Source organism: Geotrypetes seraphini, chromosome 10 (assembly GCF_902459505.1).
Source record: "Geotrypetes seraphini chromosome 10, aGeoSer1.1, whole genome shotgun sequence".
NCBI lineage: Eukaryota > Metazoa > Chordata > Amphibia > Gymnophiona > Dermophiidae > Geotrypetes > Geotrypetes seraphini.
The window spans coordinates 105,789,657-106,033,449 of NC_047093.1; the positions used below are offsets into that span (position 1 = coordinate 105,789,657).

The window sequence follows — 243,793 nt, forward strand, 5'->3', positions numbered from 1 at the left end:
CTTCGCTGAAGCTTTCTCCACCTGATTAGCAGCTTTCATATTTTCCCGGATGAGAACTCTCAAGTCCCTTTCTGCAGTAGTTCTTGTTAAGTTTTCACCGTTCAAAGTGTATGTTTTGCATGGATTTCCGCTCCCAAGATGCATTACTTTACATTTCTTGGCATTAAAGTTTAGTTGCCAAGTACTGGACCATTTTTCCAATACAAGCAGGTCTTGCTCCATAGTATTGGGCCTGGTTGCACTGTTAGGTTTTGAGGCCCTGCCCACAACGCTGCATAGTTTAGTGTCATCGGCAAATAGTGTAATTTTGCCTCGAAGTCCCTGAGTCAGATCCCCAACAAAGATATTAAATAGCATTGGGCCCAAGACCGAGCCCTGCGGCACTCCACTGATCACTCTCGACGTTTTTGAGGGGATACCATTTACCATCACTCTTTGAAGCCTTCCGCTAAGCCAGTCTTGTACCCATGCTCTCAGTGTTTCTCCTAGTCCTAGCGAGTTCATCTTGTTTAATAACCTTCGGTGTGGAACACTATCAAAAGCCTTACTAAAGTCCAAATATACTATGTCCAGGGACTCACCCTCATCCAGTGTTCCCTCTAAGCGGGCGGGTGTTGTGAGCAAACTTTTTTCACTGTGAGCTAAAAATATCGGGCGCCAGCAAGTTATGAGCCAAATAAATATGTTGTCAAAGTTGCTGATACATGAGGACGAGGTATTCAAAGGAATTTTAGGCCTACACGCTAAATTAAATAACGTTAAATAATATTTTTAAGAACACAAAACAACGCATTAATTCTTGAAAATACAAAATTCTTTATTTATTTTTTTTTTTTTACCAGAAAAACTCAAATTTATTTTAAAACAGTCTACAGAAATTGTAGGGATGAAATGATATCTTAATAAATGTTTTACAACAAATGTAGTTATGTCTGTTACATCCATATGTGTAAACTGTAAATTAAAACAGTCCAGAAGACAATACGTTTGATGCTTTCAATTTCTAGACAATCTATCAATTCCAGCTTCTACACAAAAGTATAAATACATTAAAACAAAATATTGAAAACCATTTTATTGGGCACAAAGTTTGCCTTCAGTGAGAAGAGTTCACTCAATATGTTGTAGAATAATTGTTGTGAAACTGGAATGGAATCAATTCTTCACTCAAGTTAGATATCATCAATATCTTCATCATCATCCCCAAGAAAAGGCGGTCGGAGCATACGCGAGTCCGGCTGCCTCTCCTTGTTGGCGAGCTGAGCGGACCGTCGGGATCGACCCCCCGCACCCCCTAGGTACGCCTCTGCAAGTCTTGCCTTGCCCGGATTTGCCGCTCTCTTCCGGTGTTACTCCCCCCCCCCACCCGACTCTCCTCTCGCCACCCTGCCATCTGCCGTACGCCTCTTCCGATCGCCCCCCTCCCTGCTCGCACCCCCACCCCGACGTCCGATTCCTCCCCCAGCCTCCCCTTACCTTTGCGACGCGTTACATGGACTGCCAGCTCGCCTGCCTGCAAGCACGTGTGTGCGCTGTGACGAGAAACTTGTGCGCTGCGATGTAATATTTTGTGCGCCAGCGCACGCCAGCGCAGCTTAGCGGGAACACTGCCCTCATCCAGTTTTTTTGTTACCCAATCGAAGTCCCTAATGTAATGTAATGTAATAAGCAGTGAATGGGAGTTAATTCTGCTAGGAAACAGAACATTGCCCTGCTATATCTTTTTTTCTTCATGATTTGAGAATTGTATACTTCAACAATATAAAAACCAAAAAAGTCACAAAATATGTCATGTTTAAAAGGATTACATTACATTAGTGATTTCTATTCCGCCGTTACCTTACGGTTCAAGGTGGATTACATAAAGGATCTATCTGGCCATTTCCAGAGGAATTATAGAATAGTTAGATTGGTTCATAGAGATGAGGTGGTTCTTGTGGCATTAGGTTATTTTAGAAAGTTGAGAGGCATTGAGTTGGTTTCGATTGTTGGGAATCAGGGTTTTTTAAAATAGTATGGTTTTTATTTCTTTTCTAAATGTTCTGTCGTCAGGGGTTGTTATCAGCAAAGTAGAGAGTTGGTGGACTAATTTCACTGCTTCTGTGGCCAGTAGGCCATTATACAGTTTTTTTCCGTTTGACTTCTTTGATTGGGGGTATGTGAATGGAGCATGGGTTCTCCTTTGTCTGGTTGATGTGGTTCGGATTAGATGGTTAAGAACATAAGAACATAAGAAGTTGCCTCCGCTGAGGCAGACCAGAGGTCCATCTCGCCCAGCGGTCCGCTCCCGCGGCGGCCCATCAGGCCCATTGCCTGAGCAATGGTCCCAGACTATCCCTATAACCTACCGCTACTCTTATCTGTACCCTTCAATTCCTTTATCCTCTAGGAACCTATCCAAACCTTCTTTGAAGCCTTGTAACGTGCTCCGGCCTATCACAGCCTCCGGAAGTGCGTTCCATGTGTCCACCACCCTCTGGGTGAAAAAGAACTTTCTGGCATTTGTTTTAAACCTGTCTCCTTTTAATTTTTCCGAGTGCCCCCTTGTACTTGTGGTTCCCCGTAATCTGAAAAATCTGTCCCTGTCTACTTTTTCTATACCCTTCAGGATCTTGAAGGTTTCTATCATGTCTCCTCTAAGTCTCCGCTTTTCCAGGGAGAACAGCCCCAGCTTTTTCAGTCTGTCAGTATATGAGAGGTTTTCCATACCTCTTATCAGTTTAGTTGCTCTTCTCTGGACTCCCTCAAGTACCGCCATGTCCTTTTTGAGGTACGGCGACCAATATTGGACACAGTACTCCAGATGCGGTCGCACCATTGCACGATACAGTGGCAGGATGACCTCTTTGTCCTGGTCGTGATACCCTTCTTAATGATACCCAACATTTTGTTTGCTTTTCTTGAGGCTGTGGCGCACTGTGCCGACGCCTTTAAAGACGTGTCCACCATCACTCCCAGGTCTCTTTCAAGGTTACTTACCCCTAGCAGTGATCCTCCCATTTTGTAGCTGAACATCGGGTTCTTTTTCCCTACATGCATGACCTTGCATTTCCCTACATTAAAGTTCATTTGCCATTTTTTGGCCCATTCTTCTAGCGTCGTTAGGTCCCTTTGCAGATCTTCGCAGTCTTCCATGGTTTCAACCCTGCGGTAGAGTTTGGTGTCATCCGCAAATTTAATAACTTCGCAATTTGTTCCCGCCTCCAGGTCATTAATAAATATATTGAACAGGAGCGGTCCCAGCACCGACCCCTGCGGAACTCCGCTCGTGACCCCATGCCAGTCTGAGTAATGGCCCTTCAGCCAGTTTTTGATCCATCGGTGGACCTCCCCTTGCACCCCGTGCCTCCACAGCTTTTTAAGCAGTCTTTCGTGCGGTACCTTGTCAAAGGCTTTTTGAAAGTCAAGGTAAATGATGTCAATGGATTCCCCTTTATCCACCTGTCTGTTTACCCCCTCAAAGAAGTACAATAAGTTTGTGAGGCATGACCTACCCTTGCAGAAGCTGTGCTGGCTCGACTTTAGCTGTCCATTGTTTTCTATGTGTTCACAGATACTGTCCTTTGTTGTTTAGGTATATTGGGTTGTTGCTGTTCATGGTTTTAAATAGAAGACAATAGAACTTGAATTGTATTCTTGCTTGAATTGGTAGCCAGTGTGAGTGGAGGTATGCCTCGGTGATGTGGTAATGTTTCCTCAGAGAGTAGATGAGTCTCAGGGCTGTGTGTTCTGGACTGTTTGCAGTTGTTTAATCATGGTCGCGGGGCAGGGGAGATACAGAATGTTACAATAGTCTAGGAGACCCAGCATTAGGGCCTGGACTAGGATCCGGAATTGTGTTTTGTCGACGAACTTTCATATTTGTCTTAAGTTTCTCATGATTGCGAAGGATTTCTGTATTATTTTATTGATTTGTGGTTGCATGGTACAGCACCTGTCAATCATCATTCCCAGTAGTTTTAGAGTGGTTTGCATGGGGAATGTGGTTGAGTTGATTACTAGGTTTGTAATGGATGGTATCTTATCATTTTCTAGGAGAATGAATTTTGTTTTGTCTGAGTTTAGTTTCAGTTTGTGGTCTTTTATCCAAGTTGTTATTGTTTCTAATGTTTTATGTATAGTGTCTGTCATGGAGGTTTTTGGTTGATCAAAAGGGAGAAGAATGGTGATGTTGTCTGCATAGCTGTAGGAGGTTATGTTTGATTTATCTAGATAGGTGCCGAGGGACGCGATGTAGAGGTTGAAGAGTGTGGGGGATAAAGAGGGTATGCCACAGGGGTTGGACCAGGGTTCTGACTTTTCGTTGCTTGATTTTACTCTGTAGGATCTGGTCTTTAAAAATCTTTGGAACCATGTGTGCACTTTGTCTGTGATACCAATTGCATCCAGAATTTGTAGAATAATGTTATGGTCAACCAGGTCAAACGCTACGGTTAGATCTAGTTGTATGAGGAATATTTTTTTTCCTGTACTGAGCTGTGTCCAGGAGGGATTCTAGTAGTGTTTCAGTGCTATAATTGGTTCTGAAGCCAGATTGTGTATGGTGGAATATGTTGTGGTCTTCTAGATAATCAGTGAGGAATTTGGCTACTAGGCCTTCCATTATTTTGACATAAAGTGGTATTGATTCTATGGGTCTGTAGTTGGAAGGTTGATCCGTTGCTCCTATAGGGTCTTTTAGGATAGGGGTGATGATGATTTCGCTGAAGTCTTGTGGGAAAAGGCTGTCTGTGAGCATTGTTTGCGTCCATTGAAGGAGGAGAGAGCGGAATTTGATACTGGCGTTTTTTAGTAGATATGGAGGACAGTGTTTTAGGTCAGTGTTCTTCAACCTTTTGACACCTATGGACTGGTGGAAATAAAAGAATTATTTTGTGGACCGGCAGTTGAAGAACACTGGGCTAAGTAGTGCCCATCTCCACCCAATCTCCACCCCAGACACCGCCCCCATAATAGTACTAATTGTAACACAATTTTTTCCATTCATTTTTCATATATACACACACACAATATAGTTGTATTAACAACACATAATGGTTAACCACAAAATTAAACTACACAAAGCACATTGAATACTTCTCAATATTCATTCCTACCAGAACACAGATAACCCCATGCAAATACGGGACCAAAAACTAAAAGTACTAATATATACAAACAAACCCTAAGGTGTAAGATTCTTCATGCAGTACAACCCCCAGAGAAATAAAAACAAATGCATTTCTTCCTGAACAGACAGCAGATGTAAATCAGTCACTAAATTAAAAAATGAAATCATTCCCCCTACCGTTGTTGTCTCCTTTCCTCCATGCTGTGCCTTGCTTTCTGGCCTGCCCCCTGGTGTTATCTTCGGGCCAGCTCCTTCTTCCTCAGTGCTGCAGTGCACAAAGCCGTGGGCAGCATGCCATGCCTCATCTGGAAGTCTTCCCTCTGACGTTGTGACATCAGAGAAGGCTTCCAGTTCAGGCGCAGGACACGCGTAGGAGCCTCTGCCCATGGCTTTGTGCACTGCAGCACTGAGGAAGAGGAAGCTGGCCCGAAGACAACACCGCATCGATCGCACCATGGACCGGCGGCTGAAGAGCACTGTCTGGGGCCCGATGCACATGCCTGCCCTGTGGACCGGCAGGAAATTTCTACGGACCGGCACCGGTCCATGGACCAGTGGTTGAAGAACACTGGTTTAGGTCACAGGCTGCATGACTGTATTTTTTGTAGAGTTGAAGTCTGACCATTGTATAGTAGGGAAGAGGGACCAGGTTCTATCTGCTGCTGTTGATTCTTTGTCTGAGGGGATTATAGTGATCTCATCTAGGAGAGTTGTGTTTCCAGCGAGGTTGGTCCTGGCATTTGTGATTTTATTTTTGAAGTGTTCTGCTAGTGTGGTGTCTGATGGGAGAGGGGTGTTATCATTGGCCAGATAAGGTTTGGTGTCTGTGAGTTCTTTCAGTATTTGGAATAGTTTTTTAGTGTCTTGGGTTTCTCTGCCTATTAGGTTGGTATAGTATGTTTTTCTTTTTTCTAATTGTAGCTTGTATTGTAGGATGAGTATTTTCCATGCAATTTTTGTGGGTTCTTGGTTGGTTTTCCTCCATTTTCTTTCGAGTCTTCTGCATTGTCTTTTGAGTAGGAGTAGTTCATTGTCAAACCATTTGTCAGATCGTCTGTTGATTCTGGTTTTTGTTTGTATTGGGGCTAGCTCATTTAAGATGGCTTTACTTAAGCTGCTCCATTGTGAAATGAAGACTTTGAGGTTAGATTCTTAGATTAATTCATCTGTTTTTGACCAGAATTTGGAGGGGTCGATATGTTTACGTGAGTTGTAGGTTAGTTTTTGGGATTTTGGTTTGGATTTTCTTTTGGCCCAATTGATATTGAAGGAGTATGTGTAGTGGTCTGACCATAGTGATCGAGACCACTTTCCATTTGATGTCTGAATATCTGGGAGAAAGGGCTGTTGCGTCATGAAGGCTGCGATGTCGATTTGGTGACCTTTTTCATGGGTGGATTGTGGGTCTAGGATCTTGTATGTTAAGGCTTCGAGAAAGGATAGTAGGTTTTCTACTTATTTGGAGGAGTGATCTTTGAGATGTAGGTTTAGATCTCCTAGGATTAGGTTGTTTGAGGTCGTTAGTGAATTTTGGTATATGAAATCTTCGAATTCCGATTTTGCAGTGTTCCAGTTTCCTGGTATTATATAGCATAGCATGCATGCCATGGATTCTTTTAGCGTGGAGCATGAGAGCTAGCATGCAAGAAGGTCCATGTAAGGAGTGAATATTTTGTCTAGTGTGTTTATGTTAAGTGATTTTCTGATTATAATGGCTAGACCTCCTCCTCTTTTGTTTTCTCTGCAGACCACTGCTGTTTTGTAGTCTATTGGGCAGATTTCAGTAATCCTGGGGTCTTCTTCTGATGTTAGCCAGGTTTCTGTGAGGAATAGGCAGTCTATGTTCTCGGTTTTTATCCAGTCTTTTATGTGTTCTGTTTTTGGGCCTATGGCTCTTATGTTAAGGTAGGCACATGCAAGAGTGGTGAATTCTGTTTGTGTACCAGCTATTGTTAAAGGGTAAGTATAAGATTGACTGAGAGGTACTGAGTGGGACTGAGAGGTACTGAGTAGGAGTTGAACTAGAATTATCAGCATGTAAGGGGGGAAGCTTTAGTCTTATACTACACAGAAACTTGTATCATTAACTCCTATAAGAAGTGGAAAGCATAGGACTTTAAGCACCATATAGGCTTCTAATAGACATAGTTTAAGCTCCAGAAAGGCTTTAGCAGGATAGGTAGTCTAGGTCATCCAATCATCTTTCTCTGGGCTTCCCACAGACGTTATTTGAGAGAGGTTTTTAGAAGCGATTCCTTGCTCTAAATAACACTCTCTTTCTCATGAAACATTGCTACAATCAGCTCATTCTTCAAAGCAAAGGGAAATCCCATAAATTCAATTGGCCAAGCTTAAAAATAGAATAAAGCACAGAACAGACCTGAAAGTGCTTCTAGTTCATTGCAAATGGAAGTATGCAGCAGCATAATGCTGACCTCATTGTGACATCATCAAGGTGCACCTAGAAAGTAGAATGCCACAAGTAAAAGGCAGGCCGGGAGTTGAACTCACAACCTTGGTAAGATCAGCACAGTGCTGTTACTCATTGAGCCACACTACCACCTTCTACTCCTGTTTCTCTGACTCCCCTGTCATATCATAGCTTAGTGATCTGCTAAGGTATCAGCTGCTTAGCTATCATATCACAGTTAGCTGAGACAAAAGACTGGTAGCTCAATGGTTTAAAGCACTGCTTTCACTGACACAAAACCCATAATCTCAAGTATGGTTCAATACATGCGGCATGGAATCAAATAATGCTGTTTTTATCAAATGCAAGCTCAACTTTTGCAATGTATTGTGTTTAGTATTGCTAATGTGCTGTTTGAGATGAAAATTAGATGTGATTAGTCTGTAGCTTGTAATTTTTATTAAAATGAGTATTGTGTCAGTTGAAGGTCTTGAGGGAGTCGAACCCAGACTATGCTCACACGCTAACCTTCATTCTAACCACTATGCTATTGAATCAGCTATAACATCAAAGCAATTCTTTGATTATACTGTTCCGTTTAGGCATCGTTTGGCCGTAGCATTGGTATCATTGCGGATCTATAAGCACGCCTAAGCGGCACCATATGACATCATGCCATTTTCGCATTGTGAAGTCACAGAATCGCCGAATTTTACAACGCAATTCATTTTGCAAAAAATGGCAGCCAGGAGGAATCCGAACTTTGGCACACAGGGCTCCAGGCTGCTGGCCACACTGTTCCTGCCAAAGGAACACCACTATTTTAAGGTGGCAGGCAGAAGGAGGATCTTCCTTCAGTATAGAGCCTCCTGGGAACGTCTAACCAGGAGGTTCAACAGGCTGGCCTCCTTTCCCAGGTGATCACAAAGAATAATGTAAAAGTATTTTCTTTATATAAATCTGTACAAAATAGTTCTTTTTACAAATACCCCCCCCCCCCCCACAAAGGTGCCAGAGTGGGATTTGAACTTACAACCTCTAGTTCTTCATCATGTTTATTCACAAGGTGCTCTTTTAATCTTTGTGCCACATGCAAGTGATACCAAACAGCTCATTTATAATAGAAACTTATTGAAATCCACTTTGCAAAAAAAAAAAAAAAAAAAAGTAAAATATTAAAGTGCCTGCCTGATTACATATATGTACACAGCAATCTGTATCACAGCACACCCTCAGCACCCTGAGCTTGTAAGTTCATAACCATGCTACTTCTTCTCATCCTGGCCAACCCATTTAATTGCCATAGCTGCATAACACCAGGATAAGAAAAGTTGCCTGAAAGCCTGAATACATTTATTTAAACTGTTGGCATAATGGTCTACAAACGTAAATTTATTAATGTTGGTTTGGGATGCATGGGGAGAATGGGAGAACTCTTTCTCCACTGCAAATCCCTATAGTGCAGGCCACAGCATTGTGGCCTGCCAACATCCAAATGTCCTCCCTATCCTATTATCACTGAAGGCCAGCATATCTTGTCACCCATTTTTCTGTGATATAGAGGTCAAGACATAAATAAGACTGTTAGGTCACACTGCAATATAACGCTCATCCTCTCCCTTCTTCTCCTTCTCCATTATGCAGCTGGAGGACCTATGCAAATGTGGCCGGCTCCTGAGATGGGAGGAGCAAGCCTTCATGCAGGGGGTGCGGCAGGAACTTGCCGCGCAAGCTGGTGAGTAATAATACTGTAAACCATTCTGAGAGCACAGTAGACATAATTTTTTAATGAAATCATGTCAAAAGATTTTGCCTCACCAAAAACAATGTGCATGAGACAGATTTGACTGCACTGCCTTCTTGGTATACAAATCTCTCTCATGCATATCCTGAAAACCTTGCCTACAAGGAGATCTCGAGGACCGGAATTTCCCAGCCTTTCTTCCATCTCTTTTTCAGGCTGCTCTGATGTATGAAAAATATGAGTTTTGTCATGGCCAATAGTATAGTGGAAATCTAGTAGAACCTATAACTTGCACTGTACCATTTGCTATCGTCTGTTGTCAAGACTTTAAAATTCTGTCTCATTCCTCACAAATAGGCACTGCTTCGGCACAAGTAGAGCTAGTAGCAGGGCTTGCAGACGTTACAGGGTCTTGCCCATCTCCCAAATGTTGTTAATGTTCCTTCTAGGAGGTGGAAGCTTTGGAGTTTTATTAACATGTCAAGGAAAGAAAGCAGTAAAAGAATGTCATGTTCAAAACTGTACTTCACCTACCTGACGGTATCCTGTTTCCTTCCTGTCTAGATGAAGCAGCAGCTGCGCTAACACCCCCTGACAGTCCAGGAGCCGGCCACTTCTGATTTTACACAATGTGACAGGGATCCGGCTAGGCCTAATAAAGCCAAGGGAAAAGCTCCTGTAAGTATCACTAAAGTTCCAGTGACTAAGTGGAAGAAACATCCTGGGTATAGTGGAAATCCTGTGCACAATGTCAAGAGTGAGCCTGCCCCTTTAAAAGTTCACAGAGCTCAGGCAGGAACTAGAAGGACAGGGCTCTTTAAGAATTTAGCTGACTCTGCTGGTAGGGGGCGTGGTTGCTGGCCGAGTCTCCCTTTTCCTAAGCTTCCCTTGTCAGAAGGAGAGGAGAGGCAGCTGGGACTGGAAGCTGAGGAAAAGCTGAAAAGGAAGTCAGCTAGAGCAGCTAACTTATGGCCAGCACAGGAAGGTTCTCACATGGAGTGGGAAATGGAAAACCCTGAAGTACAGTCTGAGGTTTGTGATATAGACTGGCTGGAGAACAATGTTATGTCTCATGGGGAAGAGCACCCCATGGAATGGGAGTAGGTTTGGAAAGCCTGAATTTTCTTTTCCTTTGTGAAGGGTTTTTTTCTTTTTGGAGTTTTGTGTTTTGAAAGTATTTTTGTACTCTGTTTTGAAACTGTGCTGGGAGCTACATAATTTACCTTGATCTTATATGATTGGAAAAAGTGGCAACACCTGTAGGAGAACCGGCCTCTCTGCTCCTACTAAAGGGAATTGCTGTTCAAGGTTACCACAAGCATAATTAGTGCCAATACTGTTAAAAGCCTTATATCCTAAACCATTACCAGAGGCATGAACTGTTCTGGCTTACCTTGAAGGTGGCATATAGGATGAATTGGGTTTTGTGTTATTATTGTTTTGAACTTATTTCTGAAAGCACAGCCGGTGCTGGGATTAGAACGTTTGGTTTTTGTATTGATGCCAAATTTTGACCTTTTTGTTTGGAACTTTCATTGATGTTCAATAAAAGTGTAATATTTGGACAAACCAGGCATTTTGGTGTGCAATTTATGGGAGACACCAGGCAAGCTGTGTTCCACCACCTTTATGCTCGCGCCAAGACTAGGATTCTGTGGAGCTACTAGGCCTCACCAGGATCCCGGTCCCACAACCCCCATCCCACTCTCTTCCCTCTCTGTCCCCCCCAGAGCAGCATGACCAGCCTCAGGAGGAAGATGGTCTCCTCCATGCTCCTCAACCTCTCCAACCTAGAGGGATCGAGGGGTAGGGGCAGCTGCTCCTGCCCCTGGAGACACAGTTTTGGAGAGGTTGACGGCAATAGAGGAGGCCTTGGTCACTCTCATCTGAGAGGTCCAGTCATGTGGAGCATGCCCTCGGACTCCTGGATGGGGAGGGAGGGCATGCGTCCACCCATGTGCCAGCGTTCTCTCCATGACTGGCCTTTTCCATACCTCTCGATTCCTCCTGAGGTAGCTCAAGCTGCTCTTGGGGGGAACCCACCCTCTCTTTCCCTTTGTAAATAGTTTTTTAAAAATATTGTAAAAAAAAGTTTTAAATAAATATTTTAAAAATTTTATTTAAAAAAGTTTATAGGTTTCCTGTGTGGTTTTCTCTTTGGAGGTACTGCTGAATGGGCCCTGCCATTTCCTTTCAAAATAAGAACAAGGTGACACTAGATAATACAAAGGTCAATGTAGCTGACCAAGTAGCTGAAGTGGTGCTTATTAAGGAAACACTAATGCTCTGCTGCTATTCAATATAAATAAGCATAAGGTGAAAAATGGTATAAGATTTTTATTGCACAGTCCAGGAAAGCAGCATGCAAGTGTAATATCGGGCAGCTGCAGTTCGATGAACATAGGACCATAAGCATTGCCTCTGCTGGGTCAGATCAGAGGTCCATCATGCCCAGCAGTCCACTCACGCGGCGGCCCATCAGATCCAGGCCTGTATAGTAATCCTCTATCTATAACCCTCAATCCCCTTTTCCTTCAGCAAATCATCTAATCCCTTCTTGAAACCCAATACCGTACTCTGTCCTTTCACACCCTCTGGAAGCACATTCCAGGTGTCCACCACCCTTTGGGTGAAGAAGAAATTCCTAGCATTGGTTCTGAATCTGTCCCCTCTTAATTTTTCGGAATGCCATCTTATTCTTGTTGTTTTTGAAAGTTTGAAGAATCTGTCCCTCTCCACTTTCTCTATGCCCTTCATGATCTTGTAAGTCTCTATCATGTCCCCTTCCGCTTCTCCAGGGAAAAGAGCACCAGTTTCTCTAATCTTTCAGCATATGAAAGGTTTTCCATACCTTTTATCAATCTCGTTGCTCTTTTCTGTACCCTCTCGAGTATCGCCATATCCTTTTTAAGGTATGGCGACCAATATTGGATGCAGTACTCCAGATGCGGGCGCACCATCGCCCGATACAACAGCAGGATAACTTCCTTTGTTCTGGTTGTAATACCCTTCTTGATAAAGCCTAGCATTCTGTTTGCCTTCTTAGAGGCCACTGCGCACTGTGCCGACAGCTTCATTGTTTTGTCCTCCAGTACCCCTAAGTCCTTCTCTAGGCTACTTTCACCCATTACCAGCCCTCCCATCGTATACATCGGGTTTCTGTTTCCTACATGCAAGACTTTACATTTCTCTACATTAAAGCTCTTCTGCCATTTATTTGCCCACTCTCCCAGTTTGTTCAGGTCCCTTTGTAAATCTTCACAGTCCTCTTTAGTCCTAACCCCACTAAAAAGTTTTGTCTCATCTGCGAATTTTATAACTTCGCACTTCGTCCCTGTTTCTTAGTCATTAATAAATACATTGAACAGCAGCAGTCCTAGTCATGAGAAGGAGAAAATAAGTTTGCCTGGAAAGGGAAATGTGCTAATAAAAACAGCAAAGTCCACAATCTAGACCAGGGATCTCAAAGTCCCTCCTTGAGGGCCGCAATCCAGTCGGGTTTTCAGGATTTCCCCAATGAATATACAGATAACAGACTTATAGCAGAGTAGAAACTATTACCATTAGAAGACAGAATAATATTAGATTAGACAGAATAATATTAGATTAGAAACTCAATATATTAGAATTGATTAATGTATTTGAATTGATTAACTCCTCAAACCCATACCGAACTAGATATGTTTGGTACAATGATCACCACACTTAGTACCACCATGAGAACCACATCTCCAAATTATACACAAGCAATCCTTCTGATACTCCTGCTCCTAACTAACTGGAAAGCAACTGCAAACAATATATATCCAATACCAATTATAGTAAACTCCAAAGGAATTACCCAACCAAAGTGGCAACTCACAATAGACAGTCTTTCACACACCAACCCTCCCCAAAATCAACAAGTAGAAAACCAACAAACCCATACAGAACCAAAAAACAACCCCACCAAAGATCACTCATATACCCGAAAACATCTCACAACGTACCAATAGAATACACCACTCTCAAGTATGAACATCAGAGCCATAGGCCCTAAAACAGAACTGGATAGAAGAAGATAACCTAGACTGCCTTTTCCTCACAGAGACTTGGCCTACCTCTAACACGGACCCCAGAATAACTGAAGTTTGCCCAAAAAGCCACAAATTAACATTAGTCTGCAGAGAAAATAAAAGAGGAGGAGGAATTGCCAGAAATACCATAAACCTAAAAATACAAGACAAAACAACTGACCAATACATGGATTTACAAGCCTGTCAACTTTCAAGCACATCACTTAAAGGAACACTAACATGCATACTATGCTATATAACCCCAAGTAACTGGAGCACAGCTAAACCAATATTTGAAGAATTTATTTATCAAAACTCTCTAACGACAACCTACAACCTCCTTCTAGGAGACCTCAACCTCCACCTCGAAAACCAATTCTGCAAAAATGTAGAAACCTTACTAGCATATCTCGAGGCCTTAACATATAAAAATCTTAGATCCTCAAACCACACACGACAATGGACACCAACTAGACATCGCAGCCTACATGTCCCAACAGACCACACAACCAGAGATCCAAACGTCAAACGGAAAATGGAACCGTTCCCTTTGGTTTGATCACTACACTTACTCCTTCGAAATCAATTGGACCAGTAACAAAAACATTCTAACTACTCAACAAACAACTTACAACTCACACAAACATATAGATCCCACCACATTCTGGACAAAAACAGACACCATAATCCAATACTACACTCCCAAAGACTTCATCTCAAAATGGAACCATCTAAGTACTGCAACCCTGGATGAACTAGCCCCAGAAAAACCCAAAACCAAAATCCACAGAAAATCAGACAAGTGGTTCGACAACTAACTACTCCAACTCTAAAGACAATGCAGACAACTAGAAAGAAAATGGAGAAAAAGAAGCCAAGAATCCACAAAAACAGCATGGATAGTAACAAACTGAAAATACAAAAACTGAAAGAAAAAAGAAAGTCATACTACTCAAAACAAATAGGAGGACCCCAAGACACAAAAAAGCTATTTCAGCTACTAAAAGTTCTCACCAACACCACACCCTATATAGCCAACAGCAACTCCCACCCTCTTAGCCATATACTTCAAAAACAAGATCGCAAACATCAGAGCCTCATTCAACGGAACTCCCACACACATAGAGACAATATTCCCCCTACCGAAAAAGAATCAGTCGCAGCAGATAGAACCTGGTCCCATTTTTCACCCATACAATGGTCTGACTTCAACAATCTATATAATAAATACAGCCATGCAGCCTGCGACCTTAACCATTGCCCCCATACCTACTGAAAACCTCAAGTACATTATTCCGCTCCCTGCTTCTACAATGGATACATTCTTTACTACTAGAGGGTCATTTCCCACAAGAATTCAGCGAAATCATCATAACTCTGATATTAAAAGACCCCAAAGGAGCAACAGACCAACCATCCAACTACAGACCCATAGCCTCAATCCCACTGTACGTCAAACTGATGGAATGCCTTGTAGCTAAAACTTTAGCCTCATACCTAGATAATCACAACTTACTCCACCCCACACAGTCTGGCTTCAGAGCCAACTACAGCACGGAGACCCTACTAGGAACACTAATGGACACTGCCAGACAATACCTCTGTACAGGCAAGAAAATCCTGCTCATACAACTAGACCTCTCTGCAGCCTTCGACCTGGTAGATCACAACATTTTTCTACAAACTCTAAACTCCATAGGAATCTCAGGCAACGTACATGCATGATTCATAGGCTTCCTACAATCCAGAACCTACAGGGTTAAAACAATGCAAGAAAAATCAAAACCATGGTCCAACCCCTGCGGAGTTCCCCAAGGATCATCCCTATCACCCACACTATTCAATATATACATAGCCTCCCTCAGCTCCTACCTAGACAAACATAGCATAACTTCATACAGCTATGCAGATGACATCACTATTCTCCTCTCCTTCGACCACCCAGAACCCACCATGACAAGCACAATACACAGAACACTCAAAACAGTAGCAACATGGATGATAGAGCACAAGTTAAAACTTAACCCTGACAAAACAAGCTTCATCCTCCTAGAAAACAACAAAACTCCAACCTTAACAAATCTAGTAATAAACTCGATCTCATGCCCCATTCAACCCACACTAAAACTTCTGGGAGTAATAATTGACAGAGGCTGTACCATACAACCACAAATCAACAAAGTAATAAAAGCATCATTCGTGACCATGAGAAATCTAAGACAAATCCGAAAATTCTTCGACAGGAAACAATTCCTACTTTTGGTACAATCTCTTATCCTTGGACTAATAGACTACTGCAACATACCTCCCATGCCCAGAGACCATGATAAAACAATTACAAACAATACAAAATACAGCCCTAAGACTCATCTACTCACTGAAAAAATATGACCATATCACAGAAGCATACCATGACTCACACTGGCTTTCAATATAAGCAAGAATACACTTCAAATTCTACTGCCTACTTTTCAAGGCTATTAACGGAGAAAGCCCAACCTACTGGAATAACCAACTAACTCAATCCTCTTCAACCAGGTACAGGAGAACCCACTCACTATTCACACACTCATCATCCAAAAATGTCAAACGAAAAAAACTATATGACAACCTAATAGCCTCCAAAGCAGCTAAACTGGACAGCCAAATCACCATTCTGTTATCATCGACCACAGACTACAAAACCTTCAAGAAAGATATTAAAACCATACTCTTCAAAAAATACATAAAACCCATCTAGCACGACCAGTCCCTACCCAAACCCTACCTACCTTGTCTATACCCTTAATACACTCTAATTTGCTTCTAAATACCCAACAAACTCTAAAATGCTTCTAATTACCCAACATTTATCACCTTAAGATCTCGACAACTCTTTGGTAATTCTTATTACCCAACATTTATCACCTTAAGATCTCGACAACTCTTTGGTACTTCTTAAGTAACTATTATGACATCGCTTATGCAATTCCTGTAAACTTTTATGTAATTCTTGATAACTTTGATGTAATCCGCCTTGAACCACAAGGCATTGGCGAAATAGAAATCACTAATGTAATGTAATGCATGCACAAAGATCTCATGCCTATTCATTGGGGAAATCCTGAAAACCTGACTGGATTGCGGCCCTCAAGGAGGGACTTTGAGACCCCTGATCTAGACCCTCTTATGACAGCCAATAGGAATCTGTTAAAATGAGTAAAGGTGGGATGTGAACCAGGAAGTTTGAGATGGACAGGGTGCAGCAAGGTGCATTAACCTGGTGAGCCAGAAATGCTTTCTTTGTGGTGATTGTGATATGATAGCTAATCAGATGATACATAGCCTCAGGTCTGACCCAGTAGAGGCATTTTCTTATGTTCTTATGAAAGGGCAGTGAGATCCCGCTGATGTAGCTCTATGGGTTAAAGTCTTGTGCTGACCATCCAGAGGTTGTGAGTTCAACACCCACCACATCTTTTAATTGTGGCATACTACCTTGAAGGTGCAGCTTGATGGTCTCACAATGAGGCCAGCTTTGTGAAGCTGAAGAGCTCCATTTTGCAATGAGAGAAAATGCATGTTAAGGTCTGTATCTGGTTTTTCTCTTTTTAAGCGTTGAGAAATGAAGTAATGCGTGCAATAATGATATGTTTTTCATGTTCTTTCTTTGCTTTCAAGAAAGAGCTGATTGCAGCACTGTTGATGAGAAAAAAGGGGGTTCTTTTTAAGCAGGAAAGCCAAAGGTGGTGTAATAAGTAAATCATATTACTGTTTGGGCAGAAAAGTACTATGTTTTCCATGCTATATGTTTATATTGATGTGCTCTATTGATATGGTGTCTTATTAAATCTATTAGGAGGGAGCAAGAAGGAAAAAAACCCCATATTCAAACTCAGTATAGGAAATAACATTGTAGAAATGGAAAGCATGCCTACTCTGCATCTATAGGAAGTCGCGAGCTACGAAAGCTGAAATTGCATTGAAATGAAGCAAAAACCACACTTAGACCAGCTATTCCTTCGCCTACATTTTCCACGCTTTTTAGACGCGCTCTGCCACCTAACTAGCATCTATCTTGTGCCTATTCTTAACCACGCCTAGGTTATGTCCAAGTCTACAAACTTAGACACGACTATTCCCTAAACTTGCGTCTATCTCGCGTCTGTGTTCTAAGAACGCCTAACTGACACCTAACTCTGTCTAAATCCCAATTAACACTTCTTAAGACCCTTAAATCGCTCATTATCCACTTAAATCGGACGCCTAAAGCACGCCTAAAGTTAGGCGCAGTTTACAGAATCAGGGCCTAAATACATATGTTAAAATACAAAAAGAATGCCTAATACAATAGGAAAGCACATAGAAAACAGAAAATAATACAACAAATTCCAAATTAAACATTAAAAAATTTAAAATTCACGGGGCTCCTTTTAGAAAGGTGCGCTAGCATTTATAGCGCACGCATCAGATTAGCGAGTGCTATAGCATGAGCTACCCGAAAAACTACCACCTGCTGAAGAGGAGGTGGTAGCGGCTAGCGTGCGCGGCATTTTAGCACACGCTAAAACCGCTAGCGCGCCTTTGTAAAAGGAACCCTTTGTGTTTTTTCAAGGATGATCCACTGAAATCTTCAATAGATGTGATCTATTACTAGGGAATCTGCCCATCCAGTCTGCCTATCCCCAGCATTCATGATCTCCCTAAGAGATCCCATGTGCCTATCCCATGCTTTCTTGAATTCAAATACAGTTTTTGTCTTCACCACCTCTACCAGGAGACTATTCTACACATCAACTTCCCTTTCTGTAAAAACGTATTTCCTTAGATTATTCTTAAGCCTATTATCTCTTAACTTCATCCAAAGCCCTTTCACTTTGGAATTGAAAGAGACTGTCATGCATCATCAATAAAACCTATAGTTCCCCAATATGTGCACTGTTAAGGAATATATGTAACACTATCCTTTTCATATAAACTCTTATATTGTAACCAGACCTTTCCTGGAAGAAGTGTACACTGAGTATTAATAATTGTAGTCATGTAACCAAATCCTTCTCAATGGGAATAATTTCAGAAAAAGGATCAGGCTAACATAAAAATTGATTTCATCCATACAATTAAGGACAGATGAAATAGAGTTAGATTTAAGTTAGAATACTCAGATACAGGCCTGAAAGGAATTGTAAAGTATTTATTACAATTTGTGTAACACAATAAGAGCACTTAAATTTAAAGAACAAAGATATCAGAATTATCTCTCACATACCTATATATGAAGTCATTACTTGAAGATTTGTATTTCCCAACAAAACCAGAACCTCAACCCTTCATTCATCACCTTACTAAAGTAATCAGATAAGTAAACGTTTTTCTTATAATCCTAACTAAATACATATAATAAAACATAAATTAAAAATTATATTTGATTCTTTCTGCAATGTTTTGTCTTACAGATGTTTTTTCAGCAGAACTCAGGACTACGCCTCAACTGGTAAGTATGTAGCACTCTCTTGAACAAATTTACTTTCTTCTTCTTACTTGCATTGGGTACCAGCGCTTTTCTTTGTTGCTGTCAGGAACTGATGATACCTACTATCCTACTTCAAACCAACTAAAAAGAAACCCCACAAACCCTATTCCTAACAGTTATATAATTATTTAGGGGGAAATTTTATAACCAGCGTCTAAACTTAGGCATCGGTAGGCGCCCTGCTAATGCCTAAGTAATTGAAAAATGCAGTCAGAAATGGCAGTGTTGAAGTGCATATCAACACTTAAATATAAGGTGGCTGAAATGGCTGCTGGATTTGTGGCTAGGTAGCGGAAAGCCATAACACCAGAAGCGGACAACACCAGAAGTGGCTACCCAGCTGCAATTCACTCCAAGATAGGCAGCTGAAATGTAGGCTTGGAAAACCCCCGAAACCCTAACCAATAGCAATGTGTTCAACCTATCTAGCAGAAGTCTGTCTCCCAATGAACTTACTGTCCTTTCTTTGGGGTTATCTTTTGTTCCTTTTACCAACTACAACCCATTAGACACCAGAATTAGTTTATATAAACTTATCAGGAAATGCAATCTGTCCCTTTTCTTTCAAGACAAATCCACTATTCAGGGCAGTACTGGTCTCCATAGACCATCTACATGGAACCCTCTTGGCAATTTGGACCCACATTTACAGGTTTTTCACAATTTAGTGGAAAGAGAGCTAGCATGTTTGGAAGAACAATCTTCCCACATAACCCGCAATGTCTCTAGAGAGCTTTTGCAATCTGTTCAAGCTCTTGCTCATGATAGTAGTATTACCATCCGAGCTGCGGATAAAGGTGGAGGCATTGTACTGCAGGACACCACGGCTTATGTTAGGGAAGCTCGTAGACAATTAAGTGACTCCCACTATTACAAGCCTTTATCTATGGACCCTACAACTGAGTTATCGGACCTTATCCAACATGTTTTATTGCAGGCTTTGGAAAGTGGGACTATCACTGATGGAGAGTATCGTTTCCTCCATCAAAATTATCCAGTTATTCCAGTCATTTACTTCATCCCTAAAATTCACAAAAGCCTTACTGCCCCTCCTGGGCGCCCTATAGTTTCAGGGATTGGTTCCGTGCTGGAACCCCTGTCTGATTTTGTTGACTTTCATCTTAAAGAGCAGGTTTTGTTAGCTAAATCATATATTAGGGATACTACCTACATGCTTAATTGGCTTCATGAATCCCAGTCGGTTCCACAGGGGGCTCTTTTAGTAACCTTAGACATCACATCTCTGTACACCAATATTCCCCAGATTAGTGCTATTGAGGTCGTCCGAAGACATCTTAGTACCTCTAATTTGTCAGCAGCTAGAGTTGAGTTTTTGGTCACTATTGCAAGTATAGCCTTACAGAAAAATTATTTTATGTTTGACACGGAATTTTTCTTACAGATCAAGGGCACTGCAATGGGTGCAACTATGGCCCCCACTCTAGCTTGTTTGTATGTAACTGACTTTGAAGAAACACATATTTATACCTCCAGTTACTATACTGATATTTATGTTTGGAAGTGTTACATTGACGACATTTTTTTAGTATGGACAAATACTCTTGAGACTTTTCATTCTTTTTTGCAATGGCTTAATGCTTGCAATGTACATTTACAATTTACAGCCTCTTACTCGTACACACAGATTGCATTTCTTGATATTCAAATCAGTTTATGTCATGATCATTTTGAAACTACTATTTTCCGAAAAGCTACTGATCGAAATAATTTGTTACACTATGCCAGTTACCACCCACGCCATTTAAGAGACAACTTACCTGTAGGGCAGTTTTTGAGACTTAGACGCTTGTGTAGCAATAAAGATGAGTATAAGACGAGCTCTATGGACATGTGGCAATGTTTTTCTGATAGGGGGTACCCTTATGGTACCATCAAGAAAGCCTATAAAAGAGCTCTATATGCACATAGAACTTACCTCCTTCAGCAAACTCAATCTCCTGCAGAGGCCCGCATGGTGTGCACGCTTCCTCACTCATACAAAGCGTTTAAGATTTAAAAAAATCATCAAATCTCATTGGCATATCCTCCAGGTTCATCAAAGTCTCGCCCAACCCCCTATGTTTGCTTTTTCTAGAGGCAGAAATTTACGTGACCATCTCACCACTTCCCAATATATTAGTCACCACACTAACACTCCTCAACATCTTAAAGGCCATTTTATGTGTGGACACTCCACTATTTGCTCCCATCAATCACCCTACTTTGCCTAAAAAGCATATCCTCCAACAGCATACAAACTGCAATACACAGAAAGTGGTGTATATGATTATATGCCCATGTAATTTACTTTACATTGGCCACACCACTAGAAGTATCAAAGTTCGAATTACGGAACATTTGAGCAAAATTAGGAGGAACGATTTAAAGGCTCCATTAGTGCAGCATTGGCACACTGCTTCACATCAGCTTTCTGATCTTCAGTTCATAGTACTAGAAGTGGCTCAGTTAAAGAGAGGAGAAAATGTCCAAGCTTGGTTGTGGAAAAGAGAGCAGAGATGGATTTACCATTGGAAGACAGTCACCCCTGCTGGGTTAAACCGTGAAGTAGAATGGTGGGCGTTTCTTCACAGATGATAGACAGCCTCACACTTCATAAGTACAGGGTGCTCAGCAGAGCATTCATGTCATAGAACACGAGGAAGTTTCTTTTCCCTTTTGAATTAGGTACCCAACTGACAAGTCTGTGAGTGTTTGGTTAAAAGTTTTCTTTGTTAAAAGTTCTCTTTGTAAAATGTTACTATGTATCTTTCTTGTTGTTTCTTATCAAAGGAGGATTTATTTTTTAAGGTCACACACAGCATTAGCGGGTTCTCTGAGGAAGCCAGGACGGCGAAACGCGTCAGAACCCCGCTGGGTCACCGCTGCAGAGACATTGAAACTATAATCTGTTTACTTATATGAGCTTTTCACAAAACTTTGGACTTTGGACTTTATTTTCACATTATGGAGATTTAAGAATTACTTATGAATCTATGAAGTTATTTAAAAATCATTTATTCTAACGAGATGGTGCAATGATTGATTCTATGAAAGTTTATAAAAGGGTTTTTTCCCTATGCTGAGTTATTTTACTCTACTTTTGGATTCTAAACGCCATTTTTGAAACTGTATTAATAACTATTATTGTTCCTTTTGTGCTACATTTCCTTTGGAACAATATTCAATTTATTCAATTACCCAGTTGTATTATATTGGGCTTGGAAAACCCTGACATTTCAGGTGCCTCTTTGCCACTAGACAGCAGCAGCCACTAGACCTCCCTTTCCCCATAAGCAGAGTGGCAGGGACACCCCAAAGCCGCGATTTTGTAACCGGTATCCAAGGCAGATTGCCTGTCAATTGAGGGCATCGATTACAGTACCATGGCTTTGGGGAGTCCCTGCCATTAGCTGATGGAGGGGGGGGGGGGATTCCTCTGCTGTGATCAGCTGAGCAGCTGTAGCAGGGAACCCCTGAACCCCACCGCAAGTTGGCCAGGAGGAGGGATGACCACTCCTTCCTGCCAAAACCACGGAAACAACCCCTGGAAGGATGGATGCTCAATCCCTCCTGCCAGGACCCACTGCATCATCCCTGGCAAGAGGGATGCCCATTCCCTCCTGCCGGCATCCTCCTAACAGCCCTGGCAAGAGGGATGCCCAGCCCCTTCTGCCGGCACCCTCCCCCTTAACATCTCCGGCAAGAGGGATGCCCACTCCCTCCTGCCAGCACCTCCCCTGAAACCCACATTGACCGCCCCCCCATACCTTTATCTGCAAGTCCCACTTTCTACTTCAGAATGGTGGTCTTCTTCAGAATGGCAGGCCTTCCCCTTCCCAGTGCATCTCATGGGATGGGCCTTACTGATCAGGCCAATCGGAGTCTTAGGCCACTCCTAGTGCATCTCAGAATGCACTGGGAAGGAGGCCTAAGCCTCTGGTTGGCTCAAGTGCCTATAGCGCTTCCTAAGGGAAGGGCTTTAGGTGTCTGGGCCAATCAGGCCCTTAGGCCCCTCCACAGTGCATCTTAGGATGCTCCAGGAAGGGGAAAGCCTGCCATTATGAGGAGGCGGGCCTGCCAGCTGGAGGGAATAGGCATCCTTCGAGCTGGACTTGCAGATAAAAGTACGGGTGGCCAGGGGGTCATGTTTAGGGGAGTACCAACAGGAAGTAGTGGGCATCCCTCCTGCCAGGGATGTTGAGGGGGGTGGTGGCAGGAGGGATTGGGCATCCCTCCTGCTGGGGATTGTTTTGGGGTTCTGGCAGGAGGGAGTGGGCATCCCTCCAGCCAGTTGGGGGGGGGTCCTCTGTCTGTGGCAGCTGGTTCAGCTGATCATGGCAGGGGAATTCCAACCCCTCCCTCATCAGCTGAGTGTTGAAGACTTCCCAAAGCTGTGATTCTGTAACGTGCATCCTCAAATGATTGACAGATAATCTGACGGGTGCCGGTTACAGAATTGAGGCTTTGGGGATTCCCTGCTGCTCAGCTGATGGGAGAGGGGGGAATTCCACTCCTGTGATCAGCTGCTGTGGTCTAGCGGCAAAGATAAGTGGCTGAAATGTAAGCCAGGGTTTTCTGGGCCTACATTTCAGCTGTCTATCTTGACTGAATAGGTATGATTCTGTAACTGGTACCCTCGAATGATTGACAGATGATCAGCATCCACTTTTAAGGCGGCTGCCGGACTTGGGCACCAGTTATAGAATACAGGCCTTACTGTTTTTTATTTAATAGTAGCAAAATTTGTAATAAATAGTGGTGACTAGCTATCCACAAAAAAAACCCAAACAACCATGGGAGCCCTAGGTTAATTCCCATAAAATTCCTAGAAGAATGTGTCCTTACTATCCATTCAGTTTTGGTGGAATTCTGTATGCTTGACTGGGAAATATGAGGCAGCATAAGAACATAAGAACATAAGCAATGCCTCTGCCGGGTCAGACCCGAGGTCCATCGCGCCCAGCAGTCCGCTCACGCGGCGGCCCAACAGGTCCAGGACCTGTGCAGCAATCCTCTATCTATACCCCTCTATCCCCTTTTCCAACAGAAAATTGTCCAATCCTTTCTTAAACCCCATTACCGTAATCTGTCCTATTACGTCCTCTGGAAGCGCATTCCAGGTGTCCACCACCCGCTGAGTAAAGAAAAACTTCCTAGCATTTGTTTTGAATCTATCCCCTTCCAATTTTTCCGAATGCCCTCTTGTTCTTTTATGTTTTGAGAATTTGAAGAATCTATCTCTCTCTACTCTCTCAATGCCCTTCATGATCTTGTAGGTTTCTATCATGTCTCCTCTGAGTCTCCGCTTTTCCAAGGAGAAGAGCTCTAGCCTCTCCAGTCTTTCAGTGTATGAAAGGTTTTCCATGCCCTTAATCATTCGTGTCGCTCTCCTCTGGACCCTCTCAAGTATTGCCATATCCTTCTTGAGGTACGGTGACCAATACTGAACACAGTACTCCAGGTGTGGGCGCACCATTGCCCGATACAACGGCAGGATGACTTCTTTTGTTCTGGTCATAATCCCATTTTTAATAATACCCAACATTCTGTTTGCCTTCTTCGCGGCTGCTGCGCATTGCGCCGTTGACTTCATTGTTGTATCCACCAGTACACCCAAATCTCTTTCAAGGTTACTTCCCTCTAATACTAATCCCCCCATTTGGTAGCTGGACATCGGGTTTTTTTTCCCTATATGCATGACTTTGCATTTCCCTACATTGAATTTCATCTGCCATTTATTCGCCCACTCCTCCAGTTTGTTTAGGTCCCTTTGTAGGTCCTCACACTCTTCCGTAGTTCTAACCCTTCTACAGAGTTTAGTGTCGTCCGCAAATTTTATAACTTCACATTTCGTCCCCGTTTCCAGGTCATTTATAAATATATTGAACAGCAGCGGTCCAAGTACAGACCCCTGCGGAACTCCGCTCGTGACTTTCCTCCAGCCCGAGTAGTGACCCTTCACTCCAACCCTCTGTCTCCTGCCTGCCAACCAGTGTTTGATCCATCTGTATACGTCCCCTTCCACCCCGTGGTGCCATAGCTTCCTAAGCAGCCGCTCATGGGGTACCTTGTCAAAGGCCTTTTGGAAGTCAAGGTAAATGATGTCTACAGGTTCCCCTTTGTCCAACTGGCTGTTTAACCCCTCAAAGAAGTGCAGTAAGTTTGTTTGGCACGATCTTCCCTTGCAGAAGCCATGTTGGCTCGCTTTCATCAGCCCATTTTTTTCGATGTGCTCACAGATGCTGTCCTTTATCAGTGCTTCTACCATCTTGCCTGGAACCGATGTCAAACTTACCGGCCTATAGTTTCCCGGGTCTCCTCTTGACCCCTTTTTAAAGATAGGTGTAACATTTGCTATCTTCCAGTCCTCCAGAATCTCTCCAGTTTTCAGGGATAGGTTGCAAACTCTTTGGAGTATTCCCGCTATCTCATTTCTTAGTTCTTTTAGTACCCTAGGGTGGATTCCGTCCGGGCCTGGTGATTTGTCGCTTTTCAATCTATCTATCTGTTGGAGGACATCCTCATGGCTCACCTCTATTGCTGACAGTTTTTCTTCTTGATCACCATGGAAGATCACGTCGGGTTCCGGTACACTGGATGTGTCCTCGCTTGTGAAGACTGACGAGAAGAATTTGTTTAACCTGTCGGCTACCTCTTTTTGCTCCTTTATCACTCCCTTTCTGTCTCCATCATCCAACGGTCCTACTTCCTCCCTCGCTGGTTTCTTCCCCTTAACGTATCTGAAGAATGATTTGAAGTTTTTTGCCTCCCTGGCCAGTTTCTCTTCGTATTCTCTTTTCGCTCTCCTAACCACTTGATGACATTCTCTTTGGCGTTTCCTGTGTTCATTCCAGTTTTCCCCAGTTTGGTCCTTTTTCCATTTCCGGAAAGATTTTTTCTTGTCTCCTATCGCTTTCTTCACCTCGTCGTTTATCCATGCAGGGTTTTTTGTTCGGTTTTTTTTGCACCCTTTTCTAAATCTGGGGATGTACATATGTTGTGCTTCTTGCACTGTGCCTTTGAATAGAGACCAAGCTTGCTCTACAGTTTCTGTTTTCCTTGAGCTGTTTCTAAGTTTTTTTTTAACCATTGCTCTCATAGCATCATAGTTTCCTTTCTTGAAGTTGAACGTTGTCACTGTGGTTCTTTTCCCTTTTGCTGTACTTACTCCTAATTTGTACTGGATCATGTTGTGGTCGCTGTTTCCTAGTGGTCCTACTACTTCCACTTCTTTTGCAGGTCCCCCTATTCCGTTGAGGATTAGGTCAAGAGTGGCATATCCTCTTGTTGGTTCCTTGACAAGCTGATCCATAAAGCAGTCCCTCACAGCCTCTAAGAATTCTGTTTCCCTCGCACAGTTTGAGTTTCCAATATTCCAGTTTATCCCGGGGTAGTTAAAATCTCCCATTACTGTCACATTCTTGTTGTTGCCTTCCCGCCTCAGTTCTGCTGCCAGATCTTTGTCGTTTGCTTCCGTTTGTCCAGGTGGACGATAGTATAGACCCAATCTTATGTCAAGGCCACTTTTTCCTGGTAATTTGACCCATAATGACTCCAGTCCTTCCGCCTTTGGTTCTATATCCACTCCGGACGAGGGAATGGTGTCTTTTATGTATAGTGCTATTCCTCCACCCTTCTTGTGGGTCCTGTCTCTTCTATAGAGTTTGTACCCTGGCAGTACTACGTCCCACTGGTTATCCTCATTCCACCATGTTTCCGTGATTCCAATGATGTCTAGGTTTTCTTTGTTGGCTATGGCTTCTAATTCTCCCATTTTGGTCTTTAGGCTCCTTGCATTAGCGTACAAGCAATTTAAGTCCTGGTCTTTTTTTTTCTCTGCTGGTTTTACATGTGTTTTGCTCCTCTTTCCATCCCCTAGTTGGGCTGCCAGTCCCTCATTTCTGTTCCTTTCTTCCTCATTTTTTGGTGTATCTTTTCTGTTTTTTTCTTCCTCATGTTTTGGTGTATCTTTTTCGTCTGCAACCTGATTTCCTGATCTCTCCTGTTCCTCTAATTTTATCTGTTTGCCCTTTTTGTTGGTCAACAGCTTCTGTTGTTCATCTCTTGCCTGTTCCCAGCATTTTTCCCGCTCAGTATCTTCTTTGGATACTCTTGTCCGAACCGTCGACGTCAGGTCGATTATCGGCTTTCCCCTTCTTCTCAGTTTAAAGCCTGCTCAATTCCTCTCTTGACGTTGTTTGCTAGCAGTCTCGTTCCTGCCTTGCTCAGGTGTAGTCTGTCCCTCCTGAAGAGCTTGTTCTTCCCCCAAAAAGTTGTCCAGTTTCTTACAAAAAGGAATCCTTCTTCTTCGCACCATCTCCTCAACCAAGCGTTTATTGCTTGTAGCTCGGTCTGCCTCTTCACGTCTGCCCTCGGTACTGGCAGAATCTCTGAGAAAGCTATCTTCTGTGTCCTCAGCTTCAGTTTCCTTCCTAGGATCTTGAACTGTTCAATTAGCGTAGTCCTGCTGTAATTTCTCCTGTTGACATCATTTGTTCCCACGTGGATTATCACTGCTGTCTCTTCTGTTTCCGCGCCATCCAGGATCCTCTCGATTCTGTCGGAGATGTCCTTCGTTCTTGCTCCTGGGAGACAGGTCACTAGCCGATCCTCTCTCCCTCCTGCTACGTGACTGTCCACTTCTCTCAGGATTGAGTCTCCCACGACGACTGCAGATTTCTCCTTCTTCAGCTTCCTCACTGGTCTCAAATCTGTATCCTCGGCGTGGTTCAGTCCTTCTCTTTCAGGGTACCCGTCAGTCTTCACCCTCTCTGCCTGCACGAATCTTCCATGTGATCCTTCATCCTCGGCGTCCATGGGCCCCTGTCTTCCATCTGTTGGCCCATGTCCTCCATCTTGTGTAGCCGTAGCTTCCTCGCTCCAGCGCTGCTGATGCTCCTGCTCTTCTGCCTGCCTGTAGGCCTCCTCGATGAATCTTTCGAGCTCCCTTACTTGCTCCTTGATGTGGCTTTCTCCTGCAGTGTCTTCAGTTGTCTCGAAAGGTGCTTCTGAGATGTGGAGTCCCTCCAGCTCTTGAACCCTGCACTGCAGTCGACCAACTTCCTTCTTCAGGCTTTCCAGTTCCTGACACCGACTGCATATGTATGCCTGCCTTCCCGAGGGAAGGTAGTCATACATATGACACTCTGTGCAGTACACTGGGAAGCTCCTCCGGGTTCCTGCTGCTTCCATTTCTCTTTCTTCGGCGTCCACTAGATGTCCTCTCCCTTGTCTTATGTCTTTATGTGTGCAGGCGCTGTGCTCTCTCCTGTGCTTGGTTCTTTCCTGTCTTCTTCTTCTGCCGCTTTTGTCTTGGTGGGTCTGTTGCCCTCCCTTGGGCCTCTTTCTTGTCCCCGAAGCCTGCTGCTTCTTTATCCTTCCCTGTCTTGTGTGTGTCTTATTGTGTGTTTTCTTCTTGTGCGTGTGCTCTCCCTACATGCGTGCTCGCTTCTTCCTTACCTGGTGTTCTGGAGTCCTTTGCTGTCTTTGCTCGACCCTTCTCAAGGCCCTTCGCAAAGGCGCCTTCGCCGTGCGCCGAACGGCCGCGCGCCGTTGGCTCCCTTCCTGTTAAGGGGGAGTCAGGGCGATGACGCTGATGACGTGGAGGGGGTGGGCGGAGCTTTCTCTCGCCGCTACTCGCTCCTCTCTGCCGCCGCTGACCCTGCTGAAAGTGAAACAGAAAAAGAAAAAACTCCTGCTTCTCCCACCGGCTACTGTCTCCTGCCTCCGCTCGCGGCCGTGCAGTGGTCTCTTGCGCCCTGGCTCCCTTCCTGTTAAGGGGGAGTCAGGGCGATGACGCTGATGACGTGGAGGGGGTGGGCGGAGCTTTCTCTCGCCGCTACCCGCTCCTCTCTGCCGCCGCTGACCCTGCTGAAAGTGAAACAGAAAAAGAAAAAAACTCCTGCTTCTCCCACCGGCTACTGTCTCCTGCCTCCGCTCGCGGCCGTGCAGTGGTCAATTATGGAAAAGAGAGGCAAGAAGGCCAAATTTCATAGGATATAGTCACCTATACAAGAATATGTGAATAATAATGGATGAATGTATGTTGAAGAAATGAATGTGTATGTAAGTGTATAGTTGTTGGTATGTGAAATGAATCACTCTCTGCATTGGGGTAATGGGTGAGTTGTTTTGAAGCATAACTCATGTGAATTTTTAAATACCCTATGCAATGGTTACGTTTGTATTTAGAAACATATTTTTCTGAGCATATGTTATCTCCCATTTAGATTTGTTAATGTATATTTCAAAATTTAATAAAACTTGGAACTGAAAAAAAAATTCACAGGAGACCAGCTCCCACCCCCCTCTCCTCCAACACACAAATTCAGCTAGACAAAACCACCTATGGAAATACCAGCAGACAGATCTTGGAATGATTTTGGAGATTACTGTATATTTAAAGACACAAAACAGCTTCTCCTAAAATACTCCATAACATACTACAGCCTTGACACCTGCCCACCTTACCTGATCAAAGCAGCCATCCCAAAAACCATAGGAAAAATAACCCAATGGCTCAACTATCACCTAAAGCTAGCCTTTTCCCCGAATCAGGAAGAGGAATTATCATAACACCCATTCCAAAGAACCCAAAACTCAGCCCCTCTGATGTGACCAATTATCAGCCAGCAGCTTCCATCCCACTATTCATCAAAATGATGGAGACATATGTCACAGAACAACTTGAATGCTACTTACAATGATTCAAAATCCTCCACCCTTTACAATTGGGATTCAGGAAAAATCACAGCACCAAAACAGTGGTTGCGGCACTAGTAATGTAAGGCAAAAAACTACTACGCTAAGGGTCACAGCGCAATCATAACCCAATTTGACCTAAGAAGCGCATTTGACCTAGTATATTTCGATTGAATGTCCATGATCTTCAGTGATTTCAGATTTAGCAGCCCAGTCCGCTCCTGGTTCCAAGGCTTCCTAACCACTTGGCACTATGCTGAAATTTCTGATAGCTGGCACCCTCATAAGAACATTAAAATTGCCGGTTGGGTCAGACCAGTGGTCCATCATGCCCAGCAGTCCACTTACACAGTGGCCCTTTGGTCAAAGACCAGTGCTCTAAATGAGTCAAGCCTCACCTGTGTACGTTCTGGTTTAGCAGGAACTTGTCCAACTTTGTCTTGAATCCCTATAACAGACACTGGCCAGGGATGTTAGGGGTTAGGGATCATGGGAAGGATCTCCATTTTCACCATCAGTATTCAACCTCCTAATGCAATCTTTGGAAGCCAACCTAGATTTTGCACAAATAAAACATTTCACCTATGCAGACATAACAATGACATAACAATCATGCTACCTGTAAAGGCTGCATTAGTCAATACCCTCACTGCTGTCAAAAAATGTGTCCGTATCATAGAAATGCATTTCTGGTTTTATTTCTACAGTGTTGAAGTACTTGCTGTGGCTGGTTGGGATCCCCAAGCACCGCCAGCAGAGGACCTCTTCTAGAGATGGCCAGAACTCCTCTCCACCAAGCGCAGCAGTCGCTGGCAGCATCCATGAGCCACTAAGGTGCAAGCATCTGTGACTTGGACGCTACTGCTGCCTGCCAAGCTTGGCAAAAGGGACCCCCGGCCAACTGCAGAGGAAGTCCTCAGCTGACAGCTTGGGGGTCCTCATCAGCTGAGTATTAATATTTTATATTTACATTAGTGGCTCTGGTAGAAAACCATTTACAAAGTATGTATTCTTTTCAATTAATATTTCCAAATTAATTAAAGTGTCTGCTTATTTGTAAATGTGTCTCTACCAGAGCCTTTAATTCAGTAGCATAATTAAATGAAATAACTACTTCTGAAGTTTATAGGGACGGACGGGGACGGATTTGATTCCAGCGGGGACGGGTTTGACTCCTAGTGGGGACGGACGGGGACAGGCTTGATTCTACTGGGGACGGGCGGTGACGGGATTGATTTCTGTCCTCGCGCAATTCTCTAGCCTTATCTTGTAGACAATGCCAAACTGTTTTTTTCAGTCAAGTTCGTGTGATAATCCCTTAATTCGACACAGGAAGGCACGATGCGATCTCTCATGCATGAGCTATAAGTGGGACATAATGGGGTAGAGCAAGAGCTACACTGTCACTCAATTTTCCAATCTCAAAAGCTGCAAAGAAAAGCTGGAATGGCCTAGTGCAGGGGTGTCCAACCTGCGGCCCTGTGAAGTATTTTGTGCGGCCCCAGTCGAGGGCGATGCAGTGTTTTCCTCTGCTGCCTCCGGGTATTTAGAGTCTTGCCGGCTCCCTCCTCTGTCTTGCTGTAGTGTTTGTGCGGCCCCAGAAACATTTTTTTCAGCCAATGCAGCCCAGGGAAGCCAAAAGGTTGGACACCCCTGGCCTAGTGGTTAGAGCAGAAACCAAAAGAAACTCTGTGGAATGACGATGTTCCTTAAATGGACTTTATTTGAAAAATGTCAAAGTTCCAAAGGTACAATAAATCATCCACATAAAATAAAACCATCCACATAAAAGTAAAATAATCCACATGAAAACCTTAAAGGACCTAGTTCACTAGGGATGCAAGTCCCAACACGGTCCGCGTTTCGACAAAGAGTCTTCTTCAGGGGTCCCTGAAGATCTTATAATGGTGAATACGTGGAGATGCTAATATGTGGTGAACCGCAAGTAAGACGCTGCTTGCATCCAAAGTGAATAGGGGTTAGAGCACCAAACTTGACACCCTGGAACACTTAGGAAAAGATTCTCAAATGTTCGTGGTAATATCCGATGGACTGCTGTTGCAGCCACTATTGTAATGATTTCAAAAAGGTGAGTCATTCTTTAAAAAACATGCATGCAAATGAGGTTTGCAGAGAGTCGCGGAGGGTCATTAAATTTGCATGTGCCGATCGCTGGTGATAGCGATCAGCACATATGCAGAATAAACCCAAAAATAAAAAAAAGACCCCAGGCCGAAGATTGGTAGGAGGGATGCCCATTCCCTTCCACCACTGCTGTTAAGCAACCCCCCCTCCTGACATCCCCCGGCAGCAGGAGGGATGCTCACTCTTCAAAATGGCGGGCCTTCCCCTCCCCGGTGCGCCCAGTTTGCTTAAAGCCCCTCCTATCGGGGTTTACATAAAGGCAACGGTAGGAGGGAGTGGGCATCTCTGGCATGTCTGACCTGTCAAGCCTTACTTTCCTATCAATGCCTGAGTCAATCATCACTCAAGCACTGACCAGAAAGTAAGGCTAGGACAGCTCAGACCTGTCAGAAAATTTTGCTCGTAAATGTAAGACAGCGACATTAGGGAATCACCCAGTGATAAGAGAGTGCTCGTTTAAATATTAATGACCTCGTTGTAATATATTTGCATGGCAGAGCCAGAGATTACTAGGAAGCTCGGAAAAGATCATGGAAAGCCATTTTGATAATCTGCTTTTAAAATACATGAATGCTAAACCGTATGGAGCTGGTTTAGCGACCACTTTAAAGTTTTGAGAATCTTTCCCTTAGTTCATATCCCACTGTTGTACCTTGTGATCATGGGTACATTAGTTAATCCTCCATTAGATTGTGAATCTGACAGAAAAACCTGAATTATCTCAACTTCAACAAAGCTGAAAAAAATCAAATCAAGGCTAAAAGCCCACTTTTATGAGATTGTTTTTAACTCCTAACTCACACTTGCTTGTAAAGCACCCATACCTGTTTTATCATTCCCCTCTGAGAATCTCCATGACCTCCTACTTGTCCTGTTTGTTTGTATTAATTAGATTGTAAGCTCTACTGAGCTGGGACTGTCTCTAGAATGTTTATTGTACTGGCCTGTGTATGTCTAGTAGTGCTATAGAAATGAAAAGTAGTATTAGTAAAAAGGTGTGAGAAATATCCAAATAATAAATATTATTCTTATATTCTTAAGCAGGTTCTTGTAATAATTAAGTTATGATGAGTAATTAAGATGAAAGGCAAAATCATGGCCAAAGAAAGAACTCTCTCTTGTTAGTCAAACAGTAGAAATGAAGTTCATCAGGTCAGTTTTCCTTGAACAATGATGAATGATATTCTTTCAAGGCATTTCAGATAAGTACCGTATGTAACTGAAGATATTTTCAGGAAAGGCTTGAGATGGGATTAAAGAATGCATGATATTAGGGCAGAAATTAGATTGGCTGAGATATAGCCACACTTCTCATAACACATACACACACATGACATGTGCACTACAATTTTTATAAAACTATCTGCATGCTATTCCAGAAAATTGGCTTCAGTGAGGATAATTCATGTCATTTACCTGGTGTTACTTCACTGTAACAAAGCACATTCCTGTAACACATTTACTGGGAGGTACCTCTCTAATCATCAAAACATAAACTAGCAGGTTACAAAACATAAAGCACAGTTACTTACTGTAACAGGTGTTATCCAGGGACAGCAGGCAGCTATTCTCACATATGGGTGAAGTCATCGATGGAGCCCGGATGCGGACGCCTCACAAGCAGACTTGCTTGAAGAAACTCGATGTTCGAGTCGCCCGCACCGTGCATGCGCGAGTGCCTTCCCGCCCAGCGCAGGGCGCGTCTCCTCAGTTCAGATAGCTAGCAGAGAAACCAACCAGGGGAGGTGGGTGTGTTGTGAGAATAGCTGCCTGCTGTCCCTGGATAACACCTGTTACGGTAAGTAACTGCTTTATCCCAGGACAAGCAGGCAGGTATTCTCACTTATGAGTGACCTCCAAGCTAACCAGAATGGGATGGTGGGAGTGTTGGCAATTTAGGAGAATAAATTTTGTAATACTGTTTGGCCAAACTGTCCATCTCGTCTGGAGAAAGTATCCAGACAATAGTGAGAAGTGAAAGTTATGAACCAAGGACCAAGTAGCAGCCTTACAAATTTCCTCAATAGGTGTAGATCTGAGGAAAGCTACTGAAGCTGCCATGGCTCTGACTTTATGGGCTGTGACTTTACTGTGAAGGGGAAATCCAGCCTGAGCATAGCAGAATGAGATACAAGCCGCCATCCAGTTGGAGATGGTACGCTTAGAAATAGGATGTCCCAACTTATTTGGATCGAAGGAGACAAAAAGTTGAGGAGCAGTTCTGTGTGGTTTGGTGCTTTCCAAATAGAAGGCCAAAGCATGTTTGCAGTCCAGAGTATGAAGAGCAACTTCTCCAGGATGAGAACGAGGCTATGGAAAAAAACACTGGAAGAACACTGAATTGGTTGAGATGAAATTCAAAGACCACTTTAGGGAGGAATTTAGGATGAGTACGAAGAACCACCTTGTCATGATGGAACACTGTGAATGGTGGATCAGCAACTAAAGCTTGCAGCTCACTGACTCTTCGAGCAGAAGTGAGGGCTATGAGAAACACCACTTTCCAAGTGAGATACTTCAGATGAGCCTTATCAATTGGTTCAAATGGAGGCTTCATCAGTTGAGCAAGGACAACATTGAGGTCCTAAACCACAGGAGGCGGTTTGAGAGCAGGTTTGACATTGAAAAGTCCTTTCATGAATCTGGAAACCACCGGATGAGCAGAGAGGTGTTTCCCTTCAATAGGCTGATGGAAAACGACAATTGCACTGAGATGGACTCGGATAGATGTAGACTTGAGGCCAGAATTGGATAAGTGCAAAAGGTAGTCCAAAACAAAAGATAAGGAGGAATGTTGAGGGAATTATGATGAGAAAAACACCACGTAGAAAATCTAGTCCACTTCTGGTGATAGCATTGTCTAGCGGTAGGCTTCCTAGAAGATTCTAAAACATCTCTTACAGATTGAGAAAACTGAAGAGGGGTTATGTTGAGAGGTACCAAGCTGTCAGGTGTAGAGATTGCAGGTTGGGATGAAGCAGAGATCCTTGACTCTGTGTAAGCAGAGAAGGAAAAGCTGGTAGAAGATAAAGCTCCCTGCTGCTGAGTTGAAGTAGAAGGGAGTACCAAGGTTGTCTCGGCCACCGAGGAGCAATTAGAATCATGGTGGCATGATCATTCTTCAACTTGACCAGGGTCTTGAGAATGAGAGAGAATGGAGGGAATGCATACAGGAAGAGATTCGTCCATTCTAGAAGAAAAGCATCTGCCTTGAGGCGATGAGGAGAGTATATCCTGGAGCAGAATTGAGGCAGTTTGTAGTTGTGGGGAGCTTCAAAAAGGTCTATCTGAGGCGTTCCCCACTGTGAAAAAATGTGATGAAGGGGGAGGAATGGAGTGTCCATTTGTGAGGCTGCAGTAGACGACTCAAGTTGTCCGCCAAGCAATTCTTCACCACTTGAATGTAGACAGCTTTGAGGAAGGTGTTGTGGCGGATTGCCCAGACCCAAACTTTCAGAGCTTCTTGACAAAGGGAGGCAGATCCCGTCCCTCCCTATTTGTTGACATAATACATGGCGACTTGGTTGTCCATCCAAATGAGGATTACTTGGTCGTGAAGCAGATGTTGAAAAGCATTGAGAGCTTTGAGGATCGCTCTGAGTTCCAACAGATTGATATGACACTGATGATCCGTACTGGTCCAGAGGCCTTGAGTACAGAGACCATCGAGTTGAGCGCCCCAAGCATAGGTCGAAGAGTCTGTGGTGAGGACCTTCTGTTGGGGGGGGCGTTTGAAAAAGCAAGCCTCTGGAAAGATTGGAAGAGAGCATCCACCAACGGAGAGACTGCTTCAATGAAGGAGTGACTGATATGTGTCGAGAAAGAGGGTCGCAAACTTGCGTCCATTGAGATGCCAGGGTCCACTGAGGAATTCTGAGGTGAAGTCTGGCAAAAGGAGTCACGTGTACTGTGGAGGCCATGTGACCCAGAAGTACCATCATGTGTCTCGCTGAGATGGAAGAGCGGGAAGACACTGTATGACAGAGTTGAAGAAGAGCTTCCATTCATTGTTGTGGAAGGAATGCTCTGAGTTGGACAGTGTCTACAGTTCCAATGAATTGTAGATTCTGTGAGGGCTGAAGTTGAGATTTGGGAAAGTTGATTTCGAATCCCAAACTTTGTAGGAACCAGGTAGTCCGTTGGGTCGCTACAAAAACCCCGTGAGATGTGGAATCTATGATGAGGCAGTCGTCGAGGTAGGGAAATACCTGAAGACCATGATTCCTTAGAGCTGCTGCTACCACTACCAGGCACTTGGTGAACACTCTGGGAGACGAGGCCAGGCCAAAGGGTAGTACTCTGTATTGATAATGCAGATTCCCCACCCGAAATCTGAGGTATTGACGGGAGGCCGGATGAATAGGGATATGAGTGTAGGCCTCCCTGAGATCCAGAGAGCATAATCAGTCATTCTGCTCGAGAAGGGGATAAAGGGATGCCAGGGACAACATTCAAAACTTTTCTTTGACTAGAAATTTGTTGAGAGCCCTGAGATCCAGAATGGATCGCAGATCACCTGTCTTCTTTGGAACAAGGAAGTAACGGGAGTAAAACCCCCTGTTCTGCTGTTCCAAGGGAACTGGTTCGATAGCATGGAGACGAAGCAGAGCTTGAGCTTCCTGAAGAAGAAGGGCGGTCTGGGAAGGATTAGAAGGATACTCTCTTGGAGGAAGCTCTGGTGGAATCTGAGAGAAATGAAGAGAGTATCCTTCCCTGATGATGGTAAGTACCTAGAGGTCGGATGTAATTGTCGTCCATCGATGGTAAAAAAGATGGAGATGACCTCCTATAGGGGGAAAAGAAGACAGAGTCAGAACGGTGGAGGTTATGCTCTGTTTTAAACAGTCAAAAACGCTGAGTAGCCTTAGGTGCAGCAGAAGGTTGAGGTTTTTGTTGTTTCTGAGGCTGCTGTTTCTTTAGAGGAGGGCGATTATAAGGAGCCGTCCTCGGAGTAAAACGCCGCAGGGCATGCAGGTTTGGCAGGAGCTGGCTTTGGCTTGGGTCTGACAATAGAAGCAAAGGATTTTTCATGGTCAGACAATTTCTTGGTGGCTGCCTCGATGGATTCATCGAAGAGGTCATTGTCTTCACAAGGGATATTAGCCAAGCGGTCTAGAAGATTAGGGTTCATGTCAATGGTACGAAGCCAGGCAAGACGACGCATAGCTACAGAGCAAGCAGCTGCTCAGGCAGACAACTCGAAGGCATCATAAGAGGACTGTAGGAGATGTAATCTGAGTTGAGATAAAGAAGCCAGGACATCTTGAAATTCAAAGTGCTTTTGAGTATCCAAATAAGTCAAGCACTTTGGTAATAGAGAAATGAGGAACTCAAAATAAGTAATAAACTGAAAATTATATTTGAGGACTTTAGAGGACATCATGGCATTTTGATAGATGTGACGTCCGAATTTGTCCATCGTTTTCCCTTCCCTTCCAGGAGGAACTGTGGCATAAACCTTGGAAGGATGGGACCTCTTCAAGGAGGACTCGACAAGCAGGGATTGATGAGATAACTGTGAGTTGTCAAACCTTTTGCGATGCACAGTTTTATACCTAGAGTCCAATTTTCCTGGAACAGCTGGTATGGAAAAAGGTGTTTCCATGCATCGACCAAAAATCTGATTCAAAAGCTTATGAAGAGGAAGCTTAAGAGACTCTGCCGGAGGTTGAAGATGCATGACTTCTAGATACTCCTTAGAATATTTGGAGCCAGTATCTAATTGAAGATCCAAGTCCACAGCCATCTGACGAAGAAAAGATGAGAAAGATAGCTGATCTGCCAATGCTTTGCTTCGAGAAGGACTCGAGGACGTCGAGGCAGCCTGGGTCGAAGATGAAGCTTCAGTAGGAAAAAAGGCATCAAAGGAATATGGTGACTTGGACGAGGCAATGGAAACCGGGATATCCTCAAGGTCCGGCATTGGAGACCTCAAACAAGGAGTCGGTGGTCTAGTCGAAGTAGATCGAGGCTTAGTGGAAGAAGGTCTTTCTTTAGAAGAAGAACTATGCCTGGAAGGATGCCTCGATGAAGGCCTCGATTGTTGATGAGAACTGTGCCTGGAGGCAGATCTCAAAGATCGAGGAGATTTTGCCTCGGAGATGGAAGCAGCCGATGGTATCAAAGAATGTATAGGACTGGAAGCTGTAGATCGAAGCCCCAGAGGCTTGGTGGAGGAACCTCGATGCACTCCCAAAGACTCTGCTCCTTGTATAGAGCGTGAGGATTCCTTCCGAGGCACTTGCAAAGAATCTGCTCCTTGCTGAATGTGCTTTGATGCCAGACCACTCACAGAGACTTTGCTCCCTGCAAAAAGTGTGTAAGCTCAGACTGAGGCAGGGGAAGCGGCTCGACCTCGCGGGAGTCTGCTGAATGCCCAGGCTGGATAAGAGGAAGAAGCTTCGGTCCCATATTAGTAAGGAACTGAATGAATTGCTTCTCCAACATGATCTGGAAAGAAGCCGGCAAGGATGGATCCGCGTCTGAAACCGGACCACCTGCTTTGGCTGGAGGTTCCTTCGAGGTAGTGTGAGTGTGCTTCGACTTGGAAGTCTTAGGCACTTTAATCACTACCGCTGGAACTGACTGCTGAGCTATCTGACCTGAGGAAACAGGGGAAGATACAGCAGATGTCGTTGAAGAAAGAGCCGCTGCAAACGAGGAAGGTGTGATGAGGCTCGAGGTGGAAGCAGTAAAAGTAGGAGTCGAGGCCAAGGTCGCCTTTGAAGTTGAGGGATCAGAAGAAGATTCCATCTCGAAGAGCTTGTCCACCAAAATACAACGACGACTGAAGGTTCGAGGCTGAAGTGTAGCACAGCGCAGGCACTACCTCTGATGATGTTTTGGCCCAAGGCACTTGAGGCAGCGACAGTGTGGGTCCGTAAGAGAGATCGCGCGCTGGCACTTGCTACACTTCTTGAAGCCCGTGACAGGCCGGGACATAGAAATAAAAATAGCCACCGCAAAATCAAAGCCCTCGGGCTGTGGCCGAGCGGCCTGTCCCGGGAAATAGATGGAAGAGGAAAATTTTTTTTTTAAACTGAAATTGAAAGAAATAAAATAAGAACAGCGATTCGTGAGGAAAATAATACAAACCGCGGTTCAGAGACGGTACAAAGTAACGAAGTTAAACGCAGAGAGTCAAAGATGGACTTCTCAGCTCCGCAGAAAACTGAGAACTGAGGAGATGCGCCCTGCGCTGGGCGGGAAGGCACTCGCACATGCGCGGTGCGGGCTACTCGAACTTCGAGTTTCTTCAAGCAAGTCTGCTTGTGAGGCGTCCGTATCCGGGCTCCGTCGATGACGTCACCCATATGTGAGAATACCTGCCTGCTTGTCCTGGGATAAATACTGTACTCATTCACCATGAAATGCACCAGGTACGATCTCACATAAAATGTAAATACATTCGTAGCAAGCACAGGCTTGTTCAAAAATTCAAGAGGAAAAAGCCTCAGAACCAGACCCTTGCCAGAGAAATGGCTAAAGGTGTTTTTTAGGTTACAAAACATATACAGTATATAGAGGTAGATATTCAGTTGGCATTATCCCTGGATATTCAATGCCAGGCCATGTCTAGTTGCTTAACTTACCCCCCTCTTTTATGAATGCACAACGAAGGTTTTAGCACCGGCGGTAACTGCTCCGACGCTCAAAGTTACTGCAGCTGCTGGTGCTAAAACCCGTGCTATGCATTCATAAAAGAGGGGGTTAGGCAGTTAAGTGCTGAATATTGTCACTTAGCTATATAAGTACTGACTGAGACCCCAGACTGCTCTCCAAATAGCTAACTTTCAGTTTAGTGGTCATTGCTGTTATTCAGTTACATTAACCTACAGCAGGGCCTTAGGCAGACATTCTTACCTACTTTTATATTTGAATTTTTCTTATGTTTTTATATATCATTATTCATTGTATTTTGATCTTTGCTCTCTTATTTATGATAGCCACTCTGAACCAGTTTTTGAAATTAGGTGGTTTATAAGTACCGAAACTGAGATTGAGACTAACCAATTAAGTGCTACTGAATATCAGTGGATAGCTCAGTAGAAGCCTCACCCCTCTCCTGGTCATTTAAATTGCTTTGAATATCAACACCGTAGTGGATAAAATGGTTCAAACTTTGTACCACATGTTATATCAGACAATATAAAAACTGGCAAGGAAGGGGGCAAATGCAGAGGGAAAAAGTTTGTGCTTAAAAGCAAAAAACTCCTCATACAATATAAAAGAAGATCTGGGAAGGTACAATCATTAAAAAGTTAAAAGCATGTTTATTCAAGTGCCATGGCAAGGAGACTGGACTTTTGATTTCAGCTCACTCTGCTGCTTGGTATGGACAGAAAGCAGTTGGTGGTTCTGGTTATCTCTCCACTTGCATCATCATATGGCAGACAGAGGTCCTTGGGACTCCTGGATCCCTTCTTCCATTGTTTATTTCTTGTTTTCTGTCACTTTTTCTTAGGTAAAACATTGTCTTCAAAATATCCTTTGTTTGCGATATTGCCAGCAGGGTTATAGAAGCCAACCACAATGTACATTCCTTTGCTGTCCGTAGCTAAGCCAAACCCAGCCTGAACTGAGGACTTCCAGATCATCTGTGTGAAGTTACCTGTGCAGGAAAATAGATACCATATTTATGGTTACCATATTTATGAAGACAAAAAAACAGAGGACATATGGCCCCACCCCTCTCTTAGACAGCTGTTGGCTGCATGCAGTCAAGGCTATAACAAGCCTTACTTGTACCCCTTGGGACTTGTCCTCTATGGTGTCTCCCATCCTTTCTTTCTTGATCTGTTCCCATTCTCTCCCCCATGATATATCAGACTTTCAGTTGTGAGTTTTGTACTTTATTCAAAATTAAAAATACAATTCTTTATTCTACCTTTGTTGTCCAGCTGTCTAATTTTTCAAATCATGTTGGTCTCAATCCCTGCTTTTCTTTATCTTCTCAACTCTCACACCATGTTTTTGTGTCTATTTGTCATTTTTCTCTCGCCTCCTGTCTTCATCTCCTCCACTACTACATCCATCTGTAACACAGTTTTTCATCTCCCAGCATTCCTCAATTTATTTTTCTTCCTCTCTTCCTTCATTCTTACTATATAGCCTTCAATTTCCCTCTTTTTACTGTCTACTTACAGCTATCTCTTTTCTCTCAAACCACACCTCTCATTCCCCTTTCTTTTATTGCCCAATCTCTCACAAACTCTGTCCTCTTCCCCCTTTCATCCAGCATGTTCTTCTCTCTCTCTTCCCACTTCTATCCAATGTGTTGCCCTTCTCTCTCTCAGGTCTCTCCTCATTTTCATCCAGTGTCTCCCGTCTCTCCCCACCCTTCCATCCAGCAATTCTCTATGCCTTTTTCATCCAACATATCCCATTTTTCTCTCTTTATCCTTTTATTTAATGTGCCCCCTTCCAACATATATCTCCCCTCTCCCCATCTTTCCATCCAGCATCTTCTCTCTGCCCCTTTTCTATCTAGTATGTCACCTATTTCTCTCCTCACCTTTCCATTTAGCACATCCACCTTCTTTCTCCCACATCCTTTAATCCAGCATCTCCCCTCTCTTTCCATCCTTCCATCTAGCATCCCTGCTCTATCTTTTCTTTCCCCATCCTTCCATTTAGCATGTCCCTCCTCTCCCATCCAGGGTCCCCTTTTTCTCTCCCATCCTTCCATTTAGCATGACTCCCTCTCCCTCCCCCTATCCTTCCATTCAGCTGCTCCCATCCCCCTTTCCCTTTCTCTTCCTGTGTTGTCTTGGCTCCTGTTCCCTGCTGCTGCTGCTTCTGACAAAGGACCACTCTGTTGAGGAATGCGTTGTTGGCTGTACTGGTCCTCTTCTCTCTCTGACATCAATTCCTGTTCCAAGGCAGAGGATCAGAACAGCCGGCAGTCACAGTGTGTGCAACAGCAGAGCGATCCTGCATCAGAAGCAGCAGCAGGAGGGAACAGAGGCCAAGGTAACACCGAAAACTGGACAACAAAAGAAAAATAAAAAGCTGTCTGGATGCCTGAAGGAGCCTTTAAAAGAGGACAAGTCTAGGGAGATTCAGACATCTGATAACCCTAACTATATGCAAAAACCTCTGGCCCTCTTATACAACAGCTATCACTATCCATATACATACAACAGTGGCATAGCCAGACAGCCAGTTTTGGGTGGGCTTAAACTTTTTTCTCTGCCCCTATCCTCCCCCACTCCATACTTCTTCTCGCAGTGCCTCCCACATCTAAATACATTAGCTGATGAAGAATAAAACAGTGTATACCTGTCTGTAGAACAGCAGCATCTGGTATGGGAAAGATTAGTAGAGTATCACACAGGTGTCTTAAGTAGCCTGGTAGAGTCATAGAGAGGAGGACCCAGGTCCATAACACACTCTAACCACTACATTTATAGTTAAAAGTGTGAGTCCACCAAAAACCTACTATACTGCTATGTAAGTGCTACCTGCAATCATAAGGGCTATTGTGGTGGGAGATAGGTGGGTATAGTAGGTTTTGAGGGAGTTTTTGGAGTAATCACTATAAATTATAAAGGGGTTATGTTGAGATATATATCTGGCACCCTTTATGTGAAGTTTACAGCAGTGCCTCTAAGGTGTTCTATTGGGATGTCAATGTAGCCAGTTGTTTACAATGCTGGCCCCTCCCACATCCAAATGGTCTAGATTTGGATGTTTTCAACTTGGATGTTTCTGTGGTCTCACACTTTTCACCATAAATTTAGTGGTTAGAGCGTCTTATAGGCCCGGGTCCTTTCTATGGTTCATTAGCTTACCAACCAGTTTACTTAAGATGCCTGGGTGATGCTCTATTAACATTTCCATACCAGATGCTGATGGTCTACAGACAGGTATGTACTGTTTTATTCATATTTTTAGGGAGTGGGAGGTTAGTGACCACTGGGAGATAGAGTGAGTGTGTGTGTGTGTGTAGGGAAAGTCATCTCCCCAGTGGTCAACTGGTCAGTTTGGGTAGCTTTTTGGCATTTAGATGCTTCTAAAACAGGTCTAGCTTGGGACGTCTAAATTCCATCTAGGACATCCTATAAAATGTCCAAGTCTAATATAGCCCACAGCCCATCAAAAACACACCCCTTTCTGAGTTTAACGTTTTGGAGGGTGAACGTCCCGCAAAACATCTAAGTTCTTTGTTTCAATTATCGGCACTTGGATGTTTTGTCGATTTTTGGACGTTTTTGTGTTTTGAAAATGCTCCTATTTGTGGCAACAATCAAATCAGTTTATATATTATATACTTGGGGCAATGAAGAGTTAAGTGACTCAGAGTCAGAAAGAGATGCACTGGGAATTGAACCCATTTTCCCCAGGTTCTCAGGCTGCTGCACTAACCATTAGGCTACAGCCGGACACACATTTAGGCATAAACGTACCAATGCATTCACACATAAACGTGTATTTTATTTCTTTCTAGACTTTATACTTCATCTTTTTACTAAAATTACCAAATGTGATTACAACAGTCTGCATATACATATACACCTCAATACAAACACTCACTCATATAAGAACATAAGAGTTGCCATACTAGGATAGACCAATGGTCCCTCAAGTACCTCAATTTACAACAAACAATCCAGGTCGCAAGTACCTGGCAAAATCCCAAGGAGTAAAACACTCTGATACAGATACACACAGAACCCCCTAGTATACATACAGAATGCATAGACACCCTAACACAAAAAAATCATCAATACAGTCGAACACATGCACACATATGCAACCTGATGCAAATACATCCTGATATGTTCCTACACATACAGTATATACCATGGAACACAAACCCTCTCCATTGATTGTACCATTCTTTCTGCCCATTTCTCTTCTTTTTTCCATCTTCCCAAGTGCACCATCTCTCTTTCTCTCAGACACCCAATTCTCCCTTTCTATTCCCTCCCTCACCTCAGCATATCTTTCATTCACTCTCTCCATTCTTCCATCCTATGGCTCATGCTCCCCTCCCTCCTTCCCTTCATTCTCTGTCCAAAGTTCATGCCTCCTCCCTCCTTCCTTCCATCATTTGTCTGAAGTTTGTACTCCCTCTTGAGTCCCAACATGCCCCTCTCTCGCTCCATTCTGTGCCTCAAGTATGTGCGAATGTTTACCTTCTGGCTGGTTCCCTCCTCTTCCCTGCCACAGTTATTTCTCTGCAGAAAGATGCAGGTGGCAGCTCCTACATGCGTCCCGCGGCTGAGCCTGAAGCCTTTTCTGTGACATCGCAACGTCACAGGGAAGGCTTCCAGCTCATCTGTGGGATGCGCGAGGATCCGCCCGCAGTTTGTGCAGAGAAATGACTATGGAAGGGAGGAAGAGGGAGTCGGCCAGAAGGTAAACACCTGGGGGTGACAAAGAGCAAAATGCCACATCACCCTCAAGTTGATCACTGATTTGCTCAGGCACTGACAGGAAAGTGAGGTTTGACAGCTCAGATCCCCCCTCCCAAGCAAATTAAAATAAAAACAAAACCCAAATTGAAGATTGGCTGGAGAGATGCCTACTCTCTTCTGCCATGTTGCACAATCACCCGACACTGCTACCCCTCCAGCAGCAGGAGAGACACCCACTCCCAAGCAATACACCTCCTCCCACCGTCAACCCCCGACCCCTCCCCCCCCCCCCGCATTGGGAGAGATGCCCACTCTCTCCTGCCACCAAGCAACGCCCCACCAACACCCCCCCCAGCAGAAGGAGAGATGCCGACTCCCTCTCACTGACGACGTCAAGGTTAAGGAGGTAGAGGTCTGACCAGGGGACTTCAAACCTAAACCAGTCGACTCCAATAACAACTCTCCAACAGCACAAAATCCAGCTGATTTTTTCCAGGAAAAAATTAAATCTGTTAGGACTAATATTAAAACCTCTACTAGCATTCCTCCTACTGTTTCAGTTTCTGATTTCAGTCATCTCGAGGATAATATTAATGCACTGACTCCAACATGTTCTTATTTTGCTTTACCATCCCTTAAGGACATTGAACATATCATACAATCACTCAATCCCAAAGGATCTAATCCAGAATCAATTCCACCATTTATCTTAAAACATTATGGGGCTCATAATAAAAAAAAATAAACTGTCTAAAAAGTGGCCTAAATTGGTACTTGGATGATCCAAGATGTATCTAAAACCAGCTTAGGCCTTTCCCCTGCCTCTAAACGCAAATAACGATAAGGAGCGTTTTTAGAGGAGGGGAAAGGGCGGGAGGTGGGCCGACCTAGACATAGGCGTACAGCAGGTATAACCAAAACTTTAGGCAGTTTGCCTAGTCGGTATACGTTAGACCAAGTCAAAACAGGTAAAAGTGCTGTAAAAGGAGTTGCTGAGCTGATGGCGGCTGCCGCAATCAGCTCAGCAGCCCGGCAACCTACCCGCCCCCCACCCGCAACCATCGCGGCAGGAGAGATGGCTCATCTCCCCTGCTGCGATGGTGAACACCCCTCTACCTGAACTGGTGCGACCTGCGGCAGGAGAGATGCCCAATCTCTCCTGATGCGGTTTGTGGCAGTTCAGGTAGAGGGGTGATCGCCATTGCGGCAGGAGAGATAGCCAATCTCTCCTGCCACGATCCATCACCCTCCAACATGATCGGGCAGGAGAGAGCTGAATCCCTCCTGCCCCAGTGACCCCCCCCCCCCGCCCGACAACGAGCCGGGCAGTAGGGAGCCCAAGCCCTCCTGCCCCACTGATCCCCCCTGCCCAACACCGATCTGGGCAGGAGGGAGCCAAGCCCTCCTACCACAGCGACCCCCCTACCCGACACTGATCCAGGCATGAGGCAGCCCAAGCCCTCCTGCCCCGGCGACCCCCCGACTCAATCCTGGCAGGAGGGAGCCCAAGCCCTCCTGCCCGGAGACTCCCCTACCCCCACCCCCACTAAGATACTGGCAGGAGGGATCCCAGGCCCTCCTGCCCTGAAACAGTCCCCCAACTGCCCCCAAACCCTTGATCGGCCCGCTGAACGCCCCCCACCCGCTGACCAGTGAGACCCCCCCCTGCTGAACTCGCAACACCATCCCCCACCCCTGACAACCCCCTTACCTTAAAAAAAATTTAGACGGACAGACAGGTCCCAAGCCCGTCTGTCCGGCAGGCCTGCCATCCTCAGAATGGCGGGCCTTAGGGCCTGATTGGCCCAGGCGCTTCAAGGCCCGCCCACAGGAGGGGCCTTAAGCGCCTGAGCCAACCTTCCATTTCTAGCCAAATTAACAGAAAAAAATTGTCTACAATCAACTATCTGATTTTGTAGACAAAACTCAAATACTACATCTCAATCAAATGGGATTTCGCAGAAATCATTCTACAAAACACTCTCTTGGGTCTTACTACAACTATCCAATACTATCTTGATCAACATAAACCAGTTATTATTTCCTTGGACCTTGCAGCAATATTTGACACTATAGATCATCAACTTTTACTTCAAAGATTAACCTCTATTGGTATTAAGGGCCAAATTCTTGAATGGTTTCGTTCCTATTTTTCTTGCAGAACTTCAACTATACATTTCAATAATTCTGTTTCTAATCCTTTTCAAAATAACTTCGGTATGCCACAAGGCTCCATTACTCTTTAATATCTATCTTGCTCCGCTACTAACTCTCTGTCAGTCAATTGGTTCTCAATTTTTGCCTGATGATCTTCAAATTCTTCATACTATTGATCCTTCCAATCTCAATGATATTATGACCATCAATTCTAAGTTAGTATAGTTCCCCTTCTGCCAGATTATATATTAATAATACTTTTTCAGAATATTTTTGTCTGGAGAGGGAAGTTAGACAAGGGTGTCCATTATCTTGTTGCTTTTTGACGTTGTACTGGAACCCTTGCTATTGGCTATTCAACAGGCAAAGGAGATACAGGGTATGCAGATGATATTTTGCTTCATTTGAGGAATCCTGAAACTACCCTTCCATATTTATTAGATTTAATTGATAGATTTGGGAAATTTTCAGGGTATAAAATAAACTGGAGTAAATAAGAGGTTCTTCCGCTAAATGTACATTGTCCAAAAAGATTATTTGATTCATTCCCCCTTCTTTGGAAGGTAAAGGGTACAAAATATTTAGGTATCTGGATTCATAAAATGCTGGAAGAGACGATGAAAGTAAATGAAAGATCTTTATTGCTGAAGGTCACAGAAATGTGTGAGCAATGGAACCCCTTACATCTGTCTTGGTGGGGAAGAGTTCAAACAGTTAAGATGATGATTTTGCCTGTGTTTTGCTACCAAATGGGTATGTTGCCATTTTATTTTCAGGGGTTCTTTTACAAGAAATTAAATAGTATTCTTACTAAATTTATTTGGCTGGGGAAAGCTGCGAGAATTGCTTTAGTATCTTTACAAAAACCAATTGCGGCAGGGGCAAATTTTCCCAATTTTTATAGGTACCATCAAGCCTATATTACGCGTCAGGGTATATATTGGATCCTCCCCGAGCTCATGGAAAATCTTCCAGATTGGTTATGGTTGGAATGGCAACTCCTGTCTCCATTGAGATTATGTCATGTTTTGAGTATCAAGATACCTAGGTTGTATAAGGACAATAGAATTTTATTAGACACTTGGGAGACATTAAAATTTATTATTAATTTAACATCTAGTCCGATACATAAATCCACGTCAGTCCCTTTGGCTGAATTCCAAGATTCAAATTGGCGGGTTTAAGATAATCTGGAAGCATTGGATGAAGGCGGGCATATGTACTCTGGATGATGTAATATCAGATGGAAAGCTGCTTGACTTTTCACGACTGCAACAAACATTTGGTATTGCTAAGTCTCAAAATTATAGGTGGTTGCAGTTGAAGCAAGCCATTCAGAAGGTGTTCCCTGATTGGCAAAATCTTAAAACTTGTAGAGGCAAAGAGGAGATTAGACGACAATTATTGACCCAATTAGGGTCAAATGTTGAATTTTTCAGCAGCTTTTTTTTTTTTTTTTTTAATGCTTCAGGTACAAAACCTTCCACAAAAGATTTGTTGACAATCTCAGCAGAATAAGACTAGGTGTGGTTTATAGAATATGCCTAGCAGTTGGCCCTGTGAATAAAATTTAGGCACAGCCATTTATGCCAACTACAACCTGTTATAATTGCCCATGCCTACATTTTGTGCAGATCGGGCGTATTCTATAACAGTGCGCGTATTTTATAGGAATGCCCAAAGATTTCCCATGGCCATGCCTCCTTTCCAGATCCACGCATTAGAATTTATGTACATCACTTTATAGAATACACCTAGAATGTTATGAGTGTAAATTCTAATTAGTGCCAATTAATTCAAATAATTGCTTGTTAGTGGATAATTATTTGCACCGATTAGCTCATTAAACAACTAAGTTGCAGTGCAATTTGGCTATGCGGCCAAATTTGCCCACACAACTTTAGTCGCCATATACAGAATCTGTGGATTAATAGTTAAATGGCAAACATGCTGCTGAATACTGATCTCCGATTGTGTGACCCTGGGTGAGTCGCTTTACCACGCCATTCCTCAGTCCTAATCCCACCTCTGACAAGTATTATTTGAGTGACCCCGAGTAAGCCACTCTATATCCCAACGCCTCAGGTCTAATCTCAGCTCTGCCACATATTTTCTGTGTGACCCTAGATGAGTCTTTTTTATCTCACAATGTCTCAGCTCTAATCCTACCTCTGAAATGGACTAATCCAGAGATAGATGTATCTCTCTGTGCCTCAGTTTTGGTTGTACTGTTATTTCACATATACTGTATGTATATACTGTTGGTACAAGCAATGAGCGTACACTCTATATAATTGTTGAAATACAACAATGCTGACTACCCTTTCCCTCCACCTATGTATGGTCTTACCAGCTCCTTTCTGGAATTCTGGCTTAGAGAAATTGTATTTCTGAATCTCATTGTACCAGGACTCAGCCACTTCCTTTCCTGTAATATAGAGAAATGTCAGTAAGGGAAACAAACAGTCATCCTACAGCTGCCAGATGTATTCTATCAGAATGTATAGCAGGTCATCCTCTAGGTCTGTGTCTGTTGTTTTTGAGAAAGTTTGGTCCATAATTCTATCCAAATCACACAAATATCTTATAAGGGTCACCGCAGTGAATCAGAATACTTTAGGTTTGGCGAAACCCAGATCTGAGTTGGGGAGTGCTGTGATATTATTGTTAAAGTATTCTGATTCACTGTGGTGACCCTAATTTCATCCTCCAAATAGACTAAAAGTGAGGTTCTGAGGCTCGTTTAAAAAAGACAGATGTACAAAACACAGCATAAACCAGCAGTTGGACATCTTATTAATCAAGACGTCCAAGTGTGCATTCTCAAAACAGACTTTCTAGACGTCTTTCTGGTTGTTTTGTCTTCAATAAGTCCATATCTTAAGGGGGCGTGTTTTGGATGGGCCTAGGGCTTGGATGCTGCTCAGGCATAATCAAACCTTTAACAAAAGGTCCTGAACTTTTTTTAATTTTTTAACATTTAGAGCTAGACCTGTTTTAAAAGCATCTAAATGCTAAAAAAGTGTTCAAACTGACCAGATGACCACTGGAATGATTAAGGCATGACCCTCTCTTATTCCCCCAGTGGTCACCAACCCTCTCACACCACCCAAAGATGTTAAAAAAAGCAGTACATTCTAGCCTGTATTACGAGGGGATGCTGGAAAGTTCTCAGCCCAAGCAGCTTAGATGAGCCCAGAGGGGCTTTTCTAACAAGTACTGTAGTGAATTTTACATTAAAAGTTCCAGGTACAGATGTCATTAACTTGCTTCTATTGTATGGCATGCCCTCCAAAACTTACTGTACCTACATTAAGATAATACCTGCAGGCATAAGGGCTATTGTGGTGTAGAGATGGGTACAATAAAGTTTGGGTGGGCTTCGGAGGGTTCAACAAACAATAGAAGCAAGTTAAAGTGACATCTGTACCTGGGGACTTTTAATAAGACATTCTCTGCAGTAATTTATCTGTGCTGAGGAATGCTCAGCTGTCTGTGAACAGTTTGGTAAGAATGCTAGCTGCTTGAACATCTGAAAAACAGGTTTTTGCGTGTTTTTCATGTGGATGTCTTTATCCACAAAAGATAGATATACTAAGGACCAAAACATCTACATAGGTAAGAAAAAAAGATAGCGGTCTTGCTGTTTTGAGAATGGATATTTTCTCTATTGGATTTCTGGATGTCTTTCCCAAAACGTTCAAACTCAGAGGGGCATTTTCGATAGAACGTCTGACTATATTGTGGTTGCCATTTGTTCAGTTGAAAGTTTATCCAATAAAATGATGATACTTACTTGTAGCAGGCAAATATTCTCACACATGGGTGACATCATTTGACAGAGACCGATGCAAACATTGTTAAGTGTAGTACCACTTTAAATCTTTGAAACAGTGCCCCCACTGCACAGGTGTGGGTGCCTTCCTGCCCAATGCTCAAGAGCAGGAACAGCAGTCCAGTACAAAAACTAAGAAGAGGAGGGAGAGTTGTGAGAATATATGCCTGCTGTTCTTGGAGAACACCTGCTACAGGTAAACATCTCCAAGAACAAGCAGGCATAATATTCTCACAGGTGGGACTCACCAGCTTCCAGCCTCACAAATTTGTAAATAAGGCTGGTAATGAAGTGGAAATGAACCTGGTGAAAATGGCCAGAGGGCAGAGCTGGCGTTCAAGTAGTAAAAAGATTTTGCAGAACTGCTTGTCCAAACCAGCTATCCTACCTGGAATTTTGCTCCCAATAGTAGTACGCAGTGAAGGTGAGGATGGATGATAATTTTGTTGCCTTGCAAATTTCTTCAATAGATGCAGAGCAGATATGGGCTACAGATGCAACCATGGCCCTTACACTGTGAGCCATAACACAGCCTTGAAGGGTCAGCCCAGCCTGAGCATATGCAAAGGAGATACAGTCAGCCAGCCAAGTCGAGATGATCACTTGGTGATGGGAATTCCCAGTCTGTTAGGGTTGAAGGCTACAAAAAATGAGAGGACTTCCTATGAGGTTTAGTAAATAGCTAAAGAATGCTTGCAGTTTAAGGTATGTAGCGCTATCTTTCCAGGGTGAGTGAAAGGCTTAGAAAAGAAGACTGGAAGAATGATGGATTGATTGAGACGAAATTCAAACACTACTTTAGGAAAGAATTTAGGATGAATTTGCAGAACTACCCTTTCATGACAAAAACCTAGTGTAAGGTGGGTCTGCGAGTCTAGAACAATTCATTGAGGCTGATTCATTACGGCCGATTCATGACGGCTCGTTGAGCACGGCTGCTTCATTGTGACCGTTTTAGTGCTGAATCGGCTGCGATGCATGGTCCCTGTCCTGCAGATAGGTGAGCAAATTGCAGACAAAAAAGAGGTTCATTCTCCCTGTCTGTGCAATTCATTGTTTCGTTTGGGGTTGATGACCCTCTCAAAAAATGTATGTCAATGTGGGGCGATACTCCCCTCCAATTCTACTGAGCCGTGCTGTCACTGAGCCGCACCATTGCCAGAATGGGACCACCATTTTACCCTCCCCCTCTCCTTCCAAAAGTATTTTCTGCCACTGCTGGAATGGGACAATTTGAGCCGTGCTGCTTCCAGAGTGTGTAGGATGATTCATCATGGTCAATGCAGCACGGCTAAGATGAAATGTCCCATGATGAATCGTCCCATTCCAGGGTCTGCAAACAACGCTATCAAATATACCACTTTCCATATGAAGAATTTCAAGGAACAGGAGCGGAGTGGTTTTTTGAACATCTCTGTCCTTCCTACAAAAAGATGATAGCCTGGTATATTTGCGTTTCATCTATGGGAATCACTGAACAATGTCACTGTGATAGCAACAGCCAGATCATGAATTTTGTTGCTTGGACTATGAGCACTTGTGGTCATTACTTTCCAAGAACCTTTCAGTGGCAATGTAATTTTTTGTATAGTTGTTTTGCTAAGAAGTGAATTGCTAAGATTGTTATGTTAATCAGGTTTTCTATTCCGCCTTTACCTATTCAGTTCAAGGCTGGATTACATTACAAGAGGTTGGGTCAGTTACCCAGGAAGTTACAATGGACAGTTTAAAACGGACATTCAATATTGTTGCTAGTACTGATAGATCAATACAACTATCAATGCAGTTAGGTCATAGTTACATTGTTACAAGTACAAGGTCATTGTTGGCTCTTTGTTTTGTTCCAGGAGTTGCATTAGACAGTTTAAAAATGGGCTTTTACAATTGCCATTCAGTTACTTCAGGGCTGGCTCCTTGTCTTGGTACAAAAGTGCTTTAAAAAATTTCCTGAACCAGAGATAGTGGTTACAAGATCGTAGTGTAAGTGATAGTTGGTTCCAGCATTTTGCTAATTAATATTGGATGGATTATGTAATTTGTCTAGTAAACTTTATATTGCTGTATGCTGGAAATTTTAAGTAGAAAAGATTTCTGGTGGAATATCTGTTGGAGGCGCCCTGCTAGGTAGGCGGGGCATTCCCTGTCAGGATCTTAAAGGCAGTGATGCCCAATTTAAACTTTGATCCTTGTGGTTATGGCCAACCAATGTAGTTTCATATAGTAGGGCTAAACGTGTTCCGATTTCCATAATCCATATGAGTCTTATCCTACATTTTGACCTAGTTGAAGATGCAATAGTAACATTTTAGAGCAACTAACATAATATTATAGTAGTCTAGTCAAGATAGGATTAGGGATTGCACTAAGATTCAGAAAGCCTCCATTTCAAAGTATTATTTGATGGATCTTAGCTTTCTTTCCACAAGTAAAGATTGTTTTATTATTGATTGTATGTGGCTTTGCATGGCTAGATGGTTATCAATTTCTATTCTTAAGATTCAGGATTGCAGTTCTAATGGAAAGTCTGTGTTATATACTGTAATTCTCAAAGTGTAGCGTGGGTCAGTTGAGGGTCCTAGCCAAAGGAATTTGGATTTGTTCTTAGTTTGAGGTGGTGGGTTGAGGTCCAGCTTTCTATGATGTGGACACATTTCTTGACCATGGTGAGGGTATTGACTAACACAGTTGTTACAGGTAGTAGTTATTATATCATCTGCATAGACGAAATGTTTTATTCATGCATGATCTAGGTTGGCTCCCAAGGATTGCATTAGGAGGTTGAACACTGACAGTGAGAGAGGGGATCTTTGTGGGACCCCACTGGGAGAGTGCCAGCTAACATATAGTTCACCATCCTTACATATTGCATAGTGCTGAGTGGTTAGGAAGCCTGGGAACCAGGAGAGGATCAGGCCGCTTAATCCAAAATCATTGAAGATCTCAGACATTTGATCAAAGTGTACTAGGTCAAACACGCTGCTTAGGTCTAATTGGATTACATTTGCACTGTGACCCTTGCTTAGTAGTTCTTTGCCATATGTTAGTAGCACTGTGACCACTGTTGCAGTGTTTGATTTTTCCTGAATCTCGATTGTGAAGGTTAGAGGATGATGAAGCGTTGTAAATATCATTTGAGGTGTTCTGTGACATATCTCGCCATCATTTTGATAAGTAGGGGGATGGAAGCTACTGGCTAGTAATTGGTCACATCAAAGGGACTAAGTTTTGGGTTCATAGGAATGGAAGTTAAGATAATCTGGGGACAAGGCCAATTATTAGGTGATAGTTGAGGCATTGGGTCATTTTTCTTATGGTTGTTGGGGTAGCTGCTTTAATTAGGTAAGGCGGGCAGGTGTCGAGGCTGCAGTATTGTAGAAGACATTTTGTGTCTTTGAATGCAATCTCTTCAAAATCATTCCAAGATATATCTGCTGGGATTTCCATAGGTGGTTTTGTTTTAGTGTGTCTAGCTCAGTGGTCTCAAACTCAAACCCTTTGGATTTGTAGGTACTTGGAGGACCTCAGAAAAAAATAGTTAATGTCTTAAAGAAATTACAATTTTGCATGAGGTAAAATTCTTTATAGTTTATAAATCTTTCCTTTTAGCTAAGTCTTAATAATAATACTGTAATTTATAGCTAAAGAGACATTTGATCAAGAAACTGTTTTATTTTATTTTTGTGATTATGATAAACATACCGAGGGCCTCAAAATAGTATCTAGCGGGCCACATCTGGCACCCGGGCCACGAGTTTGTGACCACTAGTCTAGCTGGATTGGTGGTGGTGGTCTTGTGTGTGTTAGATTTTTGTTTTAAAAAAAGTTGGCTAGTTCTGGGGCAGTTGTAATAGAGGGGTTGTTGCCATTTGTGATCTTGTTCATGTTGGTTATGTTATCTAATATAGAGAACATTTTGTTGATTTTAAGATCATCTTCTGTGCTAGTCAGTTTAGAGTACAGTGGTACCTTGGTTTACAAGCATAATTTGTTCCAGAAGCATGCTCGTAAACCAAAACACTCGTATATCAAAGCGAGTTTCCCCATAGAAAATAATGGAAACTCGCATTGATACGTTCCCACCCTCCCCCCCCCCCCGAGGCCAGCGGCGCTGCTCTATTCCCCCCCCCTAACGAGAACCGGCATTGTTGCTTCCTCCGAAGGCCCCCCCCACGATCCGGCACCCTCCTCCCGCAATCGGGCACCTTCCCCCCCGCGATCCGGCACCCTCCCCCACTGCGATCCGGCACACCCCCCCCCCCGTGACCTGAAGTCCCCCAGACCCATCTGAACCCGGAGATCTCAGAGAGAACGTGAACTCGCAGGCCTTGAGCACGCGCAGATGCTCAAGGCCCAGCAGAGAAGAGGAGGCCGATCTTTGGGCACCGGTGCTGGTGCCGAGCTGAAAGTAAGAAGTGGGTTCGGGTGGGTCTGGGGGACTTCAGGTCGCAAACCGGTGCACTCGTAAACCGAGGTACCACTGTACTACTCTTTCTTCTTTTGTGTCAATAGTGATTTATAGTCTAGGATTTTCTGGTGCCATTTAGTTTTGTTTTCTGGGGACGTTTTTTTACCCCAGTGGTGCTCGGCTTGTCGGAAATCTCTTTTTAGGGACATAAATGCCGAGTCAAACCACTTCCCTTATGATCTTTGGATTCTTTTGCTGCATTTCAGTGGGGCTAGTTTGTTTAGGATTTGTTCATTGATCGTTTTACAGTGGTCCAGGAAGTCTTGGTCAGGGATGGGTATAATTAATAATGAGTTATCTATTTCATTCCAGTATGATTCAAGGGCTACTTTATTTCCATAATGAGGCTACTCATGGGGTTGGTTTGATTGATTCTTTTTCCAAAATATGGTGAATTTTAGGTGGAGGTGGTCTGACCAAGGTACTTTGGATAGGGAATCAAATTCTAGGTAGCTTGTGTTTTTTGTTGAAATGGAGGAGGCCCTTTTCGCGTATGGGTTGTTGAAACAAGGGTTTGAGGTCTAGCTCATTTAAGAGGTCGAGGAATTTCAGGGTTTGAGATTGAGTCCTGAAAATGTACTTATTCAATAAATTCTTATAAGACAAGATTTGTATTGAACAATTTATAAATTTGTATTTCCTAATATTGTCTTGGCTTCTTTGGGTTGTAAACCGCTTTGAACTGGAAGGTAATGTGGTATACAAATAAAAGTGCTATGTTATGTCTAGGTGGAGGCTGAGGTTGAGGATCTACAGGGCAAAGAAGAGGCACTGTGGATCAATTTGGAAAGGGGGGGGGGGGTCCAGCGTGATCCTGCTTCCTTTTATAAGACCCGCTGGGAACACTGTTTGGACACTGCTTTCACTATGGTACAATGGCCTTGGATTTTTAAATCCTTATTTCAAGTATTCATTGCAGCACATTTAAATGAGAATGGATATAAAATCTTTTATCAGTGGTATTTGACTCTAGCACATTTGTCCCGAGCGTTTCCTGATTCTTCCAACCTGTGGTGGCGTAAATGTGGTACTTTTTCCATATTTGATAGTCTTGTTCTGTGTTTCAGGACTTTTGGAGGCAAATGGTGGGTTCTCTGGAGGATATCCTACATGTGCCTTACTCGTGCCAGGCTCATGCCTATTTTCTTTTGCATGTGCGACCGCCTCATGTACCCCAGAGGATGCATAAGTTTGCTGTGGCTTTTTTGTTGCAGCAAAACTTGTGCTGGTACAATATTGGAAATGCTGGGAGACTCCGTTGCTCGAGGTGGTATATGCCATGTTAGATGGTATTTGCTTAATGTCAAAGCTAACCGCCTACAAAAATGAAAGGTTAGTTTCCAGATACAACTTTAGAGTCAGGAGTACAAATAAAGGGGAATGAGGATTGGGGGGGGGGGGGGGGGGGTGACACGCAAGCAGGGATGTTGAGTTGGTGTTCGTGAATTGACCAGGAAAGGGGGGAGGGCAGAAGGAGTAAGGGTTCAGAGAGCTTTATAGGGGTACTCAAAAGCTGTAAAGACCCAGGGGTTTCTTGCACCTGTGGTCTCTGAAATAACATTATTTTCATTTTTTGAACATTCAGCTTTAACCGGCTACCCTCCATACATTCCCTCACACTCACTATCACTATTTGCAGTCGTTCCTCCATTTCTCTCAAGTTCAACAGGGAGAAAGAGTAAAATACATTGGCATAAAGCCAGAAGATGACCTCGGAACTCTGCAGCAGCTTACATAGAGGGAGAAGGTATTGATTGAAAAGGGCAACCAAGAGTGCTGAACCCTGAGGCACAGCTGTCAGTAATGTACTATAGTGTGAAACTTCACCGTTTACTCCCAGCTTTTGCTGCCTGTTCAACAAAAATAACTGAAACCATGCTAGGACCATTCCTGTAATACCACAAGCTTCCAATCGACTTAATAGTATCTGATGGTCCAGCTTGTCAAAAGCTGCTGAAATGTCAAGAAAAATGGTCAGATATTGACCACCATTATTCAATCCCCTTCGCAACTCATCCAGCACTGAAATCAATAAGGTCTCAGTGTTATGAGGATGGTGGAAGGTATGTTGATGAATATAAATATGCACTGGTCTTGAATAAACTAGTCTAGCTGTCTGTAGACCAACTTTTCGAGAATTATTGCCAATACTGGCAACGAGGATATTGGTCGAAAGTTACAAATTTCCCAGATTCCCAACTTTTTGTCCTTAACAACAGGCTTGACAGTCATGATCTTCAATGCATCTGGGACAGTCCCCCCTTGTAAACAAAGATTCATCAGAGCCGTGATTCTTGGGACTATTTGTCTCCCCAAACGCCAGGGGGCAAATATCTACTGATGACGCTGTTGGTTTACAAGAGTTCAAGGCTATAGCCACCTCAGATTCTTCAACCTTCACAAAATACTCCCATTTAGCAGTCTTTTCAGCAGTGACAGTAACATCTACACTTCTTAATGGAATACATTGGAATATGGAAGGAACCTTTGACGCAAAAAAGATGTTAAGTTCGTCAGTGGAAAATGGGCTGAGTCCCTTGCCATGCTAGGTGCCAATGCAGATCCAAAATGTTTAGTACACTGGATTCTGTGGGCTTTAAGGAATCTCTTTTATATAGACACATATCACACTGAATGTCATGGTGCTCAGGACCCAAGCACTGAACATAGCAGTTATGATGGTCAGACCTGAAATGGTGCTATTGCACAGAGTATACTTCTTTAAAGCCACTTGGCACCTTCTTTGACATGGAGGGAAAAATGGCCAACACAAGGTCAAAAGGCTCAATGACTCAGGGAAATCGAGTGCTTGACATACTGAAAAGTGTCAACGCTTCTCAGTCTGCAGGGCCCGAAGGCCACAAAAACCATGAATTTGAAAAAAAATTTCTAAAAGAAAAATGAAATATGCAAGAAAAAAATACAAAATATGAAGTAAAATAACAAAACACCCACAAGGGAAGGCACGAAAAGGCATAAGAAATTTGGCGCTTTGAGGAGCGTGACAGAGCATCCTCTCTGCTCTGCAGAAAACTAAAGACTGTTGGTTCCAAGCTGGAGCATCAGGCAGGAAGGCACCTGCACATGTGCGGTAGGGGCATTGTCTCAAAAATTTAAAGTGCTATTACATTTGACAGTGTCTGTATTGCGCATTACTGTAAGTTTTATATTGTCATTGTTCTTACAATTCATAGTTTATCATTAGGTCTTATTAATCAGTTCATTATTTTGTTTATTTTATTTTGGTTTTAGTCTCCTGACGCAGGCCTTTGGCTGAAACACGAATCATGTCAAGTGATTCTGTATCATCTAATAAATTGATCCAACTACCATCCAATGGTTGTCGTCTCCTTCACTGTGACATTGCTTATCCTAAGAATAAGCAGTGGATTTCCCTAAGCCATCTCAATAATGGCCTATTGACTTCCCTTTTAGGAATTTATCCAAACCTTTTTTAAAGCCCGCTAAGCTAACTGATTTCACTACATTCTCCAGCAAAGAATTTCAGAGTTTAATTACACATTGTGGCCTGGATTCTGTAACCTGCAACTATGTTGGCAGCCACCTTAGAAGCAGCTGCTGATTGCATGTCAATCACTTGACAGTGCCGGTTACAGAATTGTGCCTGATGCAGCCAAGATGGGTGGCTGAAATATAGGCCTGGAAAACCCTGGCCTTCATTTCATCTGCCTATGCTGCCATGGAATCCTAAAGCTAGCCTTCAGCAGCCATAATCTGATTACGGAAGGGAAAGTTATCCTCGATCAACGGAGCCGGCGGGGCGCCATGAAGCCGGCAAGCCTTCCCCTTCCCAGTGCATCCTGGGATACACCAGGAAGAGGCCTAAGGCTCTGATTGGCCTAGGTGCCTAAGGCCCCTCCCATATACTGGGAGGGGCCAATGGGAGTCCTAGGCCCCTCCCAGTGTATCCCTAATTGGTCCAGGTGCCAATCAGAGCCTTAGGCCCCTGCCTCTGCATCCCAAAATGCATTGGGAGAGGGAAGGCCCGTCATTCTGAGCATGTGGCCCTATAGGAAGGAGGGAGTGGGCTTCTATCCTGCCGACTTGACATCCAAAGGTGCAGGGGTTGTTGGGGGATATAGGGAGATGTCAAGGGATGTTGGAAGATGTTGGGGGATGTGAGGAGATGTCAGGTGATGGGGGAAAGGTGTAGGGGATCGGTCGGTGGGTGGGTGTGAGAAGGAGCGAGAGACAATTTTTTTTCTTCCTGCTGATTCAGCTGATCTGGCAGGAGAATCCATCATCAGCTGAGCTGGCAGGACCAAACCAAAACCAGCTGAGCTGATGGGGATTCCCCCTGATGCAATCAGACAAGGTAGTCGGGTATGTCTGCAAAACTTGCTTTTGTTAGTTTTTCATGTGGATGTTTTTATTTTTGAAAATGGCCAAATAAGATAGACGTACTAAGGACCAAAACGTCTACAATGATCATTTTCAAAAATAAAAGATAGACACCTCGCAGTGTTCCCTCTAAGCGGGCGGGTGTTGTGAGCAAACTTTTTTCACTGTGAGCTAAAAATATCGGGCGCCAGCAAGTTATGAGCCAAATAAATATGTTGTCAAAGTTGCTGATACATGAGGACGAGGTATTCAAAGGAATTTTAGGCCTACACGCTAAATTAAATAACGTTAAATAATATTTTTAAGAACACAAAACAACGCATTAATTCTTGAAAGTACAAAATTCTTTATTTTTTTTTTTTTTTTTACCAGAAAAACTCAAATTTATTTTAAAACAGTCTACAGAAATTGTAGGGATGAAATGATATCTTAATAAATGTTTTACAACAAATGTAGTTATGTCTGTTACATCCATATGTGTAAACTGTAAATTAAAAACAGTCCAGAAGACAATACGTTTGATGCTTTCAATTTCTAGACAATCTATCAATTCCAGCTTCTACACAAAAGTATAAATACATTAAAACAAAATATTGAAAACCATTTTATTGGGCACAAAGTTTGCCTTCAGTGAGAAGAGTTCACTCAATATGTTGTAGAATAATTGTTGTGAAACTGGAATGGAATCAATTCTTCACTCAAGTTAGATATCATCAATATCTTCATCATCATCCCCAAGAAGAGGCGGTCGGAGCGTACGCGAGTCCGGCTGCCTCTCCTTGTTGGCGAGCTGAGCGGACCGTCGGGATCGACCCCCTGCACCCCCTAGGTACGCCTCTGCAAGTCTTGCCTTGCCCGGATTTGCCGCTCTCTTCCGGTGTTACTCCCCCCCCCCCACCCGACTCTCCTCTCGCCGCCCTGCCATCTGCCGTACGCCTCTTCCGATCGCCCCCCCTCCCTGCTCGCACCCCCACCCCGACGTCCGATTCCTCCCCCAGCCTCCCCTTACCTTTGCGACGCGTTACATGGACTGCCAGCTCGCCTGCTTGCAAGCACGTGTGTGCGCTGTGACGAGAAACTTGTGCGCTGCGATGTAATATTTTGTGCGCCAGCGCACGCCAGCGCAGCTTAGCGGGAACACTGGACACCTGGCTGTTTTGAAAATGGACATTTTCTCTACTGGATTTCTGGACGTTTTTTCCAAAATGTCCAAATTAGACTTAGATGTCAGTAATGTAAGAGAACTGCATAGTGGGGGAAGAGAACTTTGAACTCTTTCCTGTCTAGTTCTCAGACACTATTAGTATAGCTATTGCTTAAGATTTCAAAACCTTCACTTGATTCTAAGCTCTTTAGAGGGGTTCTGTTACACGGGAGGGACAAAATATCTTGGGAGGTTTGCTCCTTGCTCCCTGAGCCAGCAGCTACTGTTAAAGGTTCAGTGGATAGGTGAATCATGAGTGTTTGTATGAATGATTGAGCTCAGTGCACAGTTGAAGAGAGATAGTGATTAGCAAAGCACAGGATTGCCTTGCAATTCAGAACAGTGGCAGTTTATTTTTAAGGAAGGAAGATAAAGGCACACACTAGTCCAGGGAAGGGCACAGTCAAGCCTGGAACCTAAGAGGCTAGATCTAAAAGCCTACAGTGAACTGTTTGATACAGTTTATGAGAATAACAGTTTGGCAAGAAGCTACAATACTTGAAAACCCCAGGATTCGTGAAAACTGTATAAAGCTGTACTAACTCCATTTGTGTTGAAGTCAAGGGTGGATAGTTAACCTTGTGACTGTGTTACAAAATGAGATTTTTTTGAAGCAGCTACCTGCTGTTCCTACTCCACAAAGCAATTAAGTCACATGTTTCCATCCATTTGCAAAAAATATTCTTTGAAAATATATGTTCAAATCTTTTGCGTTTCAAGGAATGAAACTATGGAACCAGCTTCCCTTTCAAATTAGGCAAATTGGCTGCTACTATTCTTTTAGAACTTTAAAATATTTACAGTAGAACCTGGGTTATCTGGCACCCATGGGGATTGGTGGATATTGGATAACTGTTTTTCTGGTTAATTGAGAATGTGCTAGAAACCTTGTCTAACATACTCTCAATTCCCCCCCTCTCTCCTGCCCCAAAGCACCAGCGCTGCAGCGGACCTGAGCCAGAAATCTTATCTAACACACTCTCAATTCCCTCCCCTCTCTCCTGCCCCAAAGCACAAGCGCTGCAGCGGACCTGAGCCACAAAGCCCTCCTCTCTTCCTTCCTCCCTCAAGCTCCACAGTGGCAAAAGCAGGTGGCAGTCGGAAGTGACACATCAGAGGAAAGGCCCTGCCAGGGCTGGCCGCAAGCAGCCTGTATTGAGGCTGCCTTATACTGACCAGCTGTGCTCAGGTAAGGAAGGGTGAGAAGGAGGGAGCGAGGGAGTTTACAGCCCAGGACTGCCACCTGCTTCTGCCACTTTGGGGCTTAAGGGAGGAAGGGGGGGAGGGAGGAGGGCTTTGCAGCTAAGCACCACTGCTGTGCTGGTGTTTCAGAGCAGGAGGGAGGGGGTTTAATAGCTGCTTTGGGGCTTGAGGGAGGGAGGGAGGATTTACGGCTCAGGCTGGTGCTTCAGGGAACATTTTTTTTTCCACTGGCGATTTTTTTTGCCAGTTGTGTGAGAGACCCGGTTAACTGAGACTCTACTGTATTCTCTGATATAATATAATACCATTGCCAACGGTAGTTTTAAAAGAAACTTTTATTTATTTTTAGCATTCTGTAGGAACTTGCTAAGAATGGGTATTCTCCTCTAATTGGATTTCTTGTGATTATATGGGTCTGACAATTAAGTTTGTGAACTCATCCCAGAAAAAGTGCTACATACCTCACTGTTGAATATCACCATGGTCACCTTTGAAGTACTCCCCTTGGGAAACTATAATAATAATAGGCGGTTTACAACAAGAAGTGCTGGACAATCAGCGAAGAGGTTACAATTCAAAGTCATCAATACAATCTTACATAATGGAAGAAGTGGAAAGTTATATAGGTTACTTAGATTACTGGTTGAATTAACAGAGCTTTAAAAATTCTTCATTTACAAATCGGTTGAACAAACTCGTTTTTATCAATTTTCCTAAATTTGAAGTAGGTTGAGGAATGCATGATAATGTTACTCAGCCAGTCATTCCATTTGCCTGCCTGGAAGGCAAGGGTTCTGTCCAGGAATCTTTTGTAGTGGCAAGCCTTTATATTTGGATATGTGAACAGATGTATTCTTCGTGTGGACCTAATAGAACTAGCGAGGTTAAATTGAGAAACCAGGTAAGTGGGGGCCAGACCAAATATTGACTTATAACACAGACAAGAGAACTTAAACAAAATTCACGCCTCCAGGGGCAGCCAGTAGAGTTTTTGATAATAGAGGCTTATATGTTTCCATTTCTTCAGCCCAAAAATCAGTCGAACTGCCTAATTTTGGAACTCTTTTTCTGGATTGCCAATCAGAGCTGTCATCATATTACCCTTGATATGCTGAATATCATCATAATGCCTTCCTTTCAATATTTCCTTTATCTTTGGGTAAAGAAAAAAATCATTGGGAGCCAGATCAGGTGAGTAGGGAGGGTGTTCCAATACAGTTATTTGTTTTCTGGTTAAAAACTCCTTCATAGACACTGCTGTGTGAGCTGGTGCATTGTCATGATACAAGAGCCACAAGTTGTTGGCGAAAAGTTCAGGTTGTTTTTGTCTAATTTTTTCACACGGTCTTTTCAGTACTTCCAAATAGTAAACTTGATTAACTGTTTGTCCAGTTTGTACAAATTCATAACGAACAATCCCTCTGATATCAAAAAATGTTAACAGCATCGTTTTGACTCTTGATTTGGACTGACAGAACATTTTTGGTCGTGGAGAACTGGCTGACTTCCATTGTGCAATTAGATCCTTTGTTTCAGGGTCATATTGGTATATCCAATGTTTCATCACCAATGATAACACAGCCCAAAACATCATCTTGCCTTTCCAAAAGGTCTTGGCAAACTTCGACTTTCCTCTGTTTTTGTTCATCGGTGAGCTCCTTCGGGACCATTTTTGCACACACCTTTCTCATGCATTTTACGTTAAGATTTTCCTGTTTCTCTATCGATGTTTAATTGGTCTACTATGCTTCTCACAGTCAGCCAACGATTTTGAAGTACAATTCGACAAATTTTTGCAATGTTTTTGTCAGTTCTGCTTGTTACTAGTCACCTTGACCTTTCTTCATCAGTGACGCTTTCTCTCCATCAGAAAAATGTTTAATCCACTTGTACACTGCCGTTTTCTTCATGGCATTATCCCCATAAACTTGGACTAACATGTCCTTCCACTCTTGCCATGTTTAACAAGAAATTTAATGTTTGTTCATTGCTCTAATTCAAGCTTCGATATTCTTGCAATGGCACACAAAAACACGCAACAACAATAATGAACACCACACATTGATGTGAACACAGCTGTGAGACATTGATATATCAAGGTTATGAACCTTACTGAGTTGTTTTACAGTAGAGAGCTGCACGGGAACGGGGACGATGGGAATCCTGCAGGGATCCCGTGGGTTCCCCCTTCAGGTCGCGGGGAACCCATGGGGACACCCCCTAGGGTCACAGGGATCCCGTGGGGACGCCCCCTAGAGTCGCGGGGTTGGATGCGAGGCTCGTCTTCTCCCTACCTGCCCTGACGCAGCACACAGCCGATCGGAACGGAAGACTTCCACGATGTCAGCGCTGATGTCGGAGGGAGGGATTAAGCAAAGCACTCCCTCCCTCCGACGTCAGCGCTGACATCGGGAAGACTTCCGTTCCGATCAGCTGTGTGCTGCGATCGGCAGTGGCGTACCAAGGGGGGAAGGGCGGTCCGCCCCAGGTGAAGCCATAGGGGAGGGGTGCACAGCCGGCCAGGTCCCCTTACCTTTGTGGTGCTTCCTCCGACCGACCGACAACAGGCCCGGTCCGACAAACCTCCCTGCCCTGTAGCTGCGAATCTAAATTACTTTCTTACAGCAGCTTCAATACTCCAGCTGCTGTAAGAAGGTAATTTAGATTGGCGGCTACAGGGCAGGGAGGTTTGTTGGACCGGGCCTGTTCTGTTGTCAGTCGGGCGGGGAAGCGCCACAAAGGTAAGGGGCAGGGAGGGAGAAAGGGAGGAAAGGTGGAGTGGAGAGGAAAAGACGCTTAAGGTAAAACTGAGGGGAGAGAAGGACGCTGAAAGCACTGGGGAAGACAAAGGGGTGGAGAAGGACGCTGAAAGGACATGGGGAAGATGGGGGGCGGGGAGAAGGACGCTGAAAGGACATGGGGAAGACAGAGGGGGGAGAAGGACGCTGAAAGCACATGGGGAAGACAAACGGGTGGAGAAGGACGCTGAAAGGACATGGGGAAGATGGGGGAGAAGGACGCTGAAAGGACATGGGGAAGACGGAGGGGGAGAAGGACACTGAAAGGCCATGGGGAAGACGGGGGGAGAAGGAAGCTGAAAGGACATGGGGAAGATAGAGGGGGGAGAAGGACACTGAAAGCACATGGGGAAGACGGAGGGGAGAGAAGGACGCCGACAGGACATGGGGAAGATGGGGGGAGAAGGACGTTGAAAGGAAATGGGGAAGAGAGAGTGGGGAGAAGACGCTGGCAGGGAAGAAGACAGAGATGCCAGACTATGGGGGGAGCGGAGGGAAGAAGATGGGTGCCAGACCAATTTGGAATGGGGGAGAAAGGGAGAGGCAGAGTAACAGAGCAAATGGAAGACACAGAGAGAAGAGAGATAGTGGATGGAAGGAATTGAATGAGAACATGAGGAAAGCAGAAACCAGGCAACAAAGGTAGGAAAAAAATTCTATTTCTTTTTTTTTTTTTTTTGCTTTAGGATAAAGTAGTATATTAGTTGTGTTTATAAAAATTTATAACATTAGAGGCTCTGGTTTACAAAGTTATGTATTCTTCCCAATTAATATTTCCAAATTAATAAAGTCTTTTTGCTTATCTGTAAATGGGTTTCTACCAGAGCCTTTAATTCAGTAGCATAATTAAATGAAATAACTATTTCTGTAGTTTATGGGGACGGAGGGGATTCCTCGCGGGGACGGGTGGGGATGGAGGGATTCCTCGCGGGGACGGGTGGGATTCCTCATGGGGACGGATGGGACTTTGGCGGGGTCGGGTGGGGACAGGTGGGATTTCTGTCCCCTCGCAACTCTCTATTTTACAGTGCTGCCAATTTAAGGGCACGGAGGCAAGTTCATGAACTTAATTGTCAGACCTCATAATTCAAGTTTCATATTTTTATTTTATTTTTGTTTGATGAATCGCTTATTTAGTTTTACTAAGCGAGATACAACATTAATAATAATAATAATTTTAAAAAAGCATGTATTTAAACATATCGTTTAAAATTTAAAATAATGGGTTAAATGGACAAACTTACAGACTAATAAATACACAAGGTAAGTAGGGGTAGAACTACAATTCAATAATTTAAAGAACAGAAGACAGCCATAAATGGAAAGAACATTAGAGAGGCAAAAGTGGAAGCCTGAAGAAAAAAAAACAAAAAACCAACCCTAATGTATCTAATTAGAATAATGCATCTAATTAGAATACAGACTATAAAATACCATATAGTATAGTACATGCTCACTTCCACACATGCAAAAACAGCTTCTAAAACTGTCTTCTTTGTGCCCAAATAGGTGCTAGAAGTCTTCCACGTTTATTTGCATATTGCAGAAGCAATGTCTGAGTGTGTGCGCATGAAAGTCTGAGGATAACTGTGCAACAGAGAAACTGGTCTATATATTTATTACAGAGTTTGTGTGTGTAACAAACACTGTTGAAGGTTTTGAAAACTAGAGAGGTGTGGCACTTTCTTTTATTTCTAATGATTTTTAGATAAATATCCATAAGTACCATGCAAAATTATTACTATATACCTGTGGGTATGCTTGCATCTGTGCTCCAACGGTACCAGAGGTTTTCCCCATGCTGGGTGTCACTGTTACGCAGGGCACAAATGCTCACAAGATGCTCCGCCCACTTCTGGGCCTCGTGAGCAAGGTCAGATGACAGCACTAAAGCACGTGCTCCATGGAGACTTCGGTATTTGTTGTGCTCACTGAGAAGTTCTTTCATGAAGGCCTTGTGCTCTCTCTCTGCCACTGCAAAACACATAGTTATATTAATATGCACCTTCCTCCTCTATATGCACCACTGGGCAATTATTGTTCTCTAAAGGCATTTAGCTAAAGTGCTAATCCAGTGTTAAAAATTGTAGCAGTATAAACAAACAAGGAAAAGCATGTAAAACACATGAAAAAAAATCTATGTATTAATAAAAGCTAATGAATACACATGGCTTAAAAAAACACACTGGGAAACTATCTAGGTTGCTGTATTTTAGTAAAATTTAAAACAAACTCAGCGAAGATGGTGATTAAATAACTACAATAAACATAAAAAAATATGTCACAAGATCCGATTGTTCTATGCTGTATGTATCTTAAGTGACAATAATAATGTTAAACAATGACCTAAAGTGGTATAGAGCAGCAGAAACTCAAAATTATAATACATGTTCTCCATAGGTGTAAAACCAAATAGAGAACAATACTTTTCCTACGACCATATGGCTGCCTAAAATGGAGTCTACCCCTAGAGCTCAGAACAGCACAGGAGAGAAGCAGAAAGGGGGTGTTCAGCCAGCATGATAAAGCAATGAACACTGGGATCATGACTTAAAGGTACAGGCACTATTTAAAGATCTAAGCAATGCCATGTATGCACTTCAATACAAATACCTTGCTCCCAGGAATGTGGGGGGGGAGAGCATATGTAAAAGTTTATATAAATAAAAATGTCAAAGCATGTAGGGATAAATATTTGTATCTCAGGACAAGCAGGTATAATATTAGCACATATGGATAACGTCAACCATGGAACATGATATGAACAGATACCAAGTGTACTGTCACTTTAAAATTTAAATCTTCCCCATTTTGTTTGCACAGGGTATAATCCACTTCAACCTGGACGCAGGGGCGAAACATCGGTCCAGAATGACGGCCATGGCACTGAACTTCCGAAAAGGGAATTACGAAGGGATGAGACTCATGGTGGGGAAGAAGATTAAGAAGAGGATAAACACTGTAAAAATGCTAGAGCAAGCTTGGACCCTTTTTAAGGACACAGACAGTCACCGAGGCGCAAAATCTATATATGCCGCGTATCAACAAGGGATCCAAGAGGAAAAAAAACAAGGAACCATCGCGGCTCACAAGGTGAAGGAAGCGATCAGAGACAAGAAAACCTCGTTTAAGGAATGGAAAAGGTCAAGAACGGACAAAAATTGGAATAAGCACAAACATCAACACAGGTGCCATGAGGCGGTAAAAGGGCCAAAAGAGATTATGAGGATAAAATAACCAAGGAGGTGAAAAACTTCAAGCCGTTCTTTCGATATATTAAGGGGAAAGGACCCGCGAGGGAAGCAGTGGGACCGTTGGATGACCGTGGAATAAAGGGAGTGATAAAAGAGGACAAAGCAATCGCCGACAAACTGAACACATTTTTTGCGTCTGTATTTACCGAAGAGGATATGCACAGCATACCGGAACCCATCAGGCTATTTGCTGGAAACAAAGACGGGAAACTGACAGGGTTAACGGTCAGTCTAGAAGAGGTATGCAGGCAGATAGATAGGCTTAAGAGCGATAAATCCCAGGGACCAGATGGCATCCATCCGAGGATCATCAAGGAACTGAAAGGGACTATAGCGGAACTGCTTCAACTAGTAGCCAACCTATCGATCAAATCGGGAAAGATTCCAGAGGACTGGAAGGTGGCGAATGTTATGCCGATCTTCATAAAAGGTTTGAGGGGCGACCTGGGAAACTACAGACCAGTGAGGCTGACCTCGGTACTGGGAAAGATGATAGAGGCGCTGATAAAGGACCGCATCATTGATCACCTTGATGGACACGGGCTGATGAGGACTAGCCAGCACGGTTTCAGCAAAGGCAGATCTTGTTTGACGAACTTGCTGTACCACTTTGGGAGTAAACAGGCAGATAGACAAAGGTGACCCGGTCGACATTGTATAACTGGATTTTCAGAAGGCGTTCGACAAGGTTCCGCATGAACGACTATTTCGGAAAACTGCGAGCCATGGAATCGAGGGTGAAATACTCATATGGATTAAAAACTGGCTGGAGCATAGGAAACAGAGAGTGTGGGTAAATGGACAATACTCGAACTGGAAGAGCATCACCAGTGGGGCGCCGCAGGGCTCGGTGCTTAGACCCATGCTCTTCAACATCTTTATAAATGATCTGGACATTGGTATGACGAGTGAAGTGATTAAATTTGTGGACAATACGAAGTTATTCAGAGAAGTGAAGACACAAGGGGATTGCGGAGATCTGCAACATGACATAATCAAGCTCGAGAAATGGGCATCAACATGGCAAATGAGGTTCAACGTGGATAAGTGTAAAGTGATGCATGTTGGTAACAAAAATCTCATGCACAAATACAAGATGTCCGTGGCGGTACTTGGAGAGACCTCCCAGGAAAGAGATTTGGGAGTTCTGATTGAGAAGTCAATGAAGCTGTCTGCACAATGTGCGATGGCGGCGAAAAGAGTGAACAGAATGCTAGGAATGGGGATCATGAACAGATCGGAGAAGGTTATCATGCGCCTGTACTGGGCCATAGTGCGCCCTCACCTGGAGTACTGTGTCCAGCACTGTCCGCCGTACATGAAGAAGCACATGGTACTATTCGAAAGGGTCCAGAGAAGAGCGACTAAAATGGTTAAAGGGCTGGAGGAGTTGCAGTACAGTGAGAGATTAGAGAAACTGGGCCTCTTCTCCCTCGAAAAGAGGAGATTGAGAGGGGACATGATCGAAACATTCAAGATACTGATGGGGAATAGACTTAGCAGATAAAGACAGGTTGTTCACCCTCTCCAAGGTAGGGAGAACGAGAGGGCACTCTCTAAAATTGAAAGGGGATAGATTCTGTACAAACATAAGGAAGTTCTTCTTCACCCAGAAAGTGATAGAAAACTGGAACACTCTCCCGGAGTCTGTCATAGGGGAAAACACCCTCCAGGGATTCAAGACAAAGTTGGACAAGTTCCTGCTCAACTGGAAAGTACGCAGATGAGGCTGGGCTCATTTAGAGCACCTATGACAAAGACGATGGAGTTGTATGTTGTTATTGTCAAGATGCCAAAGCAACTGGAAAATTCTCTACTGGAAAAATATGGGATGATGTTTGGAAACTGGACTTTCTGAAACGCCATCTATCAAGTAAATCTCATACCGACAGTATTAGGAAACTCAGAAGTAAAAATCCGAATTTAAGATGCGGACTGGTTAACATGTTGCTTGAAAGTCCAACCAAAAAAGAAAACAGGCAAATTAGTAATGAACGGAAGCGTTCCAGTCCTGATGAAATTAAGGTTCTTGTCGACAGTGTTGTGCTGGCCATTAAGATGAATATCTCAATGCTCTCTGTTCAAGATATCAATGAGCACATGGCAAAGTATGTTAGTATACCTGATAGCTGGAGAAGCAAAAACTATGCGTTTGAATTTCTTGGAATTATCAATGGCATCGTGCAAGATGATTGTATGGCAGACATTAAATTAGCAATGTATCATATGTTAACTGTTGATGAAAGCACAGACATTTCTGTCAACAAGTACTTAATACTCTACTTTAAGTATCGGCCAGTCAATTTAAATGAGTATAGGACATCATTTGATGGGATGCTACAGTTGGAAGCATGTGATGCTACATCAATAGTAACAGCAATTAGGGAATTCTATAGGAAACATGAACTTGACCTGAATAAAATGGTTATGTTCACCTCTGATGGTGCCTCTGTTATGTTGGGCAAAAAAGATGGTGTTGCAGCACAGCTGAGAAAAGACATTCCACATTTAGTGCAGCAAAATTGTGTTGCACATCAGGAAGATTTGGGACTTTCTGATTCATGGAAAGAAGTAAAATTGATGAAAGAAGTAGAAACTGTAATGAGAACTGTATACACGGTGTTCTGTCGGTCTTCTACTAAACGATACAAATTTCAAGAAATAGCAGATGCATCTGAATGTGAATCAATTGCTTTCAGACCTCTGACTGAAGTGTGCACTTAAAGCAATTATTCGAAATTATGATCCCCTGTTAAAATATTTTGAAGAAGACAAAGATAATGATCCTATTGCAAAGTACTGTTATAAGAAGCTGAACAGTGAACAATTTCATATTACACTTGAATGATGTCTTATCAGAACTGGCTTCCTTAACCATGGCATTTCAAAAACGTGGTTTGACACCAATGGAAGCTTATCTTCTTGCACAGGGTAAATTGAACAAACTTTGAATGCAATACTTAGGCGACAAGGTTAAGTGGAGTGATAAAGTCAACAGTCTTCTTGACAACAGGATGAGGTCTGGAGAAAAAGTTTCAGTGGATACTAATTCCATATTAACCTTCATCAACATCCTATGTTTGCATCTGGGTGAAAGATTTCCTGAAAATGAAGTTGAGGAATGGTCTGCTTTTGACTGTACAGCAATATCACAATGCAACTTTGACTTCGGAAATGGACATATCAGATCTTTTTGTTTAAAGTATAAACAATTTCTTCTGGAGGAAAGTGTTATTATTCAGCAATACAATGACTTTAAATTCCTTGTTGGAGAAAAAATCAAAAGCAATCTGATAAACAGCTTTCCAGATATGACGAAATTTGCATTTCAGAATGATCAATTTGCAGATTTAGCAAAATTGATGGACATTGGTGCCACATTCTTAGCATCTAGTTCAGATTATGAGCGTGGTTTTAGTCTAATGAACAATTTGAAGACTAAACAAAGGAATCATTTACATTTAGAGCATTTGGAAATGCTGATGCGTGTTAAGAGTCACCTTCAAGATGAAGGCTCAACAGATCTTGACAGAATTTATTCGGACTGGATAAATATAAAAAATCGCAGGGAAAAACTTTGAAAAATAAATTGCTGTTATTTTCTAAATTTTAAGTATAAAGTACAATGATACCTTATTTATAGGTAGCGCTCAATGAAACATTTCAATGAAACATAATTTATGTTTATTGAAATGAGACTTTATGTTACATAAAGTGTAACTCAAATACTCAATCAAAATAATAACCTAAGTTCAACTACTAACATAGGCCAACCCACAACTCCAAAAAGACTCCAGCTATCAAGTGTAACTAACATAAAGTGTAACTAAAATTACATTGTGTTTTTGTTAATTCAGACTAAACTCAAAGACCTGCCCATAAATGCCCATAACTGAACTCTGGGCCCTCTGGCAATCATTTTTATAGCGCACACAAATTTAGTTTTTCTTTACAAAGCGCACAGATGAAATTTTTTGCACACACAGCCTATGAAAAATTAGAGTGAACATTGCCCAGGAGGTCATATTTATCCATTTCACCTAATATCATTAGTCTACACCCCAGGAGTATATCCCGAAAAGTAACCATACCCCTACACTCCCATCGTTCAAAACCCCCTTTTTCCCCCACTGGAATTTGGGACCCCTATGTAAAGATGCTAAAGTTGATACCAGCCCCCTTCTCTGCCTTATGTTGTAAAATCACCCACAGCCTCACTAGGTGTCTCATAAAGGGATTCTTCAAACCACGCAATCTTTCCCCCTCTCACAGAGAAGCCCAAAGCCAATATTTTAATTTACAATGTGGGACATAAGTCTGCTCAAGCTGTACCCCTGGCTTATTGTCTGCTAGTGACCAATCCAGCAGCAGTCTCAACTGTGTGGCTGATAATACCAAAGCAAATTAGGAACTGTTCTACCACCTAATTCCTTGCTGACCAAAAAACTTTCTGAGCTACTCTTGGGTGCTTCCCCCTCCAAATAAACAGATGGAATTCTCTATGGAGAGCTTTAAAGATCCTCGGTGCCCTGATCTCCTTCCATGGCTTTCAGTATCATCTATATGCTGATGACTCCAAGATCTACCTCTTTACACCTGAAATTTCACCTAAAGTCCAAGAAAGTATCTCTGCTTGTTTGGCCTGGAAATCCTGCTATCATCTGAAACTAAACATGTGCAAAACTGAGCAGCTCCTCTTTCCTTCTAGACCCTTTGCTCCTCCTCCATTTCAGTAAATAATACTATCATCGTTCCAGTCTCCTCAGCTCACAACCTTGGAGTTGTCTTTGATTCCGACCTCTCATTTTCTGTGCACATCCAACAAACTGTTAAAGCCTGTCGCCTGTTTGTCTGTCTTGTCTGTTTAGATTGTAAGCTCTTTTGAGCAGGGACTGTGACTCTGTACAGTGCTGCGTATGTCTGGTAGCACTATAGAAATAATTAATAGTAGTAGTAGGGGGAACAGTTATGGGAAGAGTTTAGAACAAAAACAACAATCTTGGGAGCACGTTCATTTTAGATTCAAACAGTTTTATTGATGCAAACATCATCAAATACAGCATCAAAGCACATCAGTAATGCATCAATTTTATAATATAATATACATAATAAAAGACTAATTCCAATTTCAATAAACCCTCATTTTATCTATATGTGTTTGAACCCACACCGTCCTTCTTCACACCCACCCCTCCCCACCCAATAGAGCACAGTTACTTACCGTAACAGGTGTTATCCAGGGACAGCAGGCATATATTCTCACATGTGGGTGACGTCATCTACGGAGCCCCGATGCGGACAGCATTTCAAGCAAACTTGATTGAAGATTCAAGCTTGCTGTGCTGCACCACGCATGCGTGCCTCCTGCTCCACTAGAGGGCGCATCCCCTCCTCGTGGTCTCCAGTTCACATATCCAGCAAAGAAGCCAACCCCGGGGAGGTGGGCGGGTTGTGAGAATATATGCCTGCTGTCCCTGGATAACACCTGTTACGGTAAGTAACTGTGCTTTATCCAAGGACAAGCAGGCATGATATTCTCACATGTGGGTGACCTTCAAGCTAATAAAAAGGGGCGGAGGGAAGTTGGCAATTTAAGAAAATAGATTACGTAAAACCGATTGGCCGAACCGGCCATCGCTCCTGGACAGTGTATCCAGGCAGTAGTGGGAGGTGAAAGTATGAACCGAAGACCACGTGGCAGCCTTGCAGATATCCTCAATAGGCTTGGACCTGAGGAAAGCTACCAAAGCTGCCATCGCTCGGACTTTATGCCCCGTAACTCGACCATGCAGCGCGAGACCAGCCTGAGCGTAGCAGAAAGAAATACAAGCAGCCAACCAGTTGGACAAGGTGCGCTTGGAAACTGGGTGTCCCAACCTATTGGGGTTAAAGGACAAAAACAATTTGGAACTGTCCGATGAGATTGAGAGCGTTGAAGATAAAAAGCCAACGCCCTCTTGCAGTCAAGAGTGTGGAGCGCCACCTCTCCAGGATGAGAGTGGGGCTTGGGAAAGAACACAGGTAGAACAATGGACTGGTTGAGATGAAAATCAGATACCACCTTAGGCAAGAACTTAGGGTGAGTGTGGAGAACCACCTTGTCATGATGGAATACCGTGAAAGGTGGGTCCGCCACCAAAGCCTGCAGCACGCTAACCCTCCGAGCAGAAGTGAGAGCGAGGAGGAAGATCACTTTCCAAGTGAGAAACTTAAGATGACACTTATCCATAGGCTCAAATGGAGGTTTCATCAGTTGAGCTAGAACCACATTAAGATCCCAAACCACAGGAGGCGGTTTGAGGGGAGGATGAACATTCAAAAGACCCTTCATGAAACGAGAAACCAAGGGATGGAGAGAAAGAGCCTTCCCTTCCAGGGCCTGATGAAAGGCAGCAATGGCGCTGAGATGTACTCGAATGGAATTGGTCTTCAGGCCAGAGTGAGATAAATGGAGCAAATACTCCAGAACCAAAGGTACAGGGACTGACACCGGGTCCTGGCGGTGAGAGGAGCACCAGGACGAGAATCTTGTCCACTTCTGGGAATAGCAGAGTCTGGTCGAGACTTTCCGAGAGGCCTCCAACACCTCCCTGACCGACTGAGACACGGGGAGAGAAGTCAGGGGGACAGAAACCAAGCAGTCAGATGTAGAGATTGAAGATTGGGATGTAACAGTGAACCCCGACTCTGAGATAGCAGAGAGGGAAACACAGGCAGAGGTTCCCTGACACTGAGTTGAAGTAGTAGGGAAAACCAAGGCTGGCGGGGCCACCGAGGAGCAATCAAGATCAGAGTGGCCCTCACCGATTTCAAATGAACCAGCGTCCTCAGAATAAGAGGAAAAGGTGGGAACGCGTAGAGGAACTTCCCCTCCCAATCGAGGAGGAAGGCATCGGCCTCGAGACGGTCCGGGGAGTATATCCTTGAACAGAAGAGAGGCAGTTTTTGATTGTCGGGGGAGGTGAACAGATCTATCTGGGGAGTCCCCCATGTGTCGAACACCTGTCGCAGGACCTGCGAATGCAGGGACCACTCGTGTGGCTGGAGAAGGCGGCTGAGCCTGTCCGCCAGACAGTTTTGATCTCCCTGTATGTAAACCGCTCGAAGGAGGATGTTTTGGGAAACTGCCCATTCCCAGAGATGCAGAGCTTCTTGGCAGAGGGACCATGACCCCGTCCCTCCCTGCTTGTTTACGTAGTACATCACCACCTGGTTGTCTGTGCGGACGAGAACCACCCGGTCGTGAAGCAGGTGTTGAAAGGCCACCGCGGCGAGGTAAATGGCCCGAAGCTCCAGCACGTTGATGTGGCAGCGACGATCCTCTGTTGACCACAGACCTTGAGTGCGGAGACCGTCCACATGAGCCCCCCAAGCATACTCCGACGAGTCCATGGTTAGGACCTTGTGGTGTGGAGGGGCGAGAAAGAGCAAACCTTTGGAAAGATTCGAAGAGTCGGCCCACCAACGGAGCGATTTTTGCAAAGAAGGAGTCACTGTCACGGGGCTGTTGATCGGGTACCAATCCTGACGCCATTGCGAGGCCAAAGTCCACTGTGGTAACTGCAGATGAAGACAGGCAAGCGGAGTGACGTGGACAGTAGAGGCCATATGGCCGAGGAGCGTCATCATTTGTCGCGCCGAGACAGAGGTCGTCCTCGAGATCTGTCGGCTCACATTTAGCAGCGCTACCCGACGCTGAGGAGGGAGGAAGGAACGAAGACGGACCGTGTCCAGCACGGCCCCGATGAATTGTAAGGACTGAGAGGGGCACAGCTGGGATTTTGGGAAGTTTACTTCGAACCCCAGACTCTGAAGAGAAGTAATAGTCTGTCGGGTCGCTGAGATAACCCCCTCCCTGGTCGGGGCTTTGATCAACCAGTCGTCCAGGTAGGGGAATACCTGCAGACCCTGGGAGCGCAAGGCAGCCGCGACCACTACGAGGCACTTCGTGAAGACCCGAGGGGACGAGGACAGGCCGAAGGGGAGGACCCGATATTGCAGATGGAGGTCCCCCACCTGAAAGCGCAGGTACCTGCGACAAGCAGGGTGCACCGGAACATGGGTGTAGGCCTCCTTCAGATCGAGGGAGCAGAGCCAATCGCCCTCGTTGATCAAGGGGTAAAGAATCGGAAGGGAAAGCATCCGAAACTTTTCCCGCACTAGAAACTTGTTCAGGCGCCTTAAGTCTAGAATCGGGCGCAGGTCCCCCGTCTTCTTCGGTACCAGGAATTAACGGGAGTAAAACCCCTGGCCCTTCTGTTTTTGGGGGACCGGTTCCACCGCCCGCAGGCGAAGGAGGTCCTGTGCCTCGGAGAGGAGGAGGGACAACTGCGCTCAATTGGGGGGACACGCACTTGGTGGGCTGTCGGGAGGAACCTCTCGAAAGTTGAGTGAGTACCCTGATGAGATCACGCCAAGGACCCATGAGTCTGACGTTATGGCTTCCCAGCGAGGGTAACAGGCTCATAGGCAGCCCCCGATGGGGAGGAGGCCAGGCAGAGGCGCGGAGGGGGCCATCCCCCAGTCCGCTCATCCCGTCAAAAGAACGGAGACGGCTTCGCAGACGCAGTAGGCTGAGATTTTGGTAAAGCCCTAGAGTGAGTCTGGGGGCGCCGAGGCGGCGGTCTGGAAAAGGCCGGAGTGGATTTCTGGGGGTAGCGGCGAGGCAATCCCCGAAAAGGTCGAGAGACCGGCGGTTTAGGCTTTTGCTGGATGAGTGAAGCAAAGGAACGTTCATGTTCCGATAGCCGTTTCATTGCTGCTTCGATAGTGTCGTCAAACAGTTCCTTACCGACGCAAGGGAGGTTAGCTAACCGATCCTGGAGGTTAGGGTCCATATTGACCAGCCGCAGCCACGCCAGCCGGCGCATGGCCACCGCGAAGGCTGCTACCCTGGATAAAAGTTCGAAGCCGTCATAAGCGGCGTGGAACAGGTGCAGTCGGAGGTTTGAAAAATCCTCGAGGAGGAGGCCAAACGCTGCTTGACGGGGGGGCAGGTAAAGCCACCGAGAAGGCGCTCAGCAGCCTGATGAGGTGTTTCAGATAAGAGGAAAAAGTGAATGTATAGTTCAGAACTCTGGAGGTCATCGTAGAGTTCTGATACAAACGGCGGCCAAATTTGTCAAGTGTCCTGCCCTCGCGTCCCGGAGGGACCGCCGCAGATACCCTAGAGGGGTGAGCTTTCTTCAACGAAGACTCCACCAGAAAAGATTGGTGGGACAACTGTGGTTGCTCGAACCCCGGGCAGGGTACCGTACGGTACTTTGATTCCATTTTAGATGGGACGGCCGTCACCATGTATGGAGTTTCGAGGTTCCTGATGAGGGTCTGCTGGAGCACCGGGTTCAGTGGCAGCCGGAGGGACTCTCGGGGCGGAGAAGGCATATCCAGCTCCGCCAGGTATTCCTTGGAGTACCTCGAGTCAGATTGTAAGTCCAAGTCAAGGGCACGTCCCATGTCCTGGACAAACCTCGTAAAGGAAGGCCGGTGTGATCCCGTGGCCCCTTGAGGGGACGGTGAACGAGACCTCCGTTTCGCTGAGAAGGAAGGAGAAGCCTCCCTCGAATAGCGAGGTTCTCGCTCGGACCCTCGATCCGACACCGGGGACGCGCTATGGAAGCGCTCCGGCGTCGAGGACCTGCGTCGCCTCGAGAAGCCCCTCGGGGACGCCGCCGGGGTAAGGGGCACTGACCGATGTCGGGTCGGAGACCTCTCCCCGAACTCCCTCGGCGAAAGCCTAGAGCACAGGTGTCAAAGTCGGTCCTCGAGGGCCAGAATCCAGTCGGGTTTTCAGGATTTCCCCAATGAATCTGCATGAGATCTATTTGCATGCACTACTTTCAATGCATATTCATTGGGGAAATCCAGAAAACCCGACTGGATTCCGGCCCTCGAGGAGGGACTTTGACACCCCTGGCCTAGAGCCTCGGACCGGAGCCCCGGACCGAGGGGGAGTCAGTAACAGCTTGGGGTTCGTGAGAGATAGCTCGGTAACCCGTAGCGGTCCCCCCGATCGAGTCGAGGGCGAGCGGCCTCGGGTCGGTGGTGAACTCCCGGCCTTTTTGGAAAATCGGCGGCCCGACGAGTCGAGGGGCTTTGATCTACGTTTCACCCCGCGCAGCTCCGCCGGGGACGAACGCCTCGAGTGCCTCGGAGAGGAATCTGAGGAAGAAGAGAGGCGGCGGAAACGGCGCACTTTGCCCCGAGGGGTCTCGATGCGGGGCTCAGGCTGGTCCGGCGCACGCGAGGTCAAGGTTGGGGCCGGGTGAAGGTGAGCCAGGGCAGCCGATAGCTCCGTCGAGATCATTGCCCGGAGCATATCCTGGAACACCGGCACGGACAGCATCGATGGCATGTCCGAGGCCGCAGTGCATTCCACCGAGGGCGATCTCGATTTAGAGCATTCCCGAGTGGTGGAAACACGCCCAGAGGTCTTCGGGTGTTTTGCCAGGACCGTGGGTAAAGAACTCCCCCCTTGCCCGGCCATTGTCCCCGAGGTTGGCTTCTTCGAAGGTATGGAACCTGAGGAAGGAAGAGGGGACTTACCCGGAGCCGAAGATTTTTGAGAACTCGGGGTCTTCGAGGTCGAGTCCCGAGGCGGGGCCGAGGGATCCGAGGCCGAGGTCAAGGCCGGGGCCGACCTCGAGGGTTGGTCGGCAGCAAACAGGTCCGCAATGCGGGCCCGTCGGCGGCGGAGCGCCTGGTATTGGAAGGTTGCGCACCGGGGGCAAGTTTCGGTTGGATGATCGGCCCCCAAGCAAAGGATGCACCAGCGATGCGGGTCTGTGATCGATAGTAGACGCTCGCACCTGGTGCACTTTTTGAAGCCGGTAACAGGCCGGGACATAGAAAAATCAGGCGACCGCGGCCTACCAGGCCACGCGGCCGCGACGACCCGGGAGCCCCCAGGTCGCGAACGAAAGCGCGTTTACACGCGATGAGCAGGAAAAAGAAGTAACTACAATAACTATACGCACAGCGACTTTTAAACTATGAAAAACAATAAATCGCGGTGCAAAGAAGGCACTTGGGGCAGAGCTAGGAAAAAACAAGTCTTCTTAGCACTGCGGAAAAAAACGAACTGGAGACCACGAAAGAGGGGATGCGCCCTCTAGTGGAGCAGGAGGCACGCATGGGTGGTGCAGCACAGCAAGCTTGAATCTTCAATCAAGTTTGCTTGAAATGCTGTCCGCATCAGGGCTCCGTAGATGACGTCACCCACATGTGAGAATATCATGCCTGCTTGTCCTGGGATAATACCTTCTACCCAGTGATACTCTCTTCATTTAACTAAATATAAACCCCAATTAAGAGATCCAACTTAAAATGGCACTACGGCCCTTAGGATGTAAATCTTGTAAATATGAATCCCAGATTTGTATAAATAACATCTTTCGCTTTCTTTTAATTCCAGCATCTCTAGCTTCCCAAATGGCCAACTGATGTAATTGATTCCGCCAATGCCAAAACTTTGGAGGATCAGGGATCGTCCAATATTGAAGTATACATTTTCTAGCCAAGAGACTCATTTTCCTATACAACGCCCTATTTCCTTTAGGTAAATGGCCAAAAGCTTCTGGCAAATCCAAAATAAAGAAAGAAGGAGAACAGCGCAAAGATCTTCCAATTATTTTTGACATATAATTTATTATTTGCTTCCAAAAGTGTTGAATTATGGGGCAAAACCAAAATGCATGACCTAATGTATGACTCTTCCTCCCACGTTCATTTTAATCATAGCTGTTCTTCCCCACTATGACAACCATAATCCATGCTATTTCTGTAACCATCCAACCCAGGTGATTTTCCATTTTTCAACTGCTTAATGACCCTCTCTACCTCCCCGAGAGAAACTGGTTCTGTAAGCATATTCTTGTCACTCTGAGAGATACTCAGAAGCGTCTGTAGAAATTAATCAACAGCCAATGCCCCAGTCCCCATCTCTCTACTATAAAGTTTCTCATAATATTGCAGAAAAAAATTGAATACCTTCATCAGTATAATGAAGGTTGCCCTTCAGAACTTGTATGGTCTGCAGTTACATTAGCCTGTCTAGTGTGTAGAAGACAAGCCAATACAGAGCCAGATCTATTCTCATATTAAAATAAATTTTGTTTCAATTTAGCCCTCAAAAATATCAAGCTCCTCCAGATGTAGTTGGTGGAGGTCCAGGCATACCTGTCGCAACTGCTCAGCCACCAAGGGGTCCCGAGAAACCTTATGTCTACACTCTAAAGCAAGTATCTTTTCCTTTAAATCCAGGTACCACTGGGCTCTAAGATACTTCTTCCTGGTTCCCACTTAATAAATACCTGTTGGACTACCACTTTCAAAGCATTCCAAAGAACACCATTCCCTACTGCCCCAGTGTCATTCTTCCAAAGATAACAAATATGGTTTCCTGAACATCATTCACTACCCTAGGGTCTCCCAACAAAAACTCATTCAATCTACAATAATGTCAGCCCTGTCCTCTCCTCATCCCTTGGCACTCTATCCAAACCGGGGCATGATCTGTCACTTTATGGGGCCTATTTCTGCATTCCCTAAGGAACCCCACAAATTCGTATGCACCCAAATACCATCTATTTTAGTATAAGTTTGAGTGGCATGCGAAAAATGCATATAATTTTTCTAGGTCCCATGTAACAACCGCCAACAGTCCACAAGCCCTAACAATTTCATTAATAGAATCATAGCTTTATTATGTCTTTTTGTCTGAGGATGCCCTCCCTCAGAATGATCCAGCCTAAGATCTGGCACTACATTGAAATCTCCTCCCAAAAATATGCTTCTCCTGGAAAATTGAAGATCCACTTGTAAAGAATTATAAAATGTTGACGAATTAGCATTGGGACCATATAAATTAATGATAGTAAGTTCCCTCTCTTGAAGGCAACCTTGAACAGCTAAACAGCGACCTTCTACATCTCCGTAAACCCAAACTCTTTGTTAACTAGAATTGTCACTCCTCCTGTCTTGTGTGGACCCCTGCTTGATATGTCCAAACTTGTTCGAAAAATGGTGAATGTAACAAATGAGCATCTCTAGGTCTTAAATGAGTCTCCTGTAGGTGGCAATATCCCATTTCATTCATACTAATTCCTGGAAAACAATACTCCTTTTTCTGGGATTGTTTATCCCTTTAACATTCCATTACCCTCTTCCCCTCCCCCCTCATCCCTTGTACCTCAGCATTCCCATCACTTCCCAATCCCTGCCTCCCATAATGTGTGACAGTCAAGCACAATCTTAACTCCTTTGTGGGTTCCTTGAAAAAGTTCCACGAAACGTGGTCCACGCCGGGACCCGTGAGACCTCACAAGTTAAGTCACAAATAATTTTTGAAGTCTTTTACAATAATTTATTCATCTACATATTGAAAAATCCATAGCTGATACAAATTATTTATAAAAAATTCCATACACAGTGATTGGGTGGTGGGTTTGGCTATTGGGGCTTCGATCCATGGCTGAATTACACAATTCTGTGTGTATGAGAATTTAAAGCTAATTTTTCAAGTTTCAAGTTTATTATTAGCATTTGATGAATTGCCTATTTGAATTACTAAGCGATGAACAAAATTTAAAAAATAACGTAAATTACATAAAAACAAACCAAATAACAAGATCCTATAATTTAATACAAACATGAGAGGGGAGGGAAGGAGGAAAAGTTACAATTTTTATCTTAGAAGAAAATAGACAAGCAAGGAAAATACAAAAGGAAATGGAGGGGGTTGAGACTAGAGCACATTTTAAATTTGTGGTAAATTTAAATGTTAAAAGCGTCTTTAAATAGATAAGATTTTAGCGATTTTTTAAAAGATGTAAGATCCTTTTCGTTTTTAATATATTGTGGCAGAGAGTTCCACCATTGAGGGCCCATTACAGAGAACATGTCTGATCTTCTCGTGCCTACTATTTTTAAGGAAGGGACAGATAAGAGATTTTGATATGATGACCGAAGTGGACGTAAAGTGTTATGAGGTATTAACATTTTAGATATGAATTGAGGTTCGTTAAAAGTTAAAGTTTTAAATATAAGCAGGCTAATGGACATCTAATTGGTTAAGTTTCAGGATTTTTGATCTCCACATTCCTACACATTACTTCTTTACAAATAATTTCCCTATGTTTTTCTTGTTTTGTAGTGGTTATAGCTACAGTCTTTGCACCCTGAGGTTGTGTGTTCAAACCCACGCTGCTCCTTGTGACCCTGGGCAGGTCACTTAATCCCCTCCTTGCCCCAGGTACATTAGATAGATTGTGAGCCCACCAGGACAGATAGGGAAAAATGCTTGAGTACCTGAATAAATTCATGTAAACCATTCTGAGCTCCCCTGGGAGAATGGTATAGAAATTGAATAAATAAATAAATAAAATGTTTTCTTTTCCTAGATGCCAACTTTCCCTCCAACCCGTTTCAAGTTTCAAGTTTATTGAAATTTTGATTTACACGCAATATCAAATATTTTCAATGCGTATAACAAAAATAAAATTGGGGAAATAAATGAATCATTTAAACAATAGACATAAAAACATATTCATAAATAAAAAAAATACATAAGGAATACAGGCTCATGTTTGTTCACTGTAATCCTCTTCCTAGAGGCATGATCCTGGCAGCTTGGGAATTCCATATGTGAGAATATTATACCTGCTTATCCTTGGAGAAAGCAAAGTTACTTACCCGTACCAGGTGTTTTCCGAGGACAGAAAGTATATATTCTCACAACCCACCCACCTCCTTAGTTGACCCCTTAGCTTTGTTACTGAACTGCAGGTCCTGCAAGGCACCAACATGCACACAGTATGGGCAGTGCCTTAAATTTAAAGTGACAGTATACTTGGTATTTGTTTGTACCGGGTTCCATGGATGATGTCACCCATATGTGAGACTATATACCTTCTGTCCTCAGAGAACACCTGCTACAGGTAAGTAATTTTGCTTTACTGATCAAGTAAGAGGGAGTGGGCATCCCTCTTGCCATTTTTCATTTGCGTGGGGGGGAGAGGGCTACATTGGCAGGAAGGAGTGAGCATCCATATTGCCAATTTTGCTGTTGACATACCTGGCACAACAATGGCTGTAGTTATGGCAGTGGCCTTGCCTGGGCTATCTTCCTCATCTCCTTCTGTGACCTTTGATCCTGCAGGCAGAACATTATGACTGTAGTACCCTGGATTGGTTATGTTTCCAGCAGGGTTGTACAAAGCCACCACAACAAACATTCCTTTCCCATTAGTGGCATTCCCTACTCCCACCTCCTTGGAGCCTCGCCATATCATCTGTGTGAAGTGACCTTCCAAAACAAGACAAAAGGAAGAGAGATTTGCAAAGCACATCTGAATTGGTTGAAGAAATAACTACTACTTATTATTTGTATAGCGCTTGTAGACATATGCAGTCCTGTACATTAAAAATGTGAAAGACAATCCTTGCTCAATAGAGCTTACATTCTAAGTAAAATGGACAGACAGGACAAATAAGGGTTAGGGGATTTCTCAAAGAGGGAATGATGAAACAGACATGGGCACTTTACAACTAAGTGGGAATTAGGAGTTAAAAGCAGCCTCGAAAAAGTGGGCTTTTAGCCTAGATTTGAATACTGCCAGAGAAGCTTGACCTCTTGACTCAGGCAGTCTGTTCCAGGAATACAGTGCAGCAAGATGAAAGGGAAAGAGTTTGGAGTTGGTAGCAGAGAAGAAAGGTAAAGATAAGAGAGACTTACCCAATGAATGGAGTTCCTAGGAAGGAGTATAAGGAGAGCTACTGAGGAGCTGCAAAGTGAATGCACTTGTAAGTCAATAAGAGGAGTTTGAATTGTATGCGGAAATGGAGAAGGAGCCAATAAAGTGACTTGAGGAGAGGGCATAAGTTGTACATCAGAATTTTGAATAGATTGAAGGGAAGAGAGATGGTTATATGGGAGACCTGTGAGAAGCAAGTTGTAGCAGTTTAGATGAGAGGTGATAAGAGAGTGGATAAGGGTTTTGGTAGTGTGTTCAGAGAGGAAAGGTCAGATTTTGGTGATATTATAGAGAAAGAAATGACAGGCTTTAGCAGCCTGTTAGATTTGTGCAGAGAAAGAGAGAGGAATCAAACATGACTCTGAGGTTGCAAACTGACGAGACATGAAGGATGAGAATGTTATTCATAGAAATAGAGAATGGGAGAAGAGGTGGGTTTAGGTGGATAGATAAGAAGCTCAGTCTTGGCCATGTTCAGTTTTAAATGGCAGTGAAACATCCAGGCAGCGATGTCAGACAGGGAAGCTGAGACTTGAGCCTGGATTCCTGTAGAAATTTCTGGTGCAGAGAGGTATATCTAGGAGTTGTCAGCATAGAAGTGATACTGAAAGCCATAGGAAGAGATCAGAGAATTGAGGAAATGAGTATAGATGGTAAAAAGAAGAGATCCAAGATAGAATCTTGAGCTATGCCAACTGATAGTTAGATAGAAATGGAGGAGTATCCACCACTGCATATACTAAAAGTGTGATGGGAGAGAGAAGAAGAAAACAAAGAAAGAATAGAGCCCTGAAATCCAAGTAAGGACAGCATATCAAGGAGTAGGTGGTGGTCAACAGTGTCAAAAGCAGAAGATAGATCAAGAAGAAAGAGGATAGAATAGATGCCTTTGGATCTGGCCAAGAACATTGGAGACTTTAGCAAGGGCAGTTTCTGTAGAATGCAGAGGGTGAACGCCTGATTGCAGTGGGTCAAGAATAGCTTGAGATGAAAGAATGTGAAGACAACAGCGTTGAGCAGCATGTTCAAGTAACTTGGATAAGAAAGGAAGGAGGGAGTTGGGGCAATAATTGAAAGGGCAGGTAGGGTCCAGTTGGAATTTTTTGATGAGTGGTGTAACTATGGCAAGTTTGAAGACATCAGGAACAGTTGCAGTAGAAAGTGAAAGATGGAGGAATGACAGATAGAAGGGATGAATTACATTAAAGCTACTGGATGACAGTAGGAGAGATAGTGCTGAGTGGGAATCGGATCAGAGCAACAGGTAGTGATTTTGGGGGAGGAAAGAAATGTGAAGTTTCCTCTTCAGTGATTTTAGAAAAGAAAGAAAAGGTGACAGGGGTTGAAGGAAGGTTGACTTAATGGAATGGAGGAAGGAGAAGTGGAGTTGACCTGGTTGAGAACTCAAGGTAAACTTTGTGAACTTTGTCATAGAAATATTCAGCCATGGTCTGGGGAGAAAGTGAAGGGGATATTGGAGGTGATGGCACTTTGAATAGAGAGTTCAGCGTGGCAAAGAGACGTTGAAGGTTGGCGCCAAGACAGTTAGTCAAATGGGTGTAATAGTCTTGTTTAGCAAATGAAAGAGCAGACTGGAAGGAGATCAGTAGGAATTTGAAACATATGAAGTCAGCATAAGTACGGGATTTGAGCCAAAGACGTTCAGCAGACTGGGCACAGGAAAAATCAGCCTTACAGAATGTGGAATGGGAGGAGCGAGGGTATCTAGAGCAGAGGAGCGAATAGTATTATAGGAAGAGACTGCCTCATTGACAGACCTGTAACAGCAGACAGCACACTGATGAGTCCCCTAGACCTAATCTAGAATTCATCTAAATCAAGATGATGGCCTACAAGGACCACTTGTCTGACTCAGCTTAGCTGTTGTCATGTTTTTCTGATAAATCACAAGAATGGCGAGGGGTGGAGGGGGAAGAGATGCAACACATGCTCAAGGAAATAGAATCCTCCAAAAAGCTCTCTTTTAAGGGACTTCCTCACAACTGCATCACCGCTCTCATATCAGGTGAAGGTGTCAAAGTCGGTCCTCGAGGGCTGCAATCCAGCTGGGTTTTCAGGATTTCCCCAATGAATATGCATGAGATTAGCATACAATGAAAGCAGTGCATGCAAATAGATCTTATGCATATTCATTGAGGAAATCCTGAAAACCCAACTGGATTGCGGCCCTTGAAGACTGACTTTGACACCCCTGCAACCTCTTTCCTGCACCACAGAATAGCAGCCCTCCTCTTTTGTATACTATGTGATGGCAGCTTTCCTCTATTCCCTTTCCTGTACTGCATGATAGCAACTCTTTTCCTCTTGCTGCACTTTGTAATGGCAGTTTTCTTCTGTTCCCTTTCCTATACCATGAAATGACATCTTTATTCCCTTTCTTACACTGTGTGATAGCAACTCCCCTCTTCTCCCTTGCTGCAATACGATGCCAGCTTTTTCTATTCCTTTCCCTGCATCATGTGATGGCAGCATTTTATTTCCCTATGGTATGCTATTTGATGGCAAATACTGTTGACGAGGAATGGTATTAACTTTTTATAACAATAATTTTCTCATTAAGTTCTTCTATTTTCAAGAAATTTTTCAAATTGATTTATCATACAACTTCTCATACAAGCATTCAAGGTTAACTGGAAACTCTCTTGATGGTAGGAGTTAGTATTGAAATTACCTAGAGCTGGTGACTAACATCTCATTCGAGCTGATGACTAACATCCCATTTGAGATAATAGCAGTGTAGCCACTTCAACTGGAATAAGGAATATTCAAAGCCTATATAAGATAAGTACTCTAAAAATTCACATAAAAGGAAGTTTAATAGTAGTATTGGTAGCTTACAGGGTGATTGTTGAAACCAGTGATAGCCTGCATATGACAGTCTTGACTAAGACTAGTTCTAAAAGACAAACTGCTGCGAGCACTTGAGGATTCTTTATCTCCTAGATCAGGGGTAGACAATTCCGGTCCTCGAGAGCCGGAGCCAGGTCAGGTTTTCAGGATATCCACAATAAATATGCATGAGATAGATTTGCATCTCAAGGAAGCAGTGCATGCAAATCCATCTCGTACATATTCATTGTGGATATCCTGAAAATCTGACCTGGCTCTGGCTCTCAAGGACCAGAATTGCCTATCCCTGCCCTAGGTAATTTCAATACTAACTCCTACCATCAAGAGAGTTTCCAGTTAACCTTGAATGCTTGTATGAGAAGTTGTATGATAAATCAATTTGAAAAATTTCTTGAAAATAGAAGAAGAACTCAATGAGGAAATTATTGGTATAAAAAGTTAATACCATTCCTCGTCTACAGTATTTGTCAGTTTAGGGTAATTTGTTTACAACATTTTGTGAAGGTAGGATACAAATGCTATATGATAGCACATTTTCTCTCTTTCTTTTTTACATTCTCATTATTTTCAAGGTAAGGTTAATTTAATATCCTTCAAGGTTCTGTGCTGCTTGTTTGAATAAAGGGGTCCTGAATAAACATCCAAACTATAAAATGAGAGATATAAGAAGAGAAGCACAAAGGAGATTACCGTATTTTCACGCATATAACGCGCGCGTTATACGCGTTTTTACCTACCGCGCATACCCCTCGCGCGTTATACGCGTGAGCGCGGTATACAAAAGTTTTTCTACATAGTTCCCACCCCGCCCGACGCCCGATTCACCCCCCCCCCCCGCAGGACCGCTCGCACCCCCACCCCGAACGACCGCTCGCACGCGCTCCCACCCGCACCCGCGATCGGAGCAAGAGGGAGCCCAAGCCCTCTTGCCCGGCCGGCTCCCCGACAATATCGGGCCAGGAGGGAGCCCAAACCCTCCTGGCCACGGCGACCCCCTACCCCCACCCTGCACTACATTACGGGCAGGAGGGATCCCAGGCCCTCCTGCCCTCGACGCAAACCCCCCTCCCTCCCTCCAACGACCGCCCCCCCCAAGAACCTCCGACCGCCCCCCCAGCCGACCCGCGACCCCCCTGGCCGACCCCCACGACACCCCCACCCCCCTTCCCCGTACCTTTGCTAGTTGGCCGGACAGACGGGAGCCAAACCCGGCTGTCCGGCAGGCAGCCAACGACGGAATGAGGCCGGATTGGCCCATCCGTCCCAAAGCTCCGCCTACTGGTGGGGCCTAAGGCGCGTGGGCCAATCAGAATAGGCCCTGGAGCCTTAGGTCCCACCTGGGGGCGTGGCCTGAGGCACATGGGCCCAACCCGACCATGTGCCTCAGGCCGCGCCCCCAGGTGGGACCTAAGGCTCCAGGGCCTATTCTGATTGGCCCACGCGCCTTAGGCCCCACCAGTAGGCGGAGCTTTGGGACGGATGGGCCAATCCAGCCTCATTCCGTCGTTGGCTGCCTGCCGGATAGGCGGGTTTGGCTCCCGTCTGTCCAGCCAACTAGCAAAGGTACGGGGAAGGGGGGTGGGGGTGTCGTGGGGGTCGGCCAGGGGGGTCACGGGTCGGCTGGGGGGGCGGTCGGAGGTTCTTGGGGGGGGCGGTCGTTGGAGGGAGGGGGGTTTGCGTCGAGGGCAGGAGGGCCTGGGATCCCTCCTGCCCGTAATGTAGTGCGGGGTGGGGGTAGGGGGTCGCCGTGGCCAGGAGGGTTTGGGCTCCCTCCTGGCCCGATATTGTCGGGGAGTCGGCCGGGCAAGAGGGCTTGGGCTCCCTCTTGCTCCGATCGCGGGTGCGGGTGGGAGCGCATACGAGCGGTCGTTCGGGGTGGGGGTGCGAGCGGTCCTGCTGGGGGGGGTGAATCGGGCGTCGGACAGGGTGGGGGTAGGGGGGGTCGCCGTGGCCAGGAGGGTTTGGGCTCCCTTCTGGCCCGATATTGTCGGGGAGTCGGCGGTCCTTCGGGGTGGGGGTGCGAGTGGTCCTGCCGGGGGGGGGGGGGCGGGGCAGGGCGGGTAAACGGAGAGTCGGGACAGCGCACGGAGAGTCGGGGAGGGCGAAAGGAGAGTCGGGGTGGCCAGAGGAGAGTCGGGGCGGGCGAAAGGACAGTCGGGCAGCATGCGCGTTATACCCGTGAGCGCGGTATACAAAAGTTTTTATACATAATATTGTGGTTTCTGCGCGCTATACCCGTGTGCGCGTTATACACGGGTGCGCGTTATTTGCGTGAAAATACGGTATGTTCGAAAGGGGTCAACTGAACAAAAGAGACTCCTGCCCAGTTAAACCCTACTGAACTAGCCCTGCCTTGATATTCATTGACATTTAACCAGTTAGTGCCGTAGAGTTTCCTCTCTGATCGCCAAAACACTAGCTGACTAGGTGAGGGGTGGTCTGGGAGGCAAAGCATGTTTACAACAATCAGTTTACAGCAATATTCAGTTCTCTAAATAGATGAAGTTAGGACAGTTGCAAGGCTGTCCTATCTTGGATCAGCTGAGGTGACTGAGCACCAGTCTCAATATGAACCGGAGCTAGGTTAACTTCTGGATTGCTGTACTAACCTAGATATTCAATGCTGGAAGCTGGATATGCCCAAACATTGAATATCTAGGGCTTCAAGTTTATTAATTATTTGATATACCGTCTAGCATACATATCTAAATGGTTTACAATAAAGTTAATAGTAAAAAGATAAAATCAGCTCTATTAAAATTGAGGGATTTGCACAGACTATGAAACCAGGAGGAAAAAGGGGGGGGGGGGAATATTGAGATTTTTTTAAAAAATTGAAAAGGAGAGGGAAGGGGGAAACATAATAGGTTGGGATTTGATTATTGGGAATATCGAAATATTCATTGTTATGTATTAAAAGCATCTTTAAATAGGAATGCTTTAAGTTTAGATTTGAATTTTACCAACAAAAATTCTAGTCTAAGGTCAAGGGGCATTGCATTAGAAAGCGAGGGGGCCATGACTGAAAAGATTGTTTTACGAGTAGTATCAGAGTCAATTTACCACCATGTGCTGAATATTGACCCCCCAATTCCCAAGAATAGCTTGGATCCTTAAAATCCAAGAGAAAAATGTGAATCAAATTCAAAGAAAAACACTTCAAGAATAGGTCAACCAAGAGTCCCACTAATCTTGCATCTTGTCATCATCAGTAGAATAAGACATTTACACACACAGAAGTGTTTGTACCCCCTCTGTCACCCCCCAACAGTTTCTAGCATTCAAGATTTAGGAATGCATTGAACCAGGGCTGTTAGGTTAAATAGCCTATGATTGATCTCTCTGCATATTTGTCTAATCATTTTTGAACATCCTAGCAGATGTGCAAGAAAGTAATAAAACCATCAAAACAGAAGATTACTGAATTCTGCAGAAGGGGTTCACAGTTCTGAAAGCATGAAGCTATGACGTGTACCTACCTGTGACTGCTTGGTGGTTAGGGTTGGAAAAGTCATAATTCTTCAATTCTTTGTACCATGTATCTGCAACTTCTTGCCCTAAAGATAAATATTACAGGTTGATATTCAAAAGAACTTGTGCAGTCTACAATAGCATTGGCTGCTCAGTACTATAGGAAACACCTAAAAACATATCTGTTCTTGAAGTATTTAGGTAACTGACCTATACAATCTTAGTCCACAACTACTGATCCCCAGAACTGTTAATTACTAACCCTTAACTTTATTAAATCTACTCAATCTGTAACATCTTTTAATCATTGTAAACTGCATAGAACTTTACGGTCCTGCGGTATATAAACTGTTATTATTATTATTACTGTATTTGTAAAATAGCCAAAGTTATACATTTTAAAAAGCATGGTTTAGGACAGCGTAAGGGTGAGTAAAACAACCGTACATTCAGCAGTGAAATTCAGCCACTGAATACAGTATATAATGTATGGTTCCAATGATTAGTGGCACTTATTCAGGTTGTAACAACTCCTGAATGAATAAGTGCCACTCACCAGGGACTTATAAGGAAATAAAAGACAGACCAAAGGTCCATCAAGCCCAGTATCCTGTTTCTAACAGTAGCCAACCCAGGTCACAAGTACCTGGCAAGATCCCAAGGAGTAACCAGCACAGAGAGGGACAGAGCACACCAAACTTAAGTGGTGCGGTATAGAGGATTAGAAGTTAATGAAACACGCATTGATAAACGATATGAGAAATAAAGATATAATGTGACACCCAATGTGAGTGAGAAATAAAGTAAATGTGAGAGATGATCCAAATTAATTGTCAGAATCTTACCGGTCATTGAGCAAAATGTGATTACCAAACTTTAGGAATTAGAATCAGTCCTAAAGCTGCCAAATGAGTTATAGTAACACCTATAAGCAGCATATGCGGATGAATCAAAAATTAAAGGTAATTGTTAAATTATGCGATAACAGAACAGAGATAGTGAAATGCAACATAAGTACTCGTACATTGCCTGTTGGATAGTTCATCCATGCACAGTACAGCACTTGGCCTTTAGTTATGTAGCATGGGACAAGAAACATGGGATGCTCCATTGAAAAATTGCACAAAATTGCACAAAATTGAAAAATCAAAGAACAACATGCAGTAGGGCACTTTCTTTGGGTAGAGGGAGTGATACCTGTGGAAATTCACTGTCGGAAATTGACTCAGTATGAACATAGCACCATGAATCAATGAAAGGTTTATGACTGGGCAAAAAGGTTTAAAGCGGGATGAAGGTCATTCTGGTTGGCCATCAACATAAGAACATAAGAATTTGCCTCCACTGGGTCAGACCAGAGGTCCATCTCGCCCAGCGGTCCGCGACCTGTGAAGTGGTTTCTGACCACTTCTATAACCTACCTCAAGTTCTATTTGTACCCCTCTATCCCCTTATCCTCCAGGAACCTATCCAAATCCTCCTTGAACCCCTGTACAGAGTTCTGGCCTATCACATCCTCCGGAAGCGCGTTCCATGTGTCCACCACCCTCTGGGTAAAAAAGAACTTCCTAGCATTTGTTCTAAACCTGTCCCCTTTCAATTTCTCCGAGTGACCCCTAGTGCTTGTGGCTCCCCACAGTTTGAAGAATCTGTCCTTATTCACTTTCTCTATGCCCTTTAGGATTTTGAAGGTTTCTATCATGTCCCCTCTAAGTCTCCTCTTCTCCAGGGAGAACAGCCCCAGCATTTTTAACCTGTCAGCGTATGATAAATTTTCCATACCTTTTATCAGTTTAGTCGCCCTCCTCTGCACTCCCTCGAGTACCGCCATGTCCTTCTTGAGGTATGGCGACCAGTATTGAACACAGTACTCCAGGTGCGGGCGCACCATTGCACGATATAGCGGCATGATGACTTCCTTCGTCCTGGTTGTGATACCCTTTTTGATGATGCCCAGCATTCTGTTTGCTTTCTTTGAGGCTGTCGCACACTGCGCCGATGGTTTCAGTGATGTGTCGACCATCTCCCCCAGGTCCCTTTCAAGGTTACTCACCCCTAGCAGTGTTCCCTCCATTCTGTAGCTGAACATCGGGTTCTTTTTCCCTACATGCATGACCTTGCATTTCTGTACGTTAAAACTCATTTGCCACTTTTTTGCCCAGTCATCCAGTCTCGTTAGGTCCCTTTGCAGGTCCTCACAGTCTTCCGTGTTTCTAACCCTGCTGCAGAGTTTGGTGTCATCAGCAAATTTGATAACCTCACATTTTGTTCCCGTCTCCAGATCGTTAATAAATATATTGAACAGTATGCACACAATAGCACATTGACAGGGCGGATGCTTTGATTAGAGAAGACCGACGGATAACGGTGTCTCAATTGGCTACAAATTTGGATATCAGCTATAGATCTGAATTTGCCATAATGCATGATGACTTAGGATACAGGAAAGTCTGCGCATGATGGTTCCCAAACAGCTTACTGATCTGCACAAACAACAGCATGTGGAGGTTGCAACCCAGTTCCTGAGACGGTATGAAGAAGATCTGAGTTTTCTGGAGAAAATTGTCACTGGCGATGAGACATGGATGCATCACTGTGACCTAGAGAGCAAAAGACAAAGCATGATGAAATAAAGGAAGCAGTGTTCATTTGGCTTTAGGAGCAGTCGAAAAACTTCTTCTCTGCAGGAATGCAGAAGCCAGTTGAATGATACAATAAATGTGTCATCTTGCATGGGGACTATATGGAAAAGTAATACTGTATGTTCAATTTCTTACTGTTACTTCTATTAAAGACAAATGTATTTTGCTTTTACTTTTTGCTTTACTCTTGTTTGTGTGTATAGATATATATATAGTTCAAGCTAAAAATTACCAGCCTAAAGGATATAGTCCTCATATTTGGTTCAAACAAAATACATAGAGGTACATAATAATAAAAATAAAAAAAATACAGTCAACTCCGCTTAAGTGCAAGGCCTCTGGACCGGACCGCCATGTGCGTTTAAATAGAGTGTGTGCTTAATCAGAATACCACTTTTTAGTCATAAAAAATCACAGTACGCTGTAGTCAAATGCAATAAACTTTTATTCAGTATAAAACACACGTAAAACAATTCTAGATGGTTCAGTTTTAGAAACAGCACTAATGCAGGGGTGTCAAAATCCCTCCTCAAGGGCCGCAATACAGTCGGGTTTTCAGGATTTCCCCAATTAATATGCATGAGATCTCTTAGCAATCCACCGATGAAAACAAAAACTGTGGATACAGATGTTCTGGAGATAATTTATTAAACACTGATATATAAAACCATGAAAATTCAATTAAAAAAGTACAATGATAAAAAATACTGTAATAAAAATCCAACCGGACCCTACACGGTCCGTGTTTCGGTGAACAGGGGGTCCAATGGTTTGCAAACTCACATATAAAGAATTGGACTGAAAACAGTCTATTGTCTTTAAACATGTGAGCAAAGAATACTGCAGACAAGCTGAAGTTTTTATCATTGTACTTTTTAAATTGAATTTTCATGATTTTATATGTCAGTGTTTAATAAATTATCTCCAGAACATCTGTATCCACAGGTTGTTTTTTTTTAAGTTCGAATATTTTATTGATTTTAATATACAATGTGTATCCAGTTTTTGTTTTCATCGGTAGATTGTTTTCACTATGGATCATTGGGTCTCCCCATTTTTCTTTGTTGAGATCTCTTAGCATACAATGAAAGCAGTGCATGCAAATAGATCTCATGCATATTCATTGGAGAAATCCTGAAAACCTGACTGGATTGCGGCCCTCGAGAAGAGACTTTGACATCCCTGGTCTAATGCAATACAGTACACTATAAACCTTTTTTTAAACCAACATTCTCCTGAGATAATCAGTCATTGTTTTCTGCATGCAAATTGCACGATTCAGGCTGTGTATCCGACTATTGATGCTGTAAAACTGTCCATAGTCATGACATCCATTTATCTCCAGATAACAACGCAGCGTGTGTAGTGACTTCAGCGTGTCCGAGAAGGAAACAATCTGGTTCATTAGTTGTGATGACCGCAGCAATATCTCCGTCCTCATCAGATTCTTGGTTGTCTGCAGATATTGGAATTAGTGCTGTCAGATGATTTGGGCACATCGTTGTCAACGGCGACATGCAGCTCAAACTCTTGTGGCGAGAATCCAATAGGGAGTTCAATGGACAAAATGTCAGCTTCAGTTGTCTCATCATATGCGTGAATGAAGCTCGCCCGTCAATAGCAATTTGAAATTGTGGATGATGAGACTGGACTCCACGCCTCCTGTACCATGTGAAGAGAGTCGAGCACCGTCATTTTTCTCGTGAGCTCAGCAGCTCAAGGGCTGGATTCCGTGCTTGCATCAATCACTGCCATCACATATGTTAGGACAAGCGACCTGTAAGGACGTTTGAAGTTGTTGGCGATTATCCCCTAGTCCATCGGTTGAATCAAAGATGTCGTGTTTGGTGACAAAAACACAAGTCTAATGTTGGTTAGTTGTACGTCATTGCTGTGTGCTGTACAGCTATCACATAATGTGCCTCCTACGCCTTCTCATCAGATTGTCAAGCTTCTGCAACCATTCAATCCACAGTATTGCTGTCATCCATGCGTTTTTGTTGCTTCCATATTCAACAGGCAGGCATTTGTTTTTGAAGCACCGAGGATTTTGATTCTTCCCAATCACCAGTGACTCAAGCTTTTAACTACCGTCCATATTGCAACTGAACATCAATGTCAATCATTCCTTTGGCACCTTGAAGCCAACAGATCCCCTGCGTTTGAAAGCCAATGTTCCGTCAGGGATGACACGCCAATACAGGCCCATCTCATCGGCATTGAAAATGTTGCATGGTTCATATCTACCAATGACTGATGGCAAAACTTCGATGACACATCTTTCTACACCAAACTTATCAGCGCCTTGTTTTTCGCGATGCTGCTTCTTAAATTTTATGCTGTTATGAACCTTCCACCTTTCCAGCCATCCGTTTGTTGCTTCTATGCCCAGTTCTTCAGATAGCTATTCTGCTTTCTCCATCAGCAGAGGCCCACTGATTGGCAGTTGATGACTTCTAGCTTCAGCAAACCATCGCAGCAACACCTCTTCAACATCTCTAGCCTTCCCAATTCTTTTCCGTTTCCTGGTAGGATTGTTGTTGTTTTGCAAGTCTTTCAATATGGCTTGCTTTTTTTTGTGAATCCTAGAAATCTGGCTAGGATGAACGCTGTAATGTTTTGCAATGGCGACCTGACTCTCCCTTTGGTCAAGTCTCTTTAAAACATTAACACGTTCAGCCAAGACAATGACTTTTGTCCAGCGTGGTGGACACGTTCAGCCAGAGACAATGACTTTTGACCAGCCAAAGGTTTTTCTCCATGAGACGCCATGGTGCAGTTTCGAAAGTTCGAACACCTGGCCAGGCCTAGACTGCTGATCTGAAACTTGTGGCTCATCAATGTGAGAATATGATTGCTTTTAACTGGAGTGAACGTAACGTGAACGAATAGAAGTGGGACCTATAACATAAGTGGATTGTGTGCTTATCTGAATTGCAATTATCCGGAGTTTATGTCCATTGACTTTAATGTAAAAAAAAAAACCCAGGACCATGGTGGTAGGCTGTGGATAACTGAAGCATGCGCTTAACCGACGTGCACTTAGGCGGAGTCGACTGTACATCTAAAAACCTGCCTAAATCGGCACTTGGATGATCAAAAAGACAGGTCGTCCAAGAACCGATAATCGAACATGATTATAGATGTATCTAAAACCAGCTTAGGCCTTTTCCCTGTCTCTGTGCACCCAGAGCGAAGAGGGACATTTTTGGGAGGAGTGCATAGGGCGGGAGGTGGGCGGGATATGGGCCGACTTAGACTTAGCTGTTTGGGAGCCATAATTGAAAATTTTGACAGGTTGCCTGGACGGAACATACGTTTTGACTTAGACCAAGTCAAAACAGGTATAAGTTCCAGATCGGGCAACTGAGCTGATTGCGGCTGCTGCGATCAGCTGAGTGGCCCAGGCAATCTGTTTCCCCGTCTCCATAATGATCCCGGCAGGAGGGATGCCCAGTCTCTCCTGCCTGAATTCGCAAACACCCTGCAATCTTCACTGGCAGGGAAGATGCCCAATCTCTCCTGCTGGCACCTGCGGACCCTCCCGAAAGTTCGCCAGCAGGAGGGATGCCCAGTCCTTCCTGCCAATACCTCCCATCTCCCTGAATGTTTGCCCCACCCCCCATGGACCGCCCGAACATTCGTCCCCACCCCCACCTGGACTTCCCACCCCACCAAGGAACTCCCATACCTCACCTGGACCTCCCAAACCCATCAGGACCCACCCCCCTAACCTAGTTTATTTGGCTGGCTGGACGGCTCCTGCCTTTGTTGTAATGGCGGGCCTGCCCCTTCCCGGTGTATCTTGGGATGCACCGGGGAGGGGCCTAAGGGTCTGATTAGCCCAGGTGCTTAAGGCCCCTCAGGGCCAACTTGAATCCTAGGCCCATCTCCCAGTGCTTTCTGGAATGCACTTGGAGTGGCCTAAGATTCCGATTGGCCAGATCCCTGGTGGGAGTGGGGTCCTGGTGAGGTTAGAGGGGTCCTTGGTGGGGTGGGGAGATCTGGGTGGGGGCGAAATGGGGGGTTGGGGGTGAGCTTTTGGGGGCTAGGGGGTGTCGGCAGAAGGAATTGGGCATCCCTTCTGCTGGTGACCTTTCGGGGGTGGGGTGGGGGGTATCAGCAGGAGAGACTGGGCATCCTTCCTGTCGCAAACGTTTGGGGGGTTTGCAGGTGCTGGCAGGAGAGATTGGGCATCCCTCCTGCCAGTGAAGTTTGCGGGGGAGGGGGGCTCATGGGTGCCAGTAAGAGAGATTGGGTATCCCTCCTCCTGGGATCGTTGGGGGGGAGGGGGGTTGCAGCTCCATGATTCTTTAACCGCCGCTTGTGACAGATTCCAGTTAGAGAATCGCGGTTTTAGGCGAAGGGCTGGTCCCTCCCACGCATAAAAGGTCTTGTTTTGGGCATTTGGGACTTGGGTGATTTTTTTTTAGAGAATAAGGCTTAAAGGTAGACGTAATGGTAGTCTGGGTGATTAAACTCTTGAACATACAGGTAGGCCATTCTCGAAAAAAAACATTTTGGACATTTTTTTTGAGAATGAACATTTCCCTGTTGCCTACTTTGGGTGCCTAGGGCCTTAGGCCAAAAGGGGTCAAATTTTTTTTTTTTTTTTAATGCCCCTCTTACTGGGGGATGCGCAAATCTTAACGATCATGTACCGATCGTCACTAAACTGGTTTGAGCAGTTTAGCGATCAATCGGATCAGATTCCCCGATACACAAAACTGCTGTCCACCCATTATCTGATCCGATCCATGCAAATTAGTAAAACCCCATGCAAAATAACCGAGCGATTGATGCTCAAACATCACTTGGCTATTTAGCATTGGCTTTTACCGAATGTAAAATCTGATTGCTCTAGACCTGTTGGTAACCTGATATACCGGGGAGGAGCCTAAGGCCCTGATTGGCTCAGATGTCTCAATTTCCTCCCTGTGCATCAGATGTTGCACTGGGGAGGGGCCTTAGACCAGGGGTGTCAAAGTCCCTCCTCGAGGGCTGCAATTCAGTCGGGTTTTCAGGATTTCCCCAATGAATATGCATGAGATCTATTTGCATGCACTGCTTTCATTGTATGCTAATAGATTTCATGCATATTCATTGGGGAAATCCTGAAAACCCGACTGGATTGTGGCTCTCAAGGAGGGACTTTGACACCCCTGCCTTAGACCATGATTGGCTCAGATGCCTCAAGCCTTGGGAGGGTTCTTAGGCATCTGAGCCAATCAGGGACTCCCTTAAGTGCTCTCTGTATCCCGGATACAAGGGGAAGGAGCCTTAGGGATACAGAGGGAGCCTAAGGGAGTCCTTGATTGGTTCAGATGCCTAAGATCCCTCCCAAGGGGAGGGTTCTGAGGCATCTGAGCCAATCAGGGCCTTAGGCCTCTACCCGTGCATCATATGGGGAGGAGCCTGAGGCCCGCATTGCAGCTGGAAGAGAAGCGGGAGGGACTGACTAAGCACCCCTCCTGCTCCCAAATTAGAGGTACCGGGTAGGGGGGGGGGGGCAGATGGAGGGGGGCCTCCAGTAGCAGGAGGGAGTAGGCTTCCCTCCTGTCCAGTTTGCAGGGGGGGGGAGCGTCTGGTGGCAGGAGGGAGTGGGCATCCCTCCTGCCATATTTTTTTGGTTGGGGGCTAAGGGTGGCTAAGGGGTGCTGGCACGGAGGAGGGGGGCATCTCAAGGGGGACTTTTTTCTTTTTTTTTATGGGACAGGTTGTGGGTATTTAACATACGCACATCTGTGCCTTTAAAAAAAAATCCCAGAAGCCCTAACAGCTGTGAGAGGAGGCTGCTTTCCCTTTCACTGCTGTTAGGATTGTTGTGCGCATATATCAATCGCTCACTGAGCAATTGAATTGTCATGTTTGCTGGTAAATGATTTGCACCTCTGTGCAAATCATTTGCATGCAAACTTGATAATGCATCAATTGCTGTTGGAAGAATCGGCCAGAGAATCAGCCAACAATGATCGAGTCGCTATCTTTGTGCATCTAGCCCTTAGTTTCTAGAGGAAGCAACCTCAACAATCAGAAACAATCCTTAAGCTGCCCAATGAGTCAAAATTACAGCTTGAAGCAACATGTAAACAATTGGATGTTGTTTCAGGAAAGTGTAAAACCCAGCTGAAAGATTTAGCTCAAATATTTTAAAATTATTTCTTATTCACTTTGGGTGTCACATTATATGTTTTTTTTCTGAAATCGTTTTTCAACTTGTGCCGTTTATCAATGCATGTTTCATTAAGTTCTAATCCTTTACAACTCACCACTTAAGTATTTCACCTTCACATTGTTCACATCTGATAACGATGTCCATTAATGTTATGATTTTATCAATTTTTACTTTTCATGCCTTCTCTAAGTGTGGTGTGGGGAGAGTGTGATGCAGAGGTTAAAGCTAAACACTGCTAAGATAACTGCTTTCGCCACCTTCTCTGGAAATGAATTCTAGAGTTTAATTACATGTTGAGAGTGAAGAAATAAATTCTTCAGTTTGTTTTAAATCTACTACTTAGTAGCTTCATTGCATGCCTCCTAATCATAGTATTTTTGGAAAGAGTAAACAAGCAATTCACATCTACCTTTCTACTCCACTCAGTATTTTATAGACCTCTATCATATCTCCCCTGAGCTATTTCTTCTCCAAGCTGAAGATATAGCAAAGTTACTCACCTGTAGCAGGTGTTCTCAAAGGTCAGCAGGCATATATTCTCACATCTGGGTGATATCATCCATGGAACCTGGCACAGACAGCCAAAAAGTGTACTGTCAGTAAGATAGCTAAGAAGTCAACTAAGGGAGGTGGGAGGGTTGTGAGAATACATGCCTGCTATCCTTGGAGCACACCTATTACAGGTGAGTAACTTTGCTTTCTCCCAGGACAAGCAGGCATCATATTCTCACATCTAGGACTACCAAGCTGCTAGGATATTGCCTCTAAGAAGAGGGTTATGGTCAACTACCATGAGCCTGATGAAACTGAAAGGGTTGCAGGGAAGTTGACATTTAAATAGAGAATAAATTTTGTAGAACTATTTGGCCATACTGACTATCCCATCTGGAATGATACTCTAAACAGTAATTCAATGTGAAGGTATGGATTGAGGACCAGATGGCTGTCTTACAGATGTCCTCAACAGGTGTGAAATGAGGATGGTTACTGCAGTTGCCATTGTTCAAACTTTATATGCAGTGACACGGCCTTCAAGGGTCAATCCAATCCAAGCTTAGCCAAGGAGATACAGTCCGCCAGCCATGTGAAGATGGTTCTCTTGGTGACAGAAGTTCCAAGTCTCTTAGGATCAAATGACAGGAAAAATTGAGTGATAGTTCTGTGAGGTTTGGTCCAATACAAGTAGTAAGCAAGAGCGCCTTTGATAGTGTCCCACACCGTAGGTTATTGAACAAAATAAATACAATGGGACTAGGAGAAACATTGACTGCATGGGTTAAAGACTGGCTCAGTATTAGACTTCAGAGGGTGGTGGTAAATGGTACTCCCTCATTAACGTCGGAAGTGACCAGAGGAGTGCCGCAGGGCTCGGTCTTGGGTCCGATACTATTTAATATCTTTGCATGAGACCTGCCCCAGGGACTTCGAGGTAAAATTACATTATTTGCCGATGACACTAAGCTATGCAACGTAGTGGACAGCACAACCGTGCCCGACAATATGAGGCAGGACCTACTTTTACTGGAAAAATGGTCAAATACTTGGCAACTGAGCTTTAATGCCAAAAAGTATAAGGTTATGCACCTTGGTAGCGGTAACCCCTGCAGAACATACACCCTCAATGATGAAACCTTAACAAGAACTGTTGCAGAACGGGACCTGGGTGTAATCATTAGTGAAGATATAAAGACTGCCAATCAAGTGGAGAAAGCTTCAACCAAAGCTAGACAAATACTGGGTTGCATCCGAAGAAGTTTTGTCAGCCGAAAGCCTGAAGTTATAATGCCATTGTACAGGTCCATGGTGAGACCTCATCTAGAGTACTGTGTTCTGTTTTGGAGGCCGCATTATCAGAAGGATGTGAAGAGGATGGAGTCGGTTCAGCGAATGGCCACTAAGATGGTCTCAGGACTCGAGGATCTCCCATATAAAGAACGTCTAAGCAGGCTGCAGTTATAGTCTCTCGAAGAACGCAGAGAGAGGAGAGACATGATAGAGACATTCAAATATCTTACGGGTCGTACTGAGGTGGAGGAAGATATCTTTTTCCTTACTGGTCCCACAGCAACAAGGGTGCCGCTCAAACTCAAGGATGGGAGACTTCATGGCGACATCAGGAAGTACTTCTTCACCGAAAGGGTGGTTGATTGTTGGAATGGTCTTCCACGTCAGGTTGTCGAGGCCAGCAACATGCTCGACTTCAAGAGATGATTGGATAAACATGTGGGTACACTCCAGGGAAATGCTTAGGAGGAGGGTTCTTTTAGGGGGAGGGTTCTTTGAGTGGGCAGACTTGTTGGGCCGACGACCCTTTTCTGCCATCATACTCTATGTTTCTATGTTTCCTATGTGTGGAGTGCTGCTATACCATTGTGAGAATGTGGCCTTGGAAAGAAAACAGGTAGCACTATGGATTGGTTTAAATGAATGTGGTCTCGGAAAGTAGACAGGTAGAACTATGGACTGGTTCAGATGAAATTCAGAGATGACCTTTGGTAGGAACTTCAGATGTGTGCGAAGTACCCTGTTATGGTAGAATGTTGTATAGGGTGGATTTGATACTAGTGCTTGAAGTTCTATGACCTGGCATGCAGACAGCTATGAGGAAGGCTACTTTCCAAGTCAGATATTTGAGGGAAGAAGTTAAAGAGGTTCAAAGGGAGACTTCATGAGAATGGATAGCACTGAGGTCCCCAGCAATGGTTAGAAGCTTGAGAGGAGGCTTGGTGTAGTAGAGGCCCTTCATGAATCTAGAAACTAAAGGATGTACAGATAATGGTTTCTTGTCTAATGGTGAATGAAAACTGAGATGAACTCTGACTGAAGTCATTTTGAGACCAGAATTGGAAAGGTGTGGGAGATGGTCTAGAACCGATGGAAAAGGACAAGTGATTTGATCTAGCAAGTGGAGATTACACCAGATAGTGAAGCAAGTCCATTTGAAATAACAATGCTGTGTGGAAGGATTTCTTCTATAATAGCTGACACTGCTGCAGATAGCATTTGCTAGAAGAAAGATACCATGCAAACTATTTGCTGGGAGAAAGATACCATGCAAACTATTTGCTGGGAGAAAGATACCATGCTAAGAGTGATAATAAGCGTAGACCGGTGCGATGAAGGAGAGTGCAGGAGGGAGGCGGGGGTGGGTCAGAGCCGGACCAGAAGATATTTGCGGTATTTCACCATTCGCAGTTCGGCTCTGCCCCTATCCCCCGTGAATCCGGAGGGAGAAGTGTAGTTAATTAGAGAGTTGGGAGCATGGAATCTTGATGCTCTCAGGGATTCTGCCAGTTCTTTTGACCAGGATTTGCCACTGGGTTAGATGGACCATTAGTCTTACACAGTATGGCAATTCTTATGTTCATATTCAGTAAAATTAAATCATGTTCCAAAAATGAAATGCTGGTTTCCACCCTTTTTTTTAGTTCAGTGCTTGTACTGTGATAACTGCAGTTGAAAGATTGGATGATGAACTGTGTAATATACGTAATACAGTAAATGATGGTTTATTATTACGGTTTATTAATCTTACTGGTCCAAGCAGTTTACAGAATATAATAAAAGTAAAATAAAATAAAATAAATATAAAAAAACCCTCCATTATTAGATAGTATAGACCTAGCGCATATAAACAGCAAACATACTAAGGCATAATCAAGAAGGGTATTACAACCAGAACGAAAGAAGTTATCCTGCCATTGTATCGGGCGATGGTGCGTCTGAATCTGGAGTACTGCGCCCAATATTGGTCGCCGTACCTTAAGAAGGACATGGCGTTACTCGAGAGGGTTCAGAGGAGAGCGACACGTCTGATAAAGGGGATGGAAAACCTTTCATATGCTGAGAGATTGGAGAAACTGGGTCTCTTTTCCCTGGAGAAGAGGAGACTTAGAGGGGATATGATAGAGACTTACAAGATCATGAAGGGCATAGAGAGAGTAGAGAGGGACAGATTCTTCAAACTTTCGAATAATAAAAGAACAAGAGGGCATTCGGAAAAGTTGAAAGGGGACAGATTCAAAATGATTGCTAGGAAGTTCTTCTTTACCCAACATGTGGTGGACACCTGGAATGCGCTTCCAGAGGGCGGAATAGGGCAGAGTACGGTACTGGGGTTCAAGAAAGGATTGGACAATTTCCTGCTGGAAAAGGGGATAGAGGGGTATAGATAGAGGATTACTGCACAGGTCCTGGACCTGTTGGGCCGCCGCGTGAGCAGACTGCTGGGCACGATGGACCTCAGGTCTGACCCAGCAGAGGCATTGCTTATGTTCTTTCACTCCTAAATAAAATCATACAAATACCATTGACCTTTAAAATTCCACCAGACTGCTAACTGAAGATCAAGAACATTTCAGAATATATGAGCAATATCGGATTGATTTAAATCTTGCTCGAATGCTTCTTTAAAAAACACTGTTTTTAACATAATTTTGAAAAATTTTAAATTTGCCTCTAATCTCAATTCTTGTGGCATATGATTCCATAAATTTGGAACTGCAAAGTAGAACGCTTTATTTCGAGTAGACTCCCATCTAGCTCTATGAACAGAGGGTATTATCATTCTATTATCCTGAATGGATATCAAGGTTCTTAATGGCGAATAAGGAATCAAATACGAATGTAAATAAGCAGGCTGTAGAGAATATAAAACCAATAAAGACCAGCATGGTCCATTCATTCTGCCTAGAAAGGTGGTCATGGTTACACCTGCAACTGACACCCAACTGTTTCTTTTTTTCTTTAAAGCATGAAAGTTATTTTAAGTTTTACTGTGAGTAGAAAGGCTTAATACTACTAGCCTATTTAGCCTTTTCTCATAGGGGAATCATTTCATTCTCTTTCACATTTTGGTTGCCTTTCTCTATACCTTTTCTAATTCCACAGTATTCCACCATTTCTATTTCCGCAGTATTCCCATAATCAAAAAACTAAAACATCCAAAAGACCATCTAAGTCGGCACTTGGACATCCTAATCGCTGGGACGTCCAAATGCCAATAATTGAAACCATTTCCCTGGATATCTAGCCAGATGTTTTGTCTGCTGTGTGTCCAGAGTTCAAAAGAGCGTGCTAAGAGGCCTGTTATGGGCAGGCTAGACCTTTCCCGAAATGTCTTGGATGAAAATAAGTGCCAAAAAGATACCCAAACTGACTAGAAATAAAGAAATAAAAACCCTTCTATTAAAAAAAACCACATAAAACCCAACTAATGTAATCAGGAATGTCCCAAGCATCACCTGCATCACCTACAACTACTACAAATGTAACTCCAATATCCTGACAACTCAGATGTAATCCTTAGCAACTCAAAGAAATGTACAAACTTCTAATCTCCGGACAATCCATTTGTAATCCGCCTTGAACCGCAAGGTAATGGCGAAATAGAAATCCCTAATGTAATGTAATGTAGATCACCACTGGAGGGATTAAGTCATGGCTCTCCACAATAGTTACTGATCCCCTCCCATCCCCCCAAACTCTGAATAAAATGATACATATCTGTCTCTGAAACATCAGAATCTGGTATGGGAAATCCTAGCAGAGCATAACACAGGTGTCTTTTAAGTAGTCAGGTGGGTGGGCTAGTGAACTATACAGAGGAGGAGCCAAATCCATAAGATACTCTAACCACATCATCTATGGTGTTAAGTATGAGCCCACCAAAAACCTACTATACTGCCAAGTAGGTGCCACCAATAGCCATAAGGCATAATAAGGCTATTAGAATGGTAGCTCATCTGCTATAAATGGCACTGTTTGTCATTTTTTACTTTGTATGTTTTATTGTCCATCGCCTAGATTTGTAGATAGGCGGATTATAAATAATTTTAAATAAAATCAGTCAATCAATCTAAATGCTGCTGATTTGGATGTTTCTAACTTGGCCATTTTTGTGGTTGAAAATGGTGAATAAACTTAGATGTCCTGGTGATCTAAAAGTTTGAGCAGCCAAGATGTCCAAATAAGCAAAAAAGATTATTTGGACATCCTGTTCAAAAATGGATGTTTCTCCGCTTCCAACTTTGGACGTCTTATGGGAAATGTCCAAATTCAGACTTATACATCCTATTGAAAATGGCCCACCATGTGTTTTTTATGTCTTTGTTTATTGGCACTTTAAATACCGTTTTTCAATTTTAAAAAAATCAAAGCAATTTACATGCTAGGTGGAATTCAGAGAAAGAAAAAGAAAGTAGGGGTGTTACAGTTGAGAACAAGTGGTTAGATCTATAGAACCAGCTCACTTTTAGCCACGTTTATTCACCCCTACAAAAAAATATATCAGACTGTTGAGGCAAGATTTCCCTTGACTAAATCCATGCTGGGTTTGCCCCATTAATACATGCTTACATAAATGTTCAGTAATTTTAATCTTTATTTAAAAAAAAAAAGTTTCTTGGAACCGATGTCAGACTCAATGATCTATAATCTTTCAGGTCACCTATGGAACCCTTTTTAAAAATTGATGTTACATTGGCTAATCCCCAATCTCCAGGTACCATGTTTCATTTTAAAGATAAGTTACAAATTACTAATAGATCTGCAATTTAATTTTTTAGTTCTATAAGTACTCTGAGGTGTATACCATCTGGTCTCTTTAGTTTGTCAGTTTGCCCTAGTATATCTTCCAGGTTTACAGAGATGGGGAATCACTAGAGCTGAAACCAATCATTAAATACTATTTCTGGTATACCTATGTCCTCCACATTTTCCTCAGTGAAAACCAAAGCAAAGAATGCACTTAGGCTCATCTTCTATAAATGGCACCTTAACTAAGGCACTGGTAAGCAAAGGCATCCTTCTGGTGCCTAAGTAAAGTACAAAATGCCATTTAAAAGAACTTTTGAAACAAATTTCAAGGCACCTACTGGCGCCTAAAACAATGGCGCTAGAATCGCGCCTACGGAGGTGCTTTACGACACCTAAAATCACTGTAGGTGTGGATAAAGCTGGAAGTGGCATTAGGTGCCATAAAGTGCCTCCGTAGGTGCGATTCACATCAAAGAAAAGCACAAAAAAGTAGGCCTTGAAAATCCTGGCCTACATTGCCAGCGCTTACCTTTCCTGAAGGTGCAATTCTATAAACAGTGCCATCATGTGATTGGCATGCGATCAGCAGCTGCATTTAAGGCAGACACTGACAATAGTGCCATTTATAGAATCTGGGCCTTAGTTTCTCTGTTATGGTCTTGTCCTCCCTAAGTGTCTCTTTTAATCTTGACTATCTAGTTGTCCACCTAATTCTCTTATCATTTTCTTTCTTCAAGCATACCTTAAAAAAAAAGTTTTGGTTTTTGCCTCTAAGGTAAGCTTCTTAGAATTTGCTGCATTAAGTACAATACCTCCAAATTGCTGAATAACTATAGCATTGTTTCTATCAAATACACAGTAGGAAATTTCACAGGCAACAACTCACCTGTCAGAGGCTCTCATGCATTCTCTTACCTGTTAGGATAGTTGAAGGTCCCCCGGTTTTAGCCCAGATATTTTCTCCATAGGATGTGTCACTATGTTTCAGGGTTTTCTGTGAAAGTAGATGCTCCGCCCATGTTTGGGCTTCATTGCTCATTTTCTGGTTTAAACTTAAAGGTTTTGCTCCATGGCGCAGCCGATACATATTATTTACTTTCAAAAAGTCTTGCACAAAATCCTCAGAGCCTATTACACAAGAAAGTGAGCAAGTTACTGGAACCATCCAAGAACTGAGTACAGTGGGGAATAGGAGTATGAGACATAGCCTCTGGGTGTGATCTAGATCCCATCCTGAGACACTGTTTCTCTAGCAGCGCTGAATATAGGTGGTGCTGAGGGTTTAAAATACTTTTATGTATTATAATATTCAGGAATCCTAGCTAACACCACAGAACATCAATGTTGCTGAGGCTTTATGGGGGCAAATATTAATGTGCAATTAAAGTTGGGCTTTTCCCACACCTTAATTCACCTCAGCCAGTGATTCCTGTAGTACATGAATAATTCTTCTGTTTATCAATCCCACAAGCAGTATTATTCATACTGTGCAGAAAGCCCCTTATCTTCAAAGTCCCACCATATTACTTCCCCTACCTTGAAGAGCCCCTCTAATCACAACCCAATGACACCACCCCCAGCATCACTTTCCCTGCCAAAGCTCCCCACATCACTTCCCCCAAAGCCCCCTCACATCACTGCTCTGCTAACCCCCCTCTCATTACTTCTCCCTTCCCATCACAATCCTCCTTCAAGAGTCTCCTCCCTCTTTTCAAAGTATCTTACTCTCTTGTAGCCCCCCCTATCCTGAGCCAACCACTAGGGATCATATAATGGCCCTTCACTGCAAGCTGTGGTTTGCATGCTTTGCATTTTAACAAGGGATGCTTAATAACAATGTACAACGCAGTAATAAAATATAAATTACTGCTGTTTAACACCCATTAAGGAGCAAATAAGGTGCAATATGGCTGTAATGCATCCTAGTAACTACCCCTTTTACAGTACTCTGATGCAGTATAACATTCAGGAATCTTGTGACTGAATTCTTAATGAATGCACCCTTACCCCCTTATTCTATATAGTATTCCTGACATTAGGCACCAAGTAGTCATGTAACTTCTGTGCTAAAATATCAGTTATGCAACTAAATGGTGGGAAATGCCAGTTATACATAATAGGGTTTTGAGTGATGTACAATATTACTCTTTCCTCAGTTTGTGATTTGTTTGTAGTATAAAGTAAATTTGCACTGTGTAGTAACCTCATTTAGGGGTTCCAAAAAAGATCTGAGTATGAGAATGTGAATTTCTCAGACAATAAACTAACCCCCCCCCTCAGATTAACAGAAGGATAAAAAGAAGTTAGAAAGGCAGAGGTGTAGACAGAGGAGGATATCTGCATAGATGCCATAGGGTATGTGGAGTCTAATAGATAAGAGATTTTGAAAGCAGTTCTATAAGGATCCACCTAAAGTACATATATAAATGCCGGTATTCTAGTCATTCATGGATACATGTGAACACATACAGCTAAGAGAAAGGGAATAGACTTGATATACCACCTTTCTGCAATTACAATTAAAGTATTTTTAAATATTACATACAGGTATTTATTTTGTACCTAGGCAAATGAAGGGTTAAGTGACTTTCCCAGAGTCCCTTGGTTCTCAGGCCGCTGCACTAACCACTAGACTATTCTTCCATTCCATTACAAATCCAACTCAGAGGCATAGTCATGAGTGGGCAAGGACCCCACAGCTACAGGGAGCTCCATGGTCTGGCATATTTCTCCCAAATCGGGTCCAACATCTCTCTCCCCCCCCAATCTACCACACTATAGGTCTTTGTTTAGAGGGGCTGACATCAGAGGCAACGATTCATTCAAAATGCTTGAGGCTGACACTGAACACTTCTCTCTGCCACATCCTGCCCCCTCTGATGCAAATTCCTATATTGCAGGGGCAGAATGTGGCAGAGAGAAGGTTTTAGGATCAGCCACAGGCAGTGTCTCTGAACTGCTGCCACTACTAGCAACACCTCTAGACAAAGATATGTATTAAGGTAGATGGGGGAGGGATACAAAAATGTGGGCGGGGGAGTGGAAACATGTTCAACAATGAGAGGGAAGGATTGATGAGGGGAGCAATGTTGGATCAAGGGGTGAGGGAAAGGGGATAAAAAGAGGATGGACAATGGGAGAGAATGAAGGGAGGAGAGATGTTGGACCTGGGGGCAGAAAGGTGAGAAACAGGGTGACATGAAAGAGAGACAAAAAAGAAAAATGGAGGAAAGAGATGAAAAGAAAAAATCAATATGTCGGACAGGTGTAATGAGGGAATGCAAAAAGATGGGAAAGGAGAGGAAAAACAAATGGACAATAGTCACTGGGAGAACAATTAGCAGAAGAGAAACAAGAAAACAAAAAAGAAAATCTTGGGCCAACATGATGTAAAAATAAAATGCTAGTATTCTATAAAGAAAAGTAAGCACCTACTTTCCTTTACAGACTAGGGCCCTGATTCTATAAAGTCTGCCTGAAGTTAGGCACCAATATCGGCACCAATTCTATAAAGGTGCTCATTATAGAATCAAGCTTAGCATACTTAGGCAGGTCTCAGAATCATAACATTTAGGCATCTCCAATTTTTGACAGGGTTTTCTTCGCCTAAAGTTAGGTGCTGATATCGGAACCTAACAGCACCTAATACAGAAAGAGGTGCCTAACTCAAAACACGCCCACTTTTAGTGTAGGCAATTTGGACTAGGCGCCTACTTTATAAAGAATCAGGTTTTTTTAGTTAGGTGCCTAACTTTCTATTAAGTCCAATTAAAGCCAACTGTGAGATGTTGAGCGCCAATATCAGCACAAATTAAGCCTATTGCTCAAATTAAGTTAGGTGCTGATATCGGCGTCTAACTTTAGGCAGACTTTATTGAATCAGGGCCTAGGTGTCTAAATATAGGTGATCCTTTACAGAATTGCCATTCAAATATGCCTACTTGTGCTTGGTGATTTTTTGTCTCCTATCCAAGACCCAGGACTTGGGCCTGTGGTTCCATTATCATCTGGACCAGCTCCGGTCAGCAGAGGCATCCCCTTGGGCAGAACATTCTTCTGAAAATAGCCAGGATTGGTAATGTTTCCTGCAGGACTATACTGAGCCACCACAATCACCATGCCTTTGCCATCTATTGATTTAGCAATACCAAACTCCTTGGAATCCTTCCAGATAACTTGGGTGAAGTGACCTGGAGAAGCATCAGAATTAAAAACTGCATGAATAAGCCCATAAATATACAGTACATACAAATACATTTATATCTCACACACTCACTGAATTTCTAAGCTGTTCATAATAAACATAAACAGCATTTTAATTACAGACTAACAACATTAAAATAGTGAATCTCATGCACAGCGTCTCCAGCACATCTTCAGAATGGTTCCCAGCATTAGAGGTGGGTGCAGGGTCACCTCTATAGTAAACTTAACTAACATCACTAGAATAATTGTGAATTTAGAATAAAATAAATTTATAGAGGAAAGTCCTTCAAGAGTAGGGACTTCAATATTTGGGAATGACTGTTTTAGAGAAGATAAGCTTCAAAGTTATTTCTGTAGATAAAACTGTGGATACCTAAAAAAAGGAGCATATTGAAAATGTCCCACTCTATATGCAGGCAAAAGCACACACACAGAGCCTCTAAGGGAGTGATTTTATAGACTATTTTTAAATATTTATTTAAAAGGCTTACTCAGAGGCAGAATCCGTGTACAAAATGAGTGGTGGCAAAATTTACATGCATATTATACGTGCATAAATTTGGAACAGCTCTTAAGCAGGCATAATATCTGTGCCTTAAATCTAGGCACAATTTCTGAATGATCTGTGTTAGTTTACTTAGTTGTCACACAAAAAGGTTTGTCGCTCTTACAATTACTCCTTTCAGTTTTGTCCATTGCATTGTTCCCATCCAGACAACAATTCCTTGACGTAATCCCCCATCCGAACAAAGTCACCGAGTTTTTATCCTTTATTTCCGCTAGCCTAATACAGCTTAGGGTCAATCTCTAAGTCTGGAGCACAGTGTTATTTCCCACAAGGTGTGTGGATAAACTCCCAGCTTTCCTTTGAATAGGATGTGCTGGTAGAGTAAGAAGGTTCTGTACATAAAGTTGGACTGCCTTGAAATCTTCAAAGTGTAAATGTTTATTCTTTACTTCAAGTTATTAAAAAAAGTTGTTCAAAGAACTACAGAGTCTGGCTGATAACAATAAAGTTACAGCAGTAAGGGATAACTGAAAGAGATCCTCAGAGAAGTGCCAATCTATTCCAGTGAATTCAATAGTCTCTGCTTTTGAAAAATGTATGGTAAAGACTGTTCAGTAAAGCTGTAAGCTGCACAGTGTAAATTGGACCCAGCATTGGACAGCCCTGAGCTCCAAAAACACTTATGTAGGCTGGCTAACAGGTACCACAAGAACTGGCCTGTCAGCTGCAGACCACAGTCCACTTCTTCTCCATGCAGGTAGAGCTGGACCCTGAAACAGGGAAGTTACAAGCACTGAAAAACCGGAGAAAATTACAAAAAAAAAAAAATCTCAAATAAAATAAAGAGCAGAACAGAAACATTCCTTCAGGCTCGTGTGCACAAGGGAAAAACTGTAGGTGGCAGTAGAGCTCTCTGTGAAATAGGGGAGGTTATTGAAAAAAATCCAGTCTGCAGGGCTCGCGGCCATGGAGAAATTACCCGCTTGTCCAGAATGACACACCTATTGCACTGGAAATATAATCATACATATGCACCTTATTAACCTACATCCTCTGTTTAATTTTATTTATGGAGGAGACAACCCTGGAAACGGAATTTAAAAATATGCATTTGAGGTTTTTTTGGAAAAAATACTCACACAAAAAGAAGGTGCTGACAGTGGCATCGTTAGGGGGGGGCGGTCCACCCCAGGTGTCGTCTTCGTAGTTTCGCCCCTGCCCCCCTACAGCGCATGCTTCCCTTCTCCCATACATCTGTAATGTTCCTGGTGTGAGCAACCCTCAACCAGCTGTCGTGCCTGCGTCAGCGGCTCTTTTGACATCACATCCTGGACCCGTGCCTAGGAAGTGATGTCAGAGGGAGAGCCCATGCAGGCATGACAGCTGATTGGGGGTTGCTGCTCATGCCAGAAACACTACAGAGGTAAAGGGGAAGGGAAGCAGTGCGTACACATGACAGTGTGTGTGTGTGGGGAGGGGCAGGGAAGGATCATGTAGAGGTGGGGGGCTGAGAAGAGGGCGTGGGAGGGGCACCATCACCCTGGGCACCTCTCACCTCTCATGATCTTATAAGTCTCTATCATATCCCCTCTAAGTTTCCTCTTCTCCAGGGAAAAGAGACCCAGTTTCTCCAATCTCTCAGCGTATGAAAAGGGATGGAAAACCTTTCATACGCTGAGAGATTGGAGAAACTGGGTCTCTTTTCCCTGGAGAAGAGGAGACTTAGAGGGGATATGATAGAGACTTATAAGATCATGAAGGGCATAGAGAGAGTAGAGAGGGACAGATTCTTCAAACTTTCTAAAAATAAAAGAACAAGAGGGCACTTGGAAAAGTTGAAAGGTGACAGATTCAAAACGAATGCTAGGAAGTTCTTCTTTACCCAACGAGTGGTGGACAATTGGAATGCGCTTCCAGAGGGCATAATAGGGCAGAGTACAGTACTGGGGTTTAAGAAAGGATTGGACAATTTCCTGCTGGAAAAGGGGATAGAAGGGTATAAATAGAGGATTACTGCACAGGTCCTGGACCTGTTGGGCCGCCGCGTGAGCGGACTTCTGGGCATGATGGACCTCAGATCTGACCCAGGAGAGGCATTGCTTATATTCTTATGTTCTCACCCTCGCATTGCCACTGGGTGATGTGGGTGGATACTTTTCCTTGGGCAATTTTCAAAGTGACAGTTGACACATTTTCACTTTCAAAAAGAGTGCAAGCTCCAGGTTTAAAAATTACTCCACCCCCCTTTGCAGATATGCAAACCAGTTTGGAAAACTGCCTCAAACAGTAGGTAATTCTATAACAGGGTACCTATTACAGACACTGGTATTGCCACTTAAGTAAGCCTTTTAAGTAGGTGCCTACTTTTCTTTATATAATACTAGCGCAAGGGCAGAGGAGATGTGTAGTCTAGGTACAACCTCTTACACCAGCTCTATAACTGATGTAAATGCCCGTATCTGCATACATGAATGTGTAAATATTATAGCAGTGCTAATCAAAACAAGGCATGTACTTTTCACTAGCTGTTATTTTATGAAGTAACTAATTTTTAAGCCCGTTACATTAATGGGTGCTAGAATAGATGTGTCTGTCTGTGTTTCTTTATCTCTCTCTCCTTGGCCGCTGTCTGTGTCCTTCTGTCTTTCCGCCCCCCCCCCCGTGCAAAGCTGTCTGCCACCAGCACACACCTCTCCCCCAAAGCAGCCCCCTTTCCCTCTCCCTATCGCTCCATGGCCCCTTCTGTCTCCCCCCAGCACACCCCTCCCCCCAAAGCAGCCCCCTTTCCCTTTCTCTCCATGGCCCCTTCTGTCTTCCCCCCAGAGCAAAGCTGTTTGCCCCAAGCACACCCCAACCCCCAAAGCAGCCCCCTTTCCCTTTCTCTCCATGGCCCCTTCTGTCTTCCCCCAGAGCAAAGCTGTTTGCCCCAAGCACACCTCAACCCCCAAAGCAGCCCCCTTTCCCTCTCCCTATCTCTCCATGGCCCCTTCTGTCTCCTCCCAGAGCAAAGCTGTCTGTCCCCAGCACACCTCCCCCCCCCAAAGCAGCCCCCTTTCCCTCTCCCTATCTCTCCATGGCTCCTTCTGTCTCCCCCCAGCACACCCCTCCCCCCAAAGCAGCCCCCTTTCCCTTTCCCTCTGGCCCCCGGTATTGATCCCCTTCTTACCCTCCCTTCATCCCTGCGTCTTCTGGCCTGCTCCTCTTCAAAACAGCCTGTGATCGTGGTGGCCGGCTTTAGCGAACCTCACAGGCCACTCTCCAACTCAGTAGCACGTTCCCTCTGACGCGATCCCGTGCATCAGAGGGAACATGCTACTGAGGTTGGAGAGCGGCCTGCGAGGTTCTTTAAAGCCGGTCACGATCGCAGGCTGCTCTGAAGAGGAGGATCAGCAGCGGCGAGTGAGGGCGGGAGGTGTGTTCCCTGCCGAGGACACGGGCAGGGAGAGAGCTTGCCTGCACTTCCAAATGGTGAGTGAGGGCAGGAGGATGGGAGGGGCCAGAATGTTCCCTGCCGCCGGGTTCTAAAATGGAACACGGCCACGGATCACACACCACAGCGGCAGGGAACACGAAACCCTAAGTGCGCAAGCAGTCAGATGTTTTAGTTTTCTTGCTAATAATATGACTTAATTTTCATTAGCACTCACTGGAATTCTTGGATCCATATTATGGGATTAATAGTATTGATTAAGAATGTTATTGCCTAATTGAGATTTTGTTTTGTTCAAAATATGTTATTTTTCTTATTTTCAATGTTCTGTACAAGAGGTTTCTTGGAAAAATTTTAAAAGTAATAAATAAACAATTAAAAAAAAAAATCTACTTAAGTGCATGAATGACTAAAATACTGCCATTTATGTACCTTCTTGCTGCCTAAAAATAGGTAGTTCTTTAAATAATTACCCCCATAATGACAATTATCAAGGAAAAATAAAGGGAACTGAGAGATGGTGATGCTCTTCCAATGAATGAGTCAGTGAGAGATGATGGGAAGTGTACAATGAGGAGATCACATGAGAGATGATATGAGACATAGGAAGGTGATTACTGTACTGACCTGTGTTACTCTGAAATCCAGGCTTACTGAAGTTATAGTCCTTAATTTCACTGTACCATGTGTCCACCACCTCCATTCCTGTAACATAAAGGTTAAAGTACAAGAGACTCCGTAAGAGCAAACAACAAGCCTGCTGTCCTTTGATTCATGGACCCTAGATGCAGACTGTGGAGAGTTATAGGACAAAACCCTATCTTCTAAATATATTTCAAGCTAAGATAAAATATAAGAAAGACACTTAGGGGGATAGTTATCAAAATGCTTTAAGGCATTAACACATTATTTGCCTCTAAAAGGGCACCAACATCTTTCATAGCTCTACTTCAGGAAGCATGTGAAAGCTTGGCTCCTCACCCAGGCCTTTAATAGAAGTAACTAACTTGCTAGTCACACACTCAAGGAGTGACATTTGGCTGCACATACTATAGCAGGACATGTTTATCCACTCCTACCCTAGATTAGATCATTTTCAAGCATCAGGCTGACCTTGTGCAACTTTCTTTCAAATTAGTCCCTTATTTTCTAACCTCTGTATCTCTATCTCTTTTATCTATATATTCTTTCTTTGCTTACACCCAATGCTGTTATTAAAATGTTTTATTGTGCACTATGTTGATATTGTTCTTAAGGTAACATACTATGCTATACTTTGTAGTGTAATCTCAATGAATTATTTTTACTGCATTAATTGACTATTACTGATGTCTGACTTATTCTTGCTGTACACCACATTGAGTGAACTCCTTCAAAAAGGTGGTAAATTATCTGGAAGTGGAGGGGTTGGGGTAGATGGGCCAGATTTGGGGTGATTGGTTGGGGAGAGGTGCAGGTTGGGGGACTGTGGTTGTCATTTTCATGCTTATATAGTACTTGGTTGACTGTCTTAGGATAACATGGGGTTACTGGGGAATGTGGTTTAGTGGTTATTGACCTGCTGTTTGGGGAGGGGGAAATTCTTTCCAAAATGTTTTGCAGACTGTTGTTGCTAGTGGTATTGGATTTGATTAAGTGACGTGTTCATTTTTCTAAATAAAAATTTACAAAAAAAAAGGTGGTAAATAAATCCTAATAAATAAATAATTCACATTAATTTTAAGAACTTTGGGTTGTGATGCAAAACATGCAATAAAACAGTTTGCAGACAACACTATGAGGACCATGAGGCTACCACTAGGTGTAGCTTGCATCATTTTGAAACCAACCCAAGCAAGAACAGGAGTGAATAAAGATCAGTCCTGCCCTGACCTCACTAGATCCAATGATTTTTCAAGGTAGGCCTGAGAAGGCCGTGGGAGGGTGGAGGACATTTGATGACTGGAGGCCTTGAATTGTGGAGGGAGCTCAGATGGAAGCTGACTGTCACTTTTGCCAACCCTTTAAGAAGTGCCCAGGAGCATCGAAATGCTGCTCAGCAAAACATGAGCCTTTTTGGGTCTCTAAACCAATTAATACTGATTCCTCATTTAAGTGTTTTTCTACATGCTGGTCTCCCACTTGTGGCCAACTACACTTGCTTTTGTAGTTTCTTGTCTGTGCTGCTGTTTCCCTCTCTTTATCTCAAATGCACTTTCTTATCAAACTTTTATGAAGTCAATCAAAACTCATGTCTTTGACAAATTTCTCTGACCCCACTTCAGCCTTGATGTATTTCTAAAACACTTCCAGATAAATTTGACTAACCTTAACATGCTAATGTAATTTCAAAAGTTTTCTGTAATATCGCTGTCTATATACAGTCTCTTCCTCTATAAACCGCTTTGAACTGTTTGTGGTATTTCGGTATATAAAAATAAAGTTATTATTATTATTATCATGGACTCTATCAAGATACCCAAAATCTAGTACAATTGTCCTTCACAAGCACTGTGAGAATCCCATATGAAGAAAGTGGGCACTGCACTGGCTGGGAAGAAACTTTGAGACATGAAAGAATAGAGGAGACTTGAGGAGAAAAGTGGTCAGAAGTATACTAGCAATTAAACTGCTGGTTTAAAGGTCCTATAGACCATTCATCCAAACAACCCAACACTGGTAAGTTGGCAACTGTAGCTAACAAAGCATGTTTGTTCTCACCAGAAGCATCTTGATTGCTGGCATTCCATTTGTACCAGATGTTCTCCCCAAGAGTTGTGTTACTATGCTGTAAAGCACCAAGGGACAGCAGGTGATCAGCCCATTTCTGGCAAGCCTTGCCCAACTCCTGGTTCAAACGCAGTGGTGGGGCTCCATGTTGCCGACGGTAAGCATTATGAGTTTCGATTGCCTCCTGCTCAAAGTGACTCTCTGTCTTACCTGGAATAAACAGCAGTACAGTACATGAAATTTATTTCCACTGGTGGAGAACTCAGGTCCATGAACTAGCCACTTGGGAGGCTTGTGCAGTGGAGAGCCGTAACAAAAGATGAAAACAGTTTTTGCTTATCTGAGATGCTTATTTGGCTTCTTTAACCCCACGTGGGCATAGTTTACTTTTGAATATGTTATGCTTATAAGCTGGCAGCACAGAATATATTCAGTTGTAGAGCCATCTTGTTAATATTTTACTGACTTAAGGGGGGAGAGGACTTAGTGTTATACCTCCAGGGACTATAAGAACCAAGATCCTTGGATGGTCTAGTTTTAGAGCTTTTTGAAGGTTTATTGTGCTTCTACGATTGTCTCATTTGATGGAGGGGTTCTCTATGTTATTGTTTGATGGCTCTTTTTAGTCATTATTATGTACTCATTTGGTTTATATTTCATTCTCTATCATTTGCTGAATGTATGTTCTTCTGTTGAGGCTTGCTAAAAGTCATCAATAAACCAAAAATGTTTTCAACTTAAATTTATTGCCACTAGAAACAAGCAGCAGCAGTATCTTGTATTTTTTGATACTCTAATTATGTATTTCATTGAATTTTTTTTATAGAAACATGATGGCAGATAAAGGCCAAATGGCCCATCTAGTCTGCTCATCCACAGTAACCATTATCTCTTTCTCTCTCCGAGAGATCCCACATGCCTATTTAAATTCAGACACAGTCTCTGTCTCCACCACCTCTTCTGGGAGATTGTTCCATGCAGCTACCACCCTTTCTGTAAAAAAGTATTTCCTTAGATTACTACAGAGCCTCCCACCTCTTAACTTCATCCTATGCCCTCTCATTACAGTGTTTCCTTTCAAATGAAAGAAACTCGACTCATGTGCATTTACATTACATAGGTATTTAAACATCTCTCAAGATCAAAACATCTCTATCAAAATTTAAACATCTCTATCATATCTCCCCTCTCCCGCCTTTTCTCCAAAGTATACAGATTGAGATCTTTAAGTCTGTCCCCATATGCCTTATGATTAAGATCACATACCATTATAGTAGCCTTCCTCTGGACCAACTCAATCCTTTTTATGTCTTTTTGAAGGTGTGGCCTCCAGAACTGTACACAATATTCTAAATGAGGTCTCACCAGAGTCCCCTCCCTGCAAATTATTGGAACTCGACGACATGATATGTTTTCAGTGATGGCTCTGTAACTTTGGAACACTTTAGAGAGGAAAATAATTTAAGTTGTTTTAAAAGTAACTTAAAGAGTTTCCTATTTAAAGATGCTTTTAATCTTTAAATTATGCTCAGATTTTACATTTGTTTTTTTCAGGTTTCCATTTTTCCCTCCCTAATTTTCTCTCTTTTTATGGTTCTCTTCTGTATTTTAAAATATTGAATTGTAGTTCTGTCCCTCTTTACCTTGTGTATTAATTAGTCTGCAAGTCTGTCGGTCTAAACCATTATTTTAAATTTTAAACGATATGTTTAAATATATGCTTTTTTAAAATTAATGTTGTATCTTGCTTAGTAAAACTAAATAAGGGATTCATCAAACTAAAATAAAACTTAAAACTTTCCTACTGGCCATACCTCTCCCTATGCACCCTAGCTTCCTTCTAGCTTTCGCCATCACCTTTTCAACCTGTTTGTCCACCTTAAGATCATCACACCCAATACAATCATCACACATACAATCACACCCAAGTCCCGATCTTCTGTCGTGCACATAAGTTCTTCACTCCCTAACTGTACCGTTATTTGTTATACTGTTGTTGGAATTTATTTTGATATTGTAATTAATGATTTAATTTATCAGTCAATGTTCAGCTGGCAGTGGTGAGCATTATTCTGAACACTGAGGCCCAGATTTTATAAACGGCACCGATATCAGTGGCCGTCTGTTTACAGAATCACAGCCACATCAAAAGTAGATGTCAGAATTACAGGCCAGGGTTTTACAGGCCTACATTTCCGGCATAAACCATACCTACTTTTCACATATTATTTATTCATTCATTCAGTTTTCTATACCATTCTTCTAGGGGAGCTCAGAACGGTTTACATGAATTAATTCAGGTACTCAAGCACCAGTAGGTGCCTCTATGGATGAGAGATGGTCGCCGGATGTTTTTTTCTAATGTGTTTTAAATTGGTTTTAAATGATACAGTCAACTACTGCACCATTTATCACCAATTAAAGCAATTAAGCTAGGCAGAGAGGAGTAAAAGATATATCTCTGGGTAAGTATACATTATTTTGCTCCAAGCTTTGGCTGGTTTGGGGAGAAAAGCTAAATTTTAGATTCCCTTATATACAGTAGACAGTTTAGATCTTAAAAGGTTCCCTTATAAAGACAGTTAGGTCTTAAAAGAGCAAACTTTACTTAGCTAGTCTTCATAGAAGTTGGTAATGGAACCCACATGAGATGGGGTCATACTGGACTTAGTGATTACAAATGGGGAAAGTGTTTCTGATGTTACAGTGGGTGATCATCTGGCATCCAGTGCTCACTGCATGGTACGGTTTAATGGAAGGGGACGTGCACAGGTGAATCTGTAATTGGCTGGCAGACAGTAAGCAGAGGGTAGGAATAAAGGGACACTACTCTGAATGGGAAGCAGTTACGAGCAGTGTCCCACAGGGGTCAGTGCTGGGACCACTGCTGTTCAATATATTCATCAATGATCTGGAAGTAGGGACGAAGTGCAAAGTTATAAAATTTGCAGACAACACAAAACTTTCCAGCAGGGTTAGAACTTTTGAGGAATGTAAAGAACTACAAAGGGACCTGAACAAACTGAGTGAATGGGCAGATAAATGGCAAATGTGCTTCAATGTAGAGAAATGCAAAGTCTTGCACATAGGAAAGGAAACACGATGTACAACTACAAGATGGGGGGAATGGTATTGGGGAAAAGCAACCTAGAAAGGGACTTGGAGGTTTTGGTGGACCAATCAATGAAGCCGGTGGCACAATGCACAGCAGCCTCCAAGAAGGTGAACAGAATGTTGGGCATTATCAAAAAAGGAATCACTACCAGAACCAAAGCAGTTATCCTGCTGCTATATCAGGAAATGGTGCGCTCGCATCTGGAATACTGCGTTCAATACTGGTCACCGTACCTTAAGAAGGATATGGCAACACTCGAGAGAGTCCAGAGAAGAGCAACAAAAATGATAAGAGGCATGGAAAACCTTCCATTTGCTGAGAGGCTGGAGAAACTGGGGGTCTTTTCCCTGGAAAAACGGAGACTTAGAGGGGACATGATAAGAAACTTACAAGAACATAAAGGGTATAGAGAAGGTAGAGAGGGACAGACTCTTCAGACTGGTGGGGGAAACAAGAACAAGAGGGCACTCAAGAAAATTGAAGGGAGACAGATTCAGAACGAATGCTAGGAAGTTCTTCTTCACGCAGAGGGTGGTGGATACCTGGAATGCGCTTCCAGAGGGTAGAGCAGAGTATGATTTTGGGTTTCAAAAAAGGGTTGGACAAGTTCTTGAAGGAAAAGGGGATTGAAGGGTATAGTTAAAGGGGTACTACACAGGACAAAATGTCTTAAATAAAGGATCACTTACAGATCACTGACCTGGGGGGCTGCTGCGGGAGCGGACTGCTGGGCGCGATGGACCTATGGTCTGACACAGCAGAGGCGATGCTTATGTTATGTTCTTATTTTATGTTAACTTTGTTCGGATGGGGGGGTTACGTCAAGGAAATATTGTCTGGATGGGAACATCTGGAAGAAGTGGAAATATGGTCGGCAAAACTGAAAGGATTGATTGTAAGGGCGAAAAACCTTTTTGTGAGGCAGGTAAGTAAAATTAAGAGGAAAAGGCCGTTTTGATTCTCAAAAGTAGTAGCTGAGAAGGTAAGGATAAGAGATTAGTTTTCATAAGCTACAAAAGATCGTAGAAAGAGGAAGACAGGCAAAAATTTCTGGAAAAGTTGAGAGGCTAATTGTGTAGTCAGGAAAGCAAAGATGCAAATTGAAGAAAATATAGCTGACACGGTAAAACTGGGTTACAAGACATTTTTTAGATATATTAGTGATAAGAAGAAGTGCAAAAGTGGCACTGTGAGACTCAAAGGTGAAAAGAAGGAATATGTAGAAGCTGATAAAGAAAAGGCTGAATTGCTTAACAAATATTTCTGTTCTGTGTTTATGGCTGAAGCGCTGGGAGTGGGACCGCAGAAGACAAACGTGAATAGGGATGGAGGAGTAATAGACCCTGATTGATTTTCATAGGGTTGTGTTCGTGAGGAGCTAGCTAAAATAAAAATAGACAAAGCAATGGGGCCGGATGGTGTACATCCGAGAGTGCTGAAGGAACTTAGGGAAGTTCTGGTAGCTCCGCTGATTGACTTTTTCAATGAGTCTCTAGAGTCGGGAGTGGTACCGGAGGACTGGAGAAGGGTGGTTGTGGTCCCTCTCCATAAAAGTAGAAGTAAAGAAGAAGTAGGGAATTACAGGCTGGTAAGTCTGACTTCTGTAGTAAGCAAATTAATGGAAATACTTTTAAAACAGAGAATGGTCAAGTTTCTGGAATCCTGTTGATTACAGGACCGGAGGCAACATGGATTCACTAGAGGTAGGTCTTGTCAGACAAATCTGATCAATTTCTTTGACTGGGTAACCAGAGAATTGGATAGAGGGAGTGCGCTAGATGTGATGTGTTTAGATTTTAGCAAAGCCTTTGACGTGTTCCACACAGATGTCTAATAAATAAACTGAGTGCCCTTGGGATGGGTTCCAAAGGACGGGCTGGGTAATGAATTGGTTGAGTGGAAGGCAACAGAGGGTAGTGATCAATGGAGATTGCTCTGAGGAGGGATGTTACCAGTGGTGTGCTTCAAGATTATGTTCTGGGGCCTATTTTTAACATTTTTATTAACGATATTGCTGAAGGGTTATTGGATAAGATTTGCCTCTTTGCGGATAATACCAAAATCTGCAATAGAGTAGATATGATGGATGGTGTGAATAACATGAAGAAAATTTGGCGAATTTGAAGAATGGTCTGAAATTTGGTAGCTAAATTTTAATGCTAAGAAATGCAAGGTCATGCATTTGGGCTGCAAATACTTGAGGGACCAGTACATTTTAGAGGGTGAGGAACTTATGTGCAAGACAAAAGAGCGGGACTTGGGTGTGATTGTATGTGATGATCTTAAAGGCGGCCAAACACATTGAAAAGGTGACGGCAAAAGCTAGAATGATTCTAGGGTGCATAGGGAGAGGTATGGCCAGTATTGATGTCCCTGTATAAGACTTTGGTGAGACCTCATTTAGAATATTATGTACAATTCTGAAGGCCGCATCTTCAAAAAGATATAAAAAGGATGGAGTTGGTCCAGAGGAAGGCTACTATAATGGTATGTGACCCAAGAGGCAGGCAGAGCTCCAAAGTCTCAATGCATGGTTGAGACAATGGTGCAGGGATGAAGAATATAGATATGGGCAACCTTCTGGGAAAGGAGGAGCTTATTCCAAAAGGATGGACTCTACCTTAACTGGGATGGAACCAAGCTGCTGGTGCTAACGTTTAAAAAGGAGATACAGCAGCTTTTAAACTCGGGGGGGGGGGGGGGGGAGCTGTTAGTCACCCAGGAGCGGATGGTTCAGTGTAAAGTATCCTTGAAGGATACTATTAAAACAGGAGATTTAGGGAGTCCCAATAGAGAGGTTTCAATAATGGTGAAAGAAAGTCTGAGTATTTAAGAAGAAGGAAAAGTGAAAGACTCAAATTTTCCATGTCATCTTCTCAGCAGCCTGTAGATACAAGGGAAAAACACAATTTGAAGTGTCAATATACAATTGCTAGAAGACTAAAAAATAAAATAGGAGAGTTAGAGTATATAGCATATATATTAGGCATTTCAGAGACAAGGTGGAAGGAGGACAATCAATGGGACACTATTACCTGGGCACAAATTATATCGCAAGGATAGAGTAGATTAAATTGGAGGGGTGTTGCACTATATGTCAAAGAGGGAATTGAATCAAACAAAATAAACATTCTGCATAACATAGATAGCAGTGTGGAATCCATATGGATAGAAATCCAATGTGTGAAGGAAAGGAATATAAAGGCAGGGTTATATTACCATCCCCTGGGACAGAATGAATGGTTCAGTTCTTACTTCTCAAACCGCACTTCCGTTGTCTCTTTCAATAACTCCATATCGTCATCTTTCTAAAATAACTTTGGCATTCCTCAAGGATCAATCTCCCCTTCTCTTTAATATTTATCTGGCCCCTTTACTAACATTATGTCAATCTATTGGTCTCACCGCTTTCGCCTACTAAACGATATACAGATTATCCATCCTACTGATGCCTCTAGCCCCACAGAAATTAACCTTATTAACTCAAAATTAGATAAATTAGTAATTGGCTAAGTGAAAATATGCTTTCACTTAGTATTTCCATAACCAACTGTCTTCTCTTCCCATGGAAAGAAAATATTCATCTTGTATCCCCAATTTCCATTAATAGCATTCCAATTGTTTCAGTTAGTTCAATTAAAATCCTAAGAGGAATAATCGATAGTAAATTATCCTACCATCCCCAAATCAGTGCTGTAGTAAAGAACTGTTTTTTCAAACTTAGAATGATTAGATCCTTAGCGAATATTCTGGACCCTCAGTCTCTCAACATTCTGATTCATTCCCTTATCATATCCAAACTTGACTATATAACTCATTGTATAAAAGGTACTCAACGTCTTCAACTGATCCAAAATACTGCCATTAAAATTATCACATGAAGAAATATGACCATGTTACTCCCCTGCTAAAGAGTGCTCATTGGCTGCCAATACCTCACCAAATCACTTATAAAATTGCTATTCTTTCTTTCAAAACCCAAAATACTAAAGAACCTGCTTTCATTCTTAAGCTACTCATTCCATATGATCCCCCTAGAAATTCTAAGATCCACTACTCAACATCTTCTTCACATACCCTCTTTAAAAATCATCAGTACTCGTTGGGCCTCTTCATTTGCTATTACTGCTCCTACAATTTGGAATTCTTTACCATTGTATATAAGAGCAGAACAAAATCTAGATAAATCTAAGGGAAGTTTAAAATGCTTCCTTTACGAATATACTTACGAAAGCTGATCTGGCCCTGTAATTACTTTGAAAGACCAATAATCTGTTCTCCCCTTAACACCTTCCTGTTTTGACCTTTTATGTCAGCTTTTCTTTAAAATTGTAGTTCTCCCCACTTCCCTCTTGTTTTTATGTATGTCAAGTTTGTCCTGTTTTAATTTTCAGAAGGCGTTTGACAAGGTTCCACATGAACGACTACTTCGGAAAATTGCGAGCCATGGAATCGAGGGTGAAATACTCACGTGGATTAAAAACTGGCTGGAGCATAGGAAACATAGAGTGGGGTAAATGGATAATATTCAGACTGGAATAACGTTACCAGTGGGGTACCGCAGCGCTCGGTGCTTGGACCCATGCTCTTCAACATCTTTATAAATGATCTGGACATAGGTACGACGAGTGAGCTGATTAAATTTGTGGATGATACGAAGTTATTCAGAGTAGTGAAGACGAAGGGGGATTGCGAAGATCTGCAAAGTGACATAATCAGACTCGAGGAATGGACATCAACATGGCAGACGAGGTTCAACGTGGATAAGTGTAAAGTGATGCATGTCGGTAACAAAAATCTCATGCACGAATATAGGATATCCGGGGTGGTACTTGGAGAGACCTCCCAGGAAAGAGACTTGGGAGTTCTGATTGATAAGTCGATGAAGCTGTCCACGCAATGTGCAGCGGTGGCGAAAAGGGTGAACAGAATGCTAGGAATGATAAAGAAGGGGATCATGAACAGATTGGAAAAGGTTATCATGCCGCTGTACCGGCCCCTGGAGTACTGCGTCCAGCACTGGTCACTGCACGTGAAGAAGAACACGGTACTACTCGAAAGGGTTCAGAGAAGAGCGACTAAGATACAAAATAATCGCAGCTCCTGCATCTCTAGTATATAAGTCCAAGTAGGGCACAATCACCAGCATCCCCATTACAGGTTATGCAAATCAGCCAAGGGCGAAAATAAGTCCAGTTCACTGGCCCAGGTGGTCGTCACATTACGCAAACCTGCTTGGCGCTGCAGCCATTTCTTCTGATCCACCTGATGCCAACATTGCAATACAGAAGAGTGAGGTGCCATGTACTCCGCTGTCGCAGAAGATCCTCTTGCCATAGCTTAGCTTCCGTCAGGAGCGTTTTCGCATCATGGGCCATTGTGACCTGATGGGTCTTATTGTCTAGCACAAAGAATAGGCCAAATGGGTAGTGCCAGCGATAACATATATCATGAATGGTAAGACATTGGGTAACCTCTCGAAATTCAGGCTTCCATTTCAAAGTTATAGCAGACACATAGACAAAGAGTTCCACTTTGGCGCCCTCCAATTCCACGTGGCCCACTTTCTGTGCAGCCTGCAGCACATGCTCCTTAAGAAGATAGCGCACAAAGCAAGCTACAATGTCCCTCAGCCTACCCGCTGGCACAGGACCCAGTGCTCTATCCAATTCTATTTCAGGGAGATTCCCCTCAGGCTCCGCTGCCCGCAAAAGTTGAGAGCATATCTGAATCATAAGAGCAGCCACATCCCGTCACATCCTGCTTCCAGGACTCCTCGGGCCCTTAAATTATTTCTTCGGGTTCGATTTTCTAAATCCTCTATTTTAAACAAAAGATCCTCACATCTCAACTGTGGCAACATGCCTGTAGATTTCCAAGTTTTATTAAAAATTTGATTGATCGCCTAGACCAGTGTATCTCAAACTGTGTGCCTCCTGAGATATCAGGTGTGCCATGGTACAATGGGGAAGAGTAGAGGCGCCAACTGACTGCCTACAGGATGTGCCTCTCGTGGCAAGAAGCACGTCCTGTAGGCAATCAGCGGGCACCAGCACCTATCCTTCTCTCTGGCCCTCTTCCCTTCTGGAACCCCCCACTGGCGACTCAGGGTCTGCCTGGAGGGTCTTCACACACACATGAACATCGACATGATGATGTCACACATGTGCATGATGTCATCACAGTGATATCTGTGCATTTCCAGGTGCCTCGAGCCACAGCCACTACCTTTAGTGTGCCACGACTCAAGAAAGTTTGCCGGACACTGGCCTAGACAAAGTTTTAAGGCGATGAATAATAAAAAAACAACCTGGTTGTGATTGATAACATGCTCCTTGAACTTGTTGAGGCGCTGCCCCATTTTGTCAATTTTATCGTGCAGGCCACCCATATCAGTGCGCAGCTCAAATTGCACGGTGGAAAGAGAGGACTGAATGTCAGATATCCAACGCTGCAAGTCCGCCCAACTTGCTAAAGAGGTGCCCGCTCTGCCTTGTAGCTCAGGCACCACCCATATCAGTGCGCAGCTCAAATTGCACGGTGAAAAGAGAGGACTGGATGTCAGATATCCAACGCTGCAAGTCCGCCCGACTTGCTAAAGAGGTGCCCGCTCTGCCTTCTTGTAGCTCAGGCACCACTGAGGCCTCCGCCGACCCAAGGATTCAGGAAGGTCAGCCATTGTGGTTCCTATGCAGTGCAGAGCTGCCGGAGACTGGCAAGCAAACGCTTGCAAATCTGCTTTTGATTTTTTGCCCACCATATGGCGATGTCATCCAAGATACTAAAAGGATATACAGTAAACCCCTGTGAATTTGTGGTTCACAAATCGCAGACTCAGTAATTCGCGGAATTTTCTGACCGCCTCTTCCTGGTACTAAAATCATAGTTAGAAATAGAAACATAGAAATAGACGGCAGATAAGGGCCACGGCCCATCTAGCCTGCCCAAAGTTATACTAATCAGGAGCTGCTTTGACACGTTATTTGACTTTAGTACCAGGAAGAGGCGGTCGGAAAATGTGCCCGGCTTCGTAAGTACAATTTAAGCACCTGCCGGCGCCCCAGTTGCCCTCCCCTGCCTTCGATCAGCTGAAAAAACGTATTTGCAGTTTTTCAAAATTCACGGGTATTCCTGGAACGGAACCCCTGTGAATTTCGGGGGAGTACTGTATTAAATACGTGCTAGACCAGCTGGCGTCGCTTATTATCACTTACAATGCTGGTGAGGTGGAGAGCTCCCCGATCGGGCTGCCATGCTGGTCGGTGACATCACCGGAAGTCCCTTAGTGTTTCTTTAAATATTTATAATTCTTTCTGTGATCAGCCGGTACTACTGTTCCTGGACCATTACCAACTACACTGGGCTACGCCATCTGATAGACATCACTCCTGGAAGTTCTACCATTAGTATTTTCAGCACTCATTTAAATTGTTACTGCCTAGCAGCAACCGAAGGAGCGTATACAAGGAGCAGGTCATGCTCCTTGGGGCGACCTTACTATAAGCACTTAATTCCTACTCCTTGCTCTTCTCTTAGGCTCATGGTGCCTTCAGTTAGGAGCATCCCAGTAATCTGGAGTCATTGATTTCAAGAAAGCATGGAACAGGAACATGGGATCTCTTAGGGAGAGAGGAGGCGAAGGATGCTGTGGATGGGCTTACTGGATGGGCCATTTGGCCTTTATCTACCATCATGTTTCTATTTCTACGCCTTTTAGTTCTGTGTATACTACTCACTTCTTCTAATCTGCAATCTAACAACACTGCAATTAACACCACCACTCCAGACCCACTTAAATGTGCACTCCTGAACTGTCATTCTGTACATTCCAAAAGTGCTGCTATCTCTGACATTAGGGTTCATTTTCAAAAAAGAAAAATGGCTAAAAAGTGGCATATAGGGCAAACCCTTCTGATTCACTATCTTTGAAAACTATTTTCTAGATGGATTTCTACAGCTGTTCATCTACAGTTCATCTAAATCTCAATGGAGCATAGTTTGGGTGGGACTAGGGCGTTTTTCTGCCAAAATCAAACATTAAAGAATATGTCCAGAGCATAATTTGGATGTCTGGGACTAGACCTTTTTAACAACAAATAGGTGCTAAGAAGGTGCCCAAACTGACCAGATCACTGGAGGAATGTAAGCATGACCCTCCTACACTCCCCCAGTGGTCACTAACCACCTCCTATCTCCCAAAGATGTGAATGAAACAGTACATACCTGCCTGAATGACAGCTTCAGATGGTATAGTCAGTCCTAGCAGAGCAGCAAGCAGATCTCTGGAGTAACCTGATGGGCAATGTAGTCAACCACAGAGATGGGGACTCAGGCCCATATCCCACTCTAACTATTACACTTATGGCGGAATCTGTGAGCCTTCCAAAATCCACCCAAATCCCACTGTACCTTCATATAGGTGACACCTGCAAGCATAAGGGCTATTAGTATGGTGTACAGTAAGTTTTGGAGGACTCACCATACACTATAAGCGGGTTATGGTGAGATGTTTACCTGGGCCTTTTTATGTGAAGTTCACTGCCCTACCCCCTAGGGCAGTGATGGCTAACCTTTTTGAGCCCGAGTGCCCAAACTGCCGCACAAAACCAAAGAATTTCCTCAAAGTGCCAGCACGTCAATTAAACCTTAATAACAAGATTTTAGTATCTAAAAACTCTTTATAAAGTTGCCTGAACTATGTAACATCATTTTTAAAGGTTGGAATCTTTGTATTGTCAGAGAATTAATTTGATTCACAATCCTTTGGTTTTCATTTCAATTTATTGGCAATTTATAATGTTTTAATGATTTCATTCAATTTAATGAATTTAGGAAGAATTTGATTCAGTTACACAATATATTTTAAATGTATTATTCACATAACATGTCAAATGTATCCTGAGTAAAAAAAAAGATAAACTTCTTAAAACTGTTAACTGTGTCAAGACTCGGTGTGCATTTCCAAAGAGTCTATACATGTTTTTTTGTAAAATTTACAATCAAATTAGAAAATAGTTAAATCATTACATTTCTAATAATATGATGTAAAGAAAACAAAAGAGCTTTCAATTAAACCAACCGTTTTTATTGGAAATTCCAGATTGGAATACAACAGGGCCATGTAAAGTCCCTTTTTTAAATAACATCTTTAAATAATATTTAAATAACTTAGAAAGTGTCTTAACTGCAAACTGAAAATACTGCTTCATGTAAACATATGCATTGGGCATGCTCTGAAAAAAATTAATGTGATTTTTGTTGTTGCATGCATGCTGATAACTTGTCAATCTTTGGCTCATAGTGCGTTAATTTCAGAGCAACACATGCAACACTCATGTCATCCGTTAATCTGTTTCTAGCATCAGATTTTATATGATTCAAAGCCGAAAACAGCTGCTCACAAGCATAGGATGACCCAAACAAAGTAAGAAGAGCAATCCCAAGTGCTTTCATGGACTTAAAATTGTCTGGCAGAGAATTCCACGCTTTTAGGATTTCATTTTCAGAACTGCTAGCAGTGATTTCATTTGTCACCCTTTCACACTCAATACGTTCAAGAGCCGCACGCAGGTCATTGAATTTACTTTTCCAGATAGAGCTTTCTTGAAATTCCAGTAGCTCCATTTCCAAATTTTGAATATCCAACCACTGTAAGCAGGAAAGATCAAGATCTTCAAATGTGGACTTTTCTGGGGAAGTTATAAATGAAAGGGTTGTCTCCATCTTACGGAACTGAGAAAATCTTTTACTAAAATTCTCCTTTGCTTCGGCTACAATGGTGGAATATGCTTTGTGGATTTCCTGGTGTTTTTTATGACTGTCCACAAATGTTGTAGAATTATCCAAATGTATTTTTAGGTTGGGAAAATATTTTAGCTGTCCACTCTCAAGGTCTTTTTCAAAAACATGCAATTTTCTCTCAAAAGCTTTGATGTCACTAAACATGCTTTCTGCTGTTTTTCCCATGCCTTGTAATTTTTTGTTTAGTACATTAAAGTGGTTAGTAAAATCTGTAAAGAACATGAGGTTGTGTGGTTTTGCAGCATTTACAGACTTGGAGCAATGGTATGATTGTTTCACTTTTGACCATTTGCCATTTAAAGACTACTTGCTACCCAAAGACTTCTAAGACTCCTGATGCAGGCCGGATGGCCGAAACGTGATCATGTCGAGTCATTGAGTTGCTTTGGATGTACGATTTTGTTTTGGATTAATAAAGACCATTGGATTTATCAGATGAGTTGAAAGACACTGTTTTTGTGCACCATCTTGATTGGACATTCCCACTTTGCCCTTGCTTCTACAGCAGGGGTGCCCACACTTTTTGGGCTTGCGAGCTACTTTTAAAATGACCAAGTCAAAATGATCTACCAACAATAAAATTTTTAAAAAAAACCCACAAAGCACACTGTATGAAGAGAAAATGTTAATTATCATTTATATTCCGTGGGTTTTCAAAGAGGTCAAGTCAGACGATTCTATGCAATGTCACTTCAGGAACAATTATACAAAAATAGACAAATATACCCCCTCCCTTTTTACTAAATCGCAATAGCAGTTTTTAGAGCAGGGAGATGCACTGAATGCCCTGTGCTGCTCTCGATGATCATAGGCTCCCTGCGCTAAAAACCGCTATTGCAGATATAAATTCTCTAAACAGACACATTTTGATCACTAAACTGAAAATAAAATCATTTTTCCTATCTTTTTGTCTGGTGATTTCATGAGTCTCTGTTTGCACTTCCTTCTTCTGACTATAAATCCAATATTTTTTCTTTCTGCCCCTCCCCTTTTCTTTCTGTCTCTTTCTTTCTCTCTCCCCCCGCCCCCCCCAAGCCATCGCGCCAATTTCTCCACTTCCCCGATTCTTTCCCTACCCCCTAAGCCACCATGCCGATTTCTCCCTGCTTCCATGAGCCAGGCCAAGAATGTACAAGCGCCGGACTCACAAGACTTCACCTCTGATATCAATTCTAACGACGGAGAGGAAGTTCCAAGCCAGCCAGGCAGCGATTGGCTGGCCCAGAACTTCCTCTCTGACGTCTGAATTGACGTCGGAAGTGAAGTCTTGTGAGTCCGGCGCTTCTACGCGCCTGGCCTGGCTCAGGGAGGCAGGAAGAAAAAGATTGCCAAGGCAACGCGATCGACTCACATTGCCTTTGCGATCTACTGGTCGATCGCACTCGACCATTTGGGCACCCCTGCTGTTATAGTATCCTGTCCTGACCTGAGGAAAGGGGTTTAGTCCCCAAAAAACTGCCTTATTTCTATTTCCTATTTATAAACTTTAATCAATAGATACAATACTACTTGATTCTACGTAAAGCAACAAAACAATGTTTTCTACCTTTTGTCGTTTTTGTTTTAATCATCTTGTCTTCACTCTTCTTTCTAGCCAGCTTCTGTCCGCTCTGTCTTCCATACAGCATCAGCCCCTTCCATCCACTGCCTGCCCTCTCCCCGTTCCATATGGCATCTTCCCTCTTTTTATGCTCCTTCAATAAACTGTCTATCCTGTGCCCCCTCTCTTCTCCTTTGTACATGATTGATTTCAGCTCTGCCACCTCTCCATTTTTCTCTCTCTGTCACCATCCTGTCCCCTATGCTCTGGCATCTCTCTCTTCTCCTTTCTTTCCTTCGCACCCCATAGTCTGGTATCTTCCCTTCCCTGATTCTCTAGCATCTCACGCCTTTCCTTTTCTTCCATCTCTCCCTCCCCCTCCATGCTTTGTCTTCTCCTCCTTCCTTTTCCCTTGGTCTGGCATACTTTCCTCCTTCCCTCCATGCCCTGGCATCTCTTCCTCCCTCCCTTCACTCCAATCCCTGGCATCTCATTCCATTCCCTCCCTCATCTTCTTTCTCCCTCCAGTTGGGTGCAGCAAGTCTCTCCCTGTCTGCTCCCTTTCCTCCTTCTGTCACCCATGACCTGGCGTCATGAACTTCTTCAGGCAGCAGCATTCACAATTTGCTGCTGTTGCCAGCTTCGGGCCTTCTTCTCTGTCGGGTCCTGCCTTCATGGAAACAGAAGTAGGCAGGACCCGGCGGAGAGGAAGGCCTGAAGCTGGCAACAGCAGTGAATTGTAAATGCTGATGTTAGCCGAAGAAGTTCATGACGCCAGGTCGAACACCCGGGGCAGACTGCTACTCTCCCCCCCACGACCCTCCTAACTCTCCCTCCCTCCCATCACGAGACTCTAAACAGGCTGCTTCAGGACTTTCTCCTGCCGTGATTCCCTCTGGCACGTCAATGATGAGGGAAGGAGGGAGAGATAGGAGGGTCGGATCGGGTTGGGATTCGCCCGGGATGATGATGAGGCTGCTGCTGCTGCCAGCGAATCCAGCAAGGGTGAGGCCCCAAAGCACAGCACTGGCAGGCCCCCCTGACTATTTCGGGCCCTAGGCCTGTGCCTACAGGGCCTATCCTTTAATCTGGCCCTGCTTCCCCCCCCCCATATGCCCTGACATCTCTCTCTTCCACTCCATGGTATGGTATCTCCTTTCCCTCCGTCCCATGGTCTTTGCATCTCTTTCCTCCTTTTCCTGATCTTCCTTCTCCCTCCTTCCCTCTCTCTCCCCAATTGGGTACAGCAGTATTTCTCTTTCCCCTCCCCCCACTGAGTACAGCAGTATCATCAGCATTTCTCTCCCCCCCCCAATTGGGCACAGCAGAAGCAGCATTTCTCTTCCCCCTCCCCCCTAATTGGGTGCAGCAGCATTACTCCTCCCATTCCCCCCCCCCGTCTCACACACCCGGCAGATTCGCTACAGACAAAGGCAAGTTGCAAGTTTCCCTTGGTCGCAAAGGGCAGCGACAGAGGGAAGTTTACAACTTGCTGCTCTTGCTTACTTCGGGCCTTTCTCGTTGCTCGGTCCTGCCTTCACGGAAACAGAAAGTAGGCAGGACCCGGCAGCGAGAAAGGCCCGAAGTAAGCAAGAGCAAGTAAGCTTCCCTCGTGGCTGGCCTATCTCCCGCATGCTCTGGGGCTCTAATGGTCTGTGCCGGCTTCTCTTCTCTTCTCTACCACCACCCCCCTGACGTAACTTCCGGTTTTGGAGGGAAGCCGGTTTCGAGTCGCTTGCTGGGGGTTTTTTTTGTTTAAAGTCCGGTGGGTTTTTCAGCGGCTCTTCAGGCTGCGCATTAAGCAGTGGCGGCAGCAGGATTCGGAAGATGACAGTCGGGCGGGCATCTAAATTTGCTGGGCGTTGCGCCCGCCTGCCCTGATGGCGGCCCTGTCGGTTGGGTTAGCGCCACAAAAGTAAGGGGACCTGGCAGGCTGTGCTGCACATGGGGCGGGGCGGGGCGGACCGCCCCCCTCCCTTGGTAGCCGCGAGGCTACTCCTCCTTACCTACCCTGCCTGCAGTACAGAGCCGAACGGAAGTCTTCCCGACGTCAGCCCTCCCTCCCTCCAACGTCAGCGCTGACGTCGGGAAGACTTCCGTTCGGCTCTGTGCTGCAAGCAGAGCAGGTAGGGAGAAAAGCCGCGCGACTTAGTACATCCAGCCCCGTTCCCGTGCAGCTCTCTATTGCGGACCTTCCCGCGTGCCAGCTGCAAGGCCTTCGTGTGCCACAGCTGGCACGCGTGCCATAGGTTCGCCATCGCTGCCCTAGGGTGTCTCACTGCTCTGCTGGGATGTCTGTGTGGCCAGTCTACTATAAATGATGGCCCCTCCTACATCCCAGTGGCTTGTTTTGTACATTTTTCTTTAGGACATTTTTTTTTCCCAAAAATGGTTCAAAAAGATAGACACACATCTGAAAAATGGCTATTTAAAAAAAAACAAAAAAAAAAAAACCCCCAAAACAACAAGATAGACCTTTTGCAGTTTTGAAAATGGGCACATTTGGTTCTGGATTTCTGTGTGAGTTCCACAAAACCTCCAAACTCAGATTTGGATGTCATATCAAAAATGGCCCTCCACTTATACCTTCTTGACCTTTACATAGTATCGTTATTAGTGTTGCTGTCCCTTCTACTGTTGTTTATGGTTTTTTGAGAGCTTCTATACCGCTGCTTAATGACTGGGGAGTCAATTCAGAGCGATCTACATGAGCCTCTGCAATGGCGTTACAATACATGAGCTTCTATACAGGTGTTATGATACATTAGCTTCTGTAGAGATGTTACCATAAGGAGTTGTGAGGTACTACAATACATGGGCTCTATCCTGAAATACAAGGAGCTCTGTGGTGGTGTTACAATATAGTTATTAATACCGGCATGATTATGCCATAATCCATCATCCTTCTTATATGCACATTTTTAGACCAAATCAATCGTCCTACGTATATACACATGTAATACTAGGTTTCCTATTGCAACTAAATACTCTATACACTATTTTTACACACCTCTTAAGGAGGTTGGCCATTTCAATTAAATATAATCTATTTACATGCATCTCTGTATAGACTAGGCCTTTTCTTAAACTACTTAAACACGTCTGTGTCTGTATATGGCCGTTTGGGGGAGGATGGGCTGGAGAGGGTTTCAATGGCTGGGAGGGTTTAGATGGGATGGAGTAGGTTTTGACGGAGATTTCAGCAGTTGGAACCCAAGCACAGTACCGGGTAGAGCTTTGGATTCTTGCCCAGAAATAGCTAAGAAGAAAAAATTTAAATTGAATCAGGTTGGGCAGACTGGATGGACCATTCGGGTCGTTATCTGCCGTCATCTACTATGTGACTATGTTACTTCAACTGAAATTATGATGTTGACAGAGACAGGAAACTAGAACTTTCAAAGTGCTTTTTCTCATACAGCTGCCTCACTTTAGAATGCTCTTTCACTTACCGTATTTGCCGGCGTATAAGACGACTTTTTAGTACCTTATAATCCTCCCCAAAGTCGGGGGTCGTCTTATACGCCGGGTACAGTTTACATGCCCTTACTTGCGGGGCTGGATGTACTCAGTTGCGCGGCTCTTCTTCTTCCTACCTTCTCTGCTTGCAGCACAGAGCCGAACGGAAGTCTTCCCGACGTCAGCGCTGACGTCGGAGGGGAGGGAGGGCTTAAACAAAGCTTAAACAAAGCCCTCCCTCCCTCCGACGTCAGCGCTGACGTCGGGAAGACTTCCGTTCGGCTCTGTGCTGCAGGCATGGCAGGTAAGGAGAAAGAGAGTAGCCTCGCGGTACCAAGAGAGAGGGGCGGCCGCCCCGCCCCGGTTGCAGCACAGCCGGCCAGGTTCCCTTACTTTTGTGGCACTTCCCCGACCGACCGATAACAGCCCGGGTCCGACAATCCTCCCTGCCCTGTAGCCGCGAATCTAAATACCTTCTTACAGCAGCTGTAAGAAGGTAATTTAGATTCGCGGTTAAGGGCAGGGAGGTTTGTCGGATCGGGGCTGTTGTCGGTCGGTCGGGGAAGTGCCACAAAAGTAAGGGGACCTGGCCGGCTGTGCTGCACCCGGGGCGGTAGAGAAGGTGTGCGGAAGAAGGGGTCGTCTTATACGGCGAGTATAACACAAAACTCTATTTTTTAACTAAAAGTTGGGGGGTCGTCTTATACGCCCAGTCGTCCTATACGCCGGCAAATACGGTAATCTGTAATCTGATGAGCCTGGTCTAAATTCATGGGCAGTCTTTTATTGCTTTTCTTTTCACTCAGACCTTTGGTGAGTGGATATAGTTTGCAGCTAATACACTGCACCTGGGAGAATGGTGTCTTCTGCATTTCTTATCCACGTTTTTCCTTCCCTTTCCTTTTTAATTATGTTTTACTACTGTAAACCCTTTGATAGCAAGTCTTGAAAGGTGGTATAATCAAGAAAAATAAGAGAAAGCTTCAGATTAGTATATTATACAGTATATTTGTGCAGGAGCAGAAAATACATATACAGTCCAAGTGAATAAGTGAATAAAAATTAAGAACAAAACAAATTACTCTGAAAGGAAAAGAGTGTGGGGACAGGGAGACCCTGAGCTATGTCCATACTAGGCACACCCCAACAATTAGAAAATAAAGCCTAGAAGGAGGAGTAGATAAATGATGGAAGTTTACTAAATTCCATAGGAGAGTTCACTTGAGACACAAGAAGTGAAAAAAGGGCACACAAGAAATTCTAAGCCCTGAGATGGCAAAGGAAGACAGGATAGTACCCGAAACTCAACTTTAGAAGTATGCCTTAAAAATCACTCCACAGAAAGTGAAAGATCTTATCTTCACATACTACAGGAGCTCTAGCTAATTAATTTTTTCACGTGCCACTGTGGTGTAGAGCTCTCCCAGCTAATATGATTCAAGGTTTCCTGTTTCTTCTGAAGGCTCTTACCGTGTCTACCATAGTCCACTGTGATTTTCCCTGGCTCTGTTCTGCTCTTGCTGGGCTCCACATCCTGATTTCTATTGCTAAAAGGCCTCCATTTATCACTGAATCCAGAATCACTGGAGATGTTCGTCATAGGTGGTAGCACATTCTTCTCAAAGTATCCCACATTGGTGATGTTGCCAGCAGGGTTGTATTGCCCTACCACAAAGAACAATCCCTCGCCATTTGTTGCCATGCCAATGCCAACCTCTCTGGAGTCTTTCCATACCACCTGTGTGAAGTGACCTGAAGACAGAGGAATATAGACGTGGAAACAGGAAGAGAAAGGAATAGATATTAGTTAAAAGAAGTCATTGTTACTTATTGTGAAGAGCTTATGAAAATCAAATGCACACAATAATATCAAACTATAACTGCAGCTTCTGTTAAATATTCATATTTCTGTTACTGTTTCATGTTAGTCCTATTATTAGAATTCAGTTTGCTATCTCCAAGTTTACCTCATTGATTGTATTTATGCTTATGATGTTATCTGACAACTCTCATTGGACAGAAATATTCGCCAATAGCTCAAAGAGATATTTTTTTTTAAAGATCTCTCTGAGTATGTGCAATAGTTATCCCTGATGGGTAAACCCAAGTAACCTTAATTCCTGCCTCAATCTTTTCTATCCGCCTTCTCAGGCAGATGGATCTTCCTGCTTCCTTTTTATTTTACTTTACTTTTTGTATTATTTTATATTATATTTTCTTTATATTCCCACAAGTAACATTCCTCCAGGGAATTTTCTCCCCTAGAGGATCAGCAAGAACCTAGCTCACTAGGCACAAGGATCTAGAGAACCTCTCTTCAGGCAACAAGCTCTCAGATCAGCTCTTCCCTTCTGAGGTCTCTGTCCCACTAAAGCCAATTACAAGCAGTCAGGCATGCTGACCTCTTGTTTAGCATGGGCCCTACCTGCCTCCTAGGCAATGCTTTGCTCTGACACACCTCTTGCTTGGCTCTCACTGAGCAGTAAGACAACCTGACAGCTAAGACTTGTCATGGAACGGTAGCTTGTGGGATCAGGAACTACATGGTCCAAAAGTCTTTGGGGTGAACATTTAAGGGATAGAGATGCTTGGGAAACCCAGAAGGGCACCTCCCTATTGGAAGCAGGAGGGGAATTGCCCAGTAGTCCCTAAGAGAGTGGAAGAAGAAGTGACTGTAGGAGGAGGGGGAAGCTTGCACTATATCTGCCCGCACAGGAGTGGGTTGGTATGTGTATCCCTTTAAAGGATAAACCATAGTATAAGGAGTTGGGAGGAACTGGAAGGCTGTTTTCTGGTCATGATCCCCCTTACTCTTTAGTTTCCTTTACACTCTGTAGAAAGCAAAAGAAAGAGCCTTCTTCCTTCTGCAAGCAGCATAGATAGTTTGTTTTCTCTGTAAGAGGGAAGTGGGGAGGAGAGATAAAGAGTTGTTGTGTTGAGTTGTGTTGTTGTGTTGAGTTGTTGTGTTGGAATCAAAAGCTGGGGGGTTGATGGTGAGTGCCAAGCAGGATGGCTGCATAGAAATCGTGCTCTCCACTCTGCTCAGCTAATTCATCAACAATAGTTTTGCAAATATACTTCTTTTGTCAAGACTTTTTTGCCAAAACCTTTGAGAAGATGTATCTGCTTTATTCATTTTGAATGAAGATAACTCCGATACTCCAAACTAGCTCAAAAAGAGCCAAATGACCCTCTGATGCCAGATAAAATGGCGTCTGCCGAAAAAACACTCAGTAGCACAGAGTCATTGATAGAAGAAATCTGAGCCTTAAAAGTTTTATATTCTAAAAAGTATGAAGCCACTTGCGTTATTAAAAAGGACTTTGAATCTATTACAGAAACAATTTCTTATACTCAATCAAGATTTATCATTACTGAACAAATTGCAGAAACCACTGCACAAGATTTGTTACAATATAAATCGTACACTACAAATAACCTGAAACATCTTGAGCAGCAAGTACAGGACTTTGCCAATAGAAGCAGAAGAAACAACATTAGAATTTTGGGTCTAAAGCAGTGGTCTCAAACTCAAACCTTTTGCAGGGCCACATTTTGGATTTGTAGGTACTTGGAGGACCACAGAAAAAATAGTTTATGTCTTATTAAAGAAATGACAATTTTGCATGAGGTAAAACTCTTTATAGTTTATAAATCTTTCCTTTTGGCTAAGTCTTAATAATAATATTCTAATTTATAGCTAAAGAGACATGTGATCTAGAAACTGTTTTATTTTACTTAGATTATGATAAACAGTACATGGTGGGCCGCATGTGGCACCTGGGCCGTGATTTTGAGACCTCTGGTCTAAAGGAAGGTGCTGAAGGATCAGATGTAATAAAATTTCTTGAAACATGGCTCTCCCCTCTATGCTAAAATTTACTCTCCCACAGCCACTTGAGTTTGAGAGAGCAATTAGAACACCTGGTAAAATTAAACCAGATATTAAGTTAAGAACAAAAGAACTGCCATACTGGGTCAGACCGAAGGTCCATCAACCCCAGTATCCTGTTAAGTCCATCAAGCCCAGTACTCTGTTTCCAATAGCAGCCAATCCAGGTCCCACGTACCCAGCTAGATCCCAAGTAGTAAAACAGATTTTATGATGCTTATCCTAGGAATAAGCAGTGGATTTCCCCAAGCCTTCTCAATAATGGCCTATGGACTTCTCTTTTAGGAAATTATCCACAAAGCAAACGGATTTCACCACATTTACCAGCAGCGAATTCCAGAGTTTATTTACACATTGTGTGAAGAAATATTTTCTCCGGTTTGTTTTAAATCTACTATTTTAGTAGTTTCATTGAATGTCCCCTAGTCCTAGTATTTTGGGAAAGAGTGAATAAACAATTCATATCTATCCTTTCCACGCCACACATTATTTTATAGACCTCTATTATATCACCACTGAGCTGTCTCTTCTCCAAGCTGACAAGCTCTAGCCGCTTTAGTCTTTCCTCATAGGGAAGTCGTCCCATCCCTTTTATCACTTTCGTCACTCTTCTCTGTATCTTTTCTAATTCCGCTATATCTTTTACGAGATATGACGACCAGAACTGCACACATTATTCGAGATGCAACTGTATCATAGAGCAATACAAAGGTATTATAACATTTTAATCTTTGATTTCCATTCCTTTCCTGATAATTCCTAACATAGTAACATTGTAAATGATGGCATCCAGTCTGCCTGTAAGTTATACCCATTAAAAAAAACATGATTAAATTAACTTGTCTCTTCTTTGATATTTCTGGTCCATAGACTGCAAAGTCTGGTATTGTCCTAGGTTCCAAATACTGACGTTGATGTCCAAGCTCACTCCAGCCTATCCAACCATCCAAGTTAGTGGATGCAAGTACAAAAAATTTCATGAGCGACAACTCTCTTTTCAAGTTGCATTGCATGATGCTGATTTTAAATCTGTTCCTAACATCTTACTCTTATCTTCAATTTAGAGAGCAGTTGAAAACTCATCTTTTCAAAAAATTCATAGGCAACTAATTCTTTATCTATTTCATCCTGTATGTATTATTAATCTTTTGTAAACCGCATTGAACTACCTGGTTATGCGGTCTTGAAATTGATTTATTGTATTGTATCGTTGTTTGCCGGATATCTACCATAAAATCTGGCCAGTAATATCCTCAAGTTCCAAATTAGTGGAGTTCCCATTGATGCCCACCCCAGCTCATCCTACACCGAATCACCATATATGCATGCAGGTCTGTCCAATACCGGCCTTAGTTCTTTAATTTACATCCTTCATTTTCTAATTAGAGATCCTCTATTTTTATCCCACACTTTGAATTCTATCACCGTTTTCCTCTCCACCACTTCCCTTGGGAGGGCATTCCAGACATCTATCACACTCCCTGTGAAGAAGAATTTCCTAACATTGCTCTTAAGTCTTCCTCCCTGTAACCTCAAATTATGCTCTCTAGTTTTACCATTTTTTTCTTTTCTGAAAAAGATTTGATTCTATATTAATACCTTTCAAGTATCATATCTCCCCTGTCTCTCCTCTCCTCCAGAGTATACATATTTAGGTCTTCCAATCTCTTCTCATACATCTTTTTGTTTAAACCCCTTATCATTTTCGTCACCTTCCTCTGGACCGCTTCAAGTATTTTTATATCTTTCGCCAGATACAGCCTCCAAAATTGAACACAATACTCTGAGTGCGGCCTCACCAATGACCTATAAAGGGGCATCAGCACCTCCCTTCTTCTGCTGATTACTCCTCTTTCTATATAGCCTAGCATCCTTCTGGCTAAAGCCACTGCCTTATCACACTGTATAGATGCCTTTAGATCCTCAGACACAATCACCCCAAAGTCCCTCTCTCCATCTGTGCTTAACAACCTCTCACCTCCCAACATATACAGTTCACTTGGATTTCTACCCCCCAAATGCATCACTCTGCACTTCTTCCCATTGAATTTTAGTTGCAAGACGCTAGACCATTCTTCTAACTTTGCAGACCCTTTTTCATGTTTTCCACTCCCTCTGGGGTGTCCACTCTGTTATAAATCTTGGTATCATCCACAAAAAGGCTAACCTTACCTTCTAACCCTTCAGCAATGTCACTCAGAAAACATATTGAACAGAATTAGTCTCAGCACCGATCCTTGAGGCACTCCACTACTGACCTGATCCTCCTTTGAGCAAATTCCATTTATCACCACCCTCTGGCATTGTCCATCAACTAGTTTCTAATCCAGTTCACTACTTTGGGTCCTAACTTCAGCCCATGAAGTTTATTTAAGAGCCTCCTATGAGGAATCGTGTCAAAGGCTTTGCTGAAACCTAAGTAAATTACATCTAGCACACGTCCTTGATCAAATTCTCTGGTCACCCAGTCAAAGAATTCAATCAGATTCGTTTGGCACATAAGAATAGCCTTACTGAGTCATACCAATGGAATAGCCTTACTGAGTCATACCAATGGTTCATCAAGCCCAGTAGCCCGTTCTCACAATGGCCAATCCAGATCACTAGTATCTGGCCAAAACCCAAGGAATAGCAACATTCCATTCTACTGATCCAGGGCAAGCAGTGGCTTCCCCCATGTCACGATTTATCTTTAGTAAACCCATGTTGCCTCAGATCTTGTAATCCATTAGATTCCAAGAAATTCACTATCCTTTCCTTCAGCAACGTTTCCATTATTTTTCCAGTAACTGAAGTGAGGCTTACCGATCTGTAGTTTCCCGTTTCATCTCTATAACCATTTTTGTGAAGAGGGACCACATCTACTCTTCTCCAGTCCTGTGGAACCTCTCCAATCTCCAAAGATTTATTGAACAAATCCTTAAGAGGACCCACCAAAACCTCTCGGAGCTCCATCAAAATATCCAGGGATGGATCCTGTCCGGTCCCATAGTTTTCTCCAACTTCAATTTTTCAAGTTGTTCATAAACACTTTCTTCTGTGAACGGTGTGGTATCCACTCCATTCTCAGGTGTAACTTTGCTGACCAATTGCGGCCCTTCTCCAGGTTTTTCTTCTGTGACCACTGAACAGAAATATTTGTTTAGCACGTTTGCTTTTTCCTCACTCTCCACATAGAGGTTTATACCTTCTTTCAGTCTCGTAATTCCATTTTTTGTCTTCCTCTTTTCACTAATATACCTGAAAAAATTTTTGTCTCCCTTTCTTATATTTATAGCCATTTGCTCTTCCACTTGTGCTTTTGTCACACGTATCTCTCTCTTGACTTCTTTCAGTTTCATCCAATATTCCTTTCTGTACTCTTCTTCTTTAGTTTTTTTTATATTTCACGAACACCAATTATTTTGTCTAATTTTTCTGCCACTAGTTTGTAGTACCATATCTGTTTCCTTTTTCTCTTATTTTTATTTATTTTCTTCACATAAGAACATAAGAAATGGCTTCGCCAGATCAGACCCTAGGTCCATCCAGTCCGGCGACCTGCACTCGCGGAGGCCAAGCCAGGTGTTCCCTGTTGAGAAACCTTGTTTACTCATATCCCTCAATGTGATTTGCGAGAAGGTGTGCATCCAACTTGCCCTTGAATCCCGGAATGGTGGTCTCCATCATGACCTCCTCCGGGAGTATGTTCCAAGCGTCCACCACTCGTTGTGTGAAGCAGAATTTCCTGATATTTGTCCTGGGCCTGGTGCCCCTCAGCTTCAGTCCATGACCTCTTGTCCGAGTCACATTGGACAATGTGAATAACGGTGTTTTTTGCTCTATTTTGTTGAATCCTTTTAGTATTTTAAAAGTCTCTATCATGTCCCCTTGCAGTCTTCTCTTCTCGAGGGTGAACAATCCCAGTTTTTCGAGGCGTTCTTTGTAGCTCAAATTCTTGATACCTTTAACTAGTTTCGTGGCTCGTCTGTGCACCCTCTCCAGCAGGGTTATATCCTTCTTTAGGTAGGAAGACCAATGTTGGACACAGTATTCCAAGTGTGGTCTGACCATTGCTCTGTAAAGTGGCATTATGATGTCCTCCGATCTACTCGTGATTCCCTTCTTTATCATGCCCAACATCCTGTTTGCTTTCTTTGCTGCCGCTGCGCATTGTGCTGACGGCTTCAGGGTACTGTCTATCAGTATCCCCAGGTCCCTTTCTTGTTCGCTCTTGCCCAATGTAACACCTAACATTTTATATTCATGTTCCTTGTTTTTCTTACCCAGGTGCAACACTTTGCATTTTTCTATGTTAAACTTCATCTGCCATTTTTCTGCCCATTTCTCTAGCTGGTTCAAATCTCTCTGGAGTTCTTCTCTGTCCTTTTGTGACCCAACTGCCTTACATAGTTTTGTGTCGTCTGCAAACTTGATTAAATTACTTGTTGTTTCTTCTTCCAGGTCGTTTATGAAGATATTGAACAAGATGGGCCCAAGGACCGAACCCTGGGGTACACCGCTCCTCACCTTTTCCCAGTCCGAGAACTTCCCATTTATGCCCACCCTCTGCAATTTGTTTTCCAGCCATTTGCCTATCCATCTTAGTATATCTCCTTCTATTCCATAAAGGTCAGTAGCTATTTTTATTGCATCTTTCAACTTGGACCACTGTTTTTCCACTTCCCTTATGTCTCCCCATCCAATCAGCTCTTTCTTCAGGTACTCTCCCATGCTACTAAAGTCCGCACGTTTGAAATCCAGGACTTTTGAGTTTTGTGTGGCCATCTTCCTCTTTGTCTATTATATCAAACCAAACTATAAGACGATCTTTACTTCCCAGGTAGGCCCCCCCACTAGGACATTAGAGACACTTTCACCATTTGTGAGCACCAGATCCAGTATCGCTTTTTCCCCTCATGGATTCCGTCACTTTTTGTCTGAGCAGAGCCCCTTGAAAGGCATCCATGATCTCTCTACTTCTTTCCGATTCTGCAGACAGAACTTTCCAATCCACATCCGGCAGGATGAAATCACCCAGCAACAGCACCTCTCCTTTCTTTATGTATATCCGTAATCATATCTGTCAATTTACTGCGATTGAGTCCGAGGTCTGTAGACAACACCCAAGTGGATAGAAGTTCCATCTTCTCTTTTCAAAACAATCCATATTGCTTCTTCCTTTCCCCAGGTCCCCTGCATTTCAGTCACTTGGATATCGATCTTTACATAGAGAGGTGATGCATGTCAGTTACAAAAATCATATGCACGAATACAGGATGTCCAGTGCTATACTCGGAGATAGCCCCCAGGAAAAAGACTTGGGAGTACTTGGAGACAAATCAATGAAACTGTCTGTGCAATGTGTGGCGGCGGCGAAAAGGGCAAACAGAATGCTAGGAATGATTAAGATGGGGATCACAAACAGATTGGAGAAGGTTATCATGCCGCTGTACCAGGCCATGGTACGCCCCCCATCTGGAATACTGCATCCAACACTGGTCACCGTACATAAAAAAGGACATAGTACTACTCAAAAGGGTCCAGAGAAGAGCGACAAAAGTGGTTAAGGGACTGGAGGAGTTGCCGTACAATGAGAGGCTAGAGAAACTGGGCCTCTTCTTCCTTGAAAAGAGAAGACTGAGAGAGGACATGATCGAAATGTTCAAGATATTGAAGGGAAATAACTTAGTAGAAAAAGAGAGATTGTTCACCTTCTCCAAGGTGAAGAGAACGAGTACGCAGTTGCTAAAGTTAAAAGGGAAAAAATTCTGTATAAACATAAGGAAGTTTTCCTTCACCCAGAGATTGGTAGAAATCTGGAACGCTCTTCTGGAGGCTGTTATAGGGGAAAGCACCCTTCAGGGATTCAAGAAAAGGTTGGATAAGTTCCTACTGGAACCGAACATACTCAGGTAAGGCTAGACTCACATAGGTCACTGGTCTTTGACCCAAGGTACTCCAGGCACTGAGAAGGAGCCAACTAGTTCTTGGGAAAGGTTGACTACCCATCCTAGTGACTGCAGGAACTCCACAATCCAAGCCATAACTCAGGAACTCTCCTGAAAAGACTTACTTGGATCAACCAGTGGTCCAGATAGGAGTGAACCAGAATTCACTCCTTGCGCAAGGCCACCGCCACGACCACCGCTGTGTGGGCGACGAGGAAAGCCCAAGCTTCCCCACTGTCAGCTGCTGGCATGTGAGGCACTCACGAAGGGGATCCCTGGATGCCAGCACCCGAAGCCGATGAGGATTCCCCTTCGCAGAATCCGGTACACTGCAAGCAAAGGCCGGCCGCATCGACCTCAGCATCTGGAGCAAAATGAGCACTTTTTCCCTTTAAAAGTGATCATTGTGCAATACACAACCTAGCTAAGGGAAAAAGTGCTGGTTAGCAATAAAAAGCAATAATTATGAAATGAAGGCTCCCTTCAGACTGGCACTGCCTCAGGATTTTTTTTTTTTTTCAGAACAGACTCCACTGGCTCTCTAAGGCACAGGTGTCAAAGTCGGTATCGAGGGCCAGAATCCAGTCGGGTTTTCAGGATTTCCCCAATGAATCTGCATGAGATCTATTTGCATGCACTGCTTTCAATGCATATTCATTGGGGAAATCCAGAAAACCCGACTGGATTCCGGCCCTCGAGGAGGGACTTTGACACCCCTGCTCTAAGGCATATGCCTTGTCGGTATCGGTGGCAAGGCTTACAGCTGAGGCACCTCTAGAAAAAAATTTGGGGAGGTGGAGGAAATGGGGGGGAGGGACTCAACTAGTGACCCGACGAGTGACACCCCCAAGGTCGGATGGACCCCCGTAAGTGTCCTCCCAAGCTCAACCCGGCACCAAATAGAGACAAGAACATAAAAATAGTCTTACTAGGTCAGACCAATGGTCCATCAAGCCCGGTAGCCCGTTCTCATGGTAGCCAATCGAGGTCACTAGTACCTAGCCAAAACCCAAGGAATAGCAATATTCCATGCTACCGATCCAGAGCAAGCAGTGGCTTCCACCATGTCTTTCTCAATAACAGACTATGGATTAAACAACTTCCAACAGGCCTACACTAACCATTTTCAGGGAAGACTGGCACAGTGGCATAGCTTACCACACCTGCTGAGACTGAGAACAGACTGGTTAGACTAGAGGGAAGCACAGCTATTAGTAGTACAGTCAAAGTTTTGTCTCAGTCTCCATCTGCTGGTCAATCTGAGCTACTACCCATCAGTGAACTATATCGGTTTGGAGAGATGCTAAAGCAGGGGTCAGGAACCTTTTTGGCTGAGAGAGCCATAAACATGACATATTTAAAAATGTAATTCCGTGAGAGCCATACAATTTGTTTAAAACTAAATACAAGTAAATGTGTGCATTTTATGCAAGACCAACACTTTTAAAGTACAATAAGTCTCTGAATTCTTTTTAATAACGTTGTTATGCTGTTGCTAAACAATGATGAATAACGTAGTTCTTACCATTAATGCGACTTCTGGTGCTGCATGGTTTTGCTGATGGCTTTGTAGATACATGATGAGGTTAAGTTTCATGCAGGCGTTGAGACTTCCATCCGTTAAACGTGAACCTAGGTTGGTCTTAATGTTCTTTAGATGTGAGAAAGACTGCTCACATGCATACATAGAGCCAAACATTGTCAGTACAGCAATACTCACATGCTGCAGTGTGTGGTATGTGACGGGAAGCGCGTTCCCAGTTTTGACAATCAGCTGGTCTGCAGGTTGAAGTTTTTCATTTCTCCCCACTTGTGTTTGCGCGCCAACTCTGCTTGCTGTCGTGCAAGTCTTTCCAAATCTTCATTCAGTGACTTGAACTTATTCACCCACATGTCTGAGGCCTTCAGGTCAGCAGCTTGGAGCTCAAAATCTCTAATGGAGACACCGGGGATGTAACTCAGGTCGGCACTGTCCACTGCACACTCATGTGGATGGGTGATGAACTTAAAAAGACAAGCACGCTCACGAAATTCTCCAAAGCGCGCTTTGAATGACTGCAGGAGATTAGATGTGAGGCCCGCTAGCTGCTGAAGATCAAGATGTTGAGCAGGGTCACTTGCTGTGTATGCATCTTTAAACTCTCCCAGTTTTTCAAAGTGTAGTAAACGACCTGTTTCAATGTCGGCGATGAAGAGTTCTAGCTTGTTTTCCAAGTTTCCAAGTTTATTAGTTTTTAATATACCGACCATCAAACAAATGTCTGGCCGGTTAACAATAAAATTTAAAAAGGTAGATTAAAAATAGTTGTAGGTGTATAAAAATAAATAGAGTGAACATAAATGACAAAGACTAGACAAACTAGAAGGTGAGGGTAAAAGGGAAGGAAGGGGAAAAGTTACATGATTTAGAAGAGAAGGAGAAAGCGGGGTGGGGATAGAACGTAAAGGGTAAGGGCGCTTTGTTAAAGCAAATACTTGCTTAAAGAAAAAAGGAAGTAATAAAAGAAAAAGAGAGAAAAAAAAAAGTAATGAAAGAAGAAGAGGAGGAAAAAACCCCCAAAAAACAGAGATCTAAGTACCGTCGAATGCGTCCCGAAATAAGAAAGTCTTTAGGCTAGTCTTGACACTGCTTGTTGAAGGGATAAGACTGTATTTCCAACACCTTGCATTTTCACATTGAGCTGGTTCAGATGTTCAGTCATGTCCACGAAATAGTAGAACTTCAGGAGCCACTCAGTGTTAGCTAACTCAGGATGCTCGATGTTTTTCATTTCAAGAAAAGTCCGGATTTCGCTCAGACAAGCCGCGAAACGGCTGAGCACCTTCCCTCTTGACAACCAATGCACATTGCTGTGCAGAAGCAGACCAGGATAATTATTCCCAACTTCATCCAGCAATGTTTTAAACTGGCGATCATTTAAAACTCGGGCAACAATAAAGTTGATCACCTGAATGACCAGCGACATCACCTCACCAAGCTGCTCTCCACACATCTGAGCACAAAGCGCCTCCTAATGTAGGATGCAGTGAAAACTTAGGATAGGTCTCTTTTCATGTTCACGAAGCGCTACGAATCCTCTGTTTTTCCCCACCATGCACGGAGCACCATCAGTACACACCGAAATAAGTTTATCCATCGGTAGATTTTGATCTTTAGCGAGCTCGGTGAAAGACTTGAATAAATCCTCCCCTCTTGTTGTCCCTTTCATAGGCAAAACAGCAAGACTTTCCTCACGTAGTGTGTCACCGACAGCATACCTTGCAATCACGCTGAACTGGGATAAATGGCTTACGTCTGTTGACTCATCCAAAGCGAGAGAAAAGAATGGTGGGCATTTATGTCCTTCATTTGTGTTGCCTCAATTTGATTTGCCATCATGATGGTACGATCATGAATAGTTCTTGCTGACAGAGGCATGTCTTTTATTCATTTGATTATCTTGTCTTTATCCAAAAAGTCATCAAAAAGTTCATTGGCAACATCAAGCATGAATGTTTTGGCATACTCCCCATCTGTGAATGGCTTTCCGTTTCTCACAATTGCTAAAGCACCAGCAAAGCTAGCCGAATTCCAGTCACCTTGTTGGATCCAAACACGGAGTTGCTGCTGACTAGCTTGCACTCTGCACAGAAGCTCTTGACATGCTTTCTTCCTGCTGTCCCCCGCAGGATATTTCGATGCAAATATAGTATTGCATGTGTCGAAGTGCTGCTTTATATTTGACCGTTTCATTGATGCAATTTTATCATTGCATATTAGACATACTGCAGAACCTGCTCTCTCCACAAAGGTGAATTCCTCTGTCCATTTCTGCTTAAAAGTACGATACTCCTCATCTTTTTGTCTTTTAGCCATCTTCTTCAATAAAAGGGTTTCTGCAATTAGCTAGCTGACTGAGGTGAGGAGGATACCACCCCAGGTAGTGGTCTGTGGGGCAGGGCAGAGATAATGAAGGCAGGGTAGCCAATTGCGGGTAAAGCCGGGGCCTCGATTTGGGGTTGCCTGTGAAGGCCCGTTCGGCCGCAGATGCTGCAGGACAAGGTAGGGTGGATCCCAAGGATGCCGGATATGGATGCGATGCAGAGGAGAGCGTGGCCTGCGCTCGGCGGAAAGAAGACATGTTCTTCTTTCCCAGCATACATCTATCAAGCCCCAGCCAAGGATCTTTCCCATGCATTCATATAGTCACAGAGGGACACTGGGGAGATTAGGGGGGGTTCTGGAGCAATAACAAATGAAGTAAGCACACTCACAACTTGCCCCCTTCACTGGTATAGCTTGCTGCGGTCCAGGCTAGAATCTGCAGCTGGGAGAGGTGCCACACTGTGCAGAGCGTCGGAAGATGGCCGCCGCTGTCCCCATCCTGGCTCAGATCCGATCCGGCTCTGTGTCAGCAGCTCCCGCTTCCGGGTGACCGGCAGAATGTCCCCGATGGTCTGGGTAGGTCTGCTCGGGTGTCCTCTGCTGCAGTGACGTCTTGGAGAATATTTTTCTCCGCTGCAGCAGAGGAGCTCGTAGTGTGTGCGGCTGCTCTCCTTGGCTCTGCCCCCGAAAGTCAGTGTCACGTTGGCAGCGAGCCAGATGCAGCCATCAAAAGAGCCACATCTGGCTCGTGAGCCATAGGTTCCTGACCCCTGTGCTAAAGAATGAGTTCTTAAAAAATGTTTCTATATCTATTTCCTCTGGCATAGCTACTGGGACACATCATACATGCCACCCTGTAACATCCACCCTGAAGAGACAGTATAATTCCGAATGTGCAGTAAGCCAGAGCATTTTAGAACGAGAGGTGCTGTGTGCCATGCTTAGATAGAGCTCCTCACCTGTGTTACTGTGAAAGCCAGGTCTGCCAAAGTCGTAGTTCTTTATTTCACTGTACCATGATTCTACAGGATCCTGGCCTGCAAAAGGAAAGGAAAAGAGATCTAAACATTATGTAACCATGAGGTAAGACAGTAACTCATATTGCATCAGAAAGTATTTATTTCAAGTCTCCATTAAATACTTATAATGTAAATGCTTTATAATTTTCATAATTAAAAAATGTGAAGAAATTTAACTTTCATATGCTCATGCAGTAGGAAATCCTTGTTATGCCTGTATCTGGATGTACTGTATAAGGGAATGTTTGTGCCCTCAGACAAGTCTAGGGAGGGGCCTTAGGCACCTGAGTCAATCAGAACCTTAGCCCCCCCCCCTGGTAAATCCCAGAATGCACTGGGAAGGGGAAGGCCTGCCATTTTGGAGTGGCGAGCGGGCCGGATGGAGGGTATGAGCATCCTTACGGCTGGACATTCAACTGAAAGATTTAAGGAGGTTGGCGTAGAGTTAGGAGTGCAGGGCCGTGTAGGGGGGGGTTGGATTCGTGGGGGTTCAAGTTTCAGGGGGGAATGGCAGCAGGAGGGAGTGGGCATCTCTCCTGTCCGGCTTACTTTGTGGGTGGGATTCTGGCAGGAGGGAGTGGACATCCTTCCTGCCAGCTGAATTTGTGTAGGGATTCAAGGGTTCCAGCAGGAGGGAGTGGGCATCCCTCCTACTGGCTTACTTCACATGAGGGTCAGGGGAGTTTCCTGCCGTGGCAACTCAGCTGATCGCAACAGGGAGATTTATTTGCCATAATCAGCTTGGTGGCCGCATCTATTTGAAATGTAGGCCAGAAAAATGCCACTTAAGCTCGCTCAAGGTCACTTCCGAGTGAAACCATGGCCACCTCCAGCCTTGGATGAGCTTAAGTATCCCGACATGTCTCCCTGCACTCACAAAAGATGCCTACAGTGTAGGCGGCCTGCATCGGTGTTCTTTTTTTAGGAAAAGTGCATCCTGATTGGCTGGTTAGACAACAGTAGGATGCCTACCACTGCTTAAAATCGGGATGCCATTTATAGAATTTGCTCCCAAGAGTACAGCTATGAAATTCTGAATGGGAACAGCCTGGTAGAATGTTGTGTTTGTTTGAAAGTAGGGACGACCAGCTCTGGGATGACCAATGCAAGGTGACATCTGCGGCAGACAAATTACAGCTAAAAGGCACAGTTTTATATTTTGGGGCATATAAGTAGGGCATGTTTCAGCCTTTTTATTGTTATTTTATGAAACACGCTGTGTTTAATGTTTACACTTGTATTCTGCTTTGGGCTATCAGCTGATTTTAAAGCATGTGTGCAGCATAGAGACAAATCACATACCTGACATTTCACGGGCACTGGAGCTGTATTTGTAAAAAAGATTCTCGCCATGATCAGTGCCACTGTGCTGCAAAGTTCGGATGGACAGCAGATGCTTGGCCCATTTCTGTGCAGACTGGCAGAGGTCTCTGGACAGCTCAAGCGCTGGAGTTCCATGCTGCTTCCTATATATATTGTGGGCAGTCAGGAAGTCCTTCTCAAACTGATTCCAGTTCCCTATTTGGCAAAAACAAAATATATTTTTTTTAACTTAGATAGTAGAAGCTTCTGGATTTTTGAATTTAGCTTCTGCCAGTCAAGTAAGAGTGCAAAGTGGAATCTGTGCACACAGCTCTTCAGAGTTGAGATTACAGCACCTGCCAACACCAAAATCTAAATCTATTACTCCTACTACAATTCTACTACTATTACTACTACCATTTCTAAAGCACTTTTAGGTATCCACAGTGCTCTACAGATACATATCAACTGTTCCTTCTGTATAGAATTTACCATCTATATACCAGAAATTACGAAAATTGAATTTATTATAGAGATGTGGTTAAGATTTATATACATATATAAAAAAATCAAAAAGGTGAGTTTTAAAACCAGATTTGGGGACATCACCGGCATGGCAGGCAACTTCTAACCAGAGCTCCATCAGAGCCGTGCGATTAATTAACAAATAGCCCCATCTGTGAAGCTGTTCGGCATCTCCTCAGCCTAGAGAGGCATATGAAGGGTGGAATGATGACCTGGCGAAAGCTGGAGTTGTATCGCTTCACCAGAGGCAAAGCCAGGCCACCCAAGGAGAAGGCCTCTAGTCCTCCACATGCGGGGGCCCAGGCATGGCAGAGTGCATTGCCACCATCTGTGACAGAACCAGCACATAACACCAGAGAGGATCTTATAGACGCCCCGGCTTCTATCACGCAGTTTTTGCTGGATATAAAATCTGAAATGACCTCTATGCGCCAGGATATTAGCTAGGCAGTGATTGACATGAGGTGGGACATGGCTGAACTCACCTGACGGCAGGATGGGTGGAGTAATGTCAGGATAATTATGGAGAAGATATTGTGGACACTCAACAAGAGTTAACAGCATTTCGTAAGAGCAAGCAGGAGCTGTGGGATAAAATAGAAGACCTGGAGAATTGCTCCAGGTGATGTAATTTGCGGATTCGATGCATACCGGAGGAGGCATGCTATCAGGATGCCAAGCAGGTGGCGAGGGACATATGCATGGATCTCCTGGAGCAGGAGGGGGGTTCAGAGGGCTCCTGCATCGCTATTGGCTTGAACAGAGTACATCGAACCCCTGAGTCGCCCGTCTAAGAATCGCCCACGGGACATATCGCTCTGCCTAAATAGCTTCAAACAGAAAGAAGAAATTTTTCATGCTGCCAGGAAGAGAAAAGACTGTTTGGTAGGGCCACAAAGTAGATATCTACCAGGACGTAGCAGAAGTGACCCTTCGTAAACGCAGAGAATTGAGACCTGTAACACAATATTTACATGTGGAAGGCTTGCAATACAGATGGCTCTTCCCCTTTGTGCTGGCTATGATGGTGGGAACTTCAACAAAAACAATTTGATCTGTGGAGGAAGCATGGAAGGCTTTGGTTGTCATGGAGGCTCCTAACCTCCCTGAGGAGACAACACACAATGCTACAACCTCAGAGAAGGCAGCAGGCCGATGGAAACAATGGAGGAAATGAGCACCCCCTTGCAACCAATAGAAGACACAGAAATCAGCGCAGCCTCCATGAACTTGCCTGGGGAGGCTGGTGGAATCATCTTTTGGACACAATACTGTTGGGACTGATGAATGTGTTGGCATGTTTGGAGAGAGAGTATGTGGTGGTGTGGTGTTTGGGTTCTAATTTTTTTTTCCCTCTGGGGTGAAGTGGAAGAGAGGACATGCAGTGGTGGAATGGGTCACGGGGAATGTGTGGAGTGTGTGCATGTGGTGATGTAGGGAGGGTAGGGGGGTTGATGTGGATGTCTAAAGGGGGCTATGGAAAGGAAGGGGAGTTACTCATACTGGGTAGCCTCTTGGCAAATGAGAAGCAAAGGCTTGTTGACTGGGACACCATTTCCTCTATGGGGCCTTGGGTCTTTTGGTACCAGCCCAAGGCTAGCTCATGAAATGTGGGGGTAGGGTGGGGAGTAGAGGTGGGATTTGTTTAGGGATTCAGGGAAGGAGGGGATAGTCCATCATATGGTTGCATTCAGGAAGGGGTTGGGAAGAGGGGGGTATGGGCTCTGGATGGGTTTGGATGGCGACCCAGTTGGTGGCTAGGATGACGGAGTCGCTTGTTCTGGTAGTGTGGGGGTATTGGTGTTTCAGAAGTTGAGGTGGGGGGATGGTGAAGCTAGTGACCTGGAATGTAGGAGGGATCAATTCCCCCATTAAGTGCACAAAACATTTGCAACAGCTATAGCATCATAGCGTAGATATTGCATTTTTAAAAGAGACACACTTAAATTACCTGGAGCATGCTAGGTGTGGCTGCCTCTGCAATAGTCAAGCAGCGGGGAGTAGACATACTGTTCCGTAAAGGGATAGTGGACTAATTGCAGGTATTGGATAGGACTGATGATGGGAGAATTGTGCTCTGTCGGAGGATGATCGTGAGAAAGGAGATGGTATTTTGTAGTATATATGCCCCCAATGTGTATGATAAACGTGTTAGTTAAATTAGTACCTCATAGTAGGAAGTGATATATATATATTTTTTATCTTTATTGACATTTCAAACTTTATAATGTATACAATTGAAGAATCAGAAAAAAAAACTGTATGAAAATACATTGTAATCATCACAATTATTACATTAAACAATTTTTATAATCTTCTTGATTTTTAATACCCTTAGTGATCCAGTGTTGGATAGTACGGGAAGTGGAGGACATGAGAGAGTGGTGGGAGGGAAAGAATTTAACCATTTAACCAGCAGCAGGTAGAGAGAGAGAGAGACACCAGCACAGAGCACCAACACAGAGAGAGAAGAGACAGAGAGGACACCACCAACAGGCAGTGAGCGAGAGGACACCAGAGACATTTAGTGAAAGAGAGGGCACCAGCACAAAGAGAGAGTCAGGGAGGACACCAACAGCAGATAGGGAGAGAGAAAGGACACAAAGCGGGCACAAGTCACAAGTAATCTCAACTGATATCTTAAAGAAGGAACAACAATGGAAGCAGAAGGAAGCCAGAAGATGAGCTTTCCAGTGTTCTGCACAGACTGTCATATGTACGACTATCTCCCCTCGGGGAGACAGTCGTATGTATGCAGTCGGTGTCAGGAACTGAAAAGCTTGAAGAAGGAGGTCAAGCGACTAGAGGACAAGATTCAGGAGCTAGAAGGATTTCACACCACGGAGAGACACATTGAGGAGGAAGTCAGGGAACTCGAGAGATTCATTGAAGAGGCATACAGGACGAAGGTGGAAGAGAACGAACTTCAGATGAAAGAAGCTACACGGATACCAACATGCAAGGGAGAGCAAGAAGAAGATTACCTCAAGGATGACACCCACAGAGGATTACCGCAAGAGGGGGAGATTTTGGCTAGTCGAGGCCCAAAAGAAGAAAGAGTGAAGTACATTGAGGACATTGACCTGAGACCGAAGCGAAAATTGAAGAGAGGAAAGTCAGCGATCCTAGTGGGAGACTCGATCCTTAGGCATGTGGACAGCCACATAGCAGGAGGGAGAGAGGACCGACTGGTGACCTGCCTTCTGGGAGCAAGAACCAAGGACATCGTGGACAAAATTGGAATGATCCTGGAAGGGGCGGAGACAGAAGAGACCGCTGTAGTGATCCACATCGGGACGAACGATGTCAGCAGGAAAGACTACAAAAGAAGCACGCTGTTAGAACAATTCAAGATTCTGGGAAGGAAGCTGAAGATGAGGGCCCAGAAGATAGTGTTCTCAGAGATCCTACCAGTACCGAGGGCAGATGTGAAAAGGCAGGAGGAACTACAATCAATAAATACGTGGATGAGGAGATGGTGTGAGGAAGAAGGATTCCACTTCGTGAGGAACAGGACGGCGTTCTGGGGCAAGAGCAAGCTCTACAGGAAAGATGGACTGCACCTGAGCGCAGCAGGAACTAGACTCCTAGCAAACAACGTCAAGAGAGGAATAGAACAGGCTTTAAACTAAGAAGAAGGGGAAAGCCGACAGTTGACAAAGGGTCGACGATTCGGAAGACGGTATCCTGTGAAGATACCGAGGGGAAAAATGGCTGGGAAGGAACAAGGGACAAACTGCAGGAGTTGACTAACCCAGAAGAAGTGGTTACAATGTCTGCAGCAAAAGAGAAGAAAATATGGATCGAAGCACAGGGAAAAGAAAGGAGGACAGCAAAATACCAGGATCTAAAGTGCATATATGCTAATGCAAGGAGCCTAAGAAACAAAATGGGGGAACTAGAAGCCTTGGCCAACGCAGAAGACATCGACATCATTGGAATCTCTGAAACATGGTGGAATGAGGAAAGCAAATGGGATACAGCACTACCGGGATACAAGCTCTATCGCCAGGACAGAACAGGACAAAAAGGAGGTGGAATAGCCCTATACATAAAAGAAGGCATACAATCCACACAAATGGACACAGCAGAGACGGCCAGCAAGCCGGAATCTCTATGGGTTAAAATACCGGGAAGGAAAGGGCCTGAAATAAAGATGGGCCTATTTTATCGCCCACCGGGGCAAACCAGAGATATCGATGAGGAAATGGAAGCCGAGATGAAGCGTGAATGCAAAAGCGGCAACACGGTTATTATGGGAGACTTCAACTACCCTGGGATAGACTGGAGGCTTGGAAGCTCGAAATGCGCTAGGGAGACAAAATTCCTGGAAGCTACACAGGATTGTTTCATGGAACAGCTTGTTAGAGAACCGACGAGAGGAAATGCCACTCTGGATCTAATCCTAAATGGGTTAAGGGGACCTGCAAAGGAAGTAGAAGTAGTGGGACCGTTGGAAAACAGCGATCATAATATGATCAAGTTCAAGGTTGAGGTAGGAGTGTCAAAAGGCAAGAGATCCATTGCGACAACCTTTAACTTCAGGAAAGGAAACTACGAAGCAATGAGGGAATTGGTAAGGAAGAAACTTAGGAACACTTCCAAAACATGGCTAACGGTAAATCATGCCTGGTCCTTCTTCAGGGACATGGTGAGCGAGGCGCAAAATCTGTATATCCCCAGATTCAGGAAGGGGTGTAAAAAAATCGAACAAAAGACCCAGCGTGGATAACCAAAACAGTGAAGGAAGCGATAGGCAATAAGAAAAAATCATTCAAGAAATGGAAAAAGGACAAAACTGAGGGGAACTGGAAAGAGCACAGGAAGCATCAAAAAGAATGTCACCGTGAGGTTCGGAAAGCCAAAAGAGAGTATGAAGAGAGGCTAGCCAGGGAAGCAAGAAATTTCAAACCATTCTTCAGATATGTTAAAGGGAAGCAGCCGGCTAGAGAGGAAGTGGGACCGCTGGACGACGGAGACAGGAAGGGAGTGGTGAAGGAGGAGAAGGTAGTGGCAGAAAGGCTTAACATGTTCTTCTCGTCTGTATTTACAAACGAAAACACGTCCAACATACCGGAACCTGAGCAATTCTTCAACGGAAGTCAGGCAGAAAAATTAACATCCATAGAAGTGAGCCTTGAGGACGTTCGTAGGCAGATAGAAAAACTAAAAACTGACAAATCCCCGGGTCCGGATGGCATACATCCAAGGGTTCTGAAGGAATTAAAGGAGGAGATAGCGGAACTACTGCAGCAAATTTGCAACTTATCCCTGAAAACAGGCAAGATCCCGGAAGATTGGAAGATATCCAACGTTACGCCCATCTTTAAAAAGGGATCAAGAGGTGACCCGGGAAACTACAGGCCGGTGAGCCTGACTTCGGTTCCGGGGAAAATGGCAGAAGCACTGATAAAAGAAAACATCGATCAACATTTTGAAAAACATGAACTTCTGATAACCAGCCAGCATGGTTTCTGCAAGGGAAGATCGTGCCTAACGAACTTATTGCACTTCTTCGAAGGGATCAACAAACGGATGGACAAAGGAGACCCCATAGACATCATATATCTAGATTTCCAAAAAGCCTTTGACAAGGTGCCCCATGAACGTCTACTCCGGAAACTGAAGAAACATGGGGTGGAAGGAGACGTACATAGATGGATCAGAAACTGGTTGGAGGGTAGAAAACAAAGGGTAGGAGTGAAAGGTCACTACTCCGACTGGAGGAGGGTCACGAGTGGTGTCCCGCAGGGCTCGGTGCTCGGGCCGCTGCTATTTAATATCTTCATAAATGATCTAGAAACAGGAACGAAGTGCGAGATAATAAAATTTGCGGACGACACCAAACTATTTAATGGAGCTCGGACTACAGAGGACTGCGAAAAGTTGCAAAGGGACTTGAACAAATTAGAAGAATGGGCGGCAAAATGGCAGATGAAGTTCAACATTGAAAAATGTAAAGTATTACATGTGGGGAGCAGAAACTCGAGGTACAACTATACAATGGGAGGGATGTTATTGAATAAGAGTACCCAGGAAAGGGACTTGGGGGTAATGGTGGACATGACAATGAAGCCGTCGGCACAGTATGCAGCAGCCGCTAAGAGAGCAAATAGAATGCTTGGTATAATCAAAAAGGGTATTACAGCCAGAACGAAAGAAGTTATCCTGCCGTTGTATCGGGCGATGGTGCGCCCGCATTTGGAGTACTGCGTCCAATATTGGTCGCCGTATCTTAAGAAGGATATGGCGTTAGTCGAGAGGGTTCAAAGGAGAGCAACACGTCTGATAATAGGTATGGAAAACCTGTCATATTCTGAGAGATTGGAGAAGCTGGGTCTCTTTTCCCTGGAGAAGAGGAGACTTAGAGGGGATATGAAAGAGACTTACAAGATCATGAAGGGCATAGAGAGAGTAGAGAGGGACAGATTCTTCGAACTTTCGAAAAATAAGAGAACAAGAGGGCATTCGGAAAAGTTGAAAGGGGACAGATTCAAAACAAATGCTAGGAAGTTCTTCTTTACCCAACGTGTGGTGGACACCTGGAATGCGCTTCCAGAGGACGTTATAAGGCAGAGTACGGTACTGGGGTTCAAGAAATGATTGGACAAATTCCTACTGGAAATGGGGATAGAGGGGTATAGATAGAAGATTACTGCACAGGTCCTGGACCTGTTGGGCCGCCGCGTGAGCGGACTGCTGGGCACGATGAACCTCGGGTCTGACCCAGCAGAGGCATTTCTTATGTTCTTATGTTCTTATTTTAGGGCCGCTTTGGTCTTAGTGGATGTTTGGTGAGTTCTTCATAAGAAGGAGCAAGATTACACCCATTTGTCCCAAGCTCACCATAATAATAACTTTATTTTTATATACTGCCATACCACAAACAGTTCTAAGCGGTTTACAAGGGAAGAGACTGTATACAGACAGCGACATTACAGAGAACTTTTGAAATTACATTGGAGTGTTAAGTTTAGTCAGGTTTATCTGGAAGTGTTTTGGAAGTACATCAGGTTGAAGTGGGGTCAGAGAAATTTGTCAAAGAGATAAGTTTTTATTGACTTCTTAAACGTTTGGTACGAAAGAGATAGTGGCAGGCATAATGAGGGTCTGGCTTAATCGCCATTAAAAAAAAAAGAAAGGCAAACTTTAGTATTAGTTAATATAGTATACAACCATTTTCTCATTAGTTAATATAGTAATAATAATAATAATAATAACAGTATATATACCGCAGTACCGTTAAGTTCTATGCAGTTTACAGAAGATTAATGAAGTACAAGATGAGAGAAGTTAGGGGATTGGTCAACTAGAGGGGGATGGGACAAGAGAACCGTTGAAGAGGGGAAAGAGAGGAGCGGGTCAACTGTCTAGATATTTCAAGAACAGGTGAGTTTTGAGGCACTTCCTGAATACCTCGTAAGTGGTGGATGAGAGCAGTTGTTCTAGATCTTTACCCCATAATGCTGCTTGATGTGAGAGAAGGTGTTCATGGTGTTTTTTTAGTTTGCAACCTCTAACCGGGGGGGAAACGAAGTGCAAGTGGGAGCTTCTCTTGTGTCTGTTGGCTGAGAAGGAGAAGAGGTCAGTTATGTATTTAGGGGCTAGACCGTAAAGAACTTTAAAGCAGAGGCAGGCAAACTTAAACTTTACACGAGCTTCCAAGGGTAGCCAGTGTAGCTGTTTGTAGTATGGCGTCACGTGATCAAATTTCTTCAGACCGAAGATAAGTCTGACCGCAGCGTTTTGCATTAATTGTAAGCGTCGTATATTCTTTTGGGAGATTGCTAAATAGACGATGTTACAATAGTCGAGTTGACTCAGTACAAGGGATTGTACCAGGATTCTGAATGCAGAGTTGTCAAAATATGATTTAATGAATTTAAGCTTCCAGAGGGTGAAAAAACTCTTTTTGATTAAGGAGTCCACCTGGTCTTTCATGGTTAGGCATTGGTCGAGAGTTACACCCAGTATTTTAATGGTGGGCTGTATGGGGTAGTTACGTTTGTTGATGCCTAGTGGCGTTTTGGTGTCAAGCGGGTGTGATGAAGCGACGAAAAATTTTGTCTTCTCTGTGTTGAGCTTGAGCTTGAAGTCTGTCATCCAGTGCTCCATCAAGTTTATGGCTTCTGATGCTTTGGGAATGGTTTCCGAGATGGAGTTGGCAAATGGGATGATAATCGTGAAGTCATCAGCGTAACTGAATAATTTTATCCCCAGTTGGGTTAATTGAACGCCCAGTGAGGTCATGTAGATGTTGAAAAGCAGTGGGGATAGCGGGGATCCTTGTGGTACACCGGATGGGTTGCTCCAGGTGTTGGAGAGATCATTATTGAAATGCACCTGATAGGTGCGTGATAGAAGGAAGCCATGAAACCAATTTAGCACTTCACCCCTGATGCCAATGGCATCTAGGCATTGTAGCATTTTCGCATGGTCTACTAGATCAAAGGCGGAGCCATTTTCTCATTTTCTCATAGTTTTAAATGAGAAGTGTTTAACCAGAGGTAGAATCTTAACTATAATGGTCAAAAGCATTAAAGTTAGAAGCAGAGCTGAAATTTTCTGTTTAAAATAAGAGGTTAGCATAGATGGGTTTAAAAAGGGTTGTTCAAGTTCCTGCAGGAAAAGTCAATAGTCTGCTCTTCAGACAGACACGAGGGAAGCCACTGCTTCCCTGGGATTGGTAAGAACATAAGAACTTAAGAATAGCCTTACTGGGTCAGACCAATGGTCCATCAAGCCCAGTAGCCCATTCTCACGGTGGCCAAACCAGTTCACTAGTACCTGGACAAAACCCAAGGAGTAGCAATATTCCATGCTATCAATCTAGGGCAAGCAGTGGCTTCCCGCAATAGCAGACTATGGACTTTTCCTCCAGGAAATTGTCTAAACTTTTTTCTTAAAACCAGCTACACTATCCACTCGTACCACAACCTCTGGTAACGCGTTCCAGAGCTTAACTATTCTCAGAGTAAAAAAAAATTTCCTCCTATTGGTTTTAAAAGTATTTCCCTGTAACTTCAGCGAGTGTTCCCTAGTCTTTGTAATTTTTGACGGCGTGAAAAATTGATCCATTTGTACCCATTCTACTCCACTCAGGATTTTGTAGACTTCAATCATATCTCCCTTCAGCTGTTTCTTTTCCAAGCTTACGAGCCCTAACCTTTTTAGTCTTTCCTCATACGAGAGGAGTTCCATCCCTTTTATCATCATGCTCGCTCTTCTTTGAATCTTTTCTAGTGCCACTATATCTTTCTTGAGATAAGAAGACCAGAACTGAATGCAATACTCCGAATGAGGTCGCACCATGGAGCAATATAGGGGCATTAAAACATTCTTAGGGCTAGATTCACTATACTTACCGATCCTGCAACGACGATCGCAAAAACAGTTTACGATCGTTCCCCGACCAGATTCACTAAAAAGCTGCCCAATCAATCTCCTCTCCTCTCCGATCCACTCATGCAAAATAGCCAAGCGATTGATTCACTAACAATTGCTTGGCTATTTTGAATCGGGTTTTACTATCCTAAAACCCAGCTGTTGCAGATCTGTCGGTAACTGTGTTACTAACAGATCTGTTGATTTTTGGCAGGTCTTTTTAATTCATTTTTTTTCTATGGCACAGATATTTTGCGTGTGATAAACACGCAAAATATCTGCCCCATAAAAAAAAAAAAAAAAGATTAAAAGACAGGCAGGCCTTTGGCTCATGCTAATTGAGCACATGCAAGTATTAGGGGTGTGTTATGGGCTGTGTATTCTCTAAAAATAACTTTTTTCACTGATGATGTCTTATTGACGCTCACTCAGCCGGAAACATCTTTGCCCTTATGTCTTTGTTGACTTCTCTTGGTTACTTGTCTGGTTTTAAGGTGAATTTTTCTAAATCTGAGATTCTGAATGTTTCTGTTGATCAGACGACTGAAACTGCTCTTTGTGCTTTATATCCGTTTCGTTGGGCCCTTTCTAGTATTAAATATTTGGGAGTCAATATAACATGTAAAGTGGAGGACTTATATGCTGTGAATCTCCCTGCTAAATTGAAGGAGTTGTTTTTGTTGCCTGACAAATGGGAGGGTTTAGCCCTTATTTGGCCACGTAGAATTCAGGCTCTTAAGATGATGGTCTTACCTAAATTGCTATTTTTATTTATGGCTCTACCGCTTCCCTATCCTAAGTTGTTTTTTCAGCAATTAAAACAGAAAGTTTATAGCTATATTTGGAATAAGCGGCCTCCTAGGGTGCGGGCAACAGCTATGCAGCAACCCCGTGTGGCGGGGGGCATGGCAGTACCGGATTTTTTGCTTACTATTAAGCTGCCTGCCCATTTACATATTTTAGCTGAATGGCAATCGCACTTTTCTAAATTGTGGGTCAGGCTGGAGCAGAGTTGGATTCCCTTGACCCCTTTGTGGGCACTTCCTTAGCTTCCATTGTCTTCTCTCTGGGTGCTTCTTTCTCAGGTCCCCTGGGCACTTCAAAGCACACTGAGGGTATGGTTGGCTGTAGGGGGCAAGTTTTTTCCACAAAGGGTTTATTTTCACCTTACCTCTTTGGGGTATTTGCCTGATTTTGTTCCTGCATACGCTAATCGGATTTTTTTGGAATGGAGAAAGCGGAGAATTTATGTTGTATGACAGGTGTGGGAGGAGGAGCAGATAATTCCCTTTCGGGACTTACAGGAAGAGTATGGTTTATCAGCTGTGGACTCCTTTAGGTATACGCAGTTACGTACCTTCCTGGCTCATAGGGCGAGAGATGATTTCTCTTTCAGAGACTAATTTGGAGCAGGCATTGGGCCAAGGGGGAGATCGGGGAGTGATTTCTAACTTATATTTGGCTTTATTGGGCTTTTCTGATCCGGTTTCTGTTTATCGAGAGCGTTTGGAGAGGGATCTTCATTTAACATTTACACCTAAACAATGGTGTAATATCATTTCCTATTTACTTAAGGTTTCCGTCGCTAGCCACTTGAATGAAAATGGGTATAAATGTTGTTCCATTGGTACTGCACCACTGTTCGTTTGAGGAACTGGTTTTGCAGAGGAGATGGGGACTGTTGACACATTTGTGGTGCTCAGGGAGATATGTATCATATCTGGTGGACTTGCCCAAAGGTGGTTCCCTTTTGGCGATCAGTTCTTGATTTGGTTACTACTATCACTGGGGTGCAGTATCCGGATCAGGCAGAACACTGTTTGTTGAGTGTCTGTCCAATGGGGATTCGCTCTCGACTTCATAAATTAGCCGCTTATATTTGTGTATCTGCTCGGTTAGTGTTGGCTCGGGAATGGAGGAAGCCTTCACTGCCGGCTTTGGCGGCTGTTTGTTGTAAACTAGATTATATATTTTTGATGACTAAATTAACAGTCTTGAAATCCAACAATCTGATGCCTTATTCTATGGTTTGAGACCCTTACATTGTTTGCAAAGATACTTATTCTCCCTCGGTTGTATTATGAATGTATACTTTTTTATTCCATTTTGTTTTCTTGCTTCTTTTGCTGGATATGGTATATTGTGCTCAGGAGGACCACCCTGGGGTGGGAGGGGGGAGGGGTTTTAATTTGCTTTAGTCTGCTTTTGTGAAATGTGATATTTGCTGTATTATTTTTGTTACATTACATTACATTAGTGATTTCTATTCCGCCAATGCCTTGTGGTTCAAGGCGGATTACATAAAAGTTATCAGGAATTATATGAGTTTATAGGAATAGTATAAGAGGTGTCATAATAGTTATTTAAGAAGTACCAAAGAGTTGTCGAGATATTAAGGAGATAAATGTTGGGTAATAGGAATTACCAAAGAGTTGTCGAGATCCTAAGGTGATAGATGCTGGGTAGTTAGAAGTATTATAGTATTCGTTGGGTAGTTAGAAGCATATTAGAGTATATTAACGGTATATAGAGGGGTAGAAGGGGTTTGGGTAGGGACTGGCTGTGTTAGATGGGTTTTATGTATTTTTTGAAGAGTAGGGTTTTAGTATCTTTCTATGCTGTTGAGTGTTTTGAGCTTGTGAATATTTTGTTTGCTGTAATTGTTATTTTGAAAATTTCAATAAAGTTTTGAAAAAAAAAAAGACAGGCAGACCTGTCAAAAAAAACGCCTCCCCTCAACAAATGTCCCCCCCCCTGAGACCCACAAATGGCAGGAGAGATGCCGACTCTCTCCTGCCATCCGACGCTTCCCCCACCACGCCACTTAAAAATATGGCAGAAGGGATGCCAACTCCCAACTCCCCCCCCCAAAAAAAACCAAACAAATGGCAGGAAGGGGAACAAATGGCCAATCAGGAAACAAATGGCCAAACAAATGACCAATAAGGGTTCCTGAGGTGCCTGAGCCTCCCCATGCAGCGGCAACGATGGCGGGCAGCAGCGGAGGGCATTTTGGTTCGGGGAGGGGGCACTTTGTTGGGGGAGGGCTTTTTTTTTAATCGGGCAGATATTTTGCATGCAAAAAAATAGTGAAACAATTGCTGTTTAAAATCGGCCAACAGTGATTGAATCGCTATCTTTAGTAAATCTGAGCCTTAGTCTTGTTAACCATGCCTTTTAAAATAATTCCTAGCATCTTGTTTGCTCTTTTGGCTGCTGAAGCAGATTGGGTGGAAGGTTTCATCATATTGTCTACGATGACACCTAGATTCTTTTCCTGGGCGCTAACCCACAAGGTGTACTCTAGCATCTGGTAACTGTGATTCAGGTTATTCTTCCCAATGTGAATCACTTTGCATTTATCCATATTAAATTTTATCTGCCACTTGGACACCCAGTCTTCCAATTTCCTAAGGTCTGTCTGCAATTTTTCACAATCCACATGCGTTTTAACAACTTTGAACAGTTTAGTGTCATCTGCAAATTAAATCACCTTACTCGTCGTTCCAATTTCTAGATCATTTATAAATAAGTTAAATAGCACCAGTCCCAGTACAGACCCCTGTGGCACTCCACTGTTTACTCTCTTCCATTGAGAAAAATGACCATTTAACCCTACCCTCTGTTTTCTATTCAATAACTAATTCCTAATCCACAACTGAACATTGCCACCTATCCTATGACTCTTTAATTTTCTCAGGAGCCTTTCATGAGGAACTTTATCAAAAGCTTTCTGAAAATCTAGATACACATCAACCGTCTCACCTTTATCCACATGTTTATTCACACCTTCAAAGAAGTCAAGCAAATTGGTAAGGCAAGATCTCCCTCGGCTGAACCCATGCTGACTCCATCACATTAAATCATGTTTGTCTACGTGTTCCACAATTTTATTTTTTATAATTGTTTCCACCAATTTGCCCGGCACTGAAGTGAGGCTTACCAGTCTGTAATTTTCCAGATCTCCCCTGGAACCCTTTTCAAAAATCGGTGTAATATTGGTCACCCTCCAATCTTCAGGTACTACAGACGATTTTATTGACAGGTTACAGATCACTAAAAGCAGGTCAGCAATTTCATGTTTGTATTATTAACTAGTTCTAAAATGTGCTTTTATTTTTATTTTTTAATGGAGACTAAGCCAGACCCTGCTCTGCCTGCCGGAAACTCTCTAGCAGCAGGTTCAAGCTTACAAACTGTAGAACCATAAAAGGATATTATCCTATGGAGACTAGCTAAGTAAAGCTTGTTCTTTTAAGATCTAAACTGTCTATAGAAGGGAACCTACAATTGAGCTTTTCTCCCCAAACATATCGAAGCTCAGAGCAAATAATGTATACTTACCTAAAAATATGAAATGTTGTTACTATTTGGGATTCTGCCAGGTATTTGTAACCTGGATTGGCCACTGTTGGAAACAGGATACTGGGCTTACTCAGTATGGCTACTTTTATGTTCTTATGTCTCTGTTTGTTAACAGGGAATACCACTCCTAGGCTCCTGTAAGAAGCACAGGGTGGAAAGCACCACCTGTCATTTCACAGAAGGGGAAAGAGATTGGGACTTGTCTACTGCCTTTTTGTAGTTATACAACCACACTCAAAATAGTTTACATACTGGTACTTCAAGCATTTTCCCTATCTGTGCCGGTCGGCTCACAATCTAAGACTTGCACAGGAAAAAATCTGCAATTGGAGAGGAGAACTCTAACCTGTAATCTTCTCTGACAATATCCAGCACCCATTGGTCTGATGTGATCTTGGTCCACTCTCCATAAAGATGATCCCCAACCCGAAGGCAGGAAGAGTGGACCAAAAGTTCATCATTGTGCTTATCTGGATGCAAGCAAAGATCTGGAAGGTTGAGCAGAGGCACTTTTGTTCAAACAGGACTATTGCTGTTGATATCTTGGCCTTTAAAAGGCCATTGCCTCTTCTGGCCGATACCTCTTGGAATCTCTGAAGCATGGCTAGCCCGACTGGTACCCTTCTGGTTTATCCACAAGCAGCCTCTATGATTTGGAGTCAACAAGAACTTTGACCAACTTTTCCAGATCCTCCCCAAAGAAATTTCCCCAAAAGAGCAGTTCAATAAGTCTCTGTTTAGAGGCAGCATCCGTGGCCCAGTGACACAGCCACAGGGCTGTAACTGCCAAGGCCACTTGCTTGGTCAAAGGCTGAAGCCTGAACCCAAGGCATATAAGGCATAGGCCAGATAAGGTAAGCCTGTTTCAATGGAAGGAAAATTTGCAGAAGCATGGGGTTCCAAGCCAGAAAGGGAACTGCAGCCCTCTATACCCAGGGCAGGAAGGCTCTGACAGCATAAGAGCAACAGATGCCTGCAGGGACTATGTAGAAATCTCAGAGGACAGCTTTAGGGCTCGCTACAGCTTCCTATCCTGAACATCCTTAAGAACTATACCCCCTTCAATACTCCCCTTCTTAGTCACTACTGCTATCAAGGCATCCACTTTAGACAACTGCAGTTTTTCCATTTCCTCTGGTGACATGGGATAGAGCTGAACTATAGCTCTGGGCACCCTCAGTCTGGAATCTGGGGTATCCCACTGCACCGTGATGAGCTCATATATAGGCTCATGGACTGGAAAGGATCAAGGAGACTTCTTGGTACTAGCCATCATAGGGCTAGAGACTGAAACAGATTGAACTGCTGGAGAAGAGATATTCAGCATTTCCAAAGCCTTTGTAATAAAGGCAGGCAGTTCTTCCTTGTGGAACATCCTGACTGCCATAGAATCATCTGTAGGCAGTTTTCCTTCCTCCAAACCCTCAGGCAACAGGGAATGCAAGGTACAGCTGAATCCCCCCCCACCCCTTTTTTTGAAGGAGTTGGAGCAAATTAACAAGGGTGTCTAATCACAGGTTCCATCAAAAGGACAGCATACCTCCCCTGCATTTTGAGACTGTCTCAACAAAAAAGCTTGGTGAAGGAGAACAAACCCAGGAGAGAAAAGCACCTAGGTTCCAGAGTCAGAGGCAGTAGCAGCAGCAAACTGCTAGAAACCCAAAGCAGTCACTATCAGAGAAGACTGACACTGAACCTGTACAGCAGAGGATTCTGTCCTGCAGGAATTCAACATGGCTGCTGAAGCACACAGCATTGCAGCCTGAGGAGGGGCAGTCAGAGGAGACTGAAGTGTACCGCGGTCCATGCAGGAATTCCCTGAGTCCGCCATCAATGCTGAATGCAATGGCCCAAAAATAACACCCACACTTAGTCCCAGCACTGCTACTGTATCCCAACTGCCTGGAACCACTCCAAGGAAGGAATGTCGGCCAGGAAACAAAACAAAAGTAAAACTAAACCTGATAATGATTAAAAATTTAAAGGAGTACTAACCCCCAAACATGTTGTGCCTGCCAGTATAGCAACACTATTCTCTGAGAAGGAAACTGTCTGAATTGACTGAACTTAACTCCTTACGAAGAAATAGTTAAGAACATAAGAATTGCTGCTGCTGGATCAGACCAGTGATCCATCGTGCCCAGCAGTCCTCTCCCGCGGCAGCCCTTCGGTCAAAGACCAGTTCCCTAACTGAGTCTAGCCTTACCTGCGTACGTTCTGGTTCAGCAGGAACTTGTCGAACTTTGGCTTGAATCCCTAGAGGGTGTTTTCCCCTATAACAGCCTCCGGAAGAGCATTCCAGTTTTCCACCACTCTCTGTGTGAAGAAGAACTTCCTTACGTTTGTACGGAATCTATCCCATTTTAACTTTAGAGAGTGCCCTCTCGTTCTCTTTACCTTGGAGAGGGTGAACAACCTGCCTTTATCTACTAAGTCCATTCCCTTCAGTATCTTGAATGTTTTGATCACTTCCCCTCTCGTCTCCTCTTTTCAAGGGAGAAGAGGCCTAGTTTCTCTAATCTCTCACTTATGGCAACTCCTCCAACCCCTTAACCATTTTAGTCGCTCTTCTCTGGACCCTTTCGAGTAGCACTATGTCCCATCAGAGAGCATTGTGTGCCAAAATCCTGAACTCTCTCTTTAGGGTTTTTGTTTTTTTAATAAATAAAGTGAGTAAGGAGAGATCTGCAGCAGGAGAGGGAAGGGACAGGGCACTTTCAGGTGTACCCTCCTCCCCCCAATGAGTAGGAACCAGTTTTAGCCTAACAACCCTGGGTTCAAATGAACCAACTAACCAGGACAGAAGCCACCAAAGCAGAAGACCAGGAGCCACTGTCTGCCACCTGCTGAGACACAGGAAAATACCGACTACCCAGGCTGCTTACCATTCTAAATCATTCAGTACTGTCCTCTATCTCCACATTTTGATAGATGATAATAACCTACTTGTCTCTGGATTCATTCGTTTGATGAAAAGAAAAGAGCATTTCCCTTGGGTAAAATAGGTTTTACATATGGGATTTGTTTTTAAAACATGTGCAACTGAATTCATGCATTTAAGTAAGGGTACTGACTACATACCATGTGCTTACACATGTACTGCATATAGGTGGAGTTTGGCTGAAGCCATTATTATATACGTATTTTATGGCTCTTACCTTGTTTGCTATAGTCCACTGTGATTTTCCCTGGCTCTGTTCTGTTCTTGCTGGGCTCTGGATCCTCGTTTCTTTGGCTAGTGGGCCTCCATCTATCACTGAATCCAGAATCATTGAAGACGCCGGTCATAGGTGGTAGCACATTCTTCTCAAAATACCCCACATTGGTGATGTTACCAGCAGGGTTGTACTGCCCCACCACAAAGAACAACCCCTTACCGTCTGTCGCCATGCCAACGCCAACTTCCTTGGAGTCCTTCCACACCACCTGGGTGAAGTGACCTGAGGAAATTATGGAAAAGAAGGATAAAAGACACTTATGGGGCAATTTACTAGGGCATAACTAGTAAAGACATCTTTTTTCAATATCAAGTGTGTAGGCCAAGGATTCAGGCAATGCACACTGCAAATAAAATCAATATAAAAAGCGCATCCTTCCAGCTTCTTGATGTAGCGTAGCGAAACACATACTGTGTTGGAGCCATGAACTGTGGTAAGTGGTCTACTGTTAAACAACTTTTGTAGAGCCATAACATTTGCCACTCCAGTAGAAGCAAGTATCCTTGCTCCATCTAATGTGTTATGATTAAAATTCCAGCGACATTGTACCGCTGCTATGGTGCCTTGCTGAAGAGCTTATGAGCACATTTAAATATTTAAAAGCCTTTAAATGTTATATGAAGATACTATTTGAGAAACTTGCCCAGTATTGATGAGAGGGGTTTTTTTTGTGTTTGTTCTATTTTGAAAGGTGGATGCAGGGCAGAAAGTGAAGGAGAGAAAAATGGATAAGAAGGCCCTGGAAACATAGTTAAAAGCACAGAAAAATAAAGTAACCAGATAACAAAGGTAGGTATCTGGTATGGGGAAGCCTAATAAAGCTGCACACAGGTAACTTAAATAGCCTGATGAACCACAGAGAGGAGGACCCAGGCCCATAAGCCACTCTATCCACTACATTTATGGTGGAAAATGTAAGCCCCCCCCAAACCCTACTCTACTGCAATATAGGTGCCACCTACAGCAATAAGGGCTATTGGGGTTTTAGACAAGTGGGTATAGTGAATTTGGGGGGGTGTTTTGTGAGGCTCACCATAACCTATAAGGGAGTTCAGGTGAAATGTTTATCTGGCACCCTTTTTGTGAAGTTCACAGGAGTACCCTCAAGGTGCCCCACTGCTCTGTTGCCATGTCTGGGTGGCCAGTCCATTACAGGACTGGCCCCTCACACATCCAAATGGTCTTGTTCTGGGTGTTTGAGGCTTGGGACAAAATTTTGGTAAAAAAATGTGGTATAAAGATAGACATCCTGATGGTCTGGGCGTCCCAATGGCCTGGACATCCAGATAGAGGATTTTCAAAATAAAAATATTTCTAGAGGTATGGTGGTTTGCCTTTTGAAAATAGGCATTTTCTTACTGCCGACTTTGGACATCTAGCATCATACATTTAAATCAGACTTAAACGTATGTTTTGAAAATGCCCTTCATTGTGTATGTAATCTGCAATCTATGCAATATTTGACACATTAGACCACCAAATAATTTTTTGGCATTTGTGCAAATGTGGTCTTGTGGAATGAAAGTTTAGGTTCACATTTTTGCTAATCTTCTTTCTTGTAAATCCTCCCTTTATTTTGGGCCCAGTGAGTTTATGCATCCCTTGCCGCCAGGCACTGTATGAAGCCTCAAATGATAGAAGTCTTAACTCCTCTCTCTGCTAGCATATCCTGGAGCATGCCCCTTGGACACAAGTCAGTCTTCAAGCAGATAGGAACATCTACAGAAGGTAATAAACAAGAGAGAGAGAAGGAAACGGGGAACTCCCCGCTAAACAAATCAATTCTACTCATATTAACATATGCAAAACAGCAACAATGAAAACTAGAAAACAGGTTATGAAACATTAGAAACCTGAACAACAAAATCAGTGCTATAGGGAGACACAGCCTGTACTGTCAGAAAGGGGTGCTAAACCAGAGACCCCCCCCCAAAGTTAGTGCTAGATCCAGCCAGATGGCACTCTTATAAAGGCTGGTCCAAAACTTAACTCCAGCTTACCAGTACTTCAAGGCAGGCAATCAGTGAATCAGACATATATAGGGCAGGTTCCTGGAATTAAGGGAGGATTTACAAGAAAGAAGATTAGCAAAGGTAAGAACCTAATCTTTCATTCTTGTACAATCCCCCTTTATTCCGGGACCAGTGGGATATAACAGAGCATTCCCAAAAACATCAGGGTGGGACTGATGAACTCGCTGCCAACACCGAGGCACCAAAAGGGGCTTCCTGCTTGGCTGCCACATTAATCCTGTAAAACTTGTTGAAGATGTGTAAGGAGGACCACGTAGCAGCCCTGCAAATCTCATCCTGAGACACCACCGAAGATTCGGCCCAGGAGGAGGAAACCCCTCTGGTAGAATGAGCCCACACTCCGCTACTTAAGCTGCAGAAATGGCCGCTCGAATCCATCTCGAAATGGTAGCCTTAGGGGCAGGCTTGCCCTTGTGGGCAGGACCCACCAGGACAAACAGGTGGTCTGAGACATGAAACTCGTTGGTAACCTCCAAATACCGCAGCAAAAGTTTGCGCACATCCAGGTACCACAGCACCCGGTCCTGGGCCTTTGAACCAGAAGGAACAAAAACCGGAAGATGAACCTCCTAATTCACATGGAAGACAGAATCCACTTTGGGAAAGAAGGAAGGAAACGTACACATGAGCACCGCAGTATCCTTAATATGCAAGAAAGGATCCCAACAAGAAAGAGCTTGAAGCTCCGAAACTCTCAGAGCCGACATGACAGCCACAAGGAATACCGTCTTGATAGTGAAATCCATCAAGGATGCCTGTTCCAGAGGCTCATAATGTGGACAAGCCAGGGAGCGGAGAACCAGATTCAGATTCCACATCGGACAAGGGAGGCACAAAGCAGGCCTCAGGCGAACCGTGCCCCATAGAAAGCGGACCACATCTGGATGAGCTGCCAAAGAGCCTCTCAATGCAATAGGGCCAAGGCAGGACAGACCTGCAATCTGAACCCATAGGGAAGCCACTGCAAGGCCCTTTTTCAGGCCATTCTGCAGAAACTCCAGCACCTGAGGAACCGAGGGAGAAGAAGGATCCTCCTGATGGCTGGTGCACCATGCCTGGTAGCACCGCTAAGCTTTCATGTAGGCCGCCACCGTGGACTTCCATTTGTTGAGAAGCAATGTAGCTATAATTGCAGTAGAATAGCCCCGGGTCATCAAGACGTGCGCTCAAGACCAAAGCGGTCTGGGTTCTGCAGAGCGATCGGCCCCTGTGTGAGGAAACAAGGGTGACAGGGCAACCGCAGCCCCGCTGGAGCCGATCCAGGTCTGTAGGCAGATTTATGGGGTAATTAATACTAATTAGTGCAGATAAACATCTATCACATAAACACCTCGTGGCTAGGTTCATACCACTGCTGCTGGGTTATGCCTTATGCCTCCTTATACGAGTGAAACAGAGACCCCAAATAACTGAAATAGTTTTATTATAAAGATAGATTAATATATTCACAAATAGCCAGCAGTAAATAACAAACTAATAATTATTCACAATATTTCTGAATCTATATATATATAAATGTCAGCACACAATTAGTACACAGTAATCACTAAGGGTTCCTTTTACTAAGCTGCGGTTGCGTTTATAGCGTGCAATGAAGATTAGCGCGTGCTACGCGGAAAAAATAATGCCAGTTCAATGGAGGCATCAGCGTCTCGTGCGCGTGCTACAACCGCTAGCACAGCTTAGTAAAAGGAGCCCTAAGTAATTTAGTAAATATATGACTAATTCTTACACACAAAGTATACTTCCTTACAATACTGATAAGTTAGCAGCAATTTAGTAGAGCTTATCACCAAAGGAACCTAACATCCCATCCATACAAACAAGATTCTATCTAACCCAGCGACAGTAAAAGATAATTCCAGTCTCACCACTGGATAGAGCCTCAGCGAATCCTGGGGATGGAATTTCTCTTTCTTCAGCTTCTAGCGGGTTATAGATCTTTGTTCGGTCAGACAAGGTCGTTTATCACTGGTGCAGCTGTAATCTATTTGCCAGAGTTCTTTTTGTGATGTAAACCAGAGTACTTTCAGATATGTCCAAAAGACAGTTCTGCATCTTCACTCTCTTCCGAGCTGGTCACAAGAGGGAACCTTTTATCAGTTCTTATTGTAAAACAGTGTAAAGTACGAGAAACTCAAGTTTAGATCCGAGTTCACCCAAATCCAAAATTGGCTAACCCTGAGAAAGCACCTCAATCCTTAGATCGTGTCAAATGACCCTCCAAGACTAATCAAAGCAGAACAGCAAAAATGAATAGTCTTCTTCTTGTTCAGAGGCCTTGGTAGGCGCCACAGATGATAAGAGCACAAAGCATAGTTCATAAAACTCCTCCATATTCACATAGGAGAAGGACACACTGGAATCGGCAAATGTCTTTGACTGCGCACACACAGTTCTTGTAAACATATCCAATATGGTTCAGGGCAGCAAAGATAGTTCATGACTTGACATGAGTCTGAGGCCTACCATTGGGTGAAACAAGAACCACCCCTATAGGTCAGCATATCACGGCCACCTCAGCCAATCGGGAACCACCAAGATCACCGGCCCCCCCCCGTGCTCTACTATGCGACACAATAGATGCCTTATCATGGGCCACAGAGGGAAGGTGTAAAGAAGACCCTCAGCACCAGAGTGTCCAGGCCGGCACTGCTGGCCTCATCACGATGAATGTAAAACCGATCTGCCTTCTTGTTCGCCGTGGTCACCATGAGGTCGAACACTGTTGCCCCTGCCATCCATGTACTATGCACTCGAACGCTCTCCAGGAGAGAGACCATTTTCCAGGGTCCAGTGTCTGGCGACTGAGAAAGTCTGCCTAAACATTGTCCACACCTGCCATGTGAGCCGCAGACAGTGCTACCAGGTGTCTTTCTGACCAGCAAAAGAGCAACCAAGCCTCCACGGTCTTCCTGGAGGTGGAAGGTACTGCATCCATACAAACTTCACCCACTTCGCGGGATGCAACACACGTGGAACACGGCTGCGCATCTGACAGCCACCCACTGCAAACAAGGCATGAATCCATCCCATCATGACCTGAGGAGGCCATCTGTGAAGTTTGGAGCAAAAACGAAGCTAACTATAAAAAATATAGCTTTATTCAATTCAGGAAAAATACAAGATGGCCATTGCAGGTGCTGATTTTGCCCTAAAATGGCCCGGGAAAGGAATGGGAATCCCTAAAAAATGGCAATTTTGGGATTTTACAGGTGTGGATGGGTATGGCATGCAGGGAAACCACTCCAAAACCCTTTTTAAGACCCCCCCAAAATCGCTAAAACAGGTTGTCAGTCTGTTGTTACTCACTGTTCCATTGTGCTGTATGGGAGAAATTGAAAGGCAATGCTGGAACAGCATATAGGGAGATCTAAAGCCTCTGGAAGCTGGAAAGCTGGATTTCAAACCTTCTGACAGCCCCATCGGCTTGACCACCATGGCCGGTGACCTCCGCCACCCTTGGATATATCGCGCAACCACCTGGCGGAGGCACGCAGTCCAGCTCCGATCCCGGTCGTGCCTCAACAGAAATGCTCAACCTGTGCTACAGCGGATGAACCTGGGGTGAGCTAGCTCCTGATCCCAGAGCCCTGATCTGACCTGCAGGCTGTGCAGGGGGCTTACTGCGTGCAGGGAACCCCCCCCCCCCAGAAGCAGACGTTCTCCAACAGTCTGCAATCTCCCGCCGCAAGGATGGCCCCGCAGGGAACCTCCACAAAACAAGGGCAAAACGCTAAGGAAATTCTGAAAAAAATTACTGAAAACTAGCAAAAGAAACACAAGCAGAAGAGATAAGCTCCTACAGGCTTGCTTGTAGGAAAGCAAGACTGGTGTCCAAGGGGCATGCTCCAGGATATATTAACAGAGGACGAGTTAAGACTTCAGTCATTTGAGGCTTCCTACAGTGCCTGGCGGCAGGGAATGCATAAACCCACTGGTCCCAGAATAAAGGAGGATTATACAAGAACTGCACATAATTAATTCCTGTGGCAATAACATGGTTGCAGTTGATATTTGATGGTATTTTGACGTGGCTGACTAGTAATAAGTTGTTATTAATGTATCTAAGACAGAATTACTTCTGGTTACATTTGATTCATCATTTGATTTTTCTGTACCTGTGTTCCCACTGAAGCCAGGTCTGCTGAAGTTATAGTTCTTTATCTCATTATACCATGAATCCACTGGTTCCTGTCCTTCAAAAGAGGAAAAACACAAAAAAATTTTAATATAATGCAAGATACAGAAGCACAGATAGGCACATTAGAGAATATGAATGAGTAGCTGAATATAAAATATAGAAACCACATTTAGTGCATGCACTCATGAACATACACTTATATATACAGTTTTGGCTTCCTGGACCATGGAATGATTTTCCAAGGGCTGCTGAGCAGGGATGGTATACATCATGCATGTCCAACAGGTAGATCGTGATTTAACTGTAGGTCACGGAGGGGTCAGAAATAGATCGCCAGCCCCAATTGGCTCCATCTCTCCAGCAGCTCGCCCCGTCACTAGGAGAGAGCTTGTGCCAGCAGGTCATCTGCCGAGGGCTTGCCGCCGCCGCTGAGTCTTTGCCTGTCTTTTTTCCCTGCCTGCGGTAATCTTGCCTGCAGGTGTATTGGGGGCACTTGTTGTTTTCATGCTAATAGCTTGTGGGTACCCCAGGGAGCCACCGCCCATGCCCCGCAACGATACGGCACAGGCCTGGCATCATACCTTGTCTCCTGCCTCTCAGAATCACCCATTCCTGCCCCCGCCCCCAACACCCCTTAGAAGTGTGTTTATATCAGGCGATATCCATTCGCCCGGGCTTTACCTGAACACACTTACCGTATTATTTGTGTCGTGTGCTGGTCATTGGTCGCTTTATAGTTCACTTTCATTAAACTTTTTCGGGCAGACACAACAAGTATCAAGAATCTGGTGATTTGGGCGGGCTTTTTCAATTTTGTTCTAACTTGCCTATGCCTTGCCTTCGAATTGGTTCAAACCACTGTGACTTTTGCTTGCCTCTACAATTTTATTTTGCCTACCCTTTGCATTGATTCTACACTGTGTGCAGAATTTATTAAATTGCGTGTGGTGGTATTTGAACTTGTTTGGTGGTATTTGATTTTAGCTGGTTAGCTGGACAGGTGTTTGAGTTTTTTGATGACTGTTTGCCTGTATTTGATTATTGGTGCCAGTCCTTGTATTGCACATCATCCAGAGTTCTTCAGTTCCTATTGATCTTTAATACTTTGGGACAGTGACAGTTTTGGACCAGATTCAGCCAGTGTTTATACTAACTTAGCAGATTTGGCCTTCTTATATCCAGCCACCCCAGTATAACGAAGATGAGTGTTTCAAAGAAGAGCAAAACCTACCACTTTCATGATTAATGGGAAATGGACTACTTCTTCATCATGATGAAAGACAAGTGTTGTTGTCTAATTTGTAACGCCCCAATATCCTTGCCCAAAAAGGTTAATCTGGAACAACATTATAAGGCTCTGCATAGCAATAAGTTTGATGCTGATTTTCCACCCAAAAGTGAAATTCGTAAACTGAAACTCAAAGAACTTAAATCAAAATTGGCTACTCAGCAACAGTTGATGGCGAAGCCAAGGTCACATTCAGTCAATGCAACCATAGCATCCTTCAAGGTCAGCAACCTGATCACAAAGAAATGCAAACCTTTCACTGAAGATTATTTTCTTGAAGCAGTTGACAATATTTTTGAGGTACAATTGAGGTACAATTGTCAAGAAACACCATCGTGCGGTGAATAGAAAAGAAGTGTGGAGACACAACTGAACAATTGTTGGAGGATGTTTCAAATTGTCTTGCTTTCTCACTTCAATTGGATGAATCTACAGACATAAGAGATATAGCCCAGTTACTAGTCTTTACCCGGATGGTTTTTGAAGACTTCAGTGTTAAAGAAGAACTACTTGGAATGATTTCTTTAAAAGGGGAGAACTTCCAGTCAGGAAATATTCAGTTCTTTCCATTATTTTATGACAAAGTGTAATCTTCCATTGCATAGACTTGTTTCCATCACTATCGATGGAGCAAGAGCAATGAGAGGTGAGGTTAAGGGTTTCATAGCCCTCTGTAGACAGCATGACGACTTCCCAGATTTCCTTTCTTACCACTGCATCATTCACCAGCAAGTTTTAGCAAGCAAGAGACTCAATACAAAGACTGTCCTAGACATCACTTTCAAAATTGTAAATTCAGTTCATGGAAGATCACTTTTCAATCTTACTCTTGATGAAGGGGCAGCTGAAATAAATTTGCACACAGATGTAAGGTGGCCAAGTAGGCACAAATTTCTGCAAAGATTTCATGATTTGCTGAATGAATTAAGAAGTTTTTTAACGGAGAGGGGAGATGACCAAGCAGAGTTGGAAGATGAGGAGTGGTTATGTGATCTGGCATTTCTCGCTGACTTCACATGCGAACTAGGTGATATGAACCTTGAACTACAAGGTAAAAACAAATGCTTTGGCGAGATGATGAGTACAGTTTCATCCTACAAGAGCAAATTTGAGCTACTGATGACTGACCTTGCAAACACTTTTGATCATTTTCCTAATACATAGGACCATCTGGGACAATATCCAAATTTTGTTTTTCAGAACGAGAAGTATGTGACAGAAATCTGTTCTGTTATCCAGGAATTCGAAAATAGATTCTATGACTTCCAAAAAATTGGAACAGTTGTGGAGCATTGTCATACCCATTCAAAGTAGACGTGGACATTAAAGAAACTGCAACTGCTATCAGTAAAAATTACTCATTGAACAAGCCATCTCTTGAAAATGAAATATTAACCCTTAAAAATGGCATTTTTCTCAAGACCTGTGCTGAGCAAGAATCGTTTTGTAAGCTAGTGTCTAGAGACAAATTTCCCAACTTGAGAAGATGCAGTGAAGCTGCACACTCCTGTTCAATTTATTTGTGTGAATCTGCATTTTACCATCTGAAAATGACAAAGGGTACACAACATTCCAACATGACAGATGAACATCACCAAGATTCCCTGAGACTGGCCTTCATGCAATATTCACCCAACTTCAAAAAGCTGGTGGATGAAATGCATGCTCAAATGTCTCACTAATTAGCAAGAGCAAAATATTAAAGATTGCGCAAGATCAGCCTGGATCAATACTCAATCTAAATTTAACTCAAATTACTCAATAAAAGTTAAAGAAAGTTATTAAGACAGTTAAATAAAGTTATTACTCAATAAAACTTTAAGAAAAAATGTACTTTCCATTTCTCCTCGCAGTTCTTACTGGATCTTCGTCTCTGTGTTTTGTTTTTGCTTAATTTGCTTAACAGCTGATCACATCCAAGTAAATGACAGAAGGTTTATTAAAAAGGGGGGGGGGAGAAAATTCTCCAACTTTATTGGGTTAAAATTTAATTTGAAACTAATTTGAAACTTAATTGTCATGATGGTAGATCACCTGAGCCAAACAGGGCCTTAGGCCTCTCCCCGTGCATCACATGATACACGGGGTGAGCCTAAGGCCCGCATTTCGTCAGAGGAGCAGGAGGGTCTGACTGGGCACCCCTCCTACTCCCAACGTAAAGGTACAGAGTAGAGAATGACACGGTGATAAAATTCATCACCGTTCCCGTCCCCGCGGATAACTGCGGGAAACCATCTTCATGTCATTCTTTAAGGAGAGAGGGAAGAATCAGAGTATGAATGGCCACAACCACTGACCCGCAAGCTTTGCTTTGAAGAATGCTGGTGTAGAAGGATTGAGATTGAAATAGACACTAGAAAATGACTTGGGATTATTTCCCGCGGTTATCCGCGAGGACGGGAACGGTGATGAATTTTGTCACCGTGTCATTCTCTAGTACAGAGAGAGGGAAAGGAGAGGAAGAGGGCGACTGATGGCAGGAGGGAGTTGGCATCCCTCCTGCTGGGTTTTTTCAGGGGGTAGGGGGAGGTATTTGCCAGCAGGAGGGAGTGTGCATCCCTCCTGCCTTTTTCTTCGGGGGAGGGGAGAGGTCTTTCCGGTCACCACATATGTCGGGGGGGTGGAGGGGGCTTTTTTATTTTTTAAAAAATTGGGCAGATATTTTATATGTGTAATACACACAAAATATCTGCCATTAAAAAAAAAAAAAGAAAAAACCCAATAGAAGCCCTGACAGCAGTGACAAGAGGCTACTTCTCCTGTCACTACTGTCAGGGCTGCCCCAACTCAATTGCTCACTGAGTGATTGAGTCAGGGAGTTTGACTGCAAATGATTTGTACCTCCATGCAAATCATTTGCATGCAAAAAATATAGTGAATCAATCGCTATTTCAAAATCAGCCAGGAATTGGCTATCTTTAGTAAATCTAGGCCTTACTGTTTACAAACGGATAAAGTGTTTCTGATGTTACAGTGGGTGACCATCTGGCATCCAGTGATCACTGCATTGTATGATTTAATATTAAGACTGGTATAGAGAGGGCTCATTCGACAGTTAAGGTTCTAGACTTTAAAAAAATGAACTCTTCGGATGGGAGTTACATCATGGAATTGTTGTCTGGATGGGAATGTCTGGAAGGAGTAGAAATGCAGTGGGCAAAACTGACAAGAATTATTGTAAGGGCAAGAAACCTTTTTATAAGGCAAGTAAGTAACATTAAGAGGAAAAGAAGACCGCTTTGGTTCTAAAAAGTAGTAGCTGAGAAGATAAGGAATAAGAGGTTAACTTTCAAAAACTACAAAAGATCACAGAAAGAGGAAAACAGGCAAAAATATCTGGAAAAGTTAAGCAAGGCTGGTCAAGTAGTCAGGAAAGCAAAGATGCAATGGAAGAAAAAATAGCTGACAAGGTAAAACTAGGAGAAAATATATATTTTAGAAATATAAGAAATGCAACAGTGAGATTGTAAGACTCAAAAGTGAAGGGGAGAAAGCTGATAAAGAAAAGGTTGAATTGCTTAACAAATATTTCTGTTCTGTGTTCATGACTGAAGCGCTGGGAGCAGGACTGCACAAGACAAACGTGAATAGGGATGGAGGAGTAGTGGACCCTGATTGATTTTCAGAGGGTTGTGCTCATGAGAAGCTAGCTAAATTAAAGGTAGACAAAGTAATGGGTCCAGATAGTGTACATCTGAGGGTACTGAAGGAACTTAGTGAAGTTCTGGTAGCTTCGCTGACTGTCCTTTTCAATGAGTCTCTAGAGTCGGAAGTGGTACCGGAGGATTGGAGAAGGGTGGATGTGGTCCCTCTCCATAAAAGTGGACGTAAGGAAGAAGTGGGGAATTGCAAGTCAGTAAGTCTGACTTCTATGGTATGCAAATTAATAGAAATGCTTTTAAAACAGAGAATGGTGAAGTTTCTGGAATCTGGTGGATTACAGGACTGGAGGCAACATGGATTCACTAGAGGTAAGTCTTGTCAGACAAATCTGATCAATTTCTTTGACTGGGTGACCAGAGAATTGGATAGATGGAGTGCACTAGATGTGGTGAATTTAGATTTTAGCAAAGACTTTGACAATGTTCAACAGACGTCTAATAAATAAACTGAGTGCCCTCGGGATGGACTTCAGGGCTGGGTCAGGAACTGGTTGAGTGGAAGACAACAGAGGGTAGTGGTCAATGGAGATTGTTCTGAGGAAAGGGATGCAGTGGTGTGCCTCAAGGTTCTGTTCTTGGGCCTGTTCTTTTTTAACATTTTTACAAGCGATATTGTTGAAGGGCTGTCAGGTAAGATTTGCCTCTTTGCGGATGATACCAAAATCTGCATTAGAATAGACACCCCGGATGGTGTGAATAATATGAAGAAACACTTGGCGAAGCTTGAAGAATGGTCTGAAATTTGGAAGCTAAATTTAATGCTAAGAAATGCAAGGTCATACATTTGGACTGCAAAAACCTAAAGGAATGGTACAGTTTAGGGAGTGAAGAACTTATGTGCACAACAGAAGAGCGGGACTTGGGTGCGATTGTATGTGATGATCTTCAGGTGGCCAAACAGGTTGAAAAGGTGACAATAAAAGCTAGAAGGATGCTAGGGTGCATAGAAAGAGGTATGGCCAGTAAGAAAAAGGAGGTATTGATGCCTTTGTATAAAACTCTGGTGAGATCTGATTTAGAATATTGTGTATAATTCTGGAGATCGCACCTTCAAAAGGATATAAAAAAAATGAAGTCAGTTTGGAAGGCTACTAAAATGGTGCATGGTCTTCATCATAAGGTGTACGGGAATAGATTTAAAGATCTCAATATGTATACTTTGGAGGAAAGGGGAGATATGATAGAGACGTTTAAATACCTACGTGGCGTAAATGCGCATGAATCGAGTCTCTTTCATTTGAAAGGAAGCTCTAGAATGAGAGGGCATAAGATGAAGTTGAGAGGTGATAGGCTCAAGAGTGATCTATGGAAATATTTTTGAAGTCCACTCCGTCCGCCTATTCACTCTTTATCTCTACGGATAACGGTCATTAATCGTCCCCCACAACAAGTCCACTTCCTCCTTTCTCACTGAATTTGACTCCTGGCTTTTGGGCTTTCTTGAGTCATCTTCTCATTCCCTCATTCTTGGGGACTTTAACTTTCACCCTGATGATCCCACTGACAAATATGCTTCTACATTTCTTGCCTTAACCTCCTCATTTGACCTCCAGCTTTGCTCAACAACCCCCACTCACCCAGAACGGCCACTGCCTTGACCATGTCTTTTTCTCCAACTGCTCCCTCTCTATAACTTCTCTACCTCACTGCTCCCCATCTCTGATCACCATCTGATATCCTTCACCTTTACTCCCCCTCCCCCTCCACCATGCCCAGCCACCTCCAAGAGGTTTTAAAATCTTCAAGCCCTCAATCCTTCCACGTTCTCATCCACTGTTTCACCTCTCCTTACCTCCACTATGTTATCTAAGTCTGTCCTCGAGGCTGTCTCATCATACAATTCTAGTCTCTCCTCTGTTCTGGACACCCTTGCTCCCCCTGTTTCATGCTCTGTCAGGCATACCAAACCTCACTCCCAGTGTCCGTTACTTACATTCCTGCATCTGCTGTGCTGAGCGGCTTTGCCTCAAATCTTGCACATGTGCTGACTTTCTTCACTTTAAATTTATGATGACCTCCTTTAATTCTGCCCTACACGGGTCAAGCAAGACTACTACATCCAACTAACTAACTCCCTTTCTTCCAACCCTCGTCGTCTCTTTGACATGCTTAACTCCCTCCTCAAAGCAACCCCGCTTCCGACCCCTCCTTCTCTCTCCCCCCTAGATTATGACTGATTATTTCCATGACAAGGTCTGCAAGATCGTCCTTGAGTTCACTACAAAGTCACATCCTTCTCCCTTACCTACCATCCAGTCTCCTGAACTTCAACCTCGCATCTCCCCTTCATCCTTCACCCAAACAGCTCAGGAAGCTTCTCCTATCTGGCCCCACCCGCTTGTCCCTCCATCAACTACTGCTGACTTTTCTGCCTTCTCTGTAATCACAGAGGAAGAAACTGCACAACTTCTGTCTTCAGCCAAGCCTACTACATGTCTCTCAGACCCTATTCTCACCCCTCTACTCGACCCCATCTCACATAAGTTATCTCTCCCATATGCCATATTCTCAATCTATCTCTTTCCACTACAACTGTCTCTGCTGCCTTCAAACATGTGGTGGTTAAGCCGCTTCTCAAAACACCCTAGCTGGACCCCTCCTGTCCATCCCACTATCGCCCTGTCTCCCTTCTTCCGTTCCTATCCAAGATACTCGAGCGTGCTATTCTCCGTTGCTGCCTGGACTTCCTTTCAACGCGACAGATTCTCGATCCTCTACAATCTGGTTTTCTCCCCCAACATTCCATAGAAACTGCCCTCACTAAGGTCTGCAATGACTTGTTCATGGCCAGATCTAAGAGCCTTTACCCTATCCTTATCCTTCTTGACCTGTCTGCTGTCTTTGATACTGTAAATCACAGCTTATTCCTTGATATGCTGCCCTCCTTGATATGCCTTGATATGTTTATTATTATTATTATTATTATTATTAATTTATCATTTTCAAATTACAAATCAAGTATCCAGTATTAATAAAAATTAAAAAAAAAAAAAAAAAGATATACCTTGATATGCTGTCCTCGTTTGGATTCTGTGATTCTGTCCTCTCATGGTTTGCCTCCTACCTTTCCCAATGCACCTTTAGTGCATGTGTTGGTGGGTGCTCTTCTGCTGCTACCCCGTTAGTGGTTGGTGTACCCCAGGGTTCTGTCTTAGGACCTCTTCTCTTTTCTCTCTACACCTCTTCCCTCAGTGCCCTGATCTCCTCCCATGGCTTCCAGTATCACCTTTATGCTGATGACTCCTAGATCTACCTCTTGACACCTGAAATTTCACCTAAAGTCCAAGAAAAAGTCTCTGCTTGTTTGGCTGACATTGCTGCCTGTATGTCCTGCTGTCATCTGAAACTAAACATGTTAAAGACTGAGCTGCTCCTCCTCTTCCTTTTTCCATCTCTGTAAATAATACTGTCATTGTTCCAGTCTCCTCTGCTTGCAACCTTGGAGTTGTCTTTGATTCTGACCTCTCATTTTCTAAGTATATCCAACAAGCTGCTAAGACCTGTCATATCTATCTCTTCAATATCACCAAAAATTCACCCCTTCCTCTCTGAGCACACTATCCGGACCCTTGTCCCAAGCTCTCGTAACCTCATGCTTAGATTACTGCAATCTAATCCCAACTGCTATCTCTCAGTGTCGCCTCTCCCCCTTGCAATCTGTGCAAAACTGTGCTGCGCGACTCATCTTCTACCAACCTCGCTATGCTCATGTCACCCCTCTCCTTAAGTCACTTCACTGGCTCCCTATCTGCCATCGCATACAGTTCAAGATCTTATTGCTGACCTACAAGAGTATTCATTCTGCTGCCCCTCAATATCTCTCCTTGCTTCTCTCTCCTTATACACCTCCCAGAGAACTCTGTTCCTCAGATAAGTCACTCTTAATGTTACCCTTCTTCTTCACTGTCAATTCCAGACTTCGTTTCTTTCATTAGCTGCCCCCTATGCCTGGGATAAATTGCCCGAGTTTGTCCGTCAAGCCTTGTTTAAAAGCAGACTGAAAACCCACCTTTTTAATATAGCTTTCAATCCTTAACCCTACTCCTCTGCCCTCCAACCCAGCCAGCTGATTTACCGTTACCCTTAACTGTATCCATGACATCCTGTTTGTCTGTCTTGCCTGTTTAGATGGTAAGCTCTTTCAAGCAGGGACTTTTTTTCTTACTCTTTGTGACTCTGAGCATTCCTCATCCTACTTCAGTTTTAGAAAATCAGTAAAAACGAATTTGTTTAATCGATTTGTAACCTAAGAATTTTATAGTTTTCACTTCTTCCATTCTGTAAAATTGTATTCGATGAATTTTGTATTGTGACTATTTCGCTGATTGTCCAGCACCTCTTGTTGTAAACCACCTCGAACTATCATGACTTTGGCGGTATATAAGAATAAAATTATTATAAAATTATTATTATTATCTGGTAGTGACGGTCTCCCGGAGGAGGTGGTGGAGTCAGACTGTGTCCAAATTCAAGAAAGCGTGGGATAGGCACGTGGAATCTCTTAGAGAGAGGAAGAGATAATGGTTACTGCGGATGGGCATACTGGATGGGGCATTTGGCCTTTATCTGCCATCATAGTTGGAAAGCACGGCATAGGAGAAAGAAATAAAGCTGGTGATAACTTAGTACAGTTTTGCAAAACAAGCTGTCAATCATGAATATGCATTTCCAACACCACAAACGTCACCAGTACATATGGACCTCTCCAAATGGCATGTATTGAAATCAAATTGACTACATCTGTATAGGACAGAGATGGAAATCTGCAGTTTTGACTGGAGGGACTAAACCAGGAGCTGATTATGGAAGCGACCATGAGCTTTTGACATGCAAGATCAAAGTAAAGCGTCGCAAGAAGATCATTAGAGATCTCCCAAAATATGACATTGAAAATATTCCATAAGACTATTGGATAAAACAAGACAACAGATTTTCCTGTCCTGATACAGGAAAAAGAGCCTGAAGAGTTATGGTAATAAAATACTTCAGAAGAGAAAGAAAGCCAAAAAATTGCCTTGCACCTCAGAAGAAACCAGAAAAGTAGCAGAAAAAAGAAGACAAGCAAAACGCTCCAATGATACAGAAAATGTATCACAAATGAACCATGTTTCAAAGTCAAGTTTGGCAAGACAAAGAATGATATCTAAAGGATATTTGTCAGAATATCGAATCAGAACATGTAAACGGAAAAACCAGAATAACATATCAGGAGGTTAAAAGATTGCACAAATGGGAATACCCAAACACATAACTCAGCTGATAAAGAGCCTCTATGAAAATTAAAAAGCTGCAGTGAAAACAAAATATGGCATCACTGATTGGTTTCCAATAAAACATGGCATCAGGCAAGGATGCATCTTGTCACCTTACCTGTTCAACCTTTACGGCAAAGCCATCTTCAGAAAAGCAAATTTGGAAGAGAGTGTTGATTTCAAAGTTGGTGGCCGAAATATAAACAACCAGCGCTAAGCAAATGATACAATGCTCATCACCAGCAGCAAAGAAGACATGCCATATCTACTGAGAAAATTCAAAGCCGAAATCATAACATGGGATTATAACTGAACATAAACAAGACGAAGATCATGAACATGGAAAATGATGATTTTGAGCTTGAAGGCGATGGAATAGAAATTGTAAAGAATTTCAGTCTCCTGGGCTCTTTTGTAAACAAAGATGCAACTAGCAGAAAAGAAATACTCCTCAGAATAGCACTTGGTCGCACCTTAATGAAGGCTCTCAATAAAGTATTTAAAAGTAAGAAAATAACACTCCTGATGAAGATCAGACTTATCTACACACTCATTTTCTCAGTGGTCAATTACAGACCCGAAAGCTGGACACTACAGAAATAACACTGAAAGAAGACTGACTCATTTGAGCTTTGATGTTGGAGAAGAATTTTATGTGTGCTGTGGACCACCAGAAGAACTAACAAATTGGTTCTGGAAGAGATCAAACTGTATGTACTAGAAGCCCATATGATGTTACAACTGTCTTATTTTGGTCATATTGTCAAAAGAGAAAGATCATTGCAGAAGGACATCATGTTTGGGAAGACTGAAGGAACCAGGCGAAGAGAGTGACCTGCAATCAGATGGCTGGACACATTGAAAACAACCATGGGGATGACACTGGAGGATCTTACCAGACTAGCACAAAACCAATTTTTTTTAGATCTGTAAGTCATCAAGTTGCTAGGACTCAAGCACGAGTCGATGGTACCTAAAGAAGAAGAAACTCCCTTGCTCCTTCACCCTATGTAAAGCTCATTCTGAAAGCAAGTTTTAAAAATCAGAAGGTGTTGTGTTAATTATATGTTTTTCAGTATCGTTTCTCTTAATTATCTAGGGCTACTGGCAATTCGAAATTCCAATTGCAAGTAATCTCACAAGCAAAATTTTTAATCTTGAGTTAATTGATCCAGCACTGGATCAATATTTCATCAAATACAGAATCGGCAATTAGAGAGAATGGGGGCAGGGCAGCAGCAGGAATTGGCAGCTCCTCCCACAGCTATGCACCACTACTCCCCCCCCAGCCATCACCACTTCTGCCATTGCTGCTCCAGCTGACTTCATCCACTGGCCCCCCACAGACCTCCCTTCCTTTCTCCAGATCCTGCAGATTCATCATTGTTGCTGTGCTGACCTATTCTCTGCCTTCCCTTCCCTAGGTGGGTCATTTGGCCATTTGGCCCTTATCTGCCATCATGTTTCTATGTTTCTTCAGCCCCTGTAGGTACATTATGCTTTATATCATTACCTGCCATTCTCCACTAATTCCTGAAGCATTCCTACAGCTGCATTCCAGCTAGCCAGAAACAGAAGTTGCATCAGAAGGAATGGGACTCAGTTGCAGGAAGGCTGTGGGAGCCAGTGGAGGATGGCAGGCAATAGTATGCACCATGATGTGGACCTCCGGGAGCTGGGGAAAGGAAGGGAATGCAGAGAGTAGCTAGGCATGGTTAATACAATTAAAATTTTTAATCTAAAAATATATATATTGTGACCCTGTTTCTGCATGGTCGATACACATAAGAGCCAGCTATAGACAGCAAATGAGTATCGCTGCTACTGTTGGGGACCAAGAGAATAGCAGATTTAGGTATTCATAGGGGGTGGGGAATAGGGTAAAGCTGTCAAACTGCAGGTGGGAGAAATGCCAAGCTGAGTGGGTGGGAGAGGAGTGGTGGGACAGATGCTGAGCTGATGGTGGGAGGGAGGGGAAAGGAGTGGAGGAAGAGATGCCAAGCTAAGGGTGGGAGGGAGGGGAGGGGAGTAGAGAGAGATGCCAAATTGTGGATGAGAGGGAGAAATGCTTGACTGTACACAGAGGGAACCATTGGAAGGGAAAGAAGGATGGAGAGAGCAATACTGTACATAGGGAGATGGGGGGGAGAGAAATATACTGGCCAATGAGAGGGAGAGACAGATGTACCAGGGATAGATAGAAGTGAGAGGAAGATGCTACACAAATAGAGGGAGGGAAGAAGGAAAGAGAGGGAGAGAAGTTGGATTCAAAGGAATGGAAAAGAGATTAAGAATGAATTTGGGAATGAGGTGGCAGAGCAGATGGAGGAAGGGAGAGAGAATGGGCCTGGAGGTTGAGGAAGAGAAATTGAATCTGGAGGGAAGGGGTAGAGGAGGAAAGTGAACAAGTGAACAAAAGAGGTAATGGACCTGGGGTGAGAGAGATATTGGCAATAGAAGAGAGGGAGGGAAGAGAGAGAATAGGAGAAAAAATAATGGACCTGGGGTGGAGAGGGAAATGTTGAAACCCAAATGTTAGACAGGAGGGAAGGAAGAGAGAGACAGATAATGGACTTGGGGGTGGAGGGGAGGGAGGGGCAAATGCTGGTCAGATATTGGATTTGGGGGTGGGAAGGATTAATCACAATGCAGCTCTAATATACAGTATATACAGAGTAAGAGACCGAGAGAACTGTTTCTTTGAGTTTGTGTTTTTGTATGCACCTATGTGTGTGTTTCTTTGTGTCAAGGTTTCTTTGTCTCAACTGATGTTATCACTTGGATGAAATATGCTTAAACAAGAATGGAATTTCCAGTGACAACCAGGATAAGCAAAAAGGAGAACACCAATTCCCAGAATGCCTAGGGATAGGGCCTCAGTTTAAGGAAGTGTGAAAACAATGAATGAAAGAAGTGGAGCCATGAAACTAATGAACAGCAACTGATCCTGTAGTGGGAAGACATTCTTCAAGTCCCAAAGGTAGATTGTGGAGCCCATAACCTTCAACAGAAAATAAGGTGAAGGATAAGATTGAGGAAATATTCATGTGAATTTAAAATGATTAAATGCAGACAGTCACATTTGGCAGGCATGCAACTTCTATTTTTATATGCATGTGTCTTGATTAAACTTTTGATATGCACATTCTTTAAAGGTCAAACCAGGATATCATCAGAGTGTAAGGTCGCTGTTCTTTTTAGCAGAGAGACAACCACACATACCTGGCATTTTGCAGGTACTAGAGCTATACTTGTAGAAAAGATTCTCGCCATGATCAGTGCTACTATGCTGCAGAGTTTGGATGGACAGCAGATGATCAGCCCATTTCTGTGCAGACTGGCAGAGGACCCTGGATAACTCAAGTGCTGGAGCTCCATGCTGTTTCCTGTATGTATTGTGGGAGGTCAGGAAGTCCTTCTCAAACTGATTCCAGCTATCACCTAGTGGGAATAAAACCTTAACACAATCAAATATTGCAAAGGAAGTGCTTAACACAACCCCTCCATATTAAGCACATCACTTTTTTTTTTTTAATTTATTTATGAATTCTCAAATATACACAATCAAGATTTAACTTGTACAGAAAGCAAGATTCAAGAGGTAAAGGAAAAGTATTACAAATTCAAAGAATAAAAATCCTAACTTAAATCTAGCTCAAGTTCTCTTATAGGATCCATGATTAAATTAAACTGAATTGAAGCAATTCATTAAGGAAAAAACAGTTATAGGTTAAATCTGTGATAAGGGCAGTCATCTATTCTCCAGCCTCGATAGAGACAGGAATGTTGTCAGTTGTGAGGGCTCAAAGAAAACAAATTTATGTGATTTATAATAAATAATACATTTAAAAGGGTATCGAAGAAAAAAGGTAGCACCCAAGGCTGTAATAGCTGGTCTTAAAATAAATTATTTCCTGCGCCTCTGTGTTAGAGAGCTGCACGGGAACGGGGAAGACGGGAAATGCTTCTCTCTTCTTTAAAAAGTGATCCCAGGGCTGATGTGCAAAGCTCAATGATGACGGTTGCCCAGCTGAAACAGCTAAAGCTCTAGAGACGATAACATTGATGTCTGAGGGAAATAAAATCAAGTCCTTCCTGACTTTTGTCCTATTATGTATATTATTTCTATTTCTTTTTATTTCTTTTGTTTATTTTTCATTGAAAAAATTTTCCTAGAATTCTATTGCTTAACTGTTTTTCATTCCATTCTATTCATATGCCGTCCTCTACCTTTTCTTTTCTCCTCACTTCAAATGTTTATTTCCTTCCTATATTTCTATATTTGATTAATTTTTAAAATTATTTTCTATTTAATTAGTTTCTTTCTATTACTTTATTATTTTGGTATGTACATTTTGTTTTTCAACAGTATGATATTGAGAGTTCTATGTATTCTTGTTAGGATGCTTTATATCTCATTTCTACTATCTTTATTTTCTTATCTACTATTTGCTAATTTTGTTAATCCTTGGTACTTTAGTTAGATTGTGAGCCTTCGGGACAGTAAAGGAATTTCAAAGTACCCATTCTTTATTTAATTCATCTTATTTTATTGTATCCTTTATTGTATATTTAATGTATTTTTCTCTGTAAACCGCTTAGAACTTAACGGATTTAGCGGTATATAAGAAATAAATAACATAACATAACATAACATAAAATATATAAAAAACAGTAAAACACCACTATTATGTCTCAGAAATTGAATATATGAAAATCAATGAACCCAATGACTGGATGGTGAACTCTTCGAGGCGGGTTAACACCCCCATAAGAGTTTCATTTCTCTAAGCGGACAAGAATATTTCTGTTATTTAAACTACTTAGGAGTAAGTTGTGTGTATAGATATCTCCATCCATCTTTTGCATTAACTTTTAACATTCAACTTTCTTCCATTTTTGTGCTATCTCCTGAAATCTATCTACTTTTCCATGTCTAGGATTTATTAGAAAAGAGATGGTAAATAAGTCTAAGGACACACACTAGATATAATTTACTTAGATTTCATCAAAGCCTTTGACACGGTTTCTCATAGGAGGCTCTTAAACAAACTCCATGGGCTGAAGTTAGGGCCCAAATTGGTGAACTGGATTAGAAGCTGGTTGATGGGACAGACACCAGAGGGTGGTGGTTAATGGAATTCGCTCAGAGGAAGGAAAGGTGAGTAGTGGAGTGCCTCAGGGTTCGGTCGGTGTTGGAACAGATTCTGTTCAATATGTTTGTTAGCCTTTTTCTCGATGATACCAAAATTTGTAACAGAGTGGACACCCCGGAAGGAGTAGAAAACATGAAAAAGGACCTGCAAAAGTTAGAAGAATGGTGTAATGTCTAGCAATTAAAATTCAATGCGAAGTGCAGAGTGATGCATTTGGGGGATAGAAATTCAAGGGAACCATATGTGCTGGGAGGTGAGAAGCTGAAAAGCACTGATGGGGAGAGGGACCTTGGGATGATTGTGTCTGAAGATCTAAAGTTATCTAAACAGTGTGATAAGGTGGTGGCTGTAGCCAGAAGAATTCTAGGCTGTATAAAAAGAGGAATAACCAGCAGAAGAAGGGAGGTATTGATACTCATTGGTGAGGCTGCACTTGGAGTATTGTGTTCAGTTTTGGAGTTCATATCTGGTAAAGAATATAAAAAAACTTGAAGCGGTCCAGAAGAAGGCGACAAAAATGGTAAGGAGTTTGAGCCAAAAGATGTATGAAGAGACTGGAATACCTAAATATGTATACTCTGGAGGAGAGGAGAGACAGGGGAGATATGATACAGATGTTTAAATACTTGAAAGGTATTAATATAGAACCAAATCTATTCCAGACAAGAAAAATGGTAAAACTAGAGGGCATAATTTGAAGTTTATTTTATTTCTTCCATTTGTGCATCACATATACCTATACAAGCTCTAGGCAACATTACAGAGAAAGGGGTTAGAAGAGGGTAGGGAGGACTATGGAGGGCAGGAAGGAGTGGAGAGGAGAGAAGCATGTAGAATATTTCATAGAAATTCCTAACTTTACAGATAGGAACACCATCTATGTAAATGATATCTAAATGAATTAAAGTAATATGTAAAAAGGAATAGAAGGGAGGAACAATAGAATTCAGGGAAATTCGATTAATAAAATAAAAACAATAGGGGTAAAAACAATGGAATAAAATTTAAAATAATTCATAAACTGGAAAAAAAAAAATCAAATAAGTCTGACAGAAGTTCAATTTCTTGAAGCAGCTTTGTTTCCCTCAGCATGTTTTAAATAATCCCAATGGCAAAAGTCCAGACAGGACAGATATCAGCTCGGGCTTTCCAACTGCTGCAGCCCCGACTCATCGCTTCCATGCAGAAGATGCACAGAGATAGAACAATCCAGCGCCAGGCCGCACTGCTCTCGGTGGGCGGCGGATGCTCATGGGTAGCTCCTGAAGAATACAGCACTCTGCCTCCATCGGCGGACAACTGGGAGGAGGAGTCCACAGCACGGCCCCTCTCCATGGATCTGGAGACACCACCAGCTCCTCCCCAATGAGAGAGCAGACACTACCCCATCCTCGGCAACAACCAGCAACAATCAACCATGCCTCCACTGGTCCCGCCTCCAGCAACGATCTCCCCGCAGCAATCTCTAGTCACCACACGCAGAGAGGAAGTCTCAGGAGCAATGTTAGGAAATTATTTTTCACGGAGAGGGTGGTAGACACCTGGAATGCCTTCCTGAGGGAAGTGGTGGAGAGGAAAAGGGTGTTGGAGTTCAAAATAAGTGTGGGATAAACATAGAGGATCTCTAATTAGAAAACAAACGATGTAAATTAAAGATCTAAGGCTGGTACTAGACAGACTTGCACAGTCTGTGTCTCATATGTGGTGATTTGGTGTAGGATGGGCTGTCGAAAACATCAATGGGAACTCTAGTAACTTGGAACATGAGGATGTTATTGGCCAGATTTTATGGTAGATATCCTGCAAACAGGATGGTTAGATAGGCTGTAAATCCTGATGATCTACTTTTAGGTCCTAACGATTTAGGAGTGACCCCAGTGGATCATTTTTGGAGTTTTTTCTATCCAGTTTCTGAAACTCAAGTTCTAAAATTATGCAAAAAAATTGAAAAAATGCAGCTGCAAATTGGACCCTTTCTCCTCATATTTATATGGGGATATGCCTTCACAAGACATTACATGGCTGACTTCACGGTTAAGTCATTTTCTTAAAAATGGATATTTTCATTAAGCATGGGGCACATAGGGCTCCTTTTACTAAGGTGCGCTAAGCATTTTAGCATGCGCTAAATATTAGCGCACGGTTATCTGGCGCTAAACGCTAATGCGTGCATGTTAGTCTATGGATGCGTTAGCATTTAGCACAGGCTAAAATGCTTAGCTCACCTTAGTAAAACAGGGAGTTAATTTTGACACCTTTATTAAAAAGTGTAGACTTGGACCCTTCTTTTTTTAAAAAAAAAAAATTTCTTTATTCATTTTAAAACTTTCAACAAGTAATTCATTATACAATCATATACACTATAATAATACTTATTAATCATACATTCACTGAAATCAAACTATAACTTCGCACTCCCATCCTTCTTCCAATATAATCATATAATTTTATACATATAAAATCCTCCCTCCCTTATACTTTAATAATCAAAAGGAGAAACATAAATTATTAATTACTCAATTATAATTAATCCTTTCAATAATTTGTTAATGCTCCCCGACCTCCATAAACTTTTTATAACTTCCTCATTAGACAGCTATTATTTTCTCCACTTTTAAAATATGGTACAATGAATTCCACCAAAAACTATAACTTAATCTATCATAATTTTTCCAATTCCTCGTCATTTGCTGAATAGCAACTCCTGTCATTAAGTGTAAAAACTTATTGTTTTTATTAGATATTTGACTTTTTTTCCTCATTGAAGTTCCAAATAATATCATATCATATGAAAGTAGACTCGGACCCTTCCAGAAATGAGAGGTAATGGAAGGGTCCGAGTCTACTTTCATATGATACGATATTATTTGGAACTTCAATGAGGGAAAAAAAGTCAAATATCTAATAAAAACAATAAGTTTTTACACTTAATGACAGGAGTTGCTATTCAGCAAATTACGAGGAATTGGAAAAATTATGATAGATTAAGTTATAGTTTTTGGTGGAATTCATTGTACCATATTTTAAAAATGGAGAAAATAATAGCTGTCTAACGAGGAAGTTATAAAAAGTTTACCAACTATACCATTATTAACGAAAATGATGGAATCTGTTGTTTCTAGCCAACTTTCTAGCTATTTGTAGAAATTTTCCATTCTTCTGCCATTTCAACATGGTTTCAGACCAAATTTTAATACTGAAACCCTCTAATTGGCGTTAATCTCAAAAATTCAAAATATACAGACGCAGAACAAATAAGCAATACTGTTGCAATTTGATCTATCTGCTGCGTTCGACATAGAACATCACGATATCTTGATTCATATGTTATCAGATATAGGTCTATATGAGTAGTCTCAAACTCAAACCCTTTGCAGGGCCACATTTTGGATTTTTAGGTACTTGGAGGGCCTCAGAAAAAAATAGTTAATGTCTTATTAAAGAAATGACAAGTTTGCATAAGGTAAAACTCTTTATAGTTTATAAATGGGCGACGAGATAGCAGATGAAGTCCAACGTTGAGAAATATAAAGTATTACATGTGGGAATCAGAAACTTGAGATACAACTATACGATGGGAGGGATATTACTGAACGAGAGTACCCAAGGAAGGGACTTGGGAGTAATGGTGGACATGACAATGAAGCTGACGGCACAGTGCGCAGCGGCCGCTAAGACAGCGAATAGAATGCTAGGTATAATCAAGAAGTTATCAGAACGAAAGAAGTTATCCTGCCGTTGTATCGAGCGATGGTGCGCCCGCATCTGGAGTACTGCGTCCAATATTGGTCGCCGTACCTTAAGAAGGATATGGCGTTACTCGAGAGGGTCCAGAGGAGAGCGACAAATCTGATAAAAGGTATGGAAAACCTTTCATATGCTGAGAGATTGGAGAAGCTGGGTCTCTTTTCCCAGGAGAAGAGGAGACTCAGAGGGGATATGATAGAGACTTACAAGATCATGAAGGGCATAGAGAGAGTGGAGAGGGACAGATTCTTCAAACTTTCGCAAAATAAAAGAATAAGAGGGCACTCTGAAAAGTTGAAAGGGGACAGATTCAAAACGAATGCTAGGAAGTTCTTCTTTACCCAACGTGTGGTGGACACCTGGAATGCGCTTCCAGACGATGTAATAGGGCAGAGTACGGTACTGGGGTTTAAGAAAGGATTGGACAATTTCCTGCTGGAAAAGGGGATAGAAGGGTATAGATAGAGGATTACTGCACAGGTCCTGGACCTATTGAGCCGCCGCGTGAGAGGACTGCTGAGCACGATGGACCTCAGGTCTGACCCAGCGGAGGCATTGCTTATGTTCTTATGTTAAATCTTTCCTTTTGGCTAAATCTTAATAATAATATTGTAATTTATAGCTAAAGAGACATATGATCAAGAAACTGTTTTATTTTACTTTTGTGATTATGATAAACATACCGAGGGCCTCAAAATAGTACCTGGAGGGCTGCATGTGGCCCCCCAGGCCACGAGTTTGAGACCACTGATCTAGATCAAGTGGTTTTGAATTGGTTTGTTAAATTCCTGTCATTGCAGTCTATGGGGTACATTTGGATGGTAGGATATCCTCTCCATGGAGACCTAGTTGTGGAGTTCCACAGGGCTCCCCTTTGACGCCATTACTTTTTAATATCTATATGACTTCACTGAAAAATTTCTGTCTTACATCTGTGGAGACTATGTTTACATATGCAGATGACATCTTTATTCTATTGGAGGTTGATCCTGATCTTAATAACCTGACCTCAAATATATATTGCTGTATCTCTAAACTTCAATTGTGGGCGATGTCCATTCAAATGAAATTGAATGCTGTTAAAACGAAACTATTATGGGTTGGGCCAAAGCTAGAAAATCTCCCTGCTCTTGTTACACTAAAATCAGGTGTCTCATTACACATAGAATTTTCTTCTAGAGTTCTGGTTATTATCCTGGACTCATCACTTACATTCCATGAACAGATAAATTCTATAATAAAAAAGTGCTTCTTTAGCCTGCGTATGTTGAAAAAAGTTAGATCACTATTTCATCAGGAACATTTTTCAGTGTTGATGCAGTCCATTGTGCTTGCTCAATTGGACTCTCGTAACTCTCTGTATCTGGGTATTAAGCAAGGCAGTTTACTACGCCTTCAGTTAATACAAAATATGGCGGCAAAACTTATTTTTGGGAAACAAAAGTTTGATCATGTTTCCCCTTTATTCAGAAAGCTTCACTGGCTTCCCATTTGTTTTAGGATCTAATTTAAATGTGCTTGTGTTGCTTTCAAACTTCTTTATGGATTATTCAACTTTTTGATCCCATTACGTTGGAACGCCCATTGGTCTTGCTATTCAGGGAACACACAGAAGTACAAATTATCGTTCCCCTCATTCAAGGGAATCAAATCGACTGGCAAACTGTGTCAATCTTATGCTTTTAAGTTAGTAGAGATTTGGAATGGACTTCCTGACTCTATTAGAATGATTGGTCAGCTACAATTGTATTGGAAGAGACAAGTTAATTTAATCATGTATTTGTAATGAGTGTAACTAATGAGCAGACTGGATGGACTGTTCAGGTCTTCATCAGCCGTCATTTACTATGTTATTATAATCTCTATGTATCACTCTATGGTGTGACCTCACCTTAAGTACAGGCAGTCCCTGAGTTAGAGACGCGTGACTAAAGTACGACTCATACTTAAAAACGTGGTTGCGGATTCATTTGAGTTCACTGAAAAGTATTTCCAGTGGCTTAGACTCCTACACTTCTCCTGTAGCAGATTCAGGAATGATGCATGGCCATATTAAGAACAATGTGTGGTTGTGCCTGCTGTACCTTAGAAGTAATACTGGTAGGGACAGTTGGCACTTTTGTCAGTTGGGAGCAGAGGTAAGCAAGCAAGAATCTTAAAATCTACAAGTTCTGAGTTAAATACAAAGTTCTGACTTAAAAACAGCTTTAAAAACATAATTTGTTCTTAACCTGGGGACTGCCTGTATTACGTTCAGTTCTGCCACTATATCTCAAAAAAGATATAGCAGAATTAGAAAAGGTTTAAAGAGTGAACAAAATGATAAATAGGATGGAACTCCTTTCTTATGAGGAAAGGCTAAAGAAGTTAGGACTTGCAAAGAGCAGAGCTGGAAGCAGAGAGGACAGTAGTTTCCTCAGTAGAGATCTTGTGCTTCCTTCTGTATGGTTGAAAAATAGTTATAAAATTGCACCAGCAGAGCTCATTTTCCAGTTTCCTTGTAGCAGCAAACCTTTCTCTAATGATATGATTTTGATTGACTACATGTTGAAAACCAATGCAGAAAAGGCAATAACAGCACTAGCTCTATGATTCTGCGAACGTAATACCTTGATCTCGGAGACGAAGGCCTGCAAATTTCTTGCTGAAAGCCATAGCAGTTGCTTTCTCTCAAACTTGTTCACTAAAACAAAACAAAATATTTTGTAAAAATATTGAACGATAAAAACAGCAATAGAGAACGTATCTAAAGATACAGCACCTTGTAAATGTCTTCACATTCTGCTGGCATATAATAAATGTATGTTTATGGATCTCCAAATGGAGGACTTATGATAAATATTAACATGATCAGCATAACAAAAAGAAAACAAGAAAATAATAATTATAGAACTGAAAAAACACTAATATATCAACAAACACCTACAGACAATACATCAGCAATAAGACACATATGCATAAAAAGTAAAAGAGCCCATAGTATATGCCTCCAAGTATAGCAGAAAAGCTAATATAGGTGTTAAAAGGGCTTTCCCCATATATTTTCTCAAGCAGTGTGATGTCTTATGTGATCAACACTTTATGGTTTTTATCCTTAATTACCAAAGTTTTAAATAGTTCTATAATTGTTCATTCAAGTTGAAAGTTGTATAGATCAGTATAACAAACTTCTAGTTTAATACATTGTGAACAATGTACAAATGTTATGTTAGTTCTATTCCGCCTTTATCTATTCAGTTCAAGGTCAGATTATATTACAAGAGGTTGGGTCAGTTACCCAGGAAGTTACAATGGACAGTTTGACATGGACATTCAATAGAATTGCTAGTATAGGTGTATCAGTATAGTTATAGTTACAAGATCAATAGGTCATCATTGTTCATTGTTATGTCCCAGGAGTTGCATTAGACAGTTTAGAAATGGGCTTTTACCATTACCATTTCAGTTACTTCAGGGCTGGCTCCCTGTCTTGATAGAGAAATGCTTTTAAAAGTTTTCTGAACTTCAGATAGTGGTCATAAGATCATAGCGTAAGTGGTAGTTGGTTCCAGAATGTTGCTAATTGATATTGGATGGATAAGATAATTTGCCTGATAAAATTCCCAACATGCAACAATATAAAGTCTAAATGGAAAAGATTTCTGGTGGAATATCTGTTGGAGGTGCCCTGGAGTAGGATGGCCAATTCTATTAGGTAGTTGCCTGACAGGATCTTAAAGGCAGTGACACCTAATTTAAACTTGATCCTTGTGGCAACTAATGGCTTTAAAAGAACGAATGAAGAGGTTAGAGCATGATCAAGGGTACATATTATCTACCCTTGGTCATGTTCCCAGTCAAGGGCCAGACCCCTTCCAAAGCCATTAGTCTGCCCATCTTCTGAGACAGCTCCAGCACCTTTTGGGGTCCTCTCCCATCCCCTTCTCAACTGTAAATAGCCCTTTTTTGTTGTACCCTCCCCCTTTCCATTTTTGATCCCCCTTCACAGAAGCGGTAGCACTTTCCGCTGATCCCTCCTCCATATGTAACTGGAAATCTGTAAAACCAGCTTGGGCCAATAATCTCTGTACATCAAGGGGATCTCTATAAATTTTAATATCTACTATGTTAAAATATGATCACCTTCTGGAGTCACGAGTGAAGCTTAAAGATCACTTTCCCATAGCAAAATGAAGTGTAAGAAAAATGAAATGTGTCTGTTCTGGTCTGTCTTTATTTTAAAGGTGATGACACTGATGTGTTACTCATTCATGGGAACATTATGGGACTTATTAGAAGTGAAAGCAATAAACTCGTCACTTTCCCCCTTAACTGGAACACAGTACAACAGTGGTACAAAATGATCTACTAATAACTGACGCTTCAAGTTTCCAAGTTTATTTATTTCTTGTTATACCATCTATCCCAAGTATCTAGACAGTTTACAACAGGTTAATAGAAAAAAAGAAGAAGAAAATATTATCTAAAACATTGAAGAGGGAAGACAGACAGACAAATATGATTGACAGAAGTCCAAGAGGGAAGTTGGGGGAAGTGAAGTTACAATAAAATTAGCTTTGGAAGTGTATCAGTTAGGAAAAGAACACTGGTGAGGGAATCTGGTGAGGGTATGAGATGGTTAACCTGCATAGAAACCGTCTTGAAATAGGAAAGTTTTTAATTTAGATTTGAATATCGGTAAGGAAGATTCAAGAACATACGAACATAAGATTTGCTGGGTCAGACCAGTGGTCCATCTTGTCAGCAGTCCACTCATGCAGTTTTCAAGGGAGAAGAGGCCCAGTTTCTCTAGCCTCTCGTTGTACAGCAACTCCCTCAGTCCCTTAACCATTTTTGTTGCTCTTCTTTGGACCTTTTCGAGTAGTACTATGTCCTTTTTCATGTAAGGCGACCAGTGTTGGACGCAGTATTCCAGGTGGGGCGTACCATGGCCCGGTATAACAGCATGATAACCTTTTCAGATCTGTTTGTGATGCCCTTTTTGCCACCACCGCACATTGCGCGGACGGTTTCATTGACTTGTCTACAAGTACTCCCAAGTCTCTTTGCTGGGGGCTCTCTCTGAGTATAGCACCGGACATCCTGTATTCGTGCATATGATTTTTGTTACCGACATGCATCACCTTGCACTTATCCACGTTGAACCTCATTTGCCATTTTGCGGCCTATTCCTTGAGCATATTTGTCTCTTTCGAGGTCTTTGCAATCCTTCTGTGTCCTCACAACTCTGAATAACTTTGTATTGTCCGCAAATTTAATCACCTCACTCATCGTGCCAATTTCTAGGTTGTTTATAAATATGTTGAAGAGCACAGGCCCAAGCACTGAACCCTGCGGCACTCCATTCGTGACGCTTTTCCAGTCCGTGTATTGTCCATTCACCCCCACCCTCTGTTTCTTATCCACCAACCAGTTTTTAATCCACGTAAGTATATCACCCTCAATTCCATGGGTCGCAATTTTATGAAGTAGATGTTCATGCGGAACCTTGTCGAACGCCTTCTGAAAATCTAGATATACGATGTCGGCCGGGTCATCCTTGTCTATCTGCTCACTTACTCCTTTGAAGAAGTGCAATAAGTTTGTCAAGCAAGATCTTCCTCATCAGTTTGTGTCCATCAAGGTGATCGATGATGCGGTCCTTTATCAGCGCCTCTACTATCTTTCCTGGTGCCGAAGTCAGACTCATTGATCTGTAGTTTCCCAGATCTCTCTTCAAACCTTTCTTGAAGATCGGCATAACATTCGTCACTTTCCAGTCTTCCGGAATCTTTACTGATTTGGTCAACAGATTGGCTATTAGTTGGAGCAGTTCAGCTATAACCCCTTTCAGTTCCTTGATTACCCTCGGGTGGATGCCGTCTGGTCCCAGGGATTTATCGCTTTTAAGCCTATCAATCTGTCTGCATAGCTCTTCTAGACTCACCGTCATCCCTGTCAGTTTCCCGTCTTCATTTCGTGTGTATAGCCTGTCGGCTTCCGACATTGCTGTGAACAAGGCTGCCCTGTAAACATCTAAAAGCTAAGTTACTCGGCATTTCATATTCTGCTCTTTTGACTGGTTTTCAGCATTATATCTGCTTAATTTCTCTTCTCCTCCCTGTTTCTTACTAAAAAAAATATAAAAAAAGCACAAAAAAATCCTTCTCTTTCCTCTGTTAAATCTTATTTCCTCTTCCTGCATTTTTGTTTAAAATATTGTGTTTTAGGTGGTATAGAGCCTATATTTCTGGTGCCTGTGGCTCAGGGTGACTAAAGGAGGGAAAATCCTATTATAAATCCTGTGTTTTAGGGTAGCACTGATAGAACCTGCAGTTTTGTTTAAAATACTGTGTTTTAGGTGGTATAGAGCCTATATTTCTGGTGCCTGTGGCTCAGGGTGACTAAAGTACGGAAAATCTGTTATAAATCCTGTGTTTTAGGGTAGCACTGATAGAACCTGCAGTTTTGTTTAAAATACTGTGTTTTAGGTGGTATAAAGCCTATATTTCTGGTGCCTGTGGCTCAGGGTGACTAAAGTAGGGAAAATCCTGTTATAAATCCTGTGTTTTAGGGTAGCACTGATAGAACCTGCAGTTTTGTTTAAAATACTGTGTTTTAGGTAGTATAGAGCCTATATTTCTGCCTTACTAGTAGTCTTACTTATAGTCCCACCAACCCCAGGGACCACTATTCATATATAGAGACCCATATAATCAGGACTACTCAAATCAAATCACTTTACAACCAATCAAGATGACCTTTATTCTATGCAATCACTGTGGTGCTTTAATTCCAAGACATACTATTTGGAGGCTTAAGGCTTGCCCCATCTGTCTTCAACTTGCCAGTATTAAGGAGGAGCTCTGCAAACTTAAACAGGAATTGAATACAATTAAAGCAGCTTCCATCACTCCACAAAATCATACCAACTTACCACCTCTACCTCAAAGAATAAAACAGCCCAGGAATAAATGGTTCACAGTAGGCTCAGGAAGACTGCGACATGTAACACAGAAACATCCACCTTCACTAATATTACCTCTACAGAATTCCTTCGCTCCACTAGTGCACTGCGATACTCAGGAAAACAGAAGGGAGGTGGGACTTGAACCAATGAAGGTAACTTAAGAGAACAAGCGCATCCTAAGTACAAATAAAAAAGCCAAAAACAGAAAACTATTACTGTTGGGGGATTCCATCATCAGAGGCATTAACCTTGGAACACAGGGCGAGGAGACCAAAATAGTGAAATGTCTTCCAGGATCCTCAGCTACCAGGAGTTCCAGGCAAATACTGACTATAATTAAGGAAGAAACTAAGGATTTTAACACTGATGTTGTTATCCATCTGGGAACAAATGACCTGGCCAACAACTCCACACTTGCAGCACAGAAAGCTTTTTGGGAGCTTGGTGAGGGCGTGAAACCTTTTGTAAAGACTTTAGCTTTTTCTGAGATACTGCCTGCATATGGAAAAGGAGAGCAAAGAGTGAAAAACACAGAGGACTTTAATAGATGGCTCAGAGCCTGGTGTCATCAAGAAGGCTTCAGGTACATAGGAGGATGGGGAAATACATGGAAGGACAAGAAGCTATATTGCACTGATGGGCTACATATTACTACAGTAGGAAAAAGAAACCTTGCAGAGAAATTTAGACAATATTTTTCTAGGCATTTAAACTAGAAGGTGGGGGTGGTGTATGTACGAAGGACAATTATAGAGACCACCCCCGGCAAAAGAAAAGATGTGATAGTAGTAAAGGCTGCAACATAAGCAATATCAGCAACTCATTTCTTAATATTGCAACGGAAAGTGAAACGACACAAAAATCCATACAAAAAAGGAGATTATCGCTGAAAAATAGCTGGAAAGCGATGACCACAAATGCTCGCAGTCTAAGCAACAAAGTTCATGATCTGCAAGCCCTGATATTAGAGGCAGATCTAGATATTGTTGCTATCACAGAGACATGGTTCAGTGAATCACATGGATGGGATGCAAACATACCGGGATATAATCTTTTTAGGAAGGACAGAGATGGTCATAAAGGTGGAGGAGTAGCTCTCTATGTAAAGATCAATATCCAAGCGACCGAAATGCAAGGGACCTGGGGAGAGGAAGAAGCGATATGGATTGCTCTGAAAAGAGAAGATGGAACTTCTATCTACGTGGGTGTAGTCTACAGACCTCCGACTCAATCGCAGCAAATTGATAAGGATCTAATTGTGGATATCCAAAAGTTTGGAAGGAAAGAGGAGGTTCTGCTGTTGGGAGATTTCAACCTGCCGGATGCGGACTGGAATGTTCCGTCTGCGGAATCGGAAAGAAGTAGGGAGATTGTGGATGCCTTTCCAAGAGGCTCTGCTCAGACAAATGGTGACAGAACCCACAAGGGAAAAAGCGATATTGGATCTGGTCCTCACAAATGGAGAGAGTATCTCTAATGTTCGAGTGGGTGCTCACCTGGGTAGTAGCGATCATCAAACGGTTTGGTTTGATATAACGGCTAAAGTGGAGAGCGGCCGCACGATACTTAAAGTCCTAGATTTCAAATGTACGGACTTTAATGCAATGGGAAAGTACCTGAAGAAAGAGCTGTTAGGATGGGAGGACATAAGAGAAGTGGAAAGACAGTGGTCTAAGCAAAAAGGAGCGATAAAAATGGCTACGGACCTTTATGTGAAGAAAATCAATAAAAACAAGAGAAAAAGGAAGCCGATATGGTTCTCCAACCTAGTGGCTGAGAAAATAAAGGCGAAAGAGTTGGCGTTCATGAAATATAAAAAAACCCAAGAAGAGGAGAGCAGAAAGGACTACAGGGTGAAACTGAAAGAAGCCAAGAGAGATATACGTTTGGCGAAGGCACAGGCGGAAGAACAAATGGCTAAAAATGTAAAAAAGGGAGATAAAAATTTTTTCAGATATATTAGTGAAAGGAGGAAGATAAAAAATGGAATTGCTAGGCTAAAAGATGCTGGGAACAAATATGTGGAGAGTGATGAGGAGAAAGCAAATGTGCTAAACAAATACTTCTGTTCTGTGTTCACAGAAGAAAATCCTGGAGAAGGACCGAGATTGTCTGGCAAAGTTACACGAGAAAATGGAGTAGATTCTGCGCCGTTCACGGAGGAGGGTGTTTATGAGCAACTTGAAAAACTGAAGGTGGACAAAGTGATGGGACCAGACGGGATCCATCCCAGGATACTAAGGGAGCTCAGAGAGGTTCTGGCGAGTCCTATTAAAGACTTGTTCAACAAATCTCTGGAGACGGGAGTGATTCCTGGGGATTGGAGGAGAGCGGATGTGGTCCCTATTCATAAAAGTGGTCACTGGGATGAAGCAGGAAACTACAGGCCGGTGAGCCTCACTTCAGTTGTTGGAAAAATAATGGAAGTACTGCTGAAAGAAAGGATAGTGTATTTCCTTGAATCTAAGGGGTTACAGGATCCGAGGCAACATGGCTTTACAAAAGGTAAATCGTGCCAAACGAACCTGATTGAATTTTTTGATTAGGTAACCAGAGAGCTGGATCGAGGACATATGCTAGATGTAATTTACTTGGATTTCAGCAAAGCCTTTGATACAGTTCCTCATAGGAGGCTGTTGAACAAACTTGAAGGGCTGAAGTTAGGACCCAAAGTGGTGAACTGGGTCAGAAACTGGCTGTCGGACAGACGCCAGAGGGTGGTGGTTAATGGAAGTCGCTCGAAGGAAGGAAAGGTGACTAGTGGAGTCCCTCAGGGTTCGGTGCTGGGGCCAATCCTGTTCAATATGTATGTAAGTGACATTGCTGAAGGGTTAAAAGGAAAAGTGTGCCTTTTTGCAGATGATACCAAGATTTGTAACAGAGTAGACACCGAAGAGGGAGTGGAGAATATGAAAAAGGATCTGCAAAAGTTAGAGGAATGGTCTAATGCCTGGCAACTAAAATTCAATGCAAAGAAATGCAGAGTAATGCATTTGGGGATTAATAATAGGAAGGAACCGTATATGCTGGGAGGAGAGAAGCTGATATGCACGGACGGGGAGAGGGACCTTGGGGTGATAGTGTCCGAAGATCTAAAGGCGAAAAAACAGTGTGACAAGGCAGTGGCTGCTGCCAGAAGGATTCTGGGCTGTATAAAGAGAGGCGTAGTCAGTAGAAGGAAGAAGGTGTTGATGCCCCTGTACAGGTCATTGGTGAGGCCCCACTTGGAGTATTGTGTTCAGTTTTGGAGACCGTATCTGGCGAAAGACGTAAGAAGACTTGAGGCGGTCCAGAGGAGGGCGACGAAAATGATAGGGGGCTTGCGCCAGAAGACGTATGAGGAGAGACTGGAAGCCCTGAATATGTATACCCTAGAGGAAAGGAGAGACAGGGGAGATATGATTCAAACGTTCAAATACTTAAAGGGTATTAACGTAGAACAAAATCTTTTCCAGAGAAAGGAAAATGGTAAAACCAGAGGACATAATTTGAGGTTGAGGGGTGGTAGATTCAAGAGCAATGTAAGGAAATTCTTCTTTACGGAGAGGGTAGTGGAGGCCTGGAATGCGCTCCCGAGAGAGGTGGTGGAGAGTAAAACTGTGACTGAGTTCAAAGAAGCGTGGGATGAACACAGAAGATTTAGAATCAGAAAATAATATTAAATATTGAACTAAGGCCAGTTACTGGGCAGACTTGCACGGTCTGTGTATGGCCGGTTGGTGGAGGATGGGCAGGGGAGGGCTTCAATGGCTGGGAGGGTGTAGATGGGCTGGAGTAAGTCTTAACAGAGATTTTGGCAGGTGGAACCCAAGCATAGTACCGGGTAAAGCTTTGGATTCTTGCCCAGAAATAGCTAAGAAGAAAAAAAAAAAAAAAAAAAATTTTTTAAATTGAATCAGGTTGGGCAGACTGGATGAACCATTCAGGTCTTTATCTGCCGTCATCTACTATGTTACTATGTTACTATGATATATTGGATATATTCTCTTCGGTAAATACAGACGCAAAAAAATGTGTTCAGTTTATCAGCGATGGCTTTGTCCTCGTTTAGTACTCCCTTTATTCCCTGGTCATCTAATGGCCTCACCACTTCCTTTGCGGGTCTTTTCCCCGTAATATATTGAAATAACGGCTTAAAGTTTTTGGCCTCCTTGATTATTTTTTCTTCGTAGTCTCTTTTGGCCCCTCTTACTGCCTTATAGCACTTGCTTTGATGTTGTTTGTGCTTTTTCCAGTTTTCTTCCATTTTTGTCCTTTTCCATTCCTTAAACAAGTCTTCTTGTCTCTGATTGCTTCCTTCACTGCTACAGTAAGCCACGCCGGTTCCTTGTTCTTCTTCCACTTGGAACCCTTGTTGATATGCGGTATATATAAATTTTGCGCCTCTGTGACTGTGTCCTCAAAAAGGGTCCATATTTGCTCTAGCATATCCTCTTCCTTTCAGTACTTCCCTTTTCAGATCGTCTTCTATAACTGTTGTCCTCTTGTTTTAGAGAAGTTTTTCAAATCTGAGTTCGTTGGACATTGCATTCCAAAATGTCGGTGCCATAACAGAGAAGATAGAGAAAATGTGGCCCTGCAAAGGGTTTGAGACCACTGCTCTCCAGCATGTGACCTACATCACTCTACAGCAATGGTCTCAAACTCAAACCCTTTGCAGGGCCACGTTGTGGATTTGTATGTATTTGGAGGGCCTCATAAAAAAAAAATAACTAATGTCTTATTAAAGAAATGACAATTTTGCATGAGGTAAAACTCTTTATAGTTTATAAATCTTCCCTTTTGGCTAAGTCATAATAATAATATTGTAATTTATAGCTAAAGAGACATATGATCAAGAAACTGTTTTATTTTACTCTTGTGATTATGATAAACATACAGAGGGCCTCAAAATAGTACCTGGCGGGCCGTGAGTTTGAAAGCACTGCTCTACTTCACTGACCTACTTCTCTTTCTGTTTGACTGCTAGGATGGGGAGGGGGCTGCTGGTTAGTATAGCAACCTGGGAAACTGGGTTCAGTTCCTGCTGCAGCTCCTTGTGATTCTGGGAGTGTCATTTATCTCTCCATTGCCCCAGGTACAAAGTAAGTACAGTAAAACTTTGGTTTGCGAGCATAATCTGTTCCAGAACATAAGAACATAAGCAATGCCTCTGCTGGGTCAGACCAGAGGTCCATCACGCACAACAGTCCGCTCACGCGGCGGCCCATCAGGTCCAGGACCTGTATAGTAATCCTCTATCTAAACCCCTCTATCCCCTTTTCCTTCAGGAAATCATCTAATCCCTTCTTGAACCCTAATACCGTACTCTGACCTATCATACCCACTGGAAGCGCATTCCAGGTGTCCACCACCCTTTGGGTGAAGAAGAACTTCCTAGCATTGGTTCTGAATCTGTCCCCTCTTAACTTTTCCGAATGCCCTCTCGTAGTATTCGAAAGTTTGAAGAATCTGTCCCTCTCCATTTTATCAATCTCGTTGCTCTTTTCTGTACCCTCTCGAGTATCGCATGCTTGTAATCAAGAGCACTCGTATTTCAAAGCGAATTTCCCCATAAGAAATAATGGAAACTCAGACTATTCATTTCACAACACAGAAACTTTAATATAAAATACTATACGTACTTGTATTGCAAGACCTCGCTCGTTTAGAACAGTCACCATACTCCTGCAGCGTTAGAGAGAGAACCATTGGCTGAGTTGTGATGTGTATATACTGTATGTACTCGTTTTGCAAAACTTTGCTTGTTTAGAACAGTCACTACTACACTCTTGCATTGTCAGAGAGAAGAACCATTGGCTCAGTTGTGATGTGTATACTGTATGTACCGTATTTGCCGGCGTATAAGACGACTTTTCAGTACCTTAAAATCCTCCCCAAAGTCGGGGGTCGTCTTATACGCCGGGTACTGTTTACATGCCCTTACTTTACATTAGAGAGCTGCACGGGGACGCCCCTAGGGTCGCGGGGATCCCGTGGGGACGCCCCCTAGGGTCGCGGGGATCCCATGGGGACGCCTCCGAGGGTCGCGGGGCTCCTGCGGGGCTGGATGTACTCAGTCTTCTGGATGTACGCGGCTCTTCTTATCCCTACCTTCTCTGCCTGCAGCACAGAGCCGAACGGAAGTCTTCCCGACGTCAGCGCTGACGTCGGAGGGGAGGGAGGGCTTAAACAAAGCCCTCCCTCCCTCCGACGTCAGCGCTGACGTCGGGAAGACTTCCGTTCGGCTCTGTGCTGCAGGCAGGGCAGATAAGGAGAAGGAGAGTAGCCTCGCGGTTCGAGTGGCTACCAAGGGAGAGGGGCGGCCCGCCCCTCCCCGCCCCGGTTGCAGCACAGCCGGCCAGGTTCCCTTACTTTTGTGGCACTTCCCCGACCGACCGATAACAGCCCGGGTCCGACAATCCTCCCTGCCCTGTAGCCGCGAATCTAAATTACCTTCTTACAGCAGCTGTAAGAAGGTAATTTAGATTCGCGGTTAAGGGCAGGGAGGTTTGTCGGACCGGGGCTGTTGTCGGTCGGTCGGGGAAGTGCCACAAAAGTAAGGGGACCTGGCCGGCTGTGCTGCACCCGGGGCGGTAGAGAAGGAGGGGGGGAGAAGGATGCTGAAAGGCCATGGTGAAGACAGGAGGGGGGGGGAAGGACTCTGAAAGCACTTGAAGACAGAGGAGGGAGAAGGAGGCTGAAAGCACATGGGGGAATACAAAGGGGTGGAGAAGGACGCTGAAAGGCCATGGGAAGGGTGGGGGGGGGAGAAGGACACAAAGGAAATGAGGAAGAGAGAGTAGGGAGAAGACGCTGGCAGGGAAGAAGACAGATGCCAGACTATGGGGGGAGCAGAGAGAAGAAGATGGGTGCCAGACCAATTTGGAAGGGGGAAGAAAGGGAGAGGCACAGTAACAGAGCAAATGGAAGATGCAGAAGGAAGAGAGATAGTGGATGGAAGGAATTGAATGAGAACATGAGGAAAGCAGAAACCAGGCAACAAAGGTAGGAAAAGAATTCTATTGCTTTAGTGAATTAATTAAAATTGTTGAAATAAATTCTGATGTTCTTTTAAGTTTTATTTGTTGTGCAGAAGGTGTGCGGAAGAAGGGGTAGTCTTATACGGCGAGTATATAACAAACTCTATATTTTAACTGTAAAAGTTGGGGGGTCGTCTTATACGCCGGCAAATACAGTACTTGTATTGCAAGACATTGCTTGTATATCAAGTTAAAATTTAATAAAATATTTTGCTTGTCTTGCAAAACACTTGCAAACCAAGTTACTTGCAATAAAAGGTTTTACTGTACCTGTATATAATATGTAAACCACTTTAATTGTAACTACAGAAAGGTGGTATATCAAGTCCCATTCCCTTTCCTTTTCATGCAGAACCCTGCTTGCCAACTTGCTAGCCTTGCTAGTTCAGAAAGCAAGGGGGAGTAGAAGGGGGGCTGTGGGTAGTCGTCTTTGTTGAAAAAGCACACCAACACTAGCATGCTGATGTTAACACAGGTTCATTTAAATGCTGTTCAGGCAAGCATTAAAGTATGTATTTGTGGGCAGATATATTGAGGTTAAAACCATCTTTTTCGTTCAGCTACAGAAAGGGGAGACAGAAAAACAATCACACGTATAAATGAATGAGGGGCTTTCAGTGCACATGTGCCATTTGAAGTGTAAAATGTTTTGTTTTGGTCCTGCACTTTGTGTGATTCTTAGCCTCGATAGTTCAGAGATTAACAGCACAGAATCTGATGTGCAAGGAGAGAGGAACTCTGCTGAAAGGAGATGGCTGCAGAAAGGCAGGGGATGGGAGGTGCTCTTTTTAAGGTTTGTGGCTACAAGGAGAAGCAGTGTCTGGCTGTCTTAACATCCTGTCTTAAAACCAGTTTACAGGTAGGCATGGAGAGCACAGATTGTTTTGCTGCTAACTCAGGACAGGTCAGAAAAGAGAGGGGGGATGAGGCTGATCTCACACTGGCTTCAGAAACTGCAAAGAGCTTTGAACAGGAACTACCGTACTTTTATTCTTTTTTTTTGCAAAGTACAAGTGCTTTTTCTGAACTAATGTCTTTGCCTCTGAGTGCATATCAGCATATTGTTAAATAAAATATTTTACATCAGTCACACAAAACACACAGACTTGCAAAACATCTGTCTGCTGACACAGGATGTAAAACCAGAGAGCTGAAAAAACAAACAGGGAGTGAACAGACAGAAACACGGTTAATCACACAGAGAAAAAAAAGATAGCTAGTGTCTTGCAGTTAGGGTTACCATATGGTTCCAAAAAAAGGAGGACGGATTGAGATGTCCGGGTTTTACTTCCATTGCTTTCAATGGAAGTAAAACCCGGATGTCCCAATCCGTCCTTCTTTTTCTGGAGCCATATGGTAACCCTAACTGCAAGACACTAGCTATCTTTTTTTTCTCTGTGTGATGCAGTAATGCTATGGCCGAGAAAAAAGACATTAAAAGATAAAAGAAACCATTTAAGGGCAGGGAAAATTAATTATGCACACGCCTCCAAGGCTCTAGGGTAGGGTCAGTGGAGTAGTGGGGGGGAGGGGGCGTGGACTGCCCTGGGTGCCATCTTGGTGCGGGTGTCAGCATCTTTCCACCCCCCTATGCCAGGCCACGCTCGCGCCCTCCCTTCCCCCATGTACCTCTTTAAATCTTCGCCAGCGCATGCAACTTCGTGGCTCCCCTCTCAAATCTGTGGCGCTGAGGGTCAGCCATGTTGCAGTTTTGGACGCAGCTGAAGGAAAGGCTAAAGTGGGAAAATTTCCTGCATTTTTGATTTGTGTTTTATCTGGACTGTTTTTAAGAGATTGTGTATTACTTGTGCTTTCATGTGAGGAAACTGTTTTGTGAACTGTAGAAGGAATTAAACCTCATTAGTACTGAGAGAAAACTTTAAGGAGGGCAAGTGAAGCCCAGAGGTCCAGCTAGGCCAGGGCACTGAACTTTTGTATGGACACATCCTGAATATTTTTGGTTTTGACAGTTTTTGTTTTTCTGAGATGCAGTATCAAATCAACTTGGCCCTGTTTGATATTTACCACTTGATACTGCTTGAATTTACATGGAACTCAAAACAGGGTCTTCCTCTTGGGGAAGCACGCTGGGCCTATATAAAGCAGCATGGGCCTCGACGTGGTGGAATGCCCTACCGAAGGAATTAAAGTTAGAAAAGAACACCGGAAAATTCAAGAAAGGAATAAAGACTATCCTTTTCTTAAACTAATTCAACTGAAATTATGAAGTTGACTTTTAGTACATATTAAGTTAATAAGTTAAAGCAAAAGAAAAATGCAAATTTAAGGGAGATGATCAGATGACGATTTGGAGCTTAAAACCAAGCACTGTGAAAGATATTTGAGTGCCTGGTAGCCCTGCTGAGGATCGTGAAGATAGATATTTAACAACATTAAGATAGAGGAAATGAGAGAGGAAATTAAACACGAATGTAAGACAGGTAATGTCATTATCTTGGGGGATTTCAATTTCCCAGGAATAGAAAGTGAAAGTGTTCAAAGAAGTAACAGAGGACAGCCTTACCACAGTAAAAGTGGACTTGGACCAGATCTACCGCCAGATCGACAAACTCAAAAGCGACAAATCTCCTGGACCGGACAGAATTCATCCGAGAGTCTTGAAAGAGCTAAAAGTGGAAATCGGAGAACTATTGCAAAAACTTGCCAACCTGTCAATCAAAACAGGGCAGATACCAGATGACTGGAAGATAGCGAACGTCACGCCGATATTCAAAAAAGGATCAAGAGGAGTACCGGGCAACTATAGACCTGTGAGTCTCATGTCGGTCTCTGGGAAGATGGTTGAGGCGCTGATCAAGGATAGCATAACCCGACACCTAGACACACACGACCTGATGAAAGCCAGCCAACATGGATTCAGGAAAGGGAAGTCATGTTTGACGAACCTACTTCAATTTTTTGAGACAGTGAACAGACAAATTGATAATGGAGAAGGCGTTCAGAAAAAGATTTTCAGATTTTCAGAAGGCGTTCGACAAAGTTCCACATGTAAGACTCCTCAGGAAACTGCAAGGCCATGGAATAGAAGGAGATATACTAAGATGGATAGGCAAATGGCTGGAGAACAGAAGGCAGAGAGTGGGCATAAATGGGAAGTTCTCGAACTGGGAAAATGTGATTAGCGGTGTGCCCCAGGGCTCGGTATTTGGGTCCATCTTATTTAATATTTTTATCAATAACCTAGAGCATGGAACATCCAGTGAGATCATCAAGTATGCAGATGACACAAAGCTATGCCGGGCCATCAAATCGCCGAAGGACAGTGAGGAACTCCAGAGTGACTTGAGCCGATTGAAGAATTGGGCAGATAAATGGCAGATGAAATTTAATGTGGAAAAATGCAAAGTGATGCACTTAGGCAGAAAAAATAAGGAACACAAGTATATGTCTGGTGAAACTCTGAGAAAAACTGAACAGGAAAAGGACCTGGGAGTATTAATTGATAGGACACTGAAGCCGTTGGTGCAATGTGCGGCGGCAGCAAAGAATGCAAATAAAATGCTAGGCATGATAAAGAAGGGAATCACAAGTAGATCAGAGAAAGTTATAATGCCGCTTTATAGAGCGATGGTCAGACTGCACCTGGAATACTGCGTCCAGCATTGGTCTCCATACCTAAAGAAGGTTATAAAACTGCTAGAGAGGGTGCAGAGACGAGCAACAAAGCTGGCGAAAGGTATGGAGAACCTGGATTACTAGGAAAGACTTAAGAGACTGGGGATGTTCTCCCTTGAGAAAAGGAGACTGCGAGGGGATATGATCGAGACTTTCAAAATACTGAAAGGAATCGACAAAATAGAGCAGGAAAAAACATTATTTACAATGTCGAAAGTGGCACGGACAAGAGGACATAGGCTGAAGCTAAGGGGGGACAAGTTCAGGACAAATATCAGGAAGTTCTGCTTCACGCAACGAGTGGTGGACACCTGGAATGCTCTCCCAGAAGAGGTAATTGCGGAATTCACCGTTCTAGGATTTAAGGGTACGTTAGATGTGCATCTCCTTGTGAGTGGCATGAAGTGACATGGGTAAGGGTAAGCTAGATGCACTTCTCTTTACAAGAAGCTTAGAACGATATGGGGACTAAAACTATGCCAGGGTACACCTGGCGGGGCCACCGCGTGTGCGGATTGTCGGACTTGATGGACCTAGGGTATGTTCCGGAGATGGCGCTTCTTATGTTCTTATGTTATGAAGTGCAATATGAATATGTGATTACTTCCACTATTCTAAAAGTCTAGTAGCAAATAAAAAAAACCCAGCATACATATATTTAAACAACTGCATAAGAGTGCAGTGCATAATTAAAAACCCAAGGGCACTGAGTGCTTGAGACAATAATATAATGAGATAGTACGGAAACCAGATCCAAATCTATTTTTAAAAAGTCAGAGCTGAATATTTAAAATACAGTCAAAACGATATATATTTAACCAGCTGTGTAATAAAGCTGTGCATAATTAAAATATCAGGGATGCCGCTTGCTATGCCGGCTGTAAAAAGTGCACAGTTAAAGAAAATGAAAAAACATTTGTTATTTTTGTTTTGCTTTCTCTTATTATTTTTAGCCTACTTTTATTCTATTTTTACTATTTTATGTTATTTTTTTTTTTTCTTCTGGTTTTTTGATTTGGTCTGGCTCAGTTTGTTTGGTAGCTGTCTGGCCGCTGACTCTAATGGTTGAGTCAGTCCTTCTGCCTACCCGCTGTTGTTCTGAGATGAGAGCCCATCCCCCGGCTCTTCTTTGCTTGCCTCCTCTGCTGCTTCTTCCGCCCGTCTAACCGGGCTAGAGAGGAGCTGCGGGAGCGACGTAGGCGCCACTGTTCGTAAGCGCAGTTGGCGACTGGGGTTAGGGAGAGCTGAGCACGTGGAGAGCGTGAAAAGAAGAAGACTGACAGGAAGGAGCGGGAGATGCGAAGGAGCCAGCTGGATACCCCTGCTGCCTACAAGCAGCCGCCTGAGACATATTGCCACCTACCACCACAGCCCATCCAGATGTGGAGCTCTCCCCCAGCCTGTCTTGCACCACCAGCACTCACCCAGCTGCAGCCACCACAGCTGCAATGAGCATGGAGAGGCCTCGCCCGCACCGTGCAATCTGCACCGTTGCCGATCTTATCCGCCTGGGGGGGCGCATTGCCGATTGATGCCGTGGGGGGGGGGCCCATTTTGAAAAAAAATAATGCTTGAAGGGACCCCGTTTGGAAAAAAATTTTTGTGTGGTCTGTTTGCCCTCCTTCAGCGGGCCCCCCATACCATTATGGGCCCTAGGCAAGTGCCTACAGTACCTATCCTTTAATCCAGCCTTGGGTACTAGATAGAATTGCACCAATAAAAACAAGAAAACTGAAACTGCAAAATAACCTATGGTTCACAGAATAGCTAAAGACCATGAGGAAAAAGGTAAGCAGAGCAGAAAGGATCTGGAGAAAAGAACAAAGGCTAGAGCAATACATTGGAAAGAAATAAAACAATACAAACTAGCAGTTAACCAAAGCAAAAAAACATACTATGATAACCTAATTGCCCAATCTAAAAATTCCTCCAAATGTCTCTTTAGTATCTACAACTCACTGATCTCCACAAAAGATATAACAGATGATCCAGCATCACAACATCCAGATGTAAACAATCTGGCACACCACTTTCAAGAAAAATCTGAACTATCTTATTTATTTTTATTTATTGTATCTTTTAATGCATCATTTTTGTAAACCGCTTAGAAACCTCACGGTTATTAGCGGTATATAAGAATTAAATTAAATTTAAATTAAATTAAATCATTCAAAGGGATTCCAGCAGACAAATGATGCTGGTCAAAATTCACCTCATTCAACACACAAAAAATCTTAAACTTTAATTTAATTGGAAGAATTGGAGTAGATTAAACTTTAATTTCTGGTGGAACTCTTTGTGTCATATATATAAGATGGAAAAAATATTAGCCATACAGAAAGGACATTTTAATAAATTCAAGGATGTTTGGGGACCATTAACAGATTATTGTAACGAGTAAATAACATTTTTCCCTTAATTATACAGTTGCAAATGAGAGGGTGGAGATGGGGGAGTTTCTGATCTTATATTAATTGTTTGGATTAGTAGAAAAGAATATATTATATGATATATGTGATTACATATGATATGATAAGGGGGGGGATAAATTTCATTAATTTAAAATGATTGTAACAGAAATTCAAGTGATGTTTGCAAGTTTACAACCCATAAATTCTTTCTGTCTATTTTTAAAGAACAGTTTTAACAACCATACTTTATCAATAGAGAGAGCTAGTGTTATAATCAAAGTGCTCGGTTCTAGAACCTCTTTATCTGATTTTTCCAATAACTCTGATACATCCAATAGTCCTTGATCCGACGGCTTTTTTGGTAATTTAGTCTTATTAGGTAAATAATAGACCCGTGATAAAGGAGGTAATGAATCTTCTGAGGCCCCCAAAACTTCAAGAAAATATCTTTTAAACATTTCTCTAGGAGGTGTCAGTGGAAGCTTAGGAAAATTAATGATTCTTAAGTTATTGTATCTAGAGTTATTTTCTAAGTTCTCCATTTTTCTTCTAAGATTGATATTGTCTTTCATTAAAGATTCCTGTAATTGTTTGGATGATTTAATGTCCTGTTCAAGCTTTTGAACCGAGAAATTAGAGGCAGTCATATCCTTTTTCAATTCTTTAAGTTCAGTAGAATGTTGAGATAATTTCCCCTCAATTAACTGAAGTTTGGGACTTATGGTCTTCACTAGTCCGGCCATAAGATCCCATAGTGAGTCCAGAGTTACTTCTGAGGGTTTTTCCAAAGAAATTACAGGTAAAGAAATGTCATAGTGCTCACCGTCCAGTTGAATAACTTTACGCTGTCCCTGAACGTTAACTCGCCTCTCAGATGATTCCCCCTCAGCTTCTTCAAAGGAGCTCATATCCATAGGAGCTCCTGTCAGCAGGCTCTGTGATGGACTACTTGCCTCAGGGGAAGACAAGACCCCGACCTCCGGGGTTACCTTACCCCTTGGAGAGCTGCTTAGCTGAGGTTGCGGGGGCGGCGCCCTAACGTCGGGGCTCAACGATGTCTCCAATCCCGGAGGAATCTCCACGGCCTCACTGACGCCGCTACTCCTCTGCGGGCCTCCCTCCGACGCCGAAAAAATACCCTGCATCCGCCTGATGAGTTCCCCGATGTCACCAGCCGCGGGGGTGGCCGTGGGCCGCGAGGCACCAGCGGTGCTACGGCCCCTCCGTTTAGGCATCGGGTAAGTAAAAGAACCACTTGAGAATTGTTTGAAAATTGTTTTAAGGAAAATCCTCAGAGCGGCATCTCAGCACGTCCAGCCAGACGCCATCTTGGATCCTCGCTCAGTTCATCAAATGATGTTTGCAAGTTTAAATGTTATTTCCGATTACACTTGTAAGTTGTAAAAATGAATAAAGAATTAAAAAAAAAGAAGAAATCTTAAACTGGCTGAAGAGAATATAAAAAAACAAAACAAACATTGTTACTTAGATATATGCCCAGCTAACTTGTTAACTCATGACCTCCCCCACCCCCTAACTTTCTGCTATGGTTGACAAACTTAGTAAATGCATGCTTAGAAAATGGACTTTATCTCAAAACAATATCAGCAATAGCATTGACACCCATACCTAAAGCTGCAAACCTCAACCTGACTAAAATAGTACATTTCAGGCCAGTAGAGGGGATTCCATGGCTTGACAAACTCCTACAATTCTGTGTAAGTACGCAACTAGCTAAATTCATAGGCCAAATAGATGGATTCCACAAATCACAAAACGGCTTCAGGCCAAGGCACAGCACCTAATCCCTATTACTTGAACTAAATTAAGATATCAACTCAGCAAAGGCAAGCAATATATACTGCTACAATTTGAGATCTTGGAAGCTTTTTTGATGCAGTGGAACACTCACTCTTACTTTTCAAATTAAATGAAGTACAGGGAGTGGTACTACAACGGTTTTCACAATTCTTAAAAAATAGAACATATGAAGTTTGGAAAGAAGACCAGAAATCTTAGTAATGAAAGGCCAACCGTGGTGTTCCACAAGGCTCTCCACCATTGCCTGTACTGTTTAACATCTATTTGAGAGTTCTGGGAAATAAGAACATAAGCATCACCTCTTCTGAGTCAGACCACAGGTCCATCATGCCCAGCAGTCCGCTCCCGCGGCGGCCCCCCAGGTCAGTGACCTGTAAGTTATCTATTATTCTAAAGCATTTTGTATTGCATAGTACCCTTCTATTTGTACCCCTCAATCCCCTTTTCCTTCAGGAACTTGTCCAGTCCCATTTTGAAACCCACAATCGCATTTTGTTCTACCACTTCCTCTGGAAGCACATTCCAGGTGTCCACCACCCTCTGAGTGAAGAAGAACTTCCTGGCATTTATTCTGAATCTGTCTCCCTTCAACTTTTCCGAGTGCCCTCTAGTTTTCATTTCCCCAGCCAGTCTGAAGAATCTGTCCCTCTCTACTTTCTCTATACCCTTCATGATCTTGTAAGTTTCTATCATATCCCCTCTAAGTCTCCGCTTTTCTAGGGAGAAGAGCCCCAGCTTCTCTAATCTCTCAGCATACGAAAGGTTCTCCATGCTCTTTATCATTTTTGTTGCTCTTCTCTGGACCCTCTCAAGTACCATCATATCTTTCTTAAGATACGGCGACCAGTATTGAACGCAGTACTCCGGATGCGGTCTCACCATCGCCCTATACAGCGGGAGGATAACTTCCTTGCTTCTGGTAGTGATTCCCTTTTTGATAATGCCCAACATTCTGTTTGCCTTTTTCGAGGCCGCGGCGCATTGTGCCACTGGTTTCATTGTTCTATCTACAATAACCCCCAAGTCCCTTTCTAGGTTGCCTTCCCCCAATAATATCCCCCCATCGTATAATTGTACATCGGATTTCCTTTTCCCATGTGCATGACTTTACATTTCTCCACATTGAAGCTCATCTGCCATTTATTTGCCCACTCACTCAGTTTGTTCAGGTCCCTTTGAAGTTCTCTACATTCCTCAACAGTTCTAACCTTACCGGAGAGTTTTGTGTCGTCCGCAAATTTTATAATTTCGCACTTTGTCTCTGCTTCCAGGTCATTAATAAATATATTGAACAGCAGCGGTCCCAGCACTGACCCCTGCGGGACGCCACTCGTGACCCCTTTCCAGTCAGAATAGTGACCTTTTACTCCTACTCTCTGCTTCCTGTTCGCCAGCCAGTTCCTGATCCATCTGTGTATGTCCCCTTCCACTCCGTGGTTCCACAGTTTCCTTAGTAGGCGCTCGTGGGGCACCTTGTCGATGGCTTTCTGAAAATCCAGGTACACTACGTCTATGGGTTTGCCTTTGTCTAGTTGTTTGCTTATACCCTCAAAGAAGTGCAGTAAGTTCGTTTGGCATGATCTACTATTACAGAAGCCATGCTGGCTAGTTCTAATCAGCTTATTTTTTTCTATATGCTCATTGATGCTGTCCTTGATTAGCGATTTGGCCATCTTCCCCGGAATTGAGGTTAAGCTGACCGGCCTATAATTCCCTGGGTCGCCTCTGGATCCTTTCTTGAAGATGGGAGTAACATTCGCTATCCTCCAGTCTTCTGGGATTACCCTTGCAAATCTGCTGTAGTAACTCTGCTATTTCGTCTCTAAGCTCTTTCAGTATTCTCGGGTGGATTCCATCTGGGCCCGGAGATTTGTCCGATTTTAGTTTATCTATCTGTTTGAGAACGTCTTCGAGGCTTACCTCCATGCACAATAATTTTTCCTCTTGGTCCCCCTTGAAGAATCTTTCCGGCTCCGGCACATTGGATGTGTCCTCTTTTGTGAATACCGACGAGAAGAATGTGTTTAATCTGTCCGCCACCTCCTTTTCCTCCTTTACCACTCCCTTCCTGTCTCCCTCATCCAGGGGTCCCACCTCTTCCCTTGCCGGTTGTTTCCCCTTCACATATCAAAATAATGGTTTGAAATTCCGCGCCTCTTTGGCAAGTCTCTCTTCATACTCTCTTTTTGCTGATCTGACCACGCGGTGACATTCTTTTTGATGCATCCTGTGCTCTTTCCAATTTTCCTTGGATTTATCCTTTTTCCATTTCCTGAAGGATTTTTTCTTGTCTCCTATCACCTTCTTAACTTCCTTGGTTAACCATGGTGGGTCTCTTGCTTGATTCTTTCTGCACCCCTTTCTAAACTTGGGTATATACCGGTTTTGCACTTCGTTTACCATGTCCTTGAATAGGGTCCAGGCTTGCTCCACCGTCTGTGCCTTTCTGGAGCTGTTCCTGAGTTCTCTCTTCACCATTTGTCTCATGGCATCATAGTTCCCTTTCCTGAAGTTGAACGTTGTTGCAATGGTTCTCCTCCCCTTTGACCTACCTATTTCTATTTTGAATTGAATCATGTTGTGATCACTGTTTCCTAATGGTCCCATTACTTCCACTCCGTAGGCAGGTCCTCCCAGACCGTTGAGGATTAAATCCAGAGTAGCTGTACCTCTCGTTGGATCACATTCTCTCTTACATTCTTTGTAAAGCCAAAGAATCCTTTAATAATACCCTAAATTACTTGAAAAATACTTTCGACAACCTAAGTGCATGGACGATGAGAAACTTCCTCAAACTAAACAAATCAAAGACAAGAATATTATGGTTTGGAGACTATAACTCTCTACCTAGCACAGTACTAGAACTATCCACAGGTGAAGTCTAAAGATAGAAAATTCCTCCAAAGTACTGGGAGTTACACTAGACTCAAACTTAACCTTCAACACACATATCACCTCACTAAGGACAATATGACCAGTCCTAACCCAGGCCAGTTTCAGGCCAGTAGCATAATCTGTCCTAATACCATACCTGGACTATTTTAACTCATTATATTATTGCATTACAGAAAAAGAACTCAAGAGACAACTATTACAAAACACTGCCACCAGACTAATTTTCAGAAGGAATAGGTACGAGAGGGCAAGTCTGCCATTAGAACAACTGCACTGGCTGCCGATGAAAAATTGAATACAATTCAAGATAGCCTGCAAATACAGTGATCTATGGAAAAAACTCAAATGGACTCTGATATTAAAGTCCCACACTTCTTCAATTAATGAGTATCACAATGCTTCATACTAACCTTCCCATCACCTCAACAAGTTTAGTGGAAGATGTTAGAAGCTACTTTTGAATACCAAGGACCTCTTATATGGAACATACCTAAGACAACCCACCACTTACCTTGACTTACGGAAAAAGCTTAAGACATATCTCTTTTCTCTATAGTCATTCTCTTACCCTTTACCTCCTCCCCCTAACAACCACATGACTGGGTTTAAATATGTAACTTCAAGAACTTGATCTAACTCTTATTGTAAACCGCACAGATTCCTTGTAGAGAATTGCAGTATATAAGACATAGGCGTCGGAACAGGGGAGGCCACAAGGGCCATGGTCTCCCCAAAAATTGGCGGTCAACGGTTGGTGTCCACCCTCCCACCCGTTTTCTGGTGTTGTACTTAATATCTTCAGGGCAGCTGCCACGAAGCGTCAACGCGCAGGTCTACCCCAGAACCCTTCATTCTACTTCCAAGGGCAGACCTGTTTATTGACGCTGCGAGGTGGCTGCCCCAGAGATTACAATGCCGGGAGGAGGTAGGAGGTGGAGTCAGGAGCTGGTGATGGGCCATACCACAAAATTCTGCAGGGGCTAGGGCGGAGCTCCTGGGCCCCCCTCCCCCAACCATACAGCATTCCACTGCCTATGCTACCAACCATTTCTCATTCATCTCTCTCAAGCCTTGTTTCCATACATTTCTCTCCTTTTTAAAGGTTGAAATTCTAACTGCTCACTGTGCCAAGGAGAAAAGACAGCTATTCAATGTAAATGCACTCTTGATGAAAACAGAATAATTTTGCATCCCACTCTTGCTTAAGCAGATCATAGAACTGTTTTTATGTTTAAATTTGTTTTTTATTAAATTTCAAGAAATAGCAGTATGCATGAATACAAAACAAACAATATACAATACACAAGAAACCCCCCCTTCCAACCCCCCCAGCCCCTCCCCCCCCCCCGGGAACAGTCACTGTTATACAAGCCAGTGAATAATCAATCAAGCAAACGAGCTTTTGCTACAGGCGACAAAGTAGAACAGAAAGGTCTCCAACAACGGAGAAATACAATACCCTTTTTAGAATGTAAATCAGGAATGGCCTGTCGTTCATATCCTGCCTAATAAATCATTTGAGTCCGCCAGTGCGAGACAGTAGGTGTTTGTGGAGACAACCAACATTGTAAAATAGTCTTTATACCCACCAAGATAGCCCTTTGAACAAAAGCATTCACACCTGGCTTAACTGGGTCCAGTGAAAGTTTCAAAGTGAAGAGAAAAGTCGATGTCGGTACCCAGGAGCATTTCCACAGGGATTTAATCATAAGTCCTATGCGCCGCCAGTAGGCCCGAATACCAGGACATAGCCAAAACATGTGTCCGAGGGTTGCCCTGGTAGCAGCGCATTTAGGGCAGCCTGCAGAAGGGCTAATATGTGCTTTATAGGCACGCACAGGTGCAAAATAAGCTCGAACCAGGAATTTATAGTAGCGTTCCCTTTCAATCGCTGCCACCAGGATGGTCGATCCCAATTTAAAACTCCGCTTTAACATGGATTCTGACACCGTTACTTGTAGATCCATGGACCAGGAACCAGCTAAAGTTGTATAATCCAGTTCCCCCGCCAACTCTTGCAGTAAACGATGGTAGGAACGAAGCGGAGTGGGAACCTGCGCCGTTAAACAAAAAGATTCTGATAATGTACTGCTTCCAATAAAGCCTGTCGAGGGAGAGATTGAACATAATGCAGTAGTTGACCATAACTCAACCAATCATTGGTAGTTAATATATGAGCATCTAACAACATCTGAAATGATTGGAGTGTGCCATCGGTTTGTAGTACTTGAGACAGGTAAACCCCCCCCCTCCCCGAGTCCACTGAGACGGAGCCCCCAGATCAAAACCAGGAGCATAGTCTGCATTACCATGAATAGGCAGACATGGGGTCACATCCGACCTGACATGTAACTGCTGGCATAATCTTTTCCAGATTTTTCGTACTGGGACTAAAAATAAATCCCCATAATGTTGAGTACGCAAAGGCAATGTCGAGACGTGTAGTAAATAGCTAAAGTGAAAGGGAGCAAATGCAAGGCACTCAACCCCGGCTGCCGAAAAATGGGAGGTCCCACAGAACCAATCATTCAAGTGGCGGAGTTGGCATGCTATATTCAGTCTCCCCAAATGTAACAGCCCCAGGCCTCCTTGAGATACGGGTAAAGAAAGTGTACGAAGGGGAATCCGAGAACGTTTACCGCCCCACAGATACCCAGACAATGATTTATGAAGGACACGAAGATGACGATATTGTAATAGCAAAGGCAATGTCTGTAAGAAATATAACCATTGGGGAATGACCATCATATTGTATAAGGCTATCCTGCCTAAAAGAGTTAACGGATAAGAGCGCCAAGCTCGGAGCCTCTGTCCCGTTCGCTGAAGTAGAGGAAGAATATTAAGCGCGTACAATTGAGTTAAATCTTGTGGAATCCAAATCCCCAGATAACGTAAGGACGTGGAGGTCCATTCTAATGGAAAGGGGCCTTGCCAAGAGCTCCGAATCTCCTCTTGCAGGGGTAGGACTAAGGACTTCTGCTTGTTTAAGATAAGACCAGAGAAAAGATGAAACTCGTCCAGTATCTCAAGGGCCCGAGCCAGGGACCGCTGAGGACAAGCCAGGGTCAACAGGATATCGTCAGCAAATGCTAATACCCGCAGTTGAGACGAGCCCTCTGATAGTCCAACTAAGATGTCATCCCTCTGAAATGTCCGAAGGAGAGGTTCCAAGTAGACCAAGAACAGTAAGGGCGACAGCGGGCAACCCTGACGCGTCCCTCTACCAACCTCAAAGGACGGTGTAAAAATCCCATTGACCAAAATCGATGCCTTGGGGGAAGAATACAGGGCTCGCAATGCAGCTAGAAAGTGCCCTCCAATGCCCACATATTCGAGAACCGAAAACAAATAGGGCCAGAGAACCTGATCGAATGCCTTGGCCGCATCTAAACTCACCAATATGCCCTTGGTGTCGGATGCTTGTGCTCTGGCCATAGCTAGAAGCGCCCGACGAATGTTAAGAACAGAGTGGCGGCCCTGAACAAAGCCAACCTGCGCTGGAGAGATAACATGTGGTAAAAGAGGTGTCAACCGATTGGCCAGCAAGCGAGATAGGATTTTTACATCTACATTGAGTAAAGATATTGGTCTGTAGGAGTCAACCTCCTCCCTAGGTTTGTTCGGTTTAGGAAGTAATGTGATAGTGGCAGAGTTTGCATGATCTGGAAAAGCACCTTTCCCCATGACCTCATCATAGTAAGACATCAAAGACGCACAGAGCTGAGGCGACATCATCTTAAAAAATTCCACCGAAAACCCATCCGGGCCGGGGGCTGTACAAGAGCGAAATGTCTTGATGGCCTTTTGGATCTCTATGCCCTGTATGGGTCTGTTCAGGGTCTCCCGCTGTTGTTCAGTGAAACAAGGCAAGCCAGCGTCTGCTAAATAATCTAAAACGTCAGGGCCTGAATACGGTCCGGGATCCGAATAAAAGGTAGAAAAATGTTGATAGAACGCGACCGCAATGTCCTTCGGTTTTGTATGATAAGTGGTAGGGCCATGCCGAATTTTCAAAATATATCTAGATTCTTGCCAATTCTTGGTTAAAGATGCTAGCATCCGGCCCGGTTTATTTCCATAGCGTTGGAATTTATATTTGCGATAAATAAGAGAGCGTTTAGTACGATCATGTAATAATGTATTAAGAGATACCTGAGCCGAATGAAGTTCATCCCGCAAAGCGGCGGTAAGGGCACGCAAGAATGCCGCCTTCAAAGAAGAACATTTTCTCTCCAAACGAATAATGCCTGCCGAAATACGTTTATTCCGTGCTGCTATGTAAGCAATGATCGCCCCTCTAAGGACAGCTTTAGCGGTTTCCCAGAACAAGCCCGGGTCGGTACGGTGTTGTGCATTGTTCATCAGAAAATCCTCCCAACAAGTCCGGAGGTAATCCCCAAAAATAGGGTCCTCATGGAGATAAGATGGAAAACGCCACCGACGGGCTCCCATAGGAGACAACCTCCAGGCCAGGTCCACCCAAACAGGGCAATGATCGGACACCTCCAGCGGGCCTATGGTAGCCTCAGAAACTTGGGCAAACAGAGATTCCGAAAGCAGCAGATAATCTAAACGGGAGAAGGACCCGTGGGCACGCGACTGGTGTGTATAGTCTCGTTCCAATGGATGGAGAAGTCTCCAGGGATCTACTAAACCCAACGATTGACATAGAAAGGGGATGCTTTTGTTCAAATTCGGTGGAGATGATACGGAAGAACCGGAACGATCCAGAGAATTATCCATCACTTGATTAAGATCTCCAGCTATAACCAGGGGCAGTGAGGTATCCTGGAGACCTAAGGACACCAGAGAATCAAAAAAATCCTGGGAATAGGTATTCGGCCCATATACATTCAGCAGCCGGAAATCTGTACCCTGCAGAGAAATTTTTAAGAGCAGATATCTACCCAAAGGGTCCTCAGAAAGTAACGTTACAGAACATTGTAAACCTTTGTAGACCAATAAACATACTCCCGCTCTTTTCCCCGAGGAGGAGGCCGAATATACAGAGCCCACCCAGCCCCTTTGTAACTTTTGATGTTCCTCCCGGGACAATTTAGTCTCCTGCAAGCATGCCAAGTCAGCCCGATGGTGTTTTATCTGTCTCAAGAGTTTGGTGGGTTTCACTGGAGATGAAATCCCTGACACATTCCAGGACAGGATACGGAGGGAGTGATCACCCAGGGTCAAAACACAGACAATATAAAGCAATACGCTGTAAGTATCTGACACCCGGGTGCCCAGCCCCACCCGAGTAAACAGTGGAAAACCAAATACTGTCAAAATTACTCCTATAGCAAATATTGAGCAAGCAAAAAATCATGAGTAGAATCCCGAATATCCTATCAGTGAGCTGTTCCCAACCTATCTTCCCTCCCCCATCCACACCCCAAGAAAACCCAAAAATCATATCCCCGAAGGAATATGCAAGAGGTCCAAAAATGGCGCCCCACAGAACCCCACCCCTCCCACTATTAATAGTAAATAAACAGTATAGCTTTCGCAATAAACAATGAAAAACAATTCTGTGGCTTCCGGCTAAATGGTTGCAAGCCCCACCAATAAGTAGTAATAGCACAACAACTCTGAGGAGTTTCATGGAGGCTCTGAAGAAGATTGTAGAGTTTTATTAATGTAGTCTGCGGCTGCAGAGGCCTCGGTGAACATATGCCAGGAGCCCCCATGCTGGATCTTCAAGACTGCTGGATAAATGAATTGAAAACGATGTTTGTTCTCCTCCAGTTTAGAACATAATGGATAAAAGGCTTTCCTGCGTTCTGTGAGAGCTGCTGAATAATCTTGGCTTATCCGGACAGCAGAGCCCCGAAACTTCAGAATATCGCGTTTAGCACGGTACTGCCGTAAGATCTCCATTTTGTGTCTATAGTTTAGGAGTTTGACGATCACCACCCGGGGCCTGGAATCTCTGGCCGGGCGCGTTCCAAGGCGATGTGCTCGTTCCAAGCAGAGCGGGCTCAAGGACGCTGTATCTGGAAACTCTAGTTCCAGCCAGCCCTCCATCTCAGCTATCAGGTAAGTGTCTGGTATATTTTCAGGCACTCCCATAAAACGAAGATTCCCCCGGCGAGAACTGTTCTCTACATCATCCAATTTAGCAGCTTGGAGATGAACCGTTTCCTGTAAGGCTGAGAGGTCTAATTCATGTGAATTCAGGGAGTCCTCTGCTGCAGACACACGCTGTTCCAGTTCGGTAATTCGGGCCGCCGTGTCAGTCATTAGCTGTTCCAGACGGGTTATCTGGGTCGACAAGGTGTCCATCTGAGGACCCAGAACCTGTGCCACCGCCGCCTTCAATTCGTTCAGCGCCGCAGCCGAAAACTCTGTGACCGCAGTTCCGGAAGCGGCCGCCATTTTGCCCGCACCAGGGCTCGCACGCTCCTTTTCTTTGCGCGCCGGTTTCATCCTGGGACCGGGTTAAATACCTGTCCATGGGATCCCGGGTCGGCAGCAAGAGGTCCGCGGCAGCGTAAGTGCCGAAAAACCAGCAAATAGTGCTAAGGGAGGAGCGGGGTCCCAGAGCCGATCAGGAGCGCGTCCTCACCCGCTCATGGCGTCATGTGACCTCTAGAACTGTTTTTAACAGGATTGCTTTGTACACAGCAGGACAACTGTCCAATTTAACTAGGAATTGTATTTAGGACAGATTTTGGCAGCTCTCCAGCAGCAGGTTATTCAGGCTGGTTTATTAACAAAATCTCAACAATCTAGCATGGAGCCAGGAAGACCCTTCCACATGACAGCACACAAGGGCTTCAACAATGATGCTTAGACAGCAGTGCCGGTTCCACACCCTTGGGATCAACAAATACTGAAATGGTTTCTATATTGCTCAATAAAGTTTTAGCATAGTTGTTACAAAACAGTAAGCAAATGACTTCTTGTGCAATGATCTGGAAACGCTATGGTGTTCCTGTTCTAGAGGTAGAAAGGTCAGCCTCACATGCCCTTCCTATTTACTTTGTTAATAGCAACATCAAGCTAAGAAAAATTTGTTCCTCCTTATAAGAAGAAATTTGGATTTCTAAGAGGGGTATCCTGGCAGTGGCACTTTTTTTTTTTTTTTTAATTCTTTATTCATTTTTATAACTTACATCAAGTGCATAAAAAAATAACACCATTTTTACTTAAATAAATCACTTGAAATTCTACAATTCTTTAAATTACAAATAATTATCCCTTTCCCTCCCATCCCTTCAATACCTCATAACCCATATAACCTATAATAAAGTCCCCCCCCCACCCTTTCATTTGTACAAATCAGGGAAAATAATACCTATTCATTCCAAAAATTTGTTAATGCCCCCCACACATCTTGAAATTTATTAAAATTCCCTTTCTGAATAGCTAATGTTCTTTCCATTTTATAAATATGACACACTGAATTCCACCAAAAACTAGTTTAATCTATTCCAATTTTTCCAATTACATGTTATTTGTTGTATGGCAACTCCTGTTAAAATAAGGAAGAGTTTATTATTTTTGGAAGATATTTGGCTCTTAACCCTCATAGACATGCCAAATTGTACTGTATCATACGATAATGCCACATGATTCTCTAATAAATTATTAATTTGGCCCCAAACTGATTTCCAAAAATCCATAATAAATGGACAATAGAACAATAAATGATCAAGTCCCTGCTTCAAGATGACAATGCCAACATCTATCAGACTTAGAGCAATCTAATTTTTTTAAACGAACAGGGGTCCAGAATGCTCTATGCAACAGAAAAAACCATGTTTGTCTCATAGATGCAGACATTGTGCATCTCATCCTCCAAGACCAATTTCGTGACCATTGAGACGCATTAATTTGATGCTTAATCTCAATACTCCAAATGTCTCTTAGATCAGTCTTTGTTTTTTTATTCATAAATCCAGATATTAATTTGTACCACTGAGCGGCCTGGTGTCCCAGAAAATCCACCTGAAAGCATAAGAACTCCAAACTATATTGATTATTAAGATTTTTCCATTCAGAAAGTCCTTTTGATAAGAGAGGTTAAAGAAGGTTTGAAACAGGCCAGTATTTATGAAAGATATCTTCTTTTGGAAAAGTAAATCATACTCAGGTTATAAATGGGACCATTATTACATGCAGTTGGGAAAAACTATGTAACAGCTTTTTCCATTGTACTATACTCTTATACTTTAGACCAGGAGTGTCAAACTCAATTACATAAGGGGCCGAAATTTAAAACATAGACTTACCCCCCCTCTACAAAACTGCAATAGCAGTTTCTAGTGCAGAGAGCCATGCTGAATGGCCTGCGCTGCTCCCGAAGCTCATAGGAACTCTATGCCCGTCGGGAGCAACGCGGGCCAATCAGTGCGGTTTCCCGCGCTAGAAACTGGTAGCACAGTTTTATAGAAGAAGGGGCAAGTCACGGGCCAAATTTTTTATTAAGATACTTAGGGGTCCTTTTATTAAGGTATGCTAACCGATTAGCACACGCTAAAGATTAGCACACACTAAGGGCTCCTTTTTCTAAGCTGCGATAGCGATTTTAGCGCACGCTGAATTGCCGTGCATGCTAAACCCACGCTACACAGCTAGAACTAACACCAGCTCAATGCTGGGGTTAGCGTCTAGTGCGCGGGGCAATTCAGCGCGTGTTAAGTGCGCGCTAAAACCACTATCGTAGCTTAGTAAAAGGAGCCCTAAATGCGCACCTTAATAAAAGGACCCCTTAGTCATAGTAGAAGTATAGGATTGCAACCTCTCCAACCCCACGCCCCTCTCTTTTAGGTCCTAGTTCATGCTTGCTGTCTAGTGTCTAACACCAGCTCTGGCAGGATACACATTTCAAATCTGACATATTGTAATCAAAAAATAAAAAATAAAATTATTTTTTCTACCTTTCTAGGTCATTCAGAAAAACTGAGAGGAGACAGATTCATAACGAATGCAAGGAAGTTCTTCTTCACTCAGAGGGTGGTGGATACCTGGAACGCGCTTCCCGGAGAGGTGATAAGACAGAGTACAATTCTGGGGTTCAAAAAGGGACTGGATGACTTCCTGGAAGCGAAGGGGATTACAGGGTACAGATAGAGGTACCTTACAGGACATTGAGCGAATAGGGTATGGATATTTTAGGTTAGGTAGGGAACACTTTCAGGTCATGGACCTGGGGGGCCGCCGCGGGAGCGGACTGCCGGGCACGATGGACCCCTGGTCTGACCCGGCAGAGGCAATGCTTATGTTCTTATGTCTTACCTTTTGTTGTATGGTCATTATTCAAATCATGTTGGTCCCAGACTCCGGTTGTCTTATGATAACTTGCTTGCCAGGGTCTCCTCCCCATTTGTCATTTTCTTCTTTCTCCGTAATAACCATCCATGTTCCATTTCTGTCCTCTCCTTCCGTTTCCCTTCCCTTCCCTGGAGATCTGGCATCTTTCCTTTTTTGGTCTCCATCCCCGTAGCTGCAGCGATGGACTCCACCATCCAAAGATCCACCATCTCTTCTTTTCTCAACTACCCTTTCATCCAGCATCTCTCCCTCCTTCCCCACAACCCCAGGGTCAACCATCTCTGCCTTTCTCTTCCCAACTACCCTCCTATCCAGTATCTCTATCCCCCCTCCACACCATCCCATGTGTCCAACTTTTCTCCCTTTCTGTTCTTTCCCTCCCTCTATCCCTGTCTACCATGCCTCTCCTTCTCCTGTTTTTAGACCCATTATTTCTTCCCCTCCCCCACCCTCAGTCCAACATATGCACGTCTCTTTGGACCCCTCCTTCCCTACCTCCATGTACTTCTACACCAGGGCCCTCCGCCACCAGCCCCCCAAGACCTGCATGTTTTCCCCCTTCTTTTTAGCATCCTCCAACTTCCCATTCTCACCTACAAAGCAGCCTGCAGAGGATCGCTGGTCCGATGTAGCGAACCTAGCAGGCTGCCATCGGCAGCATGTTCCTTCTGCCCCTCCTCTAATGTACAGGACTGTGGCAGAGGGAATGTGCTGCAGAGGTTGATAGCAGCCTGCTAGGTTCGCTATCAACCAGCGATCCTCTGCAGGCAGCTTTGAAGGTGAGACCAGGAAGCCGGGAAAGAGATGGTGGTCAATGAGATGGAGGGAGGGAAGGAACAGAGGACATTTACTCATGGGCCAAATCTAATTATCCTGTGGGTCAAATTTAGTCCATGGGCCTGTTATGCCAATGATTTCCAGTTCGTCGTTTTTTGCTATTGCTTCTAACTCTCCCATTTTGTTTCCCAAACTTCTAGCATTCATATACATACATTTGAGTTCTCTTTGTGTTACCTTCTTGGACTTTCTACGCTTAGCTGTCTCTACTGTTTCTTTCACAGTATCCTTTTCTGCTCCTGCCTTGTCTCCCTTATTTGCTGTGAGATCATCCCCTTCTGTGTCTGAGTAGTTGTCCGTAGTTCCTTCTTCGGGGCATCCTGTCACCCGGGCCATCGACTGGTGGTCGACTGTCGGCTTTCCCCTGTCCTTTAGTTTAAAGCCTTCTCAATGGCCCTCTTCATGTTGCCTGCCAGTACTTTTGCTCCTTCCTTGTTGAGGTGCAGTCCGTACTTTCTGTAGTACTTGCTTTTTCCCCAGAACGCCGTCCAGTAGCGCACGAAGTCAAAGCCTTTTGATTCACTAACCCCCCTCTTCTACAAAGCCTCGCTAGCGGCTGCCACGCGGTAACAGCCCCAAAGCCCTTTAAATCTCTATGGGCTTCGGGGCTTTACCGCGTGGCTTTGATGAGAAACACTAGTTTCTAAGTTTTTACCTTAGTATTGTATAATAAAACAGCCCGGAAATGGGCCATTGTTGAAACCTACTTAAACTCTATATAACCATATATTTCTTTTTAGCCATCTTAACCAATGCATACCTTTAATATACACTCTTTTTTTTTTCTCTCTACTTGGCCTCTGAGGGGCTTTCACGTCTTTCTCCTCCCCCCCTTCTGTTTTCTCATGTATTTCATATCTTTCCTTTAGTCCTCCTTTTTCGTTCTCTCTCCCCCCCCTTTCATTTTCCCTCATGGTTTATTCTGATCACTTTTTATTGAGTGGCTTGGAGAACTTATTCCTTGTACATTTGGTATTGTTCATTTGAATTATTGCTCTTCCATCCGAATTGTTATATCTAATTTTTCTTTTACCTTTGTATTTTGACAAAATTTTCAATAAAATTTCATGTTTAAAATAAAAATAGATGCTTACGTGGATTCCCAACCTAGATGACCATTTATAAAATTACTCTCTAAGAAGGCAACACTATAACAGTGTGCCTAAATTTAGGCACTTATGTGGCATTTACAGTCCATTTTCATTATTCATACATTCACGATGTAAAAAGATTGAAGAACACTGTTTTAGTGTGCTTTGTTGTGATCCCCCATGACCATCTGTTAGATTTTTGCTGCTCCAGCATCATTAGCGTCGGCCGAGGGGACGCAGTGATGTGATACGCTGGGGTCGAGGACGTATCGAGCCACTATCACTATGCTGAGGCAGACAGGGCCCAGAACAGGGCCCCCTACTCTCTCTCAGTTACTAGCTGCCTACACAACAGCAGGCCAGCAATGCTACCAGTCAGGCTCTGAGCGCAGGCCAAAATCAGTCAGTTGCCCAAACCCTGGGCCTGACCGGAGCCCCATAGCACCAACAAAAAATGTGTGGATTCATTACCGCCTGACACCCAGTACCCAGAAGCACAGGCCAGCAATAGAGAATGATATAGGGAAAAAATTTATCACTGTTCCTGCCCCGTTCCCGCGAACTTAGTCCCCGTCCCTGCCCCATCCCCATGAGCTCAGTCCCCGTTCCCACCCTGCAAGCTCGGTCCCTGTCCCCACCCTGGAAACTGTTGGATCCCATTCGCACAAGCCTCGAATAGTTATGATTTTATACTGAACTTATTTTATTAACGTATAAAAAGAGACAATATTCTGTACAATTGTCATTTTATAAACACAAATAATACAGAGCAAGGATCAACAAAACCTCTGTCTCCCCTCTCTTTCACAAATATCCCCTCCACTATTGTGAAAACTGAACAAACCAAATTACTACAGAATGCTACATACAAATATCAAGCTAACAGAATACTTCAGTCACACATGGCAGGAATAGTGTTAGGGGAGTGCAACTAGGACAACTATCCCCTGGACAGAGAGAGCCCTAAGCTAGCTGAAAGCTAAAGATGCACAGTCTGGGCTTTGCGTTCCCCAGTTATGTCTAATACCAGCTCCAGCAGGATACAAATTTCAAAACTGAAATATTCTAATCACAAAATATAAAATAAATTTATATTTTTCTACCTTTTGTTGTCTGGTAATTTTATTCTTCAGATCACATTGGTCTCAAGCTTTGCTTTTGGGTTCCTTCTGTCTTCATCGTGGCTGGCTCCTGAAGGTAAAATAGGCACAAGAGGAACTGGGGAGGAGATGCCGAGTCTGACATGGGCGCAATTTTTTTATCACAGGGGCGGTAAAAGGTCTTGTCGCCATTCCTGCGGTAAACCAGTTGCAAATGTCTCCATTCTTGTGGATTTACTGTGATGACCATGGTTTACCACAGTAAACAGTCCCCGTGTCATTCTCTAGCCAGCAGCAGATGTGATAGCTACGTGCACACATCCCAAAGAAGTAATAGCCAATGTTCATCCCTAGGAAACAATTATGTCAAAGGAAAAAAAAATTGACTCAGAGTGCAGGATATTCGAAGAACAGTGGACCTACAATTACTTTTTCATGCAGTACAAGGAGAGAGCTGTTTGTCTGGTATGCCAGGATTCAGTGGCTGTGTTCAAGGAATACAATTTGCGTCGACACTACAAAATTCGACATAAAGACAAATATGATTGTTTGGTCGGATAAGTGAGAAAAAACAAAATACTAAAACTGAAAAATGGATTGACAACTCAACAAAATGCTTTTGTGAAGCAGAAGCAGCTAAATATTTCATCACTATGAGCAAGTTTTCAAGTTGCCAAGCTAATAGAACGCACTGGCATTGAAAATGCATAGATTATTTTCTATAAAAAATGTTGCCATAGAAAAGCTAATTTGTTAAAGAATGTCTTCTTTCTGATGCCAAAGAGATGTGTCTAGAGAAGGCTGATTTATTTAGGACAGTGAGTCTTTCAGGCCCTACAATTACACAAAGGATTGAAGAAATGGGGGACAATTTGCATCAGCATTTGCAAAACTCCTCAAAAAATCTTTGCTATTTTTCGTTGGCACTTGCTGAAAGCAATGATATTTGTGATTCTACACAACTTTTAGTTTTCATTCGTAGGACCCATCATCATTTTGAAGTTACAGAGGAGATTGTTGTACTGCAAAGCATCAAAGGAACAACAGGATAGGATATCTATGAACAGATTCAACAAACTGTGAATGATTTGGAGCTGGACTGGCCTAAACTAGTCAGTGTGACAAGTGAAGTTGCTCCTAGCATGGTGGGGTCTATGAAAGGAGTGGTTGTACGCATTAACCAAGATATGGACATGCACAACCATTTGCGTCCAATAGCCATACACTGCCTAATCCACCAACAAGCGCTGTGTTGTAAATTACTGGTCATGAAAGTTGTGGTGTCCTATGCAGTGGCATACCAAGGGGGAAGGGGGGCGGTCCGCCCGGGTGCATGCCCCAAGGGGGTGCACAGCTGACCACCCACCGGGGAATAGGCTGCCGCCGAGGAAAAGCTACTATTGCCGTAATCGGGAACAGGCCGGTGCCGAGTTCTCCCTCCCTGCTTCTCTTCCCCATGGGGCCGAACAACTCTTGCCGCCCGACATCAATTCTGACATCGGAGAGGACGTTCTGGGCCAGCCAATTGCTGCCTGGCTGGCCCGGAACGTCTTCTCCGAAGTTAGAATTGATGTCGGGCGGGGAGAGTTGGTCGGCCCCCGGGGAAGAGAAGCAGGGCGAACTTGGTGCCGCCTGTTCCTGATGGCCAGTGGCAGCCTTTTTTCCCTGCGGCGGTGGCAGCAGCATGTTTCCCAATGGCGGTGGCATAGGGGAGAGCAGGGAGAAAGAAAGAAAGGGGGGGAGACAGGGAGCCAGAAAGAAAGGGGGCAGGGTGAAACAAAGAAAGAAAAAAAATGGGGCATAGGGAGAGAGAGAGAAAGACAGATATAGAGAAAGAAAGGGGGCATGAAGAGAGAAAGAAAGAAGGGGCAGGGTGAAAGAAAGAAAGAAATGGGGCATGGAGAGAGAGAGAAAGACAGACAGAGAAAGAAAGGAGGCATGAAGAGAGAAAGAAGGGGGCAGGGTGAAACAATGAAAGAAAAAAATGGGGCATAGGGAGAGAGAGAGAGAAAGACAGACATAGAGAAAGAAAGGGGGCATGAAGAGAGAAAGAAAGAAGGGGGCAGGGTGAAAGAAAGAAAGAAATGGGGCATGGAGAGAGAGAGAAAGACAAACAGAGAAAGAAAGGGGGCATGGGGAGAGAGAAAGAAAGAAGGGGGCAGGTGAAAGAAAGAAAGAAATGGGGCACGGAGAGAGAGAGAAAGACAGACAGAGAAAGAAAGGAGGCATGAAGAGAGAAAGAAGGGGGCAGGGTGAAAGAAAGAAAAAAGAAATGGGGCACGGAGAGAGAGAGAGAAAGACAAACATAGAGAGAAAGGAGGCATGGGGAGAGAGAAAGAAAGAAGGGGGTATGGTGAAAGAAAGAAAGAAATGGGGCACAGAGAGAGAGAAAGGCAGACAGAGAAAGAAAGGGGGCATGGAGAGAGAAAGAAGGGGGCAGGGTAAAATAAAGAAAGAAATGGGGCATGGGGAGAGAGAGAGAGAAAGACAAACATAGAGAAAGAAAGAGGGCATGGGGAGAGAGAAAGAAAGAAGGGGGCAGGATGAAAGAAAGAAATGGTGCATGGAGAGAGAGAGAAAGACAGACAGACAGAAAGAAAGGGGGCATGGAGAAAGAAAGAAGGGGGCAGGATGAAACAAAGAAAAAGGTGGGGGAGGGAATGAGGTCTGGAGGAGAGGAAGCATATAGGAGGCTGAAAGAAGGAAAGAAATATTAGATGCACAGTCAGAAGAATAAAGTGCAACCAGAGACTGATGAAAAATTACCAAACAAAGGTAGGAAAAATGATTTTATTTTCAATTTAGTGATCAAAATGTTTCTGCTTTGAGAATTTATATATGCTATCTATATTTTGCACTATGGCCCCCTTTTACTAAACCGCAATAGTATTTTTTTACGCAGGGAGCCTATGAGTGTCGAGAGCAGCGTGGGGCATTCAGCGCAGCTCCCTGCACTAAAAAACGCTATCACAGTTTAGTAAAAAGGGAGGGGGTATATTTGTCTATTTCTGTATAGTTACTGAGGTGACATTGCATAAAGTCATCTGCCTTGACCTCTTTGAAAACCCGCAGAATATAAATGATAATTAACATTTTCTCTGCGTACAGTGTGCTTTGTGTTTTTAAAATTTTATTGTTGGTAGATCATTTTGACTTGGCCACGAAGGTAAGGGGGGAGGGAGGGAGGGGAGCTGCTGAAAGACATCTAGTAATCCTTGCAGGCTTGACTGTGCAGGGAATTATTTTTGTAAAATGATATTTTGTTATGTGAGTGGCATTATTTAGACTTTAATTTCTATGAATGAATAGAATGAAAAAGATATAAAATTACTTGCTTGTTTTTATGTGCGTGCGCTGAAGGAAAGTGGAGAGAGAGTGGGCTGAGTACGCTGAAGGGAAATGGGGAAGAGAGAGTGGGGAGAAGACGCTGATTTATAAATTGACAATTGTACAGAATATTGTTTCTTTTTATACTTTAATATAATAAGTTCAATATAAAACAATTCAAGGCTTGTGTGGATGGAATCAGGTGGTTTGTGGGGATGAGGACCGAGCTTACGGGGATTAGTCCAATAAAATGGTTATTTTCTTATTTCTCATTATTTGTTTTATTTTTATTTGTTAATTTGTAAAGTGGTGATTGTTATGTATCAGTTTTTTCAAATCTACATCTACTGTCTTTATATTTTGCACAGTATTAGAGGACATGTATTACTGTTTTTATGGTGTTGCATTGTAAGCAGAGTCTGGTTTCTTGGCAGTTCAGTTTAACTTTTGTCTACATATTTCTATTTTTAGTTTGTGATTATTCCATATTGGGCGAGGGTGTATCTGTCTGTGTGTATAAAAGGGACATGGCTTTCTGATAGCATTGACTGTACAGGATCAATTGACTGTGCAGGATCTGGCTTGTTTAGTTTTACAATGTATGTTCCAGTGTTCTAGTGCTCACTGCAGTGTTTAAGATGCTGCCTTTTCCTAGGTACACTCTTGTTGTGTGATATGTGGATTGTTACTAAAAATCATATTTTTCATATAGATGGGGGGGTGTCAAAAAAATGATGGTACGCCACTGGTCCTGTGTTAACTTCATTAGGCCCCATGCACTAAACCACAGACAGTTTCAGGAATTTCTATCTGAGCTGAATGTTAGCCATGAAGATATTCTGTACCACACAGAAGTCCGTTGGCTGAGTCAAGGGAGAGCTTTGAGACGTTTTTATGACATACTTCCACAGGTTTTTGCTTTTCTGCTTTCAAAAAACAAAGAAGTACCAGAGCTTAAATATGCAGAATGGAAATGGCACATTGCCTTTCTGACAGATATAACAGAACTACTCAATAGTTTCAATGTGTAACTTCAAGGAAAGGGGAAGCTCATCTGTGATATGCATTCACATGTGAAAGCATTTGAAGTAAAATTGGGCCTCCTCATTAAATTAGTGAAGGAGGAAAACTTCTACCATTTCCCAATACGCAGAAGCTGTTGGCTGAGAACACACAGTTGCATTCCCAAACAAAAAATGTGTGAATTCACTGGAAATGTTGCAAAGGGAGTTTCAAATGAGATTAAAGAGCTTTATCTCCATGAACAGGACATATAGCTTTTCCGGAACCTATTTTCTGTTGGCATTGAAATTGTTGGGTTTTTTTAAAATAAATTTTTATAAATTTTCCATTCGAAAACAGTGCATTAAAATGTATATACAATTGACTTTAAGATAAGAAATACTATAAACATTTCCCCCCTCCGATCCTAATTCAAGAGCAAAACAAAGTGCATTACTACATACATACAATTAAAATCAGAAATAGCACTTTTCTTTGGTCAATTAATACAAGAAAATATAATACCCCCCTTCCTGGATGTGTGAATCAAATAGGAAATAAGGGGATAATCCAGCTAATCAATATTAACAAAATTTGTCAATGGACCCCACCTTAATTTAAACATCTTATTATTACATGATATTTCTGCATTCATTTTTTCATATTTATAGCATAAACATAAAGAATTCCACCAAAAGGAGAAATTAAGTATATCCCAATTTTTCCAGTTCTTAGCAACCATTTTGCAAGGCTACCCCAGTCATATGGCAAATAGTCTGCTTTTATATCTATCTAATGGAAGTTTAGGTGACAACAATGTACCACAGATAACCACCTCATAAGATAACGGAATCGAAGACTCCAGAATCAAATTGATTTGTCCCCAAATTGATTTCCAAAAGTTGAGTATCAAAGGACAATAGAACAACAAATGATCCAGTGTCTTTATTTCAAGATGACAGAACCTATTAGATTTTGAACTATTTAACTTCTGCAAACGAACTGGGGTCCAAAAACCTCTATGTAACAAAAAGAACCATGTTTGTCTCATAGATGCTGACGCTGTACATCTCATCCTCCAAGTCCAAATCTGTGGCCATTGAGTAGCATTGAAATTGTTGATCCAATTTACCAAATGGAACTGGCCGAACTACAGAATTGTGACTCTCTGAAAAATGCATTCAAATCAAGTAGCCTTACTAATTTCTATACATCTTTCTCCTCTGAGACATACAGTCATGTGAAAAAATTAGGATACCCCATGAAATATTCAGTTCTTTCTTAAGAAATGTTCACATATTGATGTCAAATCCTTTTTAAAAATTTATCTCTGGAAAAGAAAGTGATGTAATTGCAGGTAAACAACAAATGTTTTCCTTGATTTACTCATGAAACAAAAGATATCCACAAAAATGTGTATTCTAACTGAGGAATAAATTAGGATACCCTAACATATCCTCCCACTTAAAGTGGTTCAAATTACACACAGGTGTATCGCATCAGGTGCACATGATTAGAACATCGTTACTCAGCATTTTGAAGGAGGTTTGCCCTACTTAAACCTCAGACATTTAGTTTGGTGTGCTCATGACTGCTGCGGTGAGAGTGAACACTATGGTGAAATCAAAAGAGCTGTCTGGGACCTTCAGAAAGAAGATTGTAGCAGCTTAAAATTCTAGTAAGGGACTTTAAAAAATCTCAAAAAAATTTGACATTAGCCATTCCACGGTCCGGAAAATAGTGTACAACTGTCAACATGCCCAGGTCTGGCAGCTGACCCCTAGAGAAGACCGCAAGATGCTAGAAGAAGTCTCCAAAAACCCTAAAATGTCATCACGGGACCTACAGCAGGCTCTTGATACTGTTGATGTGTGAAAGTGTATGCCTCTACAATCAGAAAGAGACTGCACAAATTTAACTTGCATGGGAGGTTTGCAAGGAGGAAAACTTTGCTCCCTAAGAGAAACATCAAGGCCAGACTGAAGTTTGCCAGAGAGAACGTAGACAAACACCAGGACTTCTGGAATAGTGTTCTATGGACAGATGAGTCTAAAATTGAATTATTTGGACACCAGAAAAGAGGACATGTTTGGCGTACACCTTTAACCTACAAAGTTTACACTAGTTTTCAAAGAGAATGCTTCCCTTTGGTACTTGCTACAATTACCATGTATCTGTCGATATTTACACCCACTTTTTCTATGGCAACCTTTTTTACAGAAAATAATCTATGCATTTTCAAATGTACAATCTATGGGGCCTATTTACTAAAGGATACAAAAGTAGGTATTTGCATTTATTGTGCAATAAGTGCGCATTAACACCCAAAACATGGAGTTAGTGCAAAGGCTGTGCAGTAACTTGCTTAGTAGTTTTCCGTATGTTGCTTGTGCCGGGACCACAGCGGGATATTTGTATAGAAGCTGTTAGCACAGGTATGTTTACAGTTATTGTGTGCTAAAATCCTCACTAAGGCCCAGATGCACTAAAGTCAGCAATCATCTAACAATCGTCGTTAAACCAGTTTAGCGACGATCACATCTGCCGAGCCAATTGCTCATTCTCCTATCCGACCATGCAAATAAGCTCATTAATATTGCTATGCGATTGATGCTCTAACATGGCTTCCCGATGCACAAAAAAAAGTGATTGCTTTTAGCGATCTGAAAAAAAGCGACTGGTCAAGCCAAGTCGTTTACCTTTCTCACGCTACAAAAACATTTATAACATGCCAAACCTTTTTTTTTTTTTTAATAATGGGCATAAATGTTATGATACACAGGGAAGGGCCTACAACTCTGATTGGCTCAGATGTCTAATACCCCTCCCAAGGGGGGGGGGGGGGTTTGACATGGCCGGATGGAGTGGGCATCCCTGCTGTTGATTTTCACTGGGGATTGGAGGTTGGTCCCCAATGCCAGTTTATCAGGGGGATGTCAGGGAGGGCTGTCATCGGTGGGGTGGGGGGGTCTTTATTTTAATGGGGCAGATATTGTGCATGTGTAATACACACACAGCATCTGTGCCCATTTTTTAAAAAGAGAAAAAAAGATTTCCTGCCCCTGCCTCTCAGCTTTTTGGGCTTCCCCTGCCGGCTCTGCGCATGTGTGAGAGTTGCTCTCTCAGCAGTCAATTGGACGGGAGAGATGGGGATTCCGATGAACTTCTGCACAAATCATTTGCATGCAAAATTTTTAGTGCATTAATAGCTCTTTTAGAATCAGCCAAAAATCGGATCAGAGCGGACTCACGCGGTCTTACCGATCCTGTTTAGTGCATCCTTTTTTAGGCTGTTATGCGGTATAGAAAGTTTTTAATAAACATAAACATATAGCCCTAATTGCTTAGTGCACTTTTGCAAACAAAATTCTATTTATTTCACAGTTACTATACTGTTATAACTGTACAGGACAGACTTAAGCTGTTTACAAACTACAAAAAATAGAAAGGAAAAAGAACGCTAGACTTACAATAGGAAACAATACCAACTGCACAATACATAGGGTTCCTTTTACGAAGGTGCGCTAGGGTTTTTAGCGCACGCACAAAATTACCATCTACTGCCTGCTGAAAAGGAGGCGGTAGCAGCTAGCGCATTCATGAATTTAGCGCGTGCTATAGCGCGCGTTAAGGCCCTAGTGCACCTTTGTAAAAGGAGCCCATAGTGTAAAGATCACATAAAGAGGACAGGGAGGGGTGGCATTTCTCTCCCCCCAAATCTAACAGCCCCCCCCCCAATACTCAATGAGGCGCTAAAAGCATGCACATTTGATTAACAAGGATAAAACACACAAATCATTTTCAAATATTGTCCACTCTTGAACAGGGCAGAATTTATTCGTCGAGGGCCCCTAGGCACACAAGTACACTGGACCCTTGCACCGCCCCACCCCACCATGTGCCCAGGCGGAAACAGGAAGCTGCGTCAGAGGGAAGCTTTGGGCAAGCAGCAGCGCTTGCACAATTACAGTTCCTGTTGCCTTTCTTACCCGCATTGTTTGCCTGTCTTACTTTTTTCGTTCGATGGGGGGGGGCCACGTTGCCGATCAGGGTGGGGCCCGCGTTGCCGATCGGGGGAGCCCGCATTGCGGATCGATGCTGGAGGGGCCCATCGCCGTTTGGAAAAAACAATGTTGATGCCCTCCTTCATCGGGCCCCCCTGACCATTTTGGGCCCTAGGCACGCGCCTACTTGGCCTGTTGGTTAATTCTGCCCTGCTCTTGAGGAAATTTTCAAACTGCCCACTTTGCTGCACAGGGCAACCTTTGCATGGACTTTCCCTGTGAAACTTCCAACAGGACCTATGCTCTGCTATCTTTGAATAGAAAATAGCCCGTGTAGAAAACGCATACATTAATTCTTTTGCCCAACCTAAACACCTCATCCAAAAGCGGTAAAAGATGTAATCCGCATGTTTAGTTATAGACAGATTAAGGGGAGCAATTTTCAGCCAGGCCTATTACCCCGGTAAATAGCTTTTGAAAATAGCCCTCCCCGTGCCTTTCTGCGTAGTGTGAAGTGGAGCACATGTATGAAAAGCAGTTCCACAGCATCAAACGGGATGATCGCACGCCACTCAACCCAAAGGACTTCTTCCTAAGCTAATCTTTCCCTCAGTTTTCTGCCCCATGACCGACCTGGGCTCTCCCTGGTAAGCCTCCAGCAGCAGCTCTCAGCTGATTCTTTCAGGAAGTCGGTCTGGCTCGGCTGCTGCTGTGCCTCCGGCTCTAACCTCTCGTAGGTGGAGGCTTGACTGCGGCTGCTGTTGACCCCTCCCCTCCTCTCATCTTCTCTGCTGCAATTGTAGGGCCGGGACTTTGGAGAACCGCGTTTTTGCGTGGCTCGTTGCTTTCCTCCATGCTGCTGCTGTGCGCACATCACTCAACTTCTTGCAACTTCCTGACTGATTTTTTTTTTTTTGGGGGGGGGGGAGGGAGGGAGTTAAATTGCATATTGGAGAGTTCGTTTAAACAGTCAATGCAGACATTATACGTTAGCTAATTAAGTGCAATTAAAATAAAATAATTACAGAATCCCTTTGCCGTAAAATTTTATTCTACTTCTGGGGTTTGTTCTCTAGAGCATGCTAAAATTTTGCAATTATGTGCATCTATTCCCAAACTCTTGTTTGTGCTAACTACAATTCTTATATTAGCTATAGGAGGTCTTCCTGGTCACTTTCCATTGAGCATTAAAACCTATTGAACAGTTACTTCTCTGCCCTAAAGGGCAATTTCTAGAACAGGATGCCTACAGGACCACTAACTAATAAACACAAAGATGCCAGACTTTGCATGCAGTACAGTACCAGAGAAATAGAAACAAATGCATTTCTTCCTGAACAGTGCAAAATATAGACAGCAGATGTAAATTCTCGAAACTGACACATTTCAATCACTAAATTTAAAATAAAATCATTTTCCTACTTTTGTTGACTGCTGATTTTATTTTTCTAATCATCTTTTCCCAGTCTCTGGTTGCATTTCCTTCTGTCTGTGCTCTTAACTCTGTTTCCAAGGCCTTCTTATGCATTTACTGTATTTCTCTCTTTAATTTTTTGTACTACATCCATCTTTGGCATTAACTTTCAATATTCAACTTTATTCAATTTTTCTGCTTCCTTCTCAAATCTATCTGTCTTCTCTTCACATCCATGTGCACCATGTCCTCCTTCCCTCTGCTCTTCCCCTTCCTTCCCCTCCATCCCTGTGTACCATCTCCTCCCTTTTTCTTCTCCCTTATTCCCATCTTTTCATAAACAGCATTTCTTCAATCTCTCTTCTCTTCACCAACCCCTCCCATCCCTGTGCACCATCTTCTCCCTCTCTCTCCCCTTTCTCTCTATCCCTGTGCAGAATATCCTCCCTCTGTCTCCCCCTCTTGTGATTTGGTATCCCTCCTCCTTTCTTCCCTGGTCTTGTGTCTTTCTCTCCTTCCTTTCCCCCTCCAGTAGTCCAACATCTATCTCCTTCCCTTTCTCCCTTCTTGTGGTCTGGTTCTTTCTCCTCTCCTTCCCTTCCCTCCTCCTCCTTCCTATCGTGATTTGTATTTCTCTATCTCACCCCCCACCCCACCCCCACACACACCTTACTCTGGAATCTCCTTCTCCTACTTTCCTCCCCCTCTAGTAGACCAACAACTTTCTCCTTCCCTTTCACCCCATCCTGTGCTCTGGTATCTCTCTCCTCTCCTTCATTTCCCTCCTTCTCCCATCCCTGGTCTGACATCTTTCTCTCCTTTCCTCTCCCCTCCAGTAGTTTCCTTTCTTTCCCCCCTTCTTGTGGTCTGGTACCTCATTCCTTCCTTTCTCTCCTCCTCCTCTGTAATGTGCTACCATGGTCTGGCATCTCTGTCATCCCCTTCTCTCCCCGAGAGGTCTGGCACCTTTTTCTTTCCTCCCCATCCCCGCAGTCAAGCATCTCTTTAGTAACCCTCCTCCTGCAATCTGTTCACACTCACACACACACACACATCCATGATCTGGTGCTTGTTCACCCTTCTCCTTCCTGACAGCTGCTGTTTCACTCTTTGGGCCACACGCAGCAAGAGTTAAGTAAACAAGCTGCCTTCGGTGGCCCACAAGTTTTCCCTCTGCTACTGTTTCCTGATGCGGGAACAGGAAGCAGTAGCAAAGGGAAAGTTTCCAGGCCTCCAAAGGCAGCATGTCTACTTTATTCACACTGTCGGCGACCTGAAGATTGAAAGAGTGGCTGTTGTGAAGGAGAAGCATGGAAGGAGAGGATGGAATTGCGGACAGCTGCTCGGGCTATCCAGAAGGTATCTGCGGGCTACCACTGGCTCACGGACCTTGCGTTGAATAGCACTGTCCTAGGTAAATCATGCTGCCCCCTCACTATACAGCCCCCCGCTGTGAGCCCCTCCTCCTACCCACCCCCTTCCCTCTATAAATTTTTGAAATTTATATGAAAATGTCTGTATTTATAATAAATAGTACACTGTCTTGATACAAGGTAGGCAGTTTTAGTCTCTGAAAGCTAGTCAAAAAATATATTAAGTTAGTCCAATAAAAATGTATCACCTTATTTTCAATTTGTTGTTTTCTTTTTATTTATTAACCTTTAGAGTGGACTAACATAGCTACATACTAGTTTATCCTAAATTAAAAATTCTTTGATCTACCTTTGTCTGATCCTTTAATTTTTGTAATTGTATTGGTCCCATTCTCTCTCTCTCTTTTTCATTTTTTTTCTTTTCTCTGTTTTCTATTCATTTGTCATTTTTCTATTTCTCTGCTTTTCTTCCACCACTATATCCTTCTCCAGCAGTGGCGTACTAAGGGGGGGGGGGCGGTCCACCCCGGGTGCAAGCCCTGTGGGGGTGCTCTGGCATCCGTTCTCCTCCCCCCCCCCCGATGTCTGGTTCTTCCCCGCACCATTTAGAGTAGCGAAGCAGCCTGCAAGATCGCGATGTCAGTGATCATGCGCTGCTTCGTGCTGTCCTCCGCCGTGGTCCTGCCCCCTCCACTGATGTCAGAGGAGGGGGGCGGGTCCGCGGCGGTGGACAGTACAAGCAGCTCAAGATCGCTGACATCGCGATCTTGCTGCAGGCTGCTTCCCTATTCTAAATGGTGCGGGGAGGCCAGAGAGGAAGAACCGGATGTCGGGGTGGGGGGTGAGGAGTGGGAGGGGGGTCGAGTGGTCCTTCGGGGTCGGGCGGGCAGGCAGGCCTTCAGGGGGAGATGCAGGCCTTAAAGGGGGGTGGACAAGCCTTCATGGGGGGAGACAGGCTTTCGGGGGGGAGGAGCAGGCAGGCAGGCCTTCAAGGAGGGGACAGTCAGGCTGGCCTTTAAGGGGGGGACAGGCCTACAAGGGGGTGCAGGCCTTCAGGGGGGGTGCAGGTCTTCGGGGGGTGCAGACCTTCGGGGGGGTGCAGGCCTTCAAGGGGGTGCAGGCCTTCAAGGGGGGGACAGGCAGGCAGGCCTTTAAGGGGGAGACAGGCCTACAAGGGGGTGGGACAGGTCTTCAAGGGGGGGACAGGCCTTCAGGGGGTGCAGGCCTTCGGGGGGGGTGCAGGCCTTCAAGGGGGGACAAGCCTTCATGGGGGGAGACAGGCTTTCGGGGGGGGACAGGCAGGCAGGCCTTCAAGGGGGGACAGGCAGGCAGGCCTTTAAGGGGGGGACAGGCCTACAAGGGGGTGGGACAGGCCTTCAAAGGGGGGACAGGCCTTTAAGGGGGGGAGGCAGGCCTACAAGGGGGTGGGACAGGCCTTCAAAGGGGGGACAGGCCTTTAAGGGGGGAGGCAGGCCTACAAGGGGGTGGGTGCAGGCCTTTGGCGGGGTGCAGGCCTTCAAGGGGGTTGCAGGCCTTCAAGTGGGGGGGGGGGGACAGGCCTTTGGGGGGACCCTGGTGTAGAAGTACACAGAGGGAAGGGGGTGTTCAAAAAGACGTGCATATGCCAGACTTTGGGGAGGAAGAAATAATGGGTCTGAAAATAGAGGAGAGGGAGAGAGATTCTGGACCATGGGATTTAGGGAGGGAAGGAACAGAAAGGGAGAGAAATTGGACACAAGGGATGGTGTGGAGGAGGGATAGAGATACTGGATAGGAGGGTAATTGGGAAAAGAAAGGGAGAGATGGTGGGCCCTGGGGTGGTGGGGAAGGAGGGAGAGATGCCGGATGAAAGGGTAGTTAAGAAAAGGTGGATCTGTGGAGGGAGATGAAAAAAAGGAAAGATACCAGACTTCCTGGGGAGGGAAGGGAAATGGAAAGGGAGGACAGAGATGGCAGATGGATGGTTAGCATGAAGAAAGAAGGAGACCCTGTCAAGCAAGATATTAGAAGACAACCAGAGCCTGGGACCAACCAGATTTGAAAAATAACCAGACAACAAAAGGTAGAAAAATTAATTTTATTTGTGATTACAATATGTCAGATATGAAATGTGTGTCCTGCCAGAGCTGGTGTTAGACCGCAAACGTGAGCTAGGATTTAACAGAGAGAGGAAAAGTCCTTTTTGTTTCTTTATTTTATTTACACCACAGCGCCAGTGTGGTTAGGAGAAGCCAAAGGGGGTGAAAAAGCTATAAAACCCACCAGGATTTTTGAAAAAAATCACCCAACTGGGCAGGAAAATCGAATCGAAAAACCAATTAAATAGGCTGAATCGAAATTTTTCTTCCTGAATCGGGCAGTTTGCACTACTGTCTCAGACTTTGGGACCTGGGATTGGGGAGAGATGGCATCCTCAGTACTTTATAATGCAAGTGAAATGAGGATTTGGTCAGACTTTTGAAAGGTCTGCAGAAGAAAAATATTGTATAGGCCGGGGACATGAGACAGCAGGAAATGGGAACTTTTCTTCCTTCTATTTTTGTGAATGGAAAGGCTGAGGATGTCAGAGAGTTCAATTAAAATATGTGCTTTATAAAAAAATATAATAATGTGTTTTATAAAGTTTATAAGCATTGCTGGCCTACCCGGTGAGGTGTTCCTAGTGGTGGTGGTGGTGGTGGTGGCAGTGTGTCAATGTGTTGAGAGGAAGAGGTGGTCTGGGAAATTCTCCTGAGCAAACTCCTGGCCCATTTCCACCCCCCAGTTAGTCCACTCCACTCAACTGGTTCACACACTGAGTGGGTCTTTGGGTATTGTGCCTGGGTAGTTGTTTTGGGATCTCTTCCAGTGGTTTGTCAGTATCTCCTTGTGGTCCAAGGAAGGAAACTTTGTTAACCTTAGCATTGACCTTTTGTAACAGTGCTGCTTGTGTGGCATTAGGCTATGTAGTGATCGAAAGAAAAAAACAGACCTTTGCACATTTTTGCACTATAGGTGGGTGTATGAGGAGATTCACATTTCCTGCACAGCTAAGTCCGTGTGAAGTTCCCTTGTGCTGTATTTGACATCTAGCAAGGTCTCTGTTTGGAAGGAAAGATCTAAGCTTAAAAATGAAGTGGCCAGAAGTTATGGTAAAAGCAGATAGCTTAGCTGGTTTTAAGAAAGATTTGGACAAATTCCTGGAGGAAAAGTCCATAATCTGTTATTAAGACATGGGGAAGTGTCTGCTTGCCCTAGATCGGTAGCATGGAATGTTGCTACTCTTTGGGTTTTGACCAGGTACTAGTGACCTGGATTGGCTACCATGAGAATGGGCTACTGGG

General features: G+C 43.5%; 1 protein-coding gene across 1 annotated transcript; it reads right to left on the reverse strand.

Annotated features, from left to right (window-relative positions):
• Window positions 1–38,960: 38,960 nt before the first annotated feature.
• Window positions 38,961–238,528, reverse strand: LOC117368424. Its single transcript, XM_033962071.1, has 17 exons — window positions 238,317–238,528; window positions 194,925–194,998; window positions 186,635–186,853; window positions 173,188–173,265; window positions 166,974–167,255; window positions 149,542–149,757; window positions 148,180–148,257; window positions 135,004–135,285; window positions 115,610–115,828; window positions 113,537–113,614; window positions 108,707–108,955; window positions 105,681–105,893; window positions 89,420–89,497; window positions 82,391–82,621; window positions 65,813–66,037; window positions 48,547–48,624; window positions 38,961–40,288 (listed from the first exon to the last, which is right to left on the reverse strand). Exons 2-17 carry the CDS (start codon window positions 194,968–194,970, stop codon window positions 40,128–40,130), a joined length of 2,733 nt encoding a protein of 910 aa, XP_033817962.1. The 5' UTR covers window positions 194,971–194,998; window positions 238,317–238,528; the 3' UTR covers window positions 38,961–40,127.
• Between the last annotated feature and the right edge of the window lie 5,265 nt (window positions 238,529–243,793).

Coding starts and splice junctions, on each gene's coding strand:
- LOC117368424 (XM_033962071.1), bottom strand. CDS start 194,970: ATGGCTTTCAGCAAGAAATTTGCAGGCCTTCGTCTCCGAGATCAAG. Junction 149,758..166,973: donor AGTGGACTATAGCAAACAAG/GTAAGAGCCATA, acceptor TTTGCCAAATAG/GGAACTGGAATCAGTTTGAG. Junction 135,286..148,179: donor TGGCTTTCACAGTAACACAG/GTGAGGAGCTCT, acceptor CTCTGTCTTCAG/GTCACTTCACACAGGTGGTA.